This window comes from Canis lupus, chromosome 16 (genome assembly GCF_048164855.1).
Source record: "Canis lupus baileyi chromosome 16, mCanLup2.hap1, whole genome shotgun sequence".
NCBI lineage: Eukaryota > Metazoa > Chordata > Mammalia > Carnivora > Canidae > Canis > Canis lupus.
In genome coordinates, this window is record NC_132853.1 from 34,916,343 (window position 1) to 35,193,697 (window position 277,355).

Below are 277,355 nucleotides of genomic sequence, written 5' to 3' on the forward strand. Positions count from 1 at the left end.
ACGGTCTGCAGGAGAGGTTGCATCAAGAAGAGGAAACTGACAAAATGTCTGATGTGTCAGAACATCTTAACAGGGGATTTGGACAAACAGGGTTGAAATAGTGGTCATTACTTAGAAAACTAAATAAATATCAGCAGAAACACAAAAAGATAATTGTTGATTCCAGAAGGAAAAGCAAAAGTGATCATAGTATACTATACAGCTCAGATATGAATAATAATTACATAGTTGTAATAGGGTAAACACCGAAAACTGGCCTAACTCAAACTATCACATAACCATATTGGGAGATTTGGTGGGACTGGAAGTGTGATTAAATGTGGTAGAGGTAAGGAATTAAAAAGAATTAAATCCTCATCTTCCATATTGGGAAGTCAAAAGAGAATGGTCACAAGTGAAAAATCAAGAATCGAAAACAAAGACTTCTTATTAAGAGATAAGGAGAATTTCTTTTAAAACAAAAAACAAAAAACAAAAACAAACAAACAAACAAAAAACAGCTAGGGAGCCCGGGTGGCTCAGCGGTTTAGCGCCGCCTTCAGTCCAGGGCATGATCCCAGAGACCTGGGATCGAGTTCTACATTGGGTTCCCTGCGTGGAGCCTGCTTCACCCTCTGCCTGTATCTCTGCCTCCCCCCACCCCTCTCTCTGTCTCTATGAATAAATAAATAAATCTTTTTTAAAAATCAGCTGATTGAATGGAAAATCATGACCTGGGGAAGCAAAAACTAAGTATGAAGGGATCAGGGACTGCTATTTTTCCTTACATGCCCTGTAAACTTTTTCCTCTTAAACCATGTGCATATATATCCTTGGTAAAACTTAAAACTGCATCTAAAAAAAACCTAAATGTGAACAGTAAAAGAAAAAGAAAGCTTCTAGAAGAATACAGTGAAGTATAGCAAAAGAAAATAAACTCATTATTTTAGAATTAAGCAAAGAATTCTTTTTTTAAAAAAAGATTTTATTTATTTATTCATGAGAGATCCAGAGAGAAAGAGACAGAAACACAAGCAGAGGGAGAAGCAGGCTCCATACAGGGAGCCCGATGTGGGACTCAATCCTGGGTCTCCAGGATCATGCCCTGGGCCAAAGGCAAGCACTAAACCGCTGAGCCACCCAGGCTGCCCAAGAATTCTTAACACAAGCAATTAACCATAAAGAAAATATTGTATTTTTATAAGACCAAAACTTCTGTTTATTAAAAAACATGATTGAGTGAAAAGGCAAGCCACAGAATGAAAGATATTTTCAATATATTTATCTGACAAAGATCTTGTATCCAGAATATATTAAAATTATCCTATAAAATAAGAGAAGGGATCCCTGGGTGGTGCAGCGGTTTAGCGCCTGCCTTTGGCCCAGGGCGTGATCCTGGAGACCCAGGATCGAATCCCATGTCAGGCTCCCGGTGCATGGGGCCTGCTTCTCCCTCTGCCTATGTCTCTGTCTCTGTCTCTCTCTTTCTATGTGACTATCATAAATAAATAAATAAAATTAAATTAAAAAAATAAAATAAGAGAAAAAGATAGACAATTTGATTTTCTAATGGGAAAAGACAGCATACTTTTCATAAAAGAAGGAATATAAATAACTAATATATATACATGAAAGGGCATTTCACAGAGTTATCAGAGAAATTCAAATTAATACCACAATGAAATACCACTACACATTCACCAGAATGACTAAAATTTAAAAGACTGATAATACAAAGTCTTGGAAAAAAAAAATACAAAGTCTTGGCAAAGATGTGCCCACTGGGAATCTCACACTGCTGGGAGAAGTGGAAATTTGTCCAATCACCTTACAAAAACCCTGGCAATAACTACCAAAGCTGAGCATATGCATTCATTATAACTCAACAGTTCCACTCTTGAGTACATGTCCAATAGAAGTGCACACATATATGAACCAAAAGGTCATTGCAAGTTTGATATTAGTCACATTACACCTAATGGTAAAAAACTAGAAAAAAATCCAAATAGCTATCAGTAATGGAATGGGTAGATACAAAGCGGTATGTTCATTCAATGGATATTGAATGCCAAAGAACAATCTACTACTACACACAAAAACATGGACAAATCTCAAAAACATAGCATTGAATCAATGAAGTCAGTCACAAACAAAAGAATATGAAATGTGTTTCCATTTATATAAGGTTTAAAAATAAGCAAAATTATTCCATAGTGATAGAAGTTAGTTACCTTGGGGAAGACAATAATGGATGGTATATGAGGGAGACTTCTAAGTTGTTGGTAAAGTTCCACTTTGTAAAAGCTCATGAAGTATGTGCTTAAGATTTGTGCTATTTATTTATTTATTTAGAGAGGGTGCATGGGAGTGAGGAAAGGATGGCCAGAGTGAGAGGGAGAGCAAAAGAGAATCTTAGGCAGGCTTTATGCTCAGTATGGATCCCAATACAGGGCTCAATCTCACAACCTTGAGATTATAACCTGAGCCAAAATCAAGAGCTGGATGCTTAACCAACTGAACTAACTACCCAGGCGCCCCAAGATTTGTGCAATTTAAAAAAAAATTTGAGAGCAAGAGAGCACAAGCAGGGTGAAGGGGCAGAGGGAGAGGGAGAAGTAGACTCCCTGCTGAGCAGAAAGCGCTATGTGGGGCTTGATCCCAGGACCCTGGGATCGTGACCTGAGCCAAAGGCAGATGCTCAACTGACTGAGGCACCCAGGCACCCCAGATTTGTGCACTTTAAAGTAAGTATGCTATACCTCAATTTTTAAAACTCCTCTTCTTGTCTTGTTCCTCTTCCATCATTCCCTTATTTTCCTTCCCTTCCCTTCCTTTGCTTTCCCTTCTCTTTTCTTTTCTACCTGAACATTTAGCCCTAAAGTTATCAGGTGGGCCAGAGCAAGGTAGGTGTCAGTGGTCATGGTGGTGGAAACTACAGTGGTCGAGAGAAAGGGGTCAGAGGCAGAGCAGGGCAATGAGGGCATCCATGTCAGGGAGGGGTTGTCTGGCATGGATAGTCAGCCTGACAAGGGTGACAGTGATCCGTGCACTGGAATGGCCTGGTTAAGGAGCCTGGTTAAGGAGGGGATCCCAGCATAGGGATGACCTGCCATGGGAAGCCACATGCACAGTATGTTTAAGAAGTATTCCATGCATACAGGGTGACGAGGTATGGGATGTTAGACCGAGAAGGGTAAGGAGGGCATCCACAGAGGGAGGCAACTAAGTGTGAGGAGTCAGCCTACATGGCATCTATGCAGAGGTGGCCTGGAATGGGTAGCAGAGCCCAAGCAGAGAGCAGATGGAATCCACATGAGGAGAAAGTGGCAGCAGAGATAGACATTGGTTACAAATAGGGGAATAGATCTCAAAAGTAAATATATTAAAGAAAATTGGAGAAAGACATTACATGTAGGCAAAAGGAGAAAACTAGAATGAACCCTGTGGTTTGGGATTAGAATTGGAGGTGTCTGTATCAATCTATAGTTTTCCATGTATACAAATAGAAAAGAAATAAATACCAATGTGACTATGTCTAGGTACATGTATTCCTTAGTTCTGTCCTTTCAGAAGATTTGGGAGCAGTGATATTCCAATAGCAATGAGCACTTAGCAGCACCTACATCTTGGTTTCTAAGTACCACTTTCCACTAAAAGGAACCAGAACTCTTTGGAGACATGGCTGGCTCCAGGCCTGGGGCAGGGAAAATACAAAATGAACCTGGAACATCTTGTGCCATAAAGTAAAGGAATTGGTCAAAGAATGATAGGGACTATATTAGTTTTCTAGGGTTGCCATAACAAAATACCAAAGATTAGGTGGCTTAAAAAACAGAAATTTATTTTCTCACTGTTCTGGAGGATAGAAGTCCAAGAGCAAGGTGTTGGCAGGTTTGGTTTCTCCTAAGGCATTTCTCCCTGGCTTGCAGATGGCAGCTTTCTGGTTGTGTCCTCATATGTCCTTTCCTCTGGCCATCCCGGTGTCTCTTTCTCCTCCTATAAGGACACCAGTCCTATTGGATTGGGGTCCCACCCTTATGACCTCATTTAACTTTAATTATCTCCTTAAAGGTCCCATCTCCAAATACATTGGAGGTTAGGACTTCGACATGAAATTTTGGGGGAACATAATTTAATCCACAACAGGGACAAATCAAAAAGAGACAGATGCCAGCTTGACGAGGCTCTCACTGACAGAATCTGGACAATTTGAACATCAAAAGAAATAATATTAATACTGATATACATAAATGAAGAAATAAGTGAAGAAAAGATGAAGCTTTCCATTGAGTAAAATAACAAAAAGGATGGTGGAACTAGTTAGTCACCATTTGGCAACTATCATAATAACAATATTTCAGCCAAGAGAGAGCAATGGCTACTAAAATTAATGTCCAAGTTGGATGACGAATGGGAGTTTGCATGGTACTTTACGAAGTACCTCCCCATGAGAAAACATACTAATTAAAATAGGAAAAGGGCTAAACTTACAATAGATAAACCTGGCAGACAAAGTCTTAAACCATCAAAGTGAGCACCCTCAATAATGGGAGAAAGCAAAGTCATGCATCGCCCAATAAGGTGCACTGAGAGCACAGCATCGCTTCTGTGACGCTCCTGCCCCAAATGCACAATTTGAATCTAATCACCAGCAAACATCAGACAAATCCAAACCGGATACGCTACAAAGTCACGGCCCGAAATCTTCGACGTTTACAAAGTCACAATCATTAACGAAAGACTGAGGAACTATTCTGTTTTAAAAGAGACTAAAAATAAATTAAAAAAAATAAAAGAGACTAAAGAAGTGTGGCATGTGAATGCCATTCGTGATACCGGATTGGATCTCTTGGCTACAAACAACCTTATTGGGACAAATGGCGAAATAAGAAAAAGTTACAATAACGCATCTCTTAATTTCTGTGGTTGCCTAGTGGTTGTTTAGGAGAACGACACTGTTTGCAGGATTTATACTACTCAGCGGTGATAGGACATCATGTTGAAAATTTGTTCTCAGATGCTTTAGGGGAAAAAAATGTCTTTGTGCTATTCTTGGAACTTCTCTATAAATTTGAATTTATTTCCAAACAAGAAGGAAAAAAAATGGTGGAAAAAAAGCTTATAAAAATTATGTGTATGGAAAAAGTATGTGTGTGTATATACGCTAACAGCCAAGGGGTAGGATGTTTTAGATGTCTATGGCTTCTGCCTTCCCTCGTACTCCCTCCTCCTTTCTCCAGAAACAGCAACCAGATTTTATTTCGGGGAGCTGCCCCTCCCCCACACTGGGTCCATGTGTTGCAGGTATGGGCACATGCCAAGGTCGGCTAGCATATTTCATCCGCCTGTCCACTGTCATTGCTTTAGGGAAGGGCTCAAGTCAGCCCAATATAGGTCAACACTAGGGTTTTTTTCTGAAACTATTGTGAAAGAGGCTGTTTTTCTCCTGGGGTTGCTTAACTTTTGAAAAATAAACCTGGAACTGCTTGAGACCACCACATGCAGCCAGATTGTTTCAGGGGACAGAAAGCCATTTTAGAGAAAAGGAAAACGGGGAGAGAGAGAGAGAGAGAGAGAGAGAGAGAGAGAGAGAGAGAGAGACCAAGTCCTGTTGATATCATTTTAGCCCATAAACCCAGCTGTACTTGGACTTCTGGGTTCACTAAGCCAAGTATCTTTAATTTTCTGCTTAAGCCACTTTGAGTTAGGCTCTTGGCACTTACCGCTAAAAGAATCATGACTAATGTTAGGAATTCCTAATTCAGCTGGGCTGGAGTTCAGGAGGAGGAAGGGAGAGAGCTGGAGCTGCCAGCCAGACATGATGGGCCTCTGGGCATCAGGATTCAGTGCGGGTGTGGGGCTCTCTGGCGCACTTGAAGGTACTTTTGGAGAAGTGGTAAGCAGGTGGTAGGGAGACAACTGCCAAACAGAAGTCCTTGAGTGACTCTGGACAAAGCTTGGGGGCTTAAGACTTTATCCCCAATCAACCCCTCCTCACAGGAGCTTGCTGCTCAGCCCACAGCCCAGTGGCCACACCCTTGGCACAACCCTGACCAGAGCCCTTTCCAGACTTGCTCCTACTCCTCTCTTCCAACTCCATGGCAACTTTGCCTTGCATTTCTTCATGCTGCCTCCTTTTATAAAGCACCTTGTCTCTGGTTTGTGCAATTGAGCATCGGGACAACCCTTTGGGATGGGGCTGGGATGACTTCCATTTTACAGGTATGGAAAGTAAGGCTCAGAAAAATAAAGCAACGTGCCCAAAGTCACACAGCAGTTTAGGGGCAGAGCCAGGACTAGAGGACAGGGCTCCTCTCTCCAAGTCCACAGCTCTTTCTAGAGCTCTCTGGACTTTGGAATTTCTGTCCTGGGGCCAAGGGATGGCACCTCTACCCTGATATGGGAAGTGTGGTAGAAGACAGAAATTTTCCCATTAGGTTTTGAGACTGCCTTTGAGTGTTTGGGGAGTGGGTCAGCTTTCAGGGACACATGAATCTTCAGGAGAGGGGAGCCAAGTGGGAATGCTGTCAGGGGTCAGGATGTTGATTGGGGCAGGGTAGGGGAGCTTCACAGAATATTCCATTCCAGGGGCAGGATAGCCCCATGCCATGCATTGGGCAGGGCCCTAAGGAGTCAGGAATTGATAGAGGAGTAGACTGGACCCCACATGAAAGAAGCTGGCTGTTTGGTGAAAGACACATATAAGGAACAATAAACTAATGACACAAGTGAGATTCATAATAAATACGTATTATCCAATGTATGACATCTGCTTACTTATGCCCCATACAGTCCTAAGTGCTTTAAATTCTCACCACAACCCCAAGAGAAAGATGTATTATTATCCCCATTTTAGAGGTGAGGAACTGAATCACACTGCTAGAAAAGGAGGGGCTAGGGTTTGAGCTGGAAGTCTGAGCCCAAGCTCTCAAGATCTCCTATTCCGCTCCTACCAGATTCACTGAGCATCCACTACATGCCAGGCACTGTGCTAGGAGCCAGGGTGAACATGACAGCCCCAGTCCTCCCCGGGGCTGCTCTGCTGGAGGTGGGTCCTGTGGGACAAGCTTGATGCCCGTGAGTCAGGGACTGCTTCCTACAGATGTAGTAGGCAGGGTGAGTCTCAGAAAGATGAGGAGTCCAGTAGGTGGAGAGGAGAATGCTCCAAGCAGAGGAGGGGCAGGAGGCACCAAGGCCTCAAATCACCCCTGAAGCTCTGGAGGGTGGGTAAGGTTAAGGGGGCTCCTGCAGTGCGGGGCTCCTGGACCTCACCCAGAGGCCCAGAGCCTTGTGCATAGCTAGACCAGGGGCATGTTGCCTAGAACCGCCCTGGGAGGCGGTTGGTGCCCGGTTCTGAAATGTGGGTGGGGGGTGTTGCTGGGGACAGGCAGGACAGGCCCCGGATTCTAGAGATACTGGGGAAAATGAGCCTACAGAGGTGACTGGGCACAGTGACTGGCCAGAGCAGGGTGGTGGTAGTGGAAGTGTGTGTGTGTGTGTGTGTGTGTGTGTGTGTGTGTGTGTGTGAATGAGCCAAGGGAGCCATCCAGGCACAAGATTCAAACCAAGGAAAGCCGGCCTGGTGGGGCCACCGGTAGCTCACTGGCAGGGGGCCAGCCCTCAGGGGTGCAGAGGTCCTCGGACAGCCGGACTCACTGTGGGCTGTGGGGTGGGGACAGCAAGTCCAGATGGGCTGGACACAGGCAGGGGTGGAGGTGGGGAACCGGGTACCCCAGCAGCGGATCGGGGAGGAGAGGGGCGGGATCCAGCTGGGCAGGATTCATGGGGAGGGAATCCCAGCTTGGGGCACGTGGGCGGGCGGGTCAAGGGGGTGCAGGGGACATGAGCAGGCAGGATGGAGCGGGGGAGGGAAGGGTGGAGGCAGCGCCCAGGGTCCCCTCACGTTCGGAGCCCAGAGCAGGAGGCGTGGGAGCTGGGGAGGCAGGGCCCTGTGGGGAGCAAAGGCTAGGGTCCTGCCCAGGCTGGGGGAGGGGAGACACTGCCTGAGAGCGGGCGGGGTAGGGGGCTAATGAACGGATACGTGCCCAGGAGACCACCTAGGCCTTTTGGATAAAGGGTTGGACAGGGGTGGTGAAGGGGGTGCGCAGGAGGGGACTCACAGCAGCGGGTTGTCGCGGGCCAGGGCCGAGGAGCCGGAGCGCGGATCCCAACCCAAGGATCAGAACCCTGGGCCCAAGAGATGAGAGTCTGACGGGAGGAGCATTAGAAGCCAGCACTTGGCTGTCAGACCTCAGTTTGAGACAGATGTTGCCACTTCCTAGCAATGCAACACAGGGCAAGTTACCTAACCTCTCTGAGCCTCAGTTTCTATATTTTTATTTTTATTTTTTATTTATTTATGATAGTCACAGAGAGAGAGAGAGAGGCAGAGAGACAGGCAGAGGGAGAAGCAGGCTCCATGCACCGGGAGCCCGATGTGGGATTCGATCCCGGGTCTCCAGGATCGCGCCCTGGGCCAAAGGCAGGTGCCAAACCGCTGCGCCACCCAGGGATCCCTCAGTTTCTTTCTCTGTAAAGTGGAGCTAATGATCTGTTTATCTTATAGAGCTGTTGTAAAGGTTGGGGCAACGTAAGCAAGGGGGGGCCCTTACTCAGTAAGTTCTAAGTAAATTATAGTCATTGTTAGTCTGTAGTTGAGCTGGTTTTGCAGAAAGAGCTTTTTGGGGAACATAAAGAGTCATAGGATGTTGCCCATGCTCCTCCCCGACAAGCTGGGTGGCTTTGGGTGGGGGGAGCTCCCCGGGGCTCCTGGGCCCTCCTTTGTAAAATGGGAACACTGATACTTCCCACCCCGGCTTTGGAGTGGAGCAGATGGGATATTGCGTGAGCGGGAGCCTGTGACCTACCAGGAGAGGCTGGGATGGAGGGTCAGTCCAGCTGGCACATGGGCCTGCACCAGACAAGCAGGGCTGCCAGGTCTTAGGGGCTTCCCTGGATTCACTTTCAGGATTTCTTTATCTGCAGTGGAATGTGCCGGCAGTCTTAGGCAACAGGGAAGAATGTTTCTCACACTCTTACATGGACAATCCCTTAATAGGCATTGAATTCACACACCAACCACCAAGTTTAAGCAAATTTTAAAAGAACATTGTGCTTCTAAAATAATAAAAATGCAACTTTGTAAAAGTAATATGAAAGATAAATGTTTGGGGGCGCCTGGGTGGCTCAGTTAGTTAAGCATCTGCCTTCAGCTCAGGTCATGATCCCAGGGTCCTGGGATGGAGCCCTATGACCTACTCCTCTTGCATGTGCTCTCTCTGTCAAATAAATAAATAAAATCTTAAAAAGACAAAAGAAAGATAATGGTTTTGTATCATGAGAGGGACGATATCTTCTGAAAATCCCCACCAGTATATCTATGCCCTGTGACAACAAGAAGCCATAAGAGTTTTCATATCCTGTCAGTTTCTTTTCTTACTCCTTATTTGTACGAAATTAGAAAATCCTAAACCACAATTACAGGTCATTAGAGATGGCAGCAAATGTTTGGTGGCTGTCAGATGGTTGTGGATTCAGACCAAGCGAGAATCCAGAGATCACAGAACTGTTTCTCTCTGCAGACTATTTTCCACTCTTCTGGACACTAAGTCAACAGGTACAAAGCTTCTAAAAATTAGAAGACTGAGGGTTTCATCTTGAGAGACAGCATGTGGCAGATGGAATTATAATCTTCTCTTTGACTGAATTTGACTCTAGAAAGAATTCTTTAAGTTCTGATGTAATATTTGGATGTGGTTTTATATTAACCTTAATAATATGTCATTGGTTCCATTCTCCTCCTCAGAAACAAAAATCACCAAGTGTTGAAAAAGAATCAAACTCTTGGGATGCCTGTGTGGCTCAGTGGTTGAGCATCTACTTTTGGCTCAGGTTGTGATCCCAGGGTCCTGGGATCAAATCCTGTATCAGGGATTTTATTTATTCATTCATGAGAGACACACACAGAGAGAGAGAGAGAGAGAGGCAGAGACACAGGCAGAGGGAGAAGCAGGCTCCCTGCAGGGAGCCCGATGTGAGTGAGAACGGATCGGGGACTCCAGGATCACGCCCTGGGCTGAAGGCGGCGCTAAACCACTGAGCCACCCAGGCGTCACAGAATCAAACTCTTAATAATGGAGCAGTCACACTGCATGCAGTTTGGTTTGAAGAAATTTGGCTAAGTGGATCCTCAACAGTGAACATAATAGTTTGGCGAAGTCTGGGCAATACAGACATTGAACATAGTGCCATGTGAGAGGATCCTTAAGATTTTGGAACAGGTCTTGAGAGGCATTATCAACACAAGAAAACGGTTTTATCTCAGCATTCTTTTCAAAGCTTCTTGTGGGAACCTTTTTCTCCAAAGCCAGAATTTCTCATGGTGGAAGAGCAGACTCCTGGACTTGCTGCCCTGTCTTTGCATAGGATGCTGAAAAGAAGTATGGTCAGTGAATGAGATTGGATCATAGTCATGATTTTGACCATTTCCTTCGACTCTGTATTGGGGAGGATTTTGGTTTGGCCATTCATTATGGAGATCCAAAACAACAGTGGCTTAAACAAGACAGCAATCAATTTCTCTTCTGGCTGATAGTCCAGAGATACGTGGTCCAGGGGTGGAAAGATGGTTCTTCCCCATTAGTGTGTCCAGAGATGCAAGCTCCTTCTATCTTATTGTTCTGCTACTGTTAGGTCACTGGGATGGTTCAAGGTGGCTCACCATGACATGAGATTCCAAGCAGGAGTTGAAGGAAAGTGGAGTGGAAAGACATGCCCACTCCCTAGAAAGAAATGAAAATCATACTTCAGCTCATATGCCATTGGCAAGAACACTGTCACATGACCACACTTAGCTAAAAGAATGGGAAATGTAGTTTTTATTCTGAATGGTCATGCATCCTGCTAAAAATAGAGAGAAAAGGGGACAAGGGATATTGAAAGCAATAGCTGACATTGCCAAAATGTGGGGGGAAATCAGGAAAAAGATAGGAACCGGCTTTCAGGCACAGCCTCTTTCTTCCTTGGAGGGGTGCCCTTCCTAATGGTCACTCAGCAGTGATTGCCAAACCATCCTTTCAATTCATATCACGATTCATGAAATAATTCACATAAGCAAAGAATCTTTTTTCCTGAAGCATGAATTTTTAGTGATGAAACTAAAAGTTATCAAATGCTTTTCTCAGATATATGAAGCACACACATACCAAGTGTGGTTGGACTCTGCACATTATTGATTTTAAATGTTTAAGTTTATTTAAGTAATCTCTACACCCAATATGGGGCTTGAACTCGAAACCTCAAGATCAGGAGCCACTCAGTCTTCTGAATGAGCCAGGCAGGCGCTCTTACACATCATTTATTTAAACCAATGTCACACACATGGGCTCACATGAACTTTGGAAAAGAGAGGTGAGTTGAAACCATTTTTTCAAATCACAGATCATGCCACCTGACACCATTTCTAAAATCTTAAACCAGCTTGTTCAGATGGTGGTATGTTCATTTGTCATAGTCCAAATCTAACCTTAGAGGAGCACAAATATTTGACTTTTAATGAGGAGTGTAAGATGACTGGGTTTATTAAAATCAAATTATTTTCTCATAATGTATGCATCTGGTACTTATGATGTCCAATACTATCATTCGATAAAGGAAGTTCGCCAAAAGCTGCTTCTGCTTTCTCTCTGAGAAAAATATGTCATGAATAAACAGTTCTTTCACAAACTTCTCAAATAATATTACTTGTATCTGTGTTTGACTAAGAGGAGTGCAATTTTAAATGCTGCCCGTGTCATTTTGTTTTTCTTTAGTGGGAGAAAAAAATCCATCAATTTTGTCCTGGAAAGCTTATTTTACTCTTGTTCTGGAAAAAATAAAAATGCTCTAATGGTTTACCAGAAAGGTCACTGTGCTTTGTTTAAAAATGATGTTAAAGTCTTGATGGCTTTATGCCACTATTTGACAAAGTTTCATAACATACAACACACTGGGGATTAAGATGAGCTGGTTAGTTAGTCCAGTGAAGTCTAGTGTTGGATATTCAATATCATACTCACTATTTACACTTTTCTTTCTCAGCTGCTTGTGTGAAATCTTCACACATGTCCCAGTTCTTAGAGATTTACATTTTTTCAAACTAAATTCTCGTTCACTATTTACTTTTATAACACTGTACTCAGTTGTAGTATTTGGATTACTATTTTCATCACTCTTCTCAAGCTTTAATGAGCCACTTTTGAGCCATTGACTTATTTGAGTTGAGGATATTACACATCACAAAATTAATAACCAAAACCCCATAAATGACATGAAAATATATTGCCCCAGACAAACTGCCAAGATGGATCAACCAAATCCAAACCTTATAGCACATGCACGATGTTGAAGAATGTGACAGTAATTAAGGACATAATGGGAATGCTGTGAAAATCTTAATCAATTTGCATTTGAATGTTATGAGTAAAATAATTCCATCCTTTTTTTCTAAAAGATCTCCAATGCCTGTGGATCGCTTGTAGACCCTGAGAGACCCCCAACGGTCCATGGACCACACTTTAGGAAAATTTCTATAGCCAGCAAACCTACTGTCTGAGTCACGAGATGGAGGGTGGTGATGTCTTGTTAAATTGGTCTCCGGCCATCTCCAGCTGGAAGTGAGTGTTCTTGGCTAAGTGACATGTTACGTGGGAGGAACATTGATAGACACATAAGCGGGCATCCAGGAGAGATGTAGGACAATGTAATGACCAGAAACCTGGGCAGCTCAGTTTAAAGGAGTCTCATGGAAACATGCAGGGTCTGTCAGAACCTAGCCTGTAATGGGTAGATCCAGCCGCATGGTTACCTGCTGCCTCTGCTTAGATACTCTGCCTCTACCAGGGCCCCGTGGCATACAAGAAGCTGTTTTTCAAACAGCACATACTCCTCCAATACATATGGCCTTTTTCCGAAACTGTAGGGGTCTACACTGTGATTCTCCTATTGGGGTGTCAAAGTCTTTTTTGATGTCACAAATACCTCTAATATCATAGAGTCTGCAGGTCTTATGCTGCAAGTGGCCATCCCTGGAACTATTACAAAGCTCTTTCCTGCTCTGGGTCTTACTCAAATTTGGCAGGCTTTCATGTTACCTTTAAGTGGATCAGAGTCATATTCCCAAATGTAGAATATGTTTTCTCCAGCGCTAGCAAAGCCCTACCAGGTGTGCTTTCTTATTTGCGGTGAGAAGTACAAGATGCAATTATCTCTTCCTTTCTTTGGAAGGATGTCCACACATGCCCCAGACCTCTAAACTCCTAAAGGCTTCACTGATGTTATGAGCTTCTCCACTTTTGCAGCATTTTTTCTTCCTATCTCCTGGAATGCCCATGTCTTACCAAAGCTCCCAGCACTTCTTCTCTTCTGGTCCACTTGACATGATGTTAATTGTGGACTGTCAAAATATAGATCAATCTGATACTCTGTAGAATGTCCAGATGATCCAGGTCCCTTCAGACTATGTTGTAAGAGAGAGTGGGAGTATAATATGCCCTGGGACAAGAACCTCAAATGCGTACCACAGTCCATCCCAAGTGAATGATAATTGTTTCTGCTGCTCCTGATAGGAAAAAGAATATATTTGCTGGACCAGTGGCCACATAACATGCACCCAAATTGTGTTCATCTGTTTTAGTAAAGTTATCCCACCTGGCCCAGCAGCTGCAATGGGACTAGTACTTGGTCGTATCTACTGTGCTCCTCCAGCAGCTATTTAGTGACTTTCTGGTTTTACACGACATATCTATTCTAGCATGCCCACTTCTCTGCACCTTTGGACCCCTTCCTGTCTTCTATGACAATTCTAGCATTTCTACTTTGCTTAGTGTGAAGTTGGCCCACAGTGGATCCAGGTCCCAAATCCTTTATAGAGTCTGTTTTCTGGGGCACCTGGGTGGCTCAGTAGACCATGTGACTCTTGATCTCAGGGTTGTGAGTTCAAGCCCCATGTTGAGTATAGAGATTACTTAAAAAATAAAGTCTTAACAAATAAATTCTGCTTCCTTGGACCACTCTTGGCACCAAGTGTCTTAGGACAGGTCCCTGGGAAATGGACTCTGAAATGGAAATTTGTGTAAAGGAATCTGTTAGAGAGTAAATGAACCAGGACTTCACAGAGGGAGATTGATTGCTGCAACACATTCCAAACAGACACCTCAGGTGATCCCATGAAGAGCTCTGGAGCTCAGATGGCCCTTCGGAGTTGGCCCCCTTGAGACAAGGGGTTGGGGCTTTTATATCCTCATATCAACCAGTCATAAGTTGACTGCCTCTAAGGAGGGAGCATGACTCCTGGTGAAGTGAATCGTTTTGGCTGACAATGATTCTTGGAGAGGGCTGGGGAGCCAAAGGTCTCCCACGTTGCTCTCCACTGGGCACATGGGTGTCTCAGTCCTATGGAAGGTGTGTCTGGACAGCACCTCCCGAGGGTGCCTATAGCAGAGGCTGGGACTGGGCAGATTTCAATGGCCTTTCCAGCCATCAGAGCTGCTCTGAAAAGTAGAGATGGCACCATCCTCAGAAGTATGTGAGCCTGAGTCTATAATGATCTGTCCAAGATTTTACAGAATAAAAGCATGGACAGACCAGAGTTTGGACTCAATTAATGGTTTTCAAATGGGGTTCCATGACACCTTAAGGGTTTCTTAGAGTTCTCAAGGGGCTGCATTGAGATCCGTATTCAGGTTCATCCTGCACCCTTGCCCATCACTGCTGTGACCGGAATAACTCCACTACTATCTGCTCATGTGCTAGGGCTCTGCATAAGGTTTTGTCTGCAGAAAGGCTTTAGCGGCCAAAAAATAACACTAGGAAATTTTCTAAAATACCTAATCTGGACTCCTCAAAGCTATCAAGGTGGTGAAAAATAAGGAAATACTGAGAAACTGTAGGAAGAGACCAAGGAGACATGACAGCCAAATACAATATGACACCCTGGATGGGATCCTGGACATTAGTAGAAAAACTAGTGAAATCCAAATAAAGTCTGGAGTTTAGTTACTAGTAATGTACCAACGTTGGCTTCTTCATTTTGGCAAATGTATCATGGTGATGTAGGCTATGAACATTAGGAGAAAGTGGATGAAGGGTATATGGAAACTCTATGCTTTCTTTGCAACTTTACCTGTAAATCTATAATTGTTCCAAAATAAAAAGGTTATTTTTATATTTTAAAAAAGATTGTATTTATTTATTTATTTATTTATTTATGAGAGACACAGATAGAGAGGCAGAGACATAGGCAGAGGGAAAAGTAGGCTCCCTCAAGGAAGCCTGATGTAGGACTTGATCCCAGGACCTCGGTATCACAACCTGAACTGAAGGCAGATGCTCAGCCATCCAGGTGCCCCTAAAAAGGGCAATTTAAAAAATTTCATTAGAAGCCTATCAGACAGGGCTGATTTAGACAAAATTCTAAATATTTCCAGAAATGAGGAGAAAGATGGGGTTTTCTGGTCCAAGAAGAGGCCAAGCTTGGATATTAGGTGGGGTTGGGATGTCAGAATGAGGGTGATCGGTAGGATTCTTGCCCACAGATTTCCATCTGGAATGTTAGATATTCATATTCCTGTCCTTCCTTATCTCCAGCTTCTCCAAGAAAGTAAGGACCCACCTGGGAAGGAGGGATCTGAAGTTGGGCTCACTGGAGTGGATGGGACCATTGAAACATTAAAATTTGAACAGACTTTGAAGGGAGATTGAGAAGCTGGTTGGTGTTTCAGTCCCTTCATTCCAGCTAAATACTCCCCAAAACAGAACCCAAGTTAAGCCCAGGAGAAGCCAGAGGAAAGAGGAGACACAGGCCCTGCTCCCAGTCTGATGGGGGAAACCCTGGTTATTACCTCAGGGAACCGCAATATGGTAAGCAAACACAGTCCCTGCCCTCAAGGAGCCCTTCTCTAAATAAGGAGACATAGTCCCTATCTTTGGGAGCCTCCTGTCTGATGGGAGGGACACAGTCTGAAGGGGGAGGCAGGATACATCCCAGGTGTGCAGACTAGTGATGTCTAGACTGACTTTCAGATGGTGGTATTTGAGGAGAGGAGACTGAGAGGAAGGCTAGAAGAGGAGAGGATTGTGTCCTTTCTAGAAAGAAACCAGTGGGAAGGGTCCTGGGACCGATCTGATGGGTCCCCCGGAAGTGGGCCCTCTCAGATATGGATATCTATTCTGATGGTGAGTGACCATGCCTCTGATCTGTTGTCCTCACAAGGATGAAGAGCAACTGACAAGCAGTGAAGGGGCAGGGAAGGACAGGATAGATACACAGAGAGATGGGTAGGGAGAGAACCAGCCAGAGATGCCAGGGGAAGATCTGAGATGGAGGGATACAGAAAAGAGGGGAGAGTAAGATCAAAAAAAGAGGCAGAAGCAGAGGGCCCCTGTCCTGCCCCTACCCTCGCCCCCGCCCCTAGCCCCCACTCCAGCCCTGACCCCCAGCTGACCTAGCCCTGGCCCCCAGCTGGCCGACCCCATTTGCATCTCCCTGCCTCAGTGCTCTCATTCAGGCTCTGGCACTGCCCCAATGTTTTCCCTCATTAGGTGTCAAATTTAAACTAGAGCCAAAATCCACATGTCCTAGCTGGCTAGGGAGGTGGCTCCCTGGGAAGGAAGGAGGGTGAGAGCGGGCGCAGCCTTCCTCTGCTGTGTGGAGCTGGGCAGAGGTAGGTGGAGAAGGCGGGCAGGACCCATCCCCCTTAGTGTGCTGAGGGCCTGGCCCAGGGCTGAGCGCAACAGGGCAGTATGTAGTGGTTCTTGACCAGCTGAATGAGTTGTACCCGGTCAATCTTTGAGAACGGGTCATAGCATGATGGTGAGAGCCTGGGTTCAAATCTCAGCCTCACAACTTCCTAGCTGTGTGACCTTGAGCAAGTTACTTAACCACCCCCCCGCCCCGAGCCTCAGTTTCTTCATCCAGAAAATGAGGGTAAAGCTCTTAACAAAAACTATATCATAGGATTGTTGTGGCCATTCAGTGAACTAACATGTATATGGCTCCTAGGACAGTGTCTGGCATACAGAAAACAACAACTCACTCAGCTTATATTATGTGGGTGTGCCATGGGTTATGATTTGTCTGCATCTCTTATCTGCATGTATGTTCAAGTGTGGATGTGGTGTGTGCAAGGGGGGGCTTCTGGGCTGGATCACGGTGAGGGTGGTGGTGGCGGAGTGCAGTGGGAAAAGTGCTGGCTCTGTGGTCAGGCCAGGCAGGCATGGGATCTAGTCACAGCCTCAGCACTTCCTGGATGGGGGTTGGGGGTCCCCAGCAAGGGGCTTCTCCTCACCTACAGAACATGTATAAGACCTTCCTCAGGGGATTGTCAGTGAGGAGGAGCCAAGCACCCCTGGAAGCATGACAGAGGGCTGTAATTCTTCCCATATTGTATGTGGTCTGTGGTACGTGGCTCTGCGTGTCTGGTGGTTGCGTGGATTTGCAAATACGGGAGACATGAGGCAATGGAAAGAAGCCTGATCTGGCACTCAGGGCACCTGGGTTCCCTCCTAGCTCTAGGAAGGGTGTTTCAGAGCCACGCCTCAATCCTTCTGGGTTTCGGGTTCTTCCTCTGTACAATAGAGGTGTTAAGACTGACCTCTCAGAGCTGTCATAAGGATCAGATGAGATGATGTGTGAGGTGCTGCCAGCAAACGGCACTTCTCAAGAGCTTTTTCCAGATGCCGTGGTCCCTATGGCTAGTTTCCAGCCACCTGACACTGTGATCCTTCCCATACATGGGCACAGAGGGAGTGTGAATGTTTGTGCAAAGAGCCATCTCTTCAGGCAAGGCAGGAGGGGGGCATCCCTTGGCATCCATCCTGGGTCCCTTGGACCTGTCCAGTAGCGGTGAAGCCTGTGGGCTCTGGAGCCAGGCTGCCAGGGTGTGAATCCCAGCTCAGCCACTTCCTAGCTTTGTGACTCCAGGCAACTGACTTACCCTCTCTGTGCTTCTCTTTCCTCTTCCAACACTGGAGACGAGAATGGCACCCCCATAGAGGCCTTTGTGAGGGGTACACTGTTCAAATGTGTAAAGTGCTTGCGGCACAGCCTGGTACAGATGTTTGTGGTTATTCCTGAGTCGGGCTGGGTCAGAGGGGTGCGCTCTGCTGCCCAATTCCCACGTCTTTCCTGGCCAACAGATAGCTCATCCCCTGGAACCGTCCTTTCTGAGCTCTGACCAGTTTCCCTGAGGCAGAAGTTCCTCGAAGGGTGCAGCCCGAGGCACAGCAGCCAGCACAAGCTGCTAAAATAATCACATTTACAGGAGGCCCAGGATGTCGGTGGGACAGATATTTTTGAAAGTGAATGTTAGTGAATTTCAGGAATGAGAGGCGGGGGACATACTTCTACAGGTCCCCAGCTGGCTGGAAATGAATAAGCTTTTCTGGGCTCTGTTCCCCACCCCTCTCATACCCCATCCCACCCGGAACTTCACAAGGAGGCAGGTGACTTGAGTGGGTAGGGGGAATCATCTTTGGCAGGGTCAGATCTCCCTTCCCACTGCTCCTGCTTGCCCTGGTCCTGCCTGTGACCTCAGAAGGAGGAGAGAACCAAGAGTGGGAAAATGTAAAGGGGCGCTGGTGTGGTAGGGGGTGATAGGAATGAGAGAAGAAAGGAGGGGCGGTTAGGGAGAGGGACATAGAAGTATGGGGGTCAGCTGAACCGAGGCAGGCAGAGGCTCCTGTGCACGCGCAGCTCTATGTGTGAAAGAATGTTTGCCGGAATGTGTGAGTCAACGTGTGTGAGGCGGTATGTGTGTCTGTGCCCCAGTGTCTGTCTGTCTGACCAGGAAGATACAGAATCACAGACCAACACCACCAGCAGGGACCAGACTGCGGTTCTGCAGATGGGAAAGCAGGTTCAGGAATGAAATGTCCACCCAGTCCCTGGGCAAGTCGGGTACTAGACCCTGGGTCCCTGGACAACTAACCGAGGACTGGAGGCCGGGGTCGGGGGGGCAGGGGGGGGCGGAGATGAGGAAGAAGGGGACCAGGAAGATATGTTTTGAAGGAAGAGGATTGGGAAATCTTCCTAATTCCTGCCCTTACTCTGGGTCTCCCCTGTGGCCCCCAGCTGGAGGAGGATGGGGTGGGGGGGCAGGACAGCGCTGCCCCAGCAACAGTAGAGGAGGAGGGGCAAGAAGCAGCCTCGCAGGGTGCAGGGCCCCTGTGGGAAGGGTCCAGCATCCGGCCTCCCCCTTTCCTGCAGACGTGGACTTGCCACCCCAGCCAGCCGGGACGTGTCATCCTTGGAGCCCATGACGGTAGCTGCAGCCTCGAATATGGGGAGGGCCCTTCAGAAAGGGGTTGGGGCACATTCTCAGCTTGGCCAAGCTCAGCCCTAAAATGGAGCGGGGAGGAGCCTGAGCCCACCAAAGTTCTGCCCCCCCCCATCTGTCCCTCCTCAGTTTCCCCACCTGGGCAATGGGAAAGAGGACAGGAAATTCTGTCTGTGAGGGGTTAAGTGGAATCGGGAGGAATTCTCTAAGCAGGCCCTCACCGGGTCTTGCATGTGGCTTCCCTGCTCCTCCTCCAGAGCCCCCTGCCTGGGAGGAGCACCCTCTGTCCTGAGATGGGGGGGAGGGGAGGAGGAGGGGAAAGAGGGTCCATGGCCAGGAAAGGGAAGCTGCAACCAGAACAGACATTCCCGATGACTCACGGGCCCGGAACGCCTTGAGAGGCAGCAGGACAGCCCTCTGTTCAGCTGGGGCAGCCGGAGAGGACCCAGGCCCCAGCCTCCCCACCCCGCCCGGGGGGTGGGCGGCAGGGAGGTGAGGGGAAGGCGGAAGGTCAAGAAAGAGCCCCAGAGAGGCTCAGGGAAGGTCACTGAGAGGTGCCTTAGGGAAGGGAGACCATGGGCCCCTCCACTTCCATGTTAGCCACAGATTACACTCCCGAGGCAGCAGGAGCAATGAAGGCTGCATGCCACAGAAGACACCCCCTTTCCCCGACCTTCAGGGAACTCCCTTTCTAGAGAACTGTTTGAGAATAGGAGAACTTTCTGCCTCTACCCCTTCCTGGGACTGGAAATCACACATTCTTGCCCTAAAGAGTAGGGGGTTGGCTTCGATGGTCTCTACAGAGCCCCCCTTAGTCCTTACCCACTCCAACTTCCTTTACTGCCATGCTCCTCCTGTGACCCCAAACCCCTCCATTTGCTGGGCCTCATCTCTGGGGAGGGGAAACTGAGGCCCAGAGTGGTCTGGAGGTCCAGGAAACACGACTGCTCCCTCCCAGGTCTGCCTGACCTGGTGGAGTGCTGGGCTCAGGGTGCCCATGTCCAGTTCCTCCTCCCCCCAGCAGAAGAGGCAGTAAAGCCTTTAGTCTACGTGGCAGGCAGAGGGGGGCCTGCGAGGGAGGGGAGCTGGGAATGAGGTCAGCGGGTTGGATGGGCCAGGCTGTGGCTGTGAAGGCATCTGGGCTGCAGCAGTCTGGAAGGTAGGGGCCTCCAGGCCGGCCACTCCCAGCCCCAACCCGCCATCCACCCGCCCACCATGGCCTGTCTCCCGGCTCCTGCTCCTCCCCTCCCTGCAGCCCACACTCCAGCCAGGCCAGATGGTTCCCATCAAACCTCTTCCATGTGGCAGTTCCACCCTGCCCACCAGGCTCCCTTCCCCCTCTGGCCACACGGCTCAGCTGAGAGTTGGAGAACAACTCTCCTGCCCTGTCCTCCCCAGGCCTAGACTGGTATCATGTAAGATCTCTGTAGGTGTTGACCTCTACCCCCAGTTCCTTCCCTGGCCCCTCCAGCCCTCCAGCAGCCACTGCCACCCAGGATCTTGAAGCGCACCAGGGATCTTACCTCTGACCCCTCAAGCTCAGCTGTGTGACCGGAAGCAGGTCAATTCCCTACTCTGAACCTTAGTTTTCTCATCTGTGCAAGGAGGGGGAGAGTAGGGCAGAATGAGCTCAAAGAGTCATTCTACCTAAACATCTGTGGTTGTATCACATTCCCACTTTGAAAGAGGATAAACTTTCCAGATCTGGTAACAATGGAACACCAACTTTGAAAGGGTCATCTGGTCTACCTCTTTGCCCACTCCCAACCTGTGTTTCCTCGATGGTCTGAGGGTCTGAGACACACAAATCCCACCCACTTTCCTTGCATCTCCCCCTCTCTCCCAAGGGCTCCTAACTTGAGCTCTGCTGCCAGCGAGGTGTAAGATTTCCTGGCAAGTCCCTGGCAAAAGGCTTACAACCATACCCTGCTCAAAAGCAGTCATTGGCTCTCCATGGCCACCGAACAGATTTTAAATTCTTCTGCTAGAATTCCAGGCCTCTAGAAGTTGGCCCCAGCTTACCTTTCCAGCCTCACCTTCCATGTTTCCTCTGCCCATGGCCTTCTCCCCACCACCTCTGGCTCTGTTGGGGTTAGGGGGAGGGAGGTTTCCTAGATTTGGCGATGCCCTCCCTCCCATTCCAACCCTGCCTTCAAAGCCTCACCTCTAAGGCTCAGCTCAAAAGCAGCTCCTCCCCTAAACCTGCCTCATCTCCTTTTGGCATTCTCATCACCCTTGCATCTCTCTGGAGGCTTCCATTGACCGAGCATGATGCAGGCCAGCAAGCTGGTCTCACTGCTACCCATTCCACATACTGGGGAGATGAAGATCAGAGAGATGGAGAAACTGACACAAAATCACACAGCCAGTGCTGCCCTGGATGAGAGACATTTCTGTCTTTTATTCCCCACCTGGACTCCCCATTGTCTGAGGACAGGAGCTGTTGTTCCCAGAGCTCTCCTCAGCACAGGGCTGACCTCAGGAGGTCCACGGTAACCATCCACTCCATAGAATTGACTAGAGTGTTTGCAATAGGCATCAAACTCAGGATATTCTTCCTTTACGTGGGGCCCTCGCCCAATCTCCTCCTTTCCAGGGTACCAGGCCATCCAGTCTCTCAGAGGACCAGGAATCATCCCTGCTCCTCACCACCACACTCCCACATCTGCCAACCCCAGCGCCTATAAACTCTACCTCTCAAAGGGCTCCTGAATCCATTCTCTTCTCTGTTTCCATCCCCTTTGACCTGGCCTGGGCTCTCATCGTCTCTCCGCCCTGCAGTGGCCAACTTCTACCATAGCCCTCCCATCTGTACTACTGCACCAAGTGACTAGAACCATCTTCTACAAGCACAGAGCTGATTGTGTCCCTCCCTGCTGCAGACCCTCTACTGGGGCCCAGAGCTGTAAGGAACAGACTGAACCCCTTGGTGTGGCTTCCTTGGTCTCCTAGCCTTTGCTTCCTGTGCTCCAGTCACCCCAGTCTTCTCTGGGTTCTGTAGGCATCTAGAACTTGCCATACTCCTTCTTGCCCCAGAGCCTTTGCACTATGGTACCATGACACTTACTGCAAACCCTCACCCTACCACCTACTCTTTATGTTAGGTGTCCCTTAGCTCATCTGCCAACCTCTTTAGGGAAGCCTTTCTGGGCCCCCAGGTCTAGGGATGACTCTCTGGGATGCCTGCCACTCAGAGCTCTGTGTTCCTTTCCTTCACGACCTTTCAACAACATATTTGTTCATGTGATTTCATTCAGGTCTGTCTCTAACAGACCCAAGCTCCATGAGAGCAGGCTCTGACTGGCCAGGCCCCGATGCAAAATGCCTGTTGGATAAATACTGGTGAATGAACAATTCTGGATCCTTTCTGTGTCCAAGTCACACTCTGTCCAAAGGGGTGCTCTGTCCAGGACTGGTACAAGTGAGAAGACTGGGATCCCCCATCTTCCACTCAACCTTCACCCCAGAAACTCCAGAACCCCAGATTTTCCAGGAAGAACTGGTGACTGATATAGAAGAGGACGACACCAGACACCTGTGGCCAAGGCTTCCTTGGGATGAGGGTAGGGGTGGGGGTGAGGGTAAAGGAAGCAGATGGGCTCTGGACAGGTGCCTCCATCTCACAGAGGCTCCTCCCACCCCTTGCTCTTTTTCTTTTCAAATCTAAGCTTCAAAGAAGCCTTTGCACACACCTCCTAGGCACTTGGACCAGATGTCTGGCTGTGACAAAAGCCTCGGCCCCCTCAGCCCAGGCCCCGCCCCCTAGGCCCCTCGGTCCAGGCCCTGCCCCCTTGGCTGGCGGCTGGCCTCTCCGTGGAGGGTGGAGGCAGCCCTGAAGCCTAGGGAGACAGCCCCCGAGAAGGGATGGAGGAGCAAGAGATACCGGAAGAGAAGGAAGAGAATATGAGAGAAAGAGAGGGAGGGAGGAGGAGAGTGTGGGTGGAGAGATTGGGACCTGGGCCAGACACAGAGGAAAGTGAGGAGAAGGAGACGAAAAAGATCTAAGAAAAAGGAAGGAAAAATACATGAGCGGGAGAAATGCGGGTGGCGTGGGGGGATAAGAGAATAGGAAAAAGGAAGGAAGCGGGAAAAGAGAAGGGGGCTAAAGCAGGTACAGAACGGAACCAAACCAGAAAGGGGCAAATCACAATTCAGAGAAACCTGCTCTGCCCCCAAACCTGGTGCGATCAAGCCAGGTCCCTGGCCCAGGAGCTCAGGCTCCAGCAGGAAAGATGAGCGTTGACTCTTCACTTGAGATCATCGAGGAGTGGAAGCGAGAGCCTATTCAGCACCTTATTCTCAGTTGCGACGACCCCGACCCATTGGGGACCTGGTGAGGTGGCTGAAGTGGGCCTGGGGAGCCCTAATGTCATTGATGGGTTACAGTCCAGCCCCCCGCCCCCTGCCAGGCATCCCAGCCCCTTCCCTGGCTCCTCTGGCTCCACTCCCCTCCCCACTCTTGGACTGGGGGACGCCCCACCAAGAATGGGGTAGACCTGCCAGGACTAGAAATCAAGCCTTCTCTTCAAGAGAAGAGAAATGAGGTGCCAGCTGGGCCCAGATGTGGGGATCTGAGGGAAGGGAGAGCCAAAAGCAAGAGGGACTCAGAGAAAGAGCTCAGGAGAAGGAGGGGTGGCAAAAGAACCAGAGTCCCATGGGAGAGAAAGACAAGGAGACAGGGGACAGACACACAGACAGGAGTGGGGGTGGGGGAGAGCGGGGGAAGAAAGAACCAGGAAGGAGGGAGAATGGGGCATCTAATCATCTCCCCTCACAGCTAAACTGCTCCTCAGAGCTGTGTGCACTCTGACCCCGTTTCCTGGCCTCCCACCTGCTCCTCAGCCTCCTTCAGTCTGGCTTCCTCACCCATCACTCCACCAAAGCTTAAGCTTAGGGCACTAATCACCACCGTGCTGCCAAACCCAGGGAGCATTTTGCCCCTTATCGTACTAATTCTCTCTGCAGCATCTAATTCTCTCTCCTTCTAGAAAAACTTTCCCTCGCACACATGACACCCACCATCCTTCTCCTCTCTGCCCTTCTATTCTCACTCTTGTCCTGTCTCCTGTGCAGAGGGGCTCCTCCACCCCTTCCTGCCTCCTCAGCCTGGAGGTCCTTAGGCTGTGTCCCAGCCTTTCCTCTCTCCTCCCTCCATGCTTGCTCCGGAGACCACCCTTCCACACCATCATCTGGGGGCCTATGTTTGTCTTCCCTCTGAGCTCCAGACTCAGACACCCAAGGGTTGCCCCCACCTTTCTGACCACATGTCTCATAGATATATAACACTCCACATGGACAAACTTCATTCCTCATCTTCCCTCTAAACCTGGAAAAGACAAAGGGACACCTGGGTGGCTCAGTGGTTGAGCATCTGCCTTTGGCTCAGGGCGTGATCCCGGGGTCCTGGAATCAAGTCCCGCAACCAGCTGCCCAGAGGGAGCCTGCTTCTCCCTCTGCCTATGTCTCTGCCTCTCTCTGTGTGTCTCTCACGAATAAATAAATAAAATCTTTAAAAAAAATAATAAACCTGGAAAAGATGAAGAGACAGAGGGATATCTCCAAAGGCTGAGGCTGAGAAAAAGCAGAGCTGTGCCTGGAAGCTAAGGAGCTTAGCTGAGGACCCAAGGGCCCAGCCCCTGTGAGGCTGAACAGAGGGAGTGAGAGAGGACCCCACACCCTTGAGATCTGGCCCAGACATTCCCCCGAGGGAGGGGTAGGACCAGAGCAGAGCTCTGTGATGGGGACCGGTGGAGACCCAGTTGTGCTCTTCAGCCACACTCTTAGACCTCCTCCCCTTCTCTCCTCAACCCTCTCCTAGGGACCCTCTCTCCAACCACCAGTTGGGGCCGGGGTTAGGGGAGAGGAGCATGCTGGAAGGTCAGACTGCAGAGGGAGGGCAAGAACTTCAGAGCAGCTGGGAAGGGCTGATCCCCCTCACCACCACCACCACCAGATGCACTACTTCTCCCTAATCCCACATCACAGAGTCCAGACTGGGAGCTTGGGGTGCTCCGGAGGAAGGGGGACCTGGGGGTCACAGGCCTGCTTCCTCTCTCACGGGAGGAGGGCACTTGGGGAAATTTGGAGAGGGAGAGAACTCAGAGCTCAGCACTTTCCTCTTTCTGTTTTTCTTCTTGAGGAATTTTTTTTCTCCTAAGTGCTGATGACTTTACCATTACTTGGGGGTGTGTGTGGGGGGGAGATTTTGGCTTTTGTTTCCCCCCCAACTCCAAATGCCCGACTAAGTCTCACATTCCACAAGAAGCCAGAGCTTCAGAGTTTCCTAAAGATGAGGTGGCGTCTCCTCCCCTCGCCCAGCGCCCTCCCTCATCCCTCCCCGCCCCCCTTCCCCAAGTCTCAAGCCCAAGGAGGCCCAGCCAGGCTGGGAGGAGACCCCAAGCACATTCTTCCTCTCACTGTCATGCTGCAGAAATTAAAGACACATCTTCGGGCTGGGCGCCCGCCAAGCGTTTCAAGTCGAAAGTGGCAGAGGAGGCCCAGGACCTCAGCTCAATGCCACGTGTAAAGAATGCTTGGAAAGCCTCTGCCCACAATTCCTGGGGCAGAGGTCTGACACTGGATGTTGGGGCACTGGCTGTCACACAACACACACACACACACAAAGCCCACCCCCAGCCCCAGGGGTCCCCAGACATCCTTCAGAACCCCAGGCCCAAGAGGTACAACTCCTCCTTGTCATCTGAGGCTTAATCTCTCCTTTAAGGCAGGCTTGAGACAGCCTGAACCAGGAGCACCCAGGGAAGGGATTGGAGGCTGGAGTCCTGGCTTCGAGAACTCAGCCAGGGAGGTGGGCAGGTCACACCAACTCTCATCCTGAGCCGGTGACACCCCGCCCCAGACAGCCATGGCAGAGTAACAGAATCCTTCTCCCCTGTTGGGGAGGGGTGCTCCTTATCTCTGACCCACAAGGTGGGGGGACAGGAACTGCCATCTCAGCAGCCCAGTGCTGTTGTGCCCTGTAGTCGCTGGCACTAGGCGGGGGCAGGTCCTGGGCCGCAAGTTGCTGCCACATGGTGGGGATAATTGATGAAGGCCCATCCCTCCATTGCTGTCTGCAGCCCTGCCTCTCGGAAACTCTATATTTTCCCTTTAATTATAGCCCCTGTGCTCTCCCCCCGCTGCCCCACCCGCACCGCTCATCCTGGCTGCCCACGGCCAACGTGGCTCCCTCCCCTTCTGTTCCCTTGGTCTTTTTTTTTTTTTTTTCCTTTGCCTTCGTTGCACAAAACCAGCTGGGGGAGGGCGTGGAGAGGGGCGGGGGGAGGCAATGGAATTTTGGATGGTTTGGGGGAGGCGGGACTCCCCGCTTCCACGTTTGCAGCTCTGGAGTGATGGGGGTGGGGGACCCGGGCAAGGGGGATTGGAGTTGATGGGCACTGCAAAGGGACCCCAACTGCCTTCTCTTGGGCCCACAGATTTCCGGAGGGCCAAGAGTAGAGCATTGTTGGGAGGTTAGGACGTGGGCAAGGGAGGACACTGGCCCCTGGGGCATCCCCCTAAATACCATCTGTTGTTCTTGGGGTCTCTATGCCCCTTCAGGGTACAGATTATTCTCTCCCAGTTCCAGGGGCAGAGAGCAATGCCCGGGGTTTTCAGGAAAGAGGTGGGGCAGTGGGGAACATCCTCTAAAATAAGGTCACTTAACTTTCCCTGGAATTCCATCCCAAATGCCCAAAGGCAAGTTTCCCCCAGACACCCAAATTCTCCCGTTCTCAACCTTAAGTCTAGGTACAATCAGGGAAGGGCTTTCTGCAGCTCCCAGAAGGAGCACCCTTTCTCTGGTCTAATGTCTTCTACCCAAGTGCTCCCTGGTTTGACTCAGCAGGGGGTAGGTGGGTCTCTAACCAGGCCCTGGCCACCACCTGGGCTGACCCTCACCCAAGACCCTTTTCTAGGTCACTAGCAATCACAGTGCTCCTGTGCAACCTCACTGCGCAGCAACTTCCCACCACCACTCTGTTGCCCTATCACTTAACCCCCAGAGCTTCCTTCTGGACAGATCACACAATCAAATTTCTCACCCAGTGTGTCAGCGTCCCTACTGCATCCCTCTCAGTCATGCCCTGGGTCTGGGGGAGAGCACTGAAGTCCACTGTGGGGCCTCAAGCATGGCAGACTTGACATCCTCATTATAATCCCCTTCTTGCCAACCACTCCCACCCAAGCATCTCATTCCTCATATATGCAAAGGAATCTCTAGCTTGTTTCCGAAATACGCCTAAGCTCCATATCCCCACTGTACAAGAAGACACCCCTAAACAGGCACATCTTTTAAATTCTCTGATTCCCCCATTTTAGAGGAGATCCCTGCCTCTTCATACCCATCCCTTAATTCTTGCCAAGGATGTCAGTAGGGTGAATGAGGCATGGCCAGGACTACCCTCTCCCGGATCACCCCCATTCCTTCTACCTCTGGAAGATTCCCTTCCCAGCTCCCCAGTTCCAGTTCCTCCAGATGGGGGAGTCCCCGGAAGAAAGCCCAAGGGGCACCACCACCCACTCTGTAGCCCACACTATACGGAGGACCTAGTCGCACCTCAGCAGTAGCATCTCTGGCCCAGGCTGGGCTGGGGGGCTGGGGAGGCAGACCTGCTAAGGGGGGAGATGTGCGGTGGACTCCCTTCCCTTCCCTCCTCCTCCCCCTCTCCCTTCCAACTCCCAAATTGGGGGCCGGGCCAGGCAGCTCTGATTGGCTGGGGGACGGGCCGCCGGCTCCCCCTCTCCCCTGGGCAGAGTTCCTCCCAGCTCTCCACCAGGATGGTATAAAAGGGGCCCGGGCCAGTCGTCGGAGCAGACGGGAGTTTCTCCTCGGGGTCGGAGCAGGAGGCACGCGGAGTGTGAGGCCACGCATGAGCCGACGCTAACCCCCACCCCAGCCGCAAAGAGTCTACATGTCTAGGATCTAGACATGTTCAGCTTTGTGGACCTCCGGCTCCTGCTCCTCTTAGCGGCCACCGCCCTCCTGACGCACGGCCAAGAGGAGGGCCAAGAAGAAGACAGTAAGTCACAAACTTTTGGGGAGTCCAGGGCTACTTGATACCTTGCCCTGCGCTCAGTCCCGGGGGTCCGCGACTTAAACTGAGACTCGGGATGCTCCGGAGACTCCGGGATGGAAGGGAGATGGTGAGGGCTCTTCCTCGCGCCGCGCCGTGGGAGAGAAGGCAGTGCGCCCCGGGTGGAGGATGAACTTCAACGCCCGGGTAGTGTGTGGGGGGGCGGGGAGGATGGAGCGCCCCAGGGAGTCGGCACAGGAGGGAGTCCCGAGCGCTCAGGGTGGAGTGCTACGTGGGACATGGGGGTCTGGGCGTCGGGGGACGGGAAATTACGTCGAAGATGGGATGGGGGCGCCGCGCTGGGAGTTCGAGGTCCAAGATGTAAAAGCCATCGAGAAGGCTGGGGGATGATTCATAAGGAAAGATTGTTTGCCCTCTCTGCAGGCTAGACAGTGTTCCTGGGGCCGCGGGGGTGCGGGGCTGAGGGGGGAGGGGGCGCGGAGAGTGGGCGGATTGGAGGATGAGAAACTGGCGCGGGCTAGGCAGGGCGGGGTCCTTGCGCCCTCTGCTGATCCACACCGAGCCCCGCGCCTGCCCGTCCAGCGCTTCCCCGCGCCGAGCTGCGCGGGGTGGCCCGGCGTTATTGCCGGTCGGGGACCCCACCTCTAGACCTAGAAAATAAAGCTGGGGACTGGGCAGCCTCAAGTCTCTAAAAGAACTGGTCAGTCCCAGGAAATTGCTTAGTGTTGCCCGCCACCTAGTGGCCGTCTGTGTGGGCGCTCGCGCGGTGGGCGTGGTTAGCTAACTACTATTTGCGGACTTTTTGGTTCTTTGGCTAAGGAGCGACCCAGAGGTCCTGACTAGCTTTAGGAAAGAGGGGGTTGTCCCGAGAGAAGGCTTTTAAGATGTCTGGGCGCTGGAGGTTAGGGTGTATCCTACTTTGGGGGGTACGATTCAAGTCTCTGGGCGGGACCTCAAGCCGGTCGGCCCCGCCCCATCCTCCTGGCCCCGCCCACGCTGTCCCACCTGCCCTGGGATGGGGCGGAATGGGGGCTGGACCTCCCTCTCTCCTCCTACCCGCCCCCCCCGCCCCCGCCCCCGCCCCCCACCCCCGTCTCCACCCAAACCACTCCCCCCGAGCCTCGGGCTTGGTGGGGCCCCTCCTGCTCTCTCTCCACCCCACTCCCCTCTCTCCCCTCCCCCACGCAGCGGCTTTTTATTTCACTTGGCTTCAGCGCCGATGGGCTGGGGTTGGAGTTGGAAGCAACTCCGGCCTAAAGCTTTGTTTAAATTCCTGAGAACTGGGAAGAGTTATAGCCGCCCTGGCCAGGCGCCTCGGCGCTGTCACTGGCTCTGATGAGGAGCAGATGAGCTTTTAAGGATTTGGGAAAACGGGGAGGGGGAGAAGGAGGAGGCGGGAAACGGAAAATCCGTGTCCTTACGACGGACGCGAAAGGCGGGTAGAGCCGGGGTCCCTGGAGCCCCGGGGGGGGGGCCTCGGGCGCCGCCGACAGCCCCTCCTTTCCCCTCTCGCCCCAGTCCCACCAGTCACCTGCGTACAGAACGGCCTCAGGTACTATGACCGAGACGTATGGAAACCCGAGGCCTGCCGGATCTGTGTCTGCGACAACGGCAACGTGTTGTGCGATGACGTGATCTGCGACGAAACCAAGAACTGCCCCGGCGCCCAAGTCCCCCCGGGCGAGTGCTGCCCCGTCTGCCCCGACGGCGAGGGTACGGCTCGGGGCCTGGGGCGGGGGGGGGGGCCGCCGGGAGCCCCCAGTGCGACCCGCGGCTCACGCGCGTCTCTTCTCCCCTAGCGTCACCTACCGACCAAGAAACCACAGGAGTCGAGGTAATCTGCCCTCGACTTTTACCACCCGCCCCCCCAAGGGTCCTTAAGCGTCTCCCGTCTCTAACCCGGCTTCTCTTGTTTCTTCTCCCCGCCAACCCCATAGGGACCCAAAGGAGACACCGGCCCCCGAGGTCCAAGGGTAAGCGCGGCCCGTGCTCGGTGGTCCGGGTTGGAGGTGGGCGTGGCTCAGGGCCTGCGCTCACCGCCACCTGCCCCTGCCCTCTCCCCTCCGCTGCAGGGACCTGCCGGGCCCCCTGGCCGAGATGGCATCCCTGGACAGCCTGGACTTCCCGGACCCCCTGGACCTCCCGGACCCCCTGGACCCCCTGGCCTCGGAGGAGTAAGTGAAGACGTAAAAAACAGGCCTGGCAGGCCCTGTGTGCTCCCCTTCAACTCCTGTTCTGGGTTTTTTGGTGTGTTTTTTGGCAGATGGCAGGCATACTTTATATTTTGAAATGATTTCAGACTTACAGAAAAGTTTCAAGACTAGTGCCAAGAACTCTCATATACACCTCAGAGTTTGTCACATTTGCTTTATCAGTCTCTAATACATAGAGTACATGCATATGATTGTTGCTATAATTCTTTCTGAACCATTGGTCCCAGATAAGTTGCTGTTATGTCCTTTTGCTCCTAAATACTTTAGTGTGTGCTTCCTGCGAACAAGGGCTTTCTCTTACATGACCACTGCACAATGATTGCATTTCAAAATTCCAACATTGATACATAACTATTATCTGATATACAGTCCCTGTCCAAATTTAAACAATATCCCAATAATGCCCTTCCTGGCATCTTTTCTCCTGATCCAGGATCATGAATTGCATTTCATTGCCAAGTGTCTTCAGTTTCCTTTACTCTGGAACATTCCTCAGACTTTTTTTTTTTTTTTTTCTGTCTCTCACGACACTGAAATTGTTTAAAGAAGTCAGTTGCTTTGGAAAGGCCAATTGTTTTTGTACACTGTCTCTCAATTTGGGTTGGCCAGATGTGTCCCCATAATTAGAGTTGGGCCATGCATTTTTGGCAGGAATAGCTCACAAGTGATGTTGTTGTACTTCTTAGCGCATCGCATCAGGAGGCATATGTCAACATCCCGTTGTCGCTGGTGTCTTCCACCTTTGAACTCACTGATATCTCATGCTCTCTTCTCTCTCTTGTTTTTTCTAGAACTTTGCTCCCCAAATGTCTTATGGCTATGATGAGAAATCAACTGGAGGAATCTCCGTGCCTGGCCCCATGGTGAGTCAGCAAGGGCAGAGATTACAGAAGAGCCGGTGGGGATCCAGACAGGATGGGCCAGTGATGGTGAATGGGGGTAGTTTAGATAATTCAGGAGGTCGAGATGACCTTTGGAACCTGAAATCTAGAGAGGATGCAAGGCAACTGGGTGTTCCCAATAGGAACCACTGAGAGATAGCAAGACCATACACACATTGCACTTTTCCACAGAGGTATCACTGTGGCCTCTCTCTCTCTCTCTCTTTTTTTTTTTTTTTCCCTTCTGTAGGGTCCTTCTGGTCCTCGTGGTCTCCCTGGCCCCCCTGGCGCACCTGTGAGTATCCAGGATGTCATCATGTACCACTGTGGGCTTTGGTCTTTAGGAGGGAGGATTGGGAAGAGGGCAGGGTAAGTGCTCCAAGAGAGCTCTTGGTGATCTGGGGAAAGACTGGCAAGAACCTGTCCTTCAACCAAATTCTTCTTTCCTTGTCTTCCAGGGTCCTCAAGGTTTCCAAGGCCCCCCTGGTGAACCTGGCGAGCCTGGAGCCTCAGTAAGTGACCCCCTCAACTTGTGTTCTATACAAATACACACCTCCTCTACATATATGTGGATTCTCCTATTAAAGGACCTCTCCACCCCCAGCGTCTGGGGTCTTCCCTACCTCCTCCTTCCAATCCCAGCCTTCCTCTTCTTTTTTTTCCCCTTATCTTGGTCTTCTAATCTTCTTTCTTCCTGTTTCTTCTAGGGTCCCATGGGTCCCCGTGGTCCCCCTGGCCCCCCTGGCAAGAACGGAGATGACGTAAGTAGCCCAGGCGGGAAGATCCCATCTAGCCACCCCCACACACCTCCGTGGGCTAGGTCCCTGTAATCTCCACGCCAATGTCCCACCACCTTTGGGAGTGATGCCCAGAGAAAGGAGGCTGAGTTCTCCCTAATACATGGGACTGCCCTTGAACAATGATCTTTACCCTTTGTGGGATGTTTCCCCATCTCCCCAGTGGAGGTGATTGGCCCTCTCCTCATCCCAGCCACCTTAAAGCATTCTCCAACCACCTCCCTCGGGGTGAATGACTTCCTTAGGCTTAACGGCTCTGGGTACCTCAGATTTGCCCTCTATATATACCGAAACAAACAGAAATACCTTTGGAGGGAGTCAAAAGTCACCAAACAGAGATTTCACAGTAGATTTAAGTTGAGCTCTAAATTCAAAGATAAGATTCTGAGCTCCTAAACCTGATCTTCAACAATATCAAGAAAACCCAGACAGATCTTCCACACTTTCCCAGCCATGGGGGGCATGACCATGATAGCCTTTTCTCTCCCTTTCAGGGTGAAGCTGGAAAGCCTGGTCGTCCTGGTGAGCGTGGGCCTCCTGGGCCTCAGGTGAGCAGGAATGCAGGGCCCGCCGGGACCTTCCCTGCAGGTGGGCTTCACTTGGGAGCTGTGTCCTCAGTTGCTTCTTCTAATGGCCCTGCTTTTCTCCTCTTTTTCTTTTATCTCCAGGGTGCTCGGGGATTGCCTGGAACAGCTGGCCTTCCTGGAATGAAGGGACACAGAGTAAGTCCCTTCTGAGCCATCTAAGCTTCCAAAGTCCCAGTATCCTACCATTTGGGCCCCTTTCCCCAAGGGATCCTGTGTGCATTGTGGTGGGTGGCAGCTACAGAAGTCCCAAGGAATAGAGAATAGACATCTAAAAGAACTTCCCTCCATTGGGAAAGAAATCTGAATAAAGGGATTGGGTGAGATCTTGGCCCAGTTGGGGTTTTGCCTACTTGCAGAGACAGAGGCTATGCTGACCCTCTGAGTTACCTTCTCAGGTCCGAGTGGGGACTGAGGTGGTCCATCCCTTCCATATGCACTCACCTTGGTCCTTCTTCCTGTCTTAGGGTTTCAGTGGTTTGGATGGTGCCAAGGGAGATGCTGGTCCTGCTGGTCCCAAGGTAAGAGGTTGTCCGAATGTCATGGGCCTTGTCCTCACGCCCTCCTAACCTCCCAAGTCCCACTACACCAATGAATTGCTAACTTTGTTTTTTGTTCTCTAGGGTGAGCCTGGTAGCCCCGGTGAAAATGGAGCTCCTGGCCAGATGGTGAGTGTGTTCAGTTCTAGAAGGAAGAGAGGGGACAGGGTATAGGGGCAAGGTGAGGTTTGGGGGAAAGTATGTGTCTCCCATCTCACTTGGCTTTTTTGGCTTTTGTTGTCAGGGCCCCCGTGGTCTGCCCGGTGAAAGAGGTCGCCCTGGAGCCCCTGGCCCTGCCGTAAGTCCTCCTGGTCCCTTTTGGCAGGGGGATGCCTGGGTTCTGGAAGGGGTTTCTGGGGAGTTAACAGGGCCTGGACAGTGCTCAGTGAATGTAACCCGGACTTGCCCTCTCTCTCTCTCTCTAAAAGGGTGCTCGTGGAAACGATGGTGCTACTGGTGCTGCTGGGCCCCCTGTGAGTACGGCCTCTGGACCTCAGTACCTGGGACTGGGGAGGGCTCTCAGTGTCAGCTCTTGGGGTGGGCCCCGTTGCTCAGAGTCCCAGGACCTCTGCTGTCCCAGGGTGTGACTTGCAGCTGCCACCTGCCTTCTTGCTTACACTTCCATGCTGTTCACAGGGTCCCACTGGCCCCGCTGGTCCTCCTGGCTTCCCCGGTGCTGTTGGTGCTAAGGTGAGCACCCTACCCACGCCTGCCCCCACCACCCTCCTCTGAGCGCAACACTCACAGGCTGAGGGAGGGGTATCTCCCTACTCTCCAAACCAGAGGGACCCAGAGAAGCCTGTTTCCCCAACACCTTTGTCCTGGAATCCCCTTCTCTGACCTGGGAGTCCTGATCCTTGGTCTCCCATCCTTGCCCTCCACACACCCCACAACCCTGACATCCAAACGTGAGATTGGGCTCCTGACATGTCCTTTTTTTTTCCCATCCAGGGTGAAGCTGGTCCCCAAGGAGCCCGTGGCTCTGAAGGTCCCCAGGGCGTGCGTGGTGAGCCCGGCCCCCCTGGCCCTGCTGGTGCTGCCGGCCCTGCCGTGAGTGTCACTTCCTCCTTCCCCCAGGGCTGCTCCCCAGTTCCGAGTCCTTGCCTGTCACTCATCCACCTCTCTATCTGTGCCACAGGGAAACCCCGGTGCTGATGGACAGCCTGGTGCTAAAGGTGCTAACGTAAGTACCCGGCAGGTTGCAGAGCTGCCCCCCAGGACCCCCTTCCACGTGCCCTCCACCCCCTGGGCTCAACTTGTTCTGCCTCCCACAGGGCGCTCCTGGCATTGCTGGTGCTCCCGGCTTCCCCGGTGCCCGAGGCCCCTCTGGACCCCAGGGCCCCAGCGGTCCTCCTGGTCCCAAGGGTAACAGCGTAAGTATCACTGTATCACCTGTGCCCTGCCCCACATGCCTGCTCCAGTGTGGCCCTCACCTGAGCAGCAGGAGGATCCAGACCAGCTGAGTACCCTCCAACCCACTCATCCTCTCTTGCTCCATCTTGCAGGGTGAACCTGGTGCTCCCGGAAACAAAGGAGACACTGGTGCCAAGGGAGAGCCCGTAAGTCCTCCTGCGGCTCAGCCTATCTGCCCTGGGGACCCCTTGAGGGAGATCCTGGGAGGATGGGAGCCTGGGTGCCGGGTCAGCCTCTCACTGCAGGCCGCCCCCCGGCTCTCTGCCCTCTCTAGGGCCCCACTGGTATTCAAGGTCCCCCTGGCCCTGCTGGGGAAGAAGGAAAGCGAGGAGCCCGAGGTGAACCTGGACCCACTGGCCTGCCCGGACCCCCTGGCGAGCGTGTAAGTGCCACCTCTTTTTGCCCCCAGCGCCAGCCTGGTGCCCCCGTGTCAGAGCTCACTGGCCTCCTCTCCTCCTGCAGGGTGGACCTGGTAGCCGTGGTTTCCCTGGTGCAGATGGTGTCGCTGGTCCCAAGGTAACTTCTCTTCACCTGCTGGGATGCTGACCCTGTTGTTCTGCGGGCATTACCTTCCTTTCCCCACGCAGTCACCTCCCACCTCCACCCCTAGTCGTCAGCACTCCATGCTATTCACACCGGGCTTCACCTTGACCTCCCCACTGCCACCAGTGCCCCTCAGAGCACTCCCCACCCTGCCTTCACCAGGAGGACTAAGACACTGGTCCATGGTGAAGAAGCCCAGCCTTAAGACCCTAATTGTCCCTGTGACTCCCCCAACCAGGGTCCCGCTGGTGAACGTGGTTCTCCTGGTCCCGCTGGGCCCAAAGGTTCTCCTGGTGAAGCTGGTCGCCCTGGTGAAGCTGGTCTGCCTGGTGCCAAGGTGAGCCATGGCCCCTCTCTGCTCAGCTTGTCCCCAGACCCTGCCCATCCTGTGTGGGCTCTGGAACAAGGTGCCCTGGAGCAGGACCGTGGGTCTGCCCTCCGAGGTGCCCTGTCACTTCCTATGTCTCCCCCCTTCCCCTCACCTGCCTCATGACTCTCTGCCTCCCCCTAGGGTCTGACTGGAAGTCCTGGCAGCCCCGGTCCAGATGGCAAAACTGGCCCCCCTGTAAGTATGACTCCCTCTGGGTCCCTACCACTCTGCTGGCCAACTGCCCTGTTCTTACCTCTCACTCCCAATCTTGTGCCTTCCGTCTTTAGGGTCCCGCTGGTCAGGATGGTCGTCCCGGACCCCCAGGCCCCCCTGGTGCCCGTGGTCAAGCTGGTGTGATGGGATTCCCTGGGCCTAAAGGTGCCGCTGTGAGTATCCATTGAGGAACATTGCAGAGCCAGGGACGGGCACTCCTAGGAGAGGAGTGTCCCGGGCTCCAGCTCCAGCTTTGCCCCTGGCCTGCTGTGTGGCCTGAGGCCACTCACTGCCCCTCAGTCTCCCCATCCATAAAATGGGAGACTTCTCCTGGCTCTATTCCCATTGCTCTATCCTGGGATATAAGTTTTGTTGGAGCCCCCCCCCCCCCACACACACACACACAAACACACACGGGTAGACTGGGCCTTTTATACTCACCCTGAAATCTTTCTGGGTTCTTTGAGGTTGAAAAAGAGGTGTCAGAGGAGATGGAAGCCCTTTGCAGTTCAGGTCACCATAGATACATGGTGGCAAGAAGGATGGGAGAGGATAGGGGACAGCAGTCCGAAGGAGAGAGGTCTCAGGGGAGAGGGCTCAGGGAGACACCAAGGGACCAGCAATAAAAGCCAGCAAAGCACTTTCCCAGGACCAGAGCTGGGAGAAAAGAAAACCATTAAAAATTTTTTTGCTCAGGGTAAACAGGAAGAACCCAGGAGGCCTGGTTTCCCACTTAAGCCCCCTTAACTATGATTCTTCCCCCACAGGGAGAGCCTGGCAAGGCTGGAGAGCGTGGTGTCCCTGGCCCCCCTGGTGCTGTTGTAAGTATCTTCCCAGGCTCCCTGTCCCCTCACTGCCCCAGCTCATGACACAACCCCCTCCTGCAGGGAGGGGGACAGAGGCCACAGCCCCTCACCAGGTCACCTGCCCAGGCACCCCATCCACCTGTCTGCTCCTAGTGGCTGCCCTCCTCACCTCTGCTCTCTCTGCACAGGGTCCTGCTGGCAAAGATGGAGAAGCAGGAGCTCAGGGGCCCCCTGGCCCTGCTGTAAGTGTCCCCGACAGACAGCCTGGGGTGGGGGCACCGTGGAGACACCCCTCCCCCTCTGCTCCAGGGCCTTCCAGTGACCACAGCGTTCTCTCTGTGACAGGGCCCCGCTGGCGAGAGAGGTGAACAAGGTCCTGCTGGCTCCCCCGGATTCCAGGTGAGGCCTCATGGGTGGCGGAGGGCAGATGGGGCAGTTAAGGTATGGGGTCCCCTTTGTCCTTTTTCTGATTCTAATCCTGCTCTCTTCCTCCCTCCCCCATTTCCCACCTACAGGGTCTCCCTGGCCCTGCTGGTCCTCCCGGCGAAGCAGGCAAACCTGGTGAACAGGTAAGAGACAGCATTGGGCCAGAGAGGTGGGGAATGCAGGTGAGAGGCCAGCCCTCCCTAGCTAAGCAGATAACTCTTAGCTAGAGGGATCAAGGTTAGATGCCCCAAAGGACTTCCGGTCCTGAAGGGAGCCACACAGAGGGAAGCATGATAGGATCTGGAAGTCTCTCTGTGGCTGCTGGTCCTGAGGATTTTTTTTTTTTTTAGAGTTGCGGGGATAACTGACTGTCCCTTGGCCCAGAGTTTGGAGAGGAGGCTGTCTTTGACACATCCCTAGGAGGAGGAGAGGGATAGCCCCAGTTCAGTGACGAGAAGGGGTTGATGTCTAATGACAGACCCCAAGGGCCAGCCCCCAGGAAGAGAACAAGAATGCTTTCTAGTGGAGGGGCAAGGTGGCATTGGCTCACTCTGTCCTTTCCTCCCCCTCAGGGTGTTCCTGGCGACCTTGGTGCCCCCGGCCCCTCTGGAGCAAGAGTAAGTAGAGCCTCTTGCTGCTCCTGCCAAGATGCCCTGCCCTTAGCCCTGTCCCTGGAACAGCCATCACCTGCTCTGTCCTTCCCTTCCAGGGCGAGAGAGGCTTTCCTGGTGAACGTGGTGTGCAAGGTCCCCCCGGTCCTGCAGGTCCCCGAGGAGCCAACGGTGCCCCTGGCAATGATGGTGCTAAGGTGAGGGCAGCATGGGGACTGGGTCCAGCCCCTCTGGAGTCAGGGGTGCTTGGTTATGGCCAAAGCTGCCCAGGTGTGGCTGAGGGATGGGAGGGGGACAGGACTGGGTGGGGGCCATGTGAGTCCTCAGGTTCTGGGCTAGGAACCTTTCCTCTTAGCTGGTGCTGATCTTATCCTGGGCACTGAGACTGGGAGATATCAAGAGGGGGCTCAGGGCTGTGACCCACTCCTGGGACACCAAGCCTCATGCCAATCCTCTTGGTTGTCACCTAGGGTGATGCTGGTGCCCCTGGAGCCCCAGGTAGCCAGGGCGCTCCTGGCCTTCAGGGAATGCCTGGTGAACGAGGTGCAGCTGGTCTTCCTGGCCCTAAGGGTGACAGAGTAAGTTCAACAACCCCCACCTCGAGCTGTGTAGGTTCCCATCTCTTTCTCCCTCTGCTTTAGATCCTCCAGCCTCTCTCTTTATCCTCCCTGGGGTCTTTCCCTCTTCTCCTTAATCCTCCCTTCTTCCCTTCTGGCCTCTTTGTGGGTAAATCTGCTTCCCTCCCCATGAATTACCATGGTATCAAGAGGAAGAGTGACCTCCTAGATGAGGGATCCCTTATTCATCCCTCTACACAAGGCACGGACCTCTTAACCTAAGTTCCACCAGCCCCCAGGCAGGCACCTTTGCCTCTGGAAGGTCTTGAGTCCTGAGCACAGGTCGAGACAGGGGCAGAGCTGGAGAGGAGTCCCAGACACGAGCAGGATGCTCTGGGTCACCTCTCTGACCCCCACTGGAAGTCTCAGGCTTTCGTGTGTCTTTAGGGTGATGCCGGTCCCAAAGGTGCTGATGGTTCTCCTGGCAAAGATGGTGTCCGTGGTCTGACTGGCCCCATTGGTCCTCCTGGCCCTGCTGGTGCCCCTGGTGACAAGGTGAGGTGGCCCCACCATCTTCCCAAACACAGCTTCCCCAGCAGGCCTGAGCATGTCTGCCATGCTCCTGGCATTCTGAGCTGGTCACCTGAAGTGGGAGGACCAGAAGGGAGGGGAGGCTGTCTGGGATCATCCGCTGGGAGTACTCAGGGTGTGCCCCTGACCTGAGCCTCTTGTCCCTCCCTCTCAGGGTGAAGCTGGTCCTAGCGGCCCTGCTGGTCCCACTGGAGCTCGTGGTGCCCCCGTAAGTACAGAAGACCCACACTCTGCCCTACTTCCTGGCCCTCTGTCTAGGCCTCCTCTCCCTCCACTCTCACCTGCTCTGTGCCCTCGGGAAGGCTCCTCAGGGCCCATCTTCCCCTCCACCCTGCCCTGCCCTCCCCCACCCAGGGCCCCTCTCCAACCTGCCTCCTTGTCTTCTAGGGAGACCGTGGTGAGCCTGGTCCCCCTGGTCCTGCTGGCTTCGCTGGGCCCCCCGTGAGTACCAAGACCCCTATCATTTTCCATCACCAACTGGGACCCAGGACCTTGGGTGACTGCATGAGGACAGTGGCATCGGCCGGAGTCAGGGGATGAGGGTGGATTGTGTCCCACTCTAGCATCTTTCTGCCTGGTGTCATTGTCCTTCCCCAGCCCTGTGGAGGCACCTGATTCCCCACACCATGTCCCCCTCCTGCGCTCACCACACTCCCCAACCCCTCAGGGTGCTGACGGCCAACCTGGTGCTAAAGGTGAACCCGGTGATGCTGGTGCTAAAGGCGACGCTGGTCCCCCTGGCCCTGCTGGACCCACTGGACCTCCCGGCCCCATTGTGAGTATCTCACCCTCTGGGTCCCGAGTGGCAGACGGGCAGGCCTGGGCTGGCCTGTTCTTCACGGCTCTGTGCTCTCCTACAGGGTAACGTTGGTGCTCCTGGACCCAAAGGTGCTCGTGGCAGCGCCGGTCCCCCTGTGAGTAACTCAGTCTGTTTTTCTACTGGGGCTCATTGCAACCTGCGTGGGGAGGTAGGGGTGGCCGGGCCAGCTGAGGGGCCTGTTCTCCTTCTGATCTCTTTGTCTCCTCCTGCCAGGGTGCTACTGGTTTCCCTGGTGCTGCTGGCCGCGTCGGTCCCCCCGGCCCCTCTGTAAGTACCTGTGGTGGGGATTCCACAGCTCTGGAGTTGGGGGGTGAGGGGCACAGGTGAGGGGAGGGTGGTGAGTCCATCTGAGTCCCTCAGTGGTACCCCGGAATCCTGTGGAATCTGACAGCACCTCTTCTCCCTATCCAGGGAAATGCTGGACCCCCTGGCCCTCCTGGCCCTGCTGGCAAAGAAGGCGGCAAAGGCGCCCGTGGTGAGACTGGCCCTGCTGGACGTCCCGGTGAAGTCGGTCCCCCTGGTCCCCCTGGCCCTGCTGGCGAGAAAGGATCCCCTGGTGCTGATGGACCCGCTGTAAGCTCGAGCTCCGGGCAGGGGGGTGGAGGGTCCAGAGCGGGGGCGTGAAGGGTCCCCGGCCACTGCAAGGTGCCTCACCTTCATCTCCCTCCCACAGGGTGCTCCCGGCACTCCCGGACCTCAAGGCATTGCTGGACAGCGTGGTGTGGTCGGTCTGCCCGGTCAACGAGGAGAAAGAGGCTTCCCTGGTCTTCCCGGCCCCTCTGTGAGTGCCCCCCTCACCTTGGGGAACCCCAAGAAGAACCATCCCAGGACTTGGAGGCCACAGGATGGGGGCGTTGGGTCCAGAGAGGCCAGATATGGTAGATGAACCTGGGGCCCTAGGGCCTTCCCCCACCACCCCCTCTGGTCTGACTCTTTCTTCCCCCTCAGGGCGAACCTGGCAAACAAGGTCCTTCTGGAGCAAGTGGTGAACGTGGTCCCCCTGGTCCCATGGGCCCCCCTGGATTAGCTGGACCCCCTGGCGAGTCTGGACGGGAGGTGAGCAGTCGCCGGCCCCATGCCAGTGCCCTCAGCAAGGCCATTTTGGCCTTTGCCTGAGCCTCCCTCCCCCTGCCTAATACTCACCTGTTGGCCCCTCTCTGCAGGGATCTCCTGGTGCTGAAGGCTCCCCTGGACGAGATGGTTCTCCTGGCCCCAAGGTAAGATGGCAGCACCCTAGGGCTGCAGCCCCAGCTGCCGCCTCCCTGCCCCCACCTATTCCCTTTAGCTGGGACCAACTCATTCTCCCCTCCTCTACCCACCCCCACCCCAGGGTGACCGTGGTGAGACCGGCCCTGCTGGACCCCCTGGTGCCCCCGGTGCCCCTGGTGCTCCTGGCCCTGTCGGCCCTGCTGGCAAGAACGGTGACCGCGGTGAGACTGTAAGTAGCCAGACTCTGGCTCGAAGTCGGGGGGGCAGGGACTCTCCGGGCCTGCCTATTGGCCTGCAGATGGACATCTGACCTTGCCTGGGCTAGGGGAGAAAAGGGTGTCCTGCAGGATGTCTGGGCCCCTGGCCTTCCTGAAAACCTGGGCCACAGCTCAACCTGAGGCCCCTCTCCTAGATAGGACCTTGCCTCCCCTGAGGGTTGGGGTTTGCCCCAGGTGCCCCAGCTCACATGAGGCCTGAATTCACCTGAAGGCTCATCTGGGGCTCGGGAGGGATGGACATGTGGGAAAGGACATGAGGAAGGATGGATGTGGCCGAGGGGTGGTTTCATCCTGCAGCTCAGGCTGTACCAGGATCTAACACGCTCTTTGCTCCCTCTCCCCTCCAGGGTCCTGCTGGTCCTGCTGGCCCAATCGGCCCTGTTGGTGCTCGTGGTCCTGCTGTAAGTACCCTGCTTGGGCCCTCATGTCCTCAGTACCTGGCCCTGGTGTGGACTGCACCCCACTCAGTGCTATGGAACTTCTGTCTGACAGCCTGTTCTCTCTCCTCTTCTAGGGACCCCAAGGCCCCCGTGGTGACAAGGGTGAGACAGGCGAACAGGGTGACAGAGGCATAAAGGGTCACCGTGGCTTCTCTGGTCTTCAGGGTCCTCCTGGCCCTCCTGTGAGTATGCCTAGCACCTCCAGCTACCATTGAGCCCTGTTATACAATGAGGGGGGATTTTTGCCTCAGTATCCCCTCTAGACAGCCTCCTCCCTAGTGGGCACTGGAGTGTGAAGATTTATGGGCATTTCCAAAAGGCTTCTGGGAGGACGAGGGACACAAAGAGTGGTTGGGGTGTACCCGTTGGGACTAGATGTCCAGAATAGCAGGGCAGAGGGTAGGTTGCTGGCCACGTGCCACCCACACGGAGTCTACACTGACTTTGCATCTGTCCTTCAGGGCTCTCCTGGTGAACAAGGTCCTTCTGGAGCTTCTGGTCCTGCTGGTCCCCGAGTAAGTCATGCCTCTATCTATCTTCTCTTGCTGGGGCCCAAGTCCACGCTCACATCAGAGCCCTCTGCCTGGGACACAGCTGTCCCCACATGTCTGTACAAGGGTCTGGGGCAAGGGTTGGGAGAAGGGAAGAAGGCAGCTGGACAACCTTGCCTGACTGTAGGAATGAACACTCATGAGGCCATGGAGCCCAAGACAGGCAGGGAGGGTGGTGGGCCTCTCCACAGAGTTGGGCTGGTGGAAATTCGCTTTCTAGCGGGCTTTCTCTAACCATCTTCCCCTTCGGCAGGGTCCCCCTGGCTCTGCTGGTTCTCCTGGCAAAGACGGACTCAACGGTCTCCCAGGCCCCATTGGCCCCCCCGGTCCTCGTGGTCGCACTGGTGATGCCGGTCCTGTTGTACGTAGCCCCCTACCCTATCTGCCTGTGGCCCTCAGCCCCAGGGGCACTTGGACCCTGGTAATCCCGGCTCTTCTCCCTCTCTGTGCAGGGTCCCCCTGGCCCTCCTGGACCCCCTGGTCCCCCCGGTCCTCCCAGCGGCGGTTTCGACTTCAGCTTCCTGCCCCAGCCACCTCAGGAGAAGGCTCACGATGGCGGCCGCTACTACCGGGCCGATGATGCCAACGTGGTCCGTGACCGTGACCTCGAGGTAGACACCACCCTCAAGAGCCTGAGCCAGCAGATCGAGAACATCCGGAGCCCTGAAGGAAGCCGCAAGAACCCTGCCCGCACCTGCCGCGACCTCAAGATGTGCCACTCCGACTGGAAGAGCGGTGAGGGCATGCCCCAGCAGTGCCTTTCCTCCTCCTCCTCCTTCTCCTCCTCCTCCTCCTTCCAGGACAGCGCTGAGCCCTGAGGGGTGTGCCCCACCTCCCATAGCTCCCTTGACTCCGTCTTGCTCCGTCCCACTGCAGGAGAATACTGGATTGACCCCAACCAAGGATGCAACCTCGATGCCATCAAGGTTTTCTGCAACATGGAGACAGGTGAGACCTGCGTATACCCCACTCAGCCCCAGGTGGCCCAGAAGAACTGGTACATCAGCAAGAACCCCAAGGAGAAGAGACACGTCTGGTACGGCGAGAGCATGACCGACGGATTCCAGGTACGTGAAGCCAGACCTACAGCCACTCTCCCAAGATAGGCTGGTGCAGAGCTCAGAAGGGGCAAGAGGGGAGGTCCTGGGTAGCGGGAGTTCTGGGTCTTTGATACTGGCTTAGACATTGGATGCCCATGGATGAGCAAGGGGTCCTCCTTCTGGATGGGAGAGGGGTTCACTGGGATGCTCTGAGAGAGGACCCCAGGGAGGGAGGCCAGCACCAGAGGCTCCAGCATAGTCACTCACTCGCTTCTCCCTCCACCCTCCTACCCCACAGTTCGAGTATGGTGGCCAGGGCTCCGATCCTGCCGATGTGGCCATCCAGCTGACCTTCCTGCGCCTGATGTCCACCGAGGCCTCCCAGAACATCACCTACCACTGCAAGAACAGCGTGGCCTACATGGACCAGCAGACCGGCAACCTCAAGAAGGCCCTGCTCCTCCAGGGTTCCAACGAGATCGAGATCCGGGCCGAGGGCAACAGCCGCTTCACCTACAGTGTCACCTACGACGGCTGCACGGTGAGTCCCGGGCCGGGCTCTCTCCATAGGCCATGCTTGCCCTCACCCTGCCACTCCCACCCAGTGACACCCTTCTCCGCTTGTCTCCCCTTCACCCCAGAGTCACACTGGAGCCTGGGGCAAGACAGTGATCGAATACAAAACCACCAAGACCTCCCGTTTGCCCATCATCGATGTGGCACCATTGGACGTTGGCGCCCCAGACCAGGAATTCGGCATGGATATTGGCCCTGTCTGCTTCCTGTAAACTCCCTCCCACCCAACCTGGCTCCCTCCCACCCAACCCCCTCACCCCTGACCCTGGAAACAGACAAACAACCCAAACTGAACCCCCCAAAAAGCCAAAAAATGGGAGACAATTTCACATGGACTTTGGAAAATATTTTTTTCCTTTGCATTCATCTCTCAAACTTAGTTTTTATCTTTGACCAACTGAACATGACCAAAAACCAAAAGCACATTCAACCTTACCAAAAAAAAAAAAAAAAAGAATAAATAAATAACTTTTTAAAAAAGGAAGCTTGGTCCACTTGCTTGAAGACCCATATGGGGGTAAGTCCTCTTCTGCCCGTTGGGCTTATGATGCCCCAACACTGCCCTTTCTGCTCCTTTCTCCATCCCTCCTTTGGGCCTCCCCTCCACTGCTCCCCATATCGAAGTCTCCCCAAAAGACACAGGAAACAATGCATTGTCTGCCCAGCAACCAAAGGCAATGCGAAAACACCAAAGTGACCCCTACGCTCCCAGCCCACTCCCCTCACCCAGCACCCCCAAACCCTGGGGGGACCTGAGTTTCTCAGACTGCCAAGGACACCTCACCATCTGGCATTCCCGTGGCTCCTGCAACAATCCCCTCTTCGTTTTCAAGGGGGCGTGCTGGGGGGACCACTGGCCCCTTGCTGCCTGCCGGGTTTGGAGGAAAGTCAGGAGGGGCTGCGACAGCATGCAGAAGGAAACATCGGATTCATTCGGGGACACGTGTCAATCCCCCGTGCGACAGGGCTGGGTGGGAGAGACTGCTCTGTTCCTTGTGTAATTGTGTTGCTGAAGGACTACCTCTTCTTGTCTTCATGTGTCACCGGGGCAACTGCGTGGGGGTGGGGGTGGGGGCAGGGCAGAAGGGGCTCCCCATTTTATATCAAAGGTGCTACATCTCTGTGATGGGGTGGGGTGGAGAAGGAATCACTGGTGCTATAGAAGTCAAGGCGCCCCACCCCCAGGCCAGCAAATGTTCCTTTTTGTTCAAAGTCTTTTTTTATTCTTTGGTTGTTGTTTTTTTTTTTTTCCTTGCGGATGGGGACTCGTGAATTTTCTAAAGGTGCTACTTAACTTGGGGGGAGAGAGTGTCGCAGCTCGGTGCTCCCTTCCACCCCCTCTCCGCCCCCCTGGCCGCTTCTCTCTCCATCTCTCTCTCTCTCTCTCTGAAACCCGCTCCTCAGCTGCACCCCATCCTCACGGCCTCTCTGTCCTGTGTCCTCTCTCTGGGTTTCAGAGCACAACTTCCCAAAGCACAAAGCAGTTTTTCCCCCTAGGGGTGGGAGGAAGCAAGACTCTGTACCTATTTTGTATGTGTATAATAATTTGAGATGTTTTTAATTATTTTGATTGCTGGAATAAAGCATGTGGAAATGACCCAAACATATCTGCAGTGGCCTCCTGATTTCTCGCCTTGGAGTCTGGGGTTGGGGGTTGGGGGGGAAAGCCTGGGGAGGGCGTTTTGGTGGGGGGGTGGGCTCTCCTGTTTCTTGCCCCTTCCCCCACCCACCCACTCCTCACCTAGCATCTTCCACAGTGGCTCCCCTCTTCCTCTTGCCTTTCTTTTTTTTTTCTTAAGATTTTATTTATTTATTCATGATAGACACAGAGAGAGGCAGAGACACAGGCAGAGGGAGAAGCAGGCTCCCCACCGGGATCCCAATACGGGACTCGATCCCAGGACCCCAGGATCACACCCTGAGCTGAAGGCAGATGCTCAACCACTGAGCCACCCAGGTGCCCCCTTTTGCCATTCTTATGCCTTGACCCTTTCCCCCTCCCTCATGCAGTCTTCCTGGCGAGTCTCCCAAATGCCTTCTTCCCTACAGTGCCACACAGGCCACTCCCATGTGCAGCAGCACGCACCTGTGCACATGCCTCCTTTCAGATCCTTGGCTGCCCAAACCTCAGGCCTACTCTCCATTAACATCACTGACACTGCTCTTGTTCTGTGCAGCTGTGGGTACCCTGCAGGGTTGGGGGTAGGGTGGAAGGCACCGCCCAGCGGGCACTGGGAGTCCCACGCATGGCTGACAGAGGGTGGGGCTGGTGAGGAGTACCTGGAAGCCTCTCAGCAGGGCCTCTCCCTGGGCAAACATAGAGGGTCATCTGGCCTCTCCTCCCTCCTCAGGGCTCACTCTGAGCTCCCCCAAAAGAGCAAGAAGCAGGACAGTTCAAGAAGGGTCGCTGAGCCTGCCCTGAGGGCCTGAGAGAGGAAAGGAAGGGCTCTGGCCTTTCTGTCCCAGGGAAAGGGGGAGGCAGCAGACCTGCCCTCAGAAGAGCTTCCCCAGGGCCCTCGGAGAGCTGCAGTCAGGCACTTACAGGGTGTTGTCATGCAGGCAACAGACCCTGACCCTGACCCTGACCCTGCGGGGTATGTACCAGGTCGCTCTTGGCCTTCTAAGTCCTCATAATCCCTCCGTGCAGAGTGGCCTGGAGGGTCACTCTTCCCATTCCCTGCATCCTGCCCATTCCTTATCCCTTTAAAAAAAATTTTACTTCCTCTGCCTCATTATCTCCCTCCCTTCCCTTCTGCCTCCCCTTCTGCCTGCCCTTCCCTCCTGCCTGCCTGAGAACCTGAGCACCCCCCAGCTGACTGGTCAGCTCCCCAGGCTCAGGGAAGGGGGACAGCAGTGAGCAGTCACTGGGGACACAGAGGTCTCCAGAGAGTTGGAAGTCTGGAGTAGACCAGGTACCCGGAGACCTGGAGACAGGGAGAAGTTGAAGCTGTGCCCCCACCCACCCACCCAAGGTCTCGGGGCCTAAATCTCAAAGGCAGGAGGAAAGGCCCATATCCCTCCCTTGAGTCTCAGAGAAACAGAGTCAGAGAGGCCACCGTCAGCAATGCTAACGCCATTGCTCTCATCAAGCGGTCATGAAGATTAATTGTGGCTTTTAATAATTCATCATTAGCACTTCTACCACAATCTGGACAGTGTAGAAAGGGAATTTGTCTCAAGTGGTTAAGAAATTATGACAAATAAATGAAGGTTTCTTCATATGCAAACTACCCGACCTGTGTGGCAACTGCTGGGTGGTGATGAGGCCCATCTACCCAGGCCTCCAGCCCCGGGGTGCGGGGGCAGGAGAGGGCTCTGCGCTGACTTAGCCCATCCTCTGCTGCACCTCGCCTCCTGGGGGCAACCAAGGCTCTACTTGGCTGCTACCCACCTGTCCCTTCTCACTGTCCCCTTCCTTGCCCACACCTGTCACACCAGCCAAAAAGGTGACCACAAATCCCAGGTGTGTACTACACTTTCCACTTCCAGGCCTTTCTTGATGCCTCTTCCTCTACCTCCTCATTGGCCCGCCCACCCCAGGCCTGGTCTGTCCCCTCTGAATTTCCACAGGTCTCCACATCTACAGAATTAATTTTAGTCTTAACAGTAGACACCGTTGCACCGTTTTATGCTTTCGCAGTTCCCTGTTGTGTCCTCCAGGCCCAGCAGGGCTGACTGAGACCAGAGACCAGTGTGCCATGCAGGGCTGAGCACCGGGCCCCGCTTGGAGACTGGGGAGACGACAGTGAGAACGTGAGGTAGGAAGGGGGGGCTTTCAGGGAGCGGTGGGTGCCTGTGTGAACCAGAGTGAGCAGGCGTGAGAGGAGGAGCAATGAAAACCAGCTCATGTGGGAGAGCAGACAGCGTGGAAGGCCCTAGGCCAGTGCTTTCTGCAACCTGGAAGCGCACTCTCCCTATGCTGTCCCATACCATAGCCACTAGCCACACATGGGTGTGCCACTGAAGAACTCAATTTTTGATTGCATTTAACTGTAATTAATTTTCTTTAAGATTTTGTTTATTTATTCATGAGAGACACACAGGGAGAAGCAGAGACACAGGCAGAGGGAGAAGCAGGCTCCCTGCAGGGAGCCCGATGTGGGACTCGATCCCAGGACCCCAGGATCACGCCCTGAGCTGAAGGCAGACGCTCAACTGCTGAGCCACCCAGGGGTCCCTAACTGTAATAGTTTTAAGAACCGCAAGTGGCTAGTGGCCACCACATTGGGCAGCGCGTCTCTAGACACACGAGTGAGTATGTCTCTTACTATATAGGTACGAATGTACACACAGAGACACAAGTGTATGTGTGTGCACGGTGTGTACACACACGCATATGAGGGCATATGAGGTGACGCCGTGTGTGGCAGGGGTGTGCTGGGCAGCTCTGAGCCTGTGTCATGTGGTACGAGGCCAGAATGTGGTTTCAGTGTGTGTGCAGGACAAGAGGGGAGGGGGACAAAGGGGCCATTGTACCACATTCCCAACTCAAGCCCTCCTCTCTGCTGACATCACCGCTGCCCTAAATAGAGCTGCCCAGACCCGCTCCCCCAGGCCCTGGCTGCCCCCTGCATGGTGGCATGGCGCCGGCTGTTCCACTGCTGCTCCCCGGAACTCACTTCTGTCTCCTTTCTGAGGAGATGGGCCGCATTCCTAGGGCTGATTTCTCAGGCAACTTCAGATGGAAAATTCTAGAAAGGAAGGAGGTTTCATCTGGATTTTTTATTTTTGCCGCTTTCTCAGAATCCCGAGTCCCTTCTGTGGTATGAGTCCATCTCCTGGCAGGATTTTTTTATGACTGAAATATGGCATCCTCCTTTTTTTGGGTCAGCTCTTCACCCTCCGCTGCCCCAGAGCCTTCAAGACTTTCCTGGATGGATATGGGTGAGGTTGGGGAGGGGAGAGGTTGGGGGCAGCCGCCGAGCTGGAGTACAGGAGCCTCAGGCAATGGTGGGGGTCTGTGGGGTTGTGTGCAGAACAGGAGAGTTAATGTGGGGCTGTGCTCAAAACCAGGACCCACAGTGGAAAGCTGCTTGGGGACTGTGAGTGTGGGAGGCTGTGTGAATGGGTGAGGTGGATGCCACCCAGACATCCCTGTGTGCATGAGAATGTGTCTCACTCTCTGCTGCCCCATAAACAAGTGTGTCTGTGGTCAGAGGGGCCCCACACGCGTACAGGTGTGCTGGGGATGGGTGAGTGGGGGGGTCTGCATATATGAGGACCGCTTCCACACACATATAGCAGCAGAGGAGATGCTCTGTGAACTGAGAAGGTAAGGGTCTAGCAGTAGGGACGTGTGTGGGCATAGGTGTGACAGAGGACATAGGAGGGCCTGCAGATGGGTGGGGGCAGCTGAACAGGGAGGAGTTGAGGAAAAATCAGGAGTGGGTGGGTGTGGGGGACCACCACCCTAAAGTGCCAGGGCCAGTGGAGCCCTCTCAAGGATGAGCACTGTGTCTCTGTCCTCTTCCTGGTATGTGCTCCAGAGGGTACCAAGTAGAGCAAAGAGATGTCCACGGATTGCGAGGCAAGACCCGGGAAGAAAGATGGCCCTGATCTAGCAGGGTAATCAGACCCTTCTGCACACAGAGATTTCAACGCCTTTGCAGAGCACGTGCACAGCAAGGCCTGGAGGGAGGTGAGTTTGGTGTGTGCAGGGGGAGGAGAGTGAGGTTTTCTCTGCATAAGGCAGTGGGAGGAAAAGGAGAATGGGGCGGGATGGGGACCAAAGCACATTTTAGAACCAGAAGACCACACATTCAAGTTCTAAGTGTCTTCACTGTTGTGGTGCCACCTCCCACCCCCTGCAACTCCTCAAGGCTTTGGAAAACTCATGCATGCATAGAGGTCTGGTACCAGCAGGTGGTTCTGGAGAAAGTGAGGAAAGAGGCCGAGTTCTGGGTTTGGGTTGATCTGGAGTGGAGATAAAGGAAGAGCTGTGAAACGGGCGCTGTTCAGTAAAGATAGTATGCGAGCCACGGACATGATTTTTCATTTTCTAACAGCCATATTAAGACAACAAAAAAGAAACAGGCAAGGTTAATTGTAATAACATATTTTATTTAACCCACATATCCCAAAATTTCATTTCACTGGCCAGCAGACCAGTGCCAGGAAACATGGAAATTTCAGCCTCCACTCCAAACTCACAGGGAGAGCATGAAGCCTTCACAGGGCACAGAATGTAAATGGAGCTCACTTAATCTGGATCTTAGTGGGCAGGGGGACCCTATGGGCCTCTGGCTTGGGAGTGGTCACTCAAGAGTTCCTACGTAATAATGTCTCCTTTCTCAGGAGCTGCCAGATGCCAGGCACTCGTCCGGGGCTCACAAATCCTCCCAACAGCCCCCAGGCAGTTATGATTAACGTCTTATGAGTAAACGAGCTGTCAGAGCCATGATTTGAGTCCTGCTCACTCTGAGCCCAAATCCCAACAAACACACCCTATAAATGCTGTATGTGTGTGTGCGTGTGTGAAGAGCCAGGGAGACACAGGCCCCATGGGGCAGGGCTCTGTGTTCTCACTCAGACATGGATCCTCCTCCCAGACTGAGATGTTGAGGGAACGTCTAGGGTCAGGCCACCATGGGGCTCTGTTTAGGGTGAAGGTAGGGGCCCCTCCACACTAGATCGCAGGGTAGCGCTTGCTGTGGGACTGGAGGAGCCAAGGGTGGGGCAGGGCATGTAGCTGAATCTCGGTGGGGCGGGGGACACTGTGGCTATTTTTCCTTGGCTATAGACTGTGGGGCGTGACTGCTCTGTGAGGCATGAGCCTCATCCCTCAGCGAGAGGAGAGGTGCTGAGTCCGGCAGTGCCTTTGCCACGCGCTGCCAGGGGCGCCTGGGTGTGCGCGTGCGTGTGCCTGGGCACGGCTCAGTGTCCTCTGCAGTCACGCCATCCTCCCAGCTACTTGTCTGGGCTGCTTCCTCCCAGGCCAGCAGCCAGGCTCCCGTGTGCTCCTCGGAGCCAAGATGTCAAGGCAAAGCCAGGCAGCAGAGGGAAGCAAGGGGCTGGCTGAGGAACTCTCCCAGCCCTGGCTACCTGGGCAGGAGCGCAGAGACCAGGAGAGGGCAGCCCCTGCCTCAAGGGGGCAGCGATCGAGGAAGAGCACCCCGGGAGAGCAGCCTGGCAGTCTAGAGCCTCTGGCCTGAGCACATTCTGTGCAGCTCCAAGTTTCGGCCAGATGAGGGGCCTCAAGGCAAAGGAGGAAACGAAGAGACAGAGGCACTGTCTTGTCAGAGGACACATGTGGTTAGGGGGTGGCCACCCCAACAGGCACTCAGTCTAAAACATCTACTGAGCACCTCCCAAGTGCCTGCCTCCACAGATGCTTATGGGATAACTAACTAACAACTAACTAACTAACTAACTAACTAACTAACTAACTAACTAACAGGTGTGGGATGCCCAGCAGGCAGGGTGACAGGAACATAATGTTAGAAGTGCTAGCGATGGCCTTGGGCACCTTCTTTGCCCAGAAAGGAGGAACAACTTTCTTAAGAGCTCTGAGCACACCGAGACCAGAGTACCCCCTCCAAACATCTTTCCTGAGCACCTGCTATGTGCAGGCACCCCAGCGCCCCCAACCACAGTGGGCGCACAGAATCCTGCCCTCCTGGATTTTATATCTGGAGGTGGAGCTTATATCTAGGGTAAGAAGCCAGCCTAGAACAAGGCACAGGGAGGGTACACAGTGCTCTGGAAACAGGGGAGCTGGAAGGGGCTCTCTGAGGAGCTACCATTTGGGCAAAGACCAGGACAACTGCGATGGGGGGAGTTGTGTGGGTGGGGTGTGGAGGGGGCAGGGGGATCCCGGCAGAGAGAACAGCATGGGCAAAGGCCCCCAAAGCAGGCGCGAGTTAACGAGGCAGTGTGGCTGCAGTGGGCGTGTGAAGAGTAGGAATGAGGTCAGAGGGCTGGGCAGGGCCAGCAGGCCTGGGTCAAGTGTGTGGGTCTTACTCTCAGTGTGACCAGAAGGCATTGGAGAGTTAAAAGCTGCAGGGGTGGAGGGTGAGATGTCCTGATCTTTCTTCTCAAAGGATGGGCCTGGCTCCTGCTGGAGCTGAGACTGGAGGGCAGGAAGGCAAGGGCGCTGTTGCAGGGGCCCAGGAGCCAGATCCTGGAGCTGCACCGGGAAGACGAGAGTGGAAGCCATGAGAAGTGGATGGATTCAGGACACACGTGAAGGTGGGGATTCCGGGGAATGAAAGAAAGGGGAGGGGTCTGAGGGGACGCTCACCACCCCCTTGCCCGTACATTTCTGAACACCCGGATGTGATATTCAGAAACTTAGCCGTCCTCAAGGGTCCTTGGCCCAGGAACCCGCCCTCCCTGCTTAAGACTGGGGGCTGCCTTCTCTATCAGCCCCAAGCCTGGGCCCCTATCTCCAGGTAAGGAAAAATTCCACATGCAGCTGCCCATCTCTACCACCCCCTTGGGGGAAGGAGAGGGATAGTTGAGAGTCAGCTCCAGGACAGTGGGTGGATCCCAGGCCAGGTGGGTTGAACTCTAAAAGAGATTTCGAGGTCACCATAAAGTTTTCTTGTCCTGGTTTGGATTTTCTTGGAGTTGCCCCCCAGATCCAGGGGCCTGAGACTTAGACCCTAAGTCCTTGTTCCTCTGCTATGCCTCCTTTTTCTGGGTCCCTTCTTGGGCCTAAATCTGGCTTGTCCTCCCAAGGGAGTGGTCAGATGTGAGACTGGGTGTGGCTCAGAATGTCAGTGGGCAGGGGCCCAACTGGTCTGGTGCAGATATAACCACCTGGGAGAAACAAGCCAAGGCCTCTTCCTAGCCAGCGGAGCTCTCCAGGACCAAGCTGGTGACACTCAGCTCAACAAAAGTTCCAGGTCATGCGGTGTCCTCTGACCTCTGCCTGACCCCTGGGGAGGCCCACCAATAAGGGGTCATTGAGCCGAGGCATTCAGGGTCACTTATCCTGACCCCTCTCTCCATGTACAGACTGGACCCCTCATAGCATGAGTTACAAAGGGGATCCTTCCCCTCCGGGATCTAGTTAAGTAAGAGCCTGGACCTATTGCTTCCAGAATCCTTCAGCCCTCCAGAAGGCAGCATGGAGGTGGGCACACCAGGTTCTGAGCCAAACTCTGCCACTTGCTTGCTCTGTGACCTTAGGTAAGTTGCTTACTCTCCCTGGGCCTCGGTCTCCTCCTCTATAAAATGGGGATGATGACCAGTAATCCCTCACTGTCAGGTTCTGTTGGAGGAATAAGACCAGGGCCACAGATAGCAGGTCCTTCCCTCTTTCTTCCAGAGAGGTTGAGAAAACAGCAAAATGCCCAGAGTCCAAAGGGCAGGCTGGTAGCCCCTGGCTGACTCTGAGGGCTCCCAGAAGGCAGAAAGGGAAACTGAGGCAGCAAGTGCCAGTCGGAGGCTGCTGAGAAGAAGGCGCCGGTAACAACAGGTGAGCAGAGCTGCAGCTCTTTATTCCAGGGGTCTTGACCCTCAACCCCCTCACCTTCCCCTGCCACCATCTCTCTGCTTGTTCCAAGCCTGGGGGCCATCAGGCCAGGAGCCAGAATCCTGAGGAAGGATGTGGCTGTGGGTCAGCTGCTCTGTGGGAGGCAGGGAGAGAGGCAGAGGAGGCCGGGGCTGGAACTGGAACAGCAGAGGGAGGGGGTGAGGGGCTGTGATGCCCAGGCCTTGGTCCTCCTGCCTCGTCCCCACCCCAGCCCTCCGACCATTTGGCATGGGGGGCGGGGACATAGCCCTGGCCCTGCGGAACAACCCTCACGGCTGCCTCAGAGGAGCAGGAGGGTCTGCTGACCCCTCTCTTTGACCTCCCCTTCCCCACCATCGGCCCCAGCCCCCAGACAGGAGCCACGATGTTCCCAGATATGAGGCTGACACCACTCCGCCAGACCCACCTGCATGTCCCCTCAGTGCTGGTCCAGGATGAGGGGCACCTGGGCGCTGTCCACTCGCGGAGGCAGCCGCTCGCCCGTGCGCACGTTGAACATAGGCAGCGTGGAGAGGGGCCGGGGCACCTCGCGGCTGGATGCCATCTGCCGCAGCTCCTCTGTGTTCCCGCGGATAGTGCAGTGGTGGACCATCTGGATGCTGGGGGCACGGGCCGGCACAGTCGTCAGTCCCGGGAGCCAACTCCGCTGAGGCTCGGCGCGGCACTGCCTCTGAGCCACCCTGCAGTCCCTCCCCACCTGGTATGTAGGGGAAACTCACACACATGACGGGTGAGGGGAAGACAAACAAGGAAGGTCTTTGGTGCCAGCTCAGTGTCCAGTGAGGAGGCATAGGCTGTGGGCACAGCCAGCCTGGATTCCAAGCTGTGTGTCCCTGGCAAGTTGCTGAACCACTCTGTGCCTCAGTGTCCTCAACTGTAAGATGGACATAATGCTAGAATCTGCCTCCTAGCACTGTGGTGGGAATTAAATGAGAAAAATGTTTAGAGAAGTGCCTGGTGCCTGCTAAGAACTCCTGAGGTGCCAGCCATGAATAGGTACCCGCAGTGGATTGCTATTTCCAGAGGCCGGCGTTTGCTGGGGTTTATATTCCGATCACCTTCCCGGTCCCTTCCAGCATTCAGCTCCCTCCCCAAATACTCTCTCCTACCATTGACCATCCAGTCTTCCCCGCCTCATCCCTCTTAGTCTGGCAAACTTCCCCCTCCATCTCTTCCCACCTCCTCCTCTGGCTCCCGGGCTGTTTCCTGCCATGCCTCCGTGGTCTCATCTTCTGGCTCCTCCCATCTAGCCTCCCTGGCCTTTGTACCCGGCCCTCTCCCACCCCTCCCCAGCCTGCCCCCCACCACTGACTAGCTCTGGACACCAAGTCTTTGCTCTCTGGCTTTATTCCAGATCAAAACTCCATGAGGCCGACCCCGGGATCTGCCCTCAGTGGGCCTGAAATCCCTGTGGCCGTCAGAAAGCCCTTTCTGAGCTCTCATGTCAGAAAGGAGACTTGCTTCTGTCTTCTCAGAAAGCTCAGCCTCATTCTCATTTGAGATCCTGAGGAGCTTGCCTTCTGCTGCCTGGGGCAAGCTTCTGTTCATTCTGAGAAGTAGGGTAGCACGGTGTAACCCAACATCAGCACTTGCTTTGAATATACATGTGAGTCCTGCTACTTACTGGCTGTGTGATTTTATGCAAGTCACTTAACTTCTCTGTGCCACTATTTCCTCCATCGTAATGCAGTTTTTGTGCATATTAAATGAGTTAATACAGGAAAAAACACTCCTGGTCAGCATCATAGCAAGTGGTAGCTAATATTATAGGAAGGCCAACGTTGCTATAATCATCATCAGCGTTATTTTATTATAGTAGGCCCACTGATGTGCTTGACCTCTAGTAAAGGGATGTTTCCAAGCCCCTTTACATGAATCCACCCACATTTGTGGGTCCAGCCTGGAGATATTTTCCTAGATTACCTGGTTGCCAGGTGAGAGATAGCAGGGACTCTTCATCACAAACAATAAGAATTAGTTTTCCTTGGGGCACCTGGGTGGTTCAGTCAGTAGAGCATCCCAATCTTGATTTTGGGTCAGATCATTATCTCAGGGTCTTGAGACTGAGCCCAAGTCAGGCTCCCGCTCGGCCAGGAGTCTGCTTCTCTCCCTCTTCTTTCCCTCTGCCCACCCAACTCTCAAAACAAATAAAATCTTAAAAAAAAAAAAGAGGGGTGCCTAGATGGCTCAGTTAAGTGTCTGCCTTTGGTTTAGATCTCAGGGTCCTGGGATGGAGCCCCAGAGCCCCATATCATTGGGCTCCCTGCTCCGTGGGGAGCCTGCTTATCCCTCTCCCTCTGCCCCTCCCCCTACTTGTGCTCTTTATATATATATATATTAGTTTCCTTAAAGGAGTAGGGGCCCCGGGCAGGGTGGAAGCTACCCGACTTGCCTCTGGGTTACTGATCAAATGGGGAAGGGGCCATGATCCCCACCCCAGTCCAAGTCTCTATAGACACCAATAGCAGCTAGAGCCCAAGAGATTAGACTACAGGTCAGACTGGCTAGCTTCGTGCTGAATGGGCCACATTCCTCCTGGGGGGAGTAGGACCAAGTCCTGTCTGGTTGGCGGGAGGAGGTGGAGTCACCCTCTAAGACCAGGGGAGGATCAAGATGAGCTCTTGAGTCTGGAATTTGGCAAGCACAATTGTCCAAAACACAATTTTCCATTCCCAGGCAAGGGGAGGCTGAGAGAGAAAGGAAGCAAGCAGCATATGGATGCTTAGGACTAGAGGCAGCCAGACAGGTAATGCCCTGGCAGGGGAAGGGCTCTTAGTTAATGCCCCCCCCTCACGACTCCCCCTCGCCCCCAGCCCTGCATCTGGATCTCATTACTCTGGCAACACACACAGGTGGAAAATGTTCCCGGGACATTTTTCCAGAGCAGGAGCAGAAGCCAGACCCACTGTTGCCTTCCACATCAGCACTTGGGCAGCCGAAAATGAATAGGCAGGCATTCCTACACACACGCACACACACACACACATGCATGCACGCACACTCTCCCCACCACCAACACACACCCGTCGAGCCCTGTCTCTGACACATAGACCACAGAAGAGGGTCAGGCTGGAGGACTTTCTGACCAGCACGCTCTGATACAGGCAATAGAATCACAATGTGTGGATAATTTGGAAAACAGCAGACACTGAACAAGCAAAAAAAAAAAAAAAAAAAAAAAAAAAAAAATTGAATTTGTAGAAATAAATCAACACAAAATCCAAACCATCAAGGGCTAATGTGGCACATGGTAAACCTGGTAATTGGTTCAACATTGATGGAGGAAGCAGATTTTCCTGATAGCTTCAGAGCTGCCAAACCAAGCCAGGAAAGCTGGCCATGATGGAAATAACTGCTCAGAAGAGAATTTCCACAATGGCAGAAGATGTAATTGATCAAATCTGGCACAGCCCAAAAAAATTGAGGAATAAAATGTTCCTTGAAAAACTTACATGGAAAATCACTCATCCCAATGGGAAAAAGTTCTATCAAATAAAAATGAAAAAACAAACAAACAAAAAACAACCAAAGCAGAGCCTTTCCACTGCTTTCTGATCAAAAGTGACCAAGGAATCAAATTGACCTAGGGAGATCAAGGAATTACATTTTTGTTCACTCTGGAAAATGTTACCCCCGTAAAAAATTCATAAATGTTGGTATAAGTCTGATTCTACAAATGTTTGTATTCTTCAACCCAGTGGGTTGAGATGGCAGGTTTAAAATGGAGGGTCTCAGGGGGGTGGCTGGGCGCTCAGTTGGTTAAGTGCTTGACTCTTGATTTCAGCTCAGGTCATGATCTCGGGGTCCTGAGATCGAGCCCTGTGTCAGGCTCTACGCTCAGTGCAGAGTCAGCTTGTCTGCTCCCCCACCCAGCGCCCGCTCTCTCTCTCTCTCTCTCTCTCAAATAAATAAATCAATAAAATCTAAAAAAAAAAAAAAAAAAAAAAAAACACACACACACAACCAACCCTGGGGTCTCAGAATACCCTGAAATCAGCCAATGAATACACTTCTAAACACACATGCGCCTGCATCAACACGCCATGTGGGGTCCACCCATCCACCCACACAGCCTCAGCCCTTCTTCCTGGGGCACCTGACTTGTCAGATGCCCACACTATCTGTCAACTCCCATGCACACCTCCCAGATGGGAACAATGGGACCACTGTGACCCTCGCAGGATTCTAGTGGCCTCACAATGTCCCCCTGAGGTCACTGCAGAGATAACCTTGCCACCCCCTGCACCTGAGACACAAGTCTGCTTAGGCCAGCTGAGGGTAATCATCCCTGGTCCTCCTCTGGCCACCCAGGGGAAGGCTCCGAGGGAACCAGGAACAGAGACTTGCCTCACCCACGGAAGAGCCACCCAGTAGAGACTTCCAGCCGCCACCCTGGAGGTCCCTGCGCCTAGTTCCCTCCACCCGCCCCAGGGAGAGATGCAGAAAGACACTTTGGTACCACCCCCATCTGCACCTGTGATCTCAAACACTGTGCAGGGTGCGAGCCGGCAGGCCAGCGTATCTGGGACCCCCAGCAAGAGCGAGAATGGGCACTGCACCAGCACCAAAGCCCACCGGAAGCCCAGCATATCCAAGGTGATCCTGGGGGTCGTGGAGGACAAGGGGATGCACAATCCTGTGACTCTAGCCACCCTGAAGAAGGCGGTCGCCACCACGGGCTACAACATGACCCGGAATGCTTGGCGCTTCAAGCGAGTGCTCAAGGGGCTGGTGGACAAGGGCATTCTCAAGCAGGTGACTGGCAAGGGGGCCTCAGGCTCCTTCCGCATGGGCAAGAAGTTTGCCTCCAAGTTCAAGTTCAGGACCCAGAGACAGCGCCAGTCTGGGCAGCGCCGGTCTGGGCAGCGCCGGCCTGGGCAGCACCGGCCTGGGCAGCGCAGGTTGCTAGCGGGCTCCCAAAGGGGGCACAAGCGGCTACCCAAGGGGGTTCACAGGGTGGCCAAATGCCACCGCAATTAACAGGGCAGGCCAGGCAAGGAGGAGGCAGGGTGCCAGGCCCGCCACAGGCTCAGTGCGGTGAGAATAAAAGGAGCCTAACTTATCTCATACCTGCCTCCTGGAATCTTTGGGGTTCAAGGGAAGGGGAGTGGAAGGAGGCTTGGGACAGGGGAAAGGTAAAGCTGGCTTGGTGGGGAGGGTGTGGAAACCTGAGCGAAAGAGTAAGATGGATTTGGCCAGGGCTGGAGGAATTGAAAGCATATGACATCACATGGAGAAACCAGGGCCAGAGAGCGTCCCACTGATTGTGTGGCATAACCCAGCCTGGAACCATACATAGTGTCTGACTCAGTGAAGTGTATGTGTGTGCGTGTGTGCACATGTTGTGCATGTGTGTGGGCACGCACCCTCAAGTTGCTTCTCAAACCCTCTCCCCCCCAGGGTGGCAGCAGGCCCCCACACCCGGCTGGGTCCCTTCCCATGCCCCATCCCAGATTAGGGTCCTCTATGGAGACCAGCAAATGAGAAGGCCAGGCCAGGATAGGTCAGGTACAGCAATCAGCCAGCCCAGAGCTGGAGCTCAGAGGCCAGGCATGGCTCCCATCATCCCAGAGTAATCTGTGCTTGTCTGCGCTGCTCATGGAGTCTAGGGGTGCTCCCACCCAGCCCCCAGCTTTCCCCTACTCACTCAGAGGTGGCCAGGTCTCTCTTCAGCCTGTGGAAAAGTGAGGGAGGGTAATAGTTATTATCCGCAACCCCCTCCTGGTGCCAGGCCAGGCAAGAGGTCCCCACTTCTTTCCTGGCTGAGGACTCCGCTCCCTGAGGGGGTCTGTGTCCCCAGGGAGCACAAGTGCCACAAGGAGTCCCATGGATGTGAGCACCAGCCACAGTACCCTCCCCACCCTCTGTCCCCCATACTCACTGTCCCTCTCGCCGGCAGCACATGATGTAGGCCAGCAGCAGAGTGAGAAGCAGAGCCACCAGCAGTGGCACCAGGAGGGTGACCAGTGCGTCAGTGAGGAAGTCTCGGGCCGTGGCCTCAGTAGGTGGGCAGAAGAATGGGTCAATCTCCAGGATCCCATCGCCTAGGGTAGGCATCTCATCTGCAGGCTCTGGTACTGACTTATCCACCTGCTCAGAGAGCCCAGGGCTAACCTAGCAGCAGTTGGCTGGACACAGAGACCCCCGGGGGCCAGGGCAGGGGTGACCCATACAACCACAGGGTTTCCTTCTGCCTGCCTCCCCCAGCTTGGGCGAGTTAGGAGGACAAGCACTGGACTAGGACCCCAGAGAGAAGGTTGAGGAGAGGCAGGTCTGTACAATGGTTAGAGCATACCTCTAAGGCCCTACTGTGTAAGTTTGAATCCTGATTCAGACAGATGCTGTGCTGGATGACTTACCTCCAGGTGACTCCTCTCCCTCACCTGTAAAGTCAATGGTAATAGTGGTACCTGTCTCTGGGACGGTGGGTGGTGAGGGTAAAACATTTTGATTGGATAGTGCCTCGCCCATGGCGAGTGCTCAAAGATGTTGTTGATTGAGTTGAACAGAGGACTCTAGGGGTTCCCAGACTGGGGAGTCAGGGTCTCTAAGGACCCCAGATCCTCAGATAATTGTGCTCAATATCCCAAAAAGCAGTAGTGAGCATCTCTGGTTTGTAACTTGGGAGTGAGAGCTATCTTTTCCTTGTCGCAGGCAGATTTGCTAGGTGACACCTTAGAAGGAAGCAGACAGAACTGTCCCAGAGTGTCCAGTGGTGGGAAAAGGATTTTTGGAACTGCCCTATGGAAGTGATGGTTCTAGCTGCTGGGTTGGGCCCATCTGAGACTTCTGGACCTGGAGAGCCCTTTTCTGGATTATGGACTCTGTCGCCCCCTTATGGGATGAGATGGAACTTCAGTGTGCGTGCGTGTGTGTGTGTGTGTGTGTGTGTGTGTGTGTGTGTAATCAGAGAAAGAAACAGGAATAGAGATGGAGTGGGAAGAGGGGTACGGAGGAGATTGCGATGCCCTATCCCCCGCCCCCGGAGCCAGGATCCCTCCTCACCAGGGTCACATTGCACCAGTCAACACGGAAGTAAGGTGCCAAGGTGTCATAGCAGGACAGAAGTGGAGGCTGACCCTGGGCACAGCGAGCGTGGCTGTCAGGAGATGCCACCATCTTCAGGCAGGTGGAGAAGGGTGAAGCAGATCCCACCTTGATGTAAACCCTGGGCCCAGATAGAAGCCATGGTTAGCATACTGGGAGGGGGGTGCCATTGGGCACTGGAGATTTGGGGTTACAGGGCCACTTCTGAGACCTGGGTTATGATGAGAGTACACAGAGCACCCCAGTCTTCTAGGAGGCCTAACACTCCGAGGAATGTCTTTTGATGGCTGGATCTTTTATGTCCTCATGGGATATCAGGGAGTATAGAATTTAGGGTAATTACGGTTTGGGCCCAGGAAGGGCAAAAAGATGAAGGGGTGGCTGGAGGAAAGTGGACAGTGATGTGACACTGGGAGATACATTTGGGTGTGAAGGTGCACGAAGGTGCTCCATGCCCCACCACCTGGAAGGCCAGCTGCCGCCACCTCCTCCAGAAAGCCCTCCTGGGTCACACACTTACCCTTCCTTGCGACCCTCAATGGGAAGGGGGACACGGCCGCCACGGTCCAAGGCAGAGGTAATGTTGAGTAGCTGGAGCTCCCCTGGTTCCCAGAGCCCTCCCAAGGATGTGAGGAAGCGACTGGCAGGCGTTGAGGGCAGCACCTCCTCCACATCATGGCTGCACACCAGGAACTCAGCTTGGTATGGCAGCAGGGGGCCTGGAAGTGCCAGGTTGGCACTTGAGGCTGCACGGAGTACTGCATGGATCCTTCCCAAGACTCGCCCCATTCGAGCTCCTCCCTAGGCCCCATCAGACTCCTTCCTTACTCCCTAACTTCCCATCCCTCACAGGCCCCAAAAGCCCTGCCCACAGCTTCAACAACTTCCCAAGGCCCCACAGACTGTCAGCACAACAGCCAAGAATACAGCTCAAGTCTTTCCAGGATGCCTTGCTCCGACTATTCCCACTTGTGAGTGTCCCCTTCACACACACCCCTTCCCTCCCTCCAAGGGAAATCCCTCAAAAAGGGCACTGAGGGGGTAGAGGTGGGGCAGGGGTGCGGTGGGGCTAGTAGTACCTTCTGGGTCCTCAATCAACAGCACCAGCCTCTGCCGGGTGGTGTCAAAGCTGTCCCGATTGTAAGCTGTGACCTGATGGGGTAGAGGGAAGAGGGTGGAGGGATGGGTTGAGGGGAGAAACAAGGAGGGGACTGAGATACCCACAAATTAGAGGCATCTAAATTATGTAAATGGACAGGCACAGATGCCCACATGGGACAGAGCCACTGGGGTCCCTGCTGGTACCTCAATGACCTGGCGCCCACGATCTTCTGGAGTGGGGGTGCCGTAGAGGAAGCCAGGCTGGTGGGGGCTGCGCTGGGTGTAGCGGAGCCACCGAGGCAGGTCTGGGTATCCTTGGAGGTGGGCATGGTAGGTGATTGGGACAGTGGAGGGGACATCTGGTAGAAGGAAAGAGGGTTGGAGAAGTGATAGGAGGCTTCACTAGCCCCCGGCCAGGTACCAGCAGCCCACTCGATGCCCTTCAGACCCCTCTCACCAACATGCTCAGGAAGATGCAGGAAGGTTTCCCGGTCCAAGGTGTACACAAAGACACGGCCCACAAGAGGCTGCAGGGTGGTCTGCTGGGCCTCGGTGTCCCCTTGCCTTGCCAAGAGACCTGTGGGGACCCCACAACCCCCAAACCCACACATCAGCATTAGTCCTGGGCAGGGAGAGGATAAGTTCCTGGTGCCCCTAAGAGACAGGAGAAGTGGTGGGAGGCCTCCAGGAAAGGATAGGGGGTGCCCTGGCTGTGCCACACACTTGGATCAGTGACAGGACTTGACCTTTGTTTGGTTTGGATTCATGGGAGCCACCTCCCTCTGTCCTCATTTTAAGCTCCCTTTAAGGGGTCACACCAGGCAGGGACTGCTATCTGGCTAGGGGGTGTGTGGGGTATGGGGGTGTGTATGCATGTTAAGGGTACTTGCAAAAAATCCCTAAAGAATGCTGTGTCAGGGGTGCCTGGGTGGCTCAGGGGGTGAGGCATCCGACTCTTGATTTCAGTTCAGGTCATGGTCTGATGAGGGTCTCAAGATGAAGTCCCATGTTGGGCTCTGTCACTCTAGGCATGGAGCCTGCTTAAGATTCTCTCTCCGTCTCCCTCTGCCCCTCCCACCACCCTCCCTCCCTGTGCATGCTTGGTCACCCTCTCTCTCTCAAAAAAAATTAATAAATACAAATTTTAAAAAAGAATGCTGAGTGTCTGGGAGGCTGGAGGGGAGGGGGGCACGGAACGAACTTTTGAGGAAGGTGGGTAGCCATTCTAGGACCCCTTCCAACTCCCCTAATACACAGCAGGAAAGGGGCCCACAAGAGAAGCCAATAAAAGCTAAGCAAATGGGATCCTAAGCCCCAGGAGAAGGACCTGCCCCAACGGGCCCCCACACCCTCCCAAGGCCAAATTTAGCCTGAGCCTAGAAAGGAGGCAGACCAGCCAGCCCATTAAAGGGCCAACGACACTCCGGGCCTGTGCCATCAGGCCCACCTTGACCTCAGACACACCATCAGTCAGAGCTCCCAGGCCCCCACATACCAGAGCCCCATGTCCAGCCTCATTTCCCTGGGCCTCCCGCTGGACACAGCATGAACACCCCAAAGTCCTCTGGCCCCTGCCCCAGACCCCTCCCCTGAGGGGCCTCTCTATTTCCACCTCTTCACCCCTAAATCCCATCCCTTTGTCCTGGGCCTATCCCAGAAGAAGGCCCCAACTTGCCCACAAGGAGAAGAATCCAGATTAGTGCTGCTGCCATGGCTGCCCCAGCCTGCCCGGGCCCTGAGAGTGACAGAGACAGGAGCAGGGGGGGAGGAGGGAGGGAGGCAGAGTGGGAGGGGACGAGGGAGGGGACGAGGGAGGGACGAGGAGAGGGAGGTGTCCCAGAGCAGCTGGCCCCAGCTTCTGCCAGTGGGTCCCTCCCCTTCCCCCCCAGAGCAGGCACTGAATCTGGAGTGGACACTCCCCTCACATGACAGGGTCCCTCCAATGATCCCCCCTTCACTGCAGTGGCCAGAGAACATTTTCTAAACCACCAACCTGACTCCCCAAGTCAGCCCTGAAAACACTAAGGGCTCCTATTGCCCTAAGTCCCCAGCTGTTGGTGGCTTTCAGACCCTGCCCGTACCTGGCCATCCTGTCCAGCATCCCCTCCTGTCACCCTTGCCAACCAACCAACCACACACACACACACACACACACACACACACACACACACCATCCCAGGCTCCTGCCCAGCCTCTCTCTGCAGCGCCCTATCTGCCATGCTCTCAGTCTTTTGCACAAGCCCTTCCCTCTGCTTGGAGTTCCCTTCCTGCCCTCGTGGGACCAGCAAACTGCCACTTGCCTAGCAAGCCTCAAGAGAGGCCTCCTCTCCTCTCTGAAGCCTTTTTGCTCTGGCTTCCTCCACTAGGCTGAGCTGGGCTCCCCCCAGGTCCCACAGTGCACAGCACTGTGGGGTGGACTGGAACCTTATTATCCTTGCATCCCGGACCTGGCACCGGGCCTGGCAACTAGCAGGTGTAGGGGGGACTAAGTGACAGCCTCCTTAACTGCACACAGAACAGCTGGCTGCCCACCTCCCCAGCTGTCATCCCCAGACCAATCACGCTCGGCATGTACCCCAGGTCTGGGAAGAGAGACAGCCCTGGACAGGATGAGCCAGGCAGACGGGAGCAAAAGAGGTGGCACAGGCTTGGAGGCCCGCCAGCTTGGATGCAATTCCCACCTTGACCCCTCCCTGGAGACGTTGGCCTTGAAGAGCTCAGCTGTCCTCTCTAGGCTCTGTTCCTACAACTACAACGTGGCAGAGATAGTGCTCACCTCTCATGTCCTTGTGAGTCCTTGTGACGAAGCCACAACATCATGAACTCTGCGCATATTTACAGAGCCTGCGCAGTGTGGGGCAGGAGGCAGGGAGGGGCAGAAAGCTGGGCCCGTGGAGCCTGCACACTGGTGGGTAGGGACAGCTGACCCCAAAGGGGAGGGATGCACTTCTCTTTGGGGGCTTCTCACTCAGAGCAGGCAGAGAGGACTCTCCTTAGACGTTCTGAGAAGGAGGCTGGGACTCAAGGGTGCCAGGGTTCCAAAATTCCTGGTGTGTGCGTGAGCCTCCCTCCTGGGCCTTACTACTTCCCCGCCATGCTCAGCACCCCAAGCAAGGACCCCCGGGAACAGCTCTGGTGGAGCCTGAGGGGCAGTCTGTTGGCCTGTCAGCCAGAATGACCCGTGGGCAGGTTACTGAGTCCTCATCTTTCTTTCTCTCTCCCACCACCTGACCATCCCATCCATCCCTGGAGAGCCACCAAATTCCAGAGTCAGCTTCCACTTAGGCTCTCAGGCTTGTCCCAGAGTCACCTTGGCACCTCTCTGCCTTCTCAGAAATGGAGGGCATGAGGAAGAAAGGTTCTGGAGGCAGAAGGAGAGTCAGAGGGCTCCGGGGGAGCAAGCAGAGCTGACAGTCTGGCCAGTTGCCCAGGCCTCAGCACCTCAGTGGCTCCATGTGACTCCATGTGACTCCCCTGCTATTTTATTTGAGCCACCTACTCATACCCTCAGCTGTCTTGAGGTAGCAGTGTCCAGTGCCACAGGGCCTATAGACACATTTCCTTACAGATCCTTCTCCCCCTCCCCCAAACCAAGGGAACCAGGGACTGTGCCAGGAGCCAGTCGGAAGTCCCCTGGAAGTCCCCTATGGCCCACGAGAGGATCTCTGCACCTCAGAGCTATCTGGACTGCAAGCTGCTGCTAGACTGCTCAGTATCTCTGTTTGTTGGGGCCTGACAGGTAGAGAGTGGGGTCACAGGGCCCTTGAACTTCTTAGTTTGCCAAGTATTTTATTTTATTATTTTTTAAAAACTCACAACCCTGAGATCAAGACTGGAGCTGAGATCCAGAGTTAGCCACTTAACTGACTGAACCACCCAGGTGCCCCTTAGTTTGCAAATTTTAAACAAAAGTCTGCAGAATAAAAGAATGAACCCCTATATATCCATGACCCAACTTCAACAGTCAGCAACTCGTGGCCAATCTGCTTCACCTGTACCCACCCAAGTTTCCCTATTTAATTTCTTCCGTCAATATTTTAGCATGTAACTTTGAAAGATGATGACTCTTCTAATTTACTATTTTTTAATAGAATGACTCATTTTTAAACAATCACAATTATTACAACTAGTACATTAGCAGACCTTAAAGTTAATAATTCCTTAATATCAGACCTATAGTGTTCAGAATTCCAATTTCTTATAAATGTGTTTGGTTTTTTGTTTTTTGTTTTTTACAATATATTTGTTTGAATCCGGATCCAAATAAGGTGCACACCCTACAACTGATGGATATGTCTCCTTTAAATCTCTTTAAATCCATAGATTCCCCCATTAAAACCTCTCTCTTTCTCTCTTTCTCTCTGTCTCTTTCCTTGAGAGAACCAGGCTATTTGGTGTGCAATCTTCCAGTCTGGGTTTCGCTGATTGCATGTCTAGTGTGTTCTTTAACAAGTCTCTCTGACCCTCTGTACTTCCTGTAAATTGTATTTCCTGTACATTGTTATTTCCTGTAAATGGTAGTTGGATTGAAAGTCCTGATCAGGTGTAGGTTCTATTTTCTTTGGCAAGACCACTTCACAGATGGTGGTACTGCTTCTTCCATCCAGAAGCATAGCAACCATGGATGCTTCATGCCTCATCCACCAGTCTCCCTCCCTCCCCGCCCCCAATGGTGATACCACATTCAATCACTCCTTCCTTTATTAGCTGGAATAATTCTCGACACAGAAACTGCCCCTCATTTACTATTTGGTTACTGAGTGTGGTGGCTCATATAGCAAAGATGGGATAAATACTCAATTCTGTTCCTGCATTTGTGAATTTTGAAATAATGAGTTGATTCTCTAGCCCCTTTCAAACTTGGGCCAGTTAGTTTTTTAAAAACAGTAGCATAATTAAGAATTGATGGCTTTAAACATATTCGATTGCTTCAGTCCATTGTGACTAGTGTCCCTTCTGGCCCTCGAGTAGTCCAGTCCCTTCTTGAGCTCCCCATGTGGCTCTCACCAGCTGAAGCATCCCTCTGGGGGGATAGGTGGCTCAGGCCTCTGCATCTCCACACTCGTCGAAATATGAGGATATTTCTGCCGGATCTCCCCCTATCAGTGTCTCCATTTAATTCCTCTGGTCCTTTGTCTCTGGCTGTCCCCATTTCAGTGAATATTTGCTGAATGAATGAATGATTGAATGAATGAATGCATCATCTCCCCAACTCGTTCCTTCCACTTCTGTCTATATGAGCCTCCTGATTTCTGAGGCCCATATTTTCTTCATCTGCACCTACAACGGGGGGATTATATGTTGTCATGAGGGACAAAGGAAAGGGATTCTCATCATTGTGATCTGATTGTCGCATCTGCCTCCCAGACTCCACCCACATCTTCCCCCCTCCTCTCTGCCGCCCCCAGCACCACAACAAAGGATGCGATCTGTCAGTCCGCCACGAGAGGGCGCGTTCGCGGCTGCCTCCTGAACCTGCGCCTGCGCAGTACTGGGGCAGAGCGAGGACAGGGCCGGGGGTGGGGGGGGTCGGGTGCAGGGGAGGGAGCGCTCCGCCCCGGTTGGGGATGCGCGTCAGAAGTGTTTGCTGAGCTCTGCAGCTAGAGGGGGCGACGCAGGAGGAGGCCCACGGCCTCAAGCCTTACCTCGTCCTCCCCTTCCGGGACCAGAGGATGTTCTTTCAAGCGGGGAGGAGAATGCGCCTGCAGGCGGGGGGGCTGGACACAATGCCCTCTTCCCCACGGTCCCCATCATTTGTATCAACCCTCCGACTTGCAAGGGCACGTCCATATTTCCCCACTCCCCTAGATGTTTGGGGGCGCCAGTGGAGGTGCTGAGGATCTAAGTGTACCAGAATCCTCCACCCCCTTTTATTATTTTTATCGTTGGTCTTCAAAGAGCTTCCTTGAGCCTTGTGACCGCCCAGAGCAATCATCAATCATGGATCTGAGAATACCAGAGACCCAGCCCTGGCCAAACTTTTTAGCTTACAGGCGAAACAGAGAAGGGGAGGGACTGTCAGAGGTCTCACAGCCCAGTATTCGGGGCCCAACCAAGTCTCCGGACTGGGAGCCAAGATGCTCCCTCTCTGTAACGTGGGGAGTAATCAGGATCAATGAGATAATGAAAGCGAAAGTGCTTTGTAAACTGTAAAGCTCTGGAGAAAGTAAGGGGTCTTTTATTTATTTATAGCTGAAGGGGCAAGACTATAGCTGCCCAGGGCCAGCCCACTGGCACTGCCTGAGAGCTGGGAGAAGTTGGATTTAGAAGCTACTGCTCAGTGATAGAAGGATTAGGAAAATAAAAGAAACAAAATCTCTGACATTTTTCGCAGATGGTATGATTATTTACAGAGAAAATCCAAGAGATTCTGCAGGCATGTTATTAGGGTTATTAAGATCAGCAAGGTTGCTGGACAAAAATTAATATCCAATACAAATAAAATAGGAAATCCAATAGTGTTTCTATACACCAACAATAAGTTATTAGAAACTGTAATATCTTTTTAAAAATAAATCATTAAAAATAAAATTAAAATTGTACTGAACCTTGAAAAAACTCACAGATATTTATGAAGAAAAACGATAGGCTGTAAAACTATAAAAACTATAGGCTATAAAAGGAATAAGTGGAGAGATGTTTTAAATTTAGAGATGAGAAGCCTCAATGTCATGAAGACAATTCTCTCCATATTAATCTTCTGATTCAACGAGAGTCCAATAAATATCCCGATAGGATTTTTCAGTTAGGCAAGCCGATTCTAAAATTCATACAGAAAAGCCAAGGACCAAGAAGAGCCTAGACAATTTGGAAAAAGAATAAGCTCCTAACAGATACCAAGACTTATTTGAAAGGGATAGTAATTAAAACAATGTGGTATTGGTGCTGGGCTAGACAAAGAGATCAATAGAATAGAGTGCCCAGAAACAGACCCAAGCATATGTGGGAATGTGATTTATGATGTCAGTGGCATTGCGACTCAGTGAGAGGGAACAGACTAATAAAAAGTGTTGTGACAATTGGCTTTTCGAATGAAAAATCTTCACACCATCCATAAATATTAATTCCAGATGGACTGAAGACCTAAAAGTGAAAAAAGCAAAACTTTATAATACTTAGAAGAAAATGTAGGAGATCTCAGGATAGGAAAAGATTTCTCAGACAAGAGATGCAACTCACAAAAGACTGATCAATTTTACTACATTACAAAAAAGAAAAAAAAAAGACAACGAAAAGGCTTTCTGCTATGACATAAACAGAGTTAAAAGGCAAGCAACAACCTGGGTGACAACGTAGGCAGCATGTGAAACAGATAAAAGGACCTGAAAACAATGTAACATGTGTCAACTGCACTGAAAATGTTTTTTATTTGAATTAAAAATAAACAACTAAAAGATTAGTATCCAAAATATATAAAGAACTCCTACAAGTCAATAAGGAAAGCATAGACCTTTTGGGTACCACCCCAAATGGCATTCCTTCCCTTCTTCCCTGCCTACTGGAACCCTGGTACGATTCAGGAATCCAGAGTCTAGGTTTTGGGGAGGCTGGGCCTTCTCCAGATGCACCAGGTGAATGGTGATACAGTTTCTCTGGCCAGTGGTTGGCTTAGGTGTGGACATGTATGCAATTCTGGCCACCAAGCCCAGAAGGGAAATCTCCTGTGGGGCCTCTGGGAAAATGACACTGAGAAGAAACGTCCACTTCTGCCTCTGGACGTTTGTCTGCACAAGACACCCGGAGTTGAGGCCACCCCTGTGGACCATGAAGGGGCCAGTCTAAGAGGCAAGCCAACATGATGAGGAGGATTTTGTAGAAAGATGGGAAGAACCTGGTTCTTGGTTGTCACAGCTGAGATTCTGAATTTAACCAACCCTAAGGCTTCTTGTTATGTGAGATCATAAAATTCCTTTTTTGCTTAAACCACGTCTAGTTGGGCTTTCTATACTCGTATCAAAAGGTGCACCAGAAAAAAAAATGGTGCAACAGATAGCAAGTATATGGACGTAAGCAATTTGCCCAGAGGAATCCCAGATGGTCAATGAGCATGATAGGATGTGCGACCTCATAGGCAGGGAATGCAGATTCAAATGAGGTATCACTTCACACCCATCAGACTGGCAAAAATAAAAAGTCTCACAAGAGCAGATGTTGGCAAGGATGTGGTCAGACAGGACATGTTGTACAAATGCTGGTGGCGAGAGCATAAAGCGGAGCCGTCACTGGAGAGTGGTCAGGCAGTACTAGACAAGTAGAAAGTGTGCCTGCCCACGACTCTGGCTCTCTGCTCAGAGGTATATGCTCTTGAGATGTGTTCACAGAAGTACAAGGGTGTTTATTGCAGCCCTGTTTATAATAGCAAAACACAGAAACACCTCAAATGCCCTTCAGTAGAGGAACTGATAAATAAATTGTGGCTTATTCCCATGATGAAATAACAAACAGAAGTTAAAGTGAAGGAATCAGAGCCACATGTATCAGTGTGGCTCTGTTGTGAAAAACATGCCAAATGAAAGAAAAAACAAAAGACCAAAATGATCCACACAATAGGATGGTTGTTTTATATACATATTGACAATACAGAAAGCATTAGTGTCTGCTATTTTATGAATACTTCAGTGGGTAGGGAAAATATCAAATTATGGGCTAGAGGTATAAAGGAAGGGAATTCGGATTCTACAACATGGGTCAACCTTGAGATATTATGCTAAGTGAAGTCAACCAGGCATACAAGCACACATGCTCTATGATCCCCCTTGCATGAGGTATCAAGAGCTGTCACATTCATAGAGACAGGAAGTAGGATGCCAGGTGCTGGAGGAGGAAGACATGGGGAGTTAGTGTTTAATGGGGACAGAGTTTCAGTTGAGAAGATGAGAAAGTTCTGGAGATGGTGGTGGTGATGGTTGCACAACAGTGTGAAGGTACTTAATGCTACCGAACTGAATGCTTAAAAGAGTTAAAGTAGCAAATTTTATGTTATTTCATGTATTTTACAATTAATAATAATAGGGGTGCCTGGGTGGCTCAGTTGGTTAAGAATCTGACTTTAGTTCAGGTCGGGATCAAGCCCCTCACTTTGCGGGGCTCCCCTCTCAGCGGGAATCCTGCTTGTCCCTCTGCCCCTCCCCCTCTCGTGCACTCGTGTGCTCTCTCTCATAAATAATAAAATCTTATAAAAATAATAATAATAAATTGTGAGCTATAAAGGGTGCATGCATCCCAGATTCGCGATGGTGGGTATGGTGGACAATGGGACCGGGCAAAGAGAAAGCACCAACTTTCATGTCCTTTCCTGTGAAAGAACATAAAGCAAAAATGACACAATGCTAGAGCACTTATAAATTCTGCTCATTACATGGGAACTTTTCTTATTTTTTAAGAAACTTTTCAAACTAAAATTACATATATAGCATACATATATATATTCATCCTTTTTCTTTCTTTCTTTCTTTTTTTAAGAAGAAGAGTTTTCTCAAAGAGAACTGCTCTGAAGTGGCAGGATTTGTCCCCTCAAGGTCACCTCAAATGCAAGGGGTTGAGTGTGGGAGACGGGAGAGCTGGACTACAGAGGCTGTACGTGTGCCAGGTGCCCCGCCAGGCTGAGCCTGGCAGAGCTAGTCGGGAAGGGAGCTGGCATGGGCAAGATGCTCTTTTCCCTGACCCACAGCAGGTGAGACAAAGGCTGGTGGCGGAAGGTAACTCAGAGCCAGTCTCCTCCTCAGGCACCCACTATGGAAGATCCAGAGAGCAGATGAAAAATAGAAACCACCATCAAAACACAGGAATGTATATTATTAGCAGTTGGAGCAGGCAGTAGAAAGAGTCCTTCGAATCTGCTGATGACAAACTACATTGCCCAATCTTTCCGGGTGATTTTTTCTTTGACCTCCCTGCATATCTCTGGAGCTCCCACAGCTATGGCTGTCTGTATTGCAAAATACATATTTACAGGCCCTCTAAGCCTGGCTAAATATAGGCTTTCTTGTAAGGCAACTGATGAGTTGGAGAAATCTTTCCTCTGTCCCACCCTTTCCCCATTCCCCAACATACACACACACACACACACACACACACACACACACACCCTGACTCCTCCTTCTGTAGGTGGATACCAAGGGACCCTTGTTCCTGTGCAGGCAGTGGGGGGAATTGAGGTATCAAGGGGCAGAAATAAAAACCCTTTGGCAAATAGAGAAGGGAGGTCACCTTCATTCCAGGAATGACCCCAGAAGATCCGGAGGGGCTGCAGGGAGGGGGTGCTTATGTTTCAGGTTTCCATATAATAGACCTTAGAAGGAAACGAGGCAAAAGGCTAGAGGCAGAGGCAAGAGGAGAGGCTCCAAGTCTCTTGAAGACCCACATAGAGATGCAAACGCTGATGCCCATTTTGGCCACACCCGCTCGCACTTGTGCACACACCACCATACATGTTCAGATACACATGCAATCCGTAACCATAGACTCACTGAACTCCTGCTTTGTGCCAAGAGCTGTTCTGAATGCATAAGGCCCTCATAGAACTCATTTAATCATCAACACTCTAAGGCTATGTTGTCTCCACTTTACAGATGAAAAAATTTGTTGAAGTCCCTTAACCGGGAAATGGCAGGTTAGGAAGAAAGACAGTCTGGCTTCAGAGCTTCTCTTCTGCTCTGTTCCACATGGAGTGGGGGAGACCAAGGGTCTTCACACTCAGGAGACACACTCAGACATTCAAATTGAGCTTTTTGAGGAAATGGGGCTGAGGGAGGGGAAATGACTAGTCCCAGGTAACCCAGCAACTGGGTGAAGCTATGATTCAGTTCAGACCTTGTGAACCACAGCCTGGTCTTTCCTCTAAAACTGGATAAGTCACTTCCCTCCGGCAAGTCTCAGCCCTCCCCATTCCCCCTGGGAACAGGTCAACCAAGGGCCTTCAAAGGACCCTCTAGCACCGACATCCCGGACTTGAGTTTTCCTCTATGCAGTCGTGTAACAACACACATGCCTTTCCAGCATCTTATCTGCCCAAGTCCCTGGCAGAGGAGGACAGATGAAGGGGAATGATTGGGGCAGGGAGCACTGGCTCCCCACAAAATGGTCGAAGGGCAGTGTCTAGGCCAGCCTCTGCTCAGATGACTGTGGCCACAGAAACACAACATTCAGAGGCCAAGTCTCAAGGCCCCAGGGCTGGGAAGAGAAGCCAGCCTGGCGCCCAGCCCAGGCCCCAGCCCAGGGCGCTGAAGGCTCAGGACTTATCACAGATCTCTCTGCCTTCATCACCCGTTACACCCGGTGTTTAAAACTACCAAGCCTCGAGGAGGGTCCTCATCAGATTTGGGGGTAGGGGGAAAACCAGCGGCTCTATCAGGAGAAGGGTGGAGGGCAGATTCTCTCTCCCCATGAAAGCCTCCAGCCCCTTTAGCAAGGACTAGAAAAGGCATCTCTGTCCCCATTCCCCCTACCTTCTGTGTTCCAGCCACTTTCCAGTTCCAGTTTATCCTCTGGGATAGAGACACTAAGTTCCTTTTCCAAGGTCACAAAGCAAGCAAGTGATAGAGCCAAGATTTGAACTCTGGCAACCTAGCTCGCGGGTCAACTTTGGGAACCACCTCACCCTCTCTCCCGGTGCGAGGTGAGGAAGGACCACCATTTAAAGACCATCAGGCACTGTTGACCCCCAAGGCCTACGCCACAAAGGACAATAGGAAAGATGGCTAGGTCACCGGGTTGCTGAACCAAAGGAGAGGTGAGGATCATAGCCAGGGGAATGAAAATTAGGTTTAAACCTTTCCAGGTGGATGATAATCCTCCCAACCTGCTCTCCCCACCCTCCTTGCGGGGAGTGGGAGTTGGGGGGGATTCCTGTTCCAGGCAAGCAGGGAGGGGACAGAGGAGAGAATACCCCATTCACCACCCTATTCTGGCAGGCCAACCAGCTTGGTGCCTGACCCCAGGGAAGGAGTGATGGTAAAGCACTTATTGCTCCATAAAAGCTTCTTCGGGAATTCTGGCTGAGGGTGTCGCTGAGCTAACCAGGAGCCCATGAAATAATAATCCCAGTCATTATTAGCCTCAGCCATCCATGCTCTGGGCCGACTCCACCCTCGTGCATCCCAAAGCACTTAAAAGGGTTTCTTCCTTGGAAGTCTCAGGACAAGCAAGATCCAAGCCTCCCAGCAATTCCAGTTCACCCGAAGCTGCTGCTGGAGGTGTTAGGGGTGGGGTGTCCCAGGGTCACTAGGCCTGGCTGCTAGTTCTCAGCTCCTCCTCCTACCCTTAGGAGCTGGCTTCCCCACCTGGCCAGAAGCGTGGGCCCAGACCCCTTGGGCTGGGACCAGTTAAGATGACTCACTAAAGGGTGTGGGAGATTCTGGGCAGAACACCCAGGGGCCTGCGCCTTCCTCCAGTCCACACAAGAACTTCTGGGGACAATGCCCAAACTCCCATCCCTCAACTAGGTGAGGTTTCAGTCTCCCCCCAACTTCCACAGTGGGGTTGGGGGGTCTGAGGGGAGGTGGGGGTGGAGGCAGGTTTCAAGTCCCAGACTTTGAACTTGGAAACCCAAGTCCCAAAGCTTATTCCTGAAAGGTTTTCTAGAAAGGGCGGAGAGGTGGAGGATGGCTTCTTCAGTCTGTCCCATCCCAAAGTATAAAATCGGGGAGGGGTAACTGTCCTGGGCAACTGGGCAAAGAGGCAGGTGGCACTGGAAAGCCTGAGGTTTGGGTTCATTTCCGGTCCCTGCTCAGAGCCCAAATCTTCCCTCTCCCCCTAGCCTCGGGATCCAGTCCCGTGGTTCCTGGCCCCTCCCTGTCCCAATATTCAGGATTCCCAGGCAGCTTCCCACACCCCATCCCCCATGCTCTTCTGCACGTGCGAACCGGCTTACATCCCGCAAAACCCACAGACACCCCTACAGTGGAGGAGTGGGAGGATTCCCTACAACAGCCCTTCTAGGCAAGCTGGGGAGAGAGTGGGAGATTGGGAAGAAGAGGAAGAGGATGGAAGAGAAGAGGGCGGGGGAGGAGGCAGAGACCGCAGGAAGGCCTGAGATGCAGGAAGCAGCTGGGAGTGGGGGGAGGCTTTGTGCCTGAGTTGTTCTCTGGGTCCTAGGGTCCACACTGTTCATCATTTTCTGGGATCTGTGGCGTGAAGTAGCGCATCTGGACCTGTCACAGCCTAGGGAGTGGACCTTAACTCCCAGCCCTGGCAGTGGGGGACGGGTAGGGGGCAACCCCAGGCTCCTTGCTGTGTATATGGGGGTTGGGGAGAGCTTCACAGTAGCTTCCTGGGTTGTCAGGACCGAGGATGGGTAGTCCCTACTAGCTTTCCCCCTGCCTCCTTAGCTAACACACACTTGCACACAGTGGCCAGGATCCTTTCCAGTCCGACACCCGAGCCAGAGCTCTCACTGGTGAAACTCTGGCCCCAGGCCTCCAGAATTCCTCCTCCCTGTTTGAGAGGCGAGTGCCCCCATAGGGGTGGAAGACAAGGATTCCACCCCTTCCCTGGCAGCCTGGGTGCAGAGTGGGCTGGCGACTGGACAACCCATTACAGGGTTCCAAAGGGCAAAGGCCAGCTTCGGGCCGCCACCTGGGGGGTATGAGGACCATTTCCTTTCTCCGTTCTCCTTCCTCCTCCACCACAAGGCCAGCAACACTGAGCGGAGCTTTCACACCTTAGAAGGTTGCAAAAGGTTCTCCACAAGAAATTGTTAAAATGCAGGTTCCTGGGCCGGCCTCTGAGATTCTGCTTCACAAAGTTTGGAGGAGGGCCCAGAAATCTGAATTTAAAAAATGTTTAAAGTGCCCAGCGATTTTGATGCCGATGGTCTTGAACCACACTAGAGAACTACAAGGACCATGAAGGAAATAATCCTGTGCCCCGCCCCCACGACTCTCCCTTCACGTTTGGGGTGAAGAGCCCCCCCACCCCCACCCGTGAGACCACTGCGGCTGGACCGCTTCCCCCAGTATTTGGTGGGGGCCTACTTTGGTGGGTCTGGGTAAGCCGCAGTCAGAGGTTGGGATGGAAGGGCTGAAGAGGACGGGCCGGGAGCGGGGGTCAGCGTCAGGCTGTCGGAGCGGGAGGGGCAGGGGAGGGGATACGGTCGGGAGGAGGGGAAGGGGAGGGCTCACAGACTCCAGCCCCGGAAATCCGATCCCTTTAGGACCCAGAGGTGCCAGTCCCCCAGCGGCGGCGGCGAGAAGGGCAGCCGCTCGGTGTCGGGCAGCCGCCGCTCGGGCAGAGCCAGAGAAAGACCGAGGCTCGGGGCGCGGGGGGGAGGGAGGGAGGGAGGGTGGCGCGGCGGCGGCGGAGCGGCCGGGGCCGGCCGAGCAGCCATGGGCGCCGGGGTGCCGGGCCCCCCGAGAGCCAAGGCCCCCGGCCGGGGTGGGGGACTCCCGGGCTGCCAGCCCCGCTGACACCGCCTCGGACGATGTGAGCCGGCGCCTCCGCCGCTGCTTCGCGGGCAGGGCGCGCGGTCCCACCGGCCCCGGCCGCCGCTTGTCGCGTTTGGGTGGGGGCGACCGCAGCAGGCCGCTCGGGCTCTGAACGAGGGGCCGGTGGCTGTGGCAGCTGGATTGGGGGAGGCGACCCACACAGGGCGCTCGGAGATTTTTTTTCCCTTTTTTTTTTTTTTTAAGCGGGGTTAACTGTTTTTGGCAGCCTGGTTGGGGGGAGCCTACAAAAGGCCTTCCGGGGTTTCTTTTCTCGGGGGGAGGGGGCGGTGGTCCCGACTTGGCCAGCCGCCTGTCGGAGGGGGGGAGCGGGAAGCGAGGGGATGCGCCCCCGCCTCCCCCCACCATGATGAAGACGGAGCCGCGGGGGCCCGGGGGTCCCCTCCGGAGCGCCTCCCCGCACCGCAGCGCCTACGAGGCGGGCATCCAGGCGCTGAAGCCGCCCGACGCGCCCGGGCCCGACGAGGCGCCCAAGGCGGCCCACCACAAGAAATATGGCTCCAACGTCCACCGCATCAAAAGTATGTTCCTGCAGATGGGCACGACGGCGGGGCCGCCGGGCGAGGCGGGCGGCGGCGCGGGCCCCACCGAGGCCCCGCGGGCGCCCGAGCGCGGCGTGCGCCTGTCGCTGCCGCGGGCCAGCAGCCTCAACGAGAACGTGGACCACAGCGCCCTGCTCAAGCTGGGCACCAGCGTGTCGGAGCGCGTGAGCCGCTTCGACTCCAAGCCCGCGCCCTCGGCGCAGCCCGCGCCGCCGCCGCACCCGCCGTCCCGGCTGCAGGAGACGCGGAAGCTGTTCGAGCGGAGCGCCCCGGCGGCCTCGGGCGGCGACAAGGAGGCCGCGGCGCGGCGGCTGCTGAGGCAGGAGCGCGCCGGCCTGCAGGACCGGAAGCTGGACGTCGTGGTGCGCTTCAACGGCAGCACCGAGGCGCTGGACAAGCTGGACGCCGACGCCGTGTCGCCGACGGTCAGCCAGCTCAGCGCCGTCTTCGAGAAGGCCGACTCGAGGACCGGCCTGCACCGCGGCCCGGCGCTGCCCAGGGCCGCGGCCGCCGGGGCCCCGCACGCCGGCTCGAAGCTGGTCAGCAGGCGGTCCCGCGTGTTCCAGCCGCCGCCGCCGCCGCCGCCCGCCCCGTCGGGGGATGCGCCGGCCGACAAGGAGCGCGGCCCCGGCCCCGGCCCCGGCCCCGGCCCCGGCCCCGGCCCCGGCGGGCAGCAGCCTCCGCAGCACCGGGTGGCCCCTGCCCGGCCGCCCCCCAAGCCCCGGGAGGTGCGCAAGATCAAGCCGGTGGAGGTGGAGGAGAGCGGGGAGTCGGAGGCCGAGGCGGCGCCCGGGGAGGTGATTCAGGCGGAGGTGACGGTCCACGCGGCCCTAGAGAATGGCAGCGCCTTGGCAACCACTGCCAGCCCCGCGCCCGAGGAGCCGCAGAAGGCCCAGGCGGGCCCCGAGGAGGCCGCGGCCACCGTGGCGGCGCCCGAAAGAGCGCTGGGCGACGGCCGGGCCCCGGACGTGGCCCCTGAGGAGGCGGATGAGTCCAAGAAGGAGGACTTCTCGGAGGCGGACTTGGTGGACGTGAGCGCCTACAGCGGGCTGGGGGAGGACTCCGGGGGCAGCGCCCTGGAGGAGGACGACGAGGAGGACGAGGAGGACGGCGAGCCCCCCTATGAGCCCGAGTCGGGGTGCGTGGAGATCCCGGGGCTCTCGGAAGAAGAGGACCCGGCCCCGAGCCGGAAGATCCATTTCAGCACGGCGCCCATCCAAGTGAGTGAGCCCCCTCCCCGCCCCGCCCCCGCGCCGCCCCTGCCACGTGCACGCCTCGCCCCCGCCTCGCCAGCCCGCCAGCCAGCCGGGTTTGGCAGGCTGAGTCAGCCCCTGCCACCCAGCCCCCTTCCCAGAAGTTACCACCCGGAGGGGGGCGTGGGGGACTTCCAGCTGTTTGTCAGAGGGCGGCCTGCCCCGACCTGCCCTCAGGTTCCTCTGCCTGCAGCCTCGCCCTGGCTGCCCTGGCTGCCCTGGCCGCCCTGGCTCGGCCGCACCTGCATCCTGGGACACCTGCTTCCCCTTCCTCTCCCAGGCACTCTTCCTCCCAGAGGCCGCCCGAGGCTCTTGGGGGCTTGGGTGGTGGGAAGTGTGTGTCTGTGTGTGTGTGTCCTCAGGAGACCCTCCCCACTTTGCTCCTGACCCCACTGGGCGGGAGAGGACCAAGAGCTTAGAAACACCCCCCTGCACTCCCCCTAGAGAGGAGGGAGAAGCCAAGAACTTCCTAAAAGAAGGTGAGGTGTAGGGGACCACAGTCCTCCTGCATCCTGTCTGTAGCCCCCACCCCAAAGTTTGCAGAAGTGAAAGAGGGAAGCAGGTCTTTGAGGGTGAGCTAGGCTGGGGCCATGTGACTCAGGGTGGGGGGAAAGGCCTAGTCTGGCGCTGGGGCCCTGTTCCCTGGGGTCTGTGCTGGGCCAGCTGGGGAGGTGGAGGTGTTGGGCAGGGAGCAGGTGCCTGGCCTGGCCCGTGAGGGGGCTGGGCCTTGGGCGGGACACCGAAGAGAGGGGGTGGGAGCTGGGAAAGCCCCCAGGGCCCTGGCAGCTGCCCACATGTCTTTGCTCTTGGCTGCTGGGTAGGGCACACTCCCATGGCCTTGGCAAACCCCAAGCCCTCTTGCCACATTCTCCGGGTGCCCTGAAAGAGGGATGGGAGCTGCCCTTCAGCACCCCCATCCCTGCCACCACGCTTGTGATTGGTTTGTGGCTGGTGCCAGTGCCCTGAGATCCTCAGAACAGTGCCAACGGGAGTGGTGGGGACATCCCCGGGAAGAATTAAGAGCCCTTGGTCACCTCCTCCCTTCCTGCCACTCCAGTCTTGGCTGGCACATGCAGCCTAGCTGGCCCTATTCTCAGGCTCAGCTGTGCCCAGCACTAGATCCACTGCAGGGGGCTGTCCAGGGCCTGGACCCTGTCTTTACCCCTCCAGAGCCAAGCCCTCATCTCTTTGCTCAAAGTTTCTGTAACTGGTCCTGGACTCTGAGGCTGCCCATGTTTCCTCCCAGCCCTCCTAGAATATCAGTGGCCCCTCTCCCACCTCTCACCCCAGCTGAGGCCTGAAAGGTGCTACTCCCAGGCCAGCCCTCCCCCTTCTGAGGCTGCGACCTTACAAGTCTTTCCTCCGGCCTCCCTGTCCTGAGAGCTATGGGATCCTGGATAGAGGATGAGGGTGTTTCTTGGGACCTGGGGAGGAGGTGGGGACCACTGAGGGAGTCAGGACCCCCACCCCCCCTTCATCAGTTCTCTGAGCTGCCTGATCCCCTCAGAGATGGAGTTTAGTCTTTCAGTCCTAGGCCTCTGACTGTCTATATTTGACACCTTACCCTGATTTTTGGGTAAAAAATAGCGCATGATTTGGAGCAGTGCTCCCCGACTCCCTGGTGACTGTTGCTCACAGGACTGTGGGAGCCAGTGGTATGTGGTGCCTCCTTGGTGTGTCTGACTTTTGACCTTACTGGGGATTTCCTCCCCCCCCACCCCGCCCCAGGACCTCAGGTCCTTGTTGTTCCCCCTCCCTGCCCCCACCCTGCATTGACACTGACTCCCGGGTCTTGTGTGGATGACCCAGTTGTTGCCTTTATGAAGGCTTCTGCTGAGGATAGAGAGCTCAATGCCACATTGTCACTTGGGGCAGGGGACTGGGCCCAACCCTCTAATGGGCTGGGCACATTCTGGTGGGCAATGTTAGGGGCAGTCTGGGCCTCTGAGCCTGAGGCCTGGGTTTCCTGCAGGGGGCAGGATTTGAGCGGCTAATAAGAGAGGAGAGGGCAAAGCCCAGGACAGGCTGGGAGAGTGTTTTGGAGGTCACAGTGTATTGGCTTGCTCATGCACACGCATCACATCGGGGAGGGCTTGCTTTGGTTGATCCAGACCACCACCAGACTGAGGGTTGCAGGGACCCGGTCTGCTGGAGCAGAGGGTGAGGGTCAGGGGACTCAGATGCAAAAGTGGGCCAGAGCCGATTTGCCAGGCCCCAGGCATGAGTGCAATGGGGACAGTCACAGGTGACCCATTCCCCAGGGCCCAGCTGGGTGCAGTCTCATCCTGCCCTGACCTTGGCAGCAGACCTCGCATCTTATCCTATGTACAGACTGGGTGGCCCATCCCTCCAGGGGGCTTGAGGGCCAATTGCCAGATGTCAGAAGGGCAGTCTGACCGCTGCAGGACTAACGATGAGCTTTAAGGGCCAGAGCTTGGATTTCTCTGATGTAGTGACATTGAGGGACCTCCCAGCTGCACTTCTCATCCTATGAAATCCCACCTTGGGAGTGAGGCTCTGGTGGGGAGTGACACTGAGTGAGCCCAAACAAAGGCTGGGACAAAAGTCTGCTGCCTGCCAGGGTGCCCATGGACCTGCTCCTGGAAGAGAGGGGGCCCTGGCAGGGGCCTCAGGGGACACGGTGCTCCACTCCAGCTGCGCAGGCCTCTGGCCCAGAGCTGCTCCCACCCTTCCCCGCCCCCGCTTGGCTCCAAGTGGTGCCAACCTGTCGCTGCAGGCAATGAAGCATGAACGTGTCATGGTACCCCAAATGGTGCTCATTAACCTCCCACTGGGGGTACCCCCACCTGGACCCAGAGTGAGGCCCTCCCACAGAGCCCCTGTCCTAGCTTCTCTGTTCTCTGGAGGAGGGTTGGAATTCCCCTTCTCACTGGGAGACATAGGAAGGAAACAGCAGAGGGGCACAGGGGACAACAGGTAGGCCTTGGGGCCCCATGTAGGCTGGGTTCACTGGGGACAGTGTTGAGACTGCTGCTCCTTGAGCTCCTTGCTCTTATCAGGGCCTTCTAGTGCATTGGGGACAAGGGGCACACCTCAGCACTGCTTCTCTGGAGGGAAACTGAGGCCTGGGCACGCAGGCAAAGCCACAGGGGCCTGGCGTTCCCCTCCACCCACCTCCTGCCACCTGAGGGGCACCTCGAGTGGGGGGGGCTGCCCTTTTTCCATGGGGGCGGAACAGATCCTTCCTGCTTCCCTCCCCCACCCTGGCCTCAACTTTAGGTTCAGGTCAGCTGGGTCCTGGGTGCCCCTCTATCTTCCTCTGTTCCTCCCTCTCCTCCTCCCTCCCCTGTCCCTGCGTCTCACACCCGTTCCCCCCTCTCTCCCCATCTGGCATCCTCCAGGATCTTCTCCATTCTTCCTCCCCTCCTCCTCCCTCCTCCTTTGCGCCTCTGCTCCTGCTCAGCCTGTTCTTTCCACTCTTCTGCCGTCTGTGTCCGCCCCGTCTGGCTCTCTGGGTCCTCATGTTTCTCTGTGTCCCGGTCTGTTGGTCTGTCCCCGACCTAGAGACCCGGCTTCCTGAGTCTGCTGCTTTCTGGGGCATTGCCCATCTTTCCTTCCTCCAGCAGCCATGCTCAAGCCAGTAGGGGCTGCGGAAGAAAGTAATGGTGTGGTTGGGGCAATCGCATCCCTTTCTCTGTTGCCCCATGCGCTGGAGCCCCAGAAGGGCCTGCCATTCCAGCTGGGGTCATGCTGGGGCTGGGGGAGGCCCAAGCAGGAGAGGATCGCCAGTGGGCACCTGCCTGCCTCAGTGGCCTCTGGGCACCAGCTCCACCCCTGCCCTCTGACTAGCGGCCCCTCTGCAGGTGTTCAGTACCTACTCCAACGAAGACTACGACCGGCGCAACGAGGACGTGGACCCCATGGCCGCCTCGGCTGAGTATGAGCTGGAGAAACGGGTGGAGAGGCTGGAGCTGTTCCCTGTAGAGCTGGAGAAGGGTGAGAGGCCCAGGGCCAGGCCACAGAGCGTGGGGGAATCTCCTCTCTGGCGCCAGCTCCACCCTGGGCCCCTGAGGCCACTGCCCCCAGCCACAGGGACTCCAGCAGCCAGAGCTCCTCCCACCGCCCCCCGCCGGCCCACACTCTGCCCCTTTAGGTGCCCAGTCCCCAGGGCCCCGTGGGCAGGGTCCCGGGCTCTGTTGGGGCCTGGTGGTGACAGAGCAGTCACCAATGCCCGCTAACTGTGTCCTTACATGCTATAGTAGGTGCTGGGCAGGGACGGGAGAGGCCGCCACAACATGCAGACTCAGGTCAGTGGGGTCCCCAAGGAAATAATGCTTGCACTTGCGTTGAGCTCTGAAGATGGGAATTTTGGGGAGTATGTGGGAAAGAGAGAGGAGGCTTGGCTAGATTTTGATCACGAGGACAAGATGAGTATGCAGGGCCTTGTAGACTATGTGGAGGACACTGCCTTTTTTCTAAGATGGACGGGAAACTGGTAAGGCGTGGGAAACATATTCTAGAAAGACCACATCAGGCTGTGCTGTGGGGAGAAGGGTCCTAAGTGGATGGCGAGAGACCACAGTGGTGTGGACAAGATGATGGCTATGGGGGAAGTGGGTATACCTGAGAGGTCCTTGGAGGTAGAATCTGCAGGATCTGGTGGTTATTTGGCTCTGGCTGAGACCATGAGGGGGAGGGAGGAATCCAGGTGACTTCCAGGCCCCATGAGGGAGTGGCAGACGGGAAGAGCCTGTTTGTGGGGGAAGATAAGAGTTTGGATGTCAGAGGTTCGTGAGACAGGAGGGGACAGCTGTGGAGAGAAGAGCAGGAGGTCTTCGGTCATTGAGGCCGTGAGTATGGATGAGCGTGCGTAGAGAAGACCAACCCCATCATGGCTACCCCCACACCGTCCCATCCCTCCGCACCCCTCATCTGCGTGTAGGCAGTCTCTGGCCCGCCCACCCTCCTGGTTCCACCTTCAGTGTGTCCTGCGGCTCATTGGTTCTTGGGGGGAGCAAAGGGCAGGGGGTGACCCAAGAGCTTCCTAATTGGCTTGGCAAAGAGGGGGTGGACAGGATGGTGTCCCTTCCCCAGTTGTGGACATCCCCTAAGCATGGGGACTGCTGTTTGAGGTCGGGTGGGCCCTGGGGTGAGGTAGGGGGTCAGGGGGTGTCTCTTACTCTGTCCCCCACAAGCCCTGGCCAGAACACCTCACCTCTACCTCCCAACACCAGCCTCTCATGACTTTCTGCTCCACAGACTCCGAAGGCCTGGGCATCAGCATCATTGGCATGGGGGCTGGAGCCGACATGGGCCTCGAGAAGCTGGGCATCTTTGTGAAGACGGTGACCGAGGGTGGTGCAGCCCACCGGGATGGCAGGTACCAGCTCCCCTTCCCCACAGCAGCCAGCTGCCAGCCAGGCCACTGAGCCAGGCCAGGCCACTGCAGGGCTCAGGTGTTGATGGAGGTGCCAGTCCAGGGAGGACAGCAGTAAACAAACTGAGTGAGCCCCCTGTCCTCATGGCACTTACATCCTTTGCAGGGTGAGGAGGGGGGCTGTGTGGAGGCATCATAAGTCCTGGTTTCAAGTGTGTGTTGGGCTGTGGTGGGGAGAACACAGACACGGAGTCTCAGTTCCTGGTGGATACATGTGAGCTTTTTGTTTTTCTCACTCGGCAAATATCGAATCCCTGGCTCTGTGGTGGGGCTGGAGCCAGGCCCTGGGGAGTCAGTGAGGACTTCCCTTGCCCTTGGGAAGCACAGGCTGTGGTGAAGCAGGCAGACATCCAAGTGGACACACAAAAAATGTCGGGAAAAAAAAATGTGGGAAAAGTACAGGGTGCCGTGAAGGCATCAGAAGCAGGATTTGCTCTTTCTGGATAGCAGGGAGGGCTTCCTGGAGGAAGTGACAGTGGAACTAAGACCTGAGGATGAGCAGTAGTCAGGCTGAGGGAGTAGGATGTGCAAAAGGTTCCAGGAAGAGGACGGAAAGCAGGCAGGTGTGGCTGGAGCATAGAGAGCAAGGGGGACCCAGGTGTGTGGTGTGCCTGGGGAGGGGGCTGCTACTTGTGTGTGTGCACGTGTGAGCATGTGTACCTATGTTTGGCACCTGAGGCTGAAGGGGTCAGAAGGGTTGGGAGGACCTCCTGGAGCCCTGGAGAGCCTGATGACCCCAATGTGGACCACTCCACTGTGTCTATCACAGAGGGGAAGTGGGAAAGGGCTTCGGGCATCCCCAGGGTTGTTTGAAGTGGTATCAGGGGTGCCTTGTGGTGGCACCTTCAAACCCAGACTCCCTCCATGTGACTGAGATGAGTTGGTATCCCTGTAGGGGCTTGGTGACTTTGGGGTCATGCTTGTAGAGCTTGGGTTGCCTCCCTCAGGGTGCTTTTGCCTGCTGTGGCCCAGGTGGCGTGTGAGATGGACAAAAGGAAGGTGACACCCCTGCTCTTTCACTTACTGCCCCTCCCCCAATTTGGACTTCCAGAGCTGTTCCTGTGGTCACCCGGTGGCAGCGTGGGGGGGTGTGTGCCCACGTGAGAGAGTAGCCGCATGCGGGGCATGTGGGGGGGGGGGCGGGTGAGCTGCTCACAATAGGCTATTTCCTCCATTTCCGCAGAGGAGCCCTAAGAGAAGGCCTGGAGCTTGCAGGGAAGTGGCAGTGGAGGAAGGAGGTGGCCAAGGGTCCTGTCGGCAGGCCAGGCTAACCCAACCCCATCTATCTCCTACTGTGGAGAGCCGGGGCTTCTGGTGCCTCATCTAGATGTGGTAGGGGCTGTGCACCCATATCGGGGTGCAGTGGGCACAGGAGTATGCTATGTGGGTCTTGGCATTTGGGAGAAAATCTGCAGACCTGAGTCTGTAGAAATGGACACGTAAGAGGACTGTGTGTTACCTATGCTTTGGGCCTTTGCTGGAGTGCATGGTGGTAACGAACTCTGTGGATATCACACCGCGCTGTCGATGGAGGAGGGGACAAGGGTGTGATTAGCACAGGAAGTGTGCTCACTACCCCTCTTGGTCCTTCCTGTGTCTGCTTTGTTTGGCCGGGTCTCACTGCCCGGTGTGGGTCCGGCCGATCCCTGACCCTCTGGCCTCCTGCATTTTATACAAGTAGACAAAGTACCAGGACCCAGCAGGGACCGAGCCTCAAGTTTCTGATTGGGGGATACCACCACTACCTCTGCTCCAGTTCCCCTGGGACAGCCCCCCCTAACCAATGTGGCCTCTCCCAGGATCCAAGTGAATGATCTCCTGGTCGAGGTGGATGGCACAAGTCTGGTTGGAGTCACCCAGAGCTTCGCAGCCTCCGTGCTCCGGAACACCAAGGGTCGCGTGCGGTAAGCACTGGCCAGGCAGGGCTGGGTGGGGAGGGGGAGCAGACAGGAGATTTGGCCTCATCCCGCCACTCTGCCTGCCTGCCCACACCCACATAAGGTTCTGAGTGGCCCACCTCATAAAGGAGCTTCCTTGGCCTCCCTGCTGGAAGGAATTGCTGTGCTCATAGCCCTGCCCAGCGCTCGCCATTCCCCTCCCAAACCCCTGAATGCTGCTGGCCACCAGCACTCAGGCTTTGAGGCCCATGGTCTGCTGCGCCTCCAAACTGGCCTCTTGGATTTATTCTCCTTCCCCTGCCTGTCTGTGACTCACTCACTGAAGAGCCAAGATGTGCAAGGAGAATGCCAAATTGGGGTCCCCCCACCAGGCACTTCATCCTTCCCTCCTCACCAGCTCTGTAATCCTGGGAGGACTCTCAGGCCCTGGGAGGGCCTGTCAATTAAGGGAACTGGGTTAGAAGCTCCTTATGTCTCTCTCTGGCACAATATTCAGGGACCACTCCCTGACCTCTCCAAAAGGGGCACTGCCCCCAGGAAAGGGTGGTGGAGAGAAACAGGATGTGGGTGGCCACAGAGAGGAGGGGCTAGTGCCTGGAAGTTCCACTATTTCCTCTCCATCCTAATCTCCACTCACCATCATCCCGCCCCTTCCTGAAGCCTGGGGGCTTGGAGCTTACGCTAGATACCCCTGCACAGCCCCAGGGCAGGGGAATGGCGAAGCAGGCTGCTGGGATGGGTCAGGTTCGCCATTCCCCAGCCTCGCTTTCTGTCCCCTGGTGGGGGAAGAGCCCCCTGCCCTGGCAGCTCCTGAACTGCTGTCCCCTGCAGCCCAGCAGGGGGTTTGGCTGACGTCACCCCTCCCCCACAACTGGCTTTGAGGGTTAGCAGGCCTTCTGGCTGTCCCAGGAAAGAAACCCAGTAAGGGCCCCCAGTTCCCCCATTCATTATTAACACCCCACAGCCTCTGGACTCAGCCATCTCATTTCACCTCCCTTGGGAGGGTCTGGGTGTGGAGACGGGAGCACCAGCCTAGAGGATGATGCTATCACCCAGTTGAAGACAGAGGCAGGGTGGATGACGCTATTGCTCCTGCAGGTTTATGATTGGCCGGGAGCGGCCAGGCGAGCAGAGCGAGGTGGCCCAGCTAATTCAGCAGACCCTGGAACAGGAGCGATGGCAGCGGGAGATGATGGAGCAGAGATACGCCCAATACGGGGAAGATGATGAGGAGGTAGGGACACCGGGCCTGGCCGGCCGCATCATCGCCCCCTGGTGGCTGGACGGAGCATTACACCCATCCTGTGCCTCTGCTGCTTTCCCAGGTCTCCTGAGGGAGGCCAGGACACCATTCCCTATCCTGGGGGAGCCCCAGAGTGATGAGGAGATACAGACCCTTCCTTCAGAGAACCCTTAGTGTGATGGAGGAGTAACACTCTGTCTTCACAGAGCCTTCCTGCTCACCTTCAGTTGGCTCAGAGTCCCCACTCTGAGGGGAAGACATAGTTCTACCCCCAGGGGGCCTAATCTGAGGAATGAGCCTGCTCCAGACCTCAAGGGACCTGTGGTGTGAGGGGAAAAGCATAGGCTGTTTCTTCAGGGGTCTCAGTCTCCGGGAGGAACTACCTATGCCTTCTGGGGACTCCCCAGGCTGTTGGGTGAAGATGCAGACTATGCCACAGTGTGACCCCAGCCTGATGGGGGAGGCGTGACCCACAGCTCTGGGTAGCTCCCAGACTGACAGGGACAGACAGTTGCCAGTCCAAGTCCTGTTCATCAGAGCCCAGGGAGGCTGAGGTGGGCAGGGTGCTCAGCTTCCTTGCTCTCTTCACAGACAGGAGAATATGCCACCGACGAGGATGAGGAGCTGAGCCCCACGTTCCCGGGTGGCGAGATGGCCATCGAGGTGTTTGAGCTGGCAGAAAACGAGGATGCCTTGTCCCCTGTGGACATGGAGCCTGAGAAGCTGGTGCACAAGTTCAAGGAGGTGGGAAGAGGGGGTCCCTAAAGTGGTGGAGGGCAGAGGCAGGCCATTATCCTGCCCTGAAGCACTGCCTACTCCAGCTGGAGCTGAGCGCCTGCCTCTCTGCCCCACCCCAGCTCCAGATCAAGCATGCTGTGACTGAGGCAGAGATCCAGCAGCTAAAAAGAAAGGTAAGAATGTGGCAGAGGGAGGGGGCGACCGGAAGGCTGGGGGGATGACCCCTCCACCCTCACAACTGCTTACACTGACGCTCATAGGTCACCCACAGGCAGATACAGAACAAGCTGCTCTGAGGCAAGGGAGAGGAGTGTTAAAAGCTTGAGCTGTGGACCCCTGTGTGCCACCATCCACTTGCTGCTCTGTGCCTCAGTCTCCTCCCCTATGGGATGGGATGATAATAGTGCCAATGCTGTATGTTCCATTGTGAGGATTAAATGAGAGAAGGCATATAAAATCCTTAGCACAGTGCCTGGCTCATAAAAAGTACGGAGTAAAAAGTCAAGTCATTAGCTACTATACTGACACACCAAGTCACTCTAGAGGTCTTCACATTTCTTCTGTCTCATACCTATCCTCTACAAACAGGCCCAGCAATAAATGCAAACTACTCAGAGATACACACACTGACTCATGCCAGCCTGCACCTGAGGCACGTACCACCCCCAGGCCTGCTCACCAAGATCTCTGGAGATGCCCACTCTATGTGGACCTCGAGACACAGGACTCAGTCTTCACCTGACATTATACCCAGGTGCTTTAGCCTAGATATGTAGACTCTACATTTGTCTGCTGCAATATAGACAGGCACAGCCATCTCTCAGGAGGAGTGTCACAGGACATGTGCATTCTCACTGAGGGGCTGATGCTGGCGCTCCCAGATGGTGACACACATGACATACACAAACACGCATATGTACTACGCACTGACACCTACTCAAAGCACATTGGGTGCCAACATACTCAGCCTGCACAGACTTCATATTAAAAGTCTGCATTGGGCCCCCAGCTGAGCCTGGACATTAGGAGTCCCAATTCCCATGGGGCTTCCAATGTGGTAGGGAGAGAGGGGTGCATGGGGGCCATGCAGCCATGGTACATCCACCATACATGGAGAGAGGAGAGGTCACAGCTGAGCCTTGTGGGGCAGGCAGGTGACTGAGGCAAAGGAAGGGCACCACCCAGGGAAGAGAGGCTGAGCTCGGAGGAGGCCCACTGACTGGCAGCCATTCCTGTGGGGACGAGGTGGGAGGCTGAGCTGGCCTTTTGGTGAAGGCTGAGGCTGGCAGGGGAACCAACCCACTAAAGACTCTGGCCTTGGTCCTGTGGCCACATGGGGCTCACCAGGGGCAAAGGTTGCTGCCTACGAGTTGGTAGGACATGAGGGTGGGGAGGATTTGGAGGCCCTAGTGGTGTCCTGGAGGGAATGGTGGCCAGGGCTGCCCACATTGCAGGCAGAGGGTATGGATTGGAAGGGTGGGTTGGAGCTGCATTTCTGCGGTCGAGACGATCCTGGGTGGATGCAGAGCAGGAAGGAGGGGCGAGTCAAAGATCTGTTCATGCTTTCAACTGTAAACACCTATAGGGTACCTTCTGAGTGCCCCAGTCTTTTCCAATCCCTGCGGGGGACAGCAGCAGATTTGACTGCCGCCCTTGTGGAGCTTAGTGTGCACACTGATGTCCATCCATACTGTTACCAACCGACATGGTGCTCTGCAGGAGAGTGCAGGCTTGCTGAGCTCCCAGAGTGGTGCAGCAGGGAGTCTGATCCAGCCAGGGTGTGTTTGTGCTCGAGGGGATGCTGCTGGAGGGAATCACAGGAGACTTCTCTGGGGAAGTGATACACTGAGCAGAGAGCTGAAGGGTGAGCTAGTGGGAAATAATGGGCAAGGTGGGGAGGAGGTAGGGACATTCCAGGCAGAGGGAAGTGCATGGGCAAAGGCCCTGTGGCAAGTCTGAGGATCTGCGGGCAGGCCTCTGTGCCGGAAGACAGATAGCAAGTGGTGTTGCAGACAACGAGGTTGGTGGGGCAGGCAGGGGCTTGAAGCTGAGCTCTGGTGCAGCAGTGAAGTCACAGCAGTGAGGTCCTGAAAAAGAGGCATAGGTCTGTGTGGGTGGGGTTGGGTTTGGGGCGGGGTGCCTGTGGGGAGCTGGGAGACAAGGTGAGAGAGGAGCCAGGATTGCTTAGGAGGCCACAGAACCAGGGCTTGGTCAGCAGGCCCAGAGGCACAGCAGGGCCAGAGGGCGATGGTGACCATCACCTGGCCTACTCTTTCACACCTGCCATCTTACTGTAGTCCCATAAGCCTGCCAGGGGTCAGTCTCCTTTCACAGATGTGAGGGCTGAGGCTTAAGACAGAAGTCACCTTGCCTGGGGTCACAGAGTTAGTCAGTGACTGACCTGGTCTCTTGCCTGATGGGAGCGCAATACAGTGGCGGGGGGGTGGGGGGGCTGGCTGAGGGCTCTGAGGCTGAGCCCCCACTTCTTCCCTCTCCAGCTTTGAGTTCTCAGGCTCAGCCAAGGAGAGTGAGTAGTTGGCGGGCCATGGGCTCCACAATGCAGCAGCCATCCAGACACTGGCTCTGGTGCCAGGATGGGGGTGCTTCTCAGCTCCCTGCGGCCCCCTGCAATCCCAGCTGACCCTTCCTCCCTCAGCTGCAGAGCCTAGAGCAGGAGAAGGGGCGGTGGCGGGTGGAGAAGGCCCAGCTGGAGCAGAGCGTGGAGGAGAACAAGGAGCGCATGGAGAAACTGGAGGGCTACTGGGGCGAGGCCCAGAGCCTGTGCCAGGCTGTGGATGAGCACCTGCGGGAGACCCAGGCCCAGTACCAGGCTCTGGAGCGCAAGTACAGCAAGGCCAAACGCCTCATCAAGGACTACCAGCAGAAGTACGTGGCCAGGGGCTTGGGAGCCAGGGGGCCTGGCTCAGGGAGGACCGGCTGAGATGCCATTATTGGCAGCCTCTTCCTACCCCTGCTGAGTCAGGAGGCAGGGAGCACAAAAGTTGGGAGGGCCCCACAATGGGGGTACTGGGCCCAGAATGACTGGGCTCCAGAGCCAGCAGTCAGGCCCCAAAAGCCTTGGGGCCTCCAGGCCTAAGGGAGAGGAACAGAGCTGCCCAGGTGGGGCTAAGGACAGGGCTGAGGACCCGAGACCCCTTAGATGAGAATCTGACTACACACCCTTATCCACGGTCTTTTCTGTCCCCTGCCAATCCCTAGGGAGATCGAGTTCCTGAAAAAGGAGACCGCACAGCGCCGGGTTCTGGAAGAGTCGGAGCTGGCTAGGAAGGAGGAGATGGATAAGCTCCTGGACAAGGTAAGACCGGGGTGTACGGAGGGGGCAGCAGGTGATCCCCCCCTCTAGCACCCCTCTGTGGATTCTGGAGGGAGAGAAGGAGAGTCATGCTGCTGGCTCAGGGTCATGTCCCCACTAGGGGATCAGAAGGGGCAGGGCCCATCCTGGTCTCCAGGCCTGACCCCCTCTCCCTTTTGTTTGCCAGATCTCAGAACTGGAAGGAAACCTGCAAACACTGAGGAATTCCAATTCTACTTAACAGGAATCATTCCTTGACCAGACAATAATTAATCCCCTCCCATTGTCCTCCCTCCCCTGTCCTCAATACTTCCCACCCCCCCCCGCCCCCTACCAGCCTGGGGACAGGTGCCCCGACTCCCCCACCCTCTGCCCCACCTCCCCCAGCTTCAGGGACCAGAGGGCCTGGGCAGACAGAGGTGGCTGGAAGGATGGCCTCCTTCTTGCCCAATGGGGCTAAGGCACAAAGGCCAAGGAATGCCGAGGGTTGGCCTGGGTGGTAGATGGACACAAGGACCTGCAGACCATACTGCCAGACTTTACAATCAACCTCCAGCCTTTGTCTCTGGACTGGAATGGGGCTGGGGGCTCTCCCAGCATCTCACCACCTGGAGGCTGCTCCCTGCCCATGGGGCTCCTAGGTGGGCCCTGGGCCTCTTGACTTGAGATTCTCTACCTTCTTGGCCCTTTCCCTGTCCCCCATCATTGTGCTGTCTCTGTTGCATTCTGACCCTCCTGCTGGGAGGGGTTGCCTCCACACCTCCACCCATCCCGGTCCCCCCACCCAGGAGGGACAGAGTTCACCCCTGAGCCTGGAGGCTGGGCCTGGCCCTGCACTGATTTCTCATGCATCCTTCGGGAGAAGGGGAGAGTCCAGGACACCTGGTCCCCAGCTCCCCCTTTCCTAGGGCAGCAGCCCTCAATTTTTCCTTGTGCCTCCCCACCCCCAGGTGCCAAATAGCCATAACCTCCTCCTGGAACAGTTCTGTGGCTTCTCAGGGCTCCAGGTTTCCTGGCCAAGACTGGGAATGCCAGGGAGGAGAGGTCAGCTTTGGGGGCCTGGCTGCAGAGCCCCTGGTCTTAGGCAAGGGGAATATTTCCCACCAGAGAGCCAGGCCCTGCCCTGCCCAGGGCCACACCTGGAAGCCTTGTACTAACATCGCAAATTCAGCCTCACTCCGCCCACACCCACAGGTTTTGACTGGAGGGCAAAATTTTACTACTACTCATCTTTCTGGAGACCAGGGCTGCCCTGCTGGCAGCCTGCTTCCTAAGTGAAATCTGCTCCGTTTCCCCCACTTTAACCCCAAATTGGGGCTTGGACCAAGGGAGGTGAGACCCCCCCCCCAGGTCCCCTCCCCTTTCAGGATCCATCTCTCATTTTGCCTCTTCCTACTGCCCCTGCCCCAGACTGGATTTTTGTTCAGTTTTTAAAAACAGACAACTCCCATCACATCTGTTTGGGCTTCTCGTCCCCTGTAAATAGACCACGCCATCGATCAGTATTTCTCGGGCGCCCCCCTCCCACCCCCAGACGTGCCCCTACCCCTCAAAGAGCTGGCTGTCTCGGTGCCCGGGCCCACGCGCTTCACCCCCGTCGCCGCGGCAGATGGAGGGGGCGGGGCCAGGTGGGCGGGGGTTCGGAGCGCTTCCGGTTTCTCGGCCGGCACCGCCCCTCCCCGCCCCCCCGCAGGACTGCGTCTCTGTACATAATATATATATGTATGTATTGTTCCCGGTTTTGTACGGACCATGCCCTCTGTCAGGTCGTCCCCATAAAAGCAGCCCCCAGAGCCTCTCTGCCTGGTTTCTTGATTCGTGGGGGAGGGGCAGGGTCGTCGGTCGGTGCCCCGTGGTCCCCTCCTCCCGGTGCTGCCTTTACTGGGAAGACCCTTCATGATTATGAAGATCCCATATTCCCGCTTCCAGCAAACGCCCTTTTTGCCACCATCTCCCCCATCAGCACCCATGCTCTTCTATCCATTCCTCTTGGGCAGGGCTGGGGGTTCTAGAGAGTTCCTTAGCCCCCTCGCGTTTCCTCTTTTTAGGAGGCCTCTGGCAGAATTCAGAGAATGGATTCGGTAGGATAGGATGAGGAGAACCGCGCCCCTCCCCTGAGAAGTCTAACCTCAGGGAGAATAGCCGGCCTCTCCTCTCACGAGGCACCCTACCTGAAGTCCCCGAAGGATCAAAGGTCTCCCGGGGGTGGGAGGTGACCTGTCAGAGCAGTTTTGTGACCGGGGTCCTGAGAATCTTTCTGCCCTAGAAAATTTAAATAGCTCTAGCCCCCTGCTCTGCTCCAGCATGTCTGGTTGCAAACTCACCAGCCCTAATAGGATGGGTCTGGTCGGGATCCCTGGGTGGCTCAGAAGTTAAGCATCTGCCTTAGGCTCAGGGCATGATCTGGAGTCCCAGGATGGAGTCCTGCATGGGCTCCCTGCACAGATCCTGCTTCAGGACCCTGCTTCGCCCTCTGCCTGTGTCTCTGCCTCTCTCTCTGTGTCTGTCATGAATAAATAAGTAAAATCTTAAAAAAAAAAAAGAAAAAGAAAGAAAGAAAGAAGAAAGAGAAAGAAAGAAAAGAAAGAAAGAAAGAAAGAAGAAAGAAAGAAAGAAAGAAAAGAAAGAAAGAAAGAAAGAAAGAAAGAAGAAAGAAAGAAAGAAGAAAGAAAGAAAAGAAGAAAGAAAGAAAGAAAGAAAGAAAGAAGAAAGAAAGAAAGAAAGAAAGAAAGAAAGAAAGAAAGAAAGAAAAGAAAGAAAGAAAAGAAAGAAAGAAAGAAAAAGAAAAGAATGGGTCTGGCAGTCCAAATGCCAGGGTCCTAAGGACAATATTTTGTGAAGCCCCAGAGAGCAGAGAGAGTGGGGGGGGGGGAGGGTAGTGGGGCAGTCCCCAACACCAGCCTTGCCCTGCTCTGGGTGCTGGTGTGTTTAGGTGTGAAAGCACAGAAGCACAAGCTCAGTGGCCTAGCCCCCCAAGGGTATTCTCATGTTCCCCTTTGCCCAAAGGAATCTGGGCCCTTCAAAGTCATTCTGACAACATCTGAGATGACTAGTCTCGACCCATCCAGCCTGCTGCTCACTTGGGGGTCACCTGGAAACCTTGGGATGGTGACCATTGCTTCTCAAGTCATTTTCTCCAGGGGGGTCATCCTTGGGACACTTCTGGGAAGAAAGATCCAGGTGGCTGAATCCCAAGATCAGAGACCACCAAAACACAAGGCTATAAGTCATGGTCACTGGGACCCTGCTCAGGAAACCTAGCCAAGAAATTCTAAGTGAAGTGGCCAGACCAATCTGAGTGGGAAGGCAGATATAGGGGCTGTGGCAACTTCTGCTGGTCTGACTGGGGCTGATTCCAGGGTGAGGTCCTGCTGCCTTTCCCCCATCTTCCTGTGTATTATGTGAGGGGCCTATACATAGTATGTTCCAAAATGTGGGCCAGGTGGTTCCCCATGCCTAAGCCTGAGTACATTGTATGGTGGGAGGTGTTATGTGTGGCATTGCTTTGAGTTTCTCAGGCCGAAGAGGTGACATGACCATGAGCCATGTCCACATTTGGGGCTATGTCAAGTGGCTATGGGGAGGTCTGTGTGAGGCTTGTTACCTCAGCCCTGCCCTATCACCTGCCCCATTCTTAGGGGCTTGAGCAGGTTTGCCACAACCCCAACACTTGCCTTAGGGGAGAGAAATCAAATGAAGGGCATTTTCTGAACTCTCAGAAGCTTAGGCATCACTAGAAACAGGGGTCCTCCCCGGTCCTGTAGCCTAGCAGACACCCTCCCATAGAACCTGCCCCCTGCACCCAGCACCCAGAACTGACAGGGCCTATATAATCAACCCCCCTGGCCCCCACTCAGATCTCACCAGATGCCTGAAAACCATGTCTTCTCTAAAGACCCCAGACTCAGCCCTGTAGGACATCACCCAGAGTCCCAACTGGGTCCCCAGATCTCCACAATCTAGCCAGCATTCCATGGCTGCCAGCAGATTCTAAAGACACACAGAGACCCCAAAACTCCCACAGATTTCCTAGAATACCTTCAGCCCTCAAAGCCTATTAATTTGGTCTTCATCCACAGTCCGAAGACCATCCTGGCTCAACATACCACCTCCCACAGCTCCTTGGAGACCCGTGACTACAGAGACTCCAGCCAGCCCTTAGGGAACTCTATCCCTAGGTGGCATACCTCTCCCCCCACCCCCTCAGGTCTGGATCCTTCTATCCAACCTCACCATTTGCTCTTGAACAAAACTTTCATTCTTCGAGATCTCTGTTTTCCTCTCTTAAAATGGGGGTAATACAAACAACCAGGTTTATTGTGAGGTGACATTAACAATCAGGGGAATGTACAGTGCCTGGCTCCTATGCCATCACAGTATGGCCACTAGTTGTTGATTATTACACTATCTGCCCTGGCCTGCCACCACCTCAGGCTCACCGCTCCAAGTGTGATCTCATCCCAGAGCCCCCTCCAGGACTCCAGCCTCGGGCCAAGGCCTCCTTCTCTCTCAGTGGCCAGCGATCCCCAAATCTGGTCAATTTCTTCCATTCTATGTCCCGGACAGCCCTCAGCTTGATCTGTGATCTTCATGCCTACTGCCTCCATCTCATCAGCCTCACCAGGGCTCTTCCAGCCTCGCGCTGCCCTCTCCAGTCCACTCTCCACAGAGGAGCCAAAGGGTTCAAAGCAAATATGAGCCCCTCACTCCTTTCCCCTATGGCTTCCAGGATAAACTGCAAGCACTTCTTCCACCCCTGCACCTTCGCAGCTTCCTCTTCCACTCTAGCCCGCCACCCCCACCCAGCCCCACTAGCACTTCTACCCAGCCCTGGCCGGCTGGGGTAGCCAACACACCACCTCTACCTGGAAGCCCCCAGGATCACCTCCACCCCCCACCCCCACCCCCCGCGTCCCTAGGCTGCGCCGGCGTCCTCCGGTGCTCTGTGAACCCGGGCTCGGGGCACCTGGGCTATTTGGGGCCCCCCACTGGTCTGTCTCCCCCCCCCACGCCCCCGACACATCCAGACGAGCCCCGACGGCTTGGCCCGGTGGTTCCGTTCCCCGCGGTGCCCTCAGGCCTTGGCGCACCGAGGGCTCGGTGGACGTCCGGAGACTGGATGAATCCCGAGCCCCCACGGACCTCGCAGTGGAGGCGGAGGCCCCGTGGGTGCAGAGGCGGGGCCGCTCCCCCCAGAGCCCCCCTCCCCCGGACTTCCGCGGCCCGAGTAGTAGCTTGCAACTCGGAATCCCCTCGCCGGGCCGCCGCGCGGGGCCGCCTCCTCCCTCCCGTCCTGCCGCCTCCGCCCCCTCTCCCTCCCTCCCGCCCTCCCTCCCTCCCTCCCGCTCTTTGTCTCCCGGCGCCGGCCTCCCCGCCACGCGCCCCCCGCGCCGCCCTTCCCGGGAGACCCCGCGGATCCCCGCGGACGCGACGCGACGCGTGTCTGCCTGCCCGGCTGGGGGCCTGCGTCCCGCGGGCCGGAGGGCGGCGGGGCGGGGAGGTAGTCCCTCCCTCTCCCCCTCTCCCTCCCTTCTGCCTCCTCCCTCGCTCACACGCACACACAAACACGCACACACACACGCGCGCACACACACGCGCACACGCGTACACGCGCGCGCGCACGGAGCATCCTCCCGTCAGGGCTCTGGTCCAGCCCCGCCCGCGCCTCCCGGTCCCCGCAAACCCTCTCCTCCTCTCCCGCTCTCCTCATCGCCTCCGGCTCCCGGACCCTCCGCGCCCGCGCCCGCCCCTCTCCCGGGATGGAGCGGCTCGAGCCCGCCCGCAGCCCCCCGCGGCCGGGGTGACGGCCCCCGCCCCTCCCCGCCTGGCGCGCGCCCCGAGCACCATGGGCCCGAGGGGCTCCCGCGGCGCCCGACGCTGAAGATGACTGATGCTGGAGGTGAGGACCCCGACGTGGACCGGGAGCAGAGCCGGGGTCACCGGGGACTCGCGGCGGGACCCTGAGTGGGGTCGGATAGGGCCTTTCTTCCCCATCCCTGGGTGCTGGGCTGCCGGGGGAGGGGGGCGGAGGTAGGATTTGTGCCCCTAATCCTCTCCCTCCCGGAGAAATTAATTAAAAAAAAAAAAAAAAACTGGCGTGGGGGGAGGGGGGAGGGCTTAACTCCTTCCTACCCGGCGCGGAGTTGGACGGCTGGAGCGGAGAGAAACTAGCCGCCCGGCCGCGACCCGGGGTGCGGTAGGTGCGCGGCCTCCGCGGCGCTGGGGGCGCCGGAGCCTAGGGCAGGGGCCGCCGCTTTCTCCAGCCCCCCACTGCCCCCTTGCCCCCAGCCTCCCCTCCAGGCCTTTTCTCCCCGGTCCTTCTCGGTGGCACTTCTGTCTTGGTCTCTTTCTCTTCTTCCCGGGCTCCTTCCCTCTTGCCTGCCTCGCTGGGTCCGCCCCTCTCTCTACAGCCCCCCTTGATCTCTCCTGGCAGCCCTCCTAGGGGCCTCCCTCGGGACCAGGGCACCCGGCCCCCACCACTGCTTCCCCCGCCCCACTCATCCCTTTCCTGCTCTTTCTTCCTTCTTTCTGCAGCTCTGTGGACAGTCTCCACCAACCTGTCTGTCCCTGTCCCTACTTCCCACTCCCCTCTGGGGCTTGTGCACCCTTTCTCTTTCTTCTTCTCTGGCTCCCAGGAAGCCTCCCTTACTCCCAGAGAAGAGTCAAAGGTCATAAGTGCTACTTCTCTGGGAATTGGAAGCTTTGGGAGGAAGGAGTGACCTGGTAGCTCCAGTTCCCAGAGGGACAGGTTCATTTCCATCTTGTGGCAGTTCCTGGTTAAATGTGTGCATATGAATGTGTGTGTGTGTGTGTGTGTGTGTGTAGAAGTCTTGGGGGGGGTGGTGTTTTCCAAAGCTCAGTTGTGGTGAGGGAGGCCTGGTGACCTCTTGGATGGCCTGTTTCCCAGAGTTCCCCATGGGACTTTGTCCCCCCCACACACACACCAAGGAGTTAGTTGTTGAAGGAAGGGAAAGAAAGCCATTTGTGCTGAATCAGGTTGGATTAGGCACAGGTGTGAGCTGGAAGGCCCAGCCTGTCCCAGAGGACCCCTGAAAGAGGACTATCCCTATGGACGTCTTCACCCTGGACTGGGACTTTGAATAAAGAATGCACGAGATCTCCATTCTCAGCTAATCGAAGAGGAGACACCACTATTGACCTCAGAGAGCCTCCATTCTGATGGGAGAGGCAGTTCTTCTCTTCAGAGAGTCCCTAATCGGATGGGGAATACCCTCTCCTTTCCTCAGGGAGCTCCCATCTGATGCAGGGGAGATATAACCCATTTAGGGAATCAGTGAAGTATGAAAAACCCCTAATTCCCAGTGGTTGGGGAAGGGGGAATTTAGAAATTGTGTGGACAAATGGGAGGAGGAGGGTTTTTTTAGGGGCAGCCCAATCCTGGTCAGATGAGGCTGTGTGATTGAATGAGGGAATTTTGCTTATTCTAAGGGGCAGCCTCCCTTCCAAGATGGCCCTTCAGGCAGGAAGAGAGGTTCTAGAATTTCTTTGCTACTGGCACCTAGAGTTGAAGAATAGCAAGGGAGTTCTTGGAGGACTCATGTCCTCTGGCCCCTTCTCCTACCTCATTCCCTGCTTTCAGCCCCAAGCATCCAATGGAACTTGGGGTGGAGGTGGTTTAGAAGTTTCTCCCAGTCCCAGACAGTGTGGGCCAGCTCCCTTTCCTCTGTGTTTTTCCTTTCTCTCTGCAGGGTCCTCTCCTCATGTGCACCCTCCAAAACTGCAGATCATCCCCCAGGATAGGTCTGGAGGGCAGGAGACAGGCGGAGGTTGAATTCTGTCTCTTGTCTCCTGTATCTCAGTTTTCCCATCTGTAAAGTGGGGATGCTAAGAATCTCAAACCTGGACAGCTCACCACGAGATGGTGTGTATGTAATAACAGGAGAGGAATGTTGGAAAAGACGCCAGCAAGCATGAGGCCTAGCCTTCCCATGCCTGTCAAACACATTTCCATCCCAGTGCCCTGCCTCACTCATGGACACCTGAGTGTTAGCAGTAATTGGAGATCATGTCCCAGCCACACAGTGTGCCCCTGCCACTGGGCATCCCCTCCCCACCCCATCCCCTTGTTCAGTATTCCCCTTCCCCTCTAACACCCAGGCCTTGGATTAGGGATGCTGCCATCCTACATCTGCTAGGAAGCCTGTCCGAATTGTTTCAGCGGTGTACATCCTGCCTTCCCACCTGCCTCCCTTCTTGCTTCCCACCAAAAAAGCAAAACTAAACCAAACCCCTACCCAACCCACTTCCTTCCAGAACATACTTGAATCACAGAGATTTGGCTGTCCACTGTTCTGTTGTGAGTACTCCTCATACCCTTCTGCATCTGTGAGTCTGTCTGGAACTGTGAGAACTGCGAGTTTGTCAAGAACAGGGGCCCTGTTGATGGTGCCAGCTTCCTGAACAGCTCATGTTCAGGAAGGCAGGTGGTGAGCACACCAGTGCTGGGGGGTGGGGGACAGGCAGGACTGGGTGATGGATGGGTGGATGGATGGATGGAATGATGGATGGATTTGTGGATGGATGGGCAAGTAGATGGATGGCTAAGTAGGTGGGTAGGTAGATGGATGGATGGAAGGACCTGGATTCTGCTCCTGATTTTGCCATTGACCTTAAGCCAGTCACATTCTCCCCTCTGTTTCTTTATTTGGAAAATGAGAGGATTGGATTTAATAATCTCCCAAGATTTCTCCCAGGTTCGATGTTGGACAATTTATGACGATCAAACGTTTTGAGGGAGTGCTGCTGATGGAAAGCCCAATACACTGAGGGGGGGAGAGTTCAGTGAACCATGTGAAAGCTCACAGCAAATCAGCTTGGACCAAAACCAGAGGACTCAGCCTGTGCCTACACCCTGGATTTCCTTCTGCCCTTACTCTTCTACTTCTGCCTCCTGCCCCACCTCCCACCATCTGGGGGATGCTTCAGACAACTTCTTTTCCAAGGGGCTGGAGAAAGAGTTCTAAGGGAAGGTGAAGGGCCAGAAGGCCAGGAGCAGGCAGCCAGTGGCAGCTCCTTTGTCTCCACCAACCTGAACCTCTTACAGTCTTTCTCTTTCTCTTTCTCTCTTTCCCTCCCTCCCTTCTCCTCAGCTCTCTTGAGTCATGGCTTCTTCAAAGCTACGAGAACCTGCGGATGAGGTTTTTGGTAAGTTCTATTTGCCAAAACCACCAGCACTTGGGAGGGGGGATTCTCTCTGGGACTTTAGTGTGTGTGTGTGTGTGTGTGTGTGTGTGTGTGTGTATACTGTGGCCTGGCAGCCTGAGTCTTTGTCATAATACTCTCTGCCAATTACAACAACAATAAGGGTCTCCATTTATGAAGTGCTGTCTCATGCCAGGTACTAGGCTAACACCCCCATCTCGCAATATCACTTAATCCCCACAATAATGCCAAGAGGCGTGCTCATTGTACCGACAAGGAGCCTAGAGCACAGGGTGCTAAAGTGACTCGCTTTAAAGATTGCAGGGCAGGTTAGTGGCAGAGCTGGGACTAGAAGCCTGGACTGCCTAATCCCTGCTCTGTGTCACTGTGCTGCTATACACTTGGATTCCCAGCAAAGGTGACACCCATTACCTCCACATCGCATGGTGGGGGACCTCGGCCCCGCAGGATGTGCATGCAAATCAAATGCATAGAACATACAACCTCAGTACCTCCAGGCTGACCCCCTCTTTACATACTGGGGTGGGGTGCAGGCACACACCTGCTGGCACCATCATTTGCCCCCTGCAGTCTTTCTCTTGAGGGTTTGGGGAAAGATGACCTGAAAGGGCAGAATTCCCAGCATGCACTGGGTGGGAAGGCTGTTTCCCAGCTGGGGAAAGGAGTCCCCTCCTCCTGGTGGAGGAGTCAGGGAGTAAAGGGAGGAGTCAGGGAGTAAGGGACCGGGAGGATCACAGGGAGCATGGAGGGAGAGGGGGAGACAGGTGGCCCCTGAAGCCTGCAGCATGTGCAGGGCCCTTGGGACTCTCAGGTTGGTGTGCGCAGCATTAGGGGGGCTCCCAGCTTCTCCTCCCCAGCCTTCTCCTCATCTCTATCTTCCCTCCCCTCCCCAGCTCACCCTCTTCTCCCCTGCATGGCCACATGCCCTGGCAATGCCAGGAACTACTGCCTCCCGGCTCCTGGGAACACTGCTTTCCTGGCCTCCCTGGGGCCCCTAGAATGGAGGGTTTGCCTCTGGGACTCCTCCAGCCTCCAGCTGCCTCTGGGCCTCAGACTCTTGGGTCTCACCCTCTGTACCCAGCCCTGGCCTGATGGAAGTGAGCTCCCCCTTTCCTAGGCTTCTGGGCCTCCACCACCCCCTCAACCCCATGTCTTCCTGTTTTTCTTCTCCCTGACCTGCTGAGGTAGCTGGCCTGCCCTTGCCTGCTTCCTGATGTGAAAGGTGATTAAATATTCATGACTCCCCACTGCCCAGGGCTGGGGAGAGAAAGACTGAGAGACAGACCCACATGGAGATGGAGGGGGAGGCAGGAGGCCAGGTAGAGCAGGGACCAGAGGTGAGGCAGGCCCCAACTTGCCTCAACACTTCAGCCCCCTAGGAGTTCCTTTGATCCCTCCAAGGTAAGCCACCCTGCAGTCCTGATGTGGCCCTAGTCAGGGGCGAGGGGCCCTTGGGGGCCTGGGCACCAGGTGAGCACTGGAGATGGAGAGGATGTCTGGTGGCAGCTCCCTGCCCTGCCCAGAACAGCAAGATTCTGATGGCTGTAAGGCCTGGATGCTGTCCTTAAGTCCCTTTCCACCTCTGGCCAAACCCTTCCTCTCTGAGCCTCAGTTTACCCACCTGTAAAATGAGGGGTTGGACTCACAGGTCGCTCTCATCTCTTCCTCAGAGGATGTATACAGGCTTGGTAGTTCCACACTGAGCTTTGGGAGGCAGACTGCCTGTAACCCTGGCCCCTCTCTCTAGCACCCCAGATGCCCTCAGGCAAATTAAGGCTGCCCTGGGGATTCCTGGAATCTCTTCCTAGTGGGGTTGTGGAGAGTTTAAATGAGCTAGTAATTGTAAAGCACTTAGAACTGGTGCCTAGCCCAGTGAGAGCACAGTAAGTATTAGCAATTATTGTTCTGTGGCTCCACCCTCAATCCTTGCTGCTTGCAGATAATACTGAGGTTCTGTGTCATCAGGGAGCAGGGGTCAGAGGGCTCTGTCCCCCAGCTCAGCCCAGGGGCAGGGAAGGAGCCAGAGGAGTGGTGTCAAGGCTGGGGTCCCAGATAGCAGGCCTGTGACAGGACCTTTTCCCTCGCCAAGCCCCCACCACTGCCCCTGGACAACGTAGCAGGTCTGGAGGTCCACCCTCCCCTGGGGCCAGGCCTTGCTGGGCTCCACTGGCCCACCCACTCCTTCTCCTTCCAAAGCTCCTTTTCTTCCTACAACCTTGGCTGTTTTACTGTTACCCAGCCCACAGCCTGACTACCTACTCTAAAATAGAGCCCCCAGCCCCTGCCTGTCTCTTTCATCCCCTCCACAAATACCACTGAGCCCCTCCTGTGTGACAGGTTCTGCGCTAGGCCCCAGGGAGGCAGCACTAAACAAGCCAAAGTCACGACCCCCAGAGAGTCTGAGTTCCCATACAGGGGCCAGCGGGGGACTGACACCAGAGCACCCTTGACGAGGAGGAACAAGTCATGGGGAGGAGGGCTCCGCAGACGATTTAAGTGCCCAGTGTGGCGGAGGGCGAGCACCATCATCTCCCCTGGACCTTGAGGCCATCTCTGCCTCGCTGTGCGCTGGCCCTTGAAGTGGGACCTGGGTTTAGTTCGTCAAACACCCACTGAGCCCCTGCTCTCTGCCAGGCCCGGCACCAGGCTCTCACAGGACACAGTGGATGACGAAGCCTTGCCCTCCACAGCGCACAGTGTGGCACAGGACTGTCATTTCTGACCAGAGCCTTGAGCCAGGCCTCGAGAGGTGTGGCTGTCCCTCAGGGCAGGTGGAACAAGGGATTTGAGTGGCAGCCAGATGAAGAAGGGGTGGGGGGGGGTGATGGAGCAGAGAGAGGTGCCAGAGTGCAGGGTTAGAGGCAGGAAGGGAAGGTGGAGACGGATCGAGGTGTGGTCAGCAAGTTGGCACCGTTCTCACCACCGCCACTAGCAGCTCGTGCTTGCTGAGCACTTAGCCATGGGCATTCTGGTGCAGCACTTTATATGGCTATCTCAGTTAATGCACACACAACCCTCCAACGACCCCATTTTACTGATAAGGAAGCCAATCCCTAAATGTCAGTAACTTACCCAGAGTCACCCAGCCAGCAAATGGCAGAACTGGATTCAGCCCTGGGCCAGCCGGCTCCTAACCAGGGTCCATATAAGAGCTTGCTGTGCCGAGGAGGGAAGTGGGGAACACAGAAAGGGTGAGTGGCGCCAGCCAGCCTTGACTGGAGGGCTGAGGGGCATGGACTTTATGTTAATGGCTTTGGGACCCACCCCCCTTGCTCTGACCTACACCGCAACCTCAGCCTTGCCCTGGGTTTCAAAAGCAAGCAATTAGGGGACACAGTTAGAAATGTGTTCTAGAAAGTTTATTCTAGCAGGTAGGACATGGGGAGGGAGGCAGACCAGAGGCTCAAAGCAGGAATTGGGCAAAGGGCTGTGAAGACCTGAGTAAGGCAGCTCAGTCCCGAGGGAGGAAAGAGGCCAGACTCCAGGGCTGTGATAAAGGCAAATCTGCAGAACTGTGTGGGATCTGTTTGTTTGTTTGCTTTTTCCATTAAAATAGTATTTACTAAGCACCTACTATATGCCAGACCCCATTCTGGGTTAGAGCAGTGAACAAAATAGAGGAACATTTACCCTCATGGAGCTGACGTTCTAATGAGTGGAGAGACAGTAAACTAAGTAAAATATACAGCATGTGAAAGAATGACTCATGACATAAGGAAATAACATGTTGGGGTTCTGGGGGAAGTTATACATTGAGTGGTCAGTAAAGCCCTCAGTGATAGAAAGCATTTAAGCAAAGACCTGAAGGCCGTGAAGGAGAGAACCCTGCAGAAATCTATGGCAAGAGCCTTGCAGGGAGAGGAAGTGCAAAGGCCCTGAGTGAGGTACAGTGAGGCTTGGGTGAGGAAGAGCCAGCAGGCTAGGACGGCCAGAGTGGAGGGAGCAGGAGGGAGAGAAGTAGAAGTTCAGAGAGGTAAGGGGAGCCCAGACTGAGTCTGGAAGGCTACTGGGAGAACTTGGCACTTACTCTGTGTGAGCTGGAAGTCCCCAGAGGGTTCTGAGCAGAGTAGTGACAAGGGCTGACATGTTTTATCAGGATCACTCTGGCTGCTGCTGTGTTGAAAATAGACTGTAAGTGGGAAAGGGAGGAAAGAGGAAGACCAGCTGGGAGGCTTTTGTAATAATTGAGGCAGGAGGTGATAGTGACCTAGACCAGGGAGACTATGCATCCCACGCTTCTCTCCCCTCCTCTCCCTCCCTCCCTCCTCCGCTCTCTCTCCTCTTCCTCTCCATGTGTATGCACGTATGTGCATGTGTGCACACACAGACACATAGAGATAACAATTTTCCTGTGGGAAACGAGAAGCATGTGGAGGAGCATCATGTATTCCATCATGCATTCTTCTTGTACTGTCACCCGACCTCAACGATCATTAGCTCGTGGCCAGCCTTCCATCTCTATCCACTCCTATCCCCCCGGATTATTTTGAACCTAATCCAAAACATCATTTCACCATAAATATTTCAGTATGTCCAGATGTATTTCAAAAGGAGAGCTAACAGGAACTGTGGCTAGATCAGTTGGTAGGGTGGGAGGGAAAGAGAGCCAAGGGCGACTCCAGGGCTTGGCCTGAGCAGCTGGAGAGCTGGAGCTGCCAGTCACAGCTTGACATGATGCTGAAGCTAGCTGCGGGACATCCAGGAGGCAGCTGGACACGTGAACTGCCGGCTGGGGCTGAGGGCAGAGGGTAGCTTAGGGCTGCCTGAATTGGGTAGCTGGGTGGATGATGGGGCCTTTCACGGAACCGAGGAGCAAAGGGGAAGCCAGGCTGAGGCTAAGGTGGTGGATTCATTTTGATGGATTATTTGAGGAGCCTGGGAGCCTTTGACATGACAAGTTCCCTGGCAGGTGCTGAAGTGCCTGGGCTTGGGATTCAGGGAGGGGTCAGGGCTGAGCTGGTAGGTGGTAGTGAAGCCAGGCCAGCACCTGGGGTGGCTTAGGGGGTATCTGCTGACAAGGGAACGAGGAGCAGGCAAGGGAGGGCAGGCATGGGTGATGGGATGGGGGAACCCCAAGATCATGGGGCAGGGGAGTGGGGAAGAAAGGTCTTAACCCATTCTGAGGTCTGGGAAAAACCTCTTCTGCTTAGAGACCCCAAGCTTGGGGATGCTGCAGAGTGAAGGCTTCATTCCTGGCTGGAGCAAAAAAGAAAAGAAACTAGGAGTAGTTGGGTTTATGCATGATCCATTGGGTTTGCCTTCTCTTCCTGTCTTCATCCGGGACCCAGCCCCACACCACTGACCCCAGGATGGGAGATGGGCCTCCTGGGGAACGCGTCTTCCTTGATACCGCTGCTATGTTCCAGCTCAGCAGTATCTGTATCTGAGAGCAGCCCTGAGCATGGCCCAGCAAGCCAGTGTCCAGCTTAGCCAGTCTCTGGAGCCAGACTAGTCAGGCTCAGCTCCCGGACCCCGGCTAGCTGGGGGCTTCAGTCAAGAAACTGAACCTCTTGGAGGCTCAGCTGTAAAAAAGAGTAAAATGTGCATTCCAGCTGTCCTAGCTCACTGGGTTGTTTTGAGTGGATGAGGTGTTGTATGAACATTCTGGCACATAGTAGGTGCTTCTTAAATGGTAGCTCATTACTATGATCCGTCTGTTCCTCCCTAGCCCTCCTGTCCACAGACCTACCCTCTAAGCGCCTTGGAGGCCTCCCTCCCAACAATCCCCCCCCACAACACTGCCCTCCCCCCACGCTTCCCTACTTAGCAGCATTGCATATACCAGCTCCCCAACGCCCCCCCTCTCTTGTAAACTCCCAACCAGAACTTAGACAGCTTTGGTGCTTCCTCCCCGACACATCCAAACGGGACCATCCTGTCCTGTCCTCCTCTGCGCCTGTGAGAGGTCCCACCATCTGCCGTGTTTCTGTGCTGACATGTCTGGCTTTCTGGGGGACTGTGAGCGACCCCGTTCTCCATTTCACTTGTACCCCTAGCCCCCGGCACTCAGAAACATCTGTCGACTGTCTGGCGTGTGAGTGCTGGCGGCTGCCTGAGCTCGGCCTCTGCACTTGCTGTCCTCACGGTCTGGTCTCTGCCCCCTTCACCTGGTTCCCAGACCTGGACTTGGCTGTGCCAGAGACCGTCAGACTGGACAGCAGTTTACACAAGGCCCGAGCCCAACTCCTGGCCAAGGGCCGGAGACACCGGCCCTCCCGCTCCAGGCTTCGGGACAGTGCCAGCTCTGCAGAGGACGGCGAGGGCTCTGATGGGCCCGGAGGCAAGGTGGGGGCAACCCACGCAATCACACCTACCCTACTCACCCTCTTGCCCCCAGACAATCCCTCCAAACCCTTTTCCAGGGAAACCACACTCCCAGGCTTCTGACATAGTAATGCCAACAAGGACCACCTGCATTCACTTCTGGCTCGTGTCAAACTTTTAAGGAAGGTATTATCATTCCCATCTTACATGTGGGGAAACTGAGGATGCGAGAGGTTCAGTAACAAGTCCACACAGTTAGGAAATGAGGGAAGTGGGATTCAAGCCCAGCCTACGTGACTGAAGGCCCTCCGCCCCGTCGCCCGCCTCTCACTGCCCAGCCGCCCTTGGGCCCCGGGCAGGAGGAGACCCTCCCTTCCAGGTCCCGGGAGGACCCGAGCCCTGGTGGCTCCTCGCGCCGGAGGCTCCCTCGCAGTTTGCGGGGTGAAACCAGCTCCCAGCCCCTCGGGGAAGCGGGAAGGAGGGTTGGCAGTGAGCGGCCGCCCCCTCCGCCAGGTGACCGACGGCTGCGGGAGCCCCCTGCACCGGCTGCGCTCGCCTCTGCACTCGGGCCCCGGGTCTCCGGCCGGGGGCTCCTTCTGCCTGGAGCCTCCGGGCTTGCGGCGCAGCCTGGACGAGGACGAGCCCCCGCCGTCGCCGCTCACACGCTACCGGCCCCTGCACAACGCCGCCTCGCACGAGGGCCTGGCCGCCGCCTCCTGCTCGCCCCCGCGCTCCGCGCCCTCCTCGGACAGCTCGCCCAGCTTCGTGCGCCGCCACCCGCGAGCGGAGCCGCACAGCGAAGGTGAGCGGCGGGCGGCGCGGCGCCCCCTGCTGGCGAGCGCCGGGACTGCAGCGACCCCTGCAGGACCCAGAGGGGCGGGGCGCGAGGGGCGAGGGGCGACGGCGGGGAGGGGGACCCACCGCGGGATGAAAGGACCTAGTTGGGAGCATCCTGTAAGGCTTCTCTGAGGAAGTGACGTGTGAGCCAAGATCGGAAGCCAAGATCGGAAGGCTGGTTAAAATGGTCAGGATAAGATGGACAGTGAATTGTAGCGGTCCCTACTTTTTCATGGTTTGTGTAAGGCTTTCGTAACTATCCGTGAAATAGGCAGGTGTTGGGACGCCTGGGTGGCTCAGTGGTGGAGTGCCTGCCTTTGGCTCAGGTCGTGACCCCGGGGTCCTGGGGTTGAGTCCTACATTGGGCTCCCCACGGGGAGCCTGCTTCTCCCTCTGCCTATGCCTCTGCCTCTCTCTGTGTGTCTCTCGTGAATAAATAAATAAAATCTTTAAAAAAGAAAAGAATAGAAAAAGGAGGTGTTACTGTAGGTCAGGTGTTACCCCTATATTTGAGACGAAGGAAAGCTCAGAGAGGTAGAGTGATTGGTCCAACAGCCGGTCAAGGGCACCAGAGCCAACTTGCATGATTCTAAGTCAGAAGAGTTTCTACCACCTAATGCGGCAGCTGAAGGAGGCAGGGCCATTTCCTTCCCTCTCTTCTCCAAAAGATGACAGCCGGGATGCCAGCCCACCGGAGCCTGCCAGCCCCACCATCGGCCTGGATAAGAAGACTCGCCGAAAGTTCCTGGACCTGGGGTGAGTAGAGGAGGCGCAGAAGCAAAGGCTCGGAGCTTTGGGGTGCAGGGTAGCCCAGTGGGCAGCACTGCCCCACTCCCCCCTGCCCTCCCTCACAGGGTCACCTTACGCCGAGCATCCACTAGCAAGAGCCGGAAGGACAAGGGCAGCAACCGTTTATCCATGGGCAGCAGGTGAGTGGTCCCCACCACGCCTCACCCACAGCTTCTGCACATAGTTCCCTGTGAGCCCGGCCCTCCCCCTCGGTGCCCACACCCATGCAGGGTGCTCTCTCTACAGGGAGTCAGTGGAGGGGTCTGGCAGGTCAGGGGGCTCCCCGTTCCTGCCCTTTTCCTGGTTCACTGACAGCGGCAAGGGCTCGGCATCCTCTGGCAGCACCACCTCCCCCACGTGCTCCCCAAAACACGAGGGCTTCAGCCCTAAGAAGTCAGCTTCTCAGGTGAGTCCATGGCCTTCTTGCCCCTGTACTGGCCCCAGACTCAGGTGATGTGAGGGCACACTTCCCCCTGGCTCGGGCTGGGATCCAGGCCTCTATCCATGGAGTCATTCAGTGATTCGTTAGTTCATCCATTCTCTGAGCTCATTCATTCACTGCTCACTCACTCGTACTCTGAGTAGCTCCGTGGACTCCTTCATTCCATTCAACTCACGTCACTGATCATGAGGTGTTACCCACCCAGCCCAAGGCCACCTCCATTCGTGCTGGCTCTTCTGCCTGGCTCCCGATGTCCTGTCATAGGAGTGGGGCTACCTTGTGGTGGGGTGGGGCTTGGGGGAAATTGGGATGAAGGGGACCCATACTAGGGTGCTCAGCTAGTGCTCAGGAAGCTTGCAGCCCTGTGGGAGAAGTGAGACGGGGATCAGAGGCAGTCCTGAGGGTCTGCTCCTGCTCCTGCTGCACTCTACCGTGGACAAGGCTCCTACTGCGTGCTTCTGCTTTACACACAAAGCGCAGGCGCGCGTACCCCAGTTGTAGAGATGAATGAATGAAGGCTGGAGAGAAGGAACTTGCTGCGTGGGTTAGTTGCCAGGCTCCATGCCTGTTCTGTGGTTGTTCCTTATGTGCTGCTGGGGCTGAGGAGATCAGAAAGCTGGGAGAAAGAATTCTTGACTTGAGACTTCCTTATTTCCTCTCTTCCCCTCTCTTGCTTCCCTTGTGCTGGACCCTGGGATAATATGGTGAACAGATAGGCTAGGGCTCATAGAGCTTCTGATCTCTACCCAGGCACTTATAAGCCAGGGTGCTACAGGCTATAATGGGGAGACACAAAGGGGGGGGGGCCTGACCTAGCATGGGGGAATCCTGGCCAGTTGCCTGCAGGAAGTGACACCTAGTCCATCCCTGCCAACTCTTCTGCTTCTGTTCTAGCCCCATGTCCTCCTAGGAGCCTTACATCCTGATACCTCCCATGAGTCACTGAGCAACTGCTGGTACCCAGTCCCCAACTTCAGCCCCATCCAAAGGGGAGTGGTGGGTTGGGTGGGGGGACTCCCTTGGGCTTAGAGGGTGAGCTCTCTTCAGCGGCACGCACCCCTCCTTTCTAGGAATCCACCCTGAGCGATGACTCCACACCCCCTAGCAGCAGCCCCAAGATCCCAAGTGGTCCCCGGCAGGAGACCAAGTGTTCCTACCCCTACCACACGCTGTCCCAGTCTTCAGATGAGGTAAGTAAGCCCTGACCTCTGGATGTTGGGTGTGCAGGCTGCAGGCCATGTCCTCCCCCTCACTGTCCTTGGTCTGTACCCCAGTTCCTGGATGAACCTCTCCCCACTGTCCACCACTGGACCAGCCAGCAGGTGGGCCAGTGGCTGCACAGCCTCAACCTGGAGCAGTATGCCGCAGAGTTTGCTGCGCGGCAGGTGGACGGGCCCCAGCTCCTGCAGCTGGATGGGAGCAAACTGAAGGTGGGTCAGAGGGGGAGAGCCGTGAGCCAGCCTGAGCCTGAACCACCTTCCAGGACTGTGGTCCCCCACCCTGATCTCTTCACTTCCTTTAAGGCCGCTGCCCTGACCTCTGACCTCTGGGCAAGGTCCTTGGCCTAACCTTTCTACTCTAGCATGGGTCCCCATCTGACTTGAAAGTTGAGCCTGGTTCTTCAGTTTGACCTTTAAGCCCCAGCCCGGGTTAACATTGACCTCTAGGATGGTCCTATCACCTGACTCTTAATTCTGAGTCTCCTACTGTCACAAGAAACCAGGTCCCTCCCTGATCACCTTGCCTGATTCTCAGGTTTAGAGGCTGCTGGTAGTCAGGGGAGACCAGGAGTGGGGGCCCTGGATCTCTGTGCTGGGAGGCTCCTGGCCCGTTCCCCACCCTCCACTACATTGCTTAGGCAAGAGGTGGTGAGGAGAGTCCCCCAGGAAGTCTCTGGAGCGGGGAGGGGCCTCAGCCACTGACTAGCAGTGTGACCTTGGGCAAGTCACTGTCTATCTGTGGGGCCTCAGGGGATGGGCAGGATGGTGCCAAGGCTGAAATCCTGAGTGAAGAACAGGGGCTGAGGATAACCAGGGGTGGGGCCAGAGGGCATAAAGTCTGGTACCCTTCATCAGCATCTTTCCCAAATGCTCCCATTCAGAATTCTTGCCCTGAGGGTTCCGATCCACGGGCCAGTCTGGGAGGTGGAGGCCACATTTCCGGGAGGACTTGGCAGAGCGCCAGGCAGCATCCACCTGGGCACAGAGAACCCAGGGCTTGGGTTGGCCAGGGCCCGAGTGATTCTGGGGCTCTTGCCCTCACCCTGGAATTCCTCCCCAGAGCCTGGGGCTCAGCAACTCGCATGACCGGGCGCTAGTGAAGCGGAAGGTGAAGGAGCTGGCGGCCGCCGCTGAGAAGGAGCGCAAGGCCCAGGAGAAGGCTGCACGGCAGCGTGAGAAGCTCCGGCGCAGGGAGCAGGAGGCCAAGAAGAGCTAGGGGAGGGCGGGGGGCAGGCACTGGCACCCAGGCGCTGGTGGCCGCCGGGCTCGGTGGGCAAAGGCCTCAGCGGGAGGCAGGGCCTGGGCACCAAGCTTGGGCTAGCCGGGCCCCACTCAGGGGGGACATGCCCTCTCTCACCCTGTCGCTCTGTCTGGGCCCAGATCCCCCAGAAAGGGAGACCCCAGGAGAGGCCCAGTAATAAATCCAGTTTTAAGGACTTGTTTGGCACAGAGTTCCTAGGGGAACTGGCAGGTGATGGGCAGAGGATGGAGAGGCCAGGGCTGAAGCAAGTCCGGGAACCCTGAGGCACCTGGGTCAGTCTGACCCTCTACCCTCAGGCCACCGCGGCGCTGGCCGGCAAGGAGTAGGACACCTGCCTGCCTGCCTTCCAGAGGTCCTGAGATGGGGCAGGGTCCCAGGGCCTAGAGAGATAGGAAGCCTCTCAGCAAGGGTGGGTGGATGGAGTGGTTTCTCTCTGGCTCTCCAAGGTGGCTGCGTGCTGAGAGAGCGCTCTTGTGCTCCCAAGGGAGGCTGGCAGGCACCACGGCAACTTGCACTCAGGGTAGACTCTGGCCTGCACTCAGCAGGAGAGGAGAGAGGGCGGCACGGTCATCCCATGAAATCTTTGCCAGGACTTGAGGAGCAGGAAGGGCGGATGAAAACCGCCTCCTTCCCCTTCCCTGTCCTGTGGGTCCCAATGGTGAGATGACATCCATACAGGTCCGCCCCTCCTGGGATCCGCCCAAGGCCTGGTCTTTGACCTGCATTCTAACATAGGACCCACTTCTGTTCACCCTCAGAGGACAGCTGAGAGCCCTCTCTGGGGACAGAGCAAACTCGGGAGCTGGGGGTGACAGAGGACACCCCCGCCAATACCTAGGTGGCACTGAATGGGTGAATTCTCACCCCCTGCCTGGTAGAGGGGTAAAATCTGGGAATTCCCCTGGAATTTCCTGGAAGGGTTCATCAGCCTTCCCCCATCGGCTCTGGTCCCTGTTGGGGCCTCAGTGGGTTCCAGAACTGACAGACAGTGCGGGTGTGGTTCCCTGGGCCACAAGGAAGGGTGAGGCCAGGCCCCTGGGTGGGGGACGCATCTATCCCAGGAGCCCAGGGACGACATCTATCCTTATGAGGAGGGAGTGTTCAGGTGCAGACTGGCCAGCCAGCTGGCCTAGCTTCTGGAGGATGGGCCAGTTATCAGTGTGGCTGGGGGCCCTCTACTTAGAAGTCCCCCTCCCCCTCCACCTGTCTGGAGTGGTGGACAGGACCCAATGCATGCCAACCTTCCTCATTCCCGCTCAGGGGCTGTGGCTTCAAGGCCATCCCTGCTGTGATCAGGGCCCTGTCCCTGGGACTTGGTCCTTTACCCCCCTCTGCTGTGTGGGGAGAAGAGCTTCAGAGGAAACTGAGATAATGGGGCACCAGCACCATCTGGGCCTGCTGGAGGAGCTGGTGAGGAGGCTAGAAGGCACCCAGGCCTTTGAAACTATCAGGAGCTATATGGGTGCCCACCTGCATGTGAAGGGGGGGCAGTACTCAACTTATTTCAATAAACACTTATGATGTGCCAGTGACCTCTGTCTGCCCCAGCCAGGGGTGAGGGGTGGGTGGGGAGGCTGTGCTGTGCCCTGAGTACAGAGAGGTGACATGTCTGTCACCAGGGGCTGTACTGTCAGGTGTTCTGAATGGACGGCTCTGCCCAATGGTGTGCGTGTGGTGCACTGAGTCATGCCTGGGGCTGGGCGTCCCAAGTGAGTCACGCGGTAGTCACAGGGATTGTGGTCTGCGTGTGCCTGGCCTCTGGAACTCCCTGCCCACCAGGAAAGCAGCCAGGCCACGGTCTCATTCAATCTCCTCTTTACTGTGGATGTCACGGTCATCATCACAGCCACGTGGAGGGGCACACAACTTTAACCCCTGTGTACCGAGGGGAAGGGTAGGGGCCTTTGGGGCTATAAAACTAGCTATGTACACAGAGCATTCCAGGAGAAAGCCACCCCAAGCACGTGCATGTGCAGGCACGGTGGGGGTGGGGGTCTGGAGCCCAGGTGGGACTGTGTTGGTGTGGGGGGGAAGGTGAGCATTGTGCATGTGAGGACGTGCCAGGGAAGGGCTTGGGAGACAGCTGGTCTCTGGGTCCTCCCAGGTTCCTCCACTTTAAGAGATTGGGGTGAGAATGGGCTCCTCCTAACCTTGACCTTCAAGCTTTGGGTGGAGGGAGAAGCTGCAGGACCAGGTACGCACCCAGGGGCCCAAGGGTGCAGCCCCTTTCTCTACCCAGGAATAGCCAGCCCCTTCCTAACGCTGACGCTGGACCAGGTCTGGGGTGCACGGGCTGGGGCGGGGGGTAAGGCCAGCAGGGTATCCACTTGGAAGGCCCAGGCTGTGGAGGGCCGGGAAGGAGACCCAGGACCCCTGGCAGAAAAGTGGCAGCTCTGGTCTCAGGAGGAGGACTGCCATGGAAACATAGGTCTGGGACACCCCATCAGGTTGGAGACATCCCCCCATCTGTAGGCCTTGCCCACAGAGACTGAACACCAGGGAGACCACCTAGGGGTCTCCATGGAGACAGAGATTGGCACTTAGGGACCGCCACAGACTGGTTACCGCAGCGCTTTCCACAGAGACAGAAGCTGGTCATCAAGGAGAGCCCTCCCCACACCTGGGGGGGCGGGGAGGGTCACCATGGTGGCCAGTTCCAGAGGCAGCAGTCCATCCTCTCCAGTGCAGGGGGCTGGGGCGGCCCCTAGCTGATGCGGTACGTGGACGTGTTCTTCGGCTCTGTGCTGGGCACACACCAGTCACCGGCCTCCTGGATGGTCTGGTAGTGGCGCCAGGCTGACTTGTTGTAGACGGGCAGGCGTTCCACTGAATCCGTGGACAGGGCCTAGAGAGCACCAGGGTCAGTCTGTCCTGCTGCCCAGGGCCTTACCCACTTTTTGGTCAAACCTTTGCCCAGGGTGAGTTGTGGTGGTATCTGACCAGTCAGCCCAGCTTGGTGCCAGCCACCGGCTGAGATAACCAGCCCCGGCCCAGAAGGACCCATGGGGGGACCCGTCCTTTCCGTGTCTTGCTCCTGCACCTTCAGGAAAGCTACCCACTCACGAGGTCAGGGAGTTAGATGGAAGGTGGGCCGTGACCTTGAACAGGGTCACCAAGTTGGAGCCTCAGTCTTGCCCTGAGCTGAATGATAGGTTCTCTATGGCATCCCCCCTCCTTCTGGGTCTAAGGAGTCCAAGGCCCCCAGAACAGGGGGCTCAGCCATGGGCCACAGACTTCCTTAAACTGCCTGCCAAGTTGGGAAATGTCTACAGGTTAGGGAACAGTAGCTTTGCTCTGATTCTCCATCTGGAGTCAGGAGACGAGTGGAGGGCTGGAGAAGAAACCTAACAGCAGGCTAACCTGCCAGCACCTCCTGCAAGCCGGGCCCTGCAGGGACACTCACCTTGAGATAGATGACAGCGTCAGTCCCAAAGCCCTCCATGGAGAAGAGCTGCAGGTCTCCCTGGAAGTACTTGGCATAGAGGCGGGAAATGGGGAGCCCATATCCAAAGCCAGCCTACAGGGTGGGGGAGGGGGCAGGAAGGGAGCGTCATGAGGAGGCTGGTGCTGAGCCTCCTAAAGCTGGTGTTGGTGCTCCTAAAGCACCAACGTGCTGAGCTGGGGTCCGACCAGGGGAGTCCTAGAATCTTCCAGGGGTGAGGGAAATCAGTCAGATGGAGCCAGAAAGGCTGAACAGTCTCAGCTGGGGGGTGGCAGGAAGCGGGGATGGCAGAGGAGCTCAGCCCTGGGAGCCAGTGGGTCTGGAAGGGTCCTGGGGCTTGTGGGTCTCAAGTTCCCAAGCCCGGCCCCACCTGCTCTGCTGGGAATGAGAGAGAGGTGCTCATGAGTGGCATCTGTAGGCACTAGGGGGAGAGAGAGAGCTGAGGAAAGGTGACAGACCCACAGGTGTGTGTGGGGGGGTGGCAGATGCAGGGGGCCTGGACCAGAATAGGTGATTGGACACCACATACGGTCACACAAGAACGAAGACCATGGAAGGTGAGGAGGTGAGAGGGGAGGGCGGTGACGGTTTTATATGAAGAGCTGAGAAGACATGCATCCTATAGGAGGTGGGGGGCACTGGAGGAAAGCCATCTCACCAGCGGGGTCCCTCCAGTGCCGGGCTGGGGGGTGGGTGCTGTGGAGTACATGTAGCTGAAGAGTCGCTCAATCTTCCTCAGGGGGACTCCCCCACCTCGGTCACTCATCTGTGAGAGACAGACATGGCCTCAGTGCTCATGCCCCCTACCCTCTGACACCCCAGGGTCTTCTCTGAGCCCATCTCCTGGCAAGTCCCCACCCCACTGCTCTCTGGCTCCTGAATCAAAGGGTCACATACTTTGATGGACAGATCTTCCTCACCCAAGGCCACCATGACCTTGATAGGTGGGAGGACAAGGCTGGACTCGTGGCTTTCCACAGTTGCACGCATGGCATTCTGTGGAGGGAAAGGCAGAAGAGACGAGTGAGGGTGGCCTGGCCCTAACCACCCCCCAACACCGCCGAGAACCATTCCCCTTACCTTGAAGAGTTCAAAAAGCATGTGGTAGAGGTGAGAGGGGACATAGACCATGTGAATTGGCTGTTTGGAGTTGGATGCTGCTGTAAGTCAAGACCAAGGATTAGGAAGTTGTCAAGAGGTCACCATTCAGCATTCATTGACTCAGCACCTAGCACCTAGCACTCAACCACCCATTTATCCTCCAACCATCTGCTGGGCCATTCATCTGGCATGTGTTCATCTAGCTATCCATGCATTCAGTGTCCGTTCAACCATCTATCCATACAGTATCCATCCATCCGTTCATCCATCCATCCAACCACTGTATCCATTCAACATCCACTAAGTCTTCTATCTACCCATCCAGGGTCCATTCAACCATCCAACTGTCCCTCAACTATGTATCTGTTCAAACATCTATCCTTCCCATCGACCCATTGATTCACAGAGTACAGATCCAGCCTTCCATCCATCCGCTGTTTACCTAGCCCCTTCATCCATTCAAAAAGCACCTATCCAGCCTATATGCAGCCTACTAGCATTCACCTGGACACCAGAATCCCCTGGAGAGCTTTTTAAGACAGTGGGGAGAGGGGAGGGGTGCTGCACCCGACACCAGCACTCTGCCTCTCAAGGATCACTCTAGCCTGGAGAGCTTCTTGGTGTTAGGGCCTGCATGTCATTTCCTGTTGCCTAGCACAGGGCTTTGTAGCGGGAGCTCAATAACTGCAACGGATTAATGAGTGAAGGAATCTCAGCACCTATACTGGGAGTGGGGCATGAAGAGGACTAAAATTCCGCCCTACCCTCTCAGAAATTAGCGTCTAGACAAACGCACAACTGACTTTTATGTTGCATGTTGTACCCGGAGTGCATGCTAGGCTCCACACTTGACCCTAGGGATACTGAGGTAAAGTGGCCTGTCTCTGCCCCCAAGTAATTTAGACAGTGCATTACAGAGGCACACCCCAGGAAGCTGGGTGCTTAACTGTGTTTTCTGGGAAATCTGGGAAGGCTTTTTGGAGGACCTGGACTTGAACTGGGCCTTAAGGACGTGGGCATCGTGACTTCCAGGCATGAATCACCTCAGGTTTCTGGCGCACAGGCTGGGGATGGCCGAGCAGCAGGTAGGGGGAAGGGAAGGGTAGAGAAACTTTCAGATCCCTGATCCTCCTCTCCCCTATGCCCCTGACTTATCAGTAGGTCCTGACCTCTCTACCTCCAAGATATTTATCAAATCTACCCCCTTCTTTCCATCTCTGCTGACTGCCCCTCCCCTGGATTCCTCCAGTGATCTCCTAACTGGCCTTCCTGAGGTCTCGCCCACCCCCTCCAACCTCTAAATTTTTTTATTTTTTTATTTTCTTTTTTTTCCTCTAAATATTTTTAGAACGTAAGTCAGACCCTGGCATCACTGGGCTTAGAATCCTTCAATGGGTTTCCTGCTGCACACAAAATCCCAGCTCCTGTCTGTGGCCCACGGGCTCTGCATGCCTCGGCCCCTGTCTCCAACCCCTCCCTACCCATCTCCCAGACCCCTCACCAGGTCCTGCTGGTCCCTGACCACCCAGCCCACCCAAAGTAGGACCGCCGCAGCCATCCTCTCCTATCCATTCTTCCCCTCCTCTTTTGTAATAGATACCCCCTTCCCCAAACTTCCAACAGGCACGTGGCCGCCCAGCTAGAGACTGAATGCCCAGCCTCCCTGGCAGCTAGGCATGGCCAGGTGACAAGGGAGTGACTGTCCCACCCCTGGGCCCTGCCTTCTACATCTTCTTCCTCTTCTCCAGCTGTATCTGAGACAGGAGGGTGGGTAGCCAGCTTTGACTATTCCACCCTAGGGGCTGGAAAGAGGGAGGCCTCTCTTTTCATTAAGCCACTGTTATCTGGATTCTGAAAAGGCAGCCAAACAAATATAAATAATAATATATAATAATTACTATTATAATAATTATATTATTAATATTAATAAATAATTAATAATATATAATAATATAATAAACCCTATCAAATACATGCCCCATCCCTGTCATGTGACCTTGTCTTGTTTCCTCCCTGTCACTTGTCACCTTCTGAAATCAATTTGTTTATTATTTGTTCACTGGCTAACTGAAGCATTCCCCAACCTCCCTGGCATCAGGAATGTAACCTCCATGAGAACAGGAACCTTCCCTTGTGTGTTTACTGCTTAATAAATACTTAGCAAATAAGTTAGTAATAATACTGCTAATAATAAGTCAATAATAGCTCTGCTTCTGTCCCATCCAATTCTTTTCCTGACTCCTCATCTCACCTTCCTTTCTCTCTGAAGCCCCTTAGACAGACAGACAGACAGACACACACACACACACAGAGCCTTGCTCACTCACTATTGATCTCCTGGATCTCCAAGTCAGGAGAGGCCATGTAATACTTGTCACACAGGAGCTTGGCCATATCATAAGCATCTGAGAAAAGAGAGGGACATTCAGGGAATGGGGCTGTCCACCCAGCAGCAGTTCTCTTGGTACTGGCACGGGGCATCACCAATATTAAACCCAAGTGGACGAGTGGGGAAAGGCTCATCCTCTGGCCAGGCAGCTTGGAGGAAGTCTCTGGAGCTCATCCGTGGGCCAGCATGGTGGGGACGGCTTACCTTTCACCACCTCAGAGACATTGCAATTGGGGTCAATGCTGCCGATGTGTTTGGGATGGGCTGGGTTGGTGCTGCCGTCAAAAATCAGGGCTGTGGGGGGAAGGAAGGGTGCTGTTGGTGGGGCTCATCCCCTGCCCTCAGAGCTCTCCAACTCCACCTCTCTTCCCACCACTAGGGCCCCTCCATCCCAGACTTGGGCCATGTCTGGGCTGTTTGCAGACCTGAAGTGTTCCTCTCAGAGGGCCTCGTCCCCCACACAGCCCACATTCCATTTCTACTTCCTTTTGCTCCACCATTTAAAAATAATTTTACCATCCTGCATCTGAAGTTATGTGAGCGTGAGGAACTTGTATAATTTTCAATTGGTTGTAATTTCTCAACAATCACAGTGAATACTCCGGGATGAGGAAACTTAAAACAACAAACTATTTCTGAATACAACAGAGTTCTGACGAATACCACATCGAACACTTGGTAAGAGGCGACAGAATGTCGCATTCTGTAAGCGTTTACACCAATACACCTCAACCCTGCTGCCTGCTTCCTCCTGCCGTGGAACCAGGGATGCCCTTTCAGGTCCGGAGCCCCCTCAGCCCCGCTCACTGTGCTGGTTGATGAGCATGCGGATGGAAATGCGGCTGAGGTAGAAGCGGTCCAGAAAGTACTGGATGTTCTGATTGGAGACTGGGTCGTCGCCATAGGTGTCCTTGTACTCCAGCACGCCCTGCGCCATGGTGGGCACCACGTCATTGTGGCGGTTCCGGATGGTGACCAGGGCATCAGTGAACCTGCAGGACGTGGCAGCGTTGGGCCCCACCTGGGCCCAACCCTGGGGTGCCCTCAGATGCATCCCCACTTCTGACTCCTCCACGGGTATTCATTCACTCCACCCTTCCCAATCTGACGGACACAAGTGCCCTCCCCACTGTTTCCAGAGCCCACCCTGAGTCTCCCACTGCCAACCCGACAGCTGGGAGCTCTGCAGGAGCAGGAGCTTGGAACTCTCAATCAGACTCAGGGACATCAAGGCCAAGGGCTAACTTCCTCCTCAGACTAGATATCCTTGAGGCTAGGGATCATTTTTTTCATCTTCCTAACATTTCTGCCTCTGGGTTGTGACCCAGTGCCCCTTGTCTGCACCTGCCCTTCTGCCCCCAACTGGGGCCCTCACTCACTGGCTCAGGGTACGATGGTCCTCGGGGTCCTTGTCCAGGAACTCCATGATGTCCAGGAGACTCTGGACATACCTGTGCGCAGGGGAGAAGGGGACATCACCTCAGCTCCAGGCCAAGCTCAGCCCTCTTCCCACCTGACTCAGCCACCCCCGCACCTGCCCTGCCCCTACCCTGGGCAGCAGCACACAGAGCTGCCCTGTTTGACAGGCTAAGCCACACTTTTTCTCAATTCATTTCATCTGTATGCAAGTCTCCCTGACAACACAGTGAGTTATGTAAGAACATCTCTCATTTGCTGGTCCCCCTCATGGCACCTTTGCTTTGGAATCTAAGAATAGCAGCCTTAGGAGGGCACTGGAGATCATCCCATCCCCAGGGGCTCGTGGATTACTGACCAAGAGTTCACAGTGAGAGAAGCTGGGGCAAGTCACTTAACCTCCATGAACCCCTTCATGGAAACAGATCCTAATATTTGTCCTGTAAGGTTACTGTTGCATCCCATGGGGCACGGCTGGCAGAGTGGCTGGCCTAGGGCCTGTCACAGATGAGGGGCTCAGTGAGCACTGTAGCCTGACACTCTGGGCTGGGTACCAGGGGCTGTGCAATCTGCCCAGGGAACTGGATTTTAAATGGCAGGTGGGAAGGACACAGGACTGGGGCAGGCATGCCCAGCTCTGACCACAGGTGGGGCTGGAGCCCGCGGAGAACCAGGACAGCCCCTGCCACTCCAAGGCCCAGCAGAAGCGTGTGGCCCTCCTCTGCATGCCCCACCTGCAGGCGTGGTTGGCAGGCTGATTTCCCCAGAACCTGGGTAACCAGTGGAGTGGTGCTGGGAAACTCTAAACTTGGGGCAGCAGGGGGGCCAGCCTGTCCAAGGGGGTCAGGCTCACCTGTGGCAGCAGACAGTACCAACTTAGAGCCACTGTCCCCCTGCCCCCATAAGCCAGGACCCCCACGGTTTCCCTGCTAACATGCCCAGGTCCACAGGTTGTTCTCCTGGGGAAGGCCAAAAAGCTGAGCCTGTCTCTGGTAGAAACACTTCGAGCCAGCAGGAAGGAGGGGGTGCCAAGAGCCCTGGGGCAGAGGGCTCTGTGGCCTAACAGTCTCTTTAGAAAAGGCCCCTCCAGGGCAGGAGCATCCCTGTGTCAAGGTGCTTTGACCTTGACAGGTAAGAAGGACAGCGATTAGCCCCATTTTACAGGCCCCTCAACGGAAGCCCAGAGCAGTCCTACATGTGGCTGGGAGGGGGAGTCCTGAAGACTCAATCCTCCAGCACTCCTGCTGCCACGAAGCACTGGGTCTGCTCAGAATGCTCATCTCCATGTCCCTCAGGGTCCCTCCGCCCAAAATACCTCCCCCACGAACCGCTGCTCTTCCCTCTCTCGCTTCGGACATTAGAGGAGAGGGTGGGAGTGCTGGCTGGGGTGCTGGTTCTGCTGAGTCTCACTCGGGCTGTGTGGCCTGGGTGGGTCATGGAGCCTCTCTGGGCCTGAGTTTCCTCCTCAGGAAAGTAGAAGGTTTCGTACCTACCACTATCACTGCCCTTCAGTGAGGGTCAAAGGTGATAATTAGCACGGTGCCCAGCATGCAGTGCGCACTCTCTAGATGTATGCCCTTGTTATGAATGGTGGTTTGAACATCGGTCCCAGTTGAGCGCATCCTCTGAGCCCCCATGAGACATCTGACACCCTCCCTCTGGTCGTACTGAGCATTGGTTCTGAGTCTCGTTTTAATCAAGCTCTGGACAGCCACCATGCTCTGGATGGCAGGAATGGGGTGTCCCAGGCCTGGTGCTCCCTGCCAGCCCTCCCCACTCAGCCGAAGAGACCAGCTTCCCACCCCACCCCCCACCCCACCCCATCCCTGTAGCCCCAGCAGATAATCAGAGAAGCACTCCAAAGGCCTTGCCTCAGGCTCCCTGGAGAGGAATGACAGTCAGGCTTAAGTCACTTAAGGAGTGACTGCTAGTGCCTGCCTGTGCCCAGGGTCTACACAGGGTCTCCCATCTCCCAGCAGGCTTGAGGAGCCTGCAGTATTTCCCTTTTGTGTAGACAAGGAAACCAGCCCAGAGAAAGCAGGTGACATGGCCCAGGCCACACAGCAAAGGGCTGTGCCGGTATTCAAACCCATGTCTATCTGACTCCCAGTCCACATCACATGGCCAACTGCTCACTCACCATCTACACTGGTCCTAACGGTGCTGCGCCCAATGTGATGGCTGTCGCCAGCCTTGGACAGGGCTCGGCTCTGTGCTTGCCTGCTCCCCTAATACCCAGTGAGGTGGGTGTTCCTGCTGGCCCCATTCTACAGATAAGGCAGTTACTGTACAGAGCTGGGCTTCTCGCCCACAGGCCGTGCGCCTCCAAATCCCTGCCCACCACACCCACGCCCAGGATTAAGCTTCAGGCTCATGATTCTGGGAAGGAGAGGGGGTTTGGGGAGAAAACCTGCAAGTGTGTAAGGCTGGGGAAGATAGAGCAAGGGGAAGAAGCCAACTGGAGAGTGGGGCCCAGAACCCCTTCCAAAGATGGGGGTGGGGGTGGAGGGGGAGGCAGGGAGGGAAGGGGTAGGAGATAGGAGGCCCTGCCTGCTGGGCCAGGAGGTGAAGGGGTGGGCAGAGTCCCAACGCAGGGGTAAGGCCAGGGCTGTAGCTACTGGCACCACCCCTCCAAGGCTGCCTAATGGACCCTAGGGAACAGCAGTGGGGCCTGGTCACACGGCCAGTGAAGTAGAGTAGGGTGCCAAGATGGACTGGCAACAGGTCCATGAGTACGGGGAGAGTGGCCAGCCTCAGGCCCCGGTCTCCTGGACTATGAAGCAGGGTTAGTTTAGAACCCCTGCCCGCGTCCCTCGCAGGGCCATTCCTTCTGGAGAGTGGTCCCAGCTCTGCTCTTGGGAGGGAGAGAAGACAGGAAGGATCTTCCCAGAGGACCCTGACCCTGGCCTGAAGCCTGCGGAGGCTTGGCACCCCTGATGTTATCTGCAGGCAAAATTTGGTCCTAAAGGGAGAGATACTGGGGAAGGAGTAACATTGGCTCATCGGCTGCCCACTGCAGCAAGGGACAGAAAAAGAACCGGGCTTGGACTTGGGAGGCCTGAAATGGCAGTGCAGTAAGAGACAGGGGGTTTACTTCCCCCCTCGGCCGGACAGAGCAGGCCCAGCAGGCAGTGGGGGCCCAACTGCCCCCGGCATAGGCTGCCCTCGGGAATGCCTGGGCCTGCTGACCTCAGCAGCAAATCAGACCACACAGGACTCCTGCCTTCTAGGGCTTTCTAGTCTGCCCAGAGCCCTGGATTTGGGAGGCAGGGGTTGGAAAGTGTAGAGAGGTGGAGGGGGTGTGTGCTTGGTAGTGTGTGCGTGTGTGTGTGTGTGCGTGTACCTTGCACTACTATCCATAGCCATTGGGAATAAAGAGTATGAACAAGGCAATGGCCATCTGAGGGGAGGTGACAGATCTGTCCTGCACCTGGAAGCTGCTCTTTGGAGGGGTGCTGAGTGCAGGCTCTGAGCCAGGCAGACTTGGGTCCTGTGGCCAAGAGGCCACTGAACTGCTCAGGTCTCTGGCTCTAAAATGGGGTTCAAAGCACATCCTCAGTGTCAACTCTGATTATGGAAGGAGAGGCCAAGGGGTTTGGTGAAGATTTGACTCCAGCCCTGGTCCTGTGCCTGGTGTGGCTCGAGCCCTGGGTGCCTAGAGCCTCTACCATGGTGGTGGTTCTCTTCAAAGTCTGTGGTTCCCACAGGGTGGGGATGTGGGTCCCCCACAGGCTGCATTTGGGGTCCACACTCCTCACCAACAGGAAGTGCTAGCCATACTGCCTCCTGCCCCTTTCCCTACAACCCCTGAAAGGCTCTTAGTGAGAGGAGTGACTCACTGTCATCTGATTCTACTCTGCAGCTCTCACTTAACACCTCCCCACACACGCTTTCTGGAAACACGCTCCTACCGGCTCCAGGCCCTCCTCAGGCTGGCTGTTTACCCTGCTCTGTGCTCCAGCATCCCTAGCCGGCAAGCACGTTCCAGTAAGGTGAACCCTACTGTCTTGAGCACTTGCTGGGGGAGCCTGGCAATCTCTGATCCAGGTCACTGCCCCAGAACACAGCACTACTCCTCTCCCCTCACAAACGCAGCCATCAGATCACACAGCCTAGGCTGGAGTCCCAGCTTGCCCACCTGATGCCTGAGTGATCTCAGACACATATTCTAACTTCTCTGAACCTCAGTCTGTTCATCTATGAAATGGAGGTAATGACAAAGCTTACGTCAGAAGGCTGTCGGGACAGCAATTGAGTTAATACAGGGACATGGCAAGAAGAGTTCCTGGAGGACGGCAGGCCCTCCAGGTCTGTTTGCTTTCGCCATTGCCATCGCTATGATGACCACATTGTCTAAGAGAACCTTGGCCACAGTCACAGATCTGTGGCCTGGAGGCACTGCCATCCGCTTGTATTGACAGTTCCATGCACTAACTGTGGTGTTTGCCCTTAGAAACAGAATGGAGCCCATTTTACAGGTGAGGAAGCCAAGGCTCAGGGAGGCCAGAGGGTTTGCTAAGGATTAAGTGTCCAGCAAGCAGCAAAGTCGAGCCTCAAAGTCAGGTGGACACTGCCACCAATGGCCAGGGCTTCCTACTATCTTCCAGTCACTTCCAAAACAGGCTCCCTCCGCACCAGGTCTGTCTGGTTGAAACAATTTATCAGGCTTATTTAAAACCAGGAATGCTCAACTTGTCCACAGTGAGTCTTGCCTAGAGCCTCTCTGCAGCTGAGGAAAAACTCCATTAGCCATCAGCACATCTTATCGCTACTACTGCAAATAGCATTTGTACCAGACTTTTCCATTTTCCAAAGGGGAGCATTTGCTACTTACTCATCAGACTCTGAGGGTAGTGGTCCTCTTGCCGGGCTCCTTGGTGCGGTGTCCCCCCTCCTCTCGTGCAAACCCTACCCACCTGTACCACCTCTACATCCAAGCTGGCAATGGGCTCTCCTGGAGGAGGTCTGCACTCTCTCACAGGCGGCCACCTTGTCCCCATCAGAAAGTCCCTCCTCCTCTCAGACCTCACTCTCTTGCTGCAGCCCATGATGCCCATTCTCTGGAAACAACTTCAGCAGGCTTTGGTCAGTGCATCAGGACACTCCAGCAATTCCACGGCCTGTTCTCCACTAAGCTGAATCCACTGGGAAGTGTTTTCTCTTGTGTAACTTCACTCCATCCTGCTGTTGCTGGACATTTCCTCCCTCGAAGCTTGGAAGTAATGACCAACACAATCCCACACACATGTAACTGATTTCCAGGAATGGCCTCTGCAGGGGCCTGGGGCTTCATGGGCAGTTAGGCAGCTCCCTGCTCCCCCACACCCCAACACACATCCCCTGGCTCTCCTAGGAACACAGCGTCCAGGGAGGGGCCCGAGAGGGCCTGTCCTGGAGTCAGGGGCCCGCTGGAGAGGCAGCCAGGCCAGTCAGCCAAGCAGAGCTGGAGGAGGAGTGGGCAAACAGATGGCACCTTCTGTCTTCTCCCCGTGACTTCCCTACCACCCTGCAGTGGGAAATGCTGGTTGGCTCAGATGTCCTGGACTTCTGAGGGCCAGAGCCCAGCGGGGGGTGACCTGGTTGAGCTATAGGAATGCCAGGCCCTGCCCGCTACCCCATCCCCTTCACAGCTCGCACCGAAATCGCTACAGGCACAGAGTGAGGTTGTGGAGGCCCTCACTGGGCCCTTACCTGCCTCCACACCCTGGCACAAGCAGTTCCAAGGCCTGGAATGCCCATCCTTTCCTTCTAGGTCTAGGCTCACTCAGGCACCCTGTAAGGCCCAGAGACATGCCACCTCCTCCATGCATCCATTCCAACTTCCCTACAACTCTCCGATTCAACTAACATTCACTGTGCGCCTACTATGTGCCTGGCCTCCCGCACAAAACACTTTTCTTACCGTGTCTCATTAAGTCAGAGTAAGTCCTGCATATGCATATTCATCCATAGAAACAACGCTGGAAGGGCACCAATAAAATCTTACCAAACTCTAAGTGTTTGGTCATGGGGTGGAAGGCAGTGGTTGGCATTCTCTTCTGTTTTTCTATGTTTTCCAACTATCAAAGGGGACATGTTACACTTCCACAGTGAGGAGGAAAAGAACCCCAATATTGTTACTTTTAAATACTAGTTTGACTCTTAAGTAAAAGTAGCTCTTTAGCAGCTCACTGCTCCTACCACCATCCACCATCCTGGGCTCTCAGTTTACCCACCCTTCTGCTCCCCACAAGATCACAGGCTCCCCGAGGGTAGCCACTGCTACTGCTTTACTGTTCCCAGCGTGGAGCTGGCTCATGGCAGGTGTAGGCCCCTGCTCCTGAATCCATAGGGAACCATAGTTATACCACACCATTGCCAGAAGAACTAGCAAAGGGTTTCTGCACAGGTGCCACCAAAGGCCAACCAGATTAACCATTTGCATGCCAGTCACACAGCAAACTCCTCTTTGTTCTTCACGTGACCAGCCGTTGGTTAATGTCATCTAGTTACCTAACCTGGGACAGAGTTCTAGAGTGACCTTTACAGAGGATTTTCTGCTGCTACTGCTGTGATTTTTGGTCTTTGCCCCTCCAAAGTTCTCGGGGGCAGGTACTGTGCCATCTTTGTGTCTGTTTTCCAACATGACTGGTAGCTTGGATCATATAATTTGAAAATTCATTTCTCCCTGTTTCTGTTTGTCTACAATGTTGCCTTGTTTTGGTTGGGATTCTGGGTTTCTAGAGAAAGAAGACTGGTAAGTATAGGGCTAGCCCACAGGCATGGAGGCTAGGAACTTTATCTCAGGCCCTGCTCTGGCTTAGCATTCCACTTGGCCTTGGGCAACTCTTCAGCCTTTTAGAGCCCCTGTGACTCCCCTCTGTGCCCACCTCCCTCAAGGCTGCCAGGAGCACAGAGATTCTGGGAGCCTAGCAGCATCTAGCAGTAGAATGAAAGGAGGTGCAGGGACCTGGCCAGGGGTCTCACCAGCTTTGGACCAGCTGCACCGAGGGTGTGCTCAGCACTCGGTCGGGAAGCAGGTTGATCTCCTTCATGATGTTGGCCAGGCGCACAGGCAGCTCCTGCCTGAGGAAGGTGAATGAAGTTTTCTCACAGGCATTGCTGGACCCTGGAGGGAGAGAGAGAAGTGAGCCAACAGAGCTGCAAACCACTGGAGCCAGAGGTCATCTCAGGGATCAGGACAATTAAATCTTTCATTTCCTGAGGGTTCAGAGAAGTGATCAGGGCACAGAGCCAGGCAGCTCTCCTAATCCCCTGTAGTGCTCCCACCTCCACACCACCCTGCCTAATCAGGCCTGGCCTTGTGTCCCCTCCCCTACCCCCTGCTGGCCTTCAACCGCAGGGGATAGGGCCACTTCCAGGCCTACCTGGAGCCACCTCTGGCCTCAGTTACCTCACTTCTTCACTTTCTGTCTCTCTTAGCAAATACTTGCTTTGTGGAGTGGAAGGGGAGAGGTGGATCCGGGTGGGCAGAGGAGCCTGGGAAAACCATCCTTTCCCAGGTCTGGGCCTGCCTAAGGGATGCTATGCCTCGACCACAGCAGCTACAGGGACCCAGTGTCATTTCTGGCCCAGTCCATCTTTACCCAGGCTGGTCTTGATGACCACTGTAGAGTTGTCCTTATGTTAATGCTCATGTGTGAGGCACACAGGGCCCAAGAATGAGAACCCAAGTACCTTGGTCCTTGGTCTGGCTTCAAGATGAAGATGGGGTGGTAGACTGAGGCCATGGCCTAGAGTCAGAAGACCTAGATGCTAGTCTAAGTTCTGCTTCTGAGCCTGCCACCTAGGGCATGTGACTACCCTTCTGAAGATCTCTTTCCCCCACTGTACTACAAGTGGACCAAACGCTACTGTGAACCCCACCTGGCCCATTTATATAAGCAGGGTCCAGTTTAAACCGGACAACTACTGGTGGCTAGGAATGGGCCCTGGGGGCTTTCCTACTCTGGAATAGCTCAAGTAGGGCAGGGGGACAGGCAGACAAGTCCTGGGGAACAGGGGCCCTCTGTCCTACTGTCACTTCCCCACCCCCCTCCCATCAGTGACGCAGCTGTAACTTGAGCCAGGCACTGTCTCTTCAACTCCTAAGAGACCTGGGCACCCCCTCCTAATCCCCAGCTGGCACCGTGGAAATACCGCGTAGACAGACAGGGCCCACACAATGCCTGTTTCAGTGGCTACATTGGCACAGCCTTGCTTCTGCTCCAGAGGCCCCCCCAGAGCGTTGCTGGTGGGTGATCCTGGCCCAGGAAGCTAGGGGCAGCCAAGGCTGCCAGCCTCCTGACTCCACCTCATGGTGCTCCAGGCCTGCGCCCAGTTGGGGACAGGAAGCCAGGCCCAAACAGATTTGCTCTTCAAGTGTCCTTGCCTACTGGGACAGCTCGGGGCCCGCTCCTTCAGGGGGTGGAGGTATACTGATCATCGACCTCCTTCCTGCTGACATTTTCTGAAAGAGCGGGGTCCCCACCTGACCCCGGGGTGCCCAGCCCAGCCCAGATCTCCTTCCAGATGTCTGCATCTACTAATCTTGCCTTGTTACTCCCACCAGCATCCCCACCCCATTTCCTCTCCATCTCCAGACTCTTTGAGTCACTAGGACAACCACCATTAACCCTTTTTGTCTGGATATACCCCACTCCCTTCTGGCCCTAACATCACCACCTTGCCTGACTGTCCCTTACTCTGCAAGACCTCTGCACAGTCCAGCAAGACACTGGGACCCCTCCTTCTCAGTGCCCCCACTTCCCACTGACAGCCCGGTAGAGAGCTCTCCCCCAGGGTACCTTAACCCTTTCAGGGCCGGCCCCTGCCCCACCCCACGCCTTAACCCTTCCCTGCCTGGACCCCTCCCAGCAACCCTTCCCAGTCACGCAGGGCCTCTCTTCTCCGCGTTGATCCTTCAAGACCAGGGTCTCCCTCACTCACCGCCCCCCCCGCGCCCCGCTGGCCCCCAAGTCCAGCCGCCACCCCACCCCACCCCACCCCACCCCACCCCCCGCCCACTCCCTACCGAAGTCCAGAAACTGCTTTATGGACAGCGGGGACGGGGAGAACTTGCTGAAGTGCTCGATGTACTTGGGCGCCCCTGCGAGGGACGCATTCTTCAGCAGCGCGCGGACCCAGCGCATGGCGGCGGCGGCGGCGGCGGCGGCGGCGGCGGCGGCCGCGGCTCGGGCTCCGGCTCGGGCTCCGGCTCGGGGTCCGGTCCCCACCGCGAGCGGCGCGGCCGCTTGGCTCGGCTCGGCCCAGCCCGGCCGGCACACGGGACCCGCCGCCTCCTCCCCGCCCCGGCCCGGGCGGTCCTCCCCGCCCCGGCCAATCGGCTTGCCGCGGCGCCCCGGCGGCGCCAATGGGCGCTCACAAACAACCCGGGCCGAGCCAATCGCCTCTCGCCCCGGCACGTGGCTCCCCTGGGCCCGCCCCCTTAACCCCGTCCTCGCCCGGGCGGCCTGTTGTTTTCGGGAGGCCGCGCGGAGAGTCCGCCTCCCGCGCGCTCGCTCCGCCCGTGCCCCCTCCCGGCCGAGCCCCGCTCCACCCCAGGCTCCGCCGACGTCGGTCGTTCCTGCCTGTCCCCGGCCTCTCCCGCGCCCCCCGCCCCCAAATCTCCGGGACTCGCCTTCCCTGCGATCGTCTGGGCAGCTTTCAACGAATCCCTTCCCTCCCGAAGGGACCTGTTCCAGCTGCTCTTCCCCGCTTGCGCTCCCTGGGGGGACGGGTCACTGTCATCCAGACTGGGAAAGTTTGCAAACTTCGGGGTCAGGATGCACGCCCGTGCTAACCCTCCGTGTAGACAAGCACCCCAGCACTTCCACAAAGATCCAAGCGGCTCCGGAAAACACGGCGCCCAGAGTGGAAACCCCAACGCAGGCCTGGCGGCGGCGGGGGCACCCTCAACATCGGCGCTGGGAGTGCAGTTCTCAACACTTTAATTATTCTCTAATCATTTGACCTTAGAAAGCGACCATCTTCGCACTGGGGTTCCTTAGAGAGAGGTCCTGGCAGGTGATCTGCGCGGGGGACCTGGGAGCCATTCCTGCGCCAGCGTCCTGCGCTCTCCGGCTCTCTCGCAGGAAAGGAGCGCGAGTTCTTGCGGTGGAACGTGGTACGTGCTGACCCCCGCCTTTCCCTTTGATGTCCCCCCTTCTTCACTGTTCGCTCCCTGGGCCGCACCGACCAAGTGCCCGGTATGTGCTGGGCTTTGTGCTGAGAACAGGAAAACCACAAAGGATAAGGAAGTAGTTTTTTCCCTCAGCCATTTGTTTTCTCAGTTTGGGAGGTAGCGGCCTAAGTAAATAGGTCGTTACTGTGTAACAGAATGTGATTAAGGTCAACACCAGCTGTGCCCAAGGCTTTGCCACGGAAGGGACTCTTAACTGAATAATAGCCTGCGTACCAGGCACTGTTTGCATACATTAGCTCCTTTAATTCTCCAGGTGTCTCTCTTGTGCTTTATTATCCCCATTATATAGATGAGGAAACTGAGGCTCAGGGATCATTCTCAAAAGCAAATCTGAACTTGTTTACAGACTTTTTCAGGGGCTCTCTTACTGGAGGCTTTCCAGCTCTTGCACGATCTGCTTTGGCTTAAGTCTCCAGCCTCCTCTCTCCACGTCGCCCTGCTTGACTCCCAGCCATACTTATCTACCGCCTTGAGCAACCTCCAGGCTCCAAACCGTTGCAAATGCTGTCTCTTCTGTCTGGATAATTCTTTCTCCTCACTGCCTATCCATTCTTCAAGGCTCTGACCCTACCAGGCTGGGTTATGGGCTCCCTCTAAAGGCTTCTTAGACCTCCCCAAACTTTTCTTTAAAGATTTTATTTATTTATTCATGAGACACAGAAGGAGAGAGAGAGAGAAAGAGAGAGAGAGAGAGATCAGGCAGAAGGAGAAGGAGGCTCCATGCAAGGAGCCGGATCCCGGATCCCAGGATCACTCCTTGAGCCAAAGGCAGACGCTCAACCACTGAGCCACCCAGGTGTCCCAGACCTCCCCAAACTTAACACCATTTGGCTCTTATCAAATCTGGAAATCTGGAAATCGTTTGCTGACTCATCTGTCTCCTCCACTAGACTTTAAACTCCAGGAGGGCAGGGCTGTCTGTGTCTGTGTAATTCACTGCTCTATCTCCAGCACCAGGCACATAGAAGGGAAAAGAGCATGAATAAAGAATTGGGACCACCAGGGAGGCATGCCACAGAGTTATCAGGGAGGACCACCGAATATCCTTCCAGCAAGCAATTAAATCATGCACTATGTTGGTGAGTCAGTCTTCAAGTTGCCCAGAGGAGCATACAGGATGCTTGCGTGTAAAAAGCCCAGTCCTGTACCTGGCACATAGTAAATAATCAATAACAGCTATTACTGTTGTCCAAATTTAAGCAAGGAGGGGCACCTGAGTGGCTCAGTCGGTTGAGCATTGGACTCCTGGTTTTATCTCAGGTCATGTTCTCAGGGTCATGAGATTGAGCCCCATGTTGAGCTCATAAAGGTATCTGCTTGAGGATTTTCTCCCTCTGCCCTTCTCCGTGTGCATGCTCTCTCTCCCTCTCTCTCTGTCTCTCTCTCAAATAAATAAATAAAAAGATAAATAAATATGGGACGCCTGGGTGGCTCAGCGGTTGAGCATCTGTCTTTGGATCGGGTCATGATCCTGGGATCGAGTCTCACATTGAGCTCCCTGCATGGAGCCTGCTTCTCCCTCTGCCTGTGTCTCTCCCTCTCTCTGTGTATCTCATGAATAAATAAATTTTAAAAATTAATCTTAAAAATTGTTAAGTAACGAGGAAAAGGCAGCAAACTCTGAGGCAAGGTAGAGGAGAGAGAGAGATTTCTTCTGATCCTCTCCTTAGTGCTGGACCTTTATATTGTGGCCTCTGCTTGGATCAAAATTCCTTCTGCAGAGATTGCTGCAGGGTGATAATGGGAGTGGTATGGGGTGGTCAAGCTAGGTTAGAAGATGCTGAGGTTAAACTCCCACCAACCTCCCATCCCACACCCCACCATGCCCTAATTTCCCACTACATGTACAAGGAATGTTGGGGGTTGCTCTCAAGGACTCAGATTGGGGGAAAAGAAAAGGACTCAGATTGGCAGACGTTTTATCTCAAGGCAGGGTTCTACAGCGGCAGAAGGGAGAAAACAAAACTGGGAGACTCCCACCCAGCAATTAACAGTATGAGCCCAGAATTAAGCCACTTCTCTCCTGCTCACAACTCATTGGCTAGAATTTAGTCACATGACCTTACCCAACTAGGAGGGCCCAGGAAGTGCATTCCAGCTCTGTGTCTAGAGGGGGAGAATCACCTTATGGGTCCTTTTAGTGACACAAAAGCCAAGACCTTCTTTGGGAACAGTTTGGAGGTCCTACAGCTCCAAGGAGCTCTAGAAGCTTGACATTATTGAGGACCCTTTTATATAAGTGGGTATTGCTGCATCTCTGCCATTATGTTTCTTTCATAACAGTGTAACACCAGTCCTGGAAACAACTACTTATACTGGGAGGGTGGGGAGGAGAGACTGTTCTTATCCAAGCATAAACTGTCACACACCCATACACTCAAGCACACACAAAAGACTAGGGGCTGTGGGGCACCTGGGTGGCTCAGTGGTTGAGCATCTGCCTTTGGCTCAGGTTATGATCCTGGGGTCCTGGGATCCTGGGGTCCCTGCTTCAGGGTCCCCACAGGGAGCCTGGTTCTCCCTCTGCCTATGTCTCTGCTTCTCATGAATAAATAAATATAATCTTTTAAAAAAGGACTAGGTGCTGAGCCTGTGAAGCTGGCCAGAGGGATGTGCAGATCCCTTAGATCCCATCTTTCTTAGGCAGGAATTGGGGGTTTCCATTACTGGTTCTGAGAGCTCCAGGTAGAGGCTGGGATTTTCCTGGAGGAATGGGACCTTCCACCGTTAATCAACCCTGGAAAGGACAGTCCCAGCATAGAAAGTGAGGGGCAGCAGAGGGCAGACACTGCCACTAAGAGGCAGGTTGGAGGACACCCAGGCAGACATCAGGAGGGGCTCCTGGGAGAAGAGCCTGGGTCCATGGACTTTCAGAGCAGCTGAATCGAGGATCTGAGCCTTGGCTTCTCTCTGAGTAGTAATTTTCAGCCTTCAGTGAAGTCTTCCAAAGGTCATAGCTTTGAGGACAACTAACAGAAGGACCTATGTCACAATTAGGACAAAGAAGTCATGGGGACAGCAGCCTTGCTTCATCCTCCCAGGCCTGTGTGGAAGGGTGACCTTAGGAAGTGGAGGGTTTGGTGCAGTGCAGTGGGCTATGGAGGCTGGTACTGAAGCACTCCCAGAGGAAAGGCCACAAGACTAGGACTCCAGGTACTCCTTCCCGGACACTGGGGGATACCATGATGTTTCAATCTTTCCAGTCTTAGGTCACTGGTTTACCCTTGGATCCACTCATCGTGGTGTCCAGGGATGGGGGTGGAATTGAGCCATTGAAAAACAGGCTCTTATCTGACTGGAGCCACTGGATAAGGGCTCTTGGCTCTCCACCCTTGCTTGCACCCAGCCTCCCTCCACCACTATCCAGGACTACCCACTTCTATAGCAAAGTAGTTTCCTGCCTCTTCTGGATCCTGAATATCACCTCCTTGTCCACCAAGGAGGCCTTTTGGATTCTATCCAATCTACTCAGGTCTCGTCCCTGACTTTATGTTCTGGATCTCAGGTATATGTCCACAACCACCCCGTAGATCAGGACATCCCTGAAAGCAGGGATGGGTATGTCCTGTATACATCGTTACTTTCCCCATCTCTAAGATCCCTGCACCCAGCATTGTCCACCTAGGGTCAGGTGGATGGCATCACTATCCAACAGACTGACGTGGGGTTGGAACAAAGTGGGGGCAGTGAGTAGAGGCCAATGCAGAGTATACAAACCGGGAGCTGTTTATTGGTTGCTGTGAGAAGCCTATATACAAAGAAGGCACAAGGAGGGGGAGGGAGCTCCCTGCTACAGTACCATGGAAGGACTGGAAAGGGGGACTGCCAAAAGGCAGGGGTCAGGAGAGGTTTCCTGGAACCAGCCTCAAGTTCTAGAATGGGCCTTAGAACTTAGCCAGTGGGGGAGGAGGCAGAGCTAAGTTGGCTCTGAAAGCCAAGGACAGCCAAGAACTCCACTTCTAGGTCCCCTACCCATGGTCAGTGAGGGCGGAATAGGTTCCAGCCGATGGCGCAGGGACAGGGCTCCCTCCCTGTTCTACATTCAAGCGTCGCTCCCTCCACGATCTTGTCTGGGTGGGGGTAAGGGTGGTCCCTCCGGGCCTTCAGGGGCCTGGATGGTAGTGGTCAGTGAGAAGTGGTATCTCCTCTAGCCTTCCAACAGCTCCTTGGTCCAGGACTGGTCCTCTCCTCTGTTGAGCATCCCACCGTGCTCCCAGGGAAGTCCCGCTGCAGTCTGCCAGGCTGTCCGGTGGCTTGTCTGTATTTCTTCCTTCAGACTGCATTCCTTGCCAGAATGCAATCTCCTCCAAGGAGAAGCTTCACAGAGAAGGAAAGCCATCCCAGGACCTTCCTTCTAGTTCACTCTGCTCATGGGTCTGAGAATGCCAGGTCCTGCAAACGCCACCGTGGGCAAACCTGAGGCGGGCCCCCACTCTGGCACGACTACCGGGAGCTTCGACTGGGGGCCTGGTGCCCTGTTCCCTGTCAGTAGTTTTAGTCTTAATAGCAGAGTCAATCCAGTGACTATGGCTCAAGATGGGTCCAGTGTGAATCAGGGGAGGGTGTCACCACAGTGCAGGCCTTTTCCTCCTGGCTCTGGTGGAGGCCTCTGGCTTGATTTTGGCACAGGCAGAGGCAGGGACACACATCCGTGCACCATCCACAGTGCACAGCATAGGCCACAAGTGATGGGACCCCCATGTGTCCAGGGCACAGGGCTTCGGTATGCTCGGCACTGTGGGGCCATGGCCTTAGCCCTCCTGTGGGGAGAAGCCTGTGGCCAAACAGCACATACACGTGCTTGAAGAGCTGTGTGTGCCCGCACCTGATGGTGCCAGCCAAAGGCAGTGGCCCCTGTGGACTGTCAGGGGCATAACTTATGATAAATAGAAGGGGCATGGGGGGAGCAGGGCTGAAATCAGGAAGGACGTCAGTAGTATCGGTCCCGAGTCTGCCAGCTCGTCACCCAATGCTTCTTGGTAGGCAGGGTGCTCCTTGGAGGTGGGTAGCGCTCCTCCTCCCGGATCCGCACTGCGTGGTACTTGGGCATGATCCGGTAATAGCGGGTCCGTTTAAAGAAGTCACACTGGAGTGGGGGTAGGGGGAGACGAGGAAGGGGCATCAGTATCCAGCTCTGGAGGTTGTGGGAAGATGTGCCTAGCCCCTTCCTCTCCCACCCAGAGGCCAGAGCCAGGACCCCTGACCCAAGCATGTGCCATCTCCCTGCACTGTGACAGGGAGGGCCAGGTTGCCCACCCTCGGCCCCAGAGGAAGGAGGAGCTGAGGAAGGCAGAGAAAGGGAGGTAGCTGGACACAGAGGGGCGGTCACTGAGGTTGTGGACAGGATGGCTAGAGAGCGTGGTGGCTGACCCAACCACACTGTGGGGGTCAGGGGGGGTCAGTGTGTCACCCTGGAGGGGCTCCGAGGAGCAAAGGTGCTAGTTCCAGGAGAAGGCCTCCATCTCTGGAGGTGGAAATGGAAGCACAGAATCACTGGAAATTTGCTGTGTGACCTAGAGATGGGGCCTAGCTTGGGCTTTGCTTCTTTTCCGATCCCCAAAAAGCAAGGGGGGGCATGGAGAGCATTTTATGGCTCCCTCTTGGGCTCCAGATCTCTCCAGGGGAGGCAGTTTTGAGACATCTTGAACTCTGCCAGGGCGTAGAAGGAGACTGTGGCCTGCTCTTTGGGGAGGTGGCAGGGTAGAGTGAGGTGCAGAGAGGGCCCACAAGGAAGAAGAGCAGATAGGACAGAGTCAGAGGCCCCAGCCAGCTGTGCAGCTCAGGGGAGAGGGCCCGGAGGCCGCGTTACCCGGGTGGGCTGGGGGCAGGGGGCTGTCCCCCGTCAGTAGTCGTCGGTCAGCCTCTCTGTCTCTGACGGCTGGCTCTTCATCTCCGCCTTCTGCCTCTTAGCTTCATACAGGGCGCGAGTGCGGGCTCGCTTGAAGAAGCCGCACTACGGAGGGGAGGAGGTGGGGATGGGCCATCAGGGGGGCGCTGGGGCTGAGGGCTGGGGAGCCTGGATACCTGGGTCCCAGCCCTGCTTGGTGGTTTGGCCAGCAGCCAGAGCTCCTGGCTTCCCTTTCAGCTTTGCAGGTCCCCCCATTAACCAAGCAGGAATGTCCTGGTGGGTGAGGTGAGGATAGAAGGTGGGGGGCAGGACACTGGAAGCTGGGGAGAAGGTACGGTCAACATGGGAGATGGGTGGGGGTGGGGTGGAAGTGAGGAATGGGATGAAGGGAGAGCTGGTGAGGGTCCACTGGCAAGAGGTCCTAGAGTGGAAGTCTCAGTGGTGGTCTGGGGGGGTCCTAACCTTCCACAGCAGGAGGATGATCAGCCCCAGGAGCAGCAGCCCGGCACCCACAGCCACAAGCACCAGCCACAGCTCGATCTCCGCTGGCAGCTCCTCCACCAGGTCAGAGTCAATGTCCACGGAGAACTGGCAGGAGTAAGGAGAGGCTCAGCCCTGTATCCACCCCTAGACCCCAAGCTCATCCATCCTGTCCCAGCAGGGCCCAGGACCCTGCTGCTGTTTGACCTATGACCAGCAGGGGGCACTCAGGGACCAGAAAAAGCCCCTGCCTGCCACCAGACAGCAGCAGATTCCTCCAACCTCTGCTTTTCCCTAGGTGCAGACCTGACTCCAAAGGACCAGCTTCAGATCTGGGATGCAGCCTTGAAACCCACACACTGGGGCTTGAGTACCAGCTCCATCCTTGATGAGCTGTGTGGCCCTGAACAAGTAAGGTCACCTCTCTGAATCTCCATTTCATGCTCTCTGATAAGGAGATTATAACGCCTACCTTATGGTATAGCCAAGTGGTCAAGAGCTAGACCAAGCCAAGTGGGTTCTGGAGTTAGACTACCTGGGTTCAAGCCTCCACTGTGCTATTCACAGCTGTGTAACCTTGGGCAAGTCACTTAACCTCTCTGTTATTCACCTGTAAAATGGGGATTATCAGAATGATACCTACTTCATAGGTTGCTGGTAAAGATTAAATGTGTTTAATGTCAGTAAACTCCTTTGAGCAATATCTGGTACATAAGCAGCACTCCATAAATATTTACATAAAAACAAAGAATGCAGAGTATATAGTACCATTATTTTTCTTCCCTACAATGGATACACACACACACACACACACACATTATAAAATTATAATACATACACTACAACATATATAATCATACATTATAATATATACAATGTAAAATACATATAATATATATTATTAATATAATTATGATATATTATACAATATTGTCTATTATATACTATTATAATGTGTAACATACATAGTATATGTTATATATCATATGTAGTTTTTAAATCGTGTATTATAACAAGATTATATTACATATAGTGTATTTTATATATATTGAGAGAAAAAATTTTTTATGATTATATGTGATTATTTCTTTAAACATTTTTAAGGTTTTATTTATTCATGAGAGACAGAGAGAGAGAGAGAGAGAGAGAGAGAGGCAGAAACATAGGCAGAGGGAGGAGAAGCAGGCTTCATGCAGGAAGCTCAATGTGGGACTCTGGGATCACACGGAGCTGAAGGCAGATGCTCAACCACTGAGCCACCCAGGCATCCCTCTTTAAATATTTTGACTATTATTTTTGTTTAAATAAGATGATATGGGGGATCCCTGGGTGACTCAGTGGTTTAGCGCCTGCCTTCAACCCAGGGCGTGATCCTAGAGTCTGGGGATCGAGTCCCAAGTCGGGCTCCCTGCATGGAGCCTGCTTCTCCCTCTGCCTGTGTCTCTGCCTCTCTCTGTGTCTCTCATGAATAAATAAAAAATCTAAATAAATAAGATCAAGAAAATGAAAGGTTCCAGTAATTTTACTCCCTAGATATAACTCTTCAGCATTTCAGTGAATCTCATTCCATATTTTTTAATGCATATGTAACACATCCTTTCTTCTTCCACATAAACAGGGTCCCTGTGTGCTACACAAACCCTCCTGCAACCTGCTTCTTCTTTCATCTATAATAATCATCTCTTGATGTCAATTAAGGAAGATCAACCTAATGTCCTCTGATGACTGCATAGTCATTCTAGAAAATGTACCACAATTTATTGAACCTATCTCCTACCGAAAGACACGTGGAGTGTTTCCAATTTCATGCCATTATAAACCACACTTTAAAATATCTCCATATATTTATATTCACATTATTTGTCCTACTAGCTCCTTAAGATATATTATCATGGGCTGGATCAAAGGAAGTGTGCATTTTAAACCCTAATAGATATTGATAAATTCATTTCCGAAAAGAATCCATCCATTTATACTCTAGCCAATAGCATTTCCTTCTGCCTCATCAGCACCAGGCGGCATTATTGTTTTTAATCTTTTCCAATCTGATAGGAAAATAAAAATCTTGTGGCTGTTATTTTTGTCCTTACTATTGAGGTGACTGTTTCTAGTTTGTCTTGTAACTGCCTGTTTATGTTTATGTTGTCGTTTACCTTGACATACTAAAAATATATATCAATCCTTTGTCATATAAGCTAGAAACATTTTTATTTTTATTTATTTTTTTAAAGCAAAGACACATCTATTTATTTATTTATTTATTTATTTATTTATTTATTTATGATTTTATTTATTTATTCATAGAAACAGAGAGAGAAAGAGAGAGGGGCAGAGGCATAGGCAGAGGGAGAAGCAGGCTCCATGCAGGGAGCCTGACGTGGGACTGGTCCAGGGTCCCCAGGATCACACCCCAGGCTGCAGGCGGCGCTAAACTGCTGCGCCACCGGGGCTGCCCCATCTTTCTTTCTTTCTTTTTTTTTTTTTTTTTTTAAGATTTTTAAATTTATTCATGAGAGACACAGAGAGAGGCAGAGACACAGTCAGAGGGAGAAGCAGGCTCCATACAGGGAGCCTGATGTGGGACTTGATCCTGGCACTCCAGGATCACACCCTGGGCTGAAGGCAGGTACTAAACCGCTGAGCCACCCAGGTGCCCTAGAAACATTTTTTTTAACTTCTATTTATTTATGATAATCACAGAGAGAGAGAGAGAGAGAGGCAGAGACACAGGCAGAGGGAGAAGCAGGCTCCATGCACCGGGAGTCCGACGTGGGATTCGATCCCCGGTCTCCAGGATCGTGCCCTGAGCCAAAGGCAGGCGCTAAACCGCTGCGCCACCCAGGGATCCCCCTAGAAACATTTTTAAAAGCAATCTTTCGTTTGCCCTTCTAGTTGATCATTTCTTTTGCTATATATACAGATTTAAAATTTCATCCCATCTAATTGGTCAAATGTTCCCTTTGGAACTTCTGGGTTTAGTAAAATAACTCCCTCTTCCCATAATTAAAGACTATTAAGTTATTTTCTGAATTTTCTTCTGGTATATTAAGTTTTATTTCCCCTATTTAAATATTTAATCCAACTCCACTGTAGTTTTGGTTATCATGGGAGGTAAAGGTCTGTCTTTACTTTTCAAATGGGTTCTCCCAACACCACTTCATAATCTAATTTTCCCCTTTGCTTAAAAATGCCATCTGTAGGGACGCCTGGGTGGCTCAGTGGTTGAGCGTCTGCCTTTGGCTCAGGTCGTGATCCCCAGGTCCTGGGATCAAGTCCCACATTGGGCTCCCTGCAGGGAGTCTGCTTCTCCCTCTGCCTGTGTCTCTGCTTCTCTGTGTCTCTCATGAATAAATAAATAAATTTTTAAAATGCCATCCATATAATAAATTTCTATTCTGTTCCCTTGGTCTTTCTGGCCCTTCCTCCACTACCTTCATTTATTTTAGGAGCTGTGCCACAATATATTTAAGCAACCCTCCCTTCGTCTCCTGTATTATGTCCTCCATATCTCCACTACCTTTTCACAAAAAATGATGAACAGTTTTATCATTTTTTTTTCCTCTCAGATGTAACTCAGAATCAATTTTGAGAACTTTGTTTTCAAGTTTCCACGGAGATGGAACAACTTCACAGAGAAGTTGTAGGGATCAAATAAGCTCAAGCAAGAAACAAAACAAAAACAAAAACAAAAAAGCTCAAGCAGAGGCTCTCAGTCCTGGTTACACCTTAGAATCACCAGGGGGACTTGTAAAAATACCCAACCTGGTTGGATCCCACCCTCCACAGACTCAGATCGAATCGCTTAGGGGTATGGTCCAGACACTGGAAGTCCTCCAGAGGATTCCCATGTGCTGCCAAGATTGAGAACCATATCGCTAAAGCCTATGAGAGTGTTCTGAAAACATACCCTGCGCTCCCATGCCCTGGCCAGGCGCTGCTGCTCCTTAATACACTTACTTACCCACACGGTCTTGTTCTCCATGTTGATGGTGGGAATGCTGGTTCGGAGGAACAAGGTAGCCCAGCTGGCTACACTGACTCTGTCCAAGTCTCTGTAATCCTGGATTACAGTAAGCGGTGGAAAAGGGGGGAAAGGGTCAAAAGAAGCAGGTGAACCCCTGTGAGCCTCCCTCTTGACCCTGAGCATCCCCGCCCAGGGCACCCTCCCACCACATAGCATCTTTAAGCAGCACTCCAAGGGATCCAAGAGCCAGGCATCTCCACACACAAATGCACATCATTCATGCATCAGGTTCTAGGCCGGATGTTGGGGACAGCAGAGACAAGGAAGGTCACGGTCTAGGGTCAGGTCTCTGGGCTAAATCTGGCCTGTCCCATGCTTTTGTAAATAAGATATTTTTGGCACACAGCCACGCCCATTTGTTTCTATACTGTTTATGGTAGCTTGTGCTTAATCGCAGGACTGGGGATTTGGCAGCACATGCCCCACAAAAGCTGAGAAGATTTATTATCTAGTCATTTACAGAAAAATTTGGTCTAGGTGGCACGAGAAGGCTGGCAGTTAAGTGCAGCCCAGAGCAGAGCATGATAGGTGGTATGCGCGGCTTCTGAGAAAGTTCCGTGTCTGGAGAGGGTGCTTGCAGCTGGAAATCTCAGAAAAGACCTCACTGGAGGTGAAGCGGCTGGGGAGAGCTTGAAGGCTGATTAGGAGTTTACATGCAGAGATAACAGGAGGGGAGCTGGCATTCCAGGGGAAGAAACAGCACTGCAAAGACATGGAGGTGGGAAAGAAACAGATGATGAAGAAATAATGGACACAGGAGAGAAGGTCGTTTGGCTGGAGATGAGCATTACGTCACGTCGGCACCCAGGCACACAAGCTAACAAGGACGGGCATACTGTGACAGGTATACAATAATTCCCATGTAAAACACGATGCTGTCCCCGACACCCGCATGCGCACAGAGGCACACGTACACATGTGAGGCCTTGCTGTGACCCAGGCTCCACCCTCTCCCTGTTGGTCTCCCCACCCTGGCGGGAAGGTGGGGCAATGGAGGCCTCTAGACCCAGGCACTGACCTCAATGAAGGTGCTATTCCAGACTCGCGCCTGCACTGTCACATTGGTGATGACAGGGGTATCAGGAATGGGACACTCCAGCCACACGCAGCGCGTGTGGTCACTGCCACAGGTCTGAGGGGGGCAGGGAATATAGGATGTGAGACAGTCTGGTATAAATGGGGCCCAGCACCTCACACCCCCCACACTGAGCCTTTGCTCATGCCAGCTCCTGCCATCTGGACACCACCTCCTACCTCTCCACCCAGCTAGGCCTCAACTTGCTTCCCAGGCCTGTTCCTTTCTCATTCCCCACAGGGGCTTCCTACACCTCCCACGTCTCCCTGCCTCCCCTTCATCCTGCCTCTCCCATTTTCCAGCCCTAATGTCCAAGACTTTGAGCAGCTATATCACCCCCAACAGGATGGGGCTCTCAGGAATAAGCCAGCATCTCTTCCTTTGGCCCAATGTGTTGACTGCTCCCCAAGGGCAAGAGCAGTGGGGATACCCACCGAGGTAGGAGATGAGTCTTCCTCCCTCTGACTAGGGGCTCCTAAAGGCACAGAGGTCACATCATCTCATCAAACCAGGGTCTCCTGGTGACTAGAACACAATCTCCCTTCCTTCAGTGCCCCCTGGTGCCCACACACCCTATGCTGGTAGTGACAATCCCTTCCAACCTTGCCCTGGCCACTCACCAGCTTTTGCTCAGACTGGGCTTTTTTGGCAGCAGCCAGAGTGACTGGTGGGGGGCCCTGGTCTCCCCCTGGGTCCAGCTGTCTCCGCCTCCGCTGTGGAGATGGGGGTCTGTCCTCAGGGACCTGAGAAAGGAAGATGATGTTGGCTGGGAGGAATGAGTGGGAGCAGAGTCAGGGGAGAGGCAGGCTCCTAAAGGTATATGAGGAGAGGGAGGGCAAGACACTGGCTGGTCTGCCCTGCAGCATGCAAATGAGATATAATGCAAATGAGATGTAAATGTATTTCAACCCGAAATGGTGTCCTTACAGAGAGAGTCAGATTCAAAGGGTTGACAAGGTCTCCAGGTGGTCGGCAGGGCCAGGACCCATTGCCGTGGATGGTGATCTCTGTGGGGTACAGCAGCCACTTGCCATTGATGACTTCGTAGGGCCACTCCAGCCCTAGGACCAGGGTCCCCAGGGCTGCCAGCCCTTCTCCTACTGGGCCCACCTGTGGGCACAAGGGGGTGTCATGGCCACAGCCTCCTGGAAAACGCCCTCCATCTCACCCATCCCCAACCCTCACACCCTCAGACCCAGACCCATCCCCACCTTCCCAGGAGTCTCCACCCAGGGTCCCCATAGCCCCCTTACCTGGAATTCATACTTGAGGGGGCTTCCCACGTCCTCCACAGTTTTCATGCCAGATTCACCCATCACTGTCCCCCCAAAGAAACTTTGTAGCCGGTGATTCACTCTAAGGGTAAGAAAGATGCTGAAGTTTAAGGAGGTGGGAGGGGCCCGGCCAGAAGGGGTGGACATCAAGGCAGGCCAACTCCAGCTCTTCTTATATCAGGAAGATCTGAGATAAATCCTTGCTTTGCATTTACTATCTGTGTGCTAGTTATTGCTCAAGCAAATTATTTATCCCCCCAGACCCTCAGTTTTTCTATCTATAAAATGGAGTTCATAGCAGTTGCCATACATAGCATGGGGCTGCTGTGGGAAGTCAGTGGACTGCTGTATATAAAATTCCTAGTGGGGCACCTGGGTGGCTCAGTTGGTAGAGCATCTGCCTTCAGCTCAGGTCATGATCTTGGGTCCCATGTTGGGCTCCTTGCCCAGCAAGGGGGTCTGCTTCTACCTCTTCCCTCTGTTCCTCCCTATGCTTTTGTTCTCTTTCAAATAAATAGAAAAAATATTTTTTTTTTAAATTCCTAGCACCATGAGCTCTCAAGAAATGTAGGGCCACACCAACATCTTGGCCCCAGGGTGGCTGATTCCTCCACTGCTACCTCCCTCGCAAGGGGAATAATAGTAACAACAATAATGATAGTGCTTGTTGTTAAGGGAAAGTGTAACCCAGGGGAAGCAGAGGCCTGAGGATACCAGGCCTAGAGAGAGGTGTCCAAGGAGCTTGGGAGCCACGGGGACAGAGAGGCCGTAGCACAGACACGCAGGCTGGGGTAGGGGTGGTACCCACATGCTGAGTGAGGCCTGGAGTGTGTAGTCCACCAGCAGAGTCAGGGTCATGGGCCACAGGTTGTCCTGGTGACTTGACCTGGGGAGGGAGCGCAGGAAGTAGGGGAGAGGTATCAGCTGAGGCCTGGGTTGGAGGAAGTCCCAGGGTGCCTCCCTCCTGCCGCAGACTGGCTTCTTGAGGTCACTCACGTAGAGAGCTGCAGCTGCGCCTGGAGCTCCCTTGTGTGCAGGGTCACTCCGATGACCTCGAAGGCAATGAGCAGCTCCATCTGCCATGAGGGCCAGGGAGGCAGAGAGGGGCATTTGGGGCCAGGCAGAGGTGATGCCATGGGGGAGAGAGGGGCTGAACATTATGCTGGGAGTTGGTTCTCCAGCTTCCTCCTCCCACCCCATTCTGGGCAGAGTCTCCACCTGCCCACCTGTGTCCACTCTTTCACCTTGTTAGCCTCTTCTTGCTTCCCTGTCCCCTTCTTCTCTGTCCATGCCCTCTCTGCTTTCAACTACATGGCACTGAGCAAGTTACTACACTTTTCTTTTTTTAAAAAAAATATTTATTAATTTGTGAGTGAGAGTGTGTAAGAGGCTAGGGGGAGGGACAAAAGGGGAGGGAGAGGGAGAGGCAGAGAATCTCAAGCAGATTCCCTGCTGAATGCAGAGCCCCAAGCAGAGCTTGATCTCACCACCCTGAGATCATGACCTGGGCTGAAATCAAGAGTGAAGCACTTAACTGACTGAGCCATCCAGGTGTCCTGGTTACTCCAACTTTTTAAATCTATATTTTCTTTCTATGAAAATCATCTATTTTCTCATAAGGTTGTGAGAATAACAGCATAAAAAAAAAGCGTGAGCATTGGACTCAGGGCCTGGCACATAGTAGGTGCTCAGCAAAATCCAGTTCTTCACTTCCTCCTGCTCTAGCTTTGTGCTCCCTAGTGGCCCCATTTTTCTTAGTCTCCGGGTCTCTCCCCATGTCCTCCTGTATCTCCCTGTCCCCCACCCTGGCTCTTTGCTTCAAGGAAGCCTGGGAAGCAGGCAGGCCGACCCAAGGTTAAGGGGCTCATCAGAGTAAGAGCCTGGGATCCACAGGTCTGGGAAGGTGTGACCAGCACTCACCCTCTGGTTCCGTTTGAAGGGGTTCCCCAGTTCACAGACAATGGTCTCATTGGCCTGGCACATCCCAGCCTGAGGAAAGAAGAATCCGGTCTGAGTGGTCAGAGTAGGGCATCTCCCGCCCCTTTCCTGTGGCACTGGATCTGATGCCCTAGGGGCTCGAGCACTGGGTGCTCGTAGCATTAGAGATACTGCAGACGCCTGAGGAAGCCCAGCCGAGAGGAAGTGGGTAGGGTGGGCACAGGACAAATGGGGTGTGGGGGCAGGTACTCACGGGGCGCACTGAGGACAGCAGCAGGGCGGGAGGCACCGCCAGGGTGAGCAGCGCCTCGTGGGCATCTTCCCCAGCGCGCTCCCTGCTCGGGGTGTTGGTCACGTCGATGCTCAGGAACAGCTTCCGGCCGTCTCTGCTGTACTGCAGCCTGAGGGGCAGGACCCCAGGCCTGAGCCCGGAGCCCCGCCCCGGGTCAGTTAGGCCCCGCCCCTCAGGTCTACTGAGTGAAGAAAGTCCGTTCTTGGGACAGCCAGGCCCAGCCCTCTAGCCTCCCCTGGAGAAGAAAGCCCCTTTCCTGGCCAGCACAGGCCGCCGGGAGCATCCCCCCCCCGCCCCGCGCCAGTCAATGTCCCTGCCCCCAACTCGCCTCTCCCTGCGGCCCCGCCCCTCAGATCGTCCAGGGCCCCGCCCCTCACCTCCTGTTGGCCAATGAAGGCCCGCCCCGCCCTGCCCTTGGCCAATCAGCGAGGCCCAGAGCGCACCTGCTCAGCGGCTGCCCCAGCTCGGACACGAAGGCCGCCTGCATCTGCAAGTTACTGTCGCATTTGTTGTCCTGGCCGCACTCTTTCTGGAAGTGGACCTGGGGGTGGCCAGAGGCGTGAGGACCCCCCCCCCACACACACACAGCGCCCTCTGGCCCCACAGCCTTCCCGGCCCCCCCGCCCTCCCGGCTCCGGCCCCACCCACCTCGGTGTGGTTCTCCAGAGCCTGCGCCTGGTTCAGGACCGGATAGGGATCCAGGGACTTCAGCCCCAGCCGGGGGCGCTCAGGCATCCTCAAAGGTAGAGAGTAGTTCATGGAGATGACGATGGGACGGAGTTTGTCCCGGAGGTTGTCCTGGGAAATGAGGGGGAGCTGAACCCAGCAATGCGTTCCCATCCCCCGCCACACAGGTTAACTCTTCACACCGCCCTGACCCTCAAAGAGATGAGGTCCCCCCACCCTGAAAAACCCCAGTAAGACTGAACCCCCTCTGGTCCTGTCATAAAATTGACCCCCTTCCCACAACTTTGATCCACAAGCGAGGTGATGGGACTCCTCCCCAGATATGGGGGTGGGGGTGAAAGGGGGGATTGTTGAGCCTCCCTTTATCCCTGTGGCCCCCAGGATCAGCTCTTTCAACCATGATATCCTAGAGAGGGGCTGAGCTGGTCCCCCACTCACGAACCTCTTCCCCCCCCAGACATCAACTAAATCAAGAGTCTCACACCCCTCACTTATCTCAGAGGTGATGAGCCCTATGGCGCCTATCCCCACTCCGAGGCTCTCTATCTCTTCCTACCACATACTGTGCCCTATACTTCCTGTAACCCTATGGTCTTCCAGGCCAACGTCCCCCACATCTGTCTTTGGGGAAACTCCAGTCCCTCACCCCTGCCCTGTACAGACTCTGGATACCTCCTCCAGAGAACTTGGAGCAGGTGTCCTGCCCCTTGCCCCTCTCTCACCATCAGGAGCAGTTCCAGCTTCTGGCAGTGCATGTCTGGCATGGAGAAGAAGCCGTGGAAGATAGCTGACTGGCTGCGTGCAAAGCGAAGCCTAGGGGGGCGGCGGTCCCGGTCGGCCTCCAGTGTGTAGGCCAGAGCTAGAAATGGATGGGGTGTTATCCAGTGGTCAGGTAAGCATGCCCCTCCCTGCTCCATACCCCCACACTCACTGATGTTTCGCCTGTAGTTGGGGTTCCCAGCACTCTGGTTGTAAGCAAAGCACAGCTCCACCTGCACACTGTTGGGAATCAGAAGACACATAGGAGGTCACAGGGGAACCCAGTCATCCAGGCCCTGGCCTTCACCCCTGCACTGGGCAAGGGAAAACCAGGGCCCTTAGGCAGAAAGGCAGGGGCAAACCTGGGGAGTCCACACAGCTGGTTTGGGGGTGTCCTGGGCCTCTTCCCTCCCCACTCCCACTAAAGCCATAGGAAACAGGTTAGAGGAGCTCCTGGGTAGTTCAGTTGGTTAAGTGCTGGACTCCTGGTTTTGGCTTGGGTCATAAGCTCAGGATCATGAAATCTAGCCCCTCACTGGACTCTGCACTCAGCGGGGTGAGAGGTCACCAATGGGGAAACTGAAGCTCCCTCCTTCAGAAGGAGTTGCCTGAAGTCATCAGTTGTTTGGTGCCCTGCACAGTCTTGTACAGGATGCACTGTCTAGATCTCCTTCTCCCACTCACCCCTGCTTTCTGCTCTGGGTCCCTTTGCTTGTTGATCAGGCCTCATTCACACAAAGGCCTCAGGGTCATCACCCTCATTACTGACACTATCTTAGCAACTAATATATTCTGAGCACTTTGGGTGTATAAGGTGCCATGTGAAGGTCTTTTTGTACATTATCTCATTAAATTATTATAACAATCCTATAAATTCATTATTATTATTAACTTTGTCTTACAGGCAAGAATCTGAGACTCAGATTAACAATTTGCTCAAGGTGGCTCTCTCTCCCACCCACCTATCTCCCTCTTCCCTCCTCCTCCAGGACCTCACTCCCCAGAGTCCACCGCTACCACTGCAATGGGAATTGCTGGGATTGAACAAGGTGGTCTAGAGCCCCTACTCCTAACCACCATGCTCTAATATCCCTCCAGTTTGCCCATGACCTCCTGCAAGGAAGTTGGCTTTTTTAATAAGGTTGGGTAGGAGGGGCAATGCTTACCCCAGCACTCATCTCATATCAGGAGCAGCCAAGGGAGGGGGCTGGGAGCCAAGGTCCTTCCTGGCATGCCCATACATAAGGAGGGGTGCGTGGACAGAACAAGGGCTGAGAGTCTCACCAGGAGGTGGCTGTGCAGAGTGCAGGATCCAGCACAGATGGCCTGGCCACCAGTGTCTTGTGGAGGATGTTGATGACAGGCCGTGCCCTACATAGAAAACACACATATACCAGTGCCCCCTGCCTGCCCCCTGTCAGGACAGGACTGTGGCTCAGGCTTGCATGGGCCTGGTGTTGAAGGTGGGCAGAGATGGGACTGCATGCAGACAGGGCTGGAAGAGAAAAAGGCCCCTGGCTTACCGCAGCAGGACAATGCGGTCTGACAGGCTCCCCACAAGCAGGTCTGGGTACAAGTTCTCATCCACATCCATTCGCCCACTCAGTGAGTAGCCAAAGGTGGCCAAGCCAGGCAGTCCCAGCTCCTCCCCATGGATTACCTGGGAAAAGGGGGAAATGGTGAGGACAGGCTCAGGGTGAGCCCTGGGGAGTGGGGCCTAGTGGTAACAGGGAGAGGGCGGGTGAGGGGAAGGAGGCAAAGCTCCCTTTGTTCCTGTCCATTCATACCTGCTGCGGCTCTCTGAGGAGCCCCCTGGAGCTGCTGTGGTAGATGTACACTTTGCCCAAGCCCTCGAACGGGGCTCCCACAGCAATGTCTGGGGAAGAGAGGCAGGACAGGTCACCCTGAGTATGATGGGCCCCAAGTCCCCCGGACCTTGCACTCCAGGTCATGGGGTCCAGCAGGAAATTGACCTCACACTGCCAGACAGTGCTCAGAACATCAGGGAACAGAGCTCTGCGGCTCAAGATTAAAACTGGGACCACTGTGAGCCCAGTTGCTCCTTTTCTATGTGGGAAGGTAGGTCTAGGAGAGGCAAGTGATTTACCTAAAGTCACACAGCCGGTTAATATCACAAGCAGGCCTAAACTCCAGATGCCTGCCCACTGGCCTAGTGTTTGTTTTCCCTTACTATGGTACCTTCCATCCCCACCACCAACCTCCCCTTCAGACACCCAGTTCTTCTAATGACATTTACCAGAAGAGCCACAAAAGGAAGTGTTCCCCACTGGTGACTTTGCCAGGCAGTTATCAAGCACTCATCTCACTTAATCCTGACAAGATTGCTGGGGGTAGGTACTGCCGTCCCATTTTAAAGGTGAGGAAGCAGAGTCAGAAACCAAAGTCACACAGCTAATGAGTAGAAAAGAGGATAGTTGAGTCCATATCTAACACCAGGGGCTGGAATTTTAATCACACTATAACTTTCCATGTTAAAACTCTTTAGACTTTAGACTTCTAAAAATTCTAACCATCATTGCCACAAATAAACCCCAAATGTTTTATTATCTTCTTAAACTTTACTAAACTCTTGCTAGTTCACTGCTTTTGATCTGATAGGGCCTAGGTAACCAGAAAGCCAAGCTTGTTAGAAAAGTATGTAAAGGAAAGAGTAAGCAGGTCCTGAGTAGAAACCGGATGCCTCTTCTATCAGTAAATGCTTAGGCTTTGCTAACTGAACTTTGAACTTTCTAGCACCTACTTTGGCTCTTTAGAGACTCCTCTGCCTTCCTTTTGGTTCTCAGGTATGTTCTGGGAAATTGAGGTGGTCAAAAAAGTGGTTTCCAGATAAGTCAGGTGCTCCCATGGCAACCAGGCTCTTCCTAAATCTCTTTCCTTGATACCCCAGGTCTGACTGGTCCCCAAGTCCTGCAGAGCACTGGACATCCTCTATATCTGGGGTTCCCACTTTATCCCAGCCCTTAAATCCCGTACTTGATATAATACATTCTTGATATTAACACCTCCAGCCTTGCTGTCCCCAGCTATCCCATGTACCCTCCAGGATCAGCTTTCAAGGTACCAAGCTATGATATCACATCCCTGCGCAAAACCTTTTCTGGACGCCCCTCCACCATTTTCCAAATGTAAAGCCCCAGTTCCTCTGCCTGGCTTTCAAAGCATCCACTCCATCTCCACACTGCCCCTCCAGCCTCATGCATCTCTAATGTGAACACCCTACATCTACTAAATTTGGGTAGATCAGACAAGTATCCCACACTCATGTTGTGCCCCTCATTGTGCACACTCAGCCCAGCCCCTGATGCCGGGAGGAGGGGTATATCCAGTCCTCCGGGAGGCCCACCGAGCTCACCACTCGTGGCTCCCTTGCACAGCCTCTCTCTATTACTGCTGTGAGCTCCTTGGACTCGGGCCCCATCCCGTCTCCTTTTCGGGCCCTGTCAAGCCTGGTATGCAGCTGACACTCCATTAGTGGGTATGCTGGGGTTAGGAGTGCTGGCTCGTACCCTGGAATCCATCCTGGTTGATGTCACCAATGCTGGCCACGGAGAAGCCAAAGGCGGAGCGACTCGGGCCATGAAGAAGGAGGGAGGGGTGGGCAGGGAAGGAGGTGCCTGCCTGGTTCATGAAGACATAGATGGCACCCCCTACCTCTTCTTTCCGCTCAAAGTAGTATGGGGCTCCCACCAGGATGTCCTGCCACCTGCAAAGGAGAGAAGGAGGGAGAAACAGGAGTGTGGGGTCAGCCTCCAATATACAACATAACTCTTGTTTAGCAGACACAGTTGTGCCAGGGCACAAGGCTATACAAATGGCATCTCTGGCCATGGTTCACGGGAAGGACATGGAAATGCTAACATGACCCATCTAATAGGAAACACAGGTCATGGAGAAGCCATGGAGGGCAGATCACACCCAAACAACCCATATCCCCTAGAACCATAAAATGACAAAAGGAGATGCAGGTGTCATGCAATTGACATGTAAATACCCAGAACCGCATCAAGTCTCATTGCAAATCAATATGCAAATTAGACTTGCAAATCCCTGTAAACAGCATGCAAACAAATGAACAATCACAACCTTGCATTTCTCTGGGAAAAAAAAGCATTTCTCTTGGGCAAGCCTGCCCCCCTCACCCATTCTCCCTGGTCCCAGAGAATGTCCCTGGAGTCTCACCCATCATTGTTCAGGTCTGCCAGGGCAATGGCGCTGCCAAAATAGGCGCCCACCTGCGTACCCTCCAGCACCTGCCTCCTCCGCAGGTCTCCGCCTGCCTCCTGGCTCAACAAGAAGACAGCACCCATATGTCGGTGCCGGGGAGCACCTGTCACAATGGTGATGTCCGTGGGATGCAGGATGGCGCTGCCCACCTGCACCGTGTATCCTGGGATGGGGGAAAGGTGGTCAATCAAGGCCCAGTGAACTTTGCCCCTTCCACTCTGGATCCAGCCCCTCAGACTCCCCAAATATCTTCTATTCCAAGTTGGACAAGAAAGTGGACTCTGGATGAGTTTTGGGTGCTCAGAACAGGCCCGGCATACAGGTGGTGCTCAACAAGTGTGTGCTAGTTGAACTAAATGCCACTAGTCACACATATGCCATGGTGTCACTCTTCCACCAGGCACTGAAGGTGAGAGGCCAGTGTGCTGGGAATGGGGTCACCTTCTTCCTCCACCACCCAAGGAGCCACCACAGCTGGACTCACCAATATAGAGGTTTCCTTGGTCCTCTGGGTCCTTATAACTAAATTCGGATAAATCCCAGTCCTTCCGCTGAATCATGTAGCTGTTTCCTTCACAAGAATTTCAGGAGGGGAAAGGGAGGAGCTGAAATCACTCCCTTCAACCACCACATCCAGGTCCCCCTGCCGCCCCCACCCAAGAAAAATATAACAACACCTTTTATTTGTGAGCATTTTGCCTTTGGCAAATCACATCCACTTTATCTTAGTCATTCTGTGAAGTAGAATGATAATGCCCATTTTGCAGATGAAGAAAGCAAGGCTCAGGGACAGGGGATAGTTGCTGAGCCAGGGCTGGAATCTGGTCATCCAGGCTCCTGGTTACTAAGTGACACTTCCCTCACTGGAGACACTGAGGCCAGACTCCATGCTGTTATCTCCTGATCCTGCCCCCAAGCTTGGGCTGCGTACCTGCCCCTGTGCCCTGGGGCTGCTGCTGGAGAGTACCTGCTGCCCTGCCCTGCCCTGGCGAGATTCTAAAGGACCAGGAGTAGGGGAGGCAGGATCAGAGGACTGAGCAGAGGCCTCTGCCTCCAGTGAGTCTGGAGCTACAACTATGCCCTAGGCTACCTGTTGGTCAAGAGGAGATGATTCAGGGCTCCCTCTGCCTGTTGATTCTGCAATTAAGAAGGATGCAGGGGATCCCTGGGTGGCTCAGCGGTTTGGCGCCTGCCTTTGGCCCAGGGCGTGATCCTGGAGTCTGGGGATCGAGTCTCGCATCGGGCTCCCTGCACGGAGCCTGCTTCTTTCTCTGCCTGTGTCTCTGTGTCTCTCTCTCTGTGTCTCTCATGAGTAAATAAATAAAATATTTTTTAAAAATAGAAAAAAAAAAAAAAGAAGGATGCAGTAAGGAGAGAAGGCTCAAATGTAGCTATAACCTGTGTGGTGGAGAAAGGCAGAGATGGCGGGGTGAGCCCCAGCCCCCCGCCGAGTGGTAGTGTGGCCATGCAGCTACAAGCATGGTTCTTGATACAAAGAAATACTCCACAGGTCCCCTCAAAGATTGGCCTGTATGTATTGACGAGAACAAATGCCCCAACTTGTTGATAAGTGGGAAGAGAAAGTAGCAGGACAGCATGTTTAATGTGATTCTGTGTATGTGTGTGGTTTTAAAGATATCTATATATTCTAAAATAGAGGCTCCGCAAGACACTTGGCAGTCTGCACAGGGAAACAGGACAAGGGAGGTGGGTGGGAGAAGAGGGGCACTTTTACTCTTTGTTTCTCCAAATCCTACTGTCCCAGTTAGTAGTTGTACCAGGAGCATGTTTTACTTTAATAACTTTTTTTTTTTTTTTTTTTTTTTCTTTAATAAGGTTTTAAGTGCTTGAGGTGGAGTCAGATGGACGTGTGTTTCAGTTCAGGTCTGGTAACTTACTGTCAGCCTTGGGCAATTGACTTCACTTCTCGGAGGCTCAGTCTTCTATAAAACGGGTGCAAGGACACTTGCCTCATAAAAGTCTTTTAAGATTAATAGACATAATAAGCGCTTGAAGCGATGTGGGCAAAGACGTCTCTTCTGCCCTCTAGTGTGGAGGGTCTGAGCCAGATGTCCCTGTAGCTACCTGGGAGTGGGTGGTCTCTGCTCCTCCTTCACCCTCCCCATCCTCCTCCCCCCATCCCCCACGGCCCCTACCTTTCCAGTTGTAGGCACCGGGAGCACCGAAGTACACGGTATTCTGGGTGAAGCCGCCGCTGGTGCCCAGCTGGCACATGCCTGTTGCCAGGTAGTCAGTGTTGCTATTACACATCTCATTGTGGTAGGTCTGCCAATCATCAGTGGGGTCCAGCTCGAGGTCATTGCCCCGCACATAGCACTTGCCCACCATGCGCCGCTGGTCCTCCGATCCTGACCATAGCACCTGGGTGTAGCGGTGGGCGCAGACCTGGGGACACACCCCCCCAACACACACAGCCTGAGCCTGTGGCCAGTTGTCTCCTTGGCCCTTTGCACCTCTGGCTTTGCTGGAGAGGAGCTGGAAAAGGTCTCTGGGCTTTTCTTTCTTCCCACAGTGACACCTGGACCTGTGTCTCCTTTCCAGGATTCAGAAATCTGCGCTGAAGGCTGGGAACACTTTTGGGGAAGGCCAGGAGGTCCTGGATTTGAGAGCCTTACAGATCTTGGCAAAAGGAAAAGGGGAAAGGATGAGGGAATGTGGGTCCAGGCTCTTGGGTCTAAAAGGAGCTAGTTAGGGGCACGCCTGGGTGGCTCAGTGGTTGAGTGTCTGCCTTCGGCTCAGGGTGTGGTCCCGGAGTCCCAAGATCGAGTCCCACATCAGACTCCCCACAGGAAGCCTGCTTCTCCCTCTGCCTATGTTTCTGCCTCTCTCTCTCTGTGTCTCTCATGAATGAATAAAATATTTTCAATAAACAAACAAACAAACAAACAAACAAACAAACCTAGATACAAAGCAGATTAAGGAACTTACTTCTCTGCTGTGCCCTCTTCATGGATGGGCCATTATTAAAATAATAGCAATGACAGCAGAAATAACAGCTAACACCTACTGAGTCTTTACTGTATGCTGGACAGAAGTCTAAACTCCTCTCATATTGCCTCCAGGATGCCTCCCAATATCCCTGGGGAGTAGAGACAATTTCTACCACCACCCCCCCATTTTAGATAAGAAAACTGAGGCACAGAGAACTAAGTCTCTAAGATCTCACATCTAGAGAGAAGCGGAGAATACTCAAACCAAGGCTGTCAGGCTCCTGAGTCTGAGCTCCTAAGCGCTAGGCTGCTCCACCTCTCTGGTAGCTTCTCCCCACATACTGGAGGTGTTCAACAAACAGCTGCAGGACAAATCAGGCAGAACAGGGCATTTGTAAAACAGCAGGGGCAGGCGAAACCCAGAACTGGGCTTGGGTCTTGCTTGCTTGCTCTCTGTGTCTCCTGCCAGCTGTGAGCTCCAGCAGCAGCAGGCCTGAGTCACTGCTAAGCTTCCAATGTTAGCAGATGCGCGACACACAGTAGGGGCTCACTGCACATTTGGTTTTTTTTTTGTTTTTTTTTTTAGATTTTATTTATTTATTTATGAGAGAGAGAGAGAGAGAGAGAGAGGCAGAGACACAGGCAGAGGGAGAAGCAGGCTCCATACAGGGAGCCTGATGTGGGGCTCGATCCCGGGTCTCCAGGATCACGCCCTGGGCCGAAGGCGGTGCTAAACCACGGAGCCAAACCACGGAGCCACCCAGGCTGCCCTGGACATTTGTTGAACGGGTAAGCAGACAACTGCTGAAGGGCCTGGGACCTGCAATTGCCTTAAATGGAATGCTAGACCACCTGCTGTCCATAACATGGTTCTAAAAATGGCATTTCAGTGAACTGATGCAAACCCCTGGAGCTTAAAACAGTGTTCAAAGGTGAAAGAAATGCAACAGGGATGACCATGGGGGTGGCGATTGATTAGAAGGGGGGCACACTTTCTGGAGTAATGTAAATATTTCTTTAATGAGTGTCAGTTACACAGGTGTTTCATTTGTCAAACCTCATTAAAACTCAATATCAGTACATTTTGCTATCTGTAAATTTCACATCACACTTTTTTTTAAGTGGGGGGGAAAAAAAAGGAAAATCGCCTATCTGGGATTCAGAAATTGAGACCCCAGGGGCTGACACTGAAGAATGTAGCCAGGAAGTGACAAGTGACAGCAGGGAGTGGCCCCCAAAGCCCAGGGGGTGAGCTGGGGTCAGAAGGGCTGTGCCTCTTCCGCGGGCCAGCCTGTCAGGAAGGAGCGGGCCCAGGCCACGCTGCCCCGGGCTCTCTCTGCCCTTTTCTCCTCAGTTCCCTCAGCTCATTCCCATGAAGGGTGAGCACCCCAGGAGGGGAAAGGAAGTGGGTGATTCAGACAGGACCCAAGCCATGCCAGGCCCTGGAAGCATGCCATAAGTGAAGGATCAAGGGGACACTTGGGCCCATGGAGACATACAGTCATATAAATGGACATTTGCAAGGTCCCAGCTCACTCACTAAAGACTCCTCTCCCACCCTCTGCTTCCCTCCCCAGCTCCTGGGAAATGGAGAGGGCAGGAGTGGGGGGAGCGGACAGTAAGTGCCCACTTACCAGGACTCTGCCCGCAGGGCCCTGGCTGGCCACAGTCACCCCGAGCCACATGTCCTCAATAATGTGATGGTCAGGGTCACCTGTGGGCATGGGAGGGATCATGAGCCAGGGCACCCATCTTCCTGGTGCTTGGAGCCTCCAGTGGGCAGGAGTTGGTCTTCCTGGCTTTCCACTACTGTAGGCAGCCCTCCCTTGCCCTCCTCCAGCTCACCAGGAATCTCAGCTCTACAAATCCCATGTAGTCCCACTTTCCCCTAGAGCTCCCTCCCCCCAGCTGGACAAGAAGACTAGAAACCCAGGTAAGCCTGATAGCTCCTCCAGGTCACCCTCTGTGCTACCTGCCCCCCTCCCCGACCAGGCTCCTGTCCCCGCGCTGATCCTCAGCGCCTTTTCCCTCACTTTTCTCTGAGATGTCCATCCGCTCACAGTCGTTCTTGTGGGCAGTGAGTGGGCACAGGTACACGGCACCGGTCCGGTTGGTATAGCCATCAGGCACAGCGAGGTCCTGGGGAGCACCAGCCAGGAGCCTGGGGTGGGGGGTGGGGGGCAATGAGGCTGGTGGGCCTGGGCTCAGACTTCCCAAAGCCTGCTGCAAACAACTTTCTGTTCAATATGTTTGCTGAGCGTCTGCTGCGTCCCTGGTGCCAGGCTGTGTGCCAGGCTCTGGTATCGGGAGATGAATGGATCCTGGCCCCTGCCCTCCAGGAGTGGCCAATGCAGGAGAGGCAGGCAAGAAAACAGATATCTGCAGTGAGGGCCTCGGGAGAGGAAAGCAGGGTGCAAACCTGCCCAGACCCAGTGTTGGGGGGGTAGTCTAGGAGGCTCACGTAAGAGGGGAACCTGGCCAGAGTCTGAGAATGATGACCAGGGCTCACCAGGAGAAAGGAAGGAAGGGCACTTCAGGCAAAGGTATGACATGTGCAAGGGCAGGAAGCATGAGCAAGCAGGGTGACTCAGGATTTGCAAGGCTCTTTATACAGCAGGAGCTGGGAACATGGAGGAGGGACCCAGGGGGCAGGGGGACCTGGGCGGGGGGTGGGGGGAGGTGGGGGGTGGAAGGGGAGCCCAGAAGGGCAGGTTGGGAAGGGATTTTTAAGCAAGGGAGTGACATGATCAGATCTGGGGTTTGAAAGGAATGTTTGGCATCTGAATGACATGGTCAGATCTGGGTTTTGAAAGGAATGCTTTGGCCTCTGAGGTGAAGGTAGACGGGAAGAGAGAATGACCAGGGGAATCCCCGCACAGGGATCAACTTCCAGAGCGGCCTGAGAACACGTGAAGGGGGTAGGGGCAGTGCTGGAGGCCTGGGTCCCTCCTAGGTCTAGGGGCTAGCACTGAAGAATGGCAGCAGGAGATGACAACTGAATGCAGTGGGTGTCCCCAAAACTGGAGCCGCATGAGCTGCAGCCAGCAAGGCCCCTGAGTGACCTGCGTGAGGTCTACTCTCCCTGGCACGTCACTGCCACTACCCTGAGACAGGCATACAAGGGCTGGGAGTGCTGGGTACCTGGCCCTTTGGACAGTGGGGCCACAGGGCCACATTCTTGGCAGGTGGGCACGAGAGTGGGGATTGGCCCCAACCTGCCCAGCACCCATCTTTGGGGAAAATGACTGCAAAGCAAGTTCCTACAAGGGTGCTTAGGGCCCTCGCCACCCACCCCATCCCAGACAGGTGGCTAGAGGAGAGGAAGGCAGATCAGCCTGGAAGCAGTATCTCAGAAGACAAGGTCCTTGGCCCACCAGTATGAGAAATCCCCAGCATATTTGTTAAAAAACGGCAAATTCCTCAGCCTACCACAGACCATCTGCATTGCATCTGGGGGTAGGGCCCTAGAACCTGCATATTTAACATGTATCCCAAGTACTGTGCACCTCAGTTTGAGAAGACAGCTCTACCACCCTTTGCTCTCGGGATATCACCTCCTGGTAGCCTCTAGACATTCTGCTAGGATTGCCAGCCAGATCCTGATGGACACAGCCTCCTGGGTGGCAGGTACCTCCTAGGTACCCCTCGATCAAGCTCCAGCAACACTATCACCCCGAGGCTCTGGGCTTCCTGCCAGAGTCTGGAGGTACACAGCAACGGCCCCGCCTGCAACTCCTGCCTGGGACCTGTGAGTGAGGGCTCCAGGGAGTGGGCAGGGCAGGGCCTGGGCATGCCGGGACCTGGGGTGCCTCCGCCCACTGGCTGTGAGGAATGCACTGCCTGGGGTGCTGGGAAGGGGTGGGATCTCTGCCTGCGCCTCACATCTCAGCTCAGAGCTCACCCTGGGAAGCATCCCTGGGGGCAAGGGTGCAGCTTCTCCAAGCAGAGCAGTGCTAGGAGGGGCTGGGGGAAAGCTGGCAGGGCACCAGGGTGGCAGCCAGGCCCCATTAGTCACCCTCTGCCCGGCTGGAGAGGGTGCTCGGTGAGTCCGCTGCCTGACCACCCATGGACATCTGCCCCGGCGCCACTGACAGGTGAGAGAGGGAAGCAAGAGCCTGTGGGAAAGGAACTTAAGGGCCTGGTTCTCGGCTTTGTTCTGCCTCCTGGGGCAATTTTTTCCGTCTCTGAGCTGTAAGTGCTTCATCTGTGAAATGGGAACAGCAGCTGTCCCATCAACCTCCAGGGCTGTTGAGGGGAACAAACAGGTTCATTCTTCACAAGAGCTTTCTGACTCCGAAGTCATGGCCAACGTGAGCACTGTCTGTCCAGTTTCTGGCGGCATCAGGGACTGGCCCTGGCTCACCCCCAGGTGTTCCTCCAAGCACCCAGGAATCTTTGCCCCATCAGGTTAGTGAGTCTAGAGCAGAGGGCAAACAGCAGACTGGTTCAGCTATTTACAGGGAGCAGAGGAGGGGACCTAAGCAGTACTTCGTGGCGGTGGAATCACTGAGGCGGGGTGTGTTCTAGCGTCGTTGTCCCGATCTGGCTGGAGGTAGAGGCTGAGTGTTGGCTATCATGAATTTGAAGGGACAGGTCCAGGCCTAAGGGGGCGGGTGGCAAGGAGTCCCTGGGGAGCCCTGGTTGCTTTCCAGGGTGTGAAATGCAGTGCAAGTATGGCTTTGCCCCAGATGCAGCCCTGACCAAGCTGTTGGGGCATGAGACAGCTCAGGAGCAGGGTGGCCATGACCTCTCAGCTTTGCTCATCTCAGGGGGAGTGGGCTGAGGGACCCTTCCTCTTAGCCTCCTGGGGTACTGAGCAGGCAAAGCCAAACAAGAATGGCAACTGGGGTTGAAATAAACCCCTTTGGGCAGCCCGGGTGGCTCAGCGGTTTAGCGCCACCTTCAGCCCAGGGCCTGATCCTGGAGACCCAGGATGGAGCCCCACGTCGGGCTCCCTGCATAGAGCCTGCTTCTCCCTCTGCCTGTGTCTCTGCCTCTCTCTCTCTCTCTGTCTCTCATGAATAAATCAATAAATAAAATATTAAAAAAAAATAAACCCCTTTACCATCTATACCCACTCAGCCCTCACCCTGCTCCAGCTTTGTGCCCACTGATGGGTTATGGGGCAGGGCGAGTGCCCTAATTCCAGCCCCACATCCCAGGCCCCTCCCTCCCCAGAGATTCCAAAGGAGCCCCCCTCCTCCAGCCCCCCTGGAGTATTTTTAGCTTCTACTTGGCCTGCTCAGAGGCCCTTTAAGGCCCTCTGGCTCCCAGCCCGGGATCCAATGGGTCTACAGCCAGAGGACCGGGAGTTAGATGGGGAAAGGCATGTGCAGAGGGTCAGGTCCAGCTTCCTTAAGCTGCAGCCAGGTGTGGGAGAGACCTTGCTGGCATGTAAGTGAAATGTAAAACATATATGCAAAGGAGCACCTCTGCTGCCTGCCGTTGGGTCTGGTCCAGATCAGTGAGTCCAGAAGCCGACCCCTCCCAGACCGCCACGGAGTCCAACCTCCAGGCTGTGGTCAGAAGGGAGGCTAGTAGGATGCTTTGCCCAGCTCTTGAAGCACAGAAGAAAGGAGATCTGACCTCCCCTCTCCTGGAGCCGGGTTGGACCCCTCCAGGAGCTAGGGGGATGGATGAAATGACCTCTCAAGGGCTTTCTGACAGCTTCTCAGCCTCTTCTTTGGCTCCAGCCAGACAGCTCATCCTGGCCTCTGGGGAGCCCCTTGAACTCCAAGTTCCATAAAAGCACTTCCTCAACCCGGTTCCATCACTCTTCCTTGGGTGGGGGGCTGTGGGGGTTGGTGTTCAAAGCTAATGCAACAGCCAAGCTGAAAACGGCAGTATGGGAGGAGGCTGGGGAATGGAGCTAAGGAGCATTCAAGACACCAGGTTGGCTCTCCTTGCAGAGAAGAAGGCTCCCTGGGGGACACTGGGGTGGGGTGATGCTCAGAGAAATTGCCTGTAAGATTCAACTTCCCAGGATCCTCATCAGGGAGGTGCCTGGGAAGCTTTTAGTTAACGTGGGGGGGCCAGAGGGGCGAGCATTCAGACCACACGCCCCATGCCTTACTCCTCAGGCCGGGCGGGGGCGGGGGGCAGTGGCGCAGGGCACTGCTACAGTTTTGAGTCCAGGGGTGGGGGTGGGGGCAGCTCTCAGATGCTGGATCCCAGCTCTGTGCCCATCCTGCTGCCCGAATTAGCCAACTCCCCAGAGGCTGCTTGCTCCAGTGAGCTGAGCCGCAGCCCTCTCCATCCTCCCCCCACATCGCCCTTACTCTGCCCACCCAGCCCCCTCTCCCCACTGGTGACTCAGCCCTAGAACCAGAGCAACAGGCTGGAGGAAGCAAGAGAATGAGAGAGGACAGGAGAAAGAGGCCATGTCCCCAAACAAGGCTGTTTTTCTCATTTCTTCTCCCTCTTGCTGGCTCCTTAGTATCTTTTCCATGTTTGATCCCTTGGGGCGTTCTTCATGTTATCTAGCCTCAATCCCTCATGCTGCAACAGACATCTTCCTCCTTTGTTCAGCTCCGGCCAACCCCCTTTCACTTCTTTTTCTACTAGATGAGTCTTCCCCTGCCTTCTCCCCAATTTAAAGCTCCCTGGCCTGGGCTGGTCACCGGAGGGAACGGAGAAGGGCACTCGGGGTACAGGCCTTCTGCCTGCAGCCACAGCTGCTCTGTCTGTTTCCTCCAGCACGAGCCTTGGAGGCTGCCAGGCGCCTGCCCTGCCCAGGGAAACATGTTTTAGGAGAGCACAGCAGGTAAGCCCGGTTCCTACCTACCTTAGATATGACCTCATCTGCCGGGAGCCACAGCCACCCCCGCCCCAGGCTCCGCAGACACCCTCATTTCCAGGCTAGGGCAAAGGGGAGAGAAAGCTCCAGTGGTATCTTCCCTAGCCCACAGCATCAGACCAAACCAGGACAACTGGATTCTCAGGAGGGAGCTACAGAGCATGGGCTAGGGGCTGGGGGCAAGGACCATTGCCCAGAGGAACAGTCCCTCTGCTTCCCCAGGGCTCTTCACGCCTCTCACAGAAGCCCAAAGCTCTTGGGGCCTTGGGCCTGCTCCTCACTTCTTGCTTCCAGAGCCAGGGGAGCTGGGGCCTGGGTTGGGGTGAACTCCAGCCCAGAGACAAAAGAGATAGGGAACAAAGAAGGTCCACACCTGGGTTTCTAACCATTTCTAGAATAAGGTCATCTTTGAGAATATGATGAAAACTGTGCTCTTCCCCTCCTCCTGCCCGCAGAACAACGCACAGATGCATGATTTTACATGTATTTTCAGGGGTCCCTGCACCTCCTGCAAACCTTCTATGAGCCCCAGGCTAAGAGTTTTTATTCATGACCATGAAACCTCTCCCCTCTTCCAAAAGGACTTGTAGACTAACAGAATATAAGACTTGACTTGTTGGTTGCCCTAAGCTGTGCACTCAGGCAGCTGTTCACATCTGGCTATACAGCTGGCTGCAACTAAGACCAGATGGCCCAGCTGGCTCTCCCAAAGGGCCAAGGGGCAAAATTCAGCAAGAAGAGGAGATGAACCAAGATATAGAACTACCCTGGGGAAAGACAGGATACCCAAGAGAATGGCCCAGACCTCTGTTTAGAACTTCCTGCCTCTCCAAGGGTCATTAGCTTTAGAACCTCCTGGGCTCTTAGCAGGTCTAATGCCATCTCTAGCCACCCAGGAAGAAAGGTAAAGCCCCTCTGCTCAGCCATCTTGGGTGAGGCACATGGGTAGTAAGAGCCTGGCTTCAGCACAAGAGCACTAACTGCTCCCCGGAGACACAGGCATGTACAGAGCCTTTTACACACGCTGTCTCACTAGAGAGCCCCACTGGCACCTCATGAAGAAGGCATGCTGCCCCGCCTCCTTCCGCCAACATGTAGAGACGTTAAGACTCAGGTATTAGTGACAGTTCCGAGACTGGAATGTGGCAGTGGGACTCCGGCGCCTCGCCTCTTCTCTCTCTCCAATCGCAAGCTGCCTCTTATAGGCCAACAGAGGCAGGAAGGACGCTATAGATCCAGGTCCAACCCCTTTTTGGAGAAAACTGGCCCAGAGAAGGGAAATGTCTTGCTCAAGGTCACATGGTGGGTAGGGGGGATGGGGAGCGGGGTTTACAGAGCCCATTATCTACTCCAGCTTTTCATTATTTACTCTTGCTTTCCTGATCTTCTTTTTACACTGCATTGCTTTATATCATGCAGAGTCAGTCTGGAAAGTCAGAAAATCTTTTTCTGGGCTGGGGCAGAAAAAGCGCCAATACAGAAACTTGTGCTGATGGTCACTTTTAAGGTCTGCAAAAGATGAAAGGCTGGCCGAGGGCATGGTGCTGCGCTGGGAAGGATGTGGTGGCCTTAGCCTCTGCAGAAGCTAGATGGAGGCCCAGGTAGATAGGTAGACTGGGCAGGGGCTGGGCCGACAGGGCAGAGGCCAAGGCTGGGGCAGAGTTTGGACTTTGGACATTCCAAGCTTCCTCAAGTTTCTGCAGGCTCCAGCCAGAGTTGAGAAAGGTTACAATACACCCTGTATCAGACCATGTCCTCTTGCTCAGTGGAGTGAGACACCAGGTAGGGATAGTTGTCTGGTAGGTCCCCCAGCCCAGAGACTTAGGTGGGGCCTGCCTGACCTTTCCTAACACCTTCTCTCCTGGGGTAGCCTCCCCTCCCCTCCCCCAGCGGCCTTCTTCCCCTGGCTGTCAACCTCAGCACCTGAGCCTACAGAAGAAAAATCCCTGAAACCTGGACTCTAGGCAGGAGAGTGCCGGTGGCAGCGGGAAGCAGGAAGCAGGGTAGGAAACAAACAGCTGGATGCAATCTCCTTCTCTCCTCTCTCCTGTGGGTAGCTCTCCCCCCCTCCTTCTCCTTACAGCTGTCAGGGAGGGGGAAGTCTAACAGAAGAGAAAAACACCATTTCCCTCTTCAAACCAAAACAAACACACTCAGGGTTGAAGATTCAACATGAATCTGTGGAATGTGGGGAAGATGTCTGGTGGGAGGGCGTCCCTGCTGGGGGTGCGGTGGGGGCAGGAGACCAAGCAGGAGTCCGGACAGCTCCCTCTACTTCCCCATCTTCAAGGGGTCAGAGGGAGCTCCCGGACAGCTCCAAATGCCCAGACTCGCCCATCACCTCACCCTGCAACCGCCAAGCGCCAAGCCCCTTAGAAGGCCCTCCAGTCTGGCTCTGCAGAGGGTGTGGCTGGCATGGCCCGCAGGCAGGCAGACTAAACGCAAGGTGTAAAGGCCGGCGGGCGGGAGGGGGGAGGTGTTAAACACACATGCCCACAGGTTCTTCCCAGGAAAGGGGATAGAGGGTTCCACTGAGTGTTTACCTTGCAGTTTTCCCCAGGTCCCAGCCCTGGAGAGAAGTATTCATAGATTAGATACTAGGTCGACAGAGTGGGAGGGGGCTTGGGAAACGGGGACCCCACTTCCACTTTCAAGAGAGGTTTAAAGGGTTGAGGGGCTGAGTTTAGGCAGGTTCCGGCCGGTCAGCACTTGCTAATGACTGCTGACCCCATCCCACACCCACTCCCTCCACTTGCCGCCAGACCTCGGCCGCAGAAGGGCTGCCCAGGCCCCCGCCCCCTTAATCCCGGTCACTAGAGCCGGCGGCCCGCGGGCCTGGAAGCCAGGCTGCGCCCAGGCTCGGATCCGCACCGGCGCGCGCACGGTCTCCCCGCCCCGCCCCGCCCCGCCCGCCTCACTTACAGGTAGCGCCGCTGCCGCTCCGTCTGCCGATGGAGGGCGACCGAGTAGCCGAAGAGGCTGCCCGGGTTCCTGGCCTCTTTCACCACCAGGAATCGGGTGTCCAGGTTGAAGGCGGAGGCGACGCGGCCGCCGGCGGCCACCATCAAGGCGAGCGCGCAGAGCACCGGGCGCGGGACGCAGGCGGCGCGGCGGGCGCGCGGGCCCATGGCTGCGGGGGCGGGGGCGGGGGCGGGGGCGGGGGCGCCCGGCGCTGGGAGCCAGGACCCGTCCACCTGCCGCGCGCTCGGCGGGGGACCGCGGAGACCGCTCCGGCGGGCGCGTCCCGGAGCCCCGCAGCGCTGCGAAGTTTCTGGCCCTCAGCCGCGTCGGTGTCACGTCCGCCCAGGGTCTGCGCGCCCCGATTCCTCTCCGAGGCTCGCCGGTCTACCGTCCCGCCTGCCCAGCCGCCGGTCACGGCCCCCCCGCCCCGGGCACTGCCCCCGGCTCGTCCCGGCCGCGCCCCCTTCGCCCTGGGCTCCGCGGCGGATCTGGGAACGCAGACCCGTGGATCGCGAGGAAGACGGGAGGGAGCGGTCCTCTCCGCGCGCGCCCCGCCTCCACGCCCAGCCCCGCACCTCCCCACCTTGCGCGCCCAGCCGGGGCTCCGCTTTCCTTCCGGGGAAAGAGAAAAGGTCCCGGCTCCGCCACCGCCTCTTAAAGGGGCAGCACCGCCCCTCCCTCCTCATCCTCCCCGACCAGGCTCCGCCCTCTCCCCCAAACACCTGTCGGGAGCCCCCAAAGGCTTGGGTTTCCCCTCTCCGCCCCTTGCTTCTCCTAGGAAGCGTCACCTCCCGAGCAAGATGGATTGGCCGGGCGGGGCCGGGGGTGGGATTTGTCTGGAGGCTGGGCTCCGGCCGCTGCTGCTGCTGGCAAGGCCGTTCCCGGCGCGGCCACCTCGGCGGGCCGGCTGGAGAGCCCCGGCGTTGGCGCATCTGGGAGCCCACATCTGCGCGCCGCTCGGGGCAATGCCGGCTTCGCCTCCGCAGCGCTGTGAATCCCTGAGAGGCGGTTGGCGGTCTCTGGGCCTTCTTCCTCGCACCCAGGCCCTTCGCTGTCCTTGTCCAGATGTGCTTCTCTGGCCCGCCCGCACCCACCCACCCTGACCCGGGCTGGATATGTTCCCTCGGCAAAGCCCGACAGATATTTAGCAGTGGTACTAACCAAGCGTTGCTAATTGTAATGAGCAGCAAGACAGCACTTCCCCCACAGGGCTCCGCCTTCTGGTATCCCTCATACACCCTCCGGGGTGTAAATGAGTCCCTTCTCCTTAGAATGCACTGTGTGGCCAGGGAACTGGGCCCAGACTGCACCCATATCTCATCCGCTCCTGCCTTCAGGGCCCGGCACAGCAGAATCCCAAATGTCTCCTCCTCCTCCTACCCGGGCTCAGCCTGAGTGTTTGGAGATGGGGCGGGGACGCCAGCCTCCGTAGGTGTGTAGTGAGTGGCACTAGGTGGAGGTAGGTGGGCAGGGCCCAAAGGCCCGGTCATCCTCAGAAGAATCTAATTGAAAGGGAACTTCAAGAGGTCACTATGTACTTTCTTGAATCTAACTCAGATTTTTCATATTGCAAGTACAAAGACCCACTTCCCCTGAACATTGTTTTCTCCAGGCTGAAGGAACTTTCTTCTTTTGGCCCAGAAATTCAGCCCTCAGCCCTCACTCTCTTGCAGTTTGATTTAGAGTCCCTGTTTCTGGAAGTTTATAATAATAAAATGAAAACTACTATGTAGAAAATGCTAAAAAAAAAAAAAAAAAAAAAAAAAGGAAAAAGTGCTAATGCAGCAGGAACTATGCTAAGTACTTTACGAGGATTATTAGATCAAACCTCACAATAATCTTTGAGGATTATCTGCTTCATGAGGAACCTGAGACTCAGAAAGGCTAAGCAACTTGGTTAAGACCACACAGCTTGGATTTTCATCATGTATTATCTGACCTCAGAGTCCTTCTTGACCACTTGTGCTAATCATTAACATTTGTACACTACTCAGGGCAGGTCTAAGTTTGGGGGGGGGGACCTAAACTTGTACAATTTGGCACCCTCCCTAAGGAAAAGAAAAAGGAGTTCTGGAGTACAGAATTAGATTGAGAACCTGGAGGGGGACTTGAACATTATAGTGTATGAATTGTTTCATGTGAAGACTCATTTCATCCTCCTGTCCTCCCTGCGAGGTCAGTATTATCATCTTCATTTGACTTATGAGGAAACCTGGATGTCCAAGGTCAGGCAGCTCGAGGCAGGCAGAGCTAGCACTGGAAGCTACTGACCACACCTGTGTCTGTAAGAGACGAGTCCCGAGCAGATGTTGGTTAGATAGCCAGATGCATCTGAACAAAAGCAACTGCATAACAGCGTGGTCTATGGTGCTCATCCCTATCTGCCCTTAGGACAGCATACGTTCCTGAGCTGTGACTCCCAGAGCCACCCAACCTCTCCCCGTGGTCTGCCTTGTGGCCCAGGGTGTGCAGGGATTAGGAGACATCTGGGGGCAAGGCATAGAAAGCTGACCTGAAGTTACCTTATTCTCCTTTGGGCTGGCTGCCAGGTCCTCCACCTTGTTTCTGGAGAAGGGGAGACAGCAGGGGCCAAGGAAAGCAGGGGCCAGGGTGGATGCTCAGTGTGGGCAAGGGGTCCTACCTGAAACAGCTTTGAGAATCCTGTGATGACAGATGGGCTGTATGCCAGCCATTATCTCTTGGGCCATCCCAAACAGGAATGACCAGCATGTCCGATCCCAGGGCTGGGAGCAGGAAAGGGATGAGGGATGGTTTTTCCACTCCAGGGGAGTATCCTGAGGGAATGTGGAGTGGGAGCAGGGCGCCCGGGAGTGGGGGAGGGCTCGAGGTAAGGAATGTGGAGGAGTGTCAGATAGATGGGGGTGGGGGGAGACAGAGCTGGAGGAGGGATGTTGGGAGATGTGGACCCTGGAAAGGTCTCTGAGCTGAAGAGATGCAGGAGAAACCTCAAAGTTCATGACAAGGGTCTGAAGTCCCCTGGTTCCAGTGACAAATCATCCACAGCCTCATCTCGTCCATCAGCTGACTTTATTGTGTCAACTCTTCTCCATGGAGAAGAGCCTCACCTAGAAAGGTAGAGAGAAACAAGGGCACATGGAATAACATGTGTGAAGGAATCAGAGTCCATTTTTCTATGTTTGACTGCTGATAGCCGTAAGCCCCACCTCTTCCTCTCCCTCTAGGCCCCACACCTGGATCAGCTGATAACAGAGCCTGGGGCCATGTTCCCTCCTTTGGTGTCCAAGGGGGATTCAAACCCCTTTCCTGCATAAAGGCTCACCTTGCTTAGTCCCTAGCCACAGTGAAGCAATCTCTTCTTGCTCTCTCACACCATTTCAGACCTTGCTCAAAAGGCCAGCCCTGCTCTCCCCAGAGACCTCAATTATGTAAATAGTAAACTTTTTCATACCCTCCTGGCATGTGTGGCGTCATCAGTCTTGACATCAAGCAAAACCCTGGGTGGGGTCCATCTGCTTCTGCAGGAGACTGTGACAACAAGCCAACTGTGGGTTCTGTTGTGGAGGCAGGGAGGCTTCTTGGAGGAGTATCCAGACAAGGGAGAAGGAAAGGACTAGCAAGATGGAGAGAGAATATCAGAACGGAGGGAGAGAAGAAAGCAGAAGAGTTGGGACCTGGTTTGGGGTGAAGTTTTCTCAGTTACAATAATGGTAACGTCAAGATTCTGTAAAGGTGCCTTGGTTTATTCAGGGCTTGCTAGGTTTGCATCAGCCTTCGTCTGAGTAACCGCCACCCACATCTCAGTCTCCAGGAGCCCTGAACTACACTGCTTGCTCCCTCACTTCTCACAGGAAGGTCGGAGTGCAGATGGGCTGTGCACAGGGAGCTGGAGAAGAAACATGGAGCAGAATCGGCGTGCCTTGTGGATTAAGTGCAGGCTCTCTTCGGCCCTCTCACCTTCATCAAGTTACTTTCCTCCTCCAAAACTCGATTTCTCCATCTGTGCAATGAAAGGGCTGGATGTGAGTTCTCATTATTCCCTAGCCGGCATCCCGTGTGTCCCAGGGCGCTGAAGATTTGTTGAGCCAAGTAGACCAAATCTTTGCTATTGAATTAAGACTCAGGTCTCTATCTCTGATCCGCAAATGCAAATTACTGAGGAGGGAAGGAGGAGCAGTGAAGCATGAATGGGTTTATCAGATTTCCTTTCTCCTGTGACCTAGATACCACAGGGCAGGCGCCCAGTCCCTAGCTCAGAATCCGTCAGCCTCAAACATTCACTGACACCCTACTACGTACAGGCACAGAGCTGAGGACCCCCAGGGGTGTCCAAGATGAAGTGGGACATTTTTCGGGGAGGCCGAGCTCTCATCTTGACCCCACATTCGGAGAGCTCTCACATGTAAACAACCTAAACATGCACCGTGTTGTATCTTAGGGCTGGTGCTTGTGGGGCAACGGGAGGGGGGCGCAGTGGGGGTGACACGCAGTCATTCTCGAATCTTCCAGCCTTTACACTGACTTCTAGTCTGGGCTTGCAGTGTGATTATAGATACCAGACTCACAGGTTTGTGGGAACACAGCACAACCGGGGCCCAGAAGTCCCTCACTGTGTGGTAATTATGCTCACTGTTGAGTACACCTGCATTTCTAGCACTCATGACAGTCCCTCGGACATGGGAGGTCTTCGCCCACCGCATGTCCAGCCGAATCCACTTGGCCACATTCTCTTTATGGCCCTAAAACAGAGAACTCCATAGAGGTGAGTGAGAGGCCAACTCTGTCTCATAAATATCCTCTTGCCCCCCGTCCCCTCCCCAGGCCTGGGATCCTGTTGGGACAAATGTCTTGGCTCAGTGAGTTGAAAAGGAAAGTCAGAATTCTGAGGCATGAATCGCTGTGCCCACTGACTCACTTCCTCCACCCCACCCACTCCGGACCCAGCTGGGCCCTGAGTAACAGGTTGGAGCCTCCTCCCTGCCCGTGTTCCTCGTCCCAGCACCCACCTCCCTATGGACCTCACCAGTGAGCTGGCCAGCGAAGCAGGGCAGTGAAACCAGCTACCCCAGATTGGAAATTTGCTTGCAACTTTTAGGGAGCTAAGGAGCAGAGGACAGGGCAGCCAGGTCCAGGGAAGGGGGGGGGGTTGGGGTGGTGGGTGCAGCAGGGGGAGGGCACTAGACCTGTTCTCAGGTCCCTGAGTCTGATGGATGAGGCAGTGCACCCTCTGGAGTTTGATCTGGGAGGTAGCAGAAATTCCCTTCATCATTAAGGGCCCTCTCCTTTCCTGCCAGGATCACAGAAGTGCTAACCATGAGGCAACCTTCCTGTGGCCTAAGGCCTTGTTCCTGAATGTTCCTATTAAAAGGCAAGGAGCTCTACCTGGCAGGGTAGCACGTGGGCTCCCTGGCAGGGACGGGGCAGGATGTTACAGCTTCGCCCACAGAAACCAGGGCCCTGGGGGGATAAATGATTCAGGCTGCATGAAGGTAGGGGGAGGGAAGGAAAAGGCCAGATCTGGGACAAAGAATGATTTCATGGGGGTGGGAGGGGCGGGCAGGGGTTCCCGACAGGCCCCGGGACTGCCCTCTCTGGTTAACTGTTAGCATGATGGGGCAATGAGGAAGGGATTTCATTTTCCTGCAAAACGATGCCCAAAGTCTTGGCCTTTGCCCTCTGGAGGTCTCCTTCCCCACTGTGTCCCGGACTCCTCTGAAGGGAAGAGTTGTGTCAAGGCCAAACCCTCAGTGGCAGACCTGCTCTGGGCGGCACTCCTGACAGTGGCTTGGAGGCGGAGCGGGGACATAGGACACAGCCCACCTTGACTCCTGAGCAAGACAGTGCCCAGGGGTACAGATGGGGGAGGACAAGCAGATGCACACAAGGGCACAGGCCCAGTGAGGTGCCATGGGCAGGGCAGCAGGGCAGCAATCGCAAGCACAGAGGCTGTAAGGGACATGATCAGGAAAGCCTGCTGGCCTTAGAACTGAAGGGAATGGATGGCTTTGCATCTGGCCCTGAGCTAAGAGCCTTTGTGGATTTGAAAGACTGATCAGGGGCTAATGCAGGAAGGGACATGAGAAAGGATGAGGACCTGCCCTATTGCAGCTGTGGACATCGAATTATCTCTCAATTTCATTTGAGAGGTATTTGGGTGAGGATGGGGGCAGGATCTGGTGGCCAGCGGGTGCAAGGGACACAAGGAGAGGTCAGTAGCAGGGATTGCTCGTGAGTCTGCAAGACCTCTAGGGTCTCTTAAGTGGATGTGCAGGGCCTCCGGGGAATCTGCCAGAGGCCCCAGGATGGAGGTGGAGAGAGACAAAGAGGCCAGAGTCCACAAGGAACCCCAAAGGGGTGCACTCCAAACCCGTGTTTGGAGGTCTTTCCCCAGAAGCACTAGCCTCAACCTGACGTCAATCTGGCCATGGCAGCCTAGATCCTTGTGGTCAGGCTGGGCCCACAGCAAGCTCCCCTGAGATAGTCCCCATGATAGTCCCCATAGTCACCCCTATGGGTGATATTCCCATAGGCCACTCACCACGTATACCTGGCACTCCAGGCCCTCCGTTCTGTCCTTTTTGCCATCTACCTCTCTTGTTGTTCTTGCTGTCTTGGGGTCCCCACTTCATTCATTTCACGCCTACCCTCCTCTCTGCTCCCATAGACTTCAGAACACTGTACAGTCACACTTGCTGACAGGGTGCCAGGCAGTGGGATCTGCTACCCCAATGCACGTCAGTCCCAACTCACTTTTGGTCATCTCAGCCTCAGTTTCTTTGCAAAGAGGTGATGATCGTGCCCTGTTCTGGGGACAGCTGGGAGAGTGACCAAGATCATACCTGGGGAGCACCTGGCATGGGGACACACACTGTGCCCTTTCTGCTCTCTTCTCTTAGACAATCATTATCTGGGTGCAGAGGATTTCCTACCCTGACTGTATTCAAAATCAATCTTGGGGGTGCCTGGGTGGCTCAGTCAGTTAAGCATCTGCCTTGGGCTCAGGTCATGATCTCAGGGTCCTGGGATTGAGTCCTGTGCTGGACTCCCTGCTCAGGGGGGAGTTTCCTTGTCCCTCTGCCCCTCCACCCCACCCTCCCACTCCCACCCCTGCTCATGCTTGCTCCCTCTCTCTTTCTCAAATAAATAAATAAAATCTTAAAAACAAATAAACAAACAAACAAAAAACATCAACTTTGGACAACTTGCAGAACCAAGCCTAAAATACCCAGCTGCTCAGTCTGGGGTTGAGGTCCTCCATGACTGCCTGCTTACCTTTGGTCCTTGCACTCCACACTCTCGTCCTTTCCCCATGGCTTCAAGCAAGGGTGGGGGTGCGGGGGTGGGGGTGGGAGGATCTTCATCCCCCAAATCCTGCTCATCTCTTTCTCAAGACCTTTGCCCAGGGCATTCCCTCCATCTGCAAGCCACACCCCAGCATCTGCCTGCCCATTGACAGCTCCCATCAAGGTCAAATGAAATCCACCATCTTCCTGGCTCCCTTGGCCTCCACAGATGCTTTTTGCTCCAGGATAACTGTTTTTCCCTAGGACAAAAGCACTTGTCACATTGGGCCACATGTCATTTATTAGCTTGGGCAATAAGTGACATATGACTGTGACTCAGTCTCTCCATCTGCACACTGGAGTGAATAACTGCACTCTCACCATAGAGTCGCCGTGGAGAGTAAATGAGAATTTGCACAGTCCCTGCCACATAGTAAATAGGTCAATAAATGTTATTTTTTATTGTGATGGTGGCAGTGGGGGTGACAGTGGCTGTCTCCCAACAGCCCTGACTCCCAGGAAAAGCATGCTCAGACCCTCTCTCTCCATCCATCCTGCCAATAGCTCCTACTGCAGTGCTCTGCTTGGAGTGGAGGTCAATGATATACATTAAATTGAATCTTCTCTGGTCCATCAGACAACTCACAGTGTTTTTTGTGGGTTCCCCTTGGCTCCATTCATGTGGGACATGGACATTTCTGTGTCCAGGAAATGGATCCCTAAGAGCTAGTAGAGGTATCAGCACCTGGGAAACCCCATCACAACACCCTCATCACAGAGGAGCCTGGTTGGCCTACCCCAAGGTTCAGAGTGGGACTCTAACATAAGGATGGGGAGACAGCAAAAAGTTGGCATCCTAGAAGACTTCCTGGAGGAGGAAAATGGGGAGAACTGGGCTGAGAGAAAAGGCACAGTAGTTTTTATTTGGAGTCTCACAGTGCTAAGCCCTTATGTGGATTGCAGCCTTTATTCATGACAAGCCTGTGAGGTCAGTCCTATTGTCCCCTTTTCCAGAAGGAAACAAAGGCCCAGACTGGCAAAGTGACATGCCCACGGCCACACAGCTGGTAAAGGGAGCAGGATTCTAATCCCGATCTGCTGGGTTCTGAGGGGAGGGCCCAGCTCAGAGGCAGTCAAAACTGAGAATGGTGGGAGACTTCCAGCTCAGGCCAGCTGCCCACGCATTCAGGGAGGCTGTGGGCGGGGCGGAAACAGCCACCAGAAGCCAGGGGCACGCGGCAAACAAGGGTGCCAGGAAATGAACTGGACCCAGGGTCCTTCCTCCCGGCCCGCCCTGTGCCCCTGGCCAACTGCTGCCTCCCATTCCCGGTGCTCCCTGCAAGAGAATAGAGAAAGCTGGCCGGGAGTCCACAGATGCCCTGGAGGGTCTTGAAGCCTGGGGGAGCCCTAAGAGACCTAAGTCTCCCTGTCCCGGGAAGAGAGACAGAACAGGATCCTAGGAGTCTTGTCCTGTTTGCCTCAGATGGAGCTCACTCAGACTGGGGCCCGGTGCAGAGAAGGCACCCAATAAGCGTGTGTTGAAAGGAGGCATGGCAGGTGTGCTGTCAAAACTGCAAGGCTGGTGGCGAAGAGACCTGGTCCTGACATGGTTTCTGCCCCCACCTTGTGACCCTGGATGAGTCTCAGAACCTCCCTGTCAGATCCAGTTGTTATCCTGGAATGTCCATCATGGCTTGGGTCCCTTCCAGCTCTGACAATGCAGTTCTATTAATTCTTTTACTCACTCACTAATTTGTTATTTCAGTGAAATGCATCACAGAGCTGAGTAAATATATTTTGGTACTAATGAGGTGGTGGGCAGAGTGGCAGTGATAAGCAAAGGTTGTTGGAAGGTGATTTGTTAAGAGCAGAGAGCTCGAGCCAGATGGCCTGGGTTCAAATTCTCCCTCCATCACCTGCTAACTGAGTAACCTTGGGCAAGTGACTTACTCATGTTGAACTTCAACTTCTTTATTTGTAAGATGGAGATAATAGGAATATATACTTCAGAAGGTTACTGTAAAAATTAAATAAGATCATAGAAACAGATTACTTGGGAAAATGGCATATAGCAAGTGCCCAATAAATGTTGGCTATTATTATTCCTTAAAGATGAGTGAATTTCAGCAGGCAAAGATGGGTGATATGTGTGTGCATGCAGGGCTGGGGGTAGAGGGAAGCATCAAAACAGTGTATCCTAGATATCCAGGCAGGAAAACCCAGTAGGAGTCTAGGGAGCAGCAAGAGGCCAGTCCAGACAAGGTAGAAAGAGAGAAGTTGGAAGCAGATGGTGAGGAGCTTTGATCAGGCTAAGAAACTTGGATCCAATCTTGTAGATTGGCATTTCCCAACAAGTACTCACTCAGAGTTCTATGAGCTGCTACTGGACTTTTTATAAATATACGAAGGGAAATGTCAGTGAGGACTGGATATCTACATGCAAAAGAATGAAGTTGGAGGGGAGCCTGGGTGGCCCAGTGGTTGAGTGTCTGCCTTTGGCTCAGGCGTGATCTCGGGGTTCCGGGATCGAGTCCCACATTGGACTCCCTGTACGGAGCCTGCTTCTCCCCCTGCCTGTGTTTCTGCCTCTCTCTCTGTGTCTCTCATGAATAAAAAAAAAAACTTAAAAAAAAAAAAAGAATGAAGTTGGACTCCTACCTCAGATCAGATACATAAATTTACTCAAAATCCATCAAAGATTTAAATGCGAGAACCAAACCTGTAAAACTCTTAGAAGACAACACAGAGGTAAATCTTTGTGATCCTGGATTTGGCAATGGATTCTCAGATGCAATACCAAAAGCATAAGCAACAAAAGGAAATATAAGTAAAGTGAATGCCAAGATCTGAATGTTTGTGTTCCTGGCCTCAACATTCATATGCTAAAATGCTAATCCCCAAAGTGGAGATATTAGGAGGTGGAGCCTTTGGGAAGTGACTAGATGGAGAGCGCAGAGCTTCATAATTGGGATTAGTGCCCTTATAAAAGAGGCTCCACAGAGCTCCTTAGCCTCATGTGAGGATACAGGGAGAAGTCTGCAACCAGAAGAGGGCCCTGACCCCATTGTGCTTATGCCCTGACTTTGACTTCCAGCCTCCAGAAATGTGAGCCACAAATGTCTATTGTTTATAATCTACCCAGTTGGTGGTATTTTGTCAAAACAACCCAAGTGGACTAAGACACTGCACTTCACAATTTAAAACCTCTGTGCTTCAAAGGACACCCTCCTGAAAACAAAATATGACTCACAGAATGGAATAAAATATTTCTAAATCATATATCTGATAAGAGATTGGTATCTAGAATATATAAGGTACGCTTACAACTCCATAATAAAAAGACGAGTAATTCAGCTTAAAAACAGGCAAAGGATCTGAATGGATATTTTGCCAAACGAGACCTGGGAACAGCCAACAAGCCTGTAAGAAGGTGCTCAACATCACTAGTCATTAGAGAAATCCAAGTCAAAGCCACAGTGAGATACCACTCAGCACTCACAAGGATGACTAGAACCAAAAAGTCAGATAAGTTTTGGTAAGGACACAGAGAAATTGGAACCCTCGTGCAAGGTTTGTGGGAATGTTAAATGTTGGGATTGCTTCAAAAAATAGTCTGGCAAAAAATAAAAAATAAATAGTCTGGCATTTCCTCAAAGAGTTAAATATAGAGTGACCATTTGGCTCAGCAATTCCACTCCCTGGTTTACACCCAAGAGTAACAAACACGTGTCTACACAAAAGCTTGTAACACAAATGTTCATAGCATCATCATTATTCATAATAGCCCCAAAGTAAAACTCACTTGAAACAAAAAGTATCACATCCAGGGACGCCTGGGTGGCTCAGGGTGGGATCCTGGAGTCCTGGGATCAAGTCCTATATCAGGGGATCCCTGGGTGGCGCAGCGGTTTGGTGCCTGCCTTTGGCCGAGGGCGCGATCCTGGAGACCGGGGATCGAATCCCACGTCGGGCTCCCTGTGCATGGAGCCTGCTTCTCCCTCTGCCTGTGTCTCTGCCTCTCTCTCTCTCTCTCTCTGTATGACTATCATAAATAAATAAAAAAATTAAAAAAAAGTCCTATATCAGGCTTCCTGCATGGAGCCTGCTTCTCCCTCTGCCTATGTCTCTACTTCTCTCTCTTTCTCTCTCTCTGTCTCTTATGAATGAATGAATGAATAAATAAATCTTAAAAAAAAAAAGTATCACATCCACACAATGGACTTGGCCATAAAGAGGAATGAAGCACAGATACACATTACGGTATGGTCGAAACTTAAAGACATTTTGCTGAGTCAAAGAAGCCAGTCATGAGATGCTGTATGTAGTATGATTCCATTTATATGAAATGTCCAGAACAGACAAATATGGAGACAGAAAGCACATTAGTGGTTGCTTAGGGTACAGAAGGAGAAACAGGGGCAGGTTGGGGATGATGGCTAAACAACATGTATGGGGTTTCTTTCTGGGGTAATAAAAATATTCCAAAATTGATTGTAGTGGGAGTTACATGACTGAGTATTCTTTTTTTTTAAGATTTTATTTATTTATTCATGAGAGACAGAGACAGAGAGAGAGGTAGAGAAAGAAGCAGACTCCCTATAGGAAGCCTGATGTGGAACTCGATCCCAGGACTCCAGGATCACACCCTGAGCCAAAGGCAGATGCTCAGCCCCTGAGCCACCCAGGCATCCCATGACTGAGTATTCTAAAACCCACTGAATTGTACACTTTGAGCAAGTGGTACGACATGTGAATTGTATTTCAATAAAGCTGTTAAAAAGAAAATACAAGGCAGCATGTGTGTCTATCATTATGTTCATTTGGGAAATTCTGGGTCTGGGAAGGGGGTTTTTGCTATGGGAATGCTTTGAGCCAATACGCGTTGACAAACATGGAGAGCGTTTGAGTTTGCAGCATTTCCCAAGACGATGACTGTAGTTTACTGTGGCACCATTTTCAGAGGAATGCCTCTTTCTTTTTCCTAAACATATTTCACAGAACAGTTTGGCAGGTTTGGCTACAAGCAATGGGGAGCCCTTGAAGGTTCAAGCAGAGGGGAGGGTCTGGCTAGAGCTGGGCTTTGAGGGAGAACAGAGAGCAGTGGGGAGAATGGAAGGAGGAAGGACAGCCTAGTGACTTGGTGCCAGTGAGGTGGTTTAAAAGCATCTGAATAGACTTCTCCAAAGAAGATACACAAATGACCAATAAGCACTTAAGAAGATGTTCAACATTATTAGTCATCTGGGAAGTGCAAATCAATCAAAACCACAGTGAGATACCACTTCACACTCGATGGGTGTACAGACAGGGTGGCAGGGGTCTGAACATGACCTTTATTGTGTGTGTGGAGGGGTACAGATGGGGAACTATCCTGCCTCACCTGCCTTTGGCTCCTGGAAAGGGTATTTCCCTCCTCCCTGGGCTCCCCCACCCAAGCCTTAGGAATTCCCAGACCTTCCCTGGCCCAGACAAGAGCTCCTCACCACCCTGGTGCTTCCGGAGAGGATGCTGGGGCTCTCATTCATCCTGCCGTGTTTATGTCTCTTTTCCTGGAAGTGGGATGGGCAACAGCCTGGCAAGGCTGGAGGGGGTTGGGAGAAGGCACCAGATTTAGAGACCTGCAAGAGCCAGAGACCTATCCCCACCCCCACCCCCCATCATGGTAGGAGAAGGTTGGCTTGATTAGAGCCAGGAGTCTGTCTGGTCCCAGAAGACCTTATTTCCCACATAACCCTCCTCCCCCAGGCCATGAGAAGCACACCCAGAGCTCAGGGCTGAGAGAACTTGGGGAACTTGACCTTCTGTCTTAAAACCCTCAGTCATAATGGTTAACATTTATTGCATACTTAGTCTGTACTCTCTCCCATGCTAAGTGCCTTGCATACGTGCTCTCATCTGATCCTTAAAGCAATCTTAGGAAGCAGGCACTATTATTATCCCCATTTACAGATGAGGAAACTGAGCTCTAGAGCTTTGCAATAACTTGCCCGGTATTACACAACAAGACAGTGGGCCAAGGCAGTCTCATGAAACGAGGTTAGATATTGAGCTCTAGGCAAAGGAGCAAGGTTGGAAAAGCAGACACAGCTGCCTTCTTCCCAGCCCTGACTCCAGCTTTCCTGACCCACAGCCCAGCACAGCACAGCCCTGCATCCACAGCCTCTCCCAGATCCCTGGGGGTGCAGGTAGGGAGCACCCCGAGACCACGTAAGCCATGCCCATGCAGCAGGTGCATTCTCAGCTGCCTGGTGTGGGAATCGTCCAGAGATGTCCCTCCAAAGACATTCTCCTTGTCCTAATCTGAGGCTGCAGGGAAGTGGAAAGGTGTCCCTCTCCAGGCTCGTGGTGGATCAGGGAAGGGGATCCCCAAGGAGTTTTGGGGGTTCTGCCCAGGGCTCAGCCCTTCTAGGCCAAGTGACAAAGAGCAGATTCTCCAGAAGGGCACAGTAGAGCAAAGTGAGGACTATAGATTATTTTTCAAAGGCCAGATGGGGTTCATTTCCATTCCAATAACAACTCCAGGGCTCTCAGAAGAGCAGAAGCTTGGGAGGCCTGGATGGCTCAGAGGTTTAGCGCCTGCATTCGGGAGTCCTGGGATGAGTCCTACATCGGGCTCCCTGCATGAAGCCTGCTTCTCCCTCTGCCTGTGTCTCTGCCTCTCTCTCTCTCTGTGTCTCTCATGAATAATAATAATAATAATAATAATAATAATAATAATAATAAAATGAGCAGAAGCTAGATTTCAGTAAGAACACCCATTAGCATATGTGCTGCCAAAGCGAACACAGGAACACCCATTAGCAAAGGATCCTGCACCCAAGAGAGAAGGCTTGGGGTCTCCCAGCTGGAGCAGGCTTTGTCCAGCCTGGAGGCAGGGGGATGGCCAAAGTGGGGCCACTGTGGGTAAAGAGGAAGATGGTCTAGGCCGATCCTTGGTGCCGATCCCATCCCAGCTTGGAGGCAGAGGGATGCACACCATGGCCTCCTGCTCCCACAAGCCTTCTAGGGCTGCAGGAAAGAGTCGGCTGTGTGCAGAGGGGCGGGCACCATTCACTCCCCAAATATTTACGGACAGTGTTCTTAGTGCTGGGCTCGGAGCCAAGGCTCTTGGGTCAGGCCCTGGCTGGGTCCATTACTCTTGTCTCACGCGGGTGAACCGACTCTGGAAGCTGGAGGAGGCAGGAGCCTGGCTCACTCCACGTGGGGGATGGGACCTGCAGAACAGTAGCTGCTGCCTGCCCATCCCCCCACAGCCCACCCTCCCAGCAGGAATCTGGCTGCCGCCCAGGAGCCTCAGGCCTGCTCTCAAAGGAGAGACTGGGAAACTGGGACAGGAAGGGGGCCTCCTGGCTCCCAGGATGAGGGGGGGGAAGCAATCTCTCTGGTCTCCCTGACTCACATGATCCAGGCCCCCAAGAGCAGGGGCTCCCCCATGGCCAGACTGGGTCAGATAAGCTGCAGCCTGCCTTCCATCTCTGGCAGCGGAAGGCTGTCCCTCCAGGCAGAGCTGACGGGAAAGATAATCAGGAGGGACAGTGGGGGGGTGCTGCCCTGGGCCGACAAGCAGCCACCTCCCTGTAAGGTCACATCCCCCGAGGACAGCCCCCGAACGCATACCCAGAACTACCTGCAAGTGTGGGGTAGGCCCCCAGAAAGTGAAGACACAGGTTGTGGGCAGGGTACAGGGGCCAGCGACGTGCAGCTCCCCACCTCTGGGCCAGGATGAAGGGACAGCTCTGCCCCACTTCCCGGGCCCTTGCCAACGAGCCTTCTAGAGCCTTCTCTCTCACCCCCTCCTTCAACTCCAACACCCTACTTCCGCCCTCTTGTCCCAGCTCCTTCCGTGTCTCTGTTCCCCTAGCCCTCATCTCTCATCTCTGCACAGAGGGATGTTACCACCTAAAAGGCTTTGTGGTAGGAGCTGGGCTAGGCCAGGAAAAGTGGTGGGTTCTCCAGAAGTGTCGGGGGGCCCAGGCCCTCAGCCTTCTCTGTCCCTGCCTGTCCCTGCCCTTGCCTGGGAAGTTTGGGGCAGCAGCACAGAAAAGAACTCTCTCTCCTCATGGTATGCTTGAAGTGGCTAAATCTGAACTTCAGCCAAGTCTCTCCTGACCAGGTAAACACCTGCTCCCCTTTCCCATCAGGCCACCCGTTCCCCACCAACACCCCTGAAAACAGCAAGAGAAGTCCCCCACCTCCCCCTGGGGAGCCTCCCTCTGTTCCTGGTCAGTGCTGGGAGGGGCTGTCAGCCTTTAGTCCCGAGAGACTCGGTCCTGTGGGATGCAGGGCACGAGTAAATGACAAGCCTTCTGCCTAGCCGTGGCCTCTCCTTCCCCAGACCTGGGCTTCCTTGGCTGAGACTGGTCAGGGGAATAGGCTGGTCCTTTCACATGTTTTGGGGGTTCCTAGCCAGGGCAGCAAAGGCAGGTACGCCCTAGACTTGAGGTGTTTGGTGGGAAATGTGGCTGTCATAGGAGGTGTGAGCACTCCCTCCCAGCACTAAGGTCTCTTCTTCTTTCTCTTTCCCCTCGACATCTGGAAGGTCCTCTGGCCTCTCCCAAACTCCAAGGCCTCCTCCCTCAGGAAGTCTTCCAGGTGGAGCTGACCCTTCTCAGGGTGACTCAGAAAGTGCTGGTGAGCACCTACCCTGTGCCTACCCAGAGGACTCCGGCCCCTGCTACATAGATGTCAGAGTTATGTGGGGATACAGGCAGAGCAGGCGCCCCACTTGGGTTGAGGGGCTGGTGGGGTCTATATTTTGGGAGGTTGGAGGAAGGAGATGAGAATAGGGACAGCCTCCCTGATGAAGGCATCTGGGAAGGCTTGCTGGAGGTGACTTTTGGAGATGAGACTTGATGAGGAGGGTCTTATCCCTCTTGGGGGCTATGTCCTCCCCAGCTGCCCCCTCACCCCCACACCAAACTGGAGCCTCCCCAACCATAGGAGCACAGCATGCTCCCTGTCTTCTTGCCAACTCACCCAAGGTTCTGCCTCTTCTCTACAGCCCCCCACCCCCACGGACCCCTACCCCCATTGCTTCCCAGCTGTGCACTTGGGGCCTGTGATGAAGCTTCATTTGTGCAGTAAAGATACTGAGACATTGCCTCCCATGGTTTTCCTGCTGCTCTTCTGGGGTCATGCTCTTGATGGCTCCTTGGAGGCAAGGTCTTGGACCATGTGCCTCTGGAGAAACCAGACCCATAGGGAAGCAGCATAAGCAAAGGCTGCAGAGGATTGGGATCTCCAAACTATGAGAGACAAATGAGACCATTGTCCTCCTCCTCCACTGACCCTCGGGGGAGCAGAAACCTGTGTCCCTTAGCCTCAGCTTCCCCAGACTAGCCCCTGACTTGCAAGCAGCAGGTCCCTTGTTCCCAGCTCCCCAAGACTTGCTGACTCTCCTTGGCTCTTTAGGGGTCAGAGTCTTTCCATCCAAAGACTTGGGGGGTGGGTTGAGGGTAGGGAGGGAGTCTTTCCTTCAAGCCTCTGGATCACTGAGGTGAATCTCTGTGGTCTCCTCCAGCCATCTTGGCCTTTGGCCACTAACATTCTGCATATGTCTGTGTCATGTCCAGCTGAGAGGGGCTGACCTTCTACAGCCCTGCACCAGTGCAGGAAAGGGCTTGGGGGGAATTCGCAGAGTGGATGGCCCTACACCACATTGAATCTCCCCTGCTCACTCTCCTGAAAACCCGTGGTCAGTCACCCAGTTTTATGAGCTCTCTAGGATTTCCAGATTCAGTCTTCCCCTCTCATGTGAAAATCCATGCTGGGGTTTTAAACCTCAGCCCCTCTCCCTCTGACTTCTGCCGATTTCCAACCTCTCTGTGTCCTCTCTGCCCCTCACCTGCAGGCTCTTGGCTCTGCATTAGGTCAGGCCCTCCCTCTTTAATTCCTCCCTAAGTACTGCTCACTGAGCAGTGAGGGAGGGTGTCATTCACCAGGGATGGTGAAGGAGGAGGGCAGTGGCTTATGTTTCTACCCACCTCTGACTACCAGACACCACTGGTCTCCAAGCACCTGGCTGCCTCTCCTCCCATGGCCATCATCCATCTCACTCTGATTGCCTATCATCTTGTGCTCTTGTTGGTTCTCTGTCCTCTGCTTTGTCTGTCTCTGTCTCCTCCCACCCACAATGCCCAAGATTCATCTGCATTGTTCCTTACAGGTGTATTTTGTTCCTTTGCATTGTGTAGTGTGCCGCCATATAAATAGACCACCTGTTATTGACCTAGTCTATTACTGATGGACATCTGGGTGTTTTAGTTCAAGGCTGCTGGCAATTGTGCGTACCTTTTGGAACAAAATGTATGCTTTTCATGTTGGACCCATGCCCAGAGGTGGAAATGCTAGACCACAGGGGCTGAATATGTTCAGCTTTAATTTTTTTAAAAGATTTATTTATTTATTTATTTATTCATGATAGACAGAGAGAGAGAGAGAAGCAGAGACACAGGCAGAGGGAGAAGCAGGCTCCATGCTGGGAGCCCGACGTGGGACTCGATCCCGGGACTCCAGGATCTCGCCCTGGGCCAAAGGCAGGCACTAAACCGCTGAGCCACCCAGGGATCCCCTGTTCAGCTTTAATTGATGCTGTCATAAAGTTTTCCAAAGTGGTTTTGCCAACTTACATTCCCTCAGCCAGGTATGAAAGTGCTATATACTTCATATCCATGCCATATCTCATTGGTCTTTTCATTTTGCTCATTGTGACTTTTGCATTTTCCTACTGACATGATGGCAAGCACCTTCCCTTATGTTCACAGGCCATTTGAAAGCCTCATTTGTGAAGTGCCTGTTCAAGTCTCTCACTCATTTTCTACTGAGTTGTCCATCTTCTACTGATCTGTAAGAGATCTTTGTATATTCTGGATGTAATCCCTATGTGTTCCAAATATCTTCCCCAACTCTGTAGCTTTCCTTTTCTCTTTCTTTTTTTTTTTTTTTAAGGTTTTTATTTATTTATTTATTCATTCAAGACACAGAGAGGGAGAGAGAGAGGCAGAGACACAGGCAGAGGGAGAAGCAGGCTCCATGCAGGGAGCCCGACATGGGACTCAATCCCGGGTCTCCAGGATCAGGCCCTGGGCTGAAGGCGGCGCTAAACCGCTGAGCCACCCGGGCTGCCCTCCTTTTCTCTTTCTTAATGGTGACTTTTGATAAACAGAAGTTCTTCATTTTAATGGAGAATAATTTATCAAGGTTTTCCATTATGGTTAGTGATTTTTGTGTCCTATTTAAGAAAACTTTGCAGGCACCTGAGTGGCTCAGTTGGTTAAGCATCTGCCTTCAGCTCAGGTCATGAAAGCACATCAGGCTCCCTGCTCAGTGGGGAGCCTCCTTCTCCCTCTGTCCCCCCACCTTGCTTATACTCTCTCTCGAGCTCTCTCTTCCTCAAATAAACAATCTTTTAAAGAAAAGAAAACTTGGCCAATTTCAAACTTATGAAGCTATTTTAATGTTTTCTTCTGTTGTTTTACGTTTTTGTATTTAGATCTCTATTCTATCTGAAATGTTTTTCTGTGTCTGATGTGAAGAGGGATCAAGATAGCTTTTTTCCATCTGAGTATTCAATAAGCCCAGCACCATTTATCAAGAAGATCATACTTTTCTCTGTATAGCAAAGAAGCAAAATCTGTGTCAAAAATCAAGTGGCTGTTTTTGTGTGGATGTGTTTCAGGGCTCCCTATTTTGTTTTACTGGTCTATCCTTGCACTAATACCACACTGTCTTAATATCTGGTGCTAGTTCCCCAACTTTTCTCTTCTTCAAGAGTGTCTTGGCGCACCTGGATGGCTCAGTTGGTTAAGCATCCAACTCTTGATTCCGGCTCAGGTCATGATCTCAGGGTTGTGAGATTGAGCCCCATGTCAGGCTCCACACTGGGCATGGAGCCTGCTTAAGATTCTTTATTTCCCTCTGCCCCTTCCCCTCCCCTCTCTAAAAAAAAAACAAAAACAAAAACAAAAAACAAAAAAAAATGTCTTGGCTATTCTTGTTCTTTTGCATTACTCTATAAATTTTAGAATCAACTTTTTGGTACAAACACACATTTCTGCTAGGGTCTTATTGGGATTGCATAGAATCTATAGATTAATTTGTGGAGAATTAATACTTTTACAATATTGAGTCTTCCAATCCATGAACACGGTATACCCCTCTGTTAATGTAGATATTTTATAGTATTTCTCAGTGATGTTTTATGGCTTTCTGTGTATTGAGTGATATTTTACTTTTCTGATTAGATTTATTTCTCAATAAAATTTTGATTTTTATGATGCATAAATGATGTTGCCTTTTGAATTCTTTTCTCAGATTGTGCACTGGGTAGTATATTGAAAAACATTTGATTATACTGAACTTGTATCCAGTGACCTTGCTAAATTCACTTATTTATTCTATCGGTTTGTATGCTTTTTTGATTTTCTCTGTGTGCCATTATGTCATGTAAATATTGGCAGTTTTGGGCAGTATTGGTGGCTCAGCGGTTTAGCGCCACCTTCAGCCTAGGGCCGGATCTTGGAGACCCGGGATCGAGTCCCATGTCAGCCTCCCTGTATGGAGCCTGCTTCTCCCTCTCTCTCTCTCCCTGTGTCTTTCATGAATAAATAAATAAAATCTTAAAAAAAATAAAAATAAATATTGGCAGTTTTATTTTTTCTTTTACAATTCTCATAACTTCTTTCTCTTGACATATTGCCCTGTCTGGGATTTCTAAGCATACTGCTAGACAGAAGTGGGGATAGTGAGATCCTTGTTTGGTTTCCAATCTCAGTAGAAAAGCTTTCAGGGGTGCCTGGGTGGCTCAGTTCGGCTCAGGGTATGGTCCTGGAGTCCCAGGATGGAGTCCCAAATGGGGCTCCCTTCAAGGAGTCTGCTTCTCTTTCTGCCTGTGTCTCTGCCTCTCTCTGTGTCTTTCATGAATAAATAAATAAAATCTTAAAAAGAAAAGGAAAAGCTTTCAATATTTCACCATTATGCTTGATTTTGGCTGTGCATATTTGGAGATATTCTTCATAGTACTGCTCTTTTGGACACTTTCAGATAAGTGAATGGTCTAAGGGCTTGGGGTAGGGAACACTGTGTGGGAGGGGAGCCCCTGGGAGTAGTCTGCTTTACACTCAAAAAACAAAAAGGGGCACCCCAGGTGGCTCAGCGGTTTAGCGCTGCCTTCAGCCCAGGGTGTGATCCTGGAGACCCGGGATCGAGTCCTACGTCAGGCTCCCTGCATGGAACTTGCTTGTCCCTCTGCCTGTGTCTTTGTCTCTCTCTCTCTCTCTCTGTGTCTCTCATGAATAAATAAATAAAATCTTTAAAACAAAAAACAAAAAACAAACAAAAAAAAAGGAGCCAGGGCACCTGGGTGGCTCAGTGGTTGATCGTCTGCCTTTGGCTCAGGGTGTGATCCCAGCGTCCTGGGATCGAGTCCCGCATCAGGCTCCCTGCAGGGAGCCTGCTTCTCCTTCTGCCTGTCTCTGCCTTTCTCTGTGTCTCTCATAAATTAAATAAATAAATAGTCTAAAAGAGGAAGAAGAAGAAGAGGAAGAAGAGGCTGTCTCCAAAAGGGTGACACCTCCATGATGACTCCCCTTCATGTCCACCTAAACTTCAGTCTAGTCTAGGTCTCTGGGGGTTTCCCTTTGGCTGTGGAACATGAGATGACCAGTCTACTCTCGAACATGAGATGACCAGTCTACTCTCATCATTTCTCAGGTAACCAAAGCCCAGAGTAGGGTAGTGACTAACCTCAGATCACACAGTAAGTTGGTGGCAGACCAGAATTGGAACTCAGTTGCTGGATTCCAGCCCCCGCTTCAACCACCACTCTGGTCAGAAGTTGTGAGGTGACCAGAAGGTAGAGGATGTGTGTGTAAGTGGTTTTCGGAATAGAATAACTTTGTCTGAGTACTGGACCCATACCCATGGATGCTGTGTAAAGAAGCTGAGAGGCAGAAAGAGAGGGAGGGGACCTGGGTTGGGTGGAGGTGGGATGCAGGTGGAAGAGCTAACCTTCGCTTCTGGTCCTGTGCGGTTTGGGAGGACGCTTTGGGGAACTCTCTCCAGGACAGACCTGAACTATCACTCTGAAAAGGCCTTAGAGATCAAAGACTCAGATCCCAGAACCACTCAAGGGGTAGGATGAGCCCATGGTCAGAGAGGGCAAGTCCTGGACCCAAGACCCACAGGGAAGTGGTGCCAAGCTGGGGCCAGATCAAACCCTGAGTTCTTGATTGCCTAGAACAGGAACAAAGGCCCTGCAGAGAACCCCAGCCTGGTCTCCCTGCTTTCTGCTGCAAATTCCTGAGATGACAGGGAAGAGAAAATGAAGGGAAAGGAAGAACAGAACAGACCAGAAGATGGAGAGCTAGACACAGAGACCAAGGTGCAAGGGGCTAAGAGGCACCTGAGCACTGGGGAGGGGGGGGGAAGGGGGGGAGACGACAGGAGCATAGGGGGATCTGGCATATTGGAGTCAAGCAGCATTCTCCTCTTCTGGCCACCCCTCCCCCGCTCACAAGGAATGTTTGGAATGTGATGAGCTGATAAGATTGGGACTCCCACTCCACCTGGCACAGGGTACTGGGTGTGGGGTGCTTTGCCACCCCCACTTATCAGAGGGGATTTTCTTCTTGGGGACAGGGTGGAGAAGTTTTCAATGGACATAATCCTACTGGAGGCACTTTGTGGAAGGTCTGAAGAAAGGGTGGCTCTCATGCAGGGACAATAGGCCAGATGCCAGGGCCATGGGCATGGCCAGATGCTTTCCAGCTGAGCTGCGCAGTGAGTCAGAAGGCACGGGGCCTGGGCTGAGGGAGGGGGTTCCCAGTCGCCAGGGAAGCTGGGGCAGGAGGAGGGGAGAGAAGGAAATAAGACAGGGCAGTGGCTGGCACTCTTCTAGAGGATGGGGCTCCATGGATGATGGCTAAGGAAGCCATCTGGGGGCCCTGTTCAAAAAGTAACTCCAGTAGGTGCTCCCCCATCCCTGCTGGGTCTGGAGTCCCAGTGCAGAAGAAGCCTCATGTTCCTGAAGCAGGTGCAGGGGGTCCTCCGATTCAATTCAGGGCAGTTACTCTCAGGTGCATACTCAGCCTCCAAGCTGACCCCAGCCCACCCTGCCTTTCTGTGGATCCATGGGGCTCCCTCAGAAGACCTCAACACTTTTGCAAAGCTGCATTCACATACCTCCACCAGGTGACTCAGCCCACATTGGTTGAAACCGGCACGTGTCAGGTATTGTGCAGGTCCTGGAGCTTTGACAGTGAACAAGGGGTCCCTTCCCTCCTGATACTATACCCCAGGGAGATGGAGTAAATAGCCAAGACATGGATGCTTCCAGCACATAGGAGATGGGCATTGGTGGTGAACACTGGCACTGGGAACCCAGGGGATGGGGGAGTGCTGCGCGGGGGAGTAAGAGCAAAAGTTGAGGAAGCCAGCCAGGCACAGAGACCCCAATACCCCCAGAACTTGGGCCTGCCCACTTCCTGCTCTCTGGATGGACGTTTCTGAGAAAAGCTGCCAGAACAGAGCAAAGGAAAGGAGGAGGAGGAACGCAGGAGGGGAGGAAATGGTGGTTTGAGGTTGGGCCTGGTTGGAAGAGGAACAGAGATGGAGAAAGCCTCAGCCCCAGGGACCAGTGTGTGGCTGCACCTGAGACCCACTGTGGGTGACCTGAGGTTTGGGCGGGAGGCAATCCAAACCTTGCTCAGGGCCCGCTGCCCATTGGCTCTCGCTGAATGAGAACGGAGGGCAAGGGGCACCACACCACGAGGCTTCAGTGGGAACAGACCCAGGCAGCAGGTCTGCCCCACAGACACCTAAACACCACCATGGACCGTTGTCTGGGCATTTGTCCCACTGCTGGGTAGGGAGGAGGTAGGCCAGGTGCCTAAAACACAGACTTAGTCTTGGCCACTCGCTTCCTCCCCACACTTAGCACAATGCCTGCTGGCATATTTGAGGAGCCCAAAGTGCTTGGGGAATACAAATACAAATGAATGAATAAATGATGGCTCGATAAACCTCTCTGGCCTCGGCTGGAGTTCCCAGGGGCCAGAGTCCGCAGCGTTGAGAAATGGGCAGGCCTGCCACCTGGCGGCGGTTGCGCTAACTGCAGCCCGCGATGGGGCGTCGCGCCTCCGGCCAAGCGCAGAACCCTGGATTATAACAACTTCCTCGCACCTCCTCCTGCCTCCAGCCCACACCGCTTTGTTTTTCAGCACACTGGAGCAGTTTTCTCTAATTTTTTAAATCTCCAGGGAGGAGCTCCTGGGTGACTCAGTCGGTTAGGCGTCTGCCTTCAGCTCAGGTCATGATCCCAGGGTTCCGGGATTGAGGTCCGTGTTGGCTTCCTGCTGGCTCCCTGCTCAGTGGGGAGCCTGCTTCTCCCTCTCCCCACTGCTCACACCCTCTCTCACTATGTCTCTCTCAATTGAATAAATAAAATCTTTAAAATAAATAAATAAATACAAACATACATACGAAACCTCCAAGGAACGAGATTCCTCCCTAACCTTTGCTCCTTAGAAAATCCTATCTATGGTCTGACCATGTTTTCCATGTTTCCTTCTTGTCCTCAAGGCAGAGAAAGAATCAGAGGGCTCCCCTCCCTTCACCCGGATTGGTGAGAAAGGGCCACCTGATTTTGCAAATACAGTATTATTTGTGTATTGTGTGCCGGCTGCTTTTTTGTTGTAATGGAGAACACACTGCCTACAAAGGCTAAAATACTCTCCATTTCCAAAGTTTGCCAGCCTCTGTGGTAGCTGCTCTGCTGATTCACTCATTGAACAACTGATAAGCACCTACTGTTTGGCAGTACCGGGACAAAGTCTGGCTAGAGTCACAGAGATAAGGTACATGGCACCTGCTCCTTTGGTACTCACAGTCTACAGGGAGAAGCCAGTATGTAAAGAGACCACCTGTCGAACCAGAGGCTTTACCACAGGAACTCAAATTGCTGTCAAGTACAACAGAGGCCACAGAAATATGCCCCTGAAAAGAGGACTGAACGGGGACCCCTGAGTGGCTCAGTGGTTGAACATCTGCCTTCTGTTCAGGGTGTGATCCCGGAGTCCCAGGATCGAGTCCCCCATCGGGCTCCCTGCATGGAGCCTGCTTCTCCCTCTGCTTATGTCTCTGCCTCTCTCTCTGTGTCTCTCATGAATAAATAAATAAAATCTTAAAAAAATATATGACTAGATACATCAATAAGATCTTAAAAACCTATCCCTCTGAAGTTGGTGTCTCTCACTAAAATAGTGCTTTCTTCTAATATTGAGTGCTTCCACAGATCCCACAGTCTCATCGTTCGAATATGCAGTATCGACCAGGTTTGTTACAATGATTAAAAATAGACCTTATCAGGGCAGCCTGGTGGCTCAGTGGTTTAGAGCCACCTTCAGCCCAGGGCCTGATCGTGGGGACCCAGGATTGAGTCCCACATCGGGCTCCCTGCATGGAGCCTGCTTCTCCCTCTGCCTATGTCTCTGCCTGTCTCGTGTGTCTCTCATGAATAAATAAATAAAATCTTTAAAAAGGAAAAAAAAGAAAGAGAGAGAGAGAGAGAAAGAAAAAGAAAAAGAAAGAAAGAAAGAAAGAAAGAAAGAAAGAAAGAAAGAAAAAGGAGAAAGAAGAAAGAAAGAAAGAAAGAAAGAAAGAAAGAAAGAAAGAAAGAAAGAAAGAAAGAAAGAAAGAAAGAAAGAAAGAAAGAAAGAAAGAAAGAAAGAAAGAAAGAAAAGAAAGAAAGAAAAAAGGACTGGATGAATGAGGGTGATAGGCAGGGAAAAGCAAAGCACAGGGCTCTCAGCTGGGCACTGAGTCCTCAGAGAGGGCTTCTCCTTGAAGATAAGCTGGTCTCCCAGGACAAGAAGGAGTTAACCATCTGAAGAAGGAGGGCAGACACCAAGAAAGGCCCTTGGCAGGGCCATGGAGCCTGCACAGAGCAGCAGGTCAGAGCCTGCAGGTGCTGCTGGTGTGGCTGGAAGGCGAAGGTGGCAAGTGATGAGAAGTACCGAGGGACAGGCTGAGGGAAGCCTGGTGCAGGATGCCTACTGTACCATCAGGGGAGGGGTGCTGAGGCCGGGCAGTGGGATGAGGAGAAAGGGAGCATCAAGCATCAAGAGTTGTCTGGGAGGCAGGATCAAAAACCACTTGGGAGTAGACTGATTAGGGCAGATGAGAGCAAAATAAACTGAGTGACCGATGGGCGCTGAGAAAGGGAGCAAGGGAGGAGGAGAATGTTTAGTGTTTAGGGATGAAGATGGGAGACTCAATTTCCAACATAGTTTGAGTGGCCTGTGGGTGACATCCAAGTCAGAGCGTCCAGGGGACAGTAGGATACTTGGCTCCAGACTCAGACGGAAGACCTGCACGGGAGCTGTCGTTGGAAGCCATAGGAGCAGAAGAGGTTGTGCAAGGAACAATGAACGGAGGATCCCAGGGCATCCGTTATGTGCTTGGCTGAGTACAAGGTGCAGGGGACAGAGCAGGAATCAGACGTGGCCCCTGTCCCCGAGAAACTCACTGTCCAATCAGTAAGAGAGACACAGCGACAGACCATCTCAGTACAATATACGGTAAGTGATAAAACGGATGCATGTTTGTCTGGCCCCGGGGAGCTGGCCCCAAAACAGCTTCGCAGAGAGCACTCGGGCTGGCCACCGACAGAGTAATGGATGGCTAAGGTTGCTTTCGCCTGCACAGCATCTATCCCCTCTTCTGGGAAGAGGCCCGGGTTTCCCTTTCCCACTTCTCCCTCGTGTTGTCTTGGAGGCAGCTGGCTCCCTCCAGCCTCCCTCCCTCTCTGGGGAGAGCTGATAACCCAGGCTCCACCACTTCCTTTGGACACAGTAAGTGGTTCAGGGACAGGCGTGTGAGCTAAGGGCAGCCACTGAGACTCAACCCCAGACTGTGTCTGCAGAAGCGCTTTCCTGGAGAGGATTGTTAGGGAAAGCCGATGATGAGACAGGGAGACCTGGTGACATCCTTTGAGATCTGTGAAGCTCTGGGCTTCCAGAAGGCAGTGAAGTCCCTCAGCCACGGTGACTAGCTTTTCAGAGGGCCAATCTTTTTAGAGGGACACAGCCATCATACCAGAAAAAAAAAAAAAAGAAAAGAAACCTTGATAATATATCATCTATGGCATGTTTTATGACTTTAACATAAAAGTATGAAAATATTTATTTGAAATTATGTTATTCCCTTATTATTTTCTTTTCTGCTCCATAAATGCTGTTATTTAGATAAAACAATAGGACTAGTTAAAAAAGACAATCAGTGCTGAATGATAATAGGACCAGTTAAATATCTGTGAGAGGGACACCTGGGTGGCTCAGTGGTTGAGCATCTGCCTTCCGCCCAGGGCGTGATCCTGGGGTCCCGGGATCGAGTCCCACACTGGGCTCCCTGCATGGAGCCTGCTTCTCTCCCTGCCTGTGTCTCTGCCTCTCTCTCTGTGTCTGTCATGAATAAATAAAGTTATTTAAAAATAAATACATAAATAATAACTGTGAGAAAAATATAACAATATTTTTAGGACACCTCTTTTTGTCTGATGTAGGAAAATTTATTTGAACTCTTTAGAACTCTGCTGAACATTTCAATTCTGCGGACCATATATATGACCGTATTTAAAAAAAAATTTTTTTTAGGGCATGCCTGGGTGGCTCAGTGGTTAGGCATCTGCCATCACTCAGGTCATGATCTTAGGATCCTGGGATTGAGCTCCACATTGGGGTCCCTGCTCAGCAGGAAGTCTGCTTCCCCCTCTGCCTCTGCCACACTCCCCCACTCACATGTGCATGCTCTTTCTAATAAAGAAATTAAAATGTTTTTAAAAATAATAAGTTAAGTAATTTTAATTTTTTTAAGTTTATTCATTTATTTATTTAAGTAATCTCTATGCCCAGTGTAGGGCTCCAACTCATGACCTCAAGATCAAGAGTTGCACACCCTTCCAACTGAGCCACACAGACACCCCAGTTATGTATTCTTACAACATATGTTGTAAGATTTAATTTTTTTTTAATTTTTAAAAATTTATTTATGATAGTCACACACAGAGAGAGAGAGAGGCAGAGACATAGGCAGAGAGAGAAGCAGGCTCCATGCTCCAGGAGCCCGACATGGGATTTGATCCTGGGTCTCCAGGATCGCGCCCTGGGCCAAAGGCAGGCGCTAAACTGCTGCGCCACCCAGGGATCCCCACGATTTAATTTTTTTTAAAGATTTTATTTATTTATTCATGAGACACACAGAGAGAAAGAGAGGCAGAGACACAGGCAGAGGGAGCAGCAGGCTCTATGCAGGGAGCCTGATGTGGGACTTGATCCGGGTCTCCAGGATCAGGCCCTGGGCTGAAGGCAGCGTTAAACCGCTGAGCCACCTGGGCTGCCCATGTTGTAAGATTTTAAAAAGGGGGATCAAAAATATAATAGGACAGGGGCGCCTGGGTGGACCAGATAGGTTAAGTGTTTGTCTTTGGCTCAGGTCATGATCTAGGGGTCCTGGGATCAAGCCCCACGTCAGGCTTCTGGCTCATTGTGGAGTCTGCTTCTCCTTCCTCTTCCTCTCCCCCTGATCATGCACGTGCTCTCTCTCTCTCAAATGGATAAATAAAATCTTAAAATATATATATAATAGGAAAAATTAAGCAGATATTGCTTAGATTTAGTAATAATAATAATAATAATAATACAATGATATATTTTTATCTGACCCATGACATAGTAGGGTAATGTGTCTCTCAGTGTTTTATTTTAATAATACTTCTCTGAACTGCCTGCAGCCTTTATTTAGGACAGCCTCCATCTCCCTTATGTAGTGCTGGAACTTCACACAGTCAAATGTAAAATCTACCAGGATCCACAGCTCTGCACTGACAAGCCCACATCATACTGATTCTTTGTGTCTGTCCAGTGTGGTAACGTCCAACTAACTCTGCCCTTGACAAAAACATGTGAGCATGGAATACTTAGGATTTTACTAACTTGTAGAGCAGGTTTGTAGATTTGTGGGAATCCATTACAGCTCCTCAAAAATGTCCATCTACTTTGTATCTATGGACTTGTTTTAGTAGACCAGTTGCTTATCAAATTGGTCCTTTGTGTCTATGAATTTATCGTATAGACTAGCCATGTCTAAAACATCATTTTTAAATACTCGAATGTCATCAAAAAGTTGACTTCTTTCTTGGGGAAAATGGTTTTAAAACACAGTGGTGATCTGGGGGCACCTGGGTGGCTCAGTGAGTTAATCATCTGACTCTTGATTTGGGCTCAGGTCATGATCTCAGGGTCTTGAGATCAAGCCCTGCATGGGGCTCCATGCTCAGTAGGAAGTCTGCTTGAGATTCTTTCCCTCTGTCCCTGCCTTCTTCTTGTGAGCTCAAATACATGCTCTATCTCACTCACTCTCTCAAATAAATAAATAAATCTTAAAAAGAAAACACAGAGAGGTGATCTGGCTTGTGAAATCCAAGTTGGATTCTGTGATGATCAGTTTTATGTCAGCTGAATTAGGTCATGGAGTACCCAGGTGTTCGGTTAAACATCATTCTAGGGCAGCCCAGGTGGGTCAGCGGTTTAGGGCCACCTTCAGCCCAGGGCGTGATCCTGGAGACCCTGGATGGAGTCCCCCATCGGGCTCCCTGCATGGAGCCTGCTTCTCCCTCTGCCTGTGTCTCTGCCTCTCTCTGCGCCCCTCATGAATAAATAAAGAATATTTTAAAAAATAAACATCATTCTAGTGTGTCCATGAGAGTGTTTCCGAATGAGAGTAACATTTGAATCAATAGACTGAGTAGAGATCCCTGGGTGGCGCAGCGGTTTAGCACCTGTCTTTGGCCCAGGGCGCGATCCTGGAGACCCGGGATCGAATCCCACATCAGGCTCCCGGTGTGTGGAGCCTGCTTCTCCCTCTGCCTGTGTCTCTGCCTCTCTCTCTCTCTCTCTCTCTCTCTCTCTGAATAAATAAATAAAAATAAAAAAAAAAGATAGGTGATGATAGATAGATAGATAGATAGATAGATAGATAGATAGATATCATGTTGGTTCTGTTCTCTGGAGAACCCAGACTAATGCAGATTTCAAATAAGTATAAGTTACAGTTCTTATTTAAAAAATTAAGAAGGACACCTGGGTGGCTCAATGGTTGATCATCTGCCTTTGGCTCAGGTTGTGATCCAGGGGTCCTGGAATCGAGTCTCAGGTTGTGATCCCGGGGTCCTGGAATCGAGTCTCGCATTGGAGTCCACACAGGAAGCTTGCTTCTCCCTCTGCCTCTCTGTCTCTGCCTCTGCATGTCTCTTATGCATAAATAAATAAAATATTTTAAAATTTTAATTTAATTTAAAATTAACAATGTCTTATTTAACCTGGCTGCCTTTTTGTGGTAAACTTTTTTTTTTTTTTTAGTTCTGAAGCAGTCTTTTTTCCTAAATATGAATCTTTTTTTCCTGTATAAGTTTTTGTCACAACCTACACATGATATTGAACAACTCAAATGCAGTCAGTTCATCCTTCCATAGGCTCCAAAGATCATCAAACAGTTTTGGAGAAATAGCACATATATTTCCATTTTACTGTGATGCCTTTCTTCATTTTTATTTATTTTTTTAAGATTTTATTTATTTATTCATGACAGAGAGAGAGAGAGAGAGGCAGAGACACAGGCAGAGGGAGAAGCAGGCACCATGCAGGGAGCCTGATATGGGACTCAATCCTGGGTCTCCAGGATTACACCCCAGGCTGAAGGTGGTGCTAAACCACTGGGCCACTGGGGATGCCCCTTTTCTTTATTTTTAAAAAAGATTTTATTTATTTATATAAGAGAGAGAGAGAGCAGGGCAAGAGGCAGAGGGAGAGGGAGAAGTGGACACCCCACTGAGCATGGCACCTACCACAGGCCTGATCCTGGGACCCTGAGATCATGATCTGAACTGAAGTCAGACACTTAACCCACTGAGCCCCCTGGGGCCCCCCTTCTTTCTTTCTTTTTATCTTTCATATGCTTCCAAATTAGAGAAGGGGATTCTTCTTCTTTTACCCTTTAAAAATGACTTTACAGATCAACATGCTAACATCTCTGCCATGGATAGCAATACTGATAGTCACCTTGTAGGCAGATGTCTTAGGAGAATCTCTTTCCATGTGTATAAGGTCAGTGATCTCAGTAAGCACTTCTGCACATTTTGAGGAAACTGAAGCATGACTAAAAATGTTTGCTATGAAAGCCTCAGTATCGCAAGTAAGTACATTATTCCCCCTTTTAGCAGCATTGTGCACAGGATGTGCAGGACATTTCACAGGCAATATATTTTCTATTTTTTGGTAAGAAGTTTTTAGACTTGCGGGGATCCCTGGGTGGCACAGTGGTTTGGCACTTGCCTTTGGCCCAGAGCGCGATCCTGGAGACCAGGGATCAAATCCCACGTCGGGCTCCCGGTGCATGGAGCCTGCTTCTCCCTCTGTCTGTGTCTCTGCCTCTCTCTCTGTGTCTCTCATGAATAAATAAATAAAATCTTTAAAAAAAAAAAAAGAAAAGAAGTTTATAGACTTGGGAAGCCTGGGTGGCTCAGTGGTTAAGTGCCTGCCTTCAGCTCAGGGTGTGATCCTGGAGTCCCTGGGTCAAGTCCCACATTGGGCTTCCTATATGGAGCTTGCTTCTCCCTCTGCCTGTGTCTCTGCCTCTCTCTGTGTCTCTCTGTGTGTCTCTCATGAATAAATAAATAAAATCTCAAAAAAAAAGTTTATAGACTGAATGGTATTTGCTAAAATATCAGCACAGAAGCTTCACTGAGCACACATGACAAGGAATATAGTCCTTGCAAAAATAGTTTGATAAAGTCACCAAATGGATGACTGTTTCCTATAGCAAATGACAACAACAAATCCTAGATAGAAAGAAAAATCTGATTTCCAAAGGTACCACATTACAAAATTCAAAATACCTAGTTTTAACAACAAAATGACAAGGCCTAAAAAGAAACAGAAAATATAGCCCATTCACAGGAAAAGAAACTAACAGAAAGAAAGCATAGGCATTGGACTTACTAAAAAACAAAAACATAAACAAACAAAGATATTGGACTTACTAGACAAAGACTTTACTATTTCTAAAATATGCCCCCCAAAATAAAATAAAACAAAATAAAATATGCCCAAAGAGCTAAAGAAAAGCATGAACAAATAATGAAAGGAAACTGAAAGAACAATGTCTGAATTAATGGAGAATATCAATGAAGAGATAGAAATTATAAAATGAAACTAAGTAGAAATTCTGCAACTTAAAAGTACAATATCTGAAATGAAAAATTCCCTAGAGGGATTCAGCAGTAGATTTGAACAAAGAGAAGAGTCAGTGATGGAAAGAAAGTCCATTGAAATCATCCAGCCTGATGGACAGAAAGAAAAAAAGATGAAAAAAAAAAAGAGTGCAGACCCTAAGAGAACTGTGGGACACCATCAAGTATACCAGCATATACATTATGGAAGGCTTAGATGGAGAAGGGGGACAGAAAGAATATTTGAAGAAACAATTGCCACAGCACCCAGGTGGCTCAGTCAGTTAAGCGTCTGCCTTTGCCGCAGGTCATGGTCTCAGGGTCCTGGGACTGAGCCCCACACTGGACTCCCTCCTTAATGAGTCTGCTTCTTCAACTTCCTCTCCCTTTGTGATCTCTCTCACTCTCTCTAACAAATAAATAAAATCTTTTTTTTTTTAAGAAAAGATGGCCAAAAATGGCCCAAATTTGATGAAAGACATAAATCTACACATCCAAGAATCTCAACATATTCAGAGTAGGAAAAATTTGAAAAGATCCACACTGAGACACGTTCAAATTAAAAAAAAAAAAGTCAGGGGATTCTTGGGTGACTCAGTGATTAAGTATCTGTCTTTGGCTCAGGTGATGATCCCAGGATCCTGGGATGGAGCCCCACATTGTATTGAGTTCCCTGCTCAGCAGGGAGTCTGCATGTCCTTCTCTCTCTGCCCCTCCCCTTGCTTGTGCTCTCTGCCTCTCAAATAAACAAAATCTTATATAAAAAAAAAGTCAGACTATGTCACTCCTCAGCTCACAATTCTGCAGTGGACCGCATTTCACTTACAGTAAAATTCAAAGTCCTTTCAACATCTGTGAGGCCCTATATATATAATCCCTCCATCCCTGTCACATCACCTCTCTGTCTTCATCTTCTGGCACTCTTGCTCACTCTCCAACCACATTGGCCTCCTTCAACCCCATTGGTAATTCAAACTCAATCAATAAAGGTGTGTTGAAGTCTCCAACTATAATAGCAATTTGTCTTTTTCTCCTTGTAGTTCAATTATTTTTTTTTTGCCTCATATATTTTGACACTCCTGTTAGGTGCATATACATCAAAGATTGTTATGTCTTCTTGGAAAATTAATCCCTTTATCATTATATAATGCCCCTTTTTATCCCTGGTTATTTTCTTCCTTCTGAAGTTTGCTTTGTCTGAAACTAATATAACTACTCCAGTCTTTTTTGATTAGTCTTAGTATGTATATCTTTCTTGATTCCTTTAGGTTTAATCAATTGTATCTTTATATTTAAGGAAGGTTTCTTATAGAAAACACATAATTGGGTTTTGTTTTGTTTAGTTTATCCACCCTGTCAATCTATCTTTTCATGGATGTACTTATATTATTCACATTTAAATGATTATTGATAGAGTTGGATTAATGTCTACTATATTGGTGGCTGTTTTCTATTTATTGCACTTGTCCTCTGTTTCCTTCTTTTTGAAATCTGTCCCCTCTTTTCCTTTTCTGGCTTTAGTTGAGCATTCTATATTATTCCATTTTATCTGCTTTTTATTTTATTTTATTTTATTTTATTTTATTTTATTTTATTTTATTTTATTTTTTTAACAGAAACAGTCTTTTTATTTATTTATTTATTATACAGAGAGAAAGAGGCAGAGATACAGGCAGAGGGAGAAGCAGGCTCCATGCACCGGGAGCCCGACGTGGGATTTGATCCCTGGTCTCCAGGATCGCGCCCTGGGCCAAAGGCAGGCGCTAAACCACTGCGCCACCCAGGGATCCCTATCTGCTTTTTAAAATACCCACTATACTTATTTTAAAAATCTTTTTAGTTGTTGCCCTAGAGTTTATGATATACAGTTAACCTGATCTAGGTCCATTTTCAAATGATACTATTCTGCTTCATAGCCAGTATAGGTACCTTATAACAGAATATTCTGTATTTCTCCCTCTTACCCCTTATAACTTTGCAGTAATTCACTTCACTTATCCATAAGCTATAATTACCCAATACATTATTGCTTTTATTATACAAACATGTTTCTCTTAAAGAATAAGAAAAATAAAATATTTTATTTTATCTTCATTTGTTCCTCCCCTAATCCTCTTCGTTTCTTTACACAGAACTGAGTTTTTTGCTTTTACCCTTTTCTTTCTTTCTGAAGAACTTATTTTAACACTTCTTCCAAAGCAGATCTACTGGCAACAAATTCCCTCAGCTTTTGTTTGACTGAGAAAATATTTTTTTATGCTCACTTTTGAAGGATATTTTCACTAGATACAAATTCTTTTTTTTTATTGTATTTATTTATTTGAGAGAGTGAGCATGTGAGCAAGAAAGCACAAGTGAGGGGAGGAGCAGAGGGAGAGGGAGAAGCAGACTCCCTGCTGAGCAGGGAGCCCAACACAGGACTTGAGCCCAGGGCCCTGCGATCATGACCTGAGCCAAAGGTAGACACTGACTCAATGGAGCCAACCAGGTGCCCCTCAATACAGAATTCTATGGTTTTTTTTTTTTCTTTCAACACTAAAGATGTCAATCTACTCTCTTCTTGCTCACATGGTTTCTGACACATCCAACATAATTTGTATATAAATAGATTTTTTAACTTTATTTTTTATCTCATTTATTTTTTTAAGTAAGCTCAACACCAACATAAGGCTTGAACTCATGATCTCAAGAGTTGCATGCTCTACAGACTAAGCCAGCCAGGTGCTCCAATAATTCACATATTTGTTCTTTTATAAATAAGGTTGTATTTTCCCCTCTGGCTTCATCCAAGATTTTCTCTTCTTTTGTTTTCTGCAGTTTGAACAAACTCCAGTCTCCTGCTATCTGAGAGCACCCAAGAGTGCTCCCTCCATGATGCCCTTGCTGCCTCCCTCTGCTCACGTGGGGACCTCCAACCAGGACCTTTCTTCCACTTCCCTGCCCACCACCCCACTCTTCACTTCCTTCTTTGCTCAACTCAGACTCCCCTAGAAACCACTTGGGCAACCACTTTTTTAATGTATGCTTCACTCTTGCCTGTCCAACAAACCTCCATCCTGGTCAGCCCACCTGTCTGCTCACAGCCAACTACAGTCCCACTGGAGAGCAGTGTACCCCCTAGGATGGCCCCCATCATGCACTCTGGGTCACTACAACCTCAGAGTCTCCCACCACAGAGAGAGCTCTGACAACCCAAAGTTTTTTGTCCCTGATCAGTCCTTTTCCTGGTCCTCATGGCAAAAGCTACGCTTCAGACTTGCTCACCTTTCTGGACCTTAAGCCTCTGGTCCCACCACTTCCCCTCTCCTCAGCTGTTAACTTCACAATTACCTTGCATACACACCCATACAGGAACCCCAAAATATCTTGAACCATTCTCTTTACTCTGAAATGTTTCAAATATCCAGAAAAGCACAGAGAATGACATAGCAAACACCCTTGTGTCCTGTACCAAATGCTATCAAATTAGCTTTGGAGGAGCACCTGACTGGCTCAGTGGGTAGAGCATCTAACTCTTGATCTCAGAGTTGTGAGTTTGAGCCCCATATTAGGTGTAGAGATTACTTAAAAGAATTTTTTCAAAATTTACTTCTGACTCCAAACCTGCAAGTGTAGCTCCACCCCATAGAGGTTAAAAGTCAGACTGCCTGGGTTCAAATCTTGAATGTGCCACTCACTTAGTTTCCCCCTCTGTTGAAAGGTGGAAAGGGAGTGCCCACTTCAGAGAGTGGTGGGGCAGTAAATGAACTCTGGTGTAGACTGTTTTGAACAGTGCCTGTCACACAGTGAGTGTTCCATGAAAGCCAGCCCTTATCATTGCATCTTCCCTCTTGACTCAATGGGAGGGAGAATCTGTTGTGAGGCTAACCCCTTGGGTGGGGCTCCAGATCCTTCCCTCCCACCAACTCAGGGATGGATCTCTTGATTAACCGCCCTCTACTGGCTGCTATAATTGACATCTAAACAAGCTTGCTTCCATTTAAAACACACACACACACACACACACACACACACACACCCTTCCCAATATGCCAAATACCCTCCAGCTACCGCACTTTCCACTCCCTCCTGCCTTTCATAACCAAGCTTTAAGACAGAGTTGCCTGCACTTGCTCCCTCCACTTCCTCCCCTCCTACTCACCCCTCAATCAGCTATAAACAGCCTTCCTGCTTCCCCTCCATTGAACCCATTCTTCCTGATATCACTGACTGCCCCCTTGAAATGTCATCCAAAGGGCACATCTCAGGTCTTATCCTGCCTGAACTGCACATCCACAGCAGGATTTGACCTTGTTGTTGACCATACCTGCCTCCTCGAAACACTCTCTCAACACCAATCCCTGCTCCCACATACACATACACTCAGGGCAACTTCCCTCTGCACTGCCTTGCACACCAATCTGGCCACTCTCTCACAGGTGCTGTCCTAGAACCCTCCTTGACTTTCTTCTCTCCCTTCCTTCCAGAACCATCTCATCCATGCCTGTCGCTTCACTTACCACAAGATGCTCCCAATCCTATTTGCATCTCCAATCCCAACCTCTTTACTGATTTTTCAGACCCATGGAGCTAACTGCCTGCTGGACAGCTCCAGCAAAGATGTTCAAACTCAACATGGTCAGAACTGAGCTAAGCGCCTAATCACTTGGAAGAATGATTTGGCAGTTTCTCCTCCTCCTCCTCCTCCTCCTCCTCCTCCTCCTCCTTTTAGATTTTATTTATGGAGTGCCTGGTGGTTCAGTTGGTTAAGCATCTGTCTTTGGCTAAGGTCATGATCTCCAGGTCCTGGGATGGAGCCCAGCATCAGTCTGCTTCTCTCTCTCTGTCTCTGTCTCTGTCTCTGTCTCTCTCTCTCTCTCTGCTTATTTATTTATTTATTTGAGAAAGAGAGAACGAGAGAGAGAGAGAGAGAGAGAGAGAGAGCAAGTCAGGGGAAGGACAGAGGAGAGGGAGAGAAAGAATCTCAAGCAGACTCCACACTGAGCACAAAGCCCGAGGTGGGGCTCAACCTTGAACCCTGAGATCATGACCCGAGCTGAAATCAAGAGTTGGACACCCAACCAACTGAGCCACACAGGGGCCCTGGTAGTGTCTTCTAAAGCCAAACATACATCCTATGGCCCACGAGTCCACTCCTAGGTACCCAATAGCAGCACACACATATGTGCACCAAAACACATATACAAGAATGCATATAGCGATACTCATGATAACCCCAAACTGGAAACTACCCAAATGCCCATCAACAGTAGAACAGATAAATAGATGGTGGTATATTCATGTGATACAAACCTGCATACAATTATGAAAATAAATGATGTATAAATACATCCAATAATATCAAATCCACACAAACATAATATTGAACAAAATAAGTCAGACATAAAAGCATATATACTGTGTACCTCCATTTATTTAAAAGTCAAAAATATGCAAAACTGACCTCTAGTACTAGAAGCTGTAGCTTTACTCTTGGAGAGTAGTCACTGGAAGGGAGCATGCGAGGGCTTCTGAGTGCTGGAACTGTTGCTTCTCACCCTGGGTACTAGTTACAGGGCTGTATTTGGTATGCATAAATCCGTTGTTTATGATATGTGCACTTTTTAAAAATATATTTTATTTTATTTATTTATTTTTAAAGATTTTATTTATTCATGAGAGAGGCAGGGACACAGCCAGAGGGAGAAGCAGACTCTGTGCAGGGAGCCCGATGTGGAACTCGATCCCAGGACTCCAGGATCATGCCCTGAGCCTAAGGCAGATGTCCAACCCCTGAGCCACTCAGGCATCCTGATATGTGTACTTTTTTTAAAAAAAGATTTTATTTATTTGAGAGAAAGAATGAGCACAAGTGGGAAGGAAGGGCAGAGGGAGAGGGAGAAGCAGACTCCCCACTGAGCAGGGAGCCCAAAACGGGGCTCGATCCTATGACCTGAGCCAAAGGCAGATGCTTAATAGACCGAGTCACCCAAATGCCCTGATTTGTGCACTTTTCTGCAGAAAAGTTTTAAAAAGCAAAACAAAGGGGATCCCTGGGTGGCGCAGTGGTTTAGCACCTGCCTTTGGCCCAGGACGTGATCCTGGAGACCAGGGATCGAGTCCCACATTGGGTTCCCTGCATGGAGCCTGCTTCTCCCTCTGCCTGTGTCTCTGCCCTTCTCTCTCTCTCTATCGTGAATAAATAAAATCTTAAAAAAATAAAAAAGCAAAACAAAGAAGGAAGCATCCTCTTCTTCATCAAGCAGCCCCTCTCCTTGGTATTCTCTCTCTCTCTCTCTCTCTCTCTCTCTCTATCTCAGAGAATGGTCCCAACTTTCCACTTAGTGTCCAAGTCAGAAGTGGGGGCTATTCCCCACTGTCCCCTCTCCTGGTCACTCACATCCAGTCCATTCCCAAGCACTAGTGCTCCACCTCCTCACTGTCTCTCAAACCCATCTGCTTCTCTCCACCCTCACTGCCTCCTCCTTACCCTGGACCCAATTACCCTCTTGCTTGGACTTTTTCAGTGGCCTCCTGGCAGTTCCCCCAGCCTCTAATCTTGTTCCTTCTGATTCATCCCCACACAGCAGCCAGAGGAACCCTTCTAGAACCAAAACCCTACCACGTCTCTCCCCCGATTAAAGTCTTGCAGTGGTTCCCTGTTGCCTCTAGATAAAGCCCATTCTTCTGCTCTGGGGTTCTAAGGGTTCTGTGTTCTGGGTCTCTGGCTCCAGTCCAGCTTTACCTTTAACCAACCCTCCCCCAATGCTATGCCCCAGGCAGTCCCATGAGCCTTTGCAAAGACTTTTTCCAGAACTCCCTCCTTCCTCTTATCCCTGCTTTTCCTGGCTGAGTCTCACACATCCTTCAGGTGTGAGTTCAGATATCTTCCTGCCTCTATGTCGCGGCAGTGTGTGCTACATCTGTCCTAGTACATGTCACATGGTAGTAAAACTAGCTGCTTATGTGTCCACTTCCCCTGCTGGACCTTGGGCTCCATGGAGGGGGCATTGTGTCTGTCTTGTTCATCATTCCATCCCCAGCAGCAAGTAGAGCAGAGGCTCAGGAGGAACTTATTGGATGGATGAATGACTCCAGAAGACATCAAGTTTGCCAAGTGTTAGAGGTCTGGAGTGTATCTCCAAGGGATTTGGTGAGAAGGTAGAGGAAAGTTCTCCTTTGAGTGACAAGAATCAAAGAATTTAGAATCAGAGTTTGAAGGGACCTCAGAGGCCATCTAGCAATCTGCTTTTTTTTTTTTTTTTTAAAGATTTGTTTATTTGAGAGAGAGAGAGAGTGTGTGTGTGTGTGCAGGAGCAGGGGAAGGGGCAGAAGGAGAGGAAGAGGGGTAAACAGACTCCCCACTGAGTAAGGAGCCCAACATGGGGTCCAATCCCACGACCCCAGGATCATGACCTGAGCAAAAATCAAGAGTTGGACGTTTAACTGACCGAGCCACACAAATAATAATCCTTTTTTTTTTTTAATTTACAAATGAGAAACCTAAGGGCTGTACAAGGATGGGTGGGAGGAGGGAGAGGTGGCAGCTGCAGGATAAGGCAAGGTGATGATGAAAAGGGAATATTTCGTGCTGATAGGGCTCCTAAAATCGGTGAAGAGAATATTCCTTCTGAGGGTGATGGCAGGAGCTTTGCATGGAGCTCACTTCCAGGGTCTCCCCAGGGGAGCTGCACGCTGGCCTCCTAACATTGGCCACTAGATGGCGTCAGCTCCCCAGGCAAAGGAGAGAACAGGGCTGGCCCGCTAAGCTCCCCCCCTTGGAGCGGGCACTCTGTGAGCCCAGGTGCTGTGGCCATGCCCAGAGAGCATGATGCTTGGGCTCAGGAAACAGCTTGCTTCAACAGTACCTTTTCTCATGCCCAGGGAGAAGGACATTGGACTCTGACTTGGGCATCAGCCAGCACTGCTCCTCCCTCCACCAGCCTCCCAGAGGCCCCTAACAGACTGCCCTGCCTGCATCATCCTTCCACAGGGGCAGGACTCTGGCCTGGCGGACACCTGCTCATCTTGTTGGCCCAGATGAGGGTCAGTAGGTGGCACTGATCCCACTACATCCTCCAGCAACCTTGCCACCCTGAGCTTGCAAGTGCCTGTCTAAGGGCTGGTGGTTCCAGTTGTGCTGGCCTGACAGGCCCCTCTGAGACCACACATGGCCCTATCTGGGAAGGTTCTACTGCTCCTACCCTGGAGTGAGGTAGCTTGATGCCAGTGCCTGCTCCATGCCTCCCCTTTTTCTAACTCTGCAAGCACCCTTAGCCAAGATGATTCAGTCTCTCTCCAGTACTAGAGAATCTCAGTTATTCATTCAACAAACATCTATTGAGCACTGAGGTTTTGTGTGTCAGGACCTGCTCTAGGTATCTGGAAGGTAGTAGTGAACTGCCAGAAGCAGACCCTGGTGTCTTGGAGCACACGGTGCAATGGAGGACCAGATGCTAATCTCACTTTACCCAACAATTGTTGAATCACTAACTTAAGTCTTTAGCGCACTGTTTTGTCCATTTCTTTCAGACTTTCAGAGCAGAATGGAACACAGAAACTATGCTAATATAATCCCACCAGCACCACCACTCTTTCAGGATTCCAGACTCACTCACTGCTCACTTACTGAACTCAGGAGTTGGGGTGGGGGCAAGGAGAGAAAGGACCGACGCTTCTGTGAGGACCTCACGAGGAAGGCAGACTGGCTGGCTCCTGCCATCTCTGGATCACCTGGGCCTCCTTGCCTCAGTTGTGAATGAATGAATGAATGAATGAGCCCCTGAGAAGGGGCTTGCCACACGCCCTCCCTTTTCTGTGGGGAGCTGGGGTCTCCAAAACAGGTCCTGCCTGCCTCCCCCGCTCCTATCCTGGGAGGGGAGCCGGCCGGGCCAGTGCCCTCGCTGCCCCCAGCGCCTCGGGCTTTCTAGGCGCCCTTTTGGCAACAGAACAGAGGGCATCCAGAGCGGGTGGCAACTCGCCCCGCCACGGGCTCGGAGCGGCGCGCGATAGGCGCTGGGGGGACGCGGAGATAGACAGACAGATAGCGCTCCCCTCGCCCGGCCCCCGCCCCCACCTTTCCCACGCCGCGGCCTCCCCGGAGCGGCTCAGACCTGCGGGCCTCCTGCCCCTCGGCGGGGACCGGGGCCCTCTGCCTCCGCCATCTGCGGCCCCCGAAGCCCCGGGAGCCCCTGGCAGCCTGTCCGCGGAGTCTGACTTTGCAAAGGGGCACAGAGCCCCCCGCACACGGGTCTGCCAGGAGGAGGCGTCTACGAACGAAACCCCTCCCCCAGGCTCGGCGGGACTTGGGGGGACTGTAGTGCCCAGAACCGACCACAGGGTGGCGCGCTGGCACTGCGCGTCCTGGGTCGCGTTAGCCCCGCCGCGGGGCCGTGGAAGGGGACAGCAGCATTGATTGGGGCCGCCCTGTGTGAAGGCCAGGCGCGGCCAGGGACTGAGATTCGGAGAAGCTCCCCCTCCCCCCGAAGAAAGGCGGAGAGCAGAATTGGGGGTGGGATGCAGAAATGCCGTGGGCGTCGGGGACAACTTGGATGACTTTGCAGGCCAGATAGGACTTAGGAGCTGCCAGCGCGGGAAGGGGAGCCTCTCCAGGGCCTTCTCGGAGGCACAGGACTCAATGGAGCATCATGGTTCTTAGCTGCTGGAGACTGGAAAGGCGCTAAGAGATCCATACACATCTGCATACAACTGCACATTCATGCCGGACACCCCCTCCCATGGGCATCCACTCACACTGCTTCTACTCCCTCCCCACCCCACATGCACGCTCGCGCGCGCACGCACACACACACTCCTGCACTCTTGTGCATCTCTGTATACTGTGGAATACGTGAAACTCTTACACCACACACCCCGAGTACACCTGTCCCATATACCTGATCTCTAAAAATGCCTGCCTTCCCTAGTGTTGTCCCCAGTGCACAGAATCTGCCCCCAAACTTCTGAGGTACACAGAGAGCCAGGCTGTGTCCTACCCAGCCCCATGGGGACCCCAGGTCCCCTGCCTCCTCCAGCAAGCCTGGGCAATCTCTGAAACTGCATCACGGGACAGGTTATGCACCTCTGCCTTCTGCATAAGCCCCTAAATCCACACAACCTGCCCGCCACCCCAGTTAGCCCCCTACCTGTCTCTCCAACAGGACCCTCTCCATCCCATTATGACTTACACAGTCCCAAGGCACTTTTTCGTGATGGGCCCCTTTCTCTGTAAAGACATTCAAGATTACATTTTATGACTGCATTGCTGTAAATATATCAATATCATATACTCAAACATTTCCTTCAACCTAAAATGTCTTTCCCTCCTCTTTCGATTGTAAAAGAAATTAAAGTATTTTCGCGAGCCCTGCGTCCTTCCCACTCTGGGCACATTAGTCTGCCTGTCATTTGCATAGCGTACACACATACACCACCTTGGACCACCTCCCTCCACAAACACCCAATGGGCAAATTCCCCTGCTTCCCCATCGCACCTGAACCCACCTCCCAGCCGCAGCCAGGGAGACAGACAGACAAATCCTGGGGGCCCGGCAGAGACACCCTCCCCCCACTCCTCCCTTCAGAGACACTGGGGAGTTATCTGGACTGGGGACAGGGGCCGTAGAAGGAACAAGGTGTGTGTGTGTGTGTGTGTGTGTGTGTGTGTGTGTGTGTGTGTTTTGGGTAACAACAAAGAATGGGAGAGCGAGCGGAGAGAAAGAGAGAACGAAAGAGCGCAAGAGCATGTTTTGCCTCGAAGGCAAGACTTGCAGCCAATCAGAGCGCTGGAGCCTCCCTCCGCGACTCCACTATTGAGTCTATAACCGGCTGGCCGGGCGGAGCTGGCAGCATTTGACTGTGGCTTGGGACGCGACGAGACGCGCGCAGCGACCGCCGCGAGGCCAGCAATGGTCTAGGCGCCCTTGGCCTCCCCTCCCCCGAGACCCTGCGGGCCCTCCCCCCGGCCTCCGGACACACACCCCTGCCTGGTCTCCCGCGCCGCCTCCGCGCTCCTGCCCGCTTCGGTTCGGCGGCCCAGGCCAGCCCCGCGACGCGCGGCGCTCGCCAGGATGAGTGGCTCCTTCGATCGCAAGCTCAGCAGCATCCTCACCGATATCTCCAGCTCGCTGAGCTGCCATGCGGGCTCCAAGGACTCGCCCACCCTGCCCGAGTCCTCTGTCACCGACCTGGGTTACTACAGCGCTCCCCAGCACGACTACTACTCGGGCCAGCCCTACGGCCAGACCGTGAACCCTTACACCTACCACCACCAGTTCAATCTCAACGGGCTTGCGGGCGCGGGCGCTTACTCGCCCAAGTCGGAATATACCTATGGAGCCTCCTACCGGCAATACGGGGCGTACCGGGAGCAGCCGCTGCCCGCCCAGGACCCAGGTGAGGGCTGGGAGGGTTCCCCTGGGGAGAGAAAGGGAGGGATTGAAGCTCAAATCTAGGGAAGCGTCGGAGGGCGGGCTGCTGTCTAAAGTTAGACAAGGTGGGCTAGATGACCCCAGAGGGGACAGAGGACCTTCCAGTCCCCAGGCTGTGTGCGTGGGTCTCGGTGAGGATGGGGCCGGTGAGGATGGGGCCGGCTAGGGGAGGAAGGAGAGGAGGGTGGGGTGTCAGAGGACCTGCGAATCGAGGTGCTTTGGCGGCACGTCAGCTTCTCCATCGGGTTTCCGAGGGCTTGGGGTTCGGCAGCGGCAGCGGGGAACTGGAAGCTCCAGGGACACTCTGGATATGGGCGGAGGAGAGGAGGGGTATGGTGAGGGGGACCTAGTGAGGGAGACACACACACACACACACACACACTGAGAAGCAGAGACTGAGAAGTGGAAAAGTGAAAGAAAGAAAGAAAGAAAGAAAGGAAGAAAGAAAGAAAGAAAGAAAGAAAGAAAGAAAGAAAGAAAGAAAGAAAGACAGACCAAAAGAGAAACGTGGAGAGACCAAGTGAGAGAAAGGAATAGAAGAAAGGCCAAGAAGGGAAAAAAAGGAAGGAAAAGGGAGTCTGTACTGGGTTTGCAACTCCTCTGAGAATCTAAGACTATTCCAAAATGAAAAGTTTAAAACCCAGAAAAGGGCAGGCAGGAAGGACGGAAGGACGGAGAAAGGGCGAGAGAAGTGACCGCGGGCCGTGCGGGGCGAGCAGGGGTGGCCAGCGGGGGGGCGAGGAGCCCGGGAGGCGTCGGAGCGCAGCCGCGGCCGGCCTCGCCCGGGTGGCCGGCGCCGGGGACGGCGCTCTGGGGGAGCGGGGCGCGGAGCTGCGGGCTGGGGGGCGCGCGTCGTGGGCGGCCGCCGGGGCCGGGGCGGGTCCCGAGGTCCGGCTCCGGCTCGGTAGCCGCGGCAGACCGGCCGGGGCGAGGGCGGTGGAGCGCACAGCCAGGCAGCCCGGCGCGGGTCGGAGGGGGGGTGCCGGGAGGGCGCAGGGGCCGCAGGTCCAGGCTCAGCCGCCCCCCAACCCGGTGCGTTGCCCGCAGTATCCGTGAAGGAGGAGCCGGAAGCCGAGGTGCGCATGGTGAACGGGAAGCCCAAGAAGGTTCGAAAGCCGCGCACCATCTACTCCAGCTATCAGCTGGCCGCCCTGCAGCGCCGCTTCCAGAAGGCCCAGTACCTGGCGCTGCCCGAGCGCGCCGAGCTGGCCGCGCAGCTGGGCCTCACGCAGACGCAGGTCAGTGCGGGGGAGGGGGGGCCGCGCGGGACCCGGGGGCTCCCCCGGCGCCGCCGAACTGGCTGGCCTCTGAAATCCCCTGCAGGCCCTTGAAACCCTTGCCTGTGGATGGAAGGCCACCCCTCCCCCATGCCAAGTCTCAACTGCTGTCGGAAGTTTCTGCATTCAAACGTGTACAGGCGTGCGTATTTGTGAACCTGTGCAACTGTGTCTGTCTGCCGCAAGGAGAGGTATCCTCCCCTTACTCCAGACACCCTAGCTCGCACGCTTCTCAGCGTGTTTGTCTCTCACTTCAGAGGAGTCCACATCATGTCTTCCCCCACCCCAGGCCACGCATGTGCGTGTAGAAATGTATATACACGTGTATATGCATGTATATTTGCACACATGCTAATGGGTGTGTGTACCTGTGGGAATGGTGGCATAAGAAGTGTGACCTTTCAAGGGTCATTGTGTTCATAGATGGAGGGACACGTGTGCACAGCTGTGCACACTGGTGAGCACATGTACAAAAATGTATGCTTCTATCAAAACACTGCATTCATGCTCAGCACCCAAATGGTTCACCTGGTCCTCTGCCCCAAGCCAGGAAGGGAGATTTTCCACCAAAGGGGGATAGGAACTCAAAGATGAGCTCCCCTCTCTGCCCCCCAGCCTGTTCCTAAAGCCCCCAGCAGCCTGTCACTGCTCAGGGGTGGAGTGGCTGGTGGATGCCTGGCTCCCTGCAGGTGTTGACAGGCTGGCCTGGGTTGCTGCGTGGGGCCCAGTCCGCTGGGAATCTGGGTCACCCAGTGAGGAGCTGATTCATTGTTTGTACCAGTCATCGGGTGGGAGGAGCAGGAGGAGGGGGAGATACCCCAAGGGAAATTTGGGGAATCATGGCTCACCTGCTCCTAAGTCCCCAGGTCACCCCCATTAGCCAGCCCCAGAGCGCGTCTCCATGCCCTAGTGTGTGAACATGGGTGCCCCCGTTCGTGGGGCATTTATCTGGGTGCATGTGTGTATCTTTATAATCTGGTGTCTGAGTGTGAAGCTGTGAGTGGGTACATTCCTGCACATGGAGATGCTTATGTGGGTGTGTGTTTGTCTCTGTGTATCTGTGCACCTCTGCTTATGGGTTTCTAATGTGACCAAAATACCACAAACTGCCCATCCCCCACCTGGGCTGCCTTTTATTGAGTGCTTACTACATACCAGGCGGTCCTGAGCTCTTTATCTGTCCCAACTTATTTGAGCCTTGTGATGACCCCATCAAGTAAGGGCTGTCAACATCCCCATTTTGCAGATGGGGAAGGCAAGAATCAGAGAGGTTAAGTAGCTTGCCCAAGGTCACAACACACTTAGTACGTGGCAGAGTGGAATGTAGACCCAGGCAGTAGAATGTTCCTAACTGCATTTTATCCCAGATAGAAAAAAAGATGCTGGCCCGGGAGTCAGGACACCTGGGTTTTGCCTGGATCTTGTGTGTAACATGGGGTGCTGGACTTGCCATCTCTTGGCTGGGTCCCCTTGGGGTTTTCACGAAGCATCCTGAGAGGCTAACTAGCTCCCCCTTTTTTCTCCCCCGCCCCATGCAGGTGAAAATTTGGTTCCAGAACCGCCGCTCCAAATTCAAGAAGCTCTACAAGAATGGGGAGGTGCCCCTGGAGCATAGCCCCAATAATAGTGATTCCATGGCCTGCAACTCACCGCCGTCACCTGCCCTCTGGGACACCTCCTCCCACTCCACTCCGGCCCCTGCCCGAAGTCAGCTGCCCCCACCGCTCCCATACAGTGCCTCCCCAAGCTATCTGGACGACCCCACCAACTCCTGGTACCATGCACAGAATCTGAGTGGACCCCACTTACAGCAGCAGCCGCCTCAGCCGGCTGCCCTGCATCACGCCTCCCCTGGGCCCCCGCCCAACCCTGGCGCTGTGTACTGAGCACCCACCTGGCCTGAACCTCCCACGAAGGACCCGGGACCAGGCAGAAGGCGCCTCCGTCCTAGCCGACACTCAGGAATCATCGAGGAGCACAGGGGAAAGGGCACCCCCTTTCCCCCTTCCCTTGCCCCTTTCTCCAGGGACCCAAGAGCTTCCAGATGAAATTTGCATGGACCAAGGATGTCCCCTGAACCTCCCTACCCCTGCCTAGAGACTGGGGTCCCCCTCCAAATGTTGGGGCACTCCAGCTGGGACAGCCGCTCCCCTTCTGCTCCAGGAGCCTGGATTGGCTTTCAGTGGCCCATCACCTTCCAGCTTCTAAAATTTAGTGCTCATTCTGCAGACTGGAGACCTTGGGGACCAAGGAAACTGCAGAGCGTTTGCAGGTCAGGCCTGGGCTGGGGCCCCGGGCACCGTGGATCCCGGCACCTGCTAGGCTTGGTCCCTCCTAAGCCACTCGTGGCTCCCCACGTCCTGAGCATCCCCTCTGCCAAAAAGACATTGGACCTCATGACCAGGACTCAGGGTGGGGATGTCAACCAGACCCCAGCCCGTGCTTCTAGCCCTCATTTCAGATTTGAGGGTTAAACCAAAGAACCCCCCCCCAAGTGAGGGAATCTTTTAATATCTGTGGCTTTAGAGGGAAGAACTCAAGGAGCCATCTCTCTCCTCTCTCCCTCTCTGTCGGGAGAGGGGCGGTGGGTCTCAGGTGCCTTTCCTAAGGACCCATTTCTTCCGTGTACAGGACTTTGCACAACTTTGGTTTTAAAAGCTGTTGAAAACTAGGAAAACAATGGGCATTGTTAACCGATAGGACCAATCTCCCCTGCGTGGGCGCCTCTGCTCTGCCACCCCCACTCACCTCTTCCTCTCCTCCAGAAAGATGGCAGTTTGGGCGCCAAACCCCAAGTCTCCAAGGAAACATGCCAGGCAAGACAAACCCCCAAACATCCCGTTTCCGGTGACTTTGGAAACAGATTGCTCCCACAGATGGAGAACGGCGGGTGAGGTGCATGGGGCAGAGAGGGGAGGATGACAGCTCCGTGCCTTTAGGGGTGAGGGGGTGGCTGTCTGGAGGGCTAGTAGCACCGCCCCTCCTTGGCCCAGACATCCCCCCCCCCCCCCCGGAGCTAACCTTCCTCCACCCTGATGTGGTCAAACATTGAAGAAAAGGGGGAGGTGGAAGACTAGCTATATATATATATATATATAGTATGTATTTTTTTTTTAAGAGCAACAGAGAGAAGCAGCCTCCTCCCTACTGTGGTTTCCTATTTATGTGGTCCTTTCCTCCTGGACATACCTGCCTGTGCGTTGTGAGCAGAGAGAAACAGGGGTGTGGGCTCCGGCTGGATTTGGGTTGGGTGGGAGTGCAGGAGCAAAGAGAGACCTGGTGGATCTCAGAGTCCCACTCCGGGGGGGGGCAGGAACGAAGCCAACTCCCACTCCCTCCCAGGCTTCTCATTTCTGCTTTCTTACTGGACCCATCTTTATATATAACGTTAATAAAAAAGAAGAAAATAACCACTGAGCTCTTTGAACTGGAGGCTGGAGGCAGACAGCTCTCGGGGAGGGCCTGGGAGTTGGGGAAGGTGTTGGATACAGAGAGGCCTTGGAGCCTCCAGGGGCTCCCAGGGGACTCAGAGCCCTGAGGATCCACTACTGGGACTCTGGGCTCAAGGGCCGGGCTGGGCCTGGCCCCTGGTGGCAGGTGCTCCTGACCCTGAGGTTGCCCCCAACTCGGGCAGGTCTGGGTGGGTGGGAGGCTCCCAGCCGTGGCCTCCCTGACTCCACTCTGCTTGGCAGCTTGGCGTTGCCTGCCAGCCAGCTGCCTTCCGCCACTGCTGCCGCCGCGCCGCCACCGCCGCCGCCGCCAGGTCACCTCAGGGCTGCTCTTTGATCTTGGGCTCACACGCAGACATGCTTGCACACGCGTGTAAACCCCCTGCCTCCACGCCCAGGCACTCCCCAGTCCCTCACTCTCTGGTCTGTTCCAGCTTGGGGTAAGGGTGGGGCCTCAGGCAGGGGGAACACCACTGCTCCCACAGCTGGCAGGGACCCCAGCTCAGGCCGGGGATCCAAGCAGGATGATGGAAGCAAACAGATGAAGGGGGTTCTGTGTTTACCTTCTCAGGCTCGGGCCCTGACTCAGAGCCTTCTTGCTACTGCCACCGACCGCCTGGGCCAGCACTGCTCCCACCCTCCCCTTCTAGCTGCTCAACTCCAGGACCGAGTCAGGGAGCCGGCTGTGGTAGAGTGGAGGGAGGCGTGTGAGTGACATATGTTGTCACGGGTGGGGACAGTGTGAATGCGTGCACATGCTGGGGAGCTACCCCTCTCTCTTGTACACATGTACCAAGACACATGGTGACATCTCTTCCTCCTCACACCTCTGTGGACTCCGGCTTGGAGCAAACATGCCATCATCTGTAGGCAGATACACAGACACGAACACACACCTGAGACCCCTTAGCGTCACACAAACGTACAAAGCTGTGACACTCGGAGAGACAGGGCCCCCCAACACACAGGTGCCCAAACACACATTCCCCAAGTCACCCCGGAGTTACACACAGGTTTGTGCACACACACAGACATACAGGAGACAGAGGCAACTTCTCATATTGGAAAAAAGTCTTGGATTGAGAGCAACACCACCCAGCAGCCCAGGTCACCCGGCTCAGCCCGAAACCTCCCTGTGAGGCCCTCAGTTTCCTCATCCGTCAAATGGGGACAACAAGCCTCGCCCTGTTGGCCTCTGGAGCTGTTAGGAGGCATCAAGCAGAATACAAAGTGAGAAGTCAGAAGGAAAGGTCTCTGGGTCTCCCCGAGGACCTCAGTAGACAGCTCTCCAGGGCACCTGGCCCAGGGGTTCTCCGGGCTGGGTTCTAGAACAGTGGGGAGCCCCCACCACCACCTGCCAAGCCCCACTGCACCCCTCTCCCTCTCAGGAGGCCAGCCTTCCCTCCCCCCGGGCCTGAGGGAGGCGGAAGGGAGGAGGGCCTTCCGCCCACGGACTCCGGCCGGGCTGGCAAGGGTTAAGTGGCAGCTGCCAGGCGGGGCTGTGCTGAGCAGTTTGGTTTGAGGGCTGCGTGCAGGCAGGAGCAGCGAGGCGGCAGCCGGGCAGACTTGCTGGAGACACTGCATTTTATTAGGGCTGGGCTGCCAGCAAAGGGAGGGAGAGGGAAAAAAAGGGCAGAAAGAGAGAGGAAGGAAGGAGGAGGCTGGGCAGGCAGGCGGGCGGGCGGGCTGCTGCGGGATGAAAGGATGTTGTAAGCTCCCTAATTCCTCCCAGCTCATCCCTGCTCTGTCAGGCTGGATTAACTGCCCGGGTGACCTCCCGCGAGGGTCAGCCCCACCCCTGACCTCCCCTTCCTCCTCTCCTCACCTCCAGGCCTCGAAGCTCGCCCTCCCCACCAGCCCTGGGCCAGGGATGCAAAGAAAAGGCTTGTGGGGGGGCACCTGGCAGGGTGCCAGGGTGGGGCTGCTGAGCCCATCTCCTGCCAGGTGCTTCTTGACTACACCCCTTGTCTCCTGACAAGCTTTGGGGAAGAGGGGGAGGCTAGGGCACCCCAGTCTGCCTTGCAGGGGGTGCTGGTCACTGCTCTCCAAACAGCTGACGTTCGCTACAGTCCTGCTTTGGGCCAGGCATTTGGCACGGGACCCTCAGTGGGCGGGGAGGTGGGTGATATAGGACCCATTCTTCAGATGGGGAAATTGAGGCTCAGTGAGGTTCAGTCTCTGTCAAGCTCACATAACTAATATGTGGCCATGCTGGGATTTGCACCCAGCTCTGTCTGGAGAATGGGTGCTCTTAATGGGCTTTCCTGCCGCTCAGATTACTAAGGAGCCCCAGGGCAGAGCGTCAGAGAGCTGGAGCCCAGCCGCTTCCACTCCACCCACCCCAGCCTGACAGCCCTCCTCCCCAGGCTCTTCCCTGGAGGAGACAAGGAGGGGGAGGGGCTGGTCCTAGGAAAAGCTTAATGCTGCCGTCAGGAATGTGTGCACTGGAGTCAGCTGACCTGGACTGAAGCCTGCCTCCACCACTTCAAGGGCTGGGTGATCTTGGACAAGTCACTTTAAACTTCTAAGCCTCAGTTTCCCCATCTGTAATGTAGGGATAATGCCACCTGCCTTATAGGGTTGTTGAGAGGATTAAATAGGATAATGTGAGTAAAATGCTTAACTAGGTACCCAGCACAGGGTGAGTACTGCTCAGTTCATCAGACTTGCTGTTGACGATGGTAATGATGGTGATGATGGTGCTGATGGTGATGATGGTGACGATCGTGGCGGGGGAGAAGGCACTGACTCCTCACCTTGCTTCCTGCCCTCTCCTGCCCTTCCATACCCCCAATTCAAACTCAAGCCGCTGGCTGCCCTAGATCCAGCCATCTCGAAGAGGAGTCAGTGTGCTCCCCAAAAGAGTAAATCAGTCAGTAATCATTGAGCATCTGCTCCATGCCAAGCAGTTCCAGGAGCCAGCACAACTGATGCCCAAAGCCTGAGGAAGGGAGGCACACACCTGTCCTAGGTGCTCTGGGCTAGAAGCGGGGCCAGTCCCAGAGAGGCCCCCAGCCAGGCAGACCCAACACAGTATGGAAGACTGGAGGGGCTGTCAGGGAAAGGGCAGGGGCAGAGGGTGGGAAGGAGTCCCGGGAAGGCGCCTGGAAGAGGTAGCGTTTGAATTATGCCTTGAAAGAAGGATGTCAGCAAGAAGGCAGAGCGGGGCCTGGGAACACTCTCCCTGGAGCATCACCTATGGAATAATTCCCCTTCCAGGACTCAGGGTGGAGAGGAAGGAGGCTCATGGGAGAGCTCCAGGCTGCCTAGAGGGCTGCTGGAGGAAGGGCAGCATGGATCCAGAAGGACCCTAAGTCCTTCTCCGGATGCTGGATGCCAGGCTCAGAGAAGGGCAGAATCTGGCAGTTTCCAGCCCCTCCAATGTGCTGGCAGCTGCCCTGACACTATGAACTCAGAACTCAGGCAAAGGAAGCTACCTGCCCCCCTTCTGGGAGGACACAGCCCCTGCCCTTCCCTGTCCCGAGGCCCTTCCCTTATGAGGCCTGGACAGAGGATCCTAGAGCTCTCACCTCCGTTCAGCCTGCATACACCATTTGCCTCAGCAACACACCATCACCACCACTTACTCTTCAGTCCAGGAGAGGCCCCACACCTCCATGGGCAAGGGGTTCCATGCTCCGAGATAGGACCCAGCCCCTAGGTGAGGGCTCTGGTTGGCTAAGGGAGGCTGCAGGAGTTGCATTAACCAAGCCTGGAGGGCATGGAAGAGGAGGGAAGGGGAGAGGAGGCAGAGGGGAGAAGAGAGAGGGGAGGAGAACCCAGGGGGAGGGGAAGGGGGCGCCTGCAGCCAGCACCCTGGCCTCTGTTTTTCCAGCTTTAATTGCAGCGTTAATCACCTTAATAAGCTGTTTACCAGCCACCCAGCAGCCTGAGACTGAGAGACTTAGCAGCCAGAAAGTGCTTGGAGATGAGTTTCCCCGGCAGCCCCAGGGAAGGGGAGGCAGTGCTGATTGGGGGAACCTGGCGAGGTGGGGGGCGGTGGCTGGGGGCAGAGGGGGCAGGTGGGAGCTGGTGGAGATGGCTGGGGCCAGAGAGTCCGGAAGGCCAGCCTGCAGTTCTTCGAAGAAGAGGCCCAGCCCCTTCCCACAGAAGCCCTGGAGTCAGCTCCTTGGGCCCACCTTCTCTGAAGTCCAGCTCCCAGGCAGCCCCCTCTTTCTCCTTTGTCTCTCAATAGGCAGGCTGTGCTGGTCATGACCAGCAGGGTGACTTTCCAGATCCCAATCCCCAGTTCTGTGGAGGCATCCGTGCCTCTCCCCGCATCCCCGTTTTCACTGCCTTGTCCCCAGCTCACAGCACCTTGAGAGGATCTGACATGGGGGTACAGGGGGTGAGGGCAGGGTCCTGGGCATGCTCACCAGGACATGCTCCCCGCTCCGATGCCCAGCACAGGCTGCAGGAGCAGGATGTTAAGTGAGCACTGAATAAAGGAGGTGATAGAGCACTTGGGTCCCTCACACAAACCCTCTTGGCTTTGGTTCCTGCTCCCATCAGATGAGGCTGAGCCCCTGTGAGGGGGGAATGATAACTGTCCCTGTCTTTCGGCTCTTGGGGGTTCAATGAGACCAGGAGAAGAAAGCCCAACACCCAATCGCTGTTCCTGAGCTACCACAGGAGCTAACAGGGATTGCGCCCTCCCTGCACATCATCTCATCTAATTGTTGGGAAGCAGCCCCGGAGAGAGATGACGTGACCTGCCCAAGGTCACACAGTAAATGAGGGACAGTGCTATGAGTGCCTGTGGGGGCTCCTCTGCCTAGTAGCCGTCCACAGCTGGGCAGGCACTACCAAGTGGGCTCTGGAACCCTGGCCTCCAGACTGCAGATCCGAGAATGTTTTCTGGATGATGAGTGGGTCAGACCTAATGATCTGAACACCCCCCTCCCAGGGTCTGCAATTGCTGTAGTTCACAGTCCTGGTGATTTTGGAGGCTTCTGCTGAGGGTAGGGGGGAAGTGTAAAATTGGCCTGTTGGGCCCCTTGGAGCCCTGAAAAGCTCAGAGGCCCTGGAAGCACTTGGGAAGAGTCTGGAATCTGGTGGCTACTCTGTCCAAGGTTGGCAGTCCAAGAGAGGAGGGGCTCAAGGGTGCAAGGGGGACCAGAATAAGCACCCTAGGAGGAGACAGACTGGGGAGGGGGCCAAGAGGGGGCGGAGCCCGGAGGCTCAAACTTCTTGGTTGTCTCCTGGGGCGAAATGGAGCAGGATTGGAAATGTCTGCTGAGTAAGCAGGACATGGAGACTCCACACCCTGGAAGATTAGCTGGTACGGGGGAGGGGGCGTCCCCCCACCCCAGGCAGTCCAACTTGAACCTGGCAAAAGGAGGCAGTGTGCCCTTCCCTGTGCACTGAGACTGCCTGGCCACGTCATGCACCGCGTGTGGCACTGTCCCACACCCATCCCTGGGGCCAGACAGGCCTGCCCTGAGCTCTGGGATCACTCATGGGGGAGGTGGGGGAGAGAGAGACATACCCTCAGCTAAGGGAGGGTAGGGAGGAAGCTGAGGAAAACAGGAGGCCAGAGACAGTAGAGTCTGGCTGGTAAGGAAATAGACCAAGAGAAAATTGCTTCCAAGCACAGACTCAGATCCTCGAAAGATCTAGGCAGGGAGGATGCTGAGAATACCTACTGTGCACCAACCCTTTGCCAGGAGCTTTCATGGGTATTGTCTCATTTGATCTTCTTGACTGCGTGGAAAAGTTAGTGTACTTTTTGTTCCATTTCACAAGTAAGATCATTGGGGCTCAGAGAGTTTCAGTAGCTTCCCCTAAAGTCACTCAATGAATTTGAAGCAGGGTCCAGCCTTCTGATTCCCTGATCCATGGGCCTCTTACCATCCTCAAGGCCTCCAATAGTGAGGTGGAGAGGAGTATAGAGGGGGTCAGGCTCAACCTTTCCCCTTGTTATCAGACTGGCTTTGTGCCCTTAGGGACACTGGGATTGTCATTCCGTAGACTAGGACACACAGGTCCAAACAGGCACATGTATGCGCACTCCTGAGCTCAAACCCTGGTTTTGACACTTACTAGCTGTGTAACCTCAGGTAAGTCACCTGCCCTCTGAGCCTCCCTTTCCTTTATCTATAAAATGGAGCTAATCATACCTATCTTACAGGGCTGCTGAGGAAATGCGATTATACATATAAAGGGCTTAGCACATAGCATGGCACTGTGATGGGAGCTCAACAAACTATATTATTAGTTTTCAATGAAAGCAGCCTGTGTACATGTAGGACACTCCTCACTTGGCCTAGAGAGTTCTAGGCACCCTCAGTGGGCCCAAAGTTGACCCTTCCTCCTCTGAGTGGGGCAGAGCTCTCATACTGGGAATTCCTCCTTTTTTTTTTTTTTTTTTTTTTAAGATTCTATTTATTTATTCATGAGAGACACAGAGAGAGAGCCAGAGACATAGGCAGAGGGAGAAGTAGGCTCCCTGTAGGGAGCCCAATGAGGGACTCGATTCTAGGGCCCCAGGATCATGCCCTGGGCCAAAAGCAGACACTCAACCACTGAGCCACCCAGGTGCCCCAGAATTCCTCCTTCTACTGGGAAATTGCTTTCTCCATTCTGATCTAAGTCTGTCATGCCTCATATATAATGGAAGGACAGCCACCGAGGATAGAGCCATGTGTTGGTCTTTAGTGCCAACAGAAGAGAAGAGGGCAGAGGTTAATATTTTTCAGTTAGGAATCAGCTGCTCTCCACACCTATATACTTACAGTACTGTATTATTTTGTATTTACATTATAACAGGAGAATTTTCCCTTATTAATTGTGAGAGAACAGCTACTGATGTCTTTTTTTTAAAAAAAGATTTTATTTATTTATTCATGAGAGACACACACAGAGAGAGGCAGAGACATAGGCAGAGGGAGAAGCAGGCTTCCCACATGGAGCCTGATGTGGGACTCGATCCAGCATCCCGGGATCAGGCCCTGGGCCAAAGGCAGACGCCCAACTGCTGAGCCACCCAGGTGTCCCAGCTACTGATGTCTTATATATATCTTATATCCAGTCACTCTACCAAATTTTCTTTTTTTTCTTAAGATTTTATTTATTTATTCATGAGAGACACAGAGAAAGAGAGAGGCAGATACACAGGCAGAGGAAGAAGCAGGCTCCCTGTGGGGAGCTGGACTCAATCCCAGGACTCCAGGATAATGACCTGAGCCAAAGGCAGAGGCTCACCCACTGAGCCACTCAGGCACCCCTCTACCAAAATTTTCTTAATTCTGATTTTTTCTTCCCCTAGTCTCTTGAGTTTTCTAGGTGTACAATCAAATATCAGTAAAAAAGGAATGGTTTGACCTCTGCTTCTTAACTTAGTAGAAGGAATTCCAGAATAATAGGAGGGGTAGGCTTTCATGAATGCAGAAGTCAGGGGCCCCATGTGCCTCTGCATTAGCTCTGAGCCAAGCACCTGCTGGATGGTCTCACCTCTTCAGGTACCTGCTGTCCGGGGAACACAGTCAGATACCCTCATCCTGTAGTCAGTCTCCTGTACAACTTCCTTCCCTCTTCTCAAAGCAGCTTTGATGCAGCCCACCACTCATGTTGCTGGGTTTCTGGGGAAGACAACCAGACTAGAGTTCTGCTCACAGGTCGAGAGCAACAGAGGAGCAGGGGTGCTTGGGCAAGATCTCTTATGGACGGAGAAAGTGTTTCTTGCTTGGTGGTCAGTGATAGTGATGATAATTAATCTTTGCTGAATCCTTACTCTATCCTAGTACCATTTGTGTTTTCATTCATATAGTCCCCACCGCAACTCTGTGAAGACCGTGCTATCATTATCTTAATTTTCCAGTTGAAGAAGGTGAGGTACAGAGAGGTTAGGAAACTTGACCCAAGTTCAGAGTTGGATTTGAACTCAGGCATTGCTTCTTTATTATGTTATATTCCTGGAGATAGAACTGTCCTCTTCACCATTATGTGGTAAGCTGGTAATCAGGGGAGAATTTAGGTGGGTGGGGGAAGAGGGATACTTTGGGCACCAAATTTGTATGGCCAAGGTGAAGAGATAAGTCAGCGTATCCCCTGGCATACTTGGTATATTTCACAACGTACCAAGAAGACACTCTCTGTCTCCATGACCTTCTGAGATATTTTGATCATTATCCCCACCCCATCAGTGAGGAAATGAAGACCCGGGAAGGTAAAGTGACTGGCCCAAGGACTTTGAGCTATATGTCTGCATTCCAGAGACTCCAAGAAGTCTCCCCAGAGGAGACAGATTTTATTTTTCAAGGAGCCAGGAGGAATAATTCTTATTGCACAGATGGGCCTGCCAAGGGGCTGGGAGTGGGAGGGATCCAAAGCCAGGGATGAGTCCTAGGGCAGACTCAGGCTTCAGAAAAGGAGGCAAGAGGACTTGAGGAGGTCACAATTGGTGGATCCAGCTGATCCCCCTGGGCTTGGGGAATGTGACAGGAGCCCAGCAGAGGCATGTCAGGAGCCTCCTGCAGTCTGGCTTCCCTCAGGATCTGTTGGAGCAAAGAATTCCTGGTGGCTCCAGGGCTGGGAGGAGGAGTTTGCAGCAGGCCCCAGCTTGCAGAGACAGAGAAAGCAACCGCTGAGTTCAGCCCTAGAGCAGTGGACTAGTGGCACAGCAGTCAGCATGGTGGGCAGTGGGAAGCATGGGACCTGGACAGGCATTACATGCCCTCATCTATAGTCAGACCTCAGTCCAACCCCATACACTGAGGCCCTCCACCTCAAAAGAGGGTTAGGAGAGGGGTGGTCAGGCAGAGGAAGGAACCATGGAGTGGGGGAGCCCCCAGTCTGAGAGGGTAGGACAGTGCCCTGTTCTCTGGCAACCCAGTCTGAGGGAGGAGTCCCAAGGGGTCAGGCAAAACAGGACAGGGAAGGTGATGATGGGAGTGGGCTTCTAAGCTGAGGGGATTCCTGAGCAGAGGGGGAAAGAATGATGCTCCCCAAAGTGCCTCATGATCTCAACTGAATAATTTGATGCCATGCTCCTGGCCTCATGATTCGGCCTGTATGTTCTTCATTAGCTTGAAGTGGGGAGGATAAGAGTGGGGGCCACAGGCCAGAGTGGAATTCCTCATGCTAGCCAAAGGGTCTTTCTTCCATCTGACCTGAAATTCAACTGAACTCTAAAGGGGGATGGCTCAGATGTGGCTGAGAGGAATATATTCCACATATATTCCATAGAGAGTGGCACCCTCCCCTGGAAATGAAGTCATCTCTCCATTTTTGGGGCCAGAGAAGCTGAAGGCCTGGCACTGTGAGGCGTTGAATCAGAATCCTTGATGTTTGGAGGAAGCCTGGGGCCAACTCCTTTCCCTTCCCGGGCTGGCCAGACATGTCCCCCCAGGATGCCAATGGGGTTGAGTACCTTAGAGTCATCAAGCTATGGGGTTGGCAAGAAATGCTGAATGCGTCTATTCTGATGAGGGAAGCAAAGCCCTGTACCCAGGAGCCTCCAGTCTGATGGGAGACAGGCTCTGCCTTACAAAGCTCCAGACTGGCGCGGAAAGCGGCGGTGGACACATTTCAACCACTATACACATGCGCACACATGCACACACACACACACAGGATTTGGCAAGAGAAATTATCTGGGCTTTGAGAGGGTAGGTCACTTGCCCAAGGTCACAGCAAGCAGGGACAGAACAGCACTTCCCTCATCACCCTGTGATCACCCTTCCTCCCTGGGGACTCACTCTCCCAAGTGGGCGGCATCTGGTGGGGATATATCAGAGAGGATGTCTTTGGGCTCCCGGGCCTTGGCTGGAGTTGATGGCCATGTCTGGGAGCCGTGGATGTGCCAGGAAGGGCTAGTGCAGGGGCTCTCGCTAGAGCTCAGGGAAGGAGGGAGCCAAGGCTTCAGGGAACAAAGAAAATAAAGTCATAATAAAATTACTGGGTTTCTGTGGCCATTCAGTCTCCCTCCCCAACTGCTCACCAGGGAAATACTCCCTCGAAATAGGAGACAGAGAGCTAGGAAAACAGGCCAGAATGAGAGGAGAGTGGGAGGAGAGAGAGAGAGACAGAGAGAGAGAGAGAGAGAGAGAGAGCGAGCTGTCCCCACTCCGCACACACTCACACCCCAGGAAGCTAGTCTGTGTGTTTCTGCGTATGTTTCTGTTTCTGCATGTGCTTAATATGTTTAAGCCCCCAGGCCTCTCCTCAGCTCACCCTGTGTGTCATACTTCTCGCTGTGAATATGTCACCTGTGAGCGTCCGTGTCCAGATATGACCACAGCAAGGCCTGGTGCACATGCACTCGTGCATGTCTCTGTGCAGATCTGCCAACTACCCATGTGCAACGGTATGTCTGCCCACCTGTGCGTGCACCTTCTTCAGTGGAAATAGGTGTGCACTGGTGAAGTCCCCGTACTGGGGGTCCCCACATCTGCTGTCTCTGTGCATGGTCTCGGGCTTTTGCATTTTGAGAATGGGGATAGAAGGGTCTTTAATCTCCCCTGAACCCATCTGAGCTGGCCAGGAAAGAGGGAAGTGGAAGGCTTGGAGAGGCCATGACTTTTTGAACTCTAGGCCTTTTCATCTTGGAGAGGAAGAGACAGTGGTCACCCTGGGGGTGGGGGTGGGACTCAGTGGCTCCCCCAGGGTCCAACAGCCAGGCTTCTCAGAGAAGGGATGGGGCAGGGGCTGGAGTAGAGAGAAACTGGAGCTGGAGTCCTTCCTCTTACCCCTCCTTGGGATGAGAGAAGCAAGGAAAGATAGGACAGAGAAGGGGAGGCGGGAAAGAGAAAGACTTTGGGGGGTCAGAGAATTTTTCTTTTCCGCTATTAACTGCTAAAACATTTCTCACTTCCTGGAATAGGGGCTTCAGGTAAGAGGGGGACCCTAGTCCCTTGAAAACCAGTTGTCTGTGGGCAGGGTTCAGAGGGGTCTTTGCAGAGGCCTGAAGCCCCCCTCTTCCCCTCTGTCTCAGCTCCCTGCTCCTCCCTTCCACCTCTAGTCCCTCCACCCCATCCCCTTCCTAGGCCATAGGAGTCCTGGCAAGGAAAGGGTTATCCAGGTGAATGGGGTGGGAAGCACCTGCAGGATGCTTTTCTGAAGGAAGAGGCATCCATGGCCCTGAGGACAGAAAACTGAGAGGAGATTTGCCACCACAACAATGGAAAGAATTGAGCTGAGACTCTAGGAGAACTAGCAAGCATCTGATGGGGGAGGAGGGAGAGTGGGTACATCATCACCTCCTGGGAAGCAAGAAGTCAGTGTGGCCTCCTCTGGCCTTTCCCCTCTCTACCCACATCCCTTACACTTTCTGCGGAAGTCCTGCATCTCCAAGACCCCGTCTACACAGGCTGTAGCCACCCGGATAACATTCCATTGACTCTGGATCCAATCCCAGAGGCAAGTTCAGGCATCCAAACTCAAATGAGGTTTGGAGCTGAGTAATCAGCTGCTCGGGCTCTGCGGACATTTTGTCGGGAAGGACCGGCTCCCCACCCCCACCTTGCACAGCAGATTTGGGGCTGGGGGAGGGTTGGTCTGTCACTCCCGTGTCTTCCCAGCCCCCTCCCACCACTGCCTTCTCCCACTTCCCACCTGCAAGTAATTTGGCCAATGGGAGGGCAGTTAAGATTGCAGTGTGGAATCCCTCTAGATCTGTGTGTGTTTGGTGGGGAGGGGCTCCCTCCTTCCCCCCCCAGACCCCCGTGCACCCTTTTCCTCTTCACGGCAGCAAATTACTTGTAATTATCTCACATTGAAAACCTTCAGGAGCTGCTCCCAAAATTGCTTTAATTGAATTAATTGAATCTCATTTTGTTGGGGGAGAGGATGGGGGGCTGTCTTAAAATAGCATATGGGGTGAGGGGAGGGAAGCCCCAAGTCAGCTTTTCCCGTGGTTGAGACCCTTGTAGGTGAGAGAGTGTGCTCTGGCTTCCCTATTCCCATCCTCTGGTCTCTGCGGATTCTAGACGCCTTTCTGCACTTAGGACCTCGCCTGTGCCCTGCTTTCAAGTGGTGGTGACAAGGAATTGAGACACCTAGGTGGCTCAGTGGTTAAGTGCCTGCCTTCACGCCCCGGGGCATGATCCCAGGGTCCCACATCAGGCTCCCTGCATGGAGCCTGCTTCTCTCTCTGCTTGTGTCTCTGCCTCTCTGTCTTTCATGATTAAATAAATAAAATCTTAAAAAACAAACAAACAAGGAATGCATGTAGGTCTCAGAGCCTGTTCCTCCTCCCTACCCTGAAGTGGGGGCGGTGGCAGAGAGGTGAGAGGTGAGAGGTGAATGGATGGCAGTGGCAGTATGAACTCACCCTGGCCGTGACCCCTACTCCCCAATAATCACACCACAGTCATAAATGCCATTTGTGAAGCGCGTACTATGTTCCAGGCACCATGTCAAGCATGTTACAAGCACTATCTCACCTCATCATCACAGCTACACTGCAAGGCTGGTCTATTAGCATTCCCAACTTAGTGTGGAGGAAAACCAGGTTCAGAGAGGGGTTAGGTAACTCGCCAAAAGTCACACAGCAGAGCTGGACTCTGGAGGCTCAAACCACTATTCTTAACCACTCAGTTTGGCCCCCTGCTTCGTTATTGACCCAATTTTCCCAGAGGAGAGTCTTCATGGGAAACCACCATGAAGCTTCTATAGCTCAGAGGGCTTGAGGGAGGTGAATGGGGCACACCCCCCTGGGCCTTCAAGCCCATCCCCACCCAGGAGCCCAGGGAGGTAAGGCCAACTCCCAAGTGGAAAGGACTCCCTCGTTTCCCCTGGAAAGGTCAGGTGGATGGTGGTAGGGAAGGGGGGCAGCTGGCCTCTGGCTGGGAGAGTAATTACACTCCTTCTGCTACTTAACTTTACAACCTGGGCTGTTGTTTTAACGATGCGACTCGTGTTGGGCTGTCCAATTAATCTCGCCTTTGGAGGCTTTCCGAGATGGGGCGGTAGATCTTATCTTGGATCTGTGGAAAGAGGAGTGCAACCTGCAGTGGGAGGAACAGCCTCCCTGAGGGCCTGTGGCCTCAGAGAAGACCCAGGGGAGGGACCCGGGGCTGGGGCCTGTGAGCCTGCAGAGCTGTGGGTTAGGGGCACGGGGAGCCCGGGAGGAAGAAGGGGCGGTTGCCTTCTTGGCACCATCATTCCTCAGTTCTCTGATCTTGGCTTCACGCACTCCTTGTATTTTGCCATCTTCAGGATAACCCTCCTGGTGTGTTCTAGTGAGTGGTGGTGACCACTGACGCTGGAGGGGCCTAGGAGGGGCTGATTGCAGGCCTCCTGGGGCAGGAGTTCCACTGACTTTTGTACCCCCTCTACCCTACAGAGACTCCAACTTGGGCCTCTCTCTGGCCAGAGGAGTTGGCTCAGAGTGCCTAGGTGGGCTTTTCTTTTAGATTTTATTTATTTATTCATTAGAGACACACAGAGAGAGAGGCAGAGACACAGGCAAAGGGAGAAGCAGGCTCCATGCAGGGACCCCGACAGGGGACTCGTGGGACTCCATCCCAGGTCTCCAGGATCACGTGGGTGGGCTTTTCTAATGCAAGCAGCAGCCGTTGGACTAGGTTTAGGCAGTAAAGGGGAAGACTCGGACCTTTCTGCCTAGAATTGGAGGCCCCTCCCCCAATCCCTCGGGCTGGGCTGGATTCCCTGAATCATTCACAGCCCTGTTCTCGGTCACCTCTCTGCCACTGGGTGCTGTGTGTGTGATGGGGGTGTGGAGGCCACAAATCTACTGTGGGGTCCAGGCTTAGGTAGAGCCCCTGACCATGCCAGCACTACTTTCTTTAACCTGGCACTTACCACACAAGGGGCTGGTTATTTTGTCTGGCTCCCCTGTGCCTCAGCCACCTGGGATAACCAGCCATCCTGGTTATCTCCAGGATCGAACACAGAGCAGAAGCTTCACACTTGTTTGTTGGATGGAGGAGAAGTCCAGCTCTTTCTGAGATTTTCTTCTCCTCCCCCTCCCCCTTGGTGGGCTGGGGACTCTTCTGCCCACGGAGCACACTGGGAGGACTGGACTGGCTCAGTGGGCTTATCCTCTCTCCAGGTGAATGGGGACTGAGACAGAGCCCAGAGGACTCCTGTCCCTGGCTCCCTCCAGAACTGGGCCAGGACAGAATTTGCAGGTGAGGACCACTCAGACTTTGCAGTATCAGCATCTTTCAGTTTCACACTGGAGTGTATGAAAATGATCATTAGAACATTCCAGAACTACAACCAAGGAGCTAGTTAGTGGAAGAGGCAAAACTGACATCCAGTCCTTTAGCTTGGTGCTGGAAGAGTCAGATGGGAGACAAGAGGGCGATGAGCAACCAATCCCCACCCCTAGAAGTCAGAAAACAAACATACTTCACAGCCAGGGCCCAGGTTTTTGTACAGATTTAATCTCTGAAAGCTCACAGTGTGGGGAACACTAAATGGATTATAAATAGGAGCAGTTCCTTTGGACAGAGGCAGCTGTGAGAAGCTGAACTGCCAGCCCACCCTCCCTAAGGGGTGTCTCTACTTACACTCATCCAGAGAGTCAGTTGTCCCCCATTCTCCCCAAAATGTTACCCTACTGGGTTCACAAGAGGGTGTGCATATGGGGTTGTTAGGTACTAAGGGTTGGGAAAGGAGAGGACAGGCTCTTAATAAATACCCGTTGAATTATAAAGATAATTGGATCTGTTATCTACCAAAACTGAATAGACATGAGAAAAAGGCTTTTTTTTTAGAAGAACAAAAATTACCCATAGATCCACAAACTCCACCTTTTCAGCATCTCTTCTAGCTCACAAGATGGTGAGGAGGTGTATCAGTCACGGGGGTCACGTGCCCACCTCCAGGAAAAATCGGTGGGGGAGGGGAGAGACCTGATGGTGCTCAGCATGAAGACTCTGGATGCCCACTTCGCTTCTGCTTTTGCTCCTAACAGGGTTGGGCGAGGCCCAAGGCACACGGAGAGGAACAAATACTCAAGTGTTTCTCTTTTTTTTTTTTTTTTTTTTTTTGCCTCCAGGCAGTGGTAGACTGCAGTCCAAAGAAGCGTTGGGAAGACTAAGGGTCCTGGGAGGAGTCTGAGCTTCAGCCAGTGACTCTCCCTCCAGAGCCTCTGATCAGCTGGAAGGAAGGTGTCCAGTCCACAGTATTGGTGGGGGGCGGTGCTTCAGACCAAAGTTCTTGATTAGGTAGGGTGTTTGGGTTACAAGGCAAGGGAGACAGGACTCCTCCCCATCCTTGTCCTTCTCCAACTCCTCTTGCTCTTGAGAAAACATCTGGAGCTGGTTTCCTCCCGGACCAGAAAGGGTGCAGGTGTTCTGGGTCTTGGGTTTTGTGGAGGACAGGGGTTCCCCCCTGACCCACCCTTCCCGGGACTCACATCATCTGAGGAGGAGCCAGGACATCTGGGGAGTGATGCTGGTACCAGGCTCCAAAGCTGTTGCCGTAGCCACCACCGGTGGGCAGAGCCCCTGCCTTGGGCAGATCCCAGAGGGATGGAAGGGGTGGGGAGCAGGGAGATAAGGATGGGGGTCTCCCAGGGAAGTCCCCTTCCTGTCCTCCAGAGTTCTGCTTCAGGAGCTTCTTGTATTTGGAACGTTTATTTTGAAACCAGATCTTTACCTTTGGGGAGAAAAGGGAAAAGAAGGGAAGATGAGGAGGAGTATGTGTGTGTGAGGCGGTGAGCCAGGGAAACGGACCTAACTGCAGCTGTGGCGGGTGGGTGCAGTCCTGGGAGCCCAGCAGAGATTGGGGACAATGCTGCAGTCCTCCAGAGTCCTTGAAGTGGCGGGAGTCCTGCCCCTGAGCTCTATCCAGTTCTCCCGGTCTGGGTGCCCTCCTCTACCTGCATCTGCCCCTCCCCACAACACATTTTAACACAGTCCCCCAACACTTACTGAGGGCGGGCTCTTAACACACCTGGAGAACCGAGACAACGGGCTAGGAGACCCCTGGGGGCTTCCCGCCCCCTCCCGGGGGAGGGGACTGAGTTCCCAGAGGACATTTCTGGAGCAGGCCAGCTGCAGGAAGGTTGGACCCGCCTCACCTGGGTCTGGGTGAGGCCGAGCTGCGCGGCCAGCTGGGCCCTCTCGGGCAGCGCCAGGTACTGCGTGTGCTGGAAACGCTGGTTCAGGTGCTGCAGCTGCAGGCTCGAGTAGATAGTCCTCGGCTTGCGGAGCTTCTTGGTCGGGGCCTGCGGGCGCTGCTCCGAGGGCTCCGGGGACAACGGCGGCTTCTCCGAGTCTGGGGGGCAAGCACCGGGCGGTTCGTGCGGGAAGGTGAGAGGGCCGGACGCGCAGCTTCAGGAGCTCATTTGCATGTCGTTTACATGAAGGCCTCGGGTGGGCCGGCAGCTCAGGTGCGGGGCTCGGCCCGCTCTACCTTCCACTCCACGCCCCCTTCTGACCCCATGGCCCCCTGTGCGCCAGGTGGCACAAGAAGCGGTTCTTGCCCTCAGGGAACTCCCACTCTTACGGGTCCTGTGACCCTAGGAAGAGAGCGCCAAGGGCTGAAGCTAGGGTACAGGTGGCGCCAGGGGCGGGAGGTCAGAGTTCAGGCGGGTGCGGTGGCGCCAGTTTGGGGTGGGGCGGGGCCCGAAAGGCTCGGTAGAGGACTGGGCTGAGGCCTGGAGCTGAAGGGGGCAGGGCATTCCAGGCGGAGGGAACTCCAGAGCAAGGCTCAGAGGCCCGAGACAGTGTTTGCGTGGCAGCCTCCCGGCTCAGAGAGGAGGGGTGGGTCAGAGGGGCCCGGCCAAGCGGGCCTTGAAAGCCGGGATGAGCACCGGCCCGTCCCCACCACCACTCCCAGCATCGGAGTGCGGAAAGGGCCCCCAGGGTTTGCCATCCCCTATTGCAGGGCGCAGCCCCTCTCCCGAGGCACACCCTACAGGGAATGTGACCAGCTCTGTCCTCCCCCAAGGCCAGCTGGGGGGACCCTAGAAGCCAGGTGGGACTGAGGCGGCCCCCTCCTGCATCCCGCCACACTCACAGAGGGGTAACCGCTCGCGGGAAGGTGGCCCGGGTTCGGAAAGCGCACAGCGCCGGGCAGCGCAGGCCGTAGGGCCGCCCCAGGATCGTGCTGCCTTGCGGTCTGGTCACCTCTTGTCCCCAGGCCCAGCCACTCTAGGAATCTCAATGGGGGAACAGTGGCCCTAGAATGCGGCTGGTGCAGGGCGAAGGGTCCTCCTTTTCCAGTCGGAGCAGCCCCAACCTGTACCAGTGGGTGGGGACACCCCGGGATCATTCCATTCGTGTGATAGAGCTGGGAGGACCAAGTGGCCGAAACGCCTCGGGGCTTCGGGCCACATCTGCAGCTTTCCACGCAGGTCTGCCGGGCTGTCCCAGCCGAGACTGCTCTTGGCTCCGGTGCCCAGACGCAGCTGGCGTCCGCCAGCTTCCCGCACCCTCACCCTGCCCCTCCCTCCGGTCGTGCTCCCCCAGACGTGTGGTTCTCCGCCCTGGGCCCGGACGCGGTGACCAGTTGCCTTCACCTCCCCCGCATCCCTCCCCGGTAGCCCCGGGCGCTGCTGACTTCTCAGATCCACCCCCCTCGACCCCCACCTCGGCCAATTCCCAGAAAAACCGTTGGGTTTCCGCTCCCGCCCGCGCCTGTCCGGCCTCCCCTGCGTCGACCCTAGCGCTCGCAGCCCCAGGCTGGCCGCCCAGCGACCGACCACCCGCGCTTGTCCGGCTGCGTGGTGCGCGCGGCTCGGGTGGGGACGCCGCACCCGGGAGGCAGCCGCGGCTACTGAACTCCCCCAGCCCTGGGCGCCCTAACTCTCCCGGGGACGCCCCTCCGAGTTCCCTCCTCGACAGCCGCCTTTCTCCACACACCCTTCGGCAAGTCGCGAAGGGATATGCCCTGGTCGCGGTCATGCAGCCCGGAGGCCTCCCTCCAGGAGCCACCGCCGCGCACCCGCGGGCTCCGAGGGGTGGTGGCACAGCTCACTCGGAGCCAAACCTCTCAGAGGCAGGAGTGGACATGGAATGGGGGCGAAAAGGAGGACTCAAGCCCTCTCTCAACTCCCAATCATTCAATCTACAAGGGGCAAATCCACCAGTTTCAGGAGAAAAGTGCTAACCATCTAGACTAAGAACATGTATGGTTTTCGTTGGATCCGGGGAAATTATGTAAAGAAAAGAAACTCTCCACTCTTCCGTCCTTAGACCCAGCAGAGGGAAGGCTAGGAGCGTGGAGAATGGGAATGAAAATACTGACCCTATAAATAGTTCTCTGAAGGACAAAGCTATCTTATGACCACCCCTAGACACACATGTACACACAAATGTCCCATATACTAAAGGGGAGAGTCTAAGGGATTCCACCATTTGTAGGAACTAGATCATTTGTATAAAAACAAAAACAAAAACAAACAAACAAATACACACAAACCTCCTCTCCCAACCACTCCTCCTCTAAAGAGGACAGACCCAGAAGCTTGGGAGAGGCAGCTCCAGTTCTGGCACAGAAGGCAGTTAACTTTGGGGGCTCTGAGGAAATTCCCTAAAATCCTCTTTTCTGGCCTCAGGCAGTGAAGATCAATTTGCAAGGGCCAAGTGCCTGCAAAACAGGCACACACACCCTTTCTTTGGGCCTCAGTTTGGCCATCTATACATCAAGGAGGTTGAGTTCCCAAATCTTTGGGGTCACTTTTGGCTCTGATGGTTTGTGAGCTCATATGTTGGAGTAAGAGAGAGATGTCTTGGTCCAGGCCGACTCTCCTGAAGGCACCCCGTGGATGTGCATCCTTGGAGGAGCCTGTGCTAAAGACAATTGTGGGGGCAATTAGTGGGGGCAGGGAAGGCAGGAGATGTGAGGTCTAATCTGCAGCTAGTACAGATGGGTATGTATAGTGTGGCAGGCACTCTGCCCAGACCAGGCCCAGGCCCAGGCCCAGGAAGACAGCCTGGCTCCTTGGCCTCTTTGAGGCCTTCCAGTGAGCACTTTCTCAGGGGCTCAGAGTTGCTCCAGACAACCATAACTGGGGCCTATGGCCTCCCTCCACAAAGCCAAGGGGTGGATATGCCCAGAATGGCCTGCTCCTTCAGCAGCAAGGCTAGGGTAGTCAGGACCTGCTAGAGACTACCTGACCCACCTGTGACTACTTGCTTAGAACAATGAGTGGTGGGGTCCTAACCCGAGATTTTGCCAGGCCAGCTTCCTCTCTGTCAGGCACATTCAGGCCCTGGCCAAGGGCAAGGGGTAGAGGCCCCCCAAAGCCCCCACTTCCACTGTCCCCCAGCTGGGACCTAACTTCATTTGTCTGTCTTTGGCTTGGGCGCTGCTTTCTAAGACATGACAAAGGCAGAGGGGCGACTTGGGGAAGGGAAGGAGAGTACGACGTAAAGAATCCTGGGGCAGGGGCTAGACACCCGCACCCACATCTGGATTGTTTCAGTTTTCCGTTACCCCTAGGTACACACAACCCCGCTGCTCCAGGGGGTGGGGTAGGGAGCCCTGCTGCCCGGCTTCGCACAACTGCAAATCGAAACCAGGTCGGTCTTGAAAGGAGACCTAGATCAACTCGCCCCCGCCCCTCCCCCCTGTCTCCCGCCCCATCCCTTCGCCCTCCCCCCACCCCCAGATCCTGTGGAATCTGAGTAAGGTCTGAATCCCGCTAGCTGCGCCCAACCAGGCGAGGGCGAAGTTTAGGGACGCACAGGATCAGGACCCCAGAGGTGAGAAGAGCCGCGGCGGCCGGACTTACCTGCCTTGGGCTCCTGCTGAGAGGGCGCCGCCGGTTGCTGGCAGGGCAGGTAGGAGTCTCCCGGGGTCGCCGGCGCAGTGTAGGAGTAGGGCAGGAGGTGGCCATAAGGCCCAGAGTAGGGCAAATCGGAGGCAACTGCGTTTGCGGGGGACAGGCCAAGCGGGTAGGTAGCCACTACCGATGGGACAGGGGCGATGTCCGGGAAGATGGCTTTGGAGGCGTCCCGGCCTGGGAGGGGGCAGGGCAAAGAGGTCATTGCGGCCGGGGCCGGGGCCGAAGGGCCTAGGCCATGGCCCGGCACGTAGTCCGCTCCCTCCGCCAACTCTCTCTTTTCCGAGCCTCGGGCGTGGGGACCGGAGGAGCCCCCCAGCCAGCCTCCCGCACACTTAAAATTGCCCGGAAAGTGTCTCTCTGCGCCTCTTCCAGCGGAGAGCGCGCGCCTGAGAAAGGGGTTCCGAAGGGGTGCCCCCCAGGGCTTTACCCCTCCCCCCTAAATCCATGGGGCCCCCCTCGCCTCGCTCTTGGGTTCGGTTCCCGGGACTGACGCGGGCACCGCCCACCCAGACACCGCGGATTGGCTGCCGCGCACGGTGACCTCACGGGGGCTGGAGCCGGGGCCCGCCCCCCGGGGCAGCCCGCGGTAGGGACCTTCAGAAGCGAGAGGTCGGAGGGGCGGTGCGCACGCTCGGGGCCCAGCTACGCCGGGGGCTTCTCCGGCAGGGGCGCTGGGGTGTCAGGGCGATGGGAGCAGTCTGGGAACCCGGGTCTCAGCGGCAGAAACGCGAGGGAGCCGGCGGGGCTGGGACAGCCCAGGGAGGGCAGCAGGGCCGTGGCGAGGCGCGGCGGCTGCAGGGGAGGCGGGGTGCGGTGTGGGGGCCCCGGGCACCGGCAGGCGCGCTCCCCAGCTGTCGGGGAGCTGCGCGGGGCTTCTCGTCCCGCCGCCGTCGCCTCGCGGGGGAATCGAGCCCGGCCGCCCGCGCGGGCAGCTTATTCAGCAGGTCGGAATGCGTCGCTGCAGAGCGCCTGCCGTTTGTTGGTAAACAGACGCCGGGTCGGGGAAGGTGCCGGCCGGCCTCGCACGCGCGCGGCGCACACGCCCCCGCGGGGCGCCCCGGGCCTGACTCGCCGCGACCTCCGCCGCCGCGCCGCGCCCCCGCCCCGCCCCCCCACCCACCCCCCGCTTCCGCTTCCGGCGGGGGCCCCGCTGCGGCTCCCGCAGGCCCCCGAGGCCGCTGGCGGGACCCGCCGTCCGGCTTTGCCCCGCGCGACCCCACCCGGCCTTTCCCGGCGCCGCCGCGCGAGGCAGGAGTCTTGCAGGAACCGGGACACAATCCGCGAGTAGGAGGCGAGTCCGGTTTGATGACTCCCTCCGAGGGCGCAGGAAACACGGCGGCCTGGCTGGGTGGCCCTGTCTGTTTTCCAGGCTGTGCGGGACCTGCCTCTAAACTTTAGTACCCGAGGCCTCGACGAGCAGGTGTCCGCGTAGACGAGTATCTGTGGCCACAGGTACACAACTACACAAGACCCCATTCAAACACAACAAATATACAGACAGAGGTGTCTGCACCGATGTTCACATTAGCATCCCAGCATGAACAGAAAGGTCCATTAATGGATCTGCAAATACGGAATATAGGCTGTGATGTAAAGCATACCTAGATACCCAAAGATAAATAGCACAGGCCCTGAAAAAAAAAAAAAAAAGCAGGATACTTGTCTCTTAGGCAGGCGCATACCTATAACAAGGCAAACTGCCCGTGTACACACTCAAAAACACACGACATCCGAGCACATAAACATCTAGGCATGTGTATCCACCCTCTGAGTGGTAACTGTCCACACACGTGTAAGTTGCTTCATGGTAGGGGGAGAGACAGCTACACCCCTAAACCCACCAGTCCTCACAGATTTCCAGCATACCCACATACACACCTTTGAGTATGCAACTTGGATGAGCATATTCATGCTTGTACACACATATTTGTTGCTGTTATCAGGACTCAGAGTGAAGGCAGCAGTCTTAGAATTGGAGAGTAGGAGAAGACAAAGATCAAGACAAAGAGGGAGACTTAGAAGAGGAAGAGAAAGCACTGGAGGGTCACCAGGTTCAGAGAGGCAGAAAGATCAAAGGAGTGTTCAGGGTGGCTGATTCCCCCCAGTCAGGTGTCCCCAGGGGCAGATGAGTGAATTGGCTTCAAACTGGACTCTCCTCTGGAATGGATAGAGATGAGTTTTTCCCAGAAAGCACTTGGCTCTGAGCTCTCCCCTTGAAGCCTTGGAGACTCCTCTTTGGGGGGTGGCTGGAGAACCTATTCTCTCCCATCCAACAAGGTATGCAGGGTTTGCTCTGCGGAGAAATGCTCCTTTCACATGGGACCACTTTCTCCTTTCTTTTTTTTTTTTTTTTAAGATTTTATTTATTTATTCGTGAGAGACACAGAGAGACAGAGGCAGAGACACAGGCAGAGGGAGAAGCAGGCTCCATGCAGGGAGCCCGACGTGGGACTCGATCCGGGACTCCAGGATTACGCCCTGGGCCTAAGGCAGGCTCTCAACTGCTGAGCCCCCCAGGTGTCCCATGAGCCACCCAGGCATCCCCACTTTCCCCTTTCTTACCCAACTCTAGCCACCCTGTGGCTGACCATGCCAGCCTCGAGCTGGGGCTCTGAACTTACAAGGATATATCCTTCCAAACCTTTCTGTCTGCCATCATCACTTTCTTCTGGAAGGAGGCAGCTACACAACAGGGCTGTGGTGTGTTCCAAAGATGGCTTCTCAGGGCACAACAAAGGAAGAGAATTCTCTCTGGAGTGGAGTTGGCTGTCAGGGAAGGTTATATACTAAGGGGGTACTTTTGAGGTCAAACTGAAAGAATGAGCAGAAGGACACTTTGTCCTGTGGTCAAGTACCCAGATTCTCTTCTGTGCTGGAACTAGAAAAAAATAAAAATAAAAAGGGCAAGGGTGGGTTTTCTGGCAGGCCTCTGTAGCAGTTGACTTTGGGCATCCTCCAAAGCCAGGAGACACATAATGAAAGCTTCTCCTAAACTCTCACGGGGCTTCCCTGAACTCCCCAAAGAGGAGTCTCCCCTTCTCCTGAAGCTCTATACAACGGTAGGACACAACATTCAAGTCCTGCGCATCTTCACAAAAAGCTCATGAAGTAAGCACTATTCTGATCCTCAGTTGGCGAATGAGGAAGCGTGTCCTTTCATCCATATCTACCTCTTTAGGGCTTCTTTTTTCCACAGGCTGGAGGGTGTGGGGCTGGGGCACTTGTTGAAGAAATCCTGTGGTCTCTTTGGAGCAGATTCTTCACGGACAGGTCACCTCCAGCAGGTATCACAGCCCACCAGTGGGGGCGGGGGCAGGGAAGGTGGAAGGGGCCAGGATAGGGGCTAGAAGAGTTGTGTTTGAGAAAGGTGTCTTTGAGAAGAGGGGAGAGGGCAGGCTGGAGAAGCCTGTGGCCTGGGTTTCCAGCCCAGCTCACCAGCTCACTGGCTGTGGTAGCCTCCGTTGGCCATTGCCCATCTCTGAGACTTGTTTTATCCAGAAAGGGTAACTTGAGGGAGCTGCATTTAACACATTTGAGCCTTTGTCATTTGGTCTAGAATGAACTGTAGAAATAGAAACCCCCAAACACCATAAAACCAAGAAAAAGGGGGAGGAGGAAGGCATGCAGGCAAAACAAAACGGACTCTCTCCTGCCCTCCCAATACCTCAGCCTCTGGCTTGTCATAAAAATCAGGAGTGTCTCTCTCTGCTCTTTCTCACGCAGATCCTGTCCATTAGCCAAAGGGGCCCGCCTGGAGAGCCCCAGCACCGGAGTGAGGGCCCGGGAAACGATCCAGGGTTCAGAGTGGGGGCACGGTGTCCCCCACGTCAAGAGCCAGCCAAGGGTGGGCGACCACCTGATAGATCTACAGGGTACATGGTGGTTTGCAGGCTTTTTTTGGTTCCCCGGGAAAACGCAATCCCACCCGATCCCGCCCGGTAACGTTTCTGTACGCAGAATAAATACCCTCAGCGGTGGGACCAATCCCTGCTTGAGGGACTCTCCCCGAAGCGGGGAAACTCCATCCGAACTAGTGCTCCTCCGCGGTGGCTCATATGCTTGTATCCAACACCCCAAACACACGGTGGGTGCGCAGGGCTTGCATGGACCTGCTCAGGGGAATAGAGGTTCCACTGGACCCCAGTTCCTAGCCCTGGGCGGCCAGTGCCAAATTATCGGCGCCCTTGGCCCTCCATCGTACCCACCATCTCCAAACGAAATCTTCGTTGTCTCTTGTCTACTCTCAGCAGAATTTAAGTCTGAATTGAGGGCTTTCGTAATATCTCGGTTTGGGGGAAACTTTGTGAATAATTTGACTCGGCAGGGCGGTGGGGGGTGAGAATTCCTCCCTCTGCTCCACCGTGTGTGCAGTGGTAAAGCCCCCACCTTTGGCAGGGCCGGGGGAAGGGACATTTCGTAGAGACCTGCGCACCTTGCCACACGCTCCGATTTGACTGGTCTTGAATTTTTAAAAGGTGATTTTTAAAAACTTATTTTAAATATTAAAAAAATTTTTATAGTCTTTATTTAAAAATAATCTCCAGGGGATCCTTGGGTGGCTCAGTGGTTTAGTGCTGCCTTCGGCCCGGGGCGTGATCCTGGAGTCCCGGATCGGGTCTGGCGTCCGGCTCCCTGCGTGGAGCCTGCTTCTCTCTCTCTCTCTCTCTCTCTCTCTCTTTCTCTGTCTCTCATGAATAAATAAATAAAATCTTAAAAAAATAATCTCCATACCCAACTTGGGGCTTGAACTCACAATCATGAGATCAACAGTCGTTGGCTCCCTCGACTGAGGCAACCAGGCGCCTCTTGTCTCGAAATTTTGAATGATTGTCTCTTTTCTTCTCTCTGATTGATCAGTTCCTGAGCGAGCGCCGGCGCTAGCGGGACTGCAGGCTGCTGACTGAGGTCACCGCCAGTCTGGCCGCGCACTTAGGTTTGCGTTCACCTGCAGCCTCCCGGGAGAACTTTCTCTATGATTGACCTTGCTCCACCCCCACCCCACCCCCCCACCCCCCCCACACCCCCAGTATCATTTTCCAGATAACTCTGGAGAAGCAACCAGAGGAAGGGGAGAGGGCCGGTTTCAGGGTCTGTGCCCCCTCGAGATTGGCAAGTGCTCGGCTAGCAGGATTCACGAGTCTTCTGCTCGGTCCCCAAGCCACACTCCCTCCGGGTCCTCTTTGCTTTTCTTTCCAATGCCAGCCTCCGCTCCAGGAACAGTCTTCACTTTGGGGATTGACCGGGACGTTTAAATGACAGGCACGTATGTATGAAGTCACCAAACTATGTTAAAACAAACAAAACTATGACCACTCTTGGACATCCCACAACACCCCCAACCCCGCAAAAGAAAACAGTTAACAAAAACCGGGGCGGAAAAAAAAAAACTGGGGCGTTCTGGAAGGTGCGTTGGGGGCGCCGCCCTGCGCAGCGAGGGGGCCCGGCGGCTGGATCTGGGCGCGCGGGGGCCGGAGGCGGCGAGGTGGGGGCGCGGGGGGCCCCAGAGTTCTGACCCGCTGCCCCAGCTCGAGACCCGGCGGGCCTGGGGGAGGAGCCCGCACCGAGCCGGGAGGACCGACCGCGGGAGGCGGCGCCCGATGCCGGGAACGCGGAGAGCCCGCGGGAGGCCCCGAGGCCAACCCGGCTGCAACGAACTCGCCGCGCCCCGAACGAAGGCGGCTCCGCCGAGTTCCGCAGTTTTCCAGACCCGGGCCCGGGAACTCGGGCGTCCCGCCGAGGTCGCCCTCGCCCGGTCCCGGTCGGGGGGCGAGGGGAGGCGGCGGTAGGACCGGGCGGGAGTGGGGAAGTACATCCAGCCGGCACCGCGGAGCGGGTGTGCACAGGCCCCCGCGACGTACCGCAGACCCCCTGCACCCACCGCACACACACACATAATCCCAGAACCCAGCAGCTTCGGCCCTCACTCCACAGGCGATCACACAACACCTGCCGCATTCACAAGCCGTGTCACACATACACAAAACACCCAGCACACGCCCCCACACAGGTACACACGTACACACGCTACACTCGCCTGTGACTCCCTCTATACCGTGGAGATCTGTGGGGGTGGGTCACTGGTTTCACTTTCTCCCTTACCAGACCCTTTGGAGGTCCAGACTGCTTTTCTTTCATAAGAAAAGGGTAGGTTCAGTCCCTAAGTCCTAGTCTGGGATTCGAGGTCAGGGAGAAAGGGGTATCCTTATGTCTGCTGGGCTGGGCTTGGGAGAATGAGAGGAATATTGCCTTAGGGAATAGAGTGGGATGGCGACATGGGCCACGGTACCTGCACCCCCATACCTACCCCCCAAAAGGAGAAAAATAATCACAAGTACAAAAAAAAAAAAATCCCACATCCTTTCGCTCTGGGATTCATTGCCCTGAGCTGCCCTTGTCAGACCTGGTGTGGGGGCAGGGTAGGCAGGGGGAGGATATGGGGGGAGGGTGAGAGGCAATTGGGTCCCACCCCACTCTTCTCAGTTCTTCCAAACCCTCCCCCACTGGGCTCAGCTTTGGTGGGTGAGGGCACTAAGCCAGCAGTAGGGGCCCAGCCCCCTCCAGGCTGTTTAAGGAGGGGGGGGTGGCTCAAACACCCCTACCCACCAGCATTTACCTATTGTGGTCAGTTACCCTCATTAATTCCCTTTAGAAAAGGGTCACATGGTGGAAGTTCATCCACTGCTGCCTGGAGAAGGCTGGCGGAGGAGAAAGTGGGCAGAGAAGGGGAAAGGGTTTGTGCTTGGGAAGTTGTGGGGGCTGTGCACTGGTCCTGGGCTCCCAGGGGAACCCAGCTTACATGTTTCCAGCTTCTCAGACCAGATTGCCCATCTCTCCCCTAAAGACCCTTCTCAGTTTATGAGCTAACCCATACCTGTCCCATCTCAGCCTTGGCTGAGGGACAAGCTCTCCCCAGCCCAAATTCTGGGTAGGTAGAAGTGCCCCAGAACTAGCAGGGAGGGGGACGCTCAGCCCCACACCCCAACTGCCAGCCAGCCCAATGAGGCACTGGCTGCCTCAGTTTCTGTCCACAGGAAAGCCTGGGAGAGGGCCACGCACGTAGTGGTTCTCTGGCTGTCTGAAGCACAAGAGGATCCTGATAGAGGTGCTCTTCTTGGAAACACCTCCGAGGAACCTTCTGGAGCCTGCATAATGGGAACAATAGTGATCTGAGGACACGTATCTTGGGTTAACACAATAATGACAATATAGATGACACTTGTTAAGTGTTTTCTGTGTTCTAGGCACCATGTTAAGCCCTTACATGCATCATTTCGTTTATCACACTTATGAGGTAAGTATCCATATTATCTCCCCTTTACAGATAAGGAAACTGAGGCACAGAAAGAATAACTTGCCTAAAAGCTGAAATTGAGGGATCCCTGGGTGGCTCAGCGGTTTAGCTCCTGCCTTCGGCCCAGGGCGTAATCCTGGGGACCCAGGATGGAGTCCCAACATCGGGCTTCCTGCATGGAGCCTACTTCTCCCTCTGCCTGTGTCTTTGCCTCTCTCTTTCTTTGTGTGTGTCTCTCATGAATAAATAAATACAATCTTAAAAAAAAAAAAAGCTGAAATTGGAATGCTGGCCATCTTGTCCTCTTAACTATCATGGAGTTGTCTTACCTGGTGAAGTTCTACTCATTAAGGGCAGGAGGAAGGGCTGGGAGGGAGAAGGGACCCCAGGAGAGGAAAGCCCTCTATGGAAGGGTGGTAGGAGGAGTAATAATATCAATGATGGCTGATATTTATTGTGTGCTTGTGCACAATGCTTCCTGTGCATTTCCTCATTGAAATCTACATACAACCTTGTAAGGGAGTCCTGTTATTATCACCCGTTTCACAGATGAGGAGACTGAGGCATAGAAAAGGTGTGTGCAGGGTCTACACCCACCTGGTTAGAAGGGAAAAATGGGAGGAAGGAAGTGAGAGTCAGGAGGTTCTGCACTGTGGAGGGCCTCAGACACCAACCAGGAGCTTAGGATGAGGCCATGGGTAATGGGGAGGACCAGGCTGGGAGCTGAGAGGCTTCCCTGGAGCATCTCGGTACTAACATGTGCTGGGAAGGGGAGAGTCAGGTGTCAGCCCAGTTAGGAGGCTGTTGCAGGGGCGTGTTGGTGGCTCAGCGGTTAAGCAGCTGCCTTCGGCTCAGGTCATGATCCTGGAGTCCTGGGATCGAGTCCCAAATCTGGCTCCCTGCATGGAGCTGGCTTCTCCCTCTGCCTGTGTTTCTGCCTCTCTCTCTGTGTGTCTCTCATGAATAAATAAATAAAATCTTTAAAAAAAAAAAAAGGTGGCTGTTGCAAATAAGGTTGGTGAAAAGGAAGGAAAGTGTCAGAGGTCGGGCTAGAGAGAAACTTTCCTGGGCCTGGTGACTGTACCACAGGAGGACGGAGGCAAGAATGACTCTGAAGTTCCTGGCCTGGGCAACCAGAAGAGGGTGGGCAAGAAGGGATGTGTTTGGTCCAGAGATTTAGGCATTTGATGGGTGGTTGGACCATGCACCCAAATTCTAGGTCTAGATGCTCCAGCAGGCAGCCAGCTACTTTGCTTTCTGTCCTTTGCCCCTGCACAGGTGTCTTTCCCCAGGGCCCAGCCAGGGTGCACAGGTGAAGCTTGCATATATGCAGATGTATGCAAATGAAAACAACCCAGGCTGGGCCTGGCGCCAAAAGCCAAGGGAGGAGGAGGGCCGCCGCCGGAGCCCTGACTCACCCTCTGACATGCCGCCTGGAATGCCACCTCCCCAGCTGGGCTTCCTCCAACTCGGGGAACTTGCTCCTGGAATCACCCTGAAGCTCAGGCCCAGATCGCAAGCCCAAAGGACCTGGGGGCGCTGAGGCTGGGGACTTTCTAAATCAGAGTAAGACTTTATTCTTAGCTCTCCTTGCAAAACTGTGTGCAAATGGGGTGGGAAGACTACCTAAGTAATATGGCATTTATAAGTGTACGAGGCACATGGCATTCCTTAAAGTATTTTCACAGGTATGACTTCACTGGGGGCTCTTAGTAACTTGTGAAGTGGGTGGTTTATGAGTTCCATTTTGCAGATAAAGTTACTGAGGCTCATGTCACGAAATGTTTGCTGGGGAAAGCCTGCCTCGTATGTACAGAGCTGGATATCCAATTCAGGCCCTCTGACTCCATGTTCATTGTACGGCGCTATGCTTTGGTGGTGGATTGAGGGGAAGGGAAGCTAATTCTCAAGTCTGGGGAATTCCTACCCCTCAGGTGTCTAGATATTCATGGCAAAGATGCCTCTAAGCCTCTTGGTCCTCAAGAACTTCAGCGAGTATGGGAACTCTTGTCTCTAGACCTGAGACCATACCCCTTCCAGCTCCCTAAGACTCACTGCAGGTCAATACTCTCTTTTTAAGTACCTACTAAGCACAGGATCTCTGTGCAGGACACTGTGGGGGGTTGGCCTAGGTCCCACCCAACAGTGAATTTAGCAATTTATGTGTATGAAAATTGTGAGAAAAATATACAGGGGTGCCTGGGTGGCTCAGTAGGTTAAGGGTCTGCTTTCAGCTCAGGTTGTGATCTCAGGTTCCTGGGATCAAGCCCATGGCTCTCTGCTCAACAGGGAATCTGCTTCTCCCTCCGCCTCTGCCCCTCCTCCTGCTCATGTGATCCCCCCCTCAAATAAATAAATAAAATCTTTTTAAAAATATATAAAAAAGAGTGAATTCTCTCTCACATACACACACACACACACACGCACACACACAAATAGAGAGAGAGAAAAAAGAAATGGTTAAAAACTAGGTACCAGGTCAAGAAGTAGGACCCAGCCAGCTCCCCAGGACCTCCTGAATGACCCTCCTGGATCATAAGCCTCTTCTCCGTGGTGCCCCAGCTTTTGTGTTCATCACCTCCCTGCTTTTCCTTACAGTTTTGTCACCTGTGTGTACTTTCTCTTATCTATTGATGAATTTTACATGAATAGAATCATACTGTACTTAGGATTCTTGCTTCCCTTTTTAGACAGCTTATAGATTCTAAGACAACCTCCCCGATCTCCTCATCCCAGACTGTAACCACACTCCCGCTTCCCTGGAGCATGTGTTTAGCCCTCTGTGGGTGGTTTTGCCACATGAGGGCAAGGATGGGTCCCACCTCAGGGAACACAGTGTCTAGCACAGGGCCGGGTGTGTAAGTACACAAGCGAGGAATGAATGAATGAGGATGAGTGGAATGGTGTACCTGTGTTTGCATTTATGAGAAATCCCAGGGGCAGGGGGCTTATAGGAGGCCATAGGGTGACAGTCATGAGATAGGCTCCTACCAAAGGGCCTCTTCTCCCTCCCTACCCTCCCGCTGCCCTGCAGGGGTGAGAGGCTGTAGCATAGCCCATACATATCCTGGCCTTCTCCATGGCCCAACCAGGTACCATGCAAAGCATATTAGCTTGGGAGCCCAGAAGACCTAAATGCTAATCCCACCCCCACATCTTACTGACTTGAGCAGATAAAACTTCCCTGTGCCACCTTAGTTTTCTCATCTGTGAAATGGACATCATAAGAAGCCCATTCTCACAGGATTGTGAAGATTTAGTGAATTACTCTAAGTGACTGGCATATAGTAGGTGTCTTCAGTTGTTTGCTTCCCTTCTTTCTCTTGGTTCCTTTGACTCACCCACAGGGAATATGCCTGTCTCCATCACTTAATCTACCAGAAGGGTACGAGGGCCAACCTGATTAAAAGGCTATTATTCCCAGAGGACTTGGTGATGGCTGGAGGAGGTGTCAGAACAGAAATCTGCAGGGCAGACAATCTGCCTTCCTCAGCACCTCATCCCTCCCTGCGGCCCAAATACCAACGACGTGTTCAGGGCAGCCTTCATTCTCTAGCTAATCCCGAAGCCACTCTGAGCTCTCTTCCTAAGTACGGGGATGCTTTGGAGGGTCCGTCTCCCTCGGCAGTGTGTGGAATACTTTCACACTGGGGATCTCAGCTAATCCTCACCACCTGGTCAGGTGGGGCAAGTATGGCTGTCCCCATTTCACAGATGAAGAAACCAATGCTCAGAGCAGCTCAGCACCTTGCCCAACATTGCACAACCAGTGAGGGGCAGAGCTGGCATTGGATCCCCAGCTTCTGGACTCTGAGGTTCTGTTTTTTTCCAAAGCATCCCAACTGTCTCTGGATGGGTGAAGGAGGAGACAGGGAGACAGGGACAGAGCTGTTAGCAACTGGCTGTTGCATGGCCTGATAGGGCCTCTGGCCTGGTGTGGGAGGGTGATCTGAGTGAAGCCCCGGACAGGGGAGTACAGCGACAGGAGTCAAGACTGGGAGAGAATTAGGGCAGCAGGGTGAGAATTCTCTGTGGAGTAATTATTTCACATCTTGTTTCCTCTGTTGGAATAAGGCATTCTAGGGGGTAGGTCTGCTTCTCTTGGAGAATCCTCCACTGTGCATGTACAGCTGGCCCTCATGAAGAGTTTGGGAGTCTCCATCACTGGAGGCATTCAAGCAGAAGTGGAGAGACACTCTAAGATGTGGCTGAGACCCTGAGCTTAGGGACAGATGGCAGTTTGCTGCTGGGACACTTGGCTTAGAGTTTCAGAGCCTCATTTTTCTCATCTGTAAAGTGGAGTTAATAATACCTACCAAATAAAATTGTTGTGAGAATCCAATGACGTACTGTATGTGACTAGCAGAGTGCCCAGCACATGGAAAGCTCATAATGTGGCTTTTTTATGATGTATGTGGTTGAGGGGCTCTATCATGGGCTAGGGAAATGGGGTAGGTGCTCACTAATGTCTCTCCAATTCTAACAGCATATGATTCTATCCCATAAGCATCAGGAAAGGAGCTAAGTAGAAACCAGGAAGCAGGTTGACTCAATGGAGGAAACTGTTCAAAATAAACAGAACCCCCATTCAGAGTCCCTAGGGATTTGAGACTGACCCATGGACTTTTCCTACCATGCCCTGCCTGTGCCCATCTTAGGCAAGTCCCAAGGTCTTGGGTTGGGACCTGGTCCTTAGAGAGCCTGGACATCATTAGCCCTGAACGGGGTACCAAGAGTCCCCAGACAGCCTGATCCACCCTAGAAGTCTAGCTTCGGCCAAGAACAGGGCCCAAATGTTCTGATTTGGCCGGCACCTGCCCTAACCACAAGCCCTTCACCAGCCCAAGCCTCTAAACCAGCCAGATGACGTGGCACCTCCTGGAGGGTGGTGGTAGCTCCTGCATGCCAGGCACCGGGGCTAGGAGGAGCCCTCAGGAGCCCCTGGAGCAGCCGTTGGCTCACTTTCAAAGTTCTGTCATCCTTCTTACAGCTAGATGCACCTCTGAGATCCCCAGAGCCAGGGGGTCTACAATTCTGGGATGAAGAAGGTCTGGAGTGGGCCTGGAAAGCTGCATATTAATAAGCACCCCCTGTGAGAAACTGATTTGGCCCAGCGCCCTTAACCCGCCCTCTCTCCCGGGAAGCTGAGCCTGAGAGGGGATGTGACTGGCCCAAGATGACATGCCAGAGCTGGATGCAAGCCCGGCTCTCCGGACCCTGGTACAGGATGTTTTCCAACCCAGCTATTCATCAAGGCTCACTCCCCGAGAGCCGTGGAGGAGAAGCTCACACAGGAGTCTTTCCTGAGCATCCCTCAGGGCCCCCTTTTAGAGGCGGTGTCAGTTACGTGACCCCTGGTCACCCTCCCAGAAATGGCCACTGCCCAGTGAGACTGGAGCATCTCTAACTCACTGGAGGCCTCTGCAAAGTCAGGGTGTAGAAGCAAGTCGGTGTTGGGGGCTAGATCCTTGGAGGGTCACACACAGCCACCTCGCTGGCAGAAAACTGTGGTCTGATTTGAGAAGAGCCTCTGTGTCCACCAGCACCTAGCACAGCAGCTGGCACACGGGCCCGCACAATGGCATGTTCAATAAATTGGACAGTGATTAATGTCGATTGGGCTCGATCATCTCCAAGGCTGCCTGCCCCTCTGCTCCGGGGCAGGAGGTATGGGGGAGACAGCAAAGCCTGGAGAATGCTAAACAGTGGGCACTCGGAGCAGACGGTGGCCAGGGAAGGGCAGCCAGGAGCGGGGAGAGGGTTAAGCTGGCAGCCGCGCATCAGACACCCCCACATCGCCCCTGCGGACTGGCTCCCAGCAGATCTCAGCCCCAGAGGCTCCATGGACAGATCGGGTCTTAGCGACAGTGTGGGTCATGTGGGCATGTTGCCTTTGTGACTGTGAGCACGTGACTAGTGTGTAACTGAGATTGTGTGCCTGTGACTCTTGCGTGTGGCTTGGGTGTGGCCCTGGGCCTTGTGAGGGAGCTGTGTGGTTGGGGGCTGCATGTGACCGTCCGTGTGGCTGTGTTTGTGTGACTATGTGCAGAGAAATGGGCGTTGGCCTTGTGATGTTCTGTGTGGCTCTCGGAGACTGGTTTTGAGAGCGGCCGGGTGTTGGGTGTGTGCATGTGGCTGTCTGCGTGGCTGTGTGTTGCTCTGCGTGACCTGCGTGCACCTCTGGGTGGAGACAGCTGCCGTGGACGTGTGTGCTTGCGTGGGACTCTGCAGCGCTGTCTCCGGGTGTGCCCGCCCATCTGTGTGGTTGTGTGCACGGGTGCCACTGCCTGGTGGGCCACTGCTGTGTGTTGCGTGTTGTGTGTGCAGCTAGCTGAGGGGCCCTCAACTGTGTGTGTCACTGTGTGTCCCTCAGGGACTCAGCTGTGTCACCATGTGACTGTGACTGTATGTGAGACAGCATGCCCCTCAAACCACCTTCCCTGGGTGGCTTTGATGTGGTTGAGCTTCTAGGGGCCATAAGGACGCCTGCCTCACTTGTGAGGACTTCAAAAGATGGCTGTCCTCTCTGCCCAGTGGGGGAAAACCCATTTCCCCCTCACCCTTACCCTCTCCTCCCGGTGGCCTGGAGAACAGGCCTGTTTGTTTTCCTATTTTTACTGCTTCGGATGAGTTCATGGCCGCAACTGACTCACCACTCTTTCCGAGAGACTTGGGGAAGGAAACAGGGGTTGCTTAGTTGGGGCCTCTGCCTACGAGCCCCGGGGGCTTTCAGAGCAGGGCCAAGGAAGACATCTGGGTCCAGGGCAGGCTGTGTGAGCACCTCCAGCCTGGAAGGTCAACGAGCCTTCTATAGAGGTCATTGTCTGGTCCATGCCTCCTATCCCAAACAAGGCCTCCCTCCTTCTGTAAGGTTTCTCCCTCCCCTTAGCGGCCAGGTCGGTTGAAAAGCAAGCTGGAGCTTTGGGAGGAGACATCTCACCCAGACCCGTGTCCCTACAGGTAATTGGCGCAGTAGCAAGGATGTCCTTACTCAGCAACACTGTTTGGGCGCCCCCTATGGGCAGAGGCTGCCGCAGCTGCAGGAAGTGGGGCTTCAGGATGGAGACCTGGGCAGTTTGGTGGGAGAGACACAGTGGAGGCCCGAGGACACAGCAGTCTTAGTGAGGAGTCAGAAGCTCCCATGCACAAGCTCTGAGACAAAGTACAAAGTACAAACTATCATTCCCTGGGCTGGAAGAAGAGTCATGTTCTCAGTCTGAAGACGGATGAGAGAAGGCTTCTGGAAGGGGCTTTAGGGACTCAGGTGCAAGTCTGCAAGCCGGGAGTGAGTAGACATCTGGGAGGGTCTGGGATGGAGCAAATACAGGAGACAAGGGGAGGTGGGAGACCGAGATGGCATAGTCCTCGTATGGGGGTGATAGGAAGGGCTTGGGCTAGACTCTTGTCCATGTGGCAGAGGAACTCAGCCTAAACAGTCTGTGGACAGGAAATCCCCTCTGGTATCTACCCTGCATCCCTCCAGCTGCAGCCAGTACACAGCTACCCGTGTCTGGCTGTCCGGGAGGGAGCTCGAGGCTGGGGACCACCCCTTTCCCCTGCACTCTCCTGGCAAGCCCACACCCCACCTTCACTCCCAGCCTGCTTACCCAGACTGTAGGCCCCCACATCCTCTCTGAAAATCACCCTGCCATACTCTTACCATAGCCGAGGCCATGAAAACTTTCCTCCACTGCTGCCCCCCTCGCCCACTGCCATGGAGGCTCCTTCCACTCCTGGAACTGGCTAATTCACCAGAGCCCACCTCTCCACCCACCTGGCCCTGGTGCGAAACTCCCCCACTTCAGAATTAGGGGTTTTGGGGCCATCCTCCTGGAGGAATTGAGAAAGAACCTCTGACTAAGGAAGCCAGGCTCTGGGGAAATTGCTGGGCAAGGCATTTAGCCTCAGTTTCTCCATCTGCAAAATGGGGCTGACAGCGCCTGCCCCGCTGGGTTCCCAGAGCGGGTGGGGAATGCTCCAGTGAGCTCATGGGTGTGAAGGTCCTAGTGAGCCATAAATAGTCTCGTGTCCGTGGGAGGGAAGGAGGGAAGCTGTTATTCCAGCTGGGCCTGGCTGCCCGAATGGAGGGCTTGGCTAGTGGGGGGCTGGAGAAACTGCGAGGGTCTCCGTGCCAAGTGCTGACAACTGGAGAATTCAAGACTGGCACCCTAATGAGAGCTGGGGACCAGCAAGGCTCTGCGGAGCCACACCAGGGACACGTGCTGGGGTGACAGCAGCAAAGTCCGTGACATAAGGACTTTGGGTCAGTCACTTGGACAAGTGACTGTGACTGAAGAAAACGCTTTTGGGAAGATGGGTGAGAAACCTAAGGTCACCAGTGACATCACTCTTAGCCTCACTTGACATCCCTGCCTCTGCAGGCAGCAGGTGGAGGGACCATCTTCTCTGCTCCTCTGTCCCTGAGCCCCAGGGACAGGAGGCTGAGCGTGTTAGCTGGCATGGACTCAGGGGATTCGCCGTGGCACTTTCTGGTCAGGAAAATTCTGGAACTACAACCACTTCCCCAGGAAGGTCTTGTTGAATCTTTCTCTAGCCTGTCAGAACGATGGTTCCAGATCCTACTCCTTCCTCTTTAAATGGGCAGTCTGATGCCTCCCCTCATGTACCCTCTGCCCCCTCCAATCCATCTGCCCGCTGTCTCCCCCTACATTCTCCATTCAGCCTTCCCCTCTGAGGCTTGAAGCTGGCAGCTCTTTCCAGAATGCCCTCCTCCAGGACACCCCCTTCAGCCTCAGATCAAGTCCTGTCTCTGCCAATCTCTGCCTTCCTGGAGAAGGAGGCCTTGCAGGATGAGTAGGATAAGCAGAGGAGACAAGAAAGGCAATGTGGATAGAGGGCATGGCAGAGGGATGACCACGGTGTGCTTAGTGGGGACACAGGAGTAAAGAGAGTGTATGGGAAATCTTGGGAGTGAAAATTGGATCAAGAAGTTCAGAGCAGGGATGGCCTGGGTGGCTCAGCAGTTTAGCGCCTGCCTTCAGCCCAGGGCGTGATCCCGGAGTCCCAGGATCGGGCCCATGTCGGGCTCCCTACATGGAGCCTGCTTCTCCCTTTGCCTACATCTCTGCCTCTCTCTGTGTGTGTCTTTCATGAATAAATAAATAAAATTAAAAAAAAAAAAAAAAAGAAGTTAGACCAGACACGGAGATCCTTGAATGCCGAGTAGAGGCATTTCGATCAGACACAGTAGGAAACAGGGAGCTACAGCAGGTTCTTGAGCAAGAGAATGAAGTTTGAAAGGGAAGGAATGGGCCTTCCATTTATTAAGCGTTAACTGTTGTCCAGACTTGCTAGGCACTTATTATGTGTTCCCACTTAACCTTCAAGAAACCCAGTAGGATATACATTGTCTCCATTTTATGGGTGGGGGAACGGACACTTGGAGAGGTTAAGTGACTTCCCTAATATCATAACTGGGGACAAAGTGAGACAACCGAAGTCTGCTGAAGTCCAGAGCCCCTACACTTGCCAGCACAACCCAATTTCTGCTGGAGCCTGGGGGTCAGAATCTGGCAGGACCCCTCCCCTCCTCCCTACCCTCCCTGACCCCTTCCTTGGTGGAGTTTGCTTCAGGGGCTGGGAGTGTTTGGGGCCAGTGGAGGTGAAGCTGCCTCAGCGAGTTGATGGAGACAACAGGGACCAGACAGGGGACCGCTCATCAGTGGTCATCGACCAAGAAGTCTGGAGGGCAGGGGTGAGTGAGGAGTCAGCAGTGACTCTGGGCCTTCGAGCCTGCCTGTCCAGGAACCGGGAAGGACAAGGTGTCGGGTTCGGGACACACTGAACCTGACATAGTGGATCAAGCAGAAAGGCCCTGGCTTCAAGCTCAGTGGAGAGGCCTGAACTCCAAGACCTCTGCCTGTCTCTTCCAGATGAGACACTCAGAGAATGTGGCCTGTGGTACCTCCTTCCTTAGCCTCCCCTCTGGCCCTCAGAGTGGAGCCTGGGGGGCATCTGGAAAGATGCTGATGGGCAGCCTCCCTTATCACCTCCCATCCTCCTCCTACCTCAGTCCGTGGCACGCCCTTTGAGGCCTGGGAGCCAAAGGACCAGCTCCTTTGGGGTTGTACCAACCCCGCCAGCCCTTGGGCTATCAGCACATGTCTCTCCTTTCCCAGGCTGCTCACTGATTCAAAAGCTATCTCTTAAGCACCCACCATGTCAAGGCCCGTGCTGGGTCCCAGGGATACAGTGCGTCCTCAGAGAGCTTATGTTCTAGTGGGGAGACAGACAATAACCCAGAAATGAAAGAGAAGCTCATTTCAGGTAGCAACAGTGCTGTGAGGAAGAAAGAAGCAAAGTTGTAGAGACAGAGAGACACTATTTTTATTGGGTCATTTAGTGCGCCTCTAAGGAGAGATCTCTTGAGCTCTGAATGACAAAAATGAAGAAAAGTATAGGAAAGAGCATTCTGGTTGGAAGGAACGGTAAGTGCAAAGGTCCTGAGGCAGGGGGCAGGCCAAGTACGTGTGAGAAACAGCAAGAAGGCCAGTCAGCCTGGAGTGCAGTGAATGAGGGGGAGAGTAGGGGAAGATGAGGCACGAGAGGCAGGCAGCGTCCCGATGGTGTAGGGCCTGTAGAGTTTCTGTATTATTTTGAGTGAGGTGAGAGCACTTGGGGCAGGGCAGGGTGAGGCAGGGGAGTGGCATGTTCTGATTTAAGTTTCTCAGGATCCCATTGGCTGAGGGGCTGAGTGCTGATCAGCCAGTCATCTCCCATCCTGCGCCTCCAGGATCTTAATGCCCTGCAGCCCCCAGCCTCTTCTGCATATCTGGACACAGGCTTCAGAGAACATTCTACGGGAGCTGCCTTCATTTATTGTCTCTTAATGAGAAGGTTCTGAGGGGTGACCTGAGAGACCCCTAAGGGAGTGGCTATCATAGAACTGCCTTGTTTGCCTTGTGGGGGTTCCTTTTCTTCCCAGCCTGGTAAGGGGGTACCTGCATGTTAGGGGCTCCTGACCAGGGCCCACACCAACACCTAGACAGAAATTCACATCCAAAGAAACTGAAGGAGCCAAGGGAAGAGGGGGTGGAGCCAATGGCTCAGCAGATGACCTTTGCCCTCTGCTGACCCCTCCAGTCCCGCTAGAGCCCCTGAGTGCCCAAGTGGGGCAGGGGGCGGCCTCTGTCTGGGTGGGGCCTGTGGAATCTGGCGGATCTCCTGGGGGCTGCCCCTGGGGATGGACGCCCAGCAGCGCTGGGAAGGAACTGAGTCAGATCCGGAGAGCACCAGGGGCGGCCTGGCTGAGGTCACAGTCTAGTGGCTGGAGGTGGCCTCCCGACCCGAGTCCTCCACCCCCAGCTGGTGTGTTTGTCCAGAGGGCCCTCTGACATGCACCAGGCTCCTTCCTGGACTCACTGTGGCACTCCTGGGACCCAGGATGCTCAGAGCCAAGACCAGGCTGTGGCTGGGCTCCAATCCCCACCCTTCCCCATGGGCCCGATTGACAAGTGAGCGTGACCCTGTTCCCCTGGAGCCCGCAGACTTGGGGACAGACATGCCCCTGCCCTCAGGGAGCCCTCAGTCTCTGGGAAGACCACAGAGATGGAGATCAAAAGGAAACTCTCCAACTGAATCAAAACTAGAGTGGAAGATGATAATGGTGGGAGGGAGGATGGAGTAGAGTGGCCCCCAAGGAGGGTGGAGGGAATGAGGCCGGGCCCAGGCTCTGAGACCCTCTGTGGACACAGGGCTCCTCGGCCCAGTGTGTGTCCCTCCTGTACTGCCACCCGAAGGCTTGGCCCAAAGGCAGTCGTAGGCTTTGGCAACACCCTTGAGCCCTTGGAGGGAAGCCCCTGCCCTAAGAGCCTCCGGGGGGCACTGTCCCAACATGAGGGTGTCCTTGGGACCCATGTGGGTCGGCTCATCCCTGGCTCCTGCATCTGGAAGCTCGGTCTCTGACCCTCTTGTACCCACAGTGCACTGAGGCAGGGAGTTGTGCAAGGGTCAGGAGGCAGGGCGGCAGGCTGGCTGGGGAGGGGAGATTCCTGTCTCCTGCCCGGACTCCCTGAGGCCTTCCCTCCCCGAAGCCCTGGCTTGTGTGTGCAGCAAGCGCCCTCCTCCGCGGTTGTAGCCGGCTGTCAGAGCTTGTTTGGCCTGAGGGTTCTCACCCCAGTGCCTCCTCCCCCTTACCTTCCGCCCAAGAACAGCAGCCAGAGGCCTGAGACGGGAGGCAAGCCAGGGGCTAGAGCCAGCCTGAGCCGTGGCTGAGGCTCCAAGTCCAACAAGAGAATCAAGTGCCTCCCGGACAGAGCCTCCTGCTGGGGGTTGCCTGCCCGAGGTGGCATCGGTGAGCTGCCCACCCCCTGTCCCAGCCCCACCCCCCACAGGAAAGACAGGACTGAGGCCCAGACCCAGAAACACAGCAAAGTGGTGTCTAGATTTAGGGCCATGAAAATCCAAGGGCCCCGGGGAGAGATGTCGGTGAGCGGTTTTACAAAAGTCTCAGCCATCTCCAGGTGGCACTGGCTGCCTTGGGAGGGGGTGAGCTGCCCATTGGAGAGGCATTCAAATAGAGGCTACAGAAGTTAATCACACTCTCACTGAATATTCATTGAGTACCTTCTGTAGGTGGCCCAATCCAGGCAGTAAGTGGAGAGGCAGGTGTTGAACCGCATGATAGTTTCAAGTCCCTTCCAGCCCTGACATCCAAGACAGCATCAATCTGGGCGGGGTTCTCAGAGGAGGCGACCAAAAAAAAAGGGCTTCTATCAGGGGCCGGATTGGCCGGGAGCCTGCCTAAGCCTGGGGCCAGCTGCTGCTAGACATCAGTCCCTGCCCAAGGAGGTGAAGGGGCTTAGGTCTTGGGGTTGCAGGGTGGGGAAGGGGAGCCAGACAGCTTCTTAGAAAGTGGCAGGCAGGTGAGCAGGTCTCCCCAGTGATAATTAAGGAACAAAGGTGCCGAGGAGCAGGGAGCCTGCGCAGGCCTCTGGGGCAGGCTGGCTAATGGGAGCCTGGAGGAGAGGTAATAACAAGCAGAGAACGAGCAGACAGCCCGGCGTCGCTACGCCCACAAGCCGCCCCCTCGCCCTCCTGCGCCAGAACAATAACCCAGCGCCCAGCTGGGGGTGAAAACATATGGATAATGCACGGGGCGGGCAAGCTGTTCCGGTGCTGCTGGGAGGCTGCAGGGATGTGGATCCGTGGGGCCAGGGGGTCTGCGGGGAGCAGATGAGCCTGGGAGTGGCAGGAGGGGGTCAGGGTGAGGGCAGGGATGGGGGCAGAGAACTTAGGCAGGTGCCCTTCAGCCTGGAATCCCGAACATGTATGAGTGCCTGGGAGGAGATGCTTAAAGGGAACACTGTCACCCATGACTGTCTTCTGGTGACTCACCTCTCCAGATGGTGGAGGTAGCCACTGAGGCAGGAGTGCTGGGCTCAGAGTCAGAAAGCCTGGGCTCTGCTTCGGCTTCGGATCGTACTGTAACCCAGGGGCCATGTTCTTGGATCCTGGGCTTCCCCACCTGTTGAAATGGAAACAATAGTCTGTACCATGCGGGGTGATGGGATGGATCAGTGGGCTGCTGTGCAGGAAAGCCCCTGGCCTGTAGCAATCCTTAATATAGGTATCCCCAGCCCGAATGGAAATCACATTCTCACCTGGAGCCATAGGCCAGGTTAGTCCTTCATCGGAGCCTGCATGAGCCAAATACACTCACAAAACCTCGCACACCGTGTGGACCTCCCCACACTTTCCATCTCCCTGTATATACCCACACACATACCTGTGTGTCACACCTGTGACAGTGGAATTCCTGAACTTCCCTTCCCACAGATTCCCATAAGGGCATGCATATCTTTAAAGTTTACTCTGCAGCTACACCACCAAACAGAGGCCCACAAAGCTGCCCCAACCCCAACACCAGCACAGTGTGCATTTCTGTTCACTGTACAGAGACCCATCAATGAATAAAGGGGTGCTGAACTACGTTATTAGTAGACCCTTGAACAACATCGGGGATTAAGGGCACTAAGCTCCCACCTCAGTCAAAAATCTGTGTATAGGTTTGACTCCCCTGGAACTTAACTACTAATATCCTACTGTTGACAGAGGCCTTACTGGTAACATAAATTGTTAACGCACGTTTTGTATGTTGTATGCATTATACACTGTATTCTTACAGTAAAGTCATCTAGAGGGGATCCTAGGGTGGCTCAGCGGTTTAGTGCCTGCCTTCCACCCGGGGAGTGATCCTGGAGTCCCGGGATCGAGTCCCACGTCGAGCTCCCTGCATGGAGCCTGCTTCTCCCTCTGCCTGTGTCTCTGCCTCTCTGTCTCTCTCTCTGTGTCTCTCATGAATGAATAAATAAAATCTTAAAAAAAAAAAGAAAAAGAAAAGAAAATCATAGGGACGCCTGGGTGGCTCAATGGTTGAGTGTCTGCCTTCATCTCAGATCATGATCCCAGGGTCTGGGGATCAAGTCCCGCATCGGACTCCCTTCAGGGAGCCTGCTTCTCCCTCTGCCTTTCTCTCTGTATCTCTCATGAATACATAAAATATTTTTTAAAAATCATAGGGAAAATACATTTATGGTATTGTATTTATTAAAAAAGAAATTCCATGTGTAAGTGAACCGATGCCGTCCAAACCCGTGTTAAGGATCAACTGTGTACTCACATGTACCATACGTGCACACACAGCCACATGGACTTGTGCACGTGACTAAAACTTTGGGAACGGGGCTGAGGGATTGTTTAAGTCTCCCCCTGCCTTAAGACTGGAGACCAATCAGCATTCTCACAACTGATGGTTGTCTAGTCATTGGAGATTTCTGCTTGCACACACTTTGTACATGTATTCACATGCACTCACACCCACTGGGGCGTTTGGCTAGTATAGTAATTGGTCTCCTCCCTTCCATAGCCCTCCTTGTTCCAGTCTGGTCCTACACAGTGCTGTCTGATTCAGCTTCCTAAGACCCAGCTTTCCCGTGTCTCTCTGCTGCTCCAACGTCCTATATGGCTCCCCACCGCCCTCTCTAAGATAAACTCTAAGTGTTTAACCCCGCCATTCCTCCTTCCAGTTCTTCAGGGGCTTCCCCCAACTTCACAGGACCCCAGTAATCTTAGAAGATATCAATACTGTCCCCCAATCCAGTCGGTGAATCCTCTGACAAGTGGTGGCCAAGCTTCCTTTGAGGTCCCAGTGAGGAACTCACTGCCTTCCGAGCTAGCCCATTTCATTTCATCGCAGATAGGCTATAGTTAGTTGGGCTTAATCCCTTGAAGGCAACCCAGCCTGGTTCAACTTCTGCTGCCTCCTGGCAGTATTCCGTAATCTGCTCTGTGGCTCTGCCTTTAGCATTCCCTCCTTCATGCCAGCTGCGGTTCCATGACTTCTCTTTGCCACAGGACTCGGAGCCTCTTGGGGACAGGGTGCTTGAAATAGCACAGATGCTCAGTGATCGGGGGTCTGTTCAATGGCACACACCTGCACGCACATCCATGTCCAAGTGAGCGTGTGACCATGTGCGTGCAGGCCTGTCCCTGTGCGCTCTGGGCACTCACAGAGACTGTGTGTTCTTTTTTTTTTTAAGATTTTATTTATTCATGAGAGACACAGAGAGAGAGGTAGAGACACAGGCAGAGGGAGAAGCAGGCTCCATGCAGGGAGCCTGATGTGGGACTCAATCCCGGGTCTCCAGGATCAGGCTCTGGGCTGAAGGCCGTACTAAACCCCTGAGCCACCCAGGCTGCCCGAGACTGTGGGTTCTGACACAGGTGGCTGTCAGAGATCGTTTCAAGGGCATCTGGGTGGCTGAGTGGTTGAGCATCTGCTTTCAGCTCAGGTCGTGATCCCGGGGTCCTGGGATCGAGTCCCACATCGGGGTCCCCACAGGGAACCTGCTTCTCTCTCTGCCTATGTCTCTGCCTCTCTCCATGTCTTTTATGAATAAATACATTAAAAAATATAATCTTAAAAAAGAGATTGTTTCAGGAGGCTCCACTGTTCCCACTCTACCATGATGCATAGGGACCACTGGCCTGAGACTCAGGAGCTCCCAATTTCCCAGTCTGCTTCCCTCTCCCTCCAGAGTAGTGGCCCAGCAGGACGAAGGGGTCCAAGGTCCCTTCTCTACTCCTCTGGAGCCCCCACACTGTCACAGCACCAGTTCATTCTGTGATGTAATTGCCTCCTGCTCCCGCTCCTGACCCCCTCATTGTATTACTTTTTTGCACAGCACAAGCCCTTCTACAGGCCGTATCACTTGCTTATTTCTTCTAATTATTTTCTGTTTCCCTTTTCTAGAATCTGAGCTCTGTGAGGCCTGGGATTTGGGGCTGTTCTGTTCATTCGTGGATCCTCAGTGCTTAGAATAGTACCTGGCACACGGGGCTCATCATCTGTAGAGTGAATGGAGGTCACTGATTTTTTCTCTGTCACCCCCACCCGACAGGGAGCTCCAGGGGGATGGAGCACAGGCCCGGCACTGTCTGCCCAGTGCGGTGTGGGGCACACAAGAAGAGCTCAAGTCCACGTCTGCTGGCCGAATGACAGCAGAGCTTCTGTCCATCCGTGGCACATCCTGTGGGCACAGCCATGGGCAGGATGAGCCAGAGGGCAGAAGCAGAGAGGAGGAAACCCAGATCCCCCTCTGGTGGGTCCACAGGTATACCCAGTTCCCAGCAGCTGCTCTGGGAGACCAAGCCACAGCCTTAGGGCATAGGCAGGACTTGGGCAAGGGTCATGGCAGGCTTCTCAGGTGGAGAAGCCAGTGGCTGTCGCTCAGGGCTACTAGAGATAGGGTGAAACTGCTTGGCTTTATGCCCTTCCCACAGACTGCGGAGCCAGCTCTTTTCTGACACTTTCTGACCTCAGTTTTCCCAGCTGAGAAATGGAGCAAATAATAGTACTGGCTTAGAAGCAGAGTGACATGTACAGAGTTCTCTTTGTTGTTGGGAGGATGTTGATGACTATAGTGATGATTAAAAAAAAAAAAAAAAGGTAAAACAAGGGACCCAACCCCTCACTTTCCAGTCTTGGGCATTGTCTCAGACCCTCATTCTGGCCTTTGGGTTGAAGAAGCAGGATCCCATGGGTGCTGGTCCTTAGGGGAGCTGAAGGCTGGCTGGGAGCTCAGAGAGAGGAGATGGTCGCATTAGCAGGGGCAAGGCCCAGGGAGGCCAGCCTCTCCAATCTATGGGAGAAAGGGCAAACAGGCTGAAAGTGCTCCTTGTCACTCTGCATTATGGACCATGCTTGAGGTGGGGTGCAGAAGATGGCAGCATCAGGAAGCTCTCCCATGGGGCCTACCACCTTGCTGAGGACAGGGGATATGTCCTCATTGCTGTAGGTTCCATCACTCTGGGCAGAGAATATCCTCATCCTGAAGGTCCCAGGAATAGTGAGAGAGCAGCCCAGACACGGAGTCAGGACACCCAGACCCCAGTCTGGGCTCTGCCTCTTGCTCATCTTGTGGCAAGTCACCCCCCACCCTACCTCCGATCCATCTATGAGCCTCAGTTTTCTTCTTCTGTCAAACAGGATGATTGGACGAGATGGTGTCTAATGCCACACCGATAGACAGGCTGTGGTTCCCTAGGGAAGTGAGCTAAACCATGTTAGCACAGTGGCTGCCACATAGTAAGTGCCCAATAAATACTGGGGTTCCAACATGTTTGAAGCTGTCCTCTGATGAGAGAGAGACCGCAGAGCTTCCCTCATACTCCACCTGCCCCCCAGCCCATTTTTGCCAACAGGATCCTCCTGCAGGGAGCCAGAGACTATGACAAAAGTATTGGTTCATCTCTTTGGTTGACCTCTGCCTCTTTCCAGCCATCCTGACCCTGTAGCCCACTCTGGCTACCTCCAGGCATCTCGCCTCCCTTGTCCCTCCCCTATCCATGACTATAGGGTGACAGGCAGGGAGGCTGGTGAGGGTTCCTGCCAACCTCCTCACAGATAGGACTTGGCTCTCTGGGGTCCCCTCGGTGGTTTAGACCTGAGCAGAGACCAAGGTCTTGGCTAGTTTGAATTTTGTTTCCTTAGAGCCTCTGAAGTTCTACAGAGGTGTCAGAGCCTCAGTGGTCCTAGCAGTGAAGTCTGGTCACCACACACCCTCTGTCTCCTCCCACTGAAGCACCTGCCTACTCCCAGAGCCTTCCCTTCCCTGCCCACAAGAGGGTCCAGGTCCTCAAAGGAGGCAGCCTACAAGCCCCACTCCATGGTAAAAGGACAGTGTTAGGGCAGCCCGGGTGGCTCAGCGGTTTAGCGCCGCCTTCGGCCCAGGGCCTGATTCTGGAGACCTGGGATCGAGTCCCACGTCAGGCTCTCTGCGTGGAGCCTGCTTCTCCCTCTGCCTGTGTCTCTGCCCCTCTCTCTGTGTCTTTCATGAATAAATAAATAAAATCTTTAAAAAAAAAAAAAAAAGGACTGTGTTAATAGGCACCTTCCAAGCAGTGGGGCACTCAGAAGAGCACCTATGTGCCTGCTGGGGAGGGCACATGTGGGCTCAGACTAGAAGTATGAGTTGGTATTTTCCCACTGAAACAATGGCGAGGCAAGGAGAGGTCACCTCAGGCACAGGGCAGGTACAGAATGTTCTCCTGGGAACTCCCACATCCTAGAGAAGCAGGCAGAGGCTGGGCTGTGGAGGCCTTTCTGGGTCACACTGATGAGTCCAATAAGGAAAGGGGAGCAATGAAGCCTGCCACCCCTAAAATGTTTGGGGACAAGGGTACCAGCAGAAGCCCACAAGCCGAGAGGCCAAACTGCTGAACGAAATATGTTCTTCTTGCCCTCCTTGACAATCAGCCTTCCTAACAACAAAATTTAAGACTTGTGTAAAGCCATGGTTTTTATACAGCTGAGTATTTACGTGGCTAAAATATTCTCAGTAACTATCAAAACTGAAAGACAAAATATAAATTGTTCTTAATGAGTATCAAAATAGTAAATTAAAATTATTGAAGTAAATATAAATTTTTACTGAAAAATTTTTAACTATAATTAAATAGGATAGGATGTGTTTATAAAATATGATGCTTTGTCATTCCAACATTTGGTGCCTATCAAATTGCCAATACAAAGATTCCCTGTCAAATTTCTCATATGTTACACCTAGACCTCCATTTATAAAATGAAGAGTTAGGACTGCTCAGTAGAGTAAAATGCTTCTCACCTGCAATGCATCTCTATTTCAAATACCATGCTGATTTGTGTGCATTTCTGGAACTCGAAGAGAAGAACAGGGACGCTTGACCCTACTAGGATATTTTATTATATAAGAATCCCTTGCAATTTTCTTGAATGTTTTGCAAAAATAACCCATTGCCTGTACGCCATCTGGAAGGGAGGATTCATCAAGTACATCCATATATTTTTTATGTCACCCAAGCACTGGTACAATGTCCATCTCTGTCACTGGCAGAGGCACACTCTGAGGACATAACAAACACAGTTGCTTTTTGTTTCAAGAGCTGAGAGCAAGAAACATTTCCCCATTCCAGGCCTGATCGGTATTCATTGCAAGAGCAGATGTTCAGAGTCATTGGTTGCGCCATGCACACGCGGTACCAGATCCTGCCTGACCTAGGCACGTAAGGGGCTCCTTCCCAAATGCAACATCAGGGCCGTGTTTCTGTTTAGGGGTGCCTGGAGCAGAGGTCCTCTTGCTGGCTCCCGGGGCGGTACTGCATAGTAGGGTGCGGAGCAGAGAAGAGACATGGTTGGATTCTCATGCTAGCAAAACCACTGTGGAAACTTCCGGGAAAGAATTAGAAGGAAGTGAGGAGTCTAGGGGGACTTCTAGGGGGGACACTGTTGAAGTGATTTCTGGGTGAGAAAAGATGGAAGTGTGGACAGAAGAAGACATGGGTATAGAATGTTGAAGAGAGGTTCTGAGAAATATTTAGGAAGCAAGAAAGTTCCCTTTCCTTTTCTCTGTGGGTCTCTCGAACCTTCTCTCCAAGGCTGGGTGAGGGGAACATGGACAAATCATCAGACAGCTAAAGGAAGGGAAATTCAGAATCATGGACAAAAGGGGCTCAGGATGGGGCCAGTGCTGAGCTATTTGACCCACTCCGGCAGCTAGCTAGTGCCTGGCCAGAGGCCGGGGCTGGCGATCCTCCCCACGGAAGGCAATGCTGAAGCGTAAAGACGTTGGGTGGGGGCACTGCTGGGGCTGGGATGAGGTGGAGGACAGGCTGGGGCCCAGGAGGAGCAGCAGCCCCAGAAGTCGTCTGCAGCAGGGCCTGCTCAGTTTGGGGCCCAGTGCCTGGAGGCATCAGGCTGGACAAGATGACCTCATAGGGAACCCTTCCAACTCCAGGCTCCTTGCCCTGATCCCAAGGGCTAAAACTCCATCCGCGTCCTCCACACTCCATGTCTACACCTGGCAGCGCTCGCAGATGGTTATCTCCCCTCCCCCTACCCCACGCCTCCACCCTCCCGCCTGTCCGGCTGCCAACAGCCCCACTCCTGGCCTTTCATCTCGTGCCACAGCAGCCGGCCGCGACGCTGCAGGCCCCCGCCCCCCGGGCTGGCCAGCTCCTCAGCTTCTCCTGGGCTTGTGCCCCATGGGGCTGCGAGCCGGGTCCCCCAGGGCTTGGGCTTCCTGCTGCAGACCCTGCACGGTGGGGTGGCCTGGGGACACGCTCCCCCTCACCCTGGAGCAGGAGTGTACACCCTTCCCCTCCACCACTCCTCCCCCCCACCAGGAGCCCTGTCCTTGCCCTGTCCTCTCTGACCTGGGGGCCCAGGCAGCCAAGGTGGAGGCCACAAGACCGTGGGAGAAGGCCCCATGGTCAGAGGAACAGACATTGGGAATGACAGGCACTTTCCCCACTGGGATTTTCTTCTCTGCCTGAGCTTGGCAGTGCTGAGGCAGGGGGGTGGCTGGACTGACCAGCGGCAGGCCAGGATGAGCAGCTTCTCAGGTGGATGGGTTGTCGCCATAGGCATCAGCCCCTTCCAGCCCCAGCCCTGTGCCCAAGGCCAGGGGGAAAGTGTGGGGTGAGGCCGACTAGCAGAGGTGGGGAGGAGGCACAAGATAAGCTCTCTGTGATACTGGTGGGAGGCTGAGAGGGAAGCAGAAGATCCTTTGATGGGGAGCAGGTAGGCTGGACCAATAGCTACGAGTTGCCCTCTAGGGCTTGCTGTGGACAGAGGTACAGATGAGACAGAGAAGTCTGGGAAATAGCCTCCTCCTCTGGCTGGGGTGAGTTGAGGCTAAGGCATAACCTGGCCACCCTCCTGCCTCTAGCAGAAAAGAATAGAAGCCACGCCTGGCAGACGGGGGCAGAGGCCTTGTCCAGAAACCGCATCCCACCCTCAGGCTTGGACACCCTCTGTGTACAGACAGGTGGGCCTGGCAGGAGCTCTGTGGGCTGTGGTCATCCAGGAGCCATGCCAGGCCATGTGGGTGCCTCCTGCACAGGCTGGGGGGCTCCTGAAGGCAGACCCTGGGTCTTCTGTACCTCCTGACCTGTTCCACCGCAGTGCTGAGGTTACATCCAGGTGACTTTCCTGAAGCTCTGGTTCACTTCTTTGTCCCCAGCCTCTTTGCAGAGTACCCTCTGCATTCCAGGAGCTGCTCAGGAGGGAGCTGCAGGGTGTGAGGACCACCCGCAGCACCCCCAACTGTTTGCTGGTCAAAGGCAGGGAAACAAAGACGAGTGGACAGTGAGAGGAAGAGGCGCTCCTGGAGGCTGGGAGCAGCTCCGAGCTGCGCTGCGCAGAGGAAGCCTGGGTCGAGCAGAGCCCAGAGGGATGGCAGGACCTGGGCAGGAGAGCACCCGCTGCAGCAGGGGAGAGGGTAGAGAGCTCCACTGTCTCACGCCACACAGAGGATGAGGGCAGCGGGGGTGCTAGAAGAACCCATATGTGCATAGAGGGGCAGAGTTACCCCTGGGGAGGGAAGGGGGTGGCAGGGGAGGGGGTTGGTAAAGAGAGATCCATATTTTATTGCTTATTTTCCTACATTATGGAGACTCATTCATGCAAGAATGTATTCACTTAATTACTTGTGGAATCAAAAGATACAATAAATGGTGAAATTCAAATAAAGCGTTGGATTTAGTTAATAGAAACCTACCAATGTTTGTTTCTTGGCTGGGACCAAGGTACCCCGGTGATACAGGTTGTTAACAACAGGCGACACTGGGTGGAGCAGTGGATGGGAACTCCCAGTTTTGTCTTTGCCAGTTTTCTGCACATCTAAAATTATTCTAAAACAGAACTAAAAGAAAAAAATAATGTTTAAAAATATAGTTAAGCCCCCCCCCCCCCCCCCAAGAAAGGACTGCCACTGAGAAAGTCCATTCACTATCCTGCCACACGGCCACCTGACCGGGAGGCTGGGGGAGCAGGCCAGCTGCAGGAGAGCGTACTGGAGTCAGGGTACAGCTGGTTGGGGCCCTCAGTGCGGGACCAGAGGGCATCACGGAGGTCTGTCTCGGTGGGTCAAGGGACATCTAGCAAGTGCCCAGGCGGTTGGGCAATCCAACATGGCATGATGGGCTACGCTGGCAAAATGCTGGACTCACGGGCAGGTAACATCTCATACCTGAGAGGTAAGGAGGAGACAGACAGAGAGAGGAGGGGGGAAAAGGTTTCTAAAAAGACCTGCACGTCGTTCCCTCCGGCTGGAGTGTGGAGTGGAGGGTGGGCAGGGCAGGGCTACAGCCAGATCCTGGAGCTTGGAGTCCAGACTCCTTACTCATGGTGTTCTCGGCCATGGCGCTTAAACTCTTGGGGCCTCAGTTTCCTCATTCATAAAATGGAAATTATCGCCCCACCTGCCCTGCCTGCCTCCCAGAGCTGGTGTGTCACCGGCGAACCATACCATGGCAGGGCCTGGTGTGGAGCGCCCTGGAAAGATGAGCATTGAGTCCACAGTGAGTGGAAGGGGGGCAACCCTCTGTGCCCGGCATCGAAGGCAGCTCTGGCCGCGCACAGCCCTGGATGTAGGTCTTGGAGGAGCTTCCCATGGTGGGGCCCTCCCCGGGAGCCGGTGTCCTCCCAGAATTGCTCCTCAAAGGAACGAAGTCCCCAGGAGATAGGCCAGAGCCCCCCACGGTGGGTGGGGGCGGGCAGCGGGGGCCTGGGAGAGCAGGCTGCCAGGGCTGGGAAGATGTTGAGGTGGGGATGGAGGTATCTGTGAGGGCCCAAGCCCAGGGGGGAAAAAATTCTTGCTGGAGCTGTATAATTAAAATCCTATTAAGCGGCGCCTGGCAGTCTCCTATCAACCCCCACCAAGGCTCCACGCAGAACCCTCTCGCAGCTGCGGCACCCTGCTCCCCGGGCACCGGCTAGGGGCTGGCTCTGCTCGGGGAGAGCCGGGGGCCAGGATACGGCTGGCCTTGGGCAGAGCCGGGGTGGGCCGGGATGGGCACCGGGAGGGGGAGCGCCGTCAGGGCTCTGGGCCAGGACTGCCTCTGGGCCCCTGCATCTCCCCACCCCTCCCCCTGTCCTGGGAGGGCTCAGCGGCCTCCCTTCACCCCCTCAGGCCCTCTGCCTGGGGTCACAGGACCCATCTTCGGGCCTCCCGTCCTCCTTCCTCCTCTCTCCCAGGCTCCCAGCTCTGCTCTGGGCAGCTCCTCGGAGCCCTGAGAGGTCGTCTGCCAGCTCCCATCCTCCTCGGCTCAGGGTTGTCATCCCCTGGTGCTCCCCCTTCTCCTAAGTCTTTCCCCTCCCCTGCTCAGGTTCTAAGCCCTTCTTCCATGCAGCCTGCCACGACTCCGAACCCAAATTCTATTTGCTCCCCTCTCTCTGTGCCTGGCTCTCTCATACTCACTTGTCTACACACTGCTGTCCTTCCCTGTATCTATATACCCTGAGTACATTGGTGTCTTGCCCCCCCCCCCCATCAGACTGATTATTGTCACCCCTTCTCTGGGCAGGGCTCCCTGCCAGCCCAGACCAAACTGTAGTTTGAAAAGTTCAGGGTTTGATTGGTCTCCCCCGAGGAAGGCCTTCAACCACAGAGCCCTGGTATTTGGTCAAAGCAACAGGAGTCCTGGGCAGAAAGGGAAGGCTTGGGCCCAAGGACTCCCCACCCAGCCTCTTTGAACAAATGGCCTGGAGAAGAGCTCTGGAAACAGGGCTGATGAAAGGTGGGGGGTGTAGGGTGGATAGGCTGGCTGGGCCCTGGTATCAGCCCCTGAAGAATGCATCCTGGCATTTTCCCAGATGCACACCCCCAGTTTCAGAGCCTGGCTCTTTGCTTTTCCCCTTGGGCCCCCAATAGGTGTGATTGCTCTAATCCCCTCTGAGGGGGTGAGGGCCTGAAATCATCTAACCTCTCAGTCCTCCCCTAGGGACAGCATTGGATAACCAAGATGACAGGCATGGCAGAGAAGGTATGAGTAAGGCAGACTGCCCAGGATGCCAGCTGCTGGAGGTGGGCTGGCTCTGTGGGACCCTCTCTGGGACTCTGGGACTCTGGGACTCTGGGACTCCTTCCTGGGTCACGGGGCTGGGTACATTCTGGGTGGCCCCAGGACCTTGTACCCTGCCACCACCCCAGGCTGATCTCACCAGGCTTCCCCTGATTCTCCAAGACTTCTAGAGCAGAGGATCTCACTCTTTTGTTCAGAACCCCTCTGGGATCCCAAAGGAAGGCAGGGCCGTGGCATGCTGCCCTTTGACCTTTCCAACTCAGATTCTGAGTCTTTCACTAGCCACTTCACAGCCTGGGATCCCCTCACCATCCAGAGAGGCCACCCCTCCCTTCAGGTTGTTCCTGGCTCCTTGTAACTGGAGAACTGAGTGCAGCCCCTCTTTCAGTCTGAGGGGAGGGAACATAGGACAAAGAGAGCCCCCCTCCCTCTAGACCCTCTCTCAGATCCTCCTCCAAACCTCTCCAGCACCAGCCTGGCAACTCAGAAGGCAGAAGTCAAGGACTCGGGCCCAAGCTCTGCCACCAAACTGGCTGTATGAACACGAGCAGCCATCATGCCCTCTGGGACTCCATTTTACCATCTTGATCAATCTTTGGATGTAGACACTGACTCACCTCCCTCCCTCATGCTGTTTTTACTTAACCCCCCTCCCCCATCAGTCACTATCTCCAGACACTCCCCTCCTGCACCCCCCTTCCCACCAGGTGCCCACCAACTACTCTTCTCAGCCATTCCCTTTATAGGACACATGCTCAAGCACAGGCCCTGTGCCTAGTGATGGGGTGACTGAGATAAGACATGGTCTCTGTCCACTGCGCCTGTTTCATGTCATTTAGGGGAGAGATGAAACCAGAAATCGAAGAAAAGACAGCTCAACAGATGAGTTTCTGAGCATAGATTTGATGTAACATTGGAGGTAGAAGGGACTTTGAAGGTGATCCCGGTGACACTGAGGCCCAGTGGGGGAAATGCCTTAACCAAGGCCTGTAACACATAGGTGGGCATCTGGACCCATCTGTCTACCGGACCAAATGGAAGCAGCTGGGCCTTCTGGAGGACAGGGGCATTCTCCAAATTCCCCCAAGGTGGGGGTGGCCAAGAGCAGTGTAGCAGCCCAGACTGCATGACACTCCGCTCCCACCGCATTCACAACTGAGCTGGCCAATCAGTCCCCGAGAAGCCGGTCCCTGCCATGAAGGTCTTATAGTCTCAAAACGGAGGTGGGCAGTAGCCCGTCGACACTAATATAAGGCTCAGGAGCCGTGTCCTGGGAAAAGCCTGAGCTTCTGCTGATGAGGGCGGAAGAAGATGGAGAGATTCGTTGTGGCAGTGGGAGCTCTGGAGGGCTTTCCCTGGGGTGGGGGCCTGGAGAGGAGGCCCACTCTTGACTCCACCCTTGATGTACCCACAGCACGTCTGCTTAGATTCAACTTGTGAACTGCCCGTCTATGCAGGTCTCAACAGTGGGGAATCCTTACCGGTGTGAAGCCGCTGCTCAGGTCAAGGTCCCTCGTTTGAAAACTGGGGACTAAGGATCAGAGAAGGACACTGACACCCCCACAGAGTCATGCAGAGCAGGCTCCTCCGCCTTCTCTTTGCTCTAAATCACTTCATCTGGCCCTGGTCACTAGCAAAGAGTCGCTAGACCAAAAGGGCCCTGAAGGGACACATCTTGTTCTGGAAAGGCCTATGAAGGAGACAGGGTGGGGACAGAAGGGAGGAGCAGGAGCCAGACTTTGATTCTAGTTCCCTCTGCTTCCTGACTCTGCCTCTCTGCACAGCTCCCCCCATAAGATCTCAGCTGAGACCCCCACAGCTGCAGGGGTGAAGGCTCAGCCAGGGGCGGCCGCACACCAGGCCCAAAGCTGCGGTGACGTCACCTCCCGTTCTCCCGGATGTGGGATCTTCCCAAGATGACAAACTCCATGAGCCTTTCGTTCCGCTCCGAAGACGGCCTTGCGAGGGAAGAGCTGGGGGTAGCCTGGAGGGTGGATGCCCGCGCACCCCAGGAAAGGATCTAAGGTGGCAGACAAGGCAGGGTGCCTGCCCCTTTCTAAGTGAGGTGCCTGTCTCAGAGGCCCTCAGCCACAAAAGGGCCAAGTTCTTCTGAACTCTACCCTCCATCTCTCTTGCTGCAATTCAAACCCCTGTGCGTTCTGGGGTCATTAGCACCGAAAAACTCAGCTAGTGAGCAGATGAGTATTTCTCTTCTGCCACAGGCCCAGCCCCCAGCCATCCACAGCAGCTCTGAAGAAGTTAACCACAAGATCCCAGCACTTGGGACGGTTACAGCTTTGTGAGCCACGCGTTTTCCCTGGAAAGCCCCCACACCACTCCTGCACTCCCCACTCCTGGCCTCCGCTTTTGCCTCAGGAGTGTTTCACTGACCGTATAATTCTCCAAATTCTGTGTTTTTCCCTCCACACGGTACATTCCCAACTGGACAAATCACTCCCCTCTCTGGGCCTCAGTTTCCCTGCAAAAAGGACAGCCTGTCCCCTCCCTTGTGTGTGTGGGGGTGCCTCAAAGATCTCACAGGTCACAGAGGATGGTTGGCTGAGTCAAATGGGGTCCAGGGGCTGGCCTCACCCCCAGACCACAGAGGCTAGCCTCTGCCCTCCCCAGGAGAGGCTGAGACATGGGGTTTCTCTTGTCCCTGAAGGCAGGGCTAACCTAGCCCCCGGCGTCCCAGTACCCTCCTACATCTTGCCGCTGTCAACACCCCTTCCCCCACACACCCCACCTCATCCCACCCAGCCCCACCCAGCCCAGCCCCACTCAGGGTGACAGCATCACCAGCCTCACAGCGGGGGCCTCTGGCAAGCTGACGAGCAGCAGGGTGGGGGTCCCTCCACCCCCCGAGTCCTATTACCTAAAGTGCCACCGCCCTGACTCTATAATAATTGGGGGGCTCATTTGCATTTTGCCTGCATGCGAATTCAGAGAGGCTCCCTGCCCACCCCATGCCAGGGCTCAGCAGCTGTCTGCCCAAGGTCAAGCTAGCTTCAAGGGACAGAGAAGCGCTGGGGAAGGACAGGAAGCAGGAGCTGGAGCGGGCACTGTGCCCCGGCTTCTCCCAGGAAGGGGAATCTTGGCAGGGTCCCCAGTCCTGGCTCAGGGGCCAGGGTGGGGACGGAGGGGGTGACGTCCTCCACCTCCTTCCCGGTCTCAGTTTCCTCATCTGTAAACTGGGGCTAATAACACTTAACGAGCGAGAGGGGTGGGGGGGCGTGTAATTAGTGCCTGCTGGCTCTGGGCTTTGAAGTGGGGGAGGGGACGGGGTGCGCAGGCAAGACAGAGCTGGATTGAGCAGGAGGCCTGAGTCCACTGGCCGCAGTGGGCGGCAGCGCGAGTCCCAGGACCCCCTCCCATTTGGGGGAAACCACAAAGCAGAGAGCACGTACCTACAGGAGGCCTTGGAGAGCAGGGGTAGGTGAGCAGATCCAAGGTCTGGGGCCACAGAGAGTTCCGGGTGTGAACCAAGTTGCCCCAGGCCTCCTAAGACAGGAGCGGGCACCCCACTACCCCCTCATAGGGTGGCGCTGCCGGGTTGAGGAGAGGTGGTGGGATCCCGACCTCGAGCTCCAGCGCACTGTGGGGCTTGGAGCCCTGGGACTCCAGTTCTTGGGATATGCTAGGCACACACAGGGCATGTCTCCATGGACAGGGCAATGGCTCTGGGCACATGGGCTCATGGGAAACTCATGAGGAGGTTAGACAGGCTAGGGTTGGTGGAGGAAAGGAGGTTTTGGGGACTGAGCCCAGGGAGGTGAGGACAGGAGGGAGGGGGCACCACCTCCCACGCCCTTGGCCTTTCCGCTTGCCCCACGACGTCAGGGCTGAGTCACTGGGAGAGGCCGCTGTCCAGCAGGGGTGGGAGGACCCTGGGGACCAAGTCTGGACACTATCCCGGGCCAGGCAGTGTGTGGGGCACCTTTGGCCGGGTTGGCATGGTCGAAGGATGCAAGCTTGAGCTAACCATCCACAGTCCAGCCTCCCACGCCTGGTGGGCAGAGCCTCAGATGGGTCTGGGAGGCCCCAAAGGCCCATTTGAGAAGGTCAAGAAGTCATCTCTGGTATCCCCCTGCCTCTGGACAGGTCAACAATGACACCACCCAAGATATACTAAAGTAAACTAGGAAGTCCTCCTTGATGTCAAATCATGAGTCTTCTTGCTGCAAGCTCCACCCATCAGGCCTTCAGCAGGTGTAAAGACCAGGTGGTCACTCCTCTTCCTGGGACCCCTCTTTACCCCACCATACTTTCTCTCTCATGCTCCTTTTATGTTCTCCAATAGGTGGTATGTGGAGGTCGTTGCATTTAGCCAATAGATGGAGTAAGTCTGTCCCACTCACTGCTGTGCAAATCCTAAGGCCCCCAGAATTGGCCACCCAGTGATTTGTTTGGTAGATCCTTAGAACCATATAATACAAGTGCTGATTTGTTCTCACAAATATGAAAAAGAACATGTTCATTCATTAATTCATTTTACAAATACTTATGGATACCTACTGGGTACCAGGCACTGCTCTTGACATGGGGATCCAGCGGGAAAGGAGTTAGGTAGGGGCCCTGCCCTGGAAGGCCCTGCTCCAGCCAGATCAAGAATGTGGGGAAGGGGCCGGAGCCCTTCAGAAGGATGGGGTTAAGGGTCTGTTTCCAGAAAAGGCCTTGGAGGGAAAGGAGGAGTTCACCTTCCAGGAATCAATCCCAGAGGCTACCAACCATCAATCCCAGAGGCTCCAGGGACTGGGACCTCACTTTACCACTGGCCACTCCTGGCCTTCCTGAGCCTGGGACTCACTGGCTGGAATAATTGGAAGAACTGATGCAGGGCCACCTGGGTGGCTCAGTGGTTGAGCATCTGCTCATGACCCGAGGGTCATGATCCCAGGATCCTGGGATGGAGTCCCACATCGGGCTCCCTGCAGGGAGCCTACTTCTTCCTCTGCCTATGTCTCTGCCTCTCTCTTGTGAATAAATGAATAAAATATTAAAAGTAAAAGAACTGATGCAGTGCCTCTCCTACCCACTCATCTCTTCTCCCTGAGTGTGTGCAGGGGAGGGTAGCGAGCGAGATTTATGGGATACTGGCTGTGCAGCTTTGTAAACTTTTTCAAAATTAGGGTTTTTCTGTTTTCTATGTTGACAGCACTCAGATGTCCGGGGCAAGAGGTAGCTTCCCCAGGTACTCGGGAGCCTGCCCAGGAGCTCCTGAGATTTGGGGATTTGCCCTCGAAGTACTTTCAAAATGGGACCCCTGAGCCTATGAAAGTGGTGGCACTTTTTCTCTTGTGGACTGAGGGTCCGGGCCTGGGCTGTCTTCTTGGTCTCTCAAGGTCTACTGAACACAGAGCTGGACATCCCAGCTTGTTAGGGACTTTGGGACCATATCCTATCCCCAAAACATGCTACCCTCCATCACACTCAGCATCTCTCCCTCTAGCCTGGTGTCTCTGGAGAGCTCATCACTGTTTCTCTCCCTCCCTGTAGCTCTGGGGCCTCCTCGATCCCTGTGAACTGCGGCGGTGGGGGACCCCAGAAAGGATTATATCAGGTCCAGTCAAATTTGAAACATGGATATATGGATGGTTGATCGGATAAAATACTGTACCAAAGCAAATTTATGAGATCGATAACTGTGCCGTGGTTAGGAAGAGAACATCCCTATTCTTAGGAAATACACACCGGACTATTTAGGGATAAAGGACCATGATAGATGGAACCTACCCTCAGATTGTTCAGGGAAAAAAAACCATACACACACAAATGCATAGAGGGAAGGAGAGAAAGATAAAGCAAAAGGAGTTGGGGCATCTGGGTGGCTCAGTGGTTGAGCGTCTGTCTGCCTTTGGCTCAGGGTGTGATCCCATCCTGGGATCCAGTCCCATATCGGCTCCCTGTGAGGAGCCTGCTTCTCCCTCTTCCTATGTCTCTGTATCTCTCATGAATAAATAAATAAAATCTTTAAAAAAATAAAGCAAAAGGGGTAAATATTAACAACAGATGAATCTACGTGAAAGGCTGGCACCCTCTCTGCCCTGCACTCCTCCTGTGCAGCCCAGGGATGGGGGAGCGTCCCTGTGTCTCACTCCTTCTGTCATCCCTGGATCAGTGCCTCGCCCACAGAAGACATTCAGTAGTAAAATTGGTGAATATTGGATCCTCCTGGCTTTCCATCTTTGCATCTGTGTCAACATTTTCCTCCCTCCTCCCTCTCTCCCCGCCCCCACTCTTTCCCTCTTCCTTCCTTCCCTCACTAGCTTATGAAGAAGTGCCTCTGTCACTCAGCAGACATCCGCCCTGGTAACCCTGGACTTAGAGGGAAGACAGGAGAACCCACTTATAGAACACATCCTGGCACATCTTGGTGGTTCTGAGTGGGTCTCTGGCTTATACCTTGAAGCCCTGACCCCTGAACATTGATCTCCTCAGGTAGTGTCACCTTCATCTAGGCCTCTCTGTTGGGTGGGAGGCGGGAGGTACTGAGTGGAGTGGTGGAGGACCTGGGCCCTGCCACAGGACCTTGGCGACTCCTTCCTCCTTAGCTTCCTCAACCTGATAGCCTCTTCTCCTTCTCCGTTGGAGGACATATATGCTCCCAAACCCAAGGCAATGGCGGTGGTCCTGGGCAAGGCAGCTTGGCTGTGGGCCAAGGGTCCCACCCAAGAAGAGCCTCCCTCCTTTTTCCCACCTTCTGACCCCTTCTGCTCACTCCTGGGCCTGGCCATGGCGCCTGCCATCCACGGCCTCCCGAGGTGACATCACCAGGGCTCCCCCCACGCACACACACCCCAGAGCCACAGAGACTCCCAGCACCATCTCCCCATCTCGCCATCTCCTCTCTGGCACATCAAAGGCCCAGGCCTCAGCGTCCCCCTCCTCCCGGCCCTGGGGGAGTAATCAGAGCCAGGTATGTGTAAATGTTGGGTCCTCAAATAAATAAATAAATAAATACTGGAACACGCTGGGCCTCCCGCCCCTCACTGCTGCCCGTTGCCCTGGGCTGGGACCTCGGCATCAGGCCAGGCCCTGACGAGGGCTCAGGGACCGCCTGGAGCTGGAGCTGTGTGCGAAGAGTTTCGCGTGGGCTGAGCCTGGCTTATCCTCAGCAGCATCAAAAAGACTGTGTGTTGGAGGGGGGCGGGAAAGCTAGAGGGGGAAGGAAGGTCCCTGGGCAGGTGACCCCCCATGTCTCACAACCACACCCTTGCTACCTCACACACAAGCCGCCCCCCCACCCCACATCTTTAAACTCCAGAGTCAGCCTACCTCTGCCAGCAAGTCCAGATTGCATCCCTCAACAGTAGGAAGAAGAAAATGCAGGCAGTGGTTGCATGTCATTGGAAGGGCAGTCCTACCCAGGCCAGGACACCCCCCACCCCTCCTCAATTCCCATGGCAGAGGGCAGCAGGTGGGCTGTATCAAGCATCCTGGGCCAGGAGGAGAAGGAGGAGAACCTACCCAGCCCATATGGAGCTCAAGGCTGGAAGAAGAGGAAGCCCCCTGCACTCCCAGGCCAAAGAAGCTGCTTTCCACTCCCGGTGGGCTGGTGGACCTGCCAGGAGGAAGGCATGGGTGCCGGGCCCTCAGTCCTGGTGAATCAGTTTGTGTGGCCCTGGACCAGTCACTTAGCATCTCTGAGCCTCGATGTTATCGTCTGTAAAACAGCCCCCCACCCTCCTCGCACTGCATCGCCCCTGGGGAAGCAGGGAGGGTCATTGGAGATGACCCAGATGAGGTGCCCTATAAACTGCAAAGCGTGGTGCCCCCGTGGGGCTCATCTCCCCGCTGAAGGGGCAGCACATTGGTGGGAAGGAGGTTCCCTGTGTGTCACCGACTTCCCCACACGGCCTGGCACAGAGTAGGCACGCCAAACATGTCGTCTGAATAACCCGAGTTCTTAAAAATATGAACAAATTCTAGATTTAACTTCTTCAACTATTTTTACAGTTTTTGGCCATGTCATCCTCCTGTCCTCATTTTTTTTGGCTGGGGACCCCTTGGAGAATTTGATGAAAGCTGTGGATCCTTGCCCTAGCCAAGGGAAAGCTCGCATTCCAGTAGATTCCTGGCTTTCACACCCCCAGCCTGGGCCTGGAAGCCCCCATTGGTGAGTGGCTGTGCCTTCCAACTCCTCTGTGGCCAACTGCCATGTGTGAAGCACGTCCTTCACCAGGATTTTTACGTGTGTGACCTCCAGGTTACCGGCAGCTCCGCACCTGCAGGTGGTCTTGTTGCCTTTTACGAATAAAGAAACTGAGGCCAGGGAACATGAAGTGACTTGCAGGGGCCAAGGGCAGGGCTGTGCTGGGGGCAGGTTTGCTGAACATGTCTGACTCCCCAGGGCTTCAAAGCCTGGGCTATTTCCAGGTTTTGCTCCCTAGAAGTTAAGTTTCTGTCTCTGGCTGCTGCTTCCCCTATCCCCACCCCCTGTAGCCTCACACAAGACACAGCACATCATCTTACTAGAAAGACTGACAGGTGGGGGGCCCAAGTGCTGGGCTGCCCGAGAAGGGAAGGGGGTGAACTAGAACAGAAGCCCTGAGAGAACATTCTATTGGGCTTTGACACCACAAATGGGGCAGGAGGCAGAGGGCAGAGGGCAAGGAGCAGGGCTGGGGGAGTTAGGGAAGGCAGGGGAGCCCAGGGGAGCTCTGAGAAGGCAGAGCAGGGGCCCCATTTGGGGGAGCTCCCCAGAGCAGGGTGGACACAGGTCAGACTCCCTTGGGTCTGTACCCACTCATCTCTTCTCCCTGAGTGTGTGCAGGGGAGGGTAGCGAGCGAGATTTATGGGATACTGGCTGTGCAGCTTTGTAAACTTTTTCAAAATTAGGGTTTTTCTGTTTTCTATGTTGACAGCACTCAGATGTCCGGGGCAAGAGGTGGCTTCCCCAGATACTCGGGAGCCTGCTCAGGAGCTCCTGAGATTTGGGGATTTGCCCTCGAAGTACTTTCAAAATGGGACCCCTGAGCCTATGAAAGTGGTGGCACTTTTTCTCTTGTGGACTGAGGGTCCGGGCCTGGGCTGTCTTCTTGGTCTCTCAAGGTCTACTGAACACAGAGCTGGACATCCCAGCTTGTTAGGGACTTTGGGACCATATCCTATCCCCAAAACATGCTACCCTCCATCACACTCAGCATCTCTCCCTCTAGCCTGGTGTCTCTGGAGAGCTCATCACTGTTTCTCTCCCTCCTTGTAGCTCTGGGGCCTCCTCAGAGGGGCCTCCAGTCAAAGAGGGTTAGTGTGGGGGAACTTGTAAATTCTCCCAGTTGGCCTACAGCAACCGCATATAAAGACTGACTGACTAGGTGCCAGTGCTGTGCTAAGTGATTTCAGCACTTTTCTTGCTTGGTCCTCTGAAGTAAGAAAGAATTATTGCTGGCCCTACTTTAAAGATAAGGGCAATCTACCCAGCAGGGAAGTGGCAGCTCCATGCACAGAATGGGTGTGCAATAGATGTTAAATAAATGGCTGGGTGAGTGGGTGGCTGGAGGGATGGAGGGATGGATGGATGGACAATGGATGAGTAAGCATCGGTCTGTCTGGTCCCTCAATTTTTTTTTAAGATTTTATTTATTTATTCATGAGAGAGAGGCAGAGACACAGGCAGAGGGAGAAGCAGACTCCGTGCGGGGAGCCTGATGTGGGACTCGATCCTGGGACTCAATCCCAGGACTCCAGGATCACTCCCTGGGCCAAAGGCAGATGCTCAACCACTGAGCCACCCAGGTGCCCCTGATCCCCAAATTTAACTCTTAGCTTCCCCCTAATTCTGAGAGGCAGTAAGGAAGGGGGGATTGCTAGAACCTCCCAGAGATCCCAAAGGAAAGGCACCCTGGCTATTTTCATTACTTCATTTCATTCTAATTAAACTCCAAAGTCACTGCTACAGTCTGCAAGGCCCTACCGATCTGATTCCAGACCAATCTCCTCCCCCTACCCTCCACCACCCATTCATGCCCCCCACCAGCCATAGTGGGCTCCTGGAGATTCTATCAACAGGGCAAGCTTTCAAGCTCTCCTGGCCTCACGCCTCACGGCCTTTGTATTACTGTTTTCTCTGCCTGAGATGTCTCCCAGGAGCTGTCCACCTGGCTGTCTGCTCAAATGTCACCTTCTCAGAGGCCTGCTGAGCAACTTATCTACACTATCACCTGGTCACTCCCAATCTTGGAACCTGCTTTAACTTTTCTCGTAAGTAGTTATAACCAATGGACATCTTATCGATCTGTGTCCATCTCCCACAACTCTACTCTGGAATATAAACTTGTGAAAGCAGGAGCTTTGTTTTCTTTCTCTCTCTCAAAAAATCTATTTAAATTCAATTAATTAACATATAGTGTATTATTTATTCCTTTCAGAGATAGAGTTTAGTAATTCATCAGTAGGAGCTTTGTTTTCTTTAGGATTGTATTCCCAACACCCAAAACAGAGTCAACATCAATATATATGTGCTGAATAAATAAATGGATGGCCCTGACCAGTCCCAACAGAAAGGCAGGGCCTGCTCCTGGGCACTGCTGGGCAGAAACAGTGTGCTAAATCCTTGCGAGAAATTGCCCCTCCTCCAAGAGGTCCTCTCGAATTTATACTTTTTTTCAGCCAAAAAACAAAACCCCTAGTGTTGAGAACTCCTTGCCACATCCAGTAGGACACCCTGCCTCCCTCCTGCCCTCTCACTCCCCATCCTGATCTCCCCGGTGATCTTTCCAGGTGAGAAGTGGGGGGGCGGGGAAGCTGGGCTGGAGGGGGGGTGCCCGCCTGGCCAGCCTACAGCAGCCTGGCCCAGCCAGGAGGTGGGAGGCGGTGCCCCAGGCTTAAGGCGTGAATGGGGCAGGAGGTGGATGAAAGACAGCTAGCGCTGCTGGCCTAAGGTACAAAGGGGACCAGAGCAGGTGTGAGGGAGGCCTGGGGGCCGCCTGGGAGGAGAAACTGGATCTGGAGCTAGAGATCAGTTTCACTTGCCGCGCGTGTGAATTTCCATTAGCTTTCTTTGGCTGTCACTCACGCTCTGGGGACAAAGCTCAGGATGGAGATGCAGGGCCTGGAGGTGGGGGCCCTTGTCTCTCCCAGCCAGTCTCCAGCAGCGCCTCTACTTCCCAGGAGGCCAACGGGAGCTTAGGGAGGATGGTCCGATGCTGTCATTTTATAATGGGACCAGAGAAGCCTGAGTGGTGCCATCACTCACCCAGGTCACACAGTGACCAGCAAAGCTGGGACCCGAATCCAGAGGTCCTGGTCGGGGGTCAGCTCTTGGCAACAGCCTATCCTGTCTCCCGGGGGCCCACTACTGTGGGCCAGGAAGTTTGGTGGGGCAGCTAGATTGGGCTGAGTCTGGATGGCACATGGAAAAGAAGGGGCAGGCCTAGGGCGGGGACCAGACAGGTGCTCCCCGGACAGGGGTGCCACGCCCAGACAAGTTGGGCAGACAGAACTGGACCTACCCCCGACAGAGACCCAGCTCCAAAGAGCATTGTCATTTTGAGGGGACACCTTGCTCCTGCAAAACTGCCCAAGGCCATCCTGAGCCCCACCCCCACAACAGCTGCATCGCCCCGGGCTATGGAGAAGCCTAAGGAGGGAGCCTGGGGGAGGGTCTGTGGTCTGGGTGGGAGTGAGAGGGAGGGGGCAACAGAGGAGGGCAGGGAGGGAGGGGGGAGGAGGAGGAGGAGGAGGAGGACAAAGCCAGCCTGTGTGGCACCTGGGACATTCCCAGTCTCTGCCCTGTCCCTCCCTGATCCTACTCTGGATCTGGTGGGAACAATGCCCCCATTGAGGTCCGTACCCCCAGGGATAACATCTCTATGTCCCCCAGGACAGGAGCCAAGCAGGTGAGGCTGGGGGTGGTGGTGCTGGGAACCTGTTCTACAGCAGGAGAGGCAGGACCTCCAGGTCCAGAGGGCAGAGATCTCCCCACTGAAGACCTGTTCCCTCTGGGGCCTGAGAGGGGATGGGGATGGGGAGATGGCGGTGGCCCCAGCAGGTGGCATTATGGTTGGATTCCTGGGTAGGGCAGGGGAATAAATTCCCAGTCCAGACGCAGCACTTCTCTGCTCTGAGAGGCAGCCCAGGGGTACCAGGGACCCAACCCCTAATTGTAGGAGTTGCCAGTGTGGGAAGAAGGCCCAGAGAGATGAGACCTAACCATCTCCCTTTAGGAAAGATGCAACAGAGGAAGCAGGTGGAAGACCGAGAGTGGCCCCAACTTTGGTTTTACTGGGGAAGCGGCCCTTGAAATGGCTTTTCATGTCCATATAGAAATAGCTTTTCACCTAGTTAGGGCACTTTCTGGATTCCCAATCAAAAAGATGCCAAGTATATGAAGAAGTTGCAAATGGGGCACCTGGGTGGCTCAGTTGGTTAAGCATCTGATTCTTGATTTCCACTCAGGGTCATGATCTCAGGGTTGTGAGGTCGAGCCTCAAGTCCAGCCCCAAGTCCAGCCCTGAGTCTAGCCCTGAGTTGGGCATGGAGCCTGCTTAAGATTCTCTCTCTCCCTCTCCCTCCACTCCTCCTCATTCTCTCTCTCTCTAAAAAATAAAAATAAAAAGAGCTGCATTTGCTATCATTTTATTTGAAACACTTATATATATCTTTTTGAAAATGTTATTTATTTATTTGTTTGTTTGTTTGTTTATTTATTTATTTATTTATTTGAGAAAGAGGCAGAGAGCAAGAGCAGGAGGAGGAGGGGCAGAGGGAGACAAGCAGATGCCCTGCTGAGCAGGAAGCCCAATGCAGGGCTCCATCCTGGGACCTTGAGATCACTACCTGAGCCAAAGGCAGATGCTGAACTGACTGAGCCAGGCAACCCTCATTTGTTATCATTAAAAAAAAAAAAAGAAATTCAGCATTACAGATTTATCCCCTTCTTGAGCAGCCACATGAGTTGGGTGGTCCCGGGCTGGAGGTGGTGCTGGGTAAAAGGACCCTTGTGGGCCACAGGGAGAAAGGGGGCAGTCTGGGGACTAGCCACGTGCCCCTACTCCCTGGCTGGATGACCTAGCTCTGGTTGACCAGAGATTCAACCTCTCTGGGCTCAGTAATTCAGCTCTGAAGTGGGGATGGAGGCCTGACCTTGGCAGGTGTGCTTTCGTCCGCCTCCCCCACGGGACTGTGGAGCCCTGCAGCTGTGAGGCTTGGCCTGGAACAGTGCCCCGCACATGCTGTGGCCACAGAGGCTCAGTAACTGTCTGCAGAATTCGTTTTGAAGAGGGTATGGGTGAATGTTTTTAAAGCATTAGAGGTCATATCAACATTAATAACAACACAGCAAACCGAAGGGAGACTGTTCATTCACTTGCTGGCTCCAATAACTGTTGATTTATATGTGTTGAGCCCTTTCTGAGTGTTGGGGGTACAAACATCAAAGGATGTGGCCCTGCCCTCAAGAAAATCACCCCAACCACTCAATCCCAGTCTTGATGGGGCACCAGAGCCTTCAGCAAGGAGGTGCTTTCCGAGCCTAGACTGGAAGTGGGGCTTGTTTTCCGAGTGAGTTGGTTGGCAAGGCGTGAGGAGGGCACAGTAGGTGGAGCAAATGTCACGTATAAAAGTGACAGAGCCTGGGTTTCACTCAGAGAGGCAGATGGAAGAATTTGGTTGTTTTTCTGCAGGCGATGGGAAGCCATGGAAGGCTTTTGAGCAAGGGAAGTCCACACTTCCAGCAAGGTCCTTTGGAGAAAGCCTGGCCGCAGCACCAGCGGGGCTGGCAGTGGGGAGGCTTAGAAGGAGGGGTACCAAAGTCCACATGGGCTGTAGTAGGGCCCCAGCCTCAGCAGGGAGGAGAGGTGAGTTGGAGACAGCAGGAAGGAGATGATAGAAATGGGGGAAGCAGCTGGCTTGAAGGAGAAAGCCTTCAGGCTTTCTCAGAGGGCAGAACTGGAGGCGGAAGTCCTCACAGCAGTTCAGAGCAGGAAGGACATCTTAGAGGATACTTAGGGTAACCCTCACCCTGGGTGGGGCTCCTCCCTGCAATAGCTGCTCACAAAACTTCAGTGAGGGCAAGCTCACTATCTGCCATTTAACCCATCCCATGGTGGGACAGTTCCAGCTGATGGGGAAAGGGCTGTGCAGACGTGTAAACATAAAATGGATCACGGGATGGAGGGATGGAGGGATGGGTGTGGAAGAACAGGTATGCATTGAGATGGAGGGTTAAAAGGGCAGGTCTCCATATTCCCTGCACCCAGCCTGCAAGCTCCAGCCCTGATCCTTCCTTACGGGGTCCTGATCCCTCCTACCCTCTCCTCTAGGAGCCCCACCCTTTACTTCCCACCTATGCAGCTTCCCCTCCATCTCCTCTGGTTCCCCAGATCTGACCAGTCAGGTTGGATGTCTCTCTAGGTCCTGCCCACCCTGAGCTGCCTGAGAACTGCAACAGCAGGGAAAGAACCAAGGTTCCTTCCCCTGGGGCCACATGGCCCTGTCCCTTGGTGTCTATATAAAGCCTTATCGCAGAGGAAATGACCAGACTGGGTCCCCCCACCCCCGACCCCCGGGCCTGGCAGGTCCCCATCACAGGCAGCAGCACACTTTGCAGGTGCTGGTGTGAGGGTGGAAGGTAGTCCCGACAGCTACCCATGTGGGCTTCCTCCCTGAGCCCTCAGCCTCAAAGCCACCTGCTTCAAGCTGGTCCCACCTGGGACCTCAGGGACAGGCGTCTGCCCTCACACTTTACACAGCTGTAAAAGGGGCTAATGACCCCCTCCGCCAGCCCCCAACCCAAGAGGAGGAGCAGAGGAATGCTGGCCAGGGCTTGGCAGGCTCCACATGAAAGCACAGAAACCTGTGAGGAATTTTTATTCTCCTGGGGATGGGGGTGGGAAGGGAGGAATGTCACCTGGAAACCATCCACCCTTTCCTTCCCTCTCGGGAACCCTCAGCGTTGAAAAATGAGGAAATCTGGACCCCCCCAAAATCACCCATGTCTTTTTTATAGACTTGCCCATATTTCCAGGCCTCCCTCTTTAAAAAGTTCTCTCTCTAGTAATAATAATAAGTAATAATAATAGCATTTACTGTGCGCTGGGCACTACTCCAAACTGCCACTCTTTGCGATTCGATCCTCTCATTATCCCTATGAGCCTGGTAGTCTTATTTCCTCATTTTATAGATGTCAACGCTGAGGCACAGAGAGGTTAAGTAATTTGCCCAAGGGCCCACAGCAAGCAGGTAGCAGGATGTGAGCCTGCACCTTTATCTACTTCCCGAGTGCCAGCTCTATCCCTCGACTCATTTCCTTCAGATCCGAGAGGGAGCTGAATTCCAGCGTATGACAGGGAAGAGCAGACAGGAGGCTGGATTCATAACTTGTCTGGCTTCTTCCTGCTGCCCAGCACTCCCCGGGGGCCAGGAGAGGTGGCCTCATGTCTTAGATGCAGAGCCCAGGCCAGTCCTTTTCTGGGAGGTGAGAGGAGGTCAGAGGGCAGGCAAAAAAGGGTTTGCTCTTCCAATCTAGCTGGATCCCAATTTAGGGAGATGGGACACATCACCCAAGGGAGTGGTGTAGAGCTTATAAGAGAGGATTCCAGAGAAAATCTTACCTCTGCTGCTTACAGCTCTGTGCTCTTGGGCATGACTTCAGATTTCTGAGTCTCAATTTCCTCATCTGTAAAGTGGGTAGAGGGAAAGGACCTATCTCAATGGGGCCGTTAAGAGGATGAAACGTGTCATGTGCTGAAATGTTTACCCCAGTGCCTGATACGTAGCAGGCTCTCCGGGAAGTCAGCCATGCCCACCTGCCTGCGAGCTGAAAACCTGCGGCAGCAAGAAGCGGGGGAAGTGGGCCAGCCTTGCTACCAGTTCCGCCTCCCCCGAGGGACCCAGTCAACACCACAGCTCCTTTGTGGAGCTTTGGGCTCCTTCGTGGGTAAACCCATGGGCCAAGGGGCAGGGATGGGGGTGGGAAGTGGGGGCGCTGCACCTGCTGGGGACAGACCCCCAGCGCCTCGAAGCTGGAGAAGAGTCTGATTCGGGGCCAGACCAACGGGCATTGAGTCTTGAGGTCTGTGGGACTTCAGGAAAGTACCCGCCCCTGCCTGTGCCAGTTTCCCCTCTGCAAAATGGGGATGTTTACTGATGAATGTTTATCTTTTCTCTTCTCTCTGTCCAGCCTCCTGTCTCCTTTGTGGGGAGGGGTGATGTCTGCAGGCTCCGTACAGTTTGAGGGAATAAGGACAGGCCTCCCCTAGGAGAAGAAGAGCAGATGTTCACC

At 54.0% G+C, this 277,355-nt stretch overlaps 8 protein-coding genes and 4 long non-coding RNA genes across 26 annotated transcripts; 6 read left to right on the forward strand and 6 right to left on the reverse strand.

Moving 5' to 3' along the window:
- Positions 1-28,086: 28,086 nt before the first annotated feature.
- On the forward strand, positions 28,087-45,388 carry COL1A1 (collagen type I alpha 1 chain). Its single transcript, XM_072780112.1, has 51 exons — positions 28,087-28,312; positions 29,846-30,040; positions 30,127-30,161; positions 30,265-30,300; positions 30,400-30,501; positions 31,332-31,403; positions 31,672-31,716; positions 31,880-31,933; positions 32,129-32,182; positions 32,713-32,766; positions 32,887-32,940; positions 33,270-33,323; positions 33,426-33,470; positions 33,586-33,639; positions 33,770-33,814; positions 33,978-34,031; positions 34,293-34,391; positions 34,480-34,524; positions 34,616-34,714; positions 34,847-34,900; positions 35,029-35,136; positions 35,217-35,270; positions 35,536-35,634; positions 35,809-35,862; positions 35,955-36,053; positions 36,648-36,701; positions 36,875-36,928; positions 37,032-37,085; positions 37,202-37,255; positions 37,685-37,729; positions 37,822-37,920; positions 38,194-38,301; positions 38,728-38,835; positions 39,026-39,079; positions 39,259-39,312; positions 39,539-39,646; positions 39,732-39,785; positions 39,905-39,958; positions 40,103-40,264; positions 40,365-40,472; positions 40,640-40,747; positions 40,855-40,908; positions 41,022-41,129; positions 41,526-41,579; positions 41,693-41,800; positions 42,080-42,133; positions 42,423-42,530; positions 42,622-42,904; positions 43,046-43,236; positions 43,508-43,750; positions 43,851-45,388. Exons 1-51 carry the CDS (start codon positions 28,222-28,224, stop codon positions 43,995-43,997), a joined length of 4,383 nt encoding a protein of 1,460 aa, XP_072636213.1. The 5' UTR covers positions 28,087-28,221; the 3' UTR covers positions 43,998-45,388.
- Positions 45,389-48,354: 2,966 nt separating this feature from the next.
- LOC140606545 (uncharacterized) lies at positions 48,355-53,599 on the forward strand. Its single transcript, XR_012008891.1, has 5 exons — positions 48,355-48,669; positions 49,272-49,423; positions 51,825-51,972; positions 52,744-52,917; positions 53,057-53,599. It is a non-coding gene; the product is annotated as an uncharacterized lncRNA (long non-coding RNA).
- SGCA (sarcoglycan alpha) lies at positions 49,825-63,283 on the reverse strand. Of its 2 annotated transcripts, none has more exons than XM_072780118.1 (10): positions 63,087-63,283; positions 61,869-61,988; positions 61,616-61,770; positions 61,390-61,462; positions 60,831-61,029; positions 60,269-60,431; positions 59,145-59,353; positions 58,911-58,937; positions 53,670-53,862; positions 49,825-51,910 (listed from the first exon to the last, which is right to left on the reverse strand). In XM_072780118.1, the coding sequence occupies exons 1-9, from the start codon at positions 63,121-63,123 to the stop codon at positions 53,682-53,684; spliced, it is 1,164 nt and encodes a 387-aa protein (XP_072636219.1). In that variant the 5' UTR covers positions 63,124-63,283; the 3' UTR covers positions 49,825-51,910; positions 53,670-53,681. The 2 variants fall into 2 exon arrangements, with proteins under 2 accessions (XP_072636219.1, XP_072636217.1); XM_072780116.1 differs by having other exon boundaries at positions 49,825-53,400.
- A 2,196-nt stretch (positions 63,284-65,479) lies between these two features.
- Positions 65,480-75,831, reverse strand: LOC140606554 (uncharacterized). Of its 2 annotated transcripts, none has more exons than XR_012008899.1 (2): positions 75,385-75,831; positions 65,480-66,691 (listed from the first exon to the last, which is right to left on the reverse strand). It is a non-coding gene; the product is annotated as an uncharacterized lncRNA (long non-coding RNA). The 2 variants fall into 2 exon arrangements; XR_012008898.1 differs by lacking the exon at positions 75,385-75,831 and adding an exon at positions 67,057-70,789.
- PPP1R9B (protein phosphatase 1 regulatory subunit 9B) lies at positions 75,708-92,030 on the forward strand. 2 transcript variants are annotated; one of them, XM_072780121.1, is made up of 10 exons: positions 75,714-77,614; positions 81,472-81,604; positions 82,868-82,988; positions 84,845-84,949; positions 86,042-86,177; positions 86,778-86,930; positions 87,044-87,097; positions 89,581-89,810; positions 90,144-90,240; positions 90,425-92,030. In XM_072780121.1, exons 1-10 carry the CDS (start codon positions 76,199-76,201, stop codon positions 90,476-90,478), a joined length of 2,499 nt encoding a protein of 832 aa, XP_072636222.1. In that variant the 5' UTR covers positions 75,714-76,198; the 3' UTR covers positions 90,479-92,030. The 2 variants fall into 2 exon arrangements, with proteins under 2 accessions (XP_072636223.1, XP_072636222.1); XM_072780122.1 differs by lacking the exons at positions 89,581-89,810; positions 90,144-90,240; positions 90,425-92,030 and adding exons at positions 88,644-88,788; positions 89,423-89,573 and having other exon boundaries at positions 75,708-77,614.
- On the reverse strand, positions 81,470-95,029 carry LOC140606551 (uncharacterized). 5 transcript variants are annotated; one of them, XR_012008896.1, is made up of 5 exons: positions 94,677-95,029; positions 92,562-92,740; positions 88,515-89,011; positions 82,232-82,358; positions 81,471-81,961 (listed from the first exon to the last, which is right to left on the reverse strand). It is a non-coding gene; the product is annotated as an uncharacterized lncRNA (long non-coding RNA). The 5 variants fall into 5 exon arrangements; XR_012008894.1 differs by lacking the exon at positions 94,677-95,029 and adding an exon at positions 94,471-94,599 and having other exon boundaries at positions 81,472-81,961; XR_012008895.1 differs by lacking the exons at positions 92,562-92,740; positions 94,677-95,029 and adding an exon at positions 90,105-90,556 and having other exon boundaries at positions 81,470-81,961; positions 82,232-83,209.
- A 625-nt stretch (positions 95,030-95,654) lies between these two features.
- On the forward strand, positions 95,655-111,765 carry SAMD14 (sterile alpha motif domain containing 14). Its single transcript, XM_072780123.1, has 10 exons — positions 95,655-96,136; positions 99,348-99,402; positions 105,539-105,705; positions 106,198-106,486; positions 107,190-107,277; positions 107,376-107,450; positions 107,557-107,716; positions 108,823-108,942; positions 109,027-109,182; positions 110,033-111,765. Exons 2-10 carry the CDS (start codon positions 99,360-99,362, stop codon positions 110,186-110,188), a joined length of 1,254 nt encoding a protein of 417 aa, XP_072636224.1. The 5' UTR covers positions 95,655-96,136; positions 99,348-99,359; the 3' UTR covers positions 110,189-111,765.
- A 266-nt stretch (positions 111,766-112,031) lies between these two features.
- PDK2 (pyruvate dehydrogenase kinase 2) lies at positions 112,032-227,424 on the reverse strand. Of its 7 annotated transcripts, none has more exons than XM_072780128.1 (12): positions 227,420-227,424; positions 127,595-127,739; positions 125,548-125,689; positions 118,545-118,616; positions 117,973-118,157; positions 117,370-117,459; positions 117,104-117,181; positions 114,756-114,832; positions 114,573-114,671; positions 114,334-114,441; positions 113,637-113,750; positions 112,032-113,078 (listed from the first exon to the last, which is right to left on the reverse strand). In XM_072780128.1, the coding sequence occupies exons 2-12, from the start codon at positions 127,710-127,712 to the stop codon at positions 112,938-112,940; spliced, it is 1,224 nt and encodes a 407-aa protein (XP_072636229.1). In that variant the 5' UTR covers positions 127,713-127,739; positions 227,420-227,424; the 3' UTR covers positions 112,032-112,937. The 7 variants fall into 7 exon arrangements, with proteins under 7 accessions (XP_072636229.1, XP_072636228.1, XP_072636227.1 ...); XM_072780127.1 differs by having other exon boundaries at positions 114,756-114,835; XM_072780126.1 differs by having other exon boundaries at positions 117,370-117,480.
- Positions 131,384-137,186, forward strand: LOC140606553 (uncharacterized). Its single transcript, XR_012008897.1, has 4 exons — positions 131,384-131,917; positions 135,084-135,176; positions 135,391-135,503; positions 136,711-137,186. It is a non-coding gene; the product is annotated as an uncharacterized lncRNA (long non-coding RNA).
- On the reverse strand, positions 132,475-162,276 carry ITGA3 (integrin subunit alpha 3). 2 transcript variants are annotated; one of them, XM_072780119.1, is made up of 26 exons: positions 162,056-162,276; positions 154,371-154,498; positions 153,972-154,051; positions 151,543-151,792; positions 149,871-149,957; positions 149,342-149,549; positions 148,669-148,865; positions 146,929-147,017; positions 146,665-146,801; positions 146,426-146,512; positions 145,314-145,381; positions 145,105-145,241; positions 144,344-144,493; positions 144,139-144,236; positions 143,657-143,804; positions 143,386-143,454; positions 142,462-142,541; positions 142,274-142,351; positions 141,445-141,547; positions 141,119-141,301; positions 140,812-140,934; positions 140,135-140,248; positions 139,054-139,152; positions 135,075-135,200; positions 134,574-134,717; positions 132,475-133,850 (listed from the first exon to the last, which is right to left on the reverse strand). In XM_072780119.1, exons 1-25 carry the CDS (start codon positions 162,259-162,261, stop codon positions 134,607-134,609), a joined length of 3,156 nt encoding a protein of 1,051 aa, XP_072636220.1. In that variant the 5' UTR covers positions 162,262-162,276; the 3' UTR covers positions 132,475-133,850; positions 134,574-134,606. The 2 variants fall into 2 exon arrangements, with proteins under 2 accessions (XP_072636220.1, XP_072636221.1); XM_072780120.1 differs by lacking the exon at positions 162,056-162,276 and adding an exon at positions 161,677-161,735 and having other exon boundaries at positions 143,657-143,825.
- On the forward strand, positions 204,488-209,731 carry DLX3 (distal-less homeobox 3). The gene is made up of 3 exons (XM_072780115.1): positions 204,488-205,009; positions 206,092-206,282; positions 207,860-209,731. Exons 1-3 carry the CDS (start codon positions 204,685-204,687, stop codon positions 208,205-208,207), a joined length of 864 nt encoding a protein of 287 aa, XP_072636216.1. The 5' UTR covers positions 204,488-204,684; the 3' UTR covers positions 208,208-209,731.
- On the reverse strand, positions 224,101-230,301 carry DLX4 (distal-less homeobox 4). Its single transcript, XM_072780132.1, has 3 exons — positions 229,425-230,301; positions 225,765-225,961; positions 224,101-225,340 (listed from the first exon to the last, which is right to left on the reverse strand). The coding sequence occupies exons 1-3, from the start codon at positions 229,678-229,680 to the stop codon at positions 225,095-225,097; spliced, it is 699 nt and encodes a 232-aa protein (XP_072636233.1). The 5' UTR covers positions 229,681-230,301; the 3' UTR covers positions 224,101-225,094.
- Between the last annotated feature and the right edge of the window lie 47,054 nt (positions 230,302-277,355).

Coding starts and splice junctions, on each gene's coding strand:
- DLX3 (XM_072780115.1), top strand. CDS start 204,685: ATGAGTGGCTCCTTCGATCGCAAGCTCAGCAGCATCCTCACCGATATC. Junction 205,010..206,091: donor GCTGCCCGCCCAGGACCCAG/GTGAGGGCTGGG, acceptor CGTTGCCCGCAG/TATCCGTGAAGGAGGAGCCG. Junction 206,283..207,859: donor TGGGCCTCACGCAGACGCAG/GTCAGTGCGGGG, acceptor CGCCCCATGCAG/GTGAAAATTTGGTTCCAGAA.
- SAMD14 (XM_072780123.1), top strand. CDS start 99,360: ATGGCTTCTTCAAAGCTACGAGAACCTGCGGATGAGGTTTTTG. Junction 108,943..109,026: donor TGTCCCAGTCTTCAGATGAG/GTAAGTAAGCCC, acceptor TCTGTACCCCAG/TTCCTGGATGAACCTCTCCC. Junction 109,183..110,032: donor TGGATGGGAGCAAACTGAAG/GTGGGTCAGAGG, acceptor ATTCCTCCCCAG/AGCCTGGGGCTCAGCAACTC.
- PDK2 (XM_072780124.1), bottom strand. CDS start 127,712: ATGCGCTGGGTCCGCGCGCTGCTGAAGAATGCGTCCCTCGCAGGGGCG. Junction 125,690..127,594: donor AAAGCAGTTTCTGGACTTCG/GTAGGGAGTGGG, acceptor CTCTCCCTCCAG/GGTCCAGCAATGCCTGTGAG. Junction 114,836..117,103: donor GGAGATCCAGGAGATCAATA/GTGAGTGAGCAA, acceptor CTTGACTTACAG/CAGCATCCAACTCCAAACAG.
- DLX4 (XM_072780132.1), bottom strand. CDS start 229,680: ATGACCTCTTTGCCCTGCCCCCTCCCAGGCCGGGACGCCTCCAAAGCC. Junction 225,962..229,424: donor TCAGCAGGAGCCCAAGGCAG/GTAAGTCCGGCC, acceptor CTTGCCCCCCAG/ACTCGGAGAAGCCGCCGTTG. Junction 225,341..225,764: donor TCGGCCTCACCCAGACCCAG/GTGAGGCGGGTC, acceptor TTCTCCCCAAAG/GTAAAGATCTGGTTTCAAAA.
- COL1A1 (XM_072780112.1), top strand. CDS start 28,222: ATGTTCAGCTTTGTGGACCTCCGGCTCCTGCTCCTCTTAGCGGCCACC. Junction 30,301..30,399: donor CCGGCCCCCGAGGTCCAAGG/GTAAGCGCGGCC, acceptor CCTCCGCTGCAG/GGACCTGCCGGGCCCCCTGG. Junction 33,324..33,425: donor CTGGTCCTGCTGGTCCCAAG/GTAAGAGGTTGT, acceptor TTTGTTCTCTAG/GGTGAGCCTGGTAGCCCCGG.
- PPP1R9B (XM_072780121.1), top strand. CDS start 76,199: ATGATGAAGACGGAGCCGCGGGGGCCCGGGGGTCCCCTCCGGAGCGCC. Junction 77,615..81,471: donor TCAGCACGGCGCCCATCCAA/GTGAGTGAGCCC, acceptor GCCCCTCTGCAG/GTGTTCAGTACCTACTCCAA. Junction 86,931..87,043: donor TGGTGCACAAGTTCAAGGAG/GTGGGAAGAGGG, acceptor GCCCCACCCCAG/CTCCAGATCAAGCATGCTGT.
- SGCA (XM_072780118.1), bottom strand. CDS start 63,123: ATGGCAGCAGCACTAATCTGGATTCTTCTCCTTGTGG. Junction 61,463..61,615: donor GTGGGCGCCAGGTCATTGAG/GTACCAGCAGGG, acceptor CTACCCCATCAG/GTCACAGCTTACAATCGGGA. Junction 58,938..59,144: donor TGCTGCCGGCGAGAGGGACA/GTGAGTATGGGG, acceptor ACTTTTCCACAG/GCTGAAGAGAGACCTGGCCA.
- ITGA3 (XM_072780119.1), bottom strand. CDS start 162,261: ATGGGCCCGCGCGCCCGCCGCGCCGCCTGCGTCCCGCGCCCGGTGCTC. Junction 146,513..146,664: donor GACCGCATTGTCCTGCTGCG/GTAAGCCAGGGG, acceptor TTTTCTATGTAG/GGCACGGCCTGTCATCAACA. Junction 140,935..141,118: donor CTTTGAATCTGACTCTCTCT/GTAAGGACACCA, acceptor TTCCTTTCTCAG/GTCCCTGAGGACAGACCCCC.